Source organism: Pseudopodoces humilis, chromosome 18, assembly GCF_049639895.1.
Source record: "Pseudopodoces humilis isolate 2021_Gansu_Grassland_sample_001 chromosome 18, ASM4963989v1, whole genome shotgun sequence".
NCBI lineage: Eukaryota > Metazoa > Chordata > Aves > Passeriformes > Paridae > Pseudopodoces > Pseudopodoces humilis.
This window is the reverse complement of record NC_142217.1, coordinates 7,531,602-7,819,959: the sequence shown is the minus strand read 5'-3', so window position 1 is coordinate 7,819,959 and position 288,358 is coordinate 7,531,602. Positions and strand designations below refer to the sequence as shown.

At 39.5% G+C, this 288,358-nt stretch overlaps 2 protein-coding genes across 3 annotated transcripts; both read left to right on the top strand.

The window, feature by feature from the left end:
* Positions 1-25,666: 25,666 nt before the first annotated feature.
* On the top strand, positions 25,667-46,646 carry EMP2 (epithelial membrane protein 2). Its single transcript, XM_005522882.3, has 5 exons — positions 25,667-25,909; positions 39,584-39,695; positions 41,752-41,845; positions 43,130-43,276; positions 43,844-46,646. Exons 2-5 carry the CDS (start codon positions 39,618-39,620, stop codon positions 44,026-44,028), a joined length of 504 nt encoding a protein of 167 aa, XP_005522939.1. The 5' UTR covers positions 25,667-25,909; positions 39,584-39,617; the 3' UTR covers positions 44,029-46,646.
* A 38,742-nt stretch (positions 46,647-85,388) lies between these two features.
* Positions 85,389-248,549, top strand: GRIN2A (glutamate ionotropic receptor NMDA type subunit 2A). Of its 2 annotated transcripts, XM_088063911.1 has the most exons (14): positions 85,389-85,658; positions 86,449-86,674; positions 88,131-88,553; positions 176,124-176,716; positions 186,389-186,503; positions 194,967-195,172; positions 196,639-196,807; positions 196,928-197,081; positions 201,554-201,679; positions 204,271-204,500; positions 209,992-210,152; positions 223,462-223,649; positions 234,531-234,769; positions 236,343-248,549. In XM_088063911.1, exons 3-14 carry the CDS (start codon positions 88,149-88,151, stop codon positions 238,131-238,133), a joined length of 4,377 nt encoding a protein of 1,458 aa, XP_087920037.1. In that variant the 5' UTR covers positions 85,389-85,658; positions 86,449-86,674; positions 88,131-88,148; the 3' UTR covers positions 238,134-248,549. The 2 variants fall into 2 exon arrangements, with proteins under 2 accessions (XP_087920037.1, XP_005522938.2); XM_005522881.3 differs by lacking the exon at positions 86,449-86,674.
* Positions 248,550-288,358: the final 39,809 nt, after the last annotated feature.

Here is a 288,358-nt window from a genome sequence, read left to right as displayed (position 1 = left end):
GAGAACAGGAGCTCAAGTTTGAGGTGGCTGAGGTGGCTCAGAGCTGAAGATACCACTCTCTTCACTTCATACAACATCCATTTCCTCCTCTCATTTTTGGTCCCATCTTGAATGATGACATTTTCTCTGCCTGCATGATTTTCTGACTCTATGAAGTGTTTTTGTACATTCTTTTAGCTTAAGCAATCCTCAAGAGGGATAATATTCTTCCAGGCTCATACAGCACTTGAAGTCGCATCTCTATACCTGCTCTTTAAACTGAACACACTTTAATATGTCATTTGATCTTCAGAGGGTCACTTTACAACATTAATCCTACAGATGATATACTTGGCTGTGAATGTGTGTTCCCTCCCTAACATTTAAGGGAAGGAGCCTTCAAATAAGGTGTGTCCCACTTTCCCCTAACACAGAATGGCTGAGGCTGGCAGGGAGATCTGGTTTAGCTGGTCCAAAGCCCCTGCTCCAGCAGGGCCATCTCTTCTTCTCTGGAGGGAAAGGAGAACCATCTCCATCTTTGGAATTTTCAGGACTCTGCTGTGGCTGATCCTATCTAATGACAGCAATAGTCCTACTACACATTAGAGGTTGGGCCAGAAGTACTTTTAATCCATATCTCTAATCCCATAAATATGAGTGTGCTTCATTCAGTGAAAGATTTTTATTTTTCTCTTGATCAAAAAGTCTCCCCCATCCAGCAAGTCAAAGATCACTGCTGTCAAGTGCCTTATGCCATTGGTTTCACTCCCACTTTGCAGTTCTACATCCACTACTGGCACTGCCACAAACCAAATGTTTTGGGTGCTGTCACACTGGAACATTCACAGCTCTGTATTTTTAATGCTATCACGGCTTGGTTGAGAAACTACTCCACTTGAACCTTGTCTTCCTTCCATGAAATATTTACAGCTCTTTTGTACATCTGTTTTTTCCCCCCATTCATCTAAAAGCCATTACTAATGTTTTCATAATAAAGGATTGTTTTACTGAACAAAGATAACAGTAGCTAAGTCAAGAACAACATGAACAAATTAAAATTAAAAAAGGAAGTAAAGCCATTTAGAATTCAACAATACAGTATACACAGCCACAATATTTATTATTCCCTGCTAACATTAAATAATATTAAAGTGTATTATTCTGTTTTATTCTTCAAGGTCCATTTTATATTAAATAAAAGATTGAATTTTATATTAATTAAAAATTGAATATTAAATGAACTGAGCTTAAGACTGCATAATTCCAGTCACCTAAAGTAGCACTATCAACTTTTATTAGAATATAGAGATAAGTCTGCTTTTTAAAATTAGCATCTACAATAAAGCTTCTATTTGAAAGTGATACAAATAAATCTTGATTTTCATTGAAAGCTATACAACCTTCTTCCTTATTTACAGGTTAGGTGTGTACCTGGAAAAGTCACTTCCCCCTTTGTGTGAGCATTTCCCACGATGGCTGGCAGTTCCCTAGTTCCAGCAGAATGTAGCCACCACTGGAGCTTCGAAGCCCTTAGACCAGCCCTGTGGCAGATTACCAAGCAAGCCTTTGGCCTGGGATGGATTTGTATTCAAGGGGAGCCAACAGAGAGAATACTAACCAGAATCCAAGAGTTCCTTGGAATCATGAGTTCATGGAAGGCAAACTTCACCTAAGTTTTCATAGTGCTTCCATTTGATGATGAAAACTTTTTTTTTGTATCCATACAGATGTAGAGTGCAGAAAAACCATAAATCTTTGGTATGAGTCATATCACTTGGCAGAAGAATAAATCTAAAGCTATTTATTAGTTTATTAATGAAAAATATAAATCTGAAGTTTTTAAATATTTATCTTTTCTATTTCCTTACCTAAGTATCTGCATGAACAGATCCAATACAGCAGTTTTATACTGAATGAACCTGTCAAGAGGCAGAAGGACTAATTAATAATTTGATCGACTGATCTTTTGACCATTAAAAAAATCTTTAGTCACATACTAAAAATCTAACCAGATTCTTGTGGATATAAAAGAGTTACCACCTTGGATAGTCCAAATGCACTGGATGCACAGTAGTGGGTGGATTTTAAAGTTGCATTTGAGAAGCAGTTTAACTCCTGGCTGTAATATGAGAATTGTCTGCTCCAACTCCGTGCTGGGAGACAGGCAGCAGCAAGACTTATCATTTCCTCAGCGGAGATGGAACAGGGCTAATGGAAGAAACGGATGAAGAGTCCATGGGGGGAGAGCGTGTAAAGAAAGGGGTGGATCACTGTTCTGATAAGAACATTCTTGCTTTCTCAATGAAAATGATTACACTTAATGTATGCCATTATTGTAATTCTCCCACATGCCCTGAAGACCTAAGTGAGGCCATGCACATTGTTCTCTGATGATTTTGATGGCAACTAATTAATCTTCATGAGAGGGAATGCTGACTTTAGGGGTTTTATCTCACTGCACTGCAATTTATTTTCATTGGCAACTGGTTAACTTTTCCTTTACAACATGCAGCTTATGAATGTCTCAGTTATTTTGCCAATGCAATCACAAAGATCAATACATCTATGTCTAAAGCAGTACATTTTTTAAAATTGCAGTTCAGAGTTCCATTTAAGTACCAAGCCCACAGTGGTTTATTTAAAGGTTTATTATGTTCTCAATTACAAGTTCAGTTGCTTTTGGAGCTTTTTCTCTGGCCTCCACTCTCAGTTCCTACTTGGATACCCTTGCACATCCTCCACTCACTATTCCCTGAAGGCTTTGGTATCCAAACCACTGCTGCCTTCTTTTTTCTTGCTCAACAGCAGCAACAGAGAGTTGGTGGCAAGGGAATATGGCAGAGAAATGAGTCACCACTAAGTTCATCAAACCACATATCAGATGAAAGAAGTTACTGTATATTAAATATGTTGACTTGATTCCACTAATCAAATAATAAAATTCTACTTGAATGATAAAATTTGCAAGATAAGTTAAGAAATACAGAAATAAAAAAGTAATTTACTATGTTGATGAAAGCAAACCCACCCATTCCTTTAGCTCCTAGATTTAAGTGTGATTTTTTTTTAATTGAGTATTTAAAAATAACATATGGAAGCAGTTTGGGAAATTTAGAAAACTTTTTTTTTATAGGAGAAGAAAGCATGGTGGGTGTGACAGAAGTAATATATTCTAAGATGCTGTCACAGGACCTGGACTGTGCATTTGCACAGACAATATAATATCTGGGTAATTTTTGGGAGCAACTGCATTTGTTTTAACTTACATTTAGTTTCATCACAGCTTCTTTCTGCTGAAGAATATAAAACTATTTTTATTTAAGTTTCCTGTTTAAGTCAGATAAAAAATTTAAATGTTTTACTAACAACCATGGCACTTCTGGAGACATTTCCGAGGGGGAGTGTTATAAACTTCCATATTTCTGCGTATGCAAGAAAGTGGGGGCTGTCCACACAGGAGATGATGCTAAAAGACAAACTTTCACCAGGCTGGAAAGCAGGAAAGACTTGTCTGAAACCTCTGTATTGGGGATGCCTGGTTAGACAACTGCTGGGTCAGAGCACATCCAGTGTTTCCATGTTTCCATGAAACCATGCGCCACCCAAAAAAACACCCAAACCCAACAAACAGCCAAACAAGAACAAAAAAACAGTCCCCTCAGACAAATTCCAGTCTGATTTTCAAGGCTGCTATGCAATGGAGACTAGTTACTGCTAATTTATATTTTATTTCCCTCCATTTCTTAGACTGTAGTGAACACTGATTGTTGGTTTCATGTGAACTTACTGAAACCTGTAAATGATCTCAACTGGTCCGGTCTGACCACTCTGAATAACCAGCCCAGGTTACAGCATTGCCATAAAACAGAAATATGGATGGAGATCCAGCATTAGCAGTGCTGTTGGAACCTGAATGCATTCAGGTTCTACAACAGGCTACCAATAATTTTTTTATAGCTCTTTCCCACTGATCCTCACTTGAAAAATGATGATGAAATTTTAGAATTATTCAGGCCCTGGTTTGAAACACAACATCAAGAGTTTCTCAACACATCCCATACATCAGCATAATGAACTTAAACTATTCACTGACTGGTCAACTTAGAACAATAAACAGAATCAGGAATCCAAGTTCAAAACCTCAGTTACTTTGCTCTTACTTCCTTAAGTACACATGAAGACAGACAGATTTTATTACAGCATTTCATAGGTGTTCTTAAAAGCCATGAGCTACTTTCATTTTAAACTGCAGAGCTTGAAGAAACTTGTGTTACAGGAACTTTACTAACTAAAAAATTCAGAACAGAAGAATTCTGAAAATTCCCAAACTTACCTAGGCACATTGTCCAAACGTATTGCAAGGTAAAAGAATTAAAAACCTCTTAAGTTACTTTTCTACTCTAGTCCATTCTGGATTTACCTAACATCCAGAAGATCTTCCTGCTGCTCTCCACGAGACACTCAAAAAGGCAAATGAGAGCATTCAGTACCTTGGGAACACATGCTGCTAGATTAGTAGCCTTTACTTGATGAATTTTCATCATTAACAAGCATACACATCTTATTTATGATTCATGGAAATCTCATTTATAACACGCATTTCTACACAGGCTTGCTTGCTTTTGCAAACTTAGACAGCTTCACCTGTTGTAAGATTTCTGACATGTTCTAAAGAGAACTCCCCCACCCAACACATCTTGCCAGTGTTTTTAACAATGCAAGATAAAACCCCAGAAGATATGAAAATCGCTGACTTCATCAATGCTCGAGGATACTTCTATCCCTGTATGTGCTCGTTCCCTGTAAATGCTAATGACATTGATTTCATGAGTCACTGGCACTGTGGCAGAAAGTTATCAAAATTGAAATTAACATCCCATAGAAATACTCTCTATCTGTTAGAGGAGAGGCAAGCAAGCAAGGTTAAAACATGAGGAGAACTGCCATGGCTTCCCACCAACCATAGAAGGTCTCATAAGATTCAGCTACATTTACCCACCTCTAGTAGCATAAACACACTGTCAAGGCATGTGAAACAGACCAAATTCTTGTGTGGGATTATGTGATTATGTGACTTCTCCCACTATTTGACATTTTTCTCCTTTTGCTCTACTTATGTTTGTTTGGACAAAGTTGCACTTTTTGAGAAAAACTTCAACTGACAGAAGGCTGCACTTATGACTAAAATATCAGAATAAACAGTGGGAGTTACTTCCCACCCCACTGTACTATTCAGTGCCTGGACTCTGTATATCATTACCTGACACACTGGAAAATAACCTCCTTCACAGAGGGACTGATTTCTAACCATTAAGACTCTCTGTTGAACTCTGCCTTATTCACAGATGTTTCTCAGTGGTATCATGTGACAATCACATTTCTGTTATTTAGATTTCTCCCCGTCTTTTTTCCCCTCTCAGCAATACTGGCTTGGCTTCCCCTGATCTGGAGTGCTGGCTGGAGAGGGAACTGGGGTAGGCTGTTTTAACAAGCAGCACATTCTGTTTTAAACCCTTTTGCACGGAATACAAATCCTTGAATGTTTTCCAGAAATGTGAAGTGTGTTGACTTCTATACTCAGAATAATAAACACAACTGTGCTCGTCTAACTAAAAAGAAGTGGAAGTGCAGTTCTGTGACCCATTCAGAACAGAGCAGTCAAAATGCATTCACCCTGTCCACACTCTCAGTATTACAGCTGGGTTTCTCTGGGTGGGAGTGGTGGGGGTTTGGCAGGGGTGTTGTTGTTCGATTCATACATATTTTTATTAAGTAGTTTTTTGGAGTAACAGCCAAGACTTCAAATAGTTTCCATAACATAGCTGACTAATAATCAAGGTGCTCCTCAGTTTCTGCCATTGAATTGGGCAATTCCTTGAGCAGGGCATTACCCTGCTATCAACAAACTGAGTATCCCACTTTGCATCAGCAGCAGACAGCCTGGGAAAACATTGCTTGACTAGCATTGCAATTATTTAACTAACAAAAAAAAAAAAAAAAGCACCTTCAAACTCTAAGGACTCTAGGGATGTTAAGTTTAGCTAAAAATCTAAATGTTAAATTCCACCCAACTGGAATGCATAGCAGCATCTTAAATTAAGATGCTGTGACTAAGGATATGGTAATGCCATATGGAAAAAAAATTACATAAATCAAAGCACAGCTGTGCCCAAGTTGGGCAGTGTAAAGTCAACTGTGATATCATAGGAAGCAAGCAATGCCAACTCAGAGGGTGGAATTACCCACTGCACCTTATTCTGCTCTTTTATGTTGATGTTGAGGCAATACTGATGCTCGAGCCAAGACACAGCTAATAAAGTTAAGTTCTAACATCAACGCCATAGCTGGGCTCACTTGAAAAAATTAAACTGTCAAATTGTTCAGGTCACAGCCCAGCTGGGGCAACAGGAGATCAGCCAAGGACGTGGATTGTGGCAGCTCCCTCTGAAGTCAGCAAGCGGTCTTATTATAACCATTTTTTATCAAAGCATCAGCCAGAGGGGGAAAACCAAATGTGGTCAGAGGAAAGAGGTGCATTCTAGGTACTGGCACTGCCTCCTTTTGTTTACACCCGTCCTTTTATTTTCTGCTGTGATAGGCAAGGAATATTTGTCTTTTGTTGAACATGTTAGTCTAGTTTTTCAATTGTATTTCTGCTGCTCACAAGTAGGAGAGCAAAAATCTGGTTTTCAGCTTAAAACATTTTCCAGCCTTATTTGATATGAAACCCCAGGTTTTTTATAAAATACCAGGGTTTTGTTTCTATGCTAATTTATTAACAACTAGAGAAGCTTTGGGTTTTTATACTACAACAGAATAAGATATGTCAGGGACTGAACAACAGTGACCTTCTCTATCACCATCAAAATGCAGTAGAGCTTTAAGACAAAGAAAACTGCTACTTGTAGAATGAATTTTTAATTGCAAGCAATTTTCTTCCAGAAAATCCCCCTTCCCAGTTTCATACAGGAAACCACAAGGATTTTAAGCAGGGCATTAATCTGAGGCTATACATTGCAGTTGTTTTCCTGCTCAGTGTGATCTACTGGCTTTCTCACTGCTTCCCTTAATATTTGAACTGGAACAAAGAGAAGTTTGTCAAAACTTTTAATTCCTTAATTGGAATATCTGAGTTAACGAATGAGATTTTCAAAAGGCAAAAACTTGGTTCAAACAAGAGCAGAACAGAGTTATATGTTTTTGGGAAAGGGAAACGTATAACATTAATGCACAGTTATAAGTTCATAAAATTATAAAATCAATACATGAGTATGAGTATGTGCCTCATAGGACCATTCACTTTGATTTTTGGGCATTAACAACTCTGCTGAGTGTTGGTTTTCAGAGGACCTTACAAATCACAGAATTCTTACTAGATCTGTCATTCTTACAAATGACTGATACTTGTGAAATACTAAAGTACAGTTGCTAATGGACATAGACAATTAATTTTCCTATAGCTTTACTTCATTTGTAGTCAGAATTAAACTGTTCCCTTCCTTGGGAAGGATGGCCTCTCTTTTCAGACACTGCTGCTCAAACTGCTTGTGCAAAGTTCCAGCTCGTCACAGGGTTCCAGCTCCTCACAGGTTCCCTGTTTAATGCCTGCTACTGCCTCAAAGATTCAGCTCCACTCAGTTTAGCTCTACCACCTTCATGTCTGCACATGATCTGAACTTTCCCTTTAAAATCCTTAAAAATAGTCAAGCCCTACAACTGCTGACAAGATTACATCAGTATTTTGCTTTCATTTAAAACAGCAGAACAAATGGGAAAAGGTCGCAAGTCCAACACACAATCAGGAATTAAATGGACAATGAACTTTTCATCTGAAAGGAAGAAAATGAGAAACCTCTTTTCCAGCTTTCAAGAATACCTGACAGACTGGTAACCTTTCAAATAATTTGCTAGGTTCCCATGAAGGCTTTTTAATATTGCAAAATAAAACACACATTGTAGCTATTGCCCACCAGGTGAAATCCTCACTGCAGCCCTCAGCACAACGCCACCTCAGAGTAGTTTGTATGTTCTGCTGCTGATGATGCAAGGCCAGTGAGACACAGGATGCACCAGACATTGTCCTGGACTCCCTTGGAAGGTTGCCTAACTTGCCCTCGCAGTTTAGTTTTGTTTTGATTCTCCCTGGGCCAAAACACATAGCTCTGATTGTGTTTGTCAGTGTGGCATCCACAGATTTGCCCTGGATTGAAACCAGCCGTGTGAGTACGTTTGCTATTTGATGTGGTTGCCCCTTGAGAATTAAAACTCTGAGATGGGGTTTCAAACAATCCCCTTCCAAAGCTCACTGGTTTTGCTGACTGTGGCAGAAGACTGCCCTGGAGGGGTCTGCAGAAGGACCTAATGCAGACTGCAACACCAAAATAAACCAGATTGACTAATGCAGAGTTGGGAAGATGTTGCCATTAATATTTCTACCTCTGCTGCACTTTCAAAACTTTTTATTGCATAATCCAGGGGAGAAAAACAGAAAAGGTGTCTGTGATGCAACACTAACATTTTAACAAGGAGTCCCCTGGAATGTTCCTCTACCACTTGGTGATAGACCACAGATCACAGAAGCACATTAACAGAGAAGAATGGGAGGAACTAGATCAGTCCACCTGCTTCTCTGTACAAGCCATGACTCCCCACTAGGTTAGTAAGTAGAATCAGAGTAAGATAACTCACAATTATTAGCAGCAAAGGTGTTGCTTCTTCCAAAATGCTTCAGATTCCAAGCAACAAGCTTGGTTTTCAAAGCCATTGGTTGTGGATCAGTGCCAGGAAGCACTCTGAAATATTCCTGCCATTGACAACATTGACAAAATCACCAGCTACAGAGCCATGGATACCTTAACGTATGTTCTGTACTTTAAAAAATAACTTAATCTACCATAAACTTGGAGATACCTGAATGCCCTTCACTCCAGGGTTTCCAAAATTAAACAGTGAGAGACTGAATTACAGCTAATAATATAAACCCCTTAAAATGGTGTGAGTGAAATAACAAGCTCATTCAGTCAGAAACACTGTCCATGCCCTTCACTGATAACAGACAAAACATTAATCCTCTTTGAGAGTTATGCAGCTCAGAGTTCTGGAGACAGAATGTTCTTAATATAATTTGGAGTTTTGTTTCTCCAGCACTTTGGTCCAACTAACAAAAATAATAGCAAACCTTTGTTGGTAGAGAAGTACTGTGAAGATATTTGCCTCATATCCACCAAAAATAAAAACAGTCTAGTGGGTGCCCACGTTTTTAAGTCATGATCTGATTTTCTTGGGAAACATGAGATGTGCCCATCCTGCTGGTCTTCTCTCCTTCCCATGTCTGGAGTCAGCAGTCAAAGAGGGCCACATGTCCATACCTGAACTCAAGACAGGGCTTTTCACATTCCCTCAGAACTAGTGGCTTCAGAAGTGTCTCTATATTAAGCTAGATAGCACTAGACAAACAATTTTTAACTGGAAAAGAGCTTCTGCAGCTGATTTGGAAGGCAAAGCAGCATAAAGACTGTATCAGTATAAATCCAGCCGTTTGTGCCTTTTGCTTTCTGTCCTGCCATTTCTAACTTTGGCTGACAGTGTTTCCTTTGGGAATCTAGAAAAAACATGCAATTCCCAGCAGCTCCAGCTGCACTGATGAACTTCCTCTAGGTTAGAGTTACACAGGAGTAAATGTCTGTTTTCCTAAGCCCAGTGAAAATCCAGAAAAACTTGTTTAGATTTCATTAGTCTATCTTTAGAGGGATTATAGTGAAAAATAAAAATCCATTCCACGTCTTTATTTGTCACAACAAAGGTTCAGACTTGTGAGGACTATTCTTTGCCAGTCAGGAGCCAAAACTCAACAGCATGAACAGCCATTAGACTGAGAGTTATAAATGACAACGATTTGCTAAGAACTACAGCAAGTTTAAGCCCATGTCTCTTCAGAATTTTCACACAGGATAAACCATTTACTACTTGAATCTGTAATCTAATCCTAATTTCTACTCCTCCACTTCCCAAATCAAGTCTGTCATGTAGATTGACAGGCATATTTTACCAGTTTTTGTCATAATAAGTGCTACTTTATTCCATGAATAATTTTACAATATTATCAATGCACAATGAAAAATCCACAATGTCAAGCTGGTACTTCCTGAGCAAGAATAGTATCCAGTTGCTGCTCTATCCTACCTGTCCATCTCCTTTGAAAAGCTAAACATGACATAAATAATTTGTTGTGCATGGATAACTTCAAATTATTATTATTGTCATTAACTCAGCAAAGAGGAGTGAAACAGCCATCAGGTAAGTGCTTGTTTCATGTAAGAAGATATTCTGGCCCGCATTTCAAGAAACTCACCTTTAAAACATTTTCTACAAGGCAGAGGTAATGTTTATTTTCATGAACATTATAGACTCAAGATACAGGAACATGGAAAACCAAGGAGTAATAGTCTACACTAGGTGGCACTGCTACACATGGCTTAACTTTTTTTGCTGTCGGTTCAAATTAAGCCTAATTTTGGAACAAATATCTGCAGTAAGTTTGAGTGAGGTATTTTGAGGGAGCTTTGGCAAAGAGCAAGAAAGCATTCTTTGTCCTCCTGCAATCACAGACAACTTTTTCTATGTAATTATTATCTAGAAACCAACCAGTGGGAGTCTTAATGCTAATGCTGTTCCTGCCTGCAGGAATTCCACACCTGCTGTCCAAGCCAGTCCTTCAACAGTCACACACACAATCAAAGCCACACTTTGCCTTTGCAACACAAATAGGAGCCCAGTCATGTTCTCTTCCACTTAAAAACACCCAACCAAGCAACAACAACAAAGCAGTGTTTCACTACATGCATAAAGCTTGATAAAGAGTTGTTGGTGGTTATCACTGTAAAACGTTTGATTTGCAGCCAGTAGGCTGCACCAATTAAAATGCACCAGTTCAAGACTGGGAACTAAACTTCTCCCAATCAATGATTAGAGATGGGCAGAGATGTGAGGATTTTTCCCAAAGCAAGCAAGGCCAACTGAATTTTAGACGGAAGTGTGAGCATACCCTGCAGAAATACAAAGTTTCTGAAAGCATAATCTCTTATGGCCAAATTCATCTTTCATTCTGAGTTTCAGAATTTTAAAATCCACTGTCAAAGAAAGTACTAAAACAGAAGAATTATTGATCCCTCTTGACTCGTATACCCAAAGAACAGTAAATGTTTGATTTAATCCTATTCACATGCCTTTAGGGGGTTATATTCCTGTCTTGCTGAGCATCACAAAGCATAAATACATTTTTAAAAAAAAAAAATCCTACAAGAAAGATTCCTATGACTTATGAGGGAAAAAAAACCAACCCAAACCAACCATTTTGCAGCATTCTCACTCTTCTGTGATAAATATTAGCACTTCTTTAATGTCTCCTCACAAGTCTTCTCTCATTACAAAGTTGTGCAGTAGGGGAATTGTACTAAACAAATCAATGGAGTTTTAAATGTCAAATAATAAAATATGTCTTTTTACTTAAAGCTATTTTTTCAGTATAATCAGCCTCAGTACATTTTTTACTCAGAATATTTTTTCTCAGAATATTTTTTTTTCTTTCAGAATAATACCTTCACCATCTTTTCCCCAGAAAAAACCTGAACCCTTAGACTTTGAATTTTAGTGAGAATTACATGGTACAGACTTATTCTTTGCTTGATCTAAAACAGGAAAAAAGTAGAACAAGAACTATGATCTTGGCAGCTGAAATGTTGTCTCCTCTGTACTAAAAAAAACTTAAAAGACAGAGTTTATAATCATCCCTTCTTCAAAAGAAGTGTTAGCAGATATTACTACATGATACATTGATTTTTGGGTTTGCTGTTATCTTTAAACCAAGTTTTAATCAAATTCCATGATCAGAAGAGGAAGCAACAAACTGAAAGCAAACATTCCTGCTCCAGTCAGCTTTTAAAATTCTTTTGCTTTGGTTTCATTTCAAGTGTCTGACTCCTATTTATCTAAGAAAGAGGGGAAAAAACCAGCATCTTCTGGAAAAACTGCAAAATGGAAATGCTGAAATGTATAAACCAGCTTACTGGTAAAGTCCTTCTGACAGCAAATGGCTCCAAGAGACTGAATCTTTCTTGAAAGGGCAGAACATATCAGGCAGTCCCAAATTATTGAACATACTCTACTATGTGACTTCAATTAAAACAGTATAAGCTACTACTTTTGTAAACTTGAAAACTAGCACTGTATGAAAAGGTTTGAATATTGAAGCCTCTGATGCTGGGATGGAATCCAAAAGGACAGAAACAAACTGACAGCATGCTGAAAGCATCCTGCTACAGCACCTTACTAAACTGCCTAAGACTGGAGGGGTGGTGGTATCATGCTCCTTGCAGAGAGGACAAAGGTGTCACACCACATGATTTGAGTGCCCTGTTCTCCATGCAGGTGAAACAGGTGTCACTAAGCTTCTTTTTTTTTTTCAAATGGAAGACAGGAAATAAAACAAAACATGTATATGCTGATCCAGCCTGGAGGAAAAACATCCTCAGAGACAGGCTGCTAAGAGGAAGAATGCAGTGAGAATTGAGTGGATCAGTTCAGAACAGGAGCCTTATCCTCAGCCTGTCTATCCAACTCCCAGGTGATTGGTAAACACTTCCCAGGGCAGATACCTGGCATATGCTGGGAACAGCAGGGCAGGAATCTGAACCAGTCGAGTTGCTTAAGCAGACTACAAACACTCAGTCTCAGTTCTGTCCTGAAGCATTTCTAGCACAGATAAGAAATGAAACAACCTCAGTAGGTGAGAATAAAAACTTGACATAAAAACCACACATTAGTTACCAAGCAAGGCTGCCAGCTGAACTGCAAGCGGAGACTTAAAGACAGCCAAATTCAGTGGACAGGGGCACATGCAGTGCATTTCTCATTCAACTGAGAAGCTGCTTCCCTGTCAAAAACCTCAAGAAAATTATTTGTTCCCACAAAATTATTTGAATTTTGACAAGTCACTATTTTCCCTTATGTATTCTATGTAAAGCAGTCATTTTAGGTAAAGCCATTAGGAAAATTCCCCAGAAGAGTTCACATTAGTATTCTACTGCAAGATCAAGATCTGAAAGGCAATACTGCATTCTGCAAGATTTCAAAAGAAACAGGCTCCTGCAGTTCCTCACACCATATAAAGTAATTTATACAAGTGCTTTATATATCTTTGGATGAACTTAGAAGGCTGCTTTCCCTGTTTCTGAAAATGTTTCTGGAAAGAAAAATGAGATTGCTTTTCTCTCTTTTTTCTGAAATGAAAACTTTTATTCTAATGTATTCCTAACTTTCCATGAGAGATGAAATAAGAGACTGAGGGGGAGATGGTACACAATAACACAGAGAAGACAAAAAAAAAAAATCCTGTCATTGAATGGCTTGGGTTGGGCGACACCTTAAAGATCATATAGTTTAGTAAACCTTCCATTAGACCAGGTTGCCCCAAGCACATTTCTAGGGATGGGACAACCACAACTTCTCCGGGCAACCTGTGCCAGTCAGTGTCTCACCACCTTCACTGGGAAGAATTTCTTCCTTGTATTTAAATCCAATCCTTCCCTCTTTAAAGCCATTACCCCTAGTCCTACCACTGCATACACTTGCCAAATGTCCGTCTCCAGCCTTCTGGAGCCTCCTTAGGCACTGGAAGAGTTCTAAGGTCTCCTCAGAACCTTCTCTACCTCAGGCTGAACACCCCCAGCTCTCCCAGCCTGTCTCCAGAGCAGAGGTGCTCCAGCCCTCTGAGCATCTTCATGGCCTCCTCTGGGCTTGCTTCCACAGCTCCAGATCCTACTTGTGTTGGGGGCCCAGAGCTGGAGGCAGCTCTGCAGGTGGGGTCTCAGGAGAGAGGAGCAGAGGGCACAGCCCTTCCTTCTGCTGCAGCCCAGGACACGTTTGGCTTCCTGGGCTGTGATCGCACATTGCTCAGTTGGGTTGAGCTCCTCTTCCACCAACACCCCCATGTCTTCTTCCTCAGGGCTGGTATCAATGTCCTCAAGCCCATTAACACAACAAAACCTGGAAGCCTGTTTATATTAAAACTTAATTTGATTATGAAATAAAGATTTTGCATCCCAATATCTACTGACAGGCAAATATCCCGTTTAACAGTAAAGGCCCTGCAGTACTTTATTACAGAGTTTAATACAGTGGCATTGTTTTTCAGCTGGCTGTACTGCTGGTCAAGGGCCACAAAAAATGTGGCCTTCAAGGTTAGCCTTAGCACTGTGGATTTCTTTAGATATACATAAAAAACCCTCCAAACCCCACATCACCATTTATTCTAAAAATACAGAAAACAGTAGGAAATATAGGAAGTTCACAAATTTACAATTCTGCTTTTGGAAGGGTGGAGAGCATTATTCTCAGAGTCTACTGAAACCCATAATATTTACACTTAGCCATTAGGAGAGAAGAACAACAACAACAACAAAAATGTATATTCCAAAGGGATAGATCCCTATTTTTTCATTGTGGGTTTAATTATTCCATATTAACTGATACACATCCACTGCAGCAGATGGGACTCCTTTCACCACAGGTGGTCTTCTTTGAGCACACTGTCTAAGCCCAAAGTTTCCTACCACAGGTTGGTAAAGGCAGGTTTTGTTTTTTGGTTTCCCAGCAAAGATAAACAGCTCAGCACAAGGCAGTTCAGCTCCCATGCAGCCACACCCTGCACCTGGCAGGGCTGCAGGCACTATCAAAGCAGGCAAAAAAAGCCACACCAGAAAGCCCGTTTCTCACCTGTCAGGCTGGTTTTAGGTCATGTGAGGGAGGAGGCTGAGGGAATGACTCTCCAGCCCTGGTCTTCAACATTTTCAGCAGAAGTGATTCAACGTTTTAAGAGTTGTTTCATTATGCTAATGCCTTAATTTATGGCATATATTTGTGAATTCCCTGTTTGGACGCAGCTACAAGAAGTTGTGAGTGCTTTGTCTGTCACAAACATAACCAAAGGAAGGAGGTTGCAAAAGCTATTCACACAGAGTTTGAAAACCAGGCTTAATCTGAGAGGTGATGCTGCTATTGCTTCCAGTACAGACAAAAAAACCCTCAGAAAAAACCCCAAACCCTAAAAACTGCAGCACCCAAAGGTTTGAATAAAAAATGAGAGCTTGCTCTATTCCTGGGCTAGATGTCAGAAGAAAGGAGAAGATGCACATCCCCTCAATACATCCCCTAGATCTGGTTGCAATTCCACCCTCCTCAGGAATTCAGCAGCAGTGCCAATCAGCCTTGGCTATCTATAAACTGTGGTGAGGATTTTGGAACAGCTGCCAGCAGTTTTCTTGACAGTCGATTGCTTTAAACTTTTGTTTGGATGCAAATAAAAGCTTTCATCCCATTAGTGGAACACTGAATGGTTAAGGCAGATGGGAAGACCTTACGCCACAGGAAGATGCTTTTATCTTCTACAAATGCAACGGTCAAAACTTGAAGGGGATTAAAAAGCTCAAAGATGATCTTATTATATATAAGAAAACCCAAAGCAGAACACACAATCTCAAAAGGGAGCAATTTTAGGATCACAAGCTAAGTGCTTTGAAATCAAACTGTCCAAGTTAACAGAGCATCAAATAATGTCCTGTGTCCTTGGAGTAGCTGTTACAACAAAGTTAAATATATTATTAGATCCCATACTTAGATTACAAAATAAAGTATCAAAAAACCTTGCCCTCTCTATCCTGAGAGGAACAGTGCAGAAATAAGGACATCAGTGAACTACTCAGAATGGTTTATATACACAGGGGGATGAAGCAAAGTGCAGTACTGGCTGACAATCTACAACACATTCCATATGTGCAACACTGCAGTAGTTGGAAAAAGTGAATCATCCTGCACAGAATGCAATGAGCATTCAACATGTACATGAATATAGGTTCAGAACTTCACAACACCCTCACTCATAACTGGACTCTTATTTATAGGTAAAAAAGTGTTTAATTTAAAGCTTTTTTTTTTTTTTTAATTTCATATATATTGTGTTATACTTTTAACTTACTGAGGGAACCAAAGTAATTTTTGTTCTCAGGTGTTAGCAATGATTTCCAAGTGCACTTTGTTAGCTAAACTGACACTGTACAGGATATTGTGGTTTGCAAAAAAGAGATAGGAGTCCTTGCTGTGCATATTTGAATTAAGTCTGTACCTGAAGCACACAGTAAGTGTGGCTAACTTCAAAGATGAAGCTGATTTTTAAAATGCTGATGGCTGTCCTAATAAGCAGAAGCTCCCAGCTTGGATTACAGCCCCACTGGAACAAGTGAGTAGTGTTGTGTACCCTCAGTGTTCTCACTGTCTCCTGTTCCAGGGCTGCAGTTCCTTTTCACCCCTTGTTTATCCTGCTGTGAGGACCAACTCAGCACCTGGTTGAGCCAGCAAGGCAGGGAGATGTTTGGGCATCCCCAGAGCCAGTGCCAGGACATTCATGTGAGCTGCCTCAGCAGCTCTGACTCGCTTTGCTCCTTGCCTGTTACTGGGACAATCAGCAACCAATGCATGCAAAGGTGGAGCTGGACAGAGACTCCAGTTTTAACACAAGAGGAAATTAATATATACTCTTGAAATGAAATAAGGATTGTCACACATTGTTTTGGGAAGGTATTGATAAATTGGGGCAGTAAGTCACAATGGCGTCAGCAAGCTTGTGCATAATAAAGGAATATGAGAAAAGATACAGAAACTTTTTTTTTTTTTCAATTGTAATTTAAGAGCCTATGGAATAGGCTTTCAATTAAAGGATAATAAACAGCTTGCTATGGTTCATCCAGAAGAATTCAGCAACAAAGAAAGCTCAAAGTTCTCAAATACTCAGTATCTTTTTGAACATTGGTACTGTCTTTGAGCATGACTAGAAAAAATTCTGCTCTTCTCATGTAAGGGAAATGGCCTATCTTCTAAAAGAGAAAGAAAAACTTAATGATGCTCTAGGATCTTGCATATATGTACCATTTTGGGGCTTAAATGGAAATCTTTGCTTACCAGGTTGAGTCAAACCTGTTCATAGAGATGGCGGAATACCAGCTGCATTTAATTCTAAAATAGATAATTAAAAAAACCCACCAGAACAGCACAGCTTCTTTGAATTGAAAGGGGAGCATTCACTTCCTCCTAACCCCCACTAACAGCTTGAGTGGTGGCTGGATTTGTGGCTAAGAAAACAGGACATGTGGATGAAAAGGGAGAGGAAACAGTCCCCTTTGGGATGATGACTGGAGGTGCCTCACTGTGACAGGAGCCTCTCAGGCAGAACAGGTAGACAGCATTAGACACTGAGCAGTTCCACTGGGAGGAACTGACATAAAAATCCAGTCTCCACTCCATTCATACTGTGTTCAAACAGACAAAGCTTGCTAAAATGCAAAATATAACTAAAACCAGAAGTTCGCAAACTGAAGAGTCAGTGCAATGCTTCCTTATGATGTGGTAACAAGATCCCCAGGACAACACCATCCCAACCTGAATGAAGAAACTCAAAATAAAAAAACATCAATGGATAAGACTAATGGGGGAGCTCAGATGGGAACACACACTGGATAAATGACTCATCCCAACAGACCTCACATATTCTTTCAGGAGCAATTGAGAAGTCAATTGTACAGCTTTTGAACTCAAGCAATTCAGTGCTGATGACAGAATGTTGCTAAATCCCACCAAACCCACAACCATTTGCACCTACAAAGTGTTGTCAGGTCTGTATTTTCACAACAGCTAAAGGCTGTTTGATCTGGCAACTACAAGTCCACATACATTAAAGGCTGCTAAGGACAAGACCTTTACCTTCCACCACCCCGTGCAGAGCAGCACTGCAGTAAAACTGCAGCAGTCCTGCAAGGTTCTGGAAGTGAGGAGTGAGCTGATTTGTCCTGTTTGCAGGACAGTTTTCCCAGAAAAACACTTCCAGAGGAGAATTTGACTTCCATCAGCAGGAGATTCCGCCCCACATACTGATAATATGATAATTTTTTAAATAACCTACAATCTGAGGAATGAAGAAACTGTTGAGATTATGCCCTTATAACTATTGGTCTCCCCAGCTTTTGTAGGAGAGTACTTGATGCACCTTCAGTTATCTAAAATTTATTTGGACAGATCTCCTCTCACTTCCTAATGATACTTTCTCATAAATTAAAAATAAAAAAATTACAACTTTAATAATTTTTACTTAAAATTGAGAATCCTGCGCCTTGATCTAAATCCTAACACTGTTGAGATCACTCCCAGTGACGCTGTTCAAACTGCCCAGTTAATCCACTGCTGTAATGAAGAGCAGATGTCAATTCTGGACAATTGGCCAGCCTGGAGGAGCACACTCAGATTTCCTTTTGACTGACTTGTGTGTTTCCTTCCTGTGGAAGCAGGAATTGGGCCAGAGGGAAAAGGGAGGAGGGCTGCACACACCCAGCTCCACAAGCCCGGTACAGACTGAACTCTCCACAGTTCTCTCCTCAACCTCAAATCTTCCAGTCACTAACAGTCTTTTGTTCACACTAATCAGTATCTCTTGTTCACTCACTTGATATCAACCGGATCTTTACAGTCTGCTGCAATGCTCTAGTCTTTGCTTCTTTCCCAAAGTCCCTGAACCAGAATACATATGCAAATCCCAGCTATTATAATACAGATTCAGCTGCTTTGTGAAATTAACTTCTTTTTTATGAAGACCCTTATGATAACATCTTAGTAGTGGAAAGTGACTATACTCAAACGCATTGTGTCAGGCCACAACATATTTTATGATAGGATTAAAAAATTATATGCTTCAAAAAATTAATTTTGAGCTTCCTTTAGATGATAAATACATTTTCTTCCTTTTTTTTAATATGAGGGTAAAAGGCTTTCTTATATTTTTGAGACTGCCTTTGAGTAAACAGTAAATGCCTGGGACTTGTAATAATGTTGCAAGAGTTACAACACACTGCTGTTTCCTGATACTCTTACGCACTGTTTACTTACCAGGATTTAAAATACAAAATTTGTAAGAATCATTGCTATTTCAAATTTATGTTTTTTATTAAAATTTTAATGCACTAAAATCTTAGATATTATTAATGATAGGGCTCATGCTGTGTACATTTAGTATTAATACTTGCAATCACTATGAAAACAATTTCTAGTTTAAGAGTACACAGGTCCAAATTTTGCCTGTGGCAACATCCACTTAAGCAAATGAGAATAAAGAATGCATATCTGCAGGCAGAATCTGGTTCGTTGCCATGTCCATGTCTCATACAGTGCACCAATGCCCTCATGAAGAGTTAAATGCATATTCCACTGACTTCAGCAAGTCTGTTTTCTGCCTTTTCTGGACTGCCTTCCTGAGGGTTAAGTGGCCATTAAAATGCTTAAAATTACATAAGAATTCAGTAGGACTAACAATATTGTGTTTTCTAATAGACATTTAAAAGGAGCTAACGCATGCATGGAGACATCATAATAATAAACAAAGATGGATTTCCAAATGATATATAGAATTAGAATATTTGCAGTGTGGGCCAGTCCTCAGAAAATATGCTAACCCAAAAATTTTTTTCAGATTATCCAGTTCTTGGATTTGAATTTCTATGTGTACATATTTGACAGTGTACAATGTACATGAGCACAAACTGATGTGGAGAGAAGTGCATCTGCACATCAGGTGTGCTATTTGAGTGAGAATTCTGCTGCCATGCTGTGGTTTGCTCCATGGGGAGGGAAGCAGAACCATCCCACTGATGGCTCAGAGTCCCTGTTTATTTACCTGTGTACTCTGCAGAACAGATTCATACAGAAACAGTGTCCTCACTGGTGGAGCTGCTTGTCACTCAGCCTTGGCTGCAAATGGGTAAGTCTTTTTGTTTGGCCACTCGTAGGAAATAAAAATGCTAAATAACTTATTTTACTTTACAGATCAGATGAAAATCTGTTGACACCTTGCATTCTAAATATGTCATGTTGTTTGGAGTGTATTGAGAGCGAGTAGTTCTCCTGCAGACTCAAACACCATGTTTTCTAATGAATTCTAAATAATTTAAAGTGATTTAAAGATTTGTGCTTTTTTTGGATTACAAGGTCAATAGCCAAAGTGACAAAATATATTCTTCCTCTAAGCAGTTCAAGTGTCTACTTTTCAAAATAGTGTCTTCTTGTAAGGTACTTTGACCTTTTGGATTTTGTTTGTATAATGAAATCCTAGTCCTGCCACTCCAACAGCACACTCCTGCAGACTTCAAACAACAGCAAATTTTCTGTGGCCAAGGCCTTATTACCCCTCTGTAATAATACAATTTAGTATGCTTATATCTAGCAGATATAAGCTTCTGTGTAGGCAGTTTTCTATGGTATTTGATTTGTAAAGCTCTGTTTGGAGGGTTGGGTGGTATTGCAATTGTTTTGTCAGGATGGTGAGCAACACATAAGTTTATTTGTAATGTATTAAGCCCTTCACATACTTCATTGCACTTCAGAGGTTCTGCAATTTATTATTATTTTTTGTTGTTGTTGCAGCTTGCCTTTAGTCCTTCCCAATTTATTTCCTTTTCTTTTCCAAACAAAGCTAGGATTGTTAAATCCTAATGTTAAAGCATTTTAATAGCTAGATCCAGTTACAAAGCTAATTTTTAATTTACCATTTTCTGGCCAAGTTTTGACTAAATAGAAAAACTCTGAAATGAGCTAAAGAGACATGATCCAGTAGCCAATAGCATCAAAATACCCTCTGATTTAAAGGTCCCTGGACTTAATGCTTTTGTTACTCTTGGCCATAACCACTTTCTGAGGCACTGCTTTTGGGAAGTTCTCATAATATGATCACTGCACTGGCAAACAGCTTTGTTTGGTCCAGGGGCAGCACTACAGTTTGCTTTGGGTACTTTTTGCCAAAAATTTCTATTGATTTTCTTAAAGTAATTATAACATTAATCCAAAAAAGGAGCATTTTCCAGAACACCCAACAGTGGGAAGAAAGGAAGGGTATGCTCTTCCTTTTTATTGAATATCATCTCCACAGATTTGGATATCCTGCAGATCAACGTGGTAAACAAACATTTGAATTAATATTTCCTATATATATTTGCTGTATAAACCATAGAACTAGCTCCCTGAAAATCTGTGCTGTTTATGCCTAAATCTTTCACTTGTTTTGGCACAGCCTAACTGCAGACAACTAAATGCATTAATTTTCAGGATATTTTTGGACTTGTGCAAGAGGCAGTACAGAGTAGTAACTGATGGACCAGGGAAGGAGAAAAAGGGTATGTCTTCTGATCCCTCAGGAATCAGTAAGTTTGTCAGAACTCCTTCCAAGCTCCTTGTTCTAGACTCAGCAAGCCTGAACAAGGACTTCAGTTCTCAAGGAGTTAAGAATTGTTGGGAAGGTGCTGCTCTTGCTTAACCTCTCAATGTTTCTTTGAGTGGGAGGAGGAAACATTCCCAAGGCTGGAGTGGGAAGGGGTGTGTGAGTCAGGTTCTTTACCTAGGATACACTGAGGTTTGTAGAGATCTGACACACTTTCTACAAGCATACCAAAGCTCTTTGAGATGACAGCAAAGAACCCTCTGATCCCTGCAGAGGGAAAGGAAAAGGGGGACAAAGGCATGAGAACCTTGTTACGGCTCTGGTTTTTAAGGGACTAAGGAAATTATGGCATAGCAGCTCCTTTGGATGGACTTTTAAAAAGCCATGAAACAGGAAAGGTCCATGTCACTCTTCTTTCTCATTGTTTTCTCCATCCTGTCCCTCACAAAACTATAAATAACTATATATAAAAACTATAAAATAGTAAAATTGTCCTACAACACACTTCCTATTTATTCAGTTATAGAAATGGCAGCACTGACATACAAGCCTACATATGAACTCAGTTTCATTGATTAAACTTCCCAATCAGCACAAGCTCATCGGTATTACTTATGCTGACATGGCAGTAAATGTAACTTCTTTTTGAAAAGTAAGCACAGAAAGGGTATAGTGGTATTGTATACTCTGAATTAATAATCTGGAGGATTCTTGGAGAAAAATACAGTGTCAATTTTGTTACTGTGCTTTCATTGGCATGCTGGTTTTCATTGCTACAAACTGATGGATTGGTATTACAAGGATGCCTATAGAGGATGGTGCCTTATATTCTTCTTATTAGGAGTTTTGGCACAGCATTTCCATTTTGGGAGAAGTCAGTTTACAGCCTGTCTAGGCAGAGATATTTTTATCAGAAGCCATTTAACAGTTGGACAAGTAATTAGTCAATTACCCTACTGATCAGCAGCTCCCTCAGCCTGAAGGCTTCTCTTTCTCGGAGTCAGTGGCAATTGTAAGGTTCCTTTCTTCCAAGTTCACTTGTATTCCTGTTCAGATAAATCCAAAGATCTTGTTAGCCTGGTTTTACTTAGAGCCTCTTACTGCACAGAGCATGCCCTGATCCCTGCTAGCTACAAAAATACTGAACTTGTTCATCATCTTGACAGATACATGATAAAGCATAAACTGTAGCCATGTAATCACTGTGAGTACAAAAGCCCCAACTTATCCCACTAGTTATATTGCAAATTAATGAGATCAAAGCTTCTATTGCCAGTCCATTTACATATCTGAAAATTGTCTGTAAATCAATGTTTCACACTGAACTTTCGCTATCCAATGCACACTATGCTAATAAGATCAATATTTGAGCTTGTATTTCCATTATACTGCCTCTCCTGGTGAAGATGGCTACTCAGCCTGCACTTTCAGATTGCTCTGAAAGCTTCCCATGTGTAAAAGGGAATTCTAACTACTGAAAAAAAAGACTTATCTCAAATACAAAGGTAAATTGTATTTACTGCATGGCAGCTGGTAGTGGGAAGTGCGAGAGATACCTCTGTTCATTTATGAATTCTGGCTACTTTCGAAGATACTGTCTAGGACATGGCAAGACAAGCAGGAAGAACTGGCATGGAATGGCATGGCTTGGCTTGTGTTTGCACACCAGCAATTCTGCTGTCAGTGACTTTGCTATCAAACAATTTCACTGTCAACTTAGCCAGGTAGAAGGGGGTACTTGGATATAACACGTTTTCCTTCACATCATCATCCCTCATGAAAATTAGGGAAGAGAAAGGCAGGAAAAAAGTCAACACCTTTCAGATACTTAGCACTGCATTGGGGGAGGGGGGGGGCGGGCAATAAAAAAAGTACCACTCAAAGTGGTATTTTTGTAGCATGTACTCAAAGTACATCAGTCCAACACAAGCCTGAAAAGCAGAACCTGGAGAATCTGTTTTCAGGAAAAGCCTGTAGTTATCTGGAAGTGTGCTAATACTCCTTTAAAAATATTTATTCAGCTTCTAGCTGAGATAAAATATGGATGACAACTATTCAACAATTAAAAATCAAAGTATGAGGTGTTGAGGGAGAAGAAAGGAGACTATTTTTAACAGTAAATGTTTTCCTATAAGGACAATATTCTGCACTAATTAGTAAGCGGCACCTCAAATACAGTGTATGATGAAGCATGACTAACCTCTTTCTAGTACCTTGATTTGTAAGCAACACCTTTGGTTTAAAAATCAAGTGTTTTGTTGCCATACCCCACCTGCAAACTTACCTCTGTGTGAGGGGAATGCTTTAGTGACTTCAGCTCTAATGTTTCAGCTCAGTGGAAGTCAGGCTGTCATGCTTACAGTGGTTGGCTCAGCCCACAGTTCCACTTTCCTGAAATCCCTGGGAACTGACAAGCAGGGTTGTCTCCTCCACTGACACTCCATACTTGCAGGATTCTCATTTTTGCTCCTTCAGCCCCAGAGCTATGAACATCGCCCCTGAGAGCCACTTTGAATTCCCATTCCCATCTAACCTCAAGGCAATTACCAGAAACTAGGTGCAGCCACTGCTTTAAGTGCCAGTCCCTCCTGTCCAGAAACTTGGAACGCATGAGCATAGAGGAATGTAAGTTTTGGTGAACAGTGGTGACTGTTTATGGCACTGGATATTCTTGTGTAGAATTCCCAAGTGATTGTGAACACAAGATGTGTTTGGCAGTTGGAACAGAGCTAAAGCTAATACCAGAGTGCAAGACACCGTAAGAGATTACCATGCCACCAAATGCCATCCACCCCAGTTGAATTGCTCATAGTGTTTGGTAGAGTTAGTGGTGCTTTAACTGACAAAGCAACTCTTTCATAGTGTTCCTGTCATTTTGCTTTTTAGCAAGATGTGAGATTCCTAACAGCCGTACAAGGGCACTAATGCTGTGCTTCAAAAAAAGTGAAGGTGCAGTGATGGAAGGTCACGCCACTAATTTTTGAATAGTGACGAACATAGCATTTTTTCTCAGCATAATAGTAGGTATTTGTGTAAATACTTGAGGAATAGGGATAGTGTTGCTGGAATTCACTACAATTCTTACAGAACAGGTAATCTCTGGGACTGGGAAACTGCTCATAAACTTGCACGTAGTCTGAACTGGAAGAGTCATGGTGTGCTGCATTTTTAGGTAACATCCAAAGCAAATGTTGACAGCAACTTGCACAGAACTGTAAGAGAGGGCAAGACACTGAAGAAAACAATGTAAAGCAGACATCTTGGCAATCACACGAGAACAGCCAGCTTTCCTTGCCACCATCACACTGTGGTAAGGGCAGGACCTTTTAAGCCATCTGAGCAAGCAAAGAGGCTGTACCAACAACACCAAAACCTTCAAGACAGCCAAGAAGCCGAATTACGGTCTTCAGAGCGTGCTTGTGAGTCACGGTAAATACCATCACCCTGCTGACGAAGGCCATGTGAACACCAAGCTGGAAAGGGCACAGCTGGTGACTGATGTTTGCCACTGGCCATGCTGGCTGGTGAGCCCCTCAGGAGCGCGGCAATCGTGAGGCGCGGGTAGCGATCCCTCTCACCGGCGCTGCCCGGGGATGGCTTTATGAGGACAGCTTTCCTCAGCTCTCCACACACACGTTTTCCTCCGTGACGAGCAAGCCCAGGCAGCAGCGAGCCGATCCTGGCGCGCCGGGCTCGCGGCCAGGGCGGCTCTGCCCAAACGTGGCACTCGCTGCTGCCCGGGGCGGCCCCGGGCTGCTCCCTCAGGGGCGCCGCCGGGGGCAGGGGCTGGGCCCGGCTCGCTCGGCCCGTCCCGCCGGGGGCAGGGGCTCAGCCTGCCCTGGGCCCGGCGCTGAGGGCCGGGAGGCCCTGGCGGGAGCGGCTCCAGCAGGGCCAGCTGGAAATGGCGCCGTGCCGGCCCCCTCTCCGGGACGGGCTCCCCGCCGGGCGCGGCCGCCGCAGCTGTCCCCGGCCACTTTGGGAATCGCGGCTGCTTTCCCCTGCTATGGCTCCCGCGAGAGGGCTCCGCCCTGCGCCTCGCCCGGCTACCAGGGGGCAGCTGCCGTCCGTCCCTTGCCCACAGTGACGAGTGGCACCGCCGCCCCTCGCCGTGTGCTGCTCGGCGGGACGGGGCCTCGCCGCCTCCCGCACTCAGTACGGAGCGCTCACTCCTCGGAGAGGGTCAGCCCAGACGGAAGGCGGGGGCCGCCCGCGGAGCGGGCTGAGCGCCCGGCCGCTGGCATCCCGTGCGCCGGGCTCAGCCCGCCCTGTCCGGGGGCCGGCGGGGGCAGCGCTGCAGGGACCGGCCCCGGCCGCGGGGGACGGAGCGCCGAGCGCCCCTGGGGAGGGCCGAGCGGCGAGCCTGGATGCCCGCCCGCCGCCGAGTGGGAACGGGCGGGGAAAGTTTCTCCTGTGCGCGCCCCGTCCGTCCCTCCCTCCGCGCCCGCACACTCTCGCAGACACACACACGCTCACACTCCTCTCCCTCGGCCGGGGGGCACTTTTGAAAGCCCTTCTGGTTCCACACCCAGCCGCCGCTGACATCATTCCCGCAGGAGGGCGGGCGGAGGCACCGCCGCCGCCGCCAGACGGTCGCAGCCCCGGAGAGCTGCCCGCCGGCCCGCGCCCGTGAGTAGCCCCGGCCGGGCGGGGGGCGCGGGGAGAGGGGGCGGCGGCGGCGGGGGGCGCGGGCAGCTTCGCCGGCCAGGGGAGGAAGAAACCGCCAGAAATGGGAAAAAATTAAAAGCTCGCGTTTGTTTACTACGAAGCACATTTCTATTTCGATGGCTGTGGTGCTGGGCCGGCGCGGGAGCGCGCTCCCGGTCCCATCGAGCCCCGGCTCCGCTGCCTCGCCCCGGGCGTTGGGGAGTGGGACGGGGCGGGCCGAGGGGCTCCTCGCCAGAGAGTCCAGGCTGGGCCAAGCCAGCAGAAAGTTCGCGCTCTTCCCGGGATAGTTTCTTTCTGTTCTTTTCTGTAACTCTCAGCGGAGTTCGCGTGTGTTGCAGTAACGTTGTAGCAGCTCTTGGCAGCACCCCCCTCCCGCCAGTGGAAGGAAAATACACTTAGCTGTAATTCAGTGCAGATTTTGAAGTTTTTGCCATCATTAAACGTTTTTCCGCTTGAGTCAAACTGCAGTTTTACTCACTGGTGGCTTTTATCTATATGTAATGCCCCCTACATCGGGAGTGTTATGTGCCAGATACTGGACAGGCAGCTAGCTCTCAGTAACGTGGGTTGTCTGCAATATTGACTATTGAATTTTGAGAGGTAAGCTCCTTGTTTGGACATTTCTAGGAAGAACAGTGTACTGCTGTCCGTTCCTCAGCAGACTTATCCATGAGTTGTTCTTACCCACAGAACGCTGCCATCAAGCAACCTGCAGTTAGCAGCCTCTGTTAATTTCTTGGCAGGAATACTTTGTTCACATAGTGCAGGAAGGTAGTTTTCTGGTTGTTTTTTTTTTTATTTTTTTTTTTTTTCTCACAGTAATTTGGAATAGCATGTAAATGATCAGCAATTGTTGCAGTAGAGCATCTTAGAACTATCTTCTGACTTGATACAGGGCTGTGAAGAAACCCACTAGATAGCTGTGAAATCGACACTGAATTTTGTTGGCGTTTTCTTTAGGAACTTTGGAAGTAAACAGCTATGCTTGGCTCAACATCAGAAAAACAAAAAGTAGCTCTTTCTCTTCGTTTACTTGCAGACTCTGTATATACAGTGCTGATGTGTTAACTATATAAAATAAGCCTTCTTGCCTGCCTGAGATGTTTTCTCTGTCGAATAAAAATAGCCTATAGTGATTCCTTCATCCAGACCCGCGCTCAGATGTTTAAGGCTTTGCTGTCCACATTGTTCAGGAAAGAGCTGTGAGGCTGTGACTGAGGTACCAGGTAGCTGCAGATGTGGGCAGGCAGGAATCCACACAAATGGTAGGGGACTTTTGGGCACGAGTTTCACTGAGGGGAGAAATGGGAATTGCAGTTTGCTGGAGAGTCCAGCAACATTTTTGCAAGAGAGTGTGTGACAAATGCCATCCAAATATACCACCTGGAGCACAGGTACTTGCCACAGCTGATGAAATCACAGTGGGAATGGAAACAAAAGCATATGGTAAACATGGCCACCAGAAGCTGATTTGAGTTTTTTCAGCATAAGATTTAAGGACTTCACTTTTGCTTCAAGACATTGAGAAAGGACCTCTGTTTTTTGAATCTCTTTGTGAACTTGTAGTGTTGAGTTAGGAAATAGACTCAGGGATACCTGAGGGAAGATTCATCCTCCATGCTTAATAAAGATATGTGCAGATTGTGTCAAGCCCGCTGTGTGGCTGACAGGGATCTTACAGGTAGCTGTCTGCCCAGCCAGGAATCCAGGAATTACTCTGCCAGTAGCCATCAACATTAACTGGAGTTGAAATGCAGCAATACCATGAAAACTCTTAGGAGGCGATCAGTTTCTTGTTAGTGTGCTCATTTGGGAAGGAAAATGGTGGGTTAATATAATTTCAAATAAAAACAACATCCAATCAGTAGACAAGACACTACTGGTATTGAATTCTTTATTTGTGGTCTGGAAAGACTTCTATTGTAAACACACAGTGTTGATTATACTGTGGATTTTCCAGTGAGGAAAAATAGTGAGTTTTATTTGGTTACACAGATTTAAAACCTTGTTAATAAAGGAAGTTGGTCAACAGATTGAGCAGATCAAGACTGAAGCCTGCTGCAACATTATTATCTTAGACAAAGATTCTGTCTCAGTTTGTAGATGCTGAAGCTATTGTTGGTCAACATTGCTTAGAAGAAATGAACATTTCCACTTACACCCACTTTCAGTTAATGCACTTGACACCTCTTATTAGCATCTCCTACTTCACAATTGCTTTGTGTCTTTCTATTACTCACATTATTATGGCTTTTATTTTGTTGTCTTGCTTGTCTCAAGGTTGTTTCCCATCTCAGGTTTGAGATTCCTTCAGTGATTAGAAGAATGTTGTATTGATGAGTCGCATATGGGTGTTTAGAGAAGCAAGACCTTCCTCTACTTTTGCTAAGTACATTAGGTGTAGGCTATCTCCTTTCATAATGTTGTTTCCCTGTCATTTAAAAATGAGGTCAGTGGCAGCACAAGGAGACTCTTCCCTTTTCACCTCCGCGGCTTGAATATATTTTGATTTTCCACTGGCACTTCGTATTCTATTTGTGTCTTGAGCATCATGTAAGACATGATATCCCCACATAAATCAGGACAAGAATGTGTTTAATTAAAGACATATGTAGGTCTCTGGGGACAAAGTCTTTTGTACTGCTAGCTGGCAGATGTACTTTCCAGGTCCTCCTCCATGTTCCTGTTGGAAGAAGACCCAGCAGAATGAGGCACTGTGTTATACAGGAACTAATAAGAAAGAGATTTACTCTGAAGTGAAGCAAACACTCTATGTAAAATCCATGTGATGCTTCAGCACAGCCAAATTTGAAAGTAGAAATGACTGCACAGCTTTTATTGAAATCACATTGGTCTCAGAGGGAATGCAGGGGGAAAATAAGCACAGTGCTAAGGAATTCCATTCATGGACTGTTCAGTGTTTGTTAGGGTTTGCTTGTTTTTTGGATGCTCAAAGCAAACCATGATCTTTGCAGTTTAGTTTCAGTTTTTGCTGTTTTTTTTGTTAAAAACTTTACTGTTTTAGAGAGTAGATAATTTCGTAAAATGCATCTCAAAATGTCAGGTGATGCTTATGACTTCGTTAGGAAGGTAAGTATCATAATTATTAGAAAATACATCTTTTCTGGGTGAGACTCAAGAGAAAGCCTGATGGCCTGAATTCATCCATCAAAGGAATTATTATTTCTCCACTGAATGGGGAAAATGTAATTACACCTTTTTATTTTGCCGGTGCAGTTTCATGGGCAGGTTTAATGATGGTATGTGCATGCCAGGTAAAGCCTCATAATTTGGGTGTGACCTTAAAATACAACCCTCTGGCTGTGTAGAGATCTTCACAGGAGTCTGTAGGTGGAGCAGAAAGTGGACTGACTCAAATACCCCTTAGAGATGGCTATAGGATATATATTTATGGTTTGCTTCACTGATTCTTAAACACTGCACTATGTTTGGAATTGCATGGGCCACAAACAGCTGAGGTGGGCAGTGTGAACACTCCCTCAGGTGTTTAATGCAGGTGTTTAGTGTCCTGAAATAGATTAAAATTCTGGCCTTCTTCCAGACAGAAGGAGACCTTCCAAAAGGCCCTGCATGTCTCTGCTGAGGTGCACATGCTGCCATGTACAGGCTCTGTACACTCACCTGTTCTCCAGGGCTTGCAGTGCTCGATCCACTGAAGCAACAAACCCGCTGTTTAGTTCAAAGGCAGAAACAAACCCAAGTCCAGAGACTGCAGAACAGTTTGTGTACAACTGAAGGGCTCTAGTTGAGCCTGCCCATCTGTCAGGGTGCTTTCTGTACCTTTACCTGGCACTGTGGCTGTGCAGTGACCCAGGCACTGTCCAGCCTGGTCGAGGTGCAGCTGTGGGTAGAGCAAAGTGACCCAGTGGCTGAGGGGACTGGGCTGTTCCCAAAGAGCAGCCAGTGTAGAAGAATTGTGCACTGAGTGTGCTCAGACAAGGCATAGAAATCCTTCTACCTGGACTTGTTGAGTCCATATGGCAACTTTAATTGCACCGATTACAGCTTAATGCTGTAAAAATTCTGGAGGTAGGCTGAGTATTCAGTGTAATCCTGTGCTACAATGTTGCTGAAAACAAAGCAGTAGTAGAAGCTGTGGAGAGTTTGAGCTTTTTATTTTATAACCAACTGTTGTACCACCAATAGAAATGTGTTTTCACACTCTTGATAGATGATGTGTAAACTCTGAAATAACTAAAACCAAAATTTCTCAACACAGAGCTAGTCAAAGCCAAATCAAAACAAGCAGTTTGAAAATTTTACAACAGTGAATGCAACACATTTAATTGCTAGCAATTTCCACAGAGCATCTGCCAAAGTTAAAACAATATCAGCTTTTATTTCTACGGAATTAAATGCATTGCATTAAATCTGGAAAGACAGACCTTTTCTGCCTTTGTTTGTTGGTTAATTAGGTGGAACATCATAAATCACTCGAGCTGCTCTGCTGTATCTGAAATAATCTCTGGATAAGCAGCAGTCTGTAGTCAGTAGAGCCCAGGGTCTGAGGTTTGCTCAGAACTATGTTAATGCACGGTCAGTGCTGCAGGTGTGCTTTTTTTTTCCTTTTCGTTGACTGAGGACACATTTTATCTGTCAACCTGATAGAAAGGTCTGGTATTTTACTTGGTCTGTCACTCCCTGCCCGGCCAAGGTATTGAACAGGGGCACCCTCGACACTGAAATGTGGCCACACGGTGAGTGAGCAGGGGTGAGGCCAGGCCACACCTCAGTTCAGCTGTTTGTTTCAGGAGCAGGTTCCCAGGAGGCTGCTCATAGCTTGAATAGCTTATCGGAACAACCCCGTGTCATTGTCCCAGCTCCATGGAGCTGCTGCTTCCCCAAACCAGAGACAAGGCTGTGCCAGCAGGCTGCAAAGGGCTCTGTGCCCCTGCCCTGGGGGGCTGGCAGGCAGTGGTGGCCCTTAGGTCACCCTCTGACAAGGGGCAGAGGTTGCGCTCACTCTTGGAAGCTTTGCTGCCTGCCCGAGAAACAAATGGTCCCTACAAGCTGGCTGTGTGTCCTCACGGTCACCACGGTGTCCCTGCACTGCCCATCAGCCCTTGGAGCACGGCAGAGAATTCAGCTGAGTGCCAAGGGCATGGGTATCATGCAAAAAGCCTGTTGTGAAACACCCAGAGAGCTCAGTGGATTGTTGAGAGGCTTCACAGGAGAGCAGAGCTGCAGGGTCCTCTCAGGACAGCGGCGGGTCTGTCGCTGTGCTAGCACAGTCCCTGCACCACAGAAATCCTTTCTTGTGGAGCTCTTCTTCCTATGCTGTGGTGATTGTAAGGCCATTCCAGAATGTGACAGCTCTAAGAATTATAATTTAAATCCTAAATGTGCTCACATATGATTTATAGCCATTTATTTTCATCTCTAAATTAAACAGTTCTTTTTTCTTCCATGTGTTTGCCTTGACCTGCAAGCAAGTATATCCCCATTCTGTCTTGATCTTTGAAAATTAGCAAGAACGAGAAGTTCTTGTCTTGTTAAACTTAGGAAAACAAGCTTTAAGTACTTTTAGACCAGCTTGATTGTTAAGAAGGTTTTAATGTACACCACAACTTTGTTTATATTGAAGTGGTATCTGGTGCACAACAAGCAAACTAGCTGAACAGAGAGCATGCACTGAACACCTGAAATGATGTGTGCTTTCTTTCATCTTCTAAGAATACAGTTAAGCTCTCCCCATACATACTTGAGTTACAAACATTTTGTAACATGTTTTGCACATGCCTTTGTGAAAGCTGACAGAATACGTTTGTGTTTTGTAAGAAACCAGAAACTGCAATATACAAGCAGTTCTTTCAAATTACTGCTGGGTTTTCTCAAACAATATGTGCCCTTTGAGAAATCCCTTGAACCATGGGGTGTCTTTGATTATAAAGACTGTTTTGTTAGCATTTGCCAAAGGCATGTGATGCTCAGCATAAACTGAAGGTGAAAGAGTGGATGATTATGATGGGAATCAGAGATTAATTGCAACCCTTTTAGGTATTACTTAGTATTAGGGCAGCCTACCTTACACCTCTGTGGGTTGTGTTGGGATTAGATGTAGATATAGAACATCTTAAATATGAGATTATTATTATATAGTATGAAAGTACAGTTACAAGAGAAAGTGCTTTAGGGAAACAGAAGAATATGTAAAAGATTTACTTTTGAGGGTGGTGTGATTTGTGCTGCTGGAGGAAAACATTCTCTTTCTGCTGGCCACACAAAACCCTCTAAAAAGCAGTTTTGAGAAGGTGAAGTCTTAAAGACTTTCATTTAAATATGTCTGTCTGTGTAGGCAGCTGACTTCTGTACCTGCTAAATTGTCTTCTCAGCAATTAGTGGCTGGTAATGTCTCTCCCAGGTTTTGCTGGAATATTTGAATACATCTATCTTGAAGTTTTGAAGCTTCAGGCTGTTTTTTAGGATTTTCAGGTAAGATGTTACAAGGCTTATTTTTCCAGTAAGCGTCACTTCCCCATGCCACAACAGGGCATTGTGTTCCTGTGTTCCCATAGGTCCTGCTGGTTTTCTTCTGCTGAGCCTGCCCACAAAGGCTTCATGGAAGAGTGACTTTCTTCTGCAGTGCACACAGCAGGGCCATAGTGAAAGGAGTGGTAGGGCAAGTCTAAACCCAGTCCAAACTTGTTTGCAAATAAATGACTGACAGAGTTACAGAAGTGGCAGCAATGCTGGCATCCCTAGGTCAAAATTTTATTAAAAGCATTCCTAAGAAATTAGAAACATCAGCTTCTTTGGGTCTCCATACTCAAAGCTAGCATGTTGCATTTTTGCTGCAATTTGCTTCTTGGTTTTGTTTGGAAATATATGGACCAGCGTGGTTAGAATTTCCTAGACTTTGTAGTTCTGGCTTGGTAGCATAGATTAGTGAGGAGGACAGGGTGAGAAGGGAGGAAGTCTGGAGATGATGTGCCAGACCCACCTTTAATCACAGTCTCTTTCACTTTTGGTAGCTAGGTGGGGTTTCTGAAGAGGAGACCAGATTTAGTGTTTCTGAAGTTGCTTGAGAAAGAGCTGAAGGGGTGCCTGAGCACCCCCTCACACACAGGTGATAGGGAGGGCACTCTAAGTCTGCTGTTGCTCAGGCAGTCCTACCACTACCACCAACAGGATGGACAGACATCCAAACACTGTGAAAACAAAAGGTTTTATTAAGCTATAGGTGCACATTTGTATTGCTTGTGGTGCACACAAAGAGCAAACCTCAGGGCTTTGGTTGCAAGGCGCAATTTTCTGAAATAAAATAGATAAAAACTAGGTCATGCTGTGTCTTGTGAGTTTCTCTCCAAGCTCCTGTATTTCACTATCAAAACACAACAAGTTGACTGTTGTAATTGTGCAGGAGGTTGCTGGGTCTTAACACAGCCTGCTGCAAGGGCACCAATAAATCTAGATCTGATATGATGACCCTACTTTATTTTCTGCCTATGTGTTAAAAAAGCCATAAATGTTATCATTCAAATGGAGCTCTAGAAAAGAGGGTGGATTAAGTTTTTGCTGTATTTTTTTTTTTTTTTGCCTTAGTACTGTGGTTGAGTGTAGGGAACTTTGATTAATTTCCTTCTGATTTTCTTGCTTTGTGAGGAAGGACTTCAAAAACAGGTGGAAATGTAAGTGAAAAGCTCTCTTCCTTCCACATGAAATAGGTAGCACAATGAGCTGTAGGCTTGAGTGTGTTCTCAATTAAGCAAACAAAAAGAGCTGATGGTTTCTGTGCCATCTAGGGGCTCACAGGACACGTAGCCCTCTTGATTCCAAAGCCATCATCAAGCAGGAACCTGAAATTTTATTTCATGTAGAACACACATTGTTCTTCATGCTTAGCTTCACACTAGGAAGAAATTGGGTGGGAGCCCGTGTGCTGAGTAGACTGTTACTCATACTTTGCATTTCCTGCCTGGGTCCCCATTCAGTTTTGCAGAGGTGTAGTCAGAGCCATCCAGCAATTCTTGGAGGTCTCCACAGTGGCTGCAGAGACTGGCTGAAGGAGGATGTTCAGTTCCTGTATTGACTGTTAGCTGGGTAAGACCTGAGCATGAAAACAGGTCACAATTTGAATGTACTCTTGAACATGAAGAGTGTTGTTATTCCCAACTGTTAAATTAACTCAGACAGAAGAACTAAAGAAACTAGAGTAAGTTGTTTCAACTGGTATAATTATTCTCTTGGTATTACATTTCCTGATTTTCTCGTCCTTTATGTTGTTTGATATTTAGGCAGTAGAGGATTGTTGAAATCCTCAAAGCTCTTGCTGGCTTGGGAGAAAGTCTGCTGTCTGAACTTCACTTCTGGTTACAGTTCTGAGAATCACACAAGAAAAACAGAACCCTTCATACTTGATAAAAGAAAATAAAAAATAGAAGAAAGTTAGCAGTATCACTCTGTTCTTCATAAACTGGGGATTTCTGTGCAAGTTTAGAGACAATGGTATAGGCAAAATGTGAGCTAGCTTCTGAGTTCTCTGTCATGAGACACCATGAGATGTGGCACAAGAACTCTGAGTAAAACATGTAAATCCAAACAACTTATGATGCATCACAAGATGAGATTTCTCACGCTACAAGTATACAGACTTTTTCTTCTAAATCCACATATTCAAACTGAATTATAGAACTGAGGGCAGAAGAATTGATAATTAAAATTTGCTTTGATTCCATTTTACACCAGTGACCTCAAGAAAGTTCAGCTGAACTGAATGCTTATTGATGGCCCAAAGACCTGCTGTTCTAGTTGCAGTGAAACATCTCAGTGCAGAGAGCTGCAGGTATGGTAACTTGTTCAGCAGGATCCTCTGCCCCTTGTTTTGGGTGTGTCTTTGGAGCACACTAAATGTGGGTGTGCACACCCCCTGCCTCGTCTGTGCAGAGCAGGAGCTGTTCTGCAGAGATTTCACCACGTTTCTAAGGGTATGAACCAGGATTGTCTGTGGGGAAGTTTTCTCATACGTGGGCTCAGATGAAGATGATAAAAACACCTGACTTGATCTTAGGGAATGAGGGCAGCAGCCAGTGTTGGAGGGTAAACTTCAGCCTTTCCAATGCAAAAGAGCTCAGGATAAACATACTGCACTGTATATTGCTGGTTGCAAAACTTAAGTATGCACAAACATGAGAAACAGCCTGGCAGAAGAGTTGAACTGCATGGGAGGAAGGGAAAGGGTTTGTTGTGGAGATGACATCTGGGTTGGAAAGTAACGATGAAACTTCTGTTAAAAAATGGCAAAGACTATTTTCATTTTTACTTGCTGTACTAAGCAGCAGAAAAAACTAAAATAGTCCTGTTTCTTTGTACTGATGGACATTAAAGATAAACCTTATCCTGGAGATAAACTGAGGCTTTTCTGCAGAGGATGTGTTTTTGTGTGTGATATAACATAGGGAGACAATCCAGTTTTGAAACACTAAGCTCTGAAATGCTGGAAACCCTGGCCTAGATGCCTTATTTTACTGTGCAGTTCTGTGATGGTTTTGGTGTCTTATCCTGTATAAATGTACTTGTCTCTGCATGTCCAGGAGATTAGAGCAGAGGCCCTTCTTAGACACTTCCTCTAAAGCTCATCAGGGTCTCTCCCATGGCGAGTGCGAACTACTTCCGAAAGTCTGTGTTACTGGAGAGAGTCAAGAGAAGTGTGACTGCTGCATTTATCCTCCCCATGTAAAATGGAGTAGCACTGGAACATTACTTCTGCACTAACAGAAAAAAAACTAACAGAAAAAAATAGGTGCTGTTACTATAACTGGCCTTCTGTTTTCAATGTGTTTTGTGTAAGTATCCTACAACTTAACAGCATTTTTGGGAAACCTTATTACCACAGCAAATCTGGATGTGTTCAGTGGGATTCCTATAACTTACTCTTTCTAGATCCAGTGTCAGTCTGCACTTGTAGCTCAGCAGTATCTGTCCACTTCTGCCTTACACCATGCCTTGTGTAGTGGCAATAAATGCTGAGGCTTACAATTGAAGGTATTGATACTGACATCCAATGTCATCCTTGCTGTAACTCCCAAATCTGTTTTTAATGGGACATGTGATGAGCTAAGTCAAATATTATGTTCTCTTTTGTCAGAGCTTTGCTGGAGATTAGTACAGGGAGGTTCCTGAAATAGCTACAGATTGACAGGAGAGCTGAGCTGGAAGGGGCCTCTGGAGGTCCCTAGCACAAACTCTGGCTCCAAGCAGGGGGTTAGATCAGGACGTTCTGGGCCTTGTTTCAGTCAAGTCAGGAAGATGTCCAAGAATGGAGATCCCACAGCCTCATGGGCCCTGTTCCAGTACTTAATCATGCTCATTGAATATAATTAATACTTTTTTCACAATTGGAATATTCCTTGTTGCAACTTGTAACTGTTGCCTGTAGTCTTTTCATCACATACTTCTGAGAATAGTGGCTCCATCATCATAAGTGTAGTGTGTCCAAAAAGCTTTTCTCATATATTTGTGTATGTGTAAAAACTTAAAAGAATTCAAGCCACTTTGGGGAATGATGAACAATATCTGTTGCATCATCCCAGTTTTCATCCATGCAGTGTACTTAAAAATCATCAACACTTTGACCTGAGAGCAATCTTGTGTTTCAACTGCAAGTGAAAGAAGGTGAAAAATCACTCTGCCCAGGAAATGGTTCATGGTAAATAATAAAAGGAGTACAGCTAGTGTGCAGAATAGGATGTTACCAAAGTGTTTGGTTAGTAATGCATTACTAAAATAAGAATTCTGAACATTAATGCAAACAGTGCTCTGTAACTCTGTCCTTCGCTTACTCTTATGGAGAGGAAAGAAGTTGCCTGCTGCTCGAGAGGCTCCCAGGCAGACTGTCCTCAGAGGACTGGGGAAGGAAGAATCCCTTCTTGCTGAGGGAGTGGAAGAATTTTGAGTTTGCACAGTAAGGTTTTGAATTCCAGCATTGTGTGTAGTGGAGAAGGACTAGTAGTTCTCTCTGATAGATGAAATCCAGAATTTTCTGCCGAGAGGGATGCAGATTCTGTAGTAGCATCTGCAACTTTGCTGGCTGCATCTTGGAAGAAGGAAGCTGCTTTTTGCTTCCTGCCCACAAATCACAGAGAGTTTCTCTGGAAAACCCTCTTCCCTTCATTATTCCTTGTGCAGGCTGGGATGAACCACAGAAACTCCTGGGTTTCATGGGAAGGGAAAGTTTGTAGGAGTGATTGAGGTCTGTGCACTTCTGGCATCCTGCTCAGGCATGACAGATTGGATAACCAGTTCTTGTTGTCTTTTCCTGGTATTAATTACTTGGAAATGGTCTGTCTCCTTCCTTTCCCCCAGTGTATTTAATTCCTGTCTCCATGTGTCATCGTTTAGCACTGTGTGCACAGAAGTTGTAGCAGCTTGTGAAGGGAGCAGTTGCCAGCAAGTCAGGAGGAGGTATCTAAGGATGGTTGTTAGGAAGGGTCTTTGAAACAGAAACATCAGACCTTTCTTGCTGTTATTTTTTTTTTCTTTCTGTAAAGACAAAACAAAAATCTCATTTAATCTAGGCTTTATTTGGGTGAAACAAAAAAATGTCTTCTCCTCACCAGCCATACATGTTTATCTATCCTGTCTGAAACACTCCTCTTTATGGCTGAAAACAGTAAAATAAAAACATTCACTTGGATAAAGTGGGTTCGTCTGTGCTGGCAAGCCTTGCTTTTTCAAGATTTGTTTTAATTGTTACATTTTTTTGTCTCTCCTTATGCTACTTCATGTAATAAGATGAAATTGTATTGTTATTCTTAAAATAATACTGAGTACAATTTGGTTCTCTCTCCTTATATGGCAGATGATTGTTGCATTATTGAATGCTTAGATACCATCTGTGCAAGAAATGAAACTAACCACAAGACAAGAGGGTGCTGTGCAAAGACTGGTACATATCACAATGAAAATATTTTGATGTGACATTATACAAACCCACAAAATATCTTCTTTTCCTTTCTTCTTCCTTTCATTCAAACAAGGCTCAATAGACAGCCATGAATGACACTTCCAGAAGTGGAACTGGATTCAGAGGACCTTGAGTCATACCACAGAATCAGCTCATTGGAGGAAATTGCCACTTTCTATTCTTCATTGTGGCTGAGAAGGCAGAGTTTGTCAGAGAGGAAATGGGAAGGAATACACACTAGAGTAGCTACTTTTCCTATTTTAGGGTTTGACTTGGCTTTCCCAGTCATTCTAATTAGATACGGATATGAGGCTATCCACTTATTTTTCACAAAAGCACTTTAATACTGTTTGCCTTTGAGCTTGTTATAACTCTGTACTGCAGTGGAGATGGAGAGGATTAGTCTGGAACTCCTGGTCTCTATTCACTGAGTTATTATGCTGTCAATTATCTTTTTGTTAAAGTTTTGCAGAGTAGTTATTATTTGCCCTGATGAGAGTGCCAGTGGAGCTGCTTTAAAAATGCTGTCAGAGTAGTCCTTTCATTTCATTAAATTATTCATGTGGTTCATGATTCCAGTAAATGGCTGTAGGAGAGAGGGTGCTAGACATGAAAAAAATTATGTAAGTCTTAAACTTCATAACTGCCCTTTCTTCTGAGTATTTACTGTGTTACATGAGTGGCATCATTTGACACCACAGAATGTGTCCAGAACAAAGGGAGAAATATGCATTAATGTACTGATGGGTGACAACATGCAGATGATGTACAGGATGGTGCACCTTAGCTGCAAAGACCTGCAAGACTGGAGATTCCTTATAGCATGTATTAATTGACAAGAATTTCTGGCCAAGAAGAAATAAATATGTTAAACAATTGCATTTTTCTGTGTGTTAGTAGCAGTAGTTTTCCTGAACCTATGTGTTATGTGCCCATAGATCTCCTGGGGGTTCCAGTTAAATACAGTTTCTGATTCTCTTGTACATAAGAACATATTTTTTTCACATGAGATGAGATATTGGAATAAGTGGGTTAAATAAGGTATGAAGGTAATAGGTAGCCTACAGAGAGTATTAAGTGACAAAACATAAAATAGCTAACTGGATTATTATGTGCAATGGGTTTATTCAGCCCTACCAGGGAGGCAATATATTGAAGAAAATGGAAGTCCTTAGTCATTATTCAATGGATGAAAGTTATAACTGTATGAACAAAGGACATGAGGCCTAAGGTATGACATAGGTGCTACTAAATCTAGGAGGTAGTTCTTGATGCACTTTATTTTGTTCTACAAACATCCTTTTGAAATCTGGTTCTTCATTCTTTGGAAGGATAGTTGGAACAAGAGTGCAGTTACTTACTGCAGTCAGTGGAAATATTATCATCACTGCACATGAGGTTGGAATTTGAAATCCACTTCTCTAAAAGCCAATGTGAAGGACTTTTCCATCCTTGCACACGGAATCAAACTTCTTTGTGCATTTATTCACTGCAGCCATCATGCTGGAAGGTTGCAAAATGCACCTCTTGGCTTCATTTCAAGTTGTGATTAATTTTAACACCCGTGATGCCAGTTAAGTATCTGTGGAGATGAAACATGTGCCGTGGACTCAAACTGCATCTGATGCTACTGTTTCTAACAGCACCATAACTGCAGATTGATCCACTGACAGCTCTTAAAGATTGTTCATATACTTCCTTATGTTCAACAGATTTATCTCAGCCTAAAGCCTCTCCAGAGCAAGGATGCTGATTCTCCTGGCCTTCATTATTGTGTTCCACATAACCTCAGCAGCGCTGCTGTTCATCGCAACTATCGACAATGTAAGTGTCATTTCTTCTTGTCTCTCAAACACACTGGGATTTCTTTGCTTCATAAAAATTGGGTTTTTCTTCTCTAGTCTTCAACTTGCTTACTGAGAGGACCTAAGTTTGTTAGACACACTGGTGTCCTAAGACCTTTCTGTAACAAAAATGCCTTGGATATGCACGTTGCTGGTGGATGAGGTGATCCATGGCATCATGTTGTAAGCTCAAGGCAGCAGATTCTCTCCCCTGGGAGAGACTTGGCCAGGGAGGATATTTATGGGGTGGAGCCCTGGGATTTGATTCAGCTGGATATAAGGGGGGGTAGGGGAATCCACTGTCCTTTTGTGTCAAGTACATAAAGTCTAGCAGCTGGTGATTGATATGTGGGCATAGTTTCAGTCAAAGTGTGTTTTGCCTCGCAAGTGTTTGTCCAAGGTGTCCAGATAAATCATGAGAGACACCATGAATGTATGTGTCCATTAAGGTGAAGCAGCTTCAGCACAAAGCTTTAGAATATTTTGTGTTGCATTCTTTTCAAGAATAGAATTAATTCTGTGATCAGGAAGAATTTACCCTCCAATATTTATATCTGGCTTTTAATGGAATTTTCCATTTTCCAAAACTGCCCACTAACCTGATCAGATGTCTGTGCTCTGGAATCTGTCTGTGAGGTCTGATCTATGTACAGGCTTTTGATATTAAAAAAATTGCTGCTGAAAATACTCTTTAGTGAAGACCATGCTCCAAGTGAAATGATGTGTTACCCACAACTTTTTATTGCAAAAGTGTACAAACTCAGGTGTTACATTGTAGTCAGTTGGTTGATTGTTCCATGGAAGTAGATCATTATTTGAGCACTAGAGGAGGTTGTCTTACCCCAATCCTTTGAATATTTAGAAAGCAAAGACAGTGGGCAAAGCAACCTAACCTTATTTCAAACCTACCATGCACAACCCTAATTATTACAGAAATAAAAGCCTATGCACTCTGCTTTGTGTCATTAACTACTTTTGAACAATTAAAAACTTAAATTCTACAATAACTGTACAAACATCTATTAGATTTTATATTATATAGAGGTCAGAGCTGACAAATAACATACTGAACTTGGACTGTAAAATCCAAATGAATGGAATCCTGAGAAAGTAATTCTTTTTCTTAAAACACAGTGTTTTGTTTATCCATATGCCTACTACCATAATATAATTACCGTTTTAACTGCAATATTTTTTACAAAGCTGCACGGTAAGCTGTGAGGCTTCTGGATTGTTTGTTTAAACAGCAGGTCCTACCAGAAATCGTATTTAAAAGTGGTATTTTGTGCAGCTCTAGTCAAAACAAAGGCCTGGGTAGCTATTGGAATGGGAATGGGTTTCCTGAGGAAATGCCACTTGTAGAGTGCTTGTCATTTTAAATGACAAAATTAGCGAATCGTAACTACTACACCAGGCTACTGTAAAAATCTGCTCAGACACTGCAGTACCATTTTGCCTTGAATGTTAAAACCTCAAAATAGAAATACCACAGGAGGATCTTAATTTGTCAGCAGCCGTTACCAGACAGATGCCATAGTGTGCCGCAGCACAGCTGCATTGCACTGAGATTAATCACTTCAGTGGCAGCAACCAGAACCTCTGTAAAGGACTTCTGTTTCACAGGTGATGCTATTTCCTGCAGATCAGCAAATGCTGTTCCTTCAGAGAGGTGTGCATCCTAAACAGGGTCTGGGTGAACAAAGCACATCTTGTCTAGGTGTCTCAAGGAGTGAGCAATCACTGCCTATACAAGATTTCCACCCAAACGGCGGAAATCCCTTGTGCTTTGGGATGTTTAAGATGCCCGTATGTACTTCACAGAGATCTAAAATGAGGATGACATCTGGACAATTACATAGCCGTTATTCCGAAATGCCATGAGATCGCACATTTTGTTTGAGTGGTTAAGTATCAAAAATGAAGAGAAAATTGTTAGAGCTGGTATATCTGATCAGTAGACACTTGGACAAGGAAGGAGTTTTGTGTGTTTTGTTTGTTTTTTCTGCCTCTAAGAGCGCTTTACTTTTATTTTGCAGGCCTGGTGGGTGGGAGATAACTTTTCTACAGATGTCTGGAGAGTGTGTGCCACAAATACAAGCACCTGTATGGCTATCACTGATGAGTTCAATGGTGAGTGTCTCTCCATGCCTGTGCCTATGCTCTTCCAGCAGATCTGGTGAAATTGCTGTGAAATTTACAGGGGCAGTTTTATAGTTCTTCAAAAATCTGCACATCCTAAGTAGGCAGGTCTCCTAATAACTTTAATACTGGTTTTTCATTTTGGAAAGGCCATTGTTCTAACAGTTTCTATGAGAGGAAAGCAGAAGGAACTGAGACCTGTGAGACCACATACTAACAATGACTGCTAACGAGTTCTTAAAAAAATTAGATAGGCGAATAGGTGACAGTGAAGTCATCTGAAGAGACAGAATTTGCCTCAGAATTGAACTTGCAGAGAAGAACATAAAAATACTGGCTGTGTACAAGAATAGAAGAAAAAGTGGAAGAAAACTCAAGCTGGAGTTTTAACAAGGAAGTCTTAATATACAGTGTAGCATAATATCCTGCTTTACAAAAATTGAAAGTAAATGTTCTATTTATTTCTCAGCTTTCAATCTGTGTACATTAAAGAGGTAAAGAATTTGAAGAACCACGTACCCATGAAGCAATTTTTTTTTCCAAGTATCAGGTTGGTTTAGGGCCTGTAATGTGCAGTGTCACAAAGGGTTTCTCAGCTAACTGGATTTAAGGGTTTGAATTTATTCTCTGTATTACTGTATGTCCACTGCAGTCAGGTACCCATCCTGGGCAGGTGAGGGGTGGCTGAGGTGTGTCTGCTGCTCCCAGAGCTCCTGCCTGCAGCGTGGCTGTGCTGGAGGAGAGGGGCCACGGGAACTCTGCAGTGGGGCTGCAGATTTACACAGAGCAGCTGCACATGCTCAAAAATGTATTGGTTACTTTAGCTCCCAGTTACAGGGAAGTAAAGACAGGAGGATAAACCTGAATGAGAGGAATCTTTAGTGTCAAGAGTGGGTATCCTGTCTGGTTACACCTTCCTGAACAGAGCTGTCTCCAGGTCTGGTGGGAGGCTGGGGTCTGCATTTGGAAGCTGTTGGGGACAGCTGGTAGTTTCACTGTGCTTCTAGGACATCGATGGCAGCAAAGGGTGGGATGTGGCAGAAGTAGTCTCTTCAGTGTTTCCATTCAGTTTGATGAGAAGCTTTTAGAAGTCTTTAAGCCACTGGCTGTATTATTACCTAGGAAGCAGAGGAGCAACCAGTCTGTGCAGTGCACACACAACTGCTTTGCTGCATCTCCTGAAACACTTAAAGAACATGGCTCTGCCCCTTTACTCCTTGCAGGAGAAGGCAGAGAGAGAAACTATTTTTAATCAAGGCTGCTTTGTTTTTGCAGAGTATCAATCAATTCAGGCTGTTCAGGCCGCCATGATCCTGTCTACGATTTTCTGCTGTGTGGCATTTCTGGTTTTCATTCTTCAACTCTTCCGTCTAAAGCAAGGAGAAAGATTTGTGTTAACCTCTATTATCCAGCTCCTGTCATGTGAGTGATTTATCAATGCTTTTGACTTCAACGATATTTTCATAAAAGTAGGAAAGTGGGAAAAAGTTTTAAAAAGATCAAGCTGCATGAGAACTCTGTAGTGCTCTTGAGGACATAGCTTATCTTCGTTTTTTAAACAGTGAACTGTTCCATTCTGCAATATATAGGCAGTTAAAATATGGATGTCATCACTGCTTAGGATAAAGTAATTTAAACTTTGAAGGGAAAGAATTTGAGATTCTGAACTTCTTGAACACAATAAATAACTCTCTAATTGTTACAGGCAAGCACTCTGTTTTTTGTCGGTATTAAAAACTACCCAGATGTTCAGAATAATTTTCTGTTCCCTGCAAATGACATAGATACACAACAGCACTTCAAATATAAAGCTTGCCAAATAAACTGAAAATATGTCTTGAAATGCTTCCAGGTTAGTTTGAGGATGGAAAACCAGCATCTGCAAAGAAAGGACATTGGTGGAAGCAGCTGACAGAAAAGACAGTGAATAGTTGTGTGTACTGATAATATTTTAAGATGCTGACTTTTATTATTTTCTTCCCCCTGCAGGTCTGTGTGTTATGATTGCAGCTTCCATTTACACAGACAGGCATGAAGAACTGCACCAGAGCCATGGATATAGAATGGAAGTTTCCAAAGGCCAATATGGCTATTCCTTTGTCTTAGCCTGGATTGCATTTGCCTTTACCTTGATCAGTGGAGTGATGTACTTAGTACTAAGGAAGCGTAAATAAACGTCAGCACCTAGTTATTTCTATCACTGCAGTACAAAACCAAATTCCAGTAACCATTTTGTATATAATCATTTACATGGTTTTGTAGTAAAGGTATTGTTTCTCTAAAAATGTACTGTGTTCTTCATATGAAACAGAATCAAAAAAAAAAAAGAAAAGAAGGCAGGTGAAATGAAATGCCCAGCACCTCCAGGTCAGGGGTCAGAACAAGATAGTCAAGTGGTTTCTTTTGCATATTTCATCATCGTAAATGGTCTTCCTTTATTAGACTTATAACAGTTTGTTCCTGGCTTCTAGCAGATTACAAATAAAGCCCGTACAAATTAATTTGTAAGCAATATACTAACTATATTCCTGGACCAGATATATCCCTTTGAAATATGTTAAATATAAGGGTGTGTAAAAAAATGAGGCCCAGATCACAATGAAAAAGCAAACAATTCTAAAGCCCAAAGCTGCACTCAGAGTATCTGCCCTGGCACAGGATCAGGGTTCTGCTCTTTATAATGTGCAGTAAGTGTCATCAAGTTTTTATTAAAACCACTTGCTTTGCAAACGTAAACAAGTCCTTTTAGTACTCCACCAAATGTTTCTTTTGATTTCACATTTAATTTAGGCGCACAGAGCCTTTGGTGGGAGCACTTCTCAGCCAGTTCAGCCTGGGCCCAGCACAGCTGGAGCAGTGATGAACAGCCTGCCCCAGTCCTGAATCCCTTCAGCTTAGCCTTGGGCAGCCTTTCTGGGAGGGAGAAAAGGGAAACAGAAAAGCATTACTGTGCCTACATCTGCAGATTTCTAAACAGACTAGTGATCAAGCAATGCCAAATTTAGGTTTTTACAGCCAAGCTCGACATGTTTATTTCAGTGGGCTTTTATCACCTAGTATTTCATGGTTAATGTGTCCTGTTCAAAAGCATTCCCGGAGTCTGCCCATTAGGAAATTTGCCTTTAAAAATTAATTTTAAATTCCTTTGTGGATTTTAGGGTTTTAGGGAACTAAACACTGTTACTAAACAAATCAGAGTGAAATTACTATGCTTATGAATTTCATGATCGGTTTCAAGATAAAATGACTTGGCGATTTTTGTTTTTCAGTAATTTTTTGAGTTAAATCCTTGCTCTAATACCAGGCTTAACTGCTCAGCAGTGTAACGCTGGCTTTGGCTGATGGTGATTTTGGAGATCAGTGTGGAGAATGAATGAAGTGCCTGTTCTGGTTAGTCACAGCTTTGATGCTTAAGTACAGATTTGACTTTTGTAAAGCTCTAACCATTTATTTATTTATTTCATTATATTCACTACAGCTGGCCCAATACACAGGCAGTAAAAAAGTAAATAGGGTTTGAATGAGGTATGACACCTGAAGTAGAACAAGTTCAGTATCATAAGGCAGCGTAGCTCTACTGAAGTTAATAATTACTACATTAGACATCAGCTGATGTCTAAATGTAGTCAGATAATGAAATTTTATCTAATTTCTTCAGATTTATCCTTGATCACAAAGTAAAAGTTCAGGTGCATAGCTTTTTAAGAACTGCCTCCAACATGAGTGACCAAGTCATGTAGTTCCATCTTCATTCCTTCAACGTCCTATAATGCTTTGGCATATGCTGGTTGTCTTTTTGGAGCAAAGAAATACCAATAAGACTGTTAAAAAAATTAGGATGAGCAAGCAGGACATCACAGTAAAAGTAATAGTTAAAAACCCACATCAGTTTGAAGAAAAGGGATTCTCCCCAGTCTAGCATCATGCTAGTATTTTGTCAGGTTTTTCCCTCTTAGTGGGAGTGCTCTGAATTTCAAGAATTATTACCCTACTTTTTAAAAAAGTGCTTCTATAATTTGCTGAATACGTTTCAGGTTCAAAACCTGAGATTTTGCTAGCAAGCAGAATTTGTCTTAAATAAACAGATGCAGGATTAAGGATGAAAGTAGATGTACTGTTAGCTAGGCATTTTGCTACATTTATTAATACATGAAACTGTAAGGGAAATTTTTAAGCAAATATGGATTAAAGCTCTAATATCTAAAGGACAGTCCTGAAAAATTCAAAGTTAAGCTTTTATGTGACTGAGTTGCAGAGATGCTTTAGTTTCTTGCCTTGATAATGCTCAGGTGGTATGTAGATCAAATATTTAAAATAAAGATGTAGAAACACATGAACACAGTTTAATTCCACAGTAAAAGCTCTGTCCCTTTATTAAAGTGAAAAGCACACACACAACAATCACTCTGCTGTATAACAGCTCCACTTGCGTACAAACACCAGCACGTGCATGATACCACACAGAACAGATGGGAATGTTCTGCACAGCAAGGGAACAAATATCAAATCAGTCTGAACTAGAGTTTGAGCAGGACAAACATATTTTATATTTTAGGGGTTTTTTTTTACCTTATATGCTATCTAAATATGCCATTTTCTATACTTTATATATTCTGAAAATGTACATGAAAATAAAATGAATTCTTGTACTGTAATAGCAAACTCAATACATTTAGCAATCTGACCTTGTCTTTAAGCTTGGGATATATTTACACAATGTTGGATGAGAAATAGTTGAGTATTTGTGTGAACAGGTAAAATTAAATTCTTCCTGCCTGTAGTAGAACCACAAGCTGATTATTTTGTCCTTTTTTGAAAACCTTTCAGGGTAAGCAGAGAAAATATTAATGTATCGAACTTTTAAATGTATGGTGTCAAAAGAAAGTCTTGAGTAATGTAAGATCCACTGAAGCTCTGAGAAGTTATTACTTTTAAGGGTTTTTTAATTTTCCATCATTTGCAGAAACAGTCATCTGTTTTAAGATGAGGTTGAGTGCCTTGACCATATGAGCAAATAATGTGAGAAATAGGCCAGTAACTTCTATATCTGCTCTGGTCCAAGCTTTGGATTTGCCTAACAGCAAGCTTGGGTTTGTACAGATCCATTCATGACACTCCCCCAACTCCACAGAAATTACTTCTCAAACCCCATAAAATGTCTCCCTTCTAATCATATTTAATAAAAGGGAAAAGCCCCAAATACTGAAGTATTCACTAGGAGCCGTGAATCTGTCTTTATGTTTTTCACCCAGCAAGAAATCATCTGCAGTACAGAAAACAATATTGGAAAAACAATCTATAATATTTATGTCAAGGTACTTTTAAAAAAAATATGTTTGTTTTTATTTATGTATCCTGTTAGGACAAGAGATGGGCATTACTTTGCTATACAGTATCTTAAAAAAGTATCGTAGATGATAGGATCAGTGCTGCTTAGACACTAACTAGTTTTTTACCCCAGTTACCCCAACAACTAATTTTATGTGGTTTTTAATGTGTTCAAAATAATGGAGGGACTGCTTGACTTGTTCTTTTCTTATCTTGAGCATCGTGGAAATTTGTGCCATTTAGCTAAACAGACCAAAGAAAAGAATTCTTCCTGTAATTCCTAAAGGCAGGAAGGAGCCACTACCTTTCCAAACACTAAAGACAGCTAAGAATCCTAAAATCACTAAAATAAAATAATGAAGTTCAAAATTTTATTATATTTTTCATTTCTTTTATATGTGCAATAATCCCCTCTGAAGTAATGAGATAAAAAAATGGACTGTGGAAGTAAAGTAGTTTTAAAAAGAAGACTTCATTTTCAAGGCTGTTCAATCAAGCTTACAGAATTAATGAAGCAACATTTTTAGGCCTGACAGATCTGGAGGGGCAGGGAGGGAAAGGAAGGAAAACACAAAGCAGAGGAAACAGAAGCTAAAAGGGGAAGGAAGGCTGGAATGGGTTTTGGGGCTAGGGGTTTCTGTGTTTTTATTTTTGACGATGGTGGTCTGCTGGCGTTCCTCACTTGCTTTTACAGAAAAATGTTTTACTGTTTCAATCCCGTTCCAATGGAGCCTCCTGGTGGCAAGAGAGAAGCCTTTGTCAAAGCCCAACTTGTCACTGTTGTTAAGGTCTTTAAAAAGCGGAACTTTCCATCAAGTCCTGAACATCCTGCAGTGTGCACAATTTAAAAAATGTCTCCTTTTTGGAATGGGCTTGAAATGGCTCTGTTGAACACGATGCAACTGATCCAACCTTTGCTGTCTTCTCACAGGAGCTGCCCCTGCTACCAAAACCTTGGCAGGTAAACCCAATACAATGATGACCATGGTGTTATGATTCCATGGAATTATCTTCTCCTTAAGGGTACCTCAATTACACCTCAATTACAGGCATTAAATTTAGGGAGTTGATGGAAAATAAATTTTAAAATTTTTCTTTTATATTCACTGGAATTGTGGTTTTCTTCTGTTGTATTGATCACTTGAAGTTTTCTTCCTTTCATTTCACTCTGATAATAGAGAATTTCAGTGGAAGGCTTCTCTTTAATCAAGTATATCCAAGACTACATATCAACTGGCAGAGTGGGACACTATCTGTTTGCTTAGATTTCTTAAAACAACCAAAAATTATTGTAAAAATGCAAAATTATATATCCAAAAGTTCATGCAAGTGAAAGCAATACTTGATTCACAGCAAACTATTTAGAACATCATCTAATTGCCTGAGGACATATCACATATCTTTATACTTTACACTTAAAGATTAACTTGTTTTAAAACCTCAAAATTTAAAACTTGAGGCTTTTAAGTATCTTACTGAACCTTATCTTTGTTTTACAGTTTGGTTAAAGTTTTTGGGAAAAGGCCAAGAAGATACGAAACTACTTTTGTAAAAAGTGTGAGAGCCTTAAAGAAAAGGACTAGACTGCATATTTGTCACATGCAATTCTTTTAGATGTAAAAGAACAAAACTCTTAGACTCCAAAGACTTCTTTTGAACAACTGTATTTTTATAAGACTTTTTTTCATTAAATATATGGTCAGCATGAAACAGGAGGCTGACAATTCACAGAACTACACCTCCTGTAAGATTAGCTAAAATAATTTCACCACAACAAAATACTATCAGTTTAAGAATATGAGAAATTTCTCTTCTCCATAACAACCAAATATACCCACAAAAAAAGATGTTTTACTGTCTCATCATTTTAGTATTAATGCATCAATACCTCCCATGAGAATGCTCTTGTATTAGTGGCTATGTTACCGACATTTTTATTTATTGTTTCATATTTTCAGTTTTACTGCCTAAGAAATTTGTCTTCCACTTGCAGTTCATGGCTCCTATGCAACGGGCTGGGAATAGGTAAATGAAGGATGCAAGATAACTCAAAGAGGCAGGTACACTGTCAGGAGCTTTAACTTTGTAATAAGGAGGTCTGGCCCTTCAGCAGAAAAACTCCAGAGTGTTTCCAGCAGGACAGCATCAAAGCAGGAGTCATTAACATCCCCTCCTTTGAATTTCTTTAATCAGACTGAAAAGAATTATGTTGTAGTCTTGAAGAAATTCTCAAAGATCAACCAGAATGAGCTCCGCACAGATTTTTTCTGTTCTTAATGCAACAGCAAGGGAGCTGTATTAGCTACGAGTTTTCAGTTTCACCATCCAGTCACCCAGGAGTTTCCAAGCTGGCATTAATGCCCATGGGGGTGTCTGTATCTGCATCCCACCTGTGGAACACTTACTGTGGATGAGGTTTCCTCCTAGAGTGCCAGGACAGCATTCACCTCCTTCTCCATTCTGGAGACTTTCTGCTGTGAGAGAACAAACACAGCAAGGATTAGCACAGCTCACCTGGAGTAAGGAAGTTGTGTATTACTGTTGTATGAAGAGCAGACAGTGAAAGAATTGCAATAGAAAATAGAACTATTATAAATTTATCTTTGCCACAAAAAAGAAACAATTTGCATACTTTAGGGGCCTTTCTTTAAAGTAACATAATGGTCATATGTGATTCACACACAAAAAATTCACAGTTATGTAAAGAAACTTACTAGTGATGTTTGAACTATTTCTCCAAGGGTTTTAGTGCATTCTACTTGTCCAACTCCTCTCTTTAAGCATTCTACTTCTTGATTAAAGAACTCATTATTTAAAATACCCACCTGCTCACCATTCATAAGTTTAACCTAGAATAAGGAAAAGCTGTGCTTCAAATCTAAAAATGTGAACACACTGAAATGTATATATGAAACAATTACTGAATTTAAAGATTTCCAGAGTTTCAGGAAGAGCAGTACTTTTCTTTCCATTGTTTATACAGCATTTCAGGCAGGTACAAGCCACAAAATTTTCTGCCTTGGCTTTCTCCATTGGACTTAAGTCACTGCATAAAGGAGGAGTCCTTTACCTTACCTCCTAAAATTTAAAGAGGTAAAATTAGTATGTTTGTATTACCACTAGCAGTGCAAAACACAGCTTTAAATGTTTTAAAAATGTTTATAATTTCCCTACATACAAAATTAAGGGGTTTACTTTCTACAGGACTAATAATCAAAAATGGCTGAGAGGGGAATTTCAAGCAGAGTACTCATAAGCAAGTGAAGCTTGTTAAACTGGGAAATAAAAAAAATAATGGTTATATAAAGATGAATAATAAAATTTTAAATATCTTATAAATATTTTAAATTATTCCTGTTAAAATTATTTGTAGATTTTACACATCAGACATATATCTGTGATACCAGCTACAAGTAAAATTTGTCTGCGTAAGCAGGACTAGAGTGCATCCTAATGTCAGGAAAATAAAAATTTTATGACAAGTAATGTATTTCCTAGGGAAAAAAGTTTCCATTAAGAAACATAAATTCCTTATCATTATTCTCTACATGAAGTAATTGTTTACTGCCTCTGTGATAAAACACAAATTTCCCTTCTCCCAAAGATTTCTGGCATCTGATCAATGAATTCAGTAGCACCTGCATCTTCATGAAGCCACATGTTTAAGTAACACACTCTGCCAGTGTCATGTCATTAATAAAGCTGCCACATCCCACTAGTTTTCAATCCCACTGCATAGACTATTGACCCTCCAACTGAAGAGGGCCAGAAGAAACCCCAGACTTCATCATTTAGACTTGCTCATTATACTCTAACATAGATGGAAAAGGTACAGTTATTTTGAAATCCATGCACATGAGTAACATGTCTTTATCACAGCTTACTTGTTCTTGCAAAATAAAGGCAAACATACTCTCATTTGCTTCTATCACCACACTAACAGATGTTGAAGGAAGACAAAACAAAGGAACAAAACATATGGGGCTTGGGGTTTATTTTTATTGTTCTCTGAAAGATCTATGACGTGAATGATTTCCATTAATCGGAATGATTTATTTTGTTTCCAGGTTCTTTAGTTGCTCCATTATTGCTCAGACTACAGTCTTACATGGCAGTTCTATTTAGTGTAAAATCTTGTGCATTTTTCTTCAGTGGCCATTAAACAACATTATTTAAATGGGTGTTTTAAAGATTTTTTAAAAAATCAAACAAATTTTATAAGCATGTATCAGTAGAAGTTGGGTTGACTTCTCATCTTTGCCTGGTCATTTCCTCATCTCTGTCCTCTGGAGACAGGTAAAAGCACTTCTGTCTCCTCGGTGTTCTGACTTGAGGTCAGATTTTGACTTCTGTCTCTTTTAGCAATTAAGTTCAGAGCAGTAGAGCAGTTTTGAAGAGAATGCCCTAATTATTTCAGTTTTGTTCATGTAGGGTCAGTTCTTAAAGCACTAATTGCATGTATATATTAGATGCCTTTTAAAGGAAAGAAAACCAGAGGCTCTACTCCAAATGAATTTTGGCACCTGCTGAGACCTTTGTGTTCTGAATCTGCCCCCAAAAGCTCTGGAGAGGTGATAGGAGTACCTTGAGTTCTCACTGGAGATGCTTTGTTACCTCCCAAAGGTATCATATCCCTGGAACTGGACAGCATCTGCTGGGGCAGCTGTAGGAAGATTCAGAAAAGAAGGAAGTTTGGCCCAGCACTCTCTGCCCACTCCACAGTGGCAGAAATGGGCTGGAAGGACGAGGTGTGGCAGTGGACTCAGAGCAGACTGAGCACTTCCAGGCTCTCTTCTTTTCTCCCAGAGCACTGGGGTGTGTTTGTCCCACGGGCTGTTACTCACTTCAGCAGAAGTCAAACTGCCAAAGGTCTGTTGGGATGATGTTACACTTTGTGTGGTTCACTTATGCTTTCTGGTTTCTGGATATTTTAGCATAATGCTCCATCTTCTGGGCAAAAGGTGACATTTAACAGGCTTAGAATGTCTCATTAAATTATGAGTCCTATTGAACATTTTATTAGAGAAGTTTGTTTGCCACTCATTTGCTTTGTCTTGCCTCTTTTCCTGCTATAGATTGGCTTTTGATTCTCATCAGCCAAACATTTTTTGTTTGCTCTTTTTTAGAAAGGTCTTTAAAAACACAGTGGATCTTTTTTTTTCTTTTTCATTTCCTTTTATATATATGACCTCTTTAGCCAAGAGTTTTAATGATTGCAGTTTTAAAAAGTGCCTGAGAGTTTTGAATTTGCATTAGTCAGGAAGCAGATGATTGTCAGTTTCCAGTCAGTTCAAAAAATCACACAATGTGCAAGAGGAAGCAAAGGCAAGCATAGCTAAAAATGTAGTTGTAGGCTATCAATTAATGAGTGAGTCATTGCTACCCTTCTTAAAGGACCAAATCCCAAAGCTGTCACCATTTTTGTAGTGAAAATTTCAGCTCTGGCCACATTTTAAACCAAGGCCCTGAAGCTGGAGTTTAAAGTAATTTTTGTGAAGTTACAATGATCCTCAGAGGCCCCAGCACCAGCACCAGTCCAGAATTCTGACATATTAATAATGGTCTGTCCTGATCCATAGAGAAAAATAGAAACAATAACAAGGTCAATCTTAGTATATGAATTTGATGGAAATAACATTTTAAATAAAATTGAATGGAGTTCTTGAATTTTACTGTGGTTCACCTATGCTGTAAAAAGGTCCCAAAACAAAGGACATTAATTTTCCAACAGTAGTCTCAGACAGTTCTAAACATTTTCTAAATCCATATTAAAAGTATGTGGCAGATTGTGGGTGCTGTAGTTCACCTCTGTGTCAATTACCAACTGTAATTACAAGCAAGTCATCAAGAATATAAGCAGCATCTACTCCATGCTGTTCTGTACATACACTTCTGTTCTCAAGCTGAGTTTAACTCAAAAATTTGCTGAAGCAAATGGTTCATCAGGCTGATAATTGGAGCTAAGTTCTGACCTGCTGTTGTGAAAAATCTGCAGGATAATTGGGATTCCATTGATAGGTCCATCAGGTGGTGCAATTGCTGCATGGTTGGATTACAAGAGTTTTCTTCAAAGGCTGGAAGCAGGGTGTGAAAGGAGTCATCTCTTGTGTTACTGAAAAACAGCTCAAAATGAATGCAAATAAAAGAAATATATTCTTTAATATAGGAAACACTAATTTTTAAATTCTTCACAGAAAAAGATGTTTTCTAATAGTCATGAATGAACTAGCAGGTGCATTATGCTTAAGTTTGTAATTGTCCAAAAGATATAAAAAACTCACAAAGCTATGTAAAATATTCTAAAGAGCTAGAGAAAATCTTGTTTCCCTCAGCTAAAGGCAATAAACAGCCAAGGGAAAATAAAAGCCTTTCATGCAGAAAATCTGAGAACCTTTCTTCCTCTCAGCTCCACATCTCTCTGAGAGGATATGATATGCTCCTCTGTTTTTAGCTGTCGTGCTTAAATATGACTAATAAATTTTGAATCCACCCAAAATGTAAAAATATACTTTCCACATAAAGAGCTGGCAGATATAAGATGATATATGAAGATTTATTTGACAATATAGTCTTACTTTAAGTCAGGAGTCATTTGAAGTATTACTAAAAAGAAAATACGTGTCTGTTCTCCTTAACTGTGACAAATTGCACAAGCTGCAAAAGTCCTGTTCAGTGTAGTATAAGTTTTTGATAAGAAAGTTATTTGATTTTTTTATTCTTTCTTAGCTTTTGAAGCAAGGAAAATGGAGAAAGAGAATAAATTTTAAACATAAAGTAGAAGTGTAGAACTTGATTTTTACAGTAGTGCTGAAGTCCAGATCTTCACCTGAGGCTTTTGCCTGTCAAGGGCCTCAGTTAGAATTAGTTCTGTTGGTTTTTAACAGGCACTAAGTGTCGTAAAGTAAGCTGAGAGGTGAGAAATGAAATGGAAATAAGTAGAGAGGTGGTGGCAGAAGGCTGATAAATCATTTAGCTGTTATCTACCAACTCTTAACTTTTTAGTCTAAAGTTGTATTATGGAATAGCACAAGGAGATCTAATGGAAAACTAATTAAAATTATATTAATTAGCCAGATGAAAAGTGAAAATAATTATTTTTAATAATCAATAATTGAATGGCCTACATAAATTTGTAAGGTGTGGATTTTGTTTCAAAACTTTGGAAAGCATATATTATCACAAAGTTACTGGTCATGTTAAGCAACCTTCCTTGAAATGGTGCTAAGTAGCATAATTCTGCTTAATTGTTTTATTTTTGTGATTATTGATTGCCTTCCATAATTTGCTTGCTTAAACAGCACTTTGAGGCCAAATGAATGATGATTTCCTGGACAGTCCCATTTGCTGCCTTTCATAAAGATACACCACTAAGCTTCCTTCTGCTTTCCTTCTGGAAATAATCCAGAGCTCCACCAGTTTTTTCAAGAATAATTTACAAATTAATATAAACAGTTTGTGGAGCTCTCCAGCATGTTCTTTAGATTTCCATGGTGCATATTATCTGCTTTAGCACATTAAAGTCCTTAATGATTTGATATTTGTTATCCTTTCTGTCTTGAATGTTAGGTGTACCATTATCCTGCTAAAATATGAACTTATATGAAATATACTTCCAGAAGTATCAGTTATCATTTACAAATTTGGATGTAGTCTGTAACTGCTGTTTTAATATGCTTCTTTTTCCTCACACTAGCTGCAGACAGTAGTCAGGCCTAACTAAATAAACATCAGTAGTTATCCCACTAAATTTAAAGTGTAAATTTAAATGCAAAGTGACTCTTAGATCCCACTGCTGTTTAAAAATCCCCATAAAATATCCCCCAACCAAAACCAGACCATTTCACTGAGTAAGCACAATATTTGACAATTGCCTTTATCTTCAGCAGGAAAAAATCCACACATTTCCTCTGCACAGGGACTCCCAGATTTGAGAAAAATACAGTTCAATTCTATGTACAAGGAAGGAAACAAGTTCAGCAAATATTTAATGGAAATGGTAGCTATTCATTCTAGTTTACACTTAAATGCATATAGGATAGCACATTGAAAATTGATGTCATCCCTAAAGGACAAAATTTTCTTGTGAAGTCAGTAATGTTGTGATGCCTGCAATTGGATTAATTTGCCACATTTTCTTGAACAAAAGGTATTTTACTGGGTATCTGCATTACAGTGTACTGTACACATACATTCATTTTCTTGTGCTTGTGAGAGATGAAAAGAAAAGCCTTCTCTGACCTATTGAAGTAAAAGTCTGGTTTTGGCTTTAATGCTAGGAGTCAAAATGTTACAGAAAGTGGACTTTTGTAATTGCTTAGCCAGAATTTACTATGTCTTGAAATCAGCACTGTCTGGATTACAGACTTAGGATCTCAGGATGAAAATCACTGAGAATTCATTGTGTTTTTGTTGACCTTCCCTGGACTGCAGTAATGAACTGCACCATGCACTGCACGAGTGCTAAGAATACTAATGAAAAATGGTACAAGGGCCTCTTGGTGCTCCTATGTCAGCTTGAAAAATAAGTTACAATCTCTCTGTATAATTCTTACTCTTTATGTCCTATTTGAGTGCTCATAGGCTGTAATATCAAAAGTTATTTTCTTCATCTTTGTCACAGTTAAATTCCTTTTCATACATCTTCCCAAATGGAAGCCTTGAGAGCTGTTACACCAGTAGTGGATGCTGGCATGCTCCAAGGTAAACTTGTCTCCACAGATCTGTCATTTTCTAGGGACCAGCTTCCAAGCTTTTCCATATGTTTTGTTCCTTTGTTTTGTCTTCCTTCAGCATCTGTTAGTGTGGTGATAGAAGCAAATGAGAGTATGTTTGCCTTTATTTTGCAAGAACAAGTAAGCTGTGATAAAGACATGTTACTCATGTGCATGGATTTCAAAATAACTGTACCTTTTCCATCTATGTTAGAGTACAATGAGCAAGTCTAAATGATGAAGTCTGGGGTTTCTTCTGGCCCTCTTCAGTTGGAGGGTCAATAGTCTATGCAGTGGGATTGAAAACTAGTGGGATGTGGCAGCTTTATTAATGACATGACACTGGCACAGTGTCTTGCTTAAACATGTGGCTTCATGAAGACGCTGGCAGGCTGGGGATAAGGCAAGTCTTTGAGTTGTTTTTGCTTACATGATCAATGCAACTGAGAGTTTGAGTCTCATGGCCTCTATTTTAGGTTTTCATGGCTGCCTTCCTTGGGGAGGCCTAACACTGTTAGAAGTGCTTAAGGCTGAAGAACCTCTGACCCTCTTATCATTTTCTCATGTTTTCATATATTTGATTTATTGCTGTACCTGTTTCCTCTGAGTCATCTAATCTTTCAGTCATTAACTTGCTTCCTGTGGCAAAAATATCTGACAGCCATTTAAAACATGGGGCTTCCAGCTAGGAAAACAGCAACAAATGACACACTTTGAAATAAAGGCCTGAACTGAAAGGTGTGTGTCTCATGTAGAAAGCACAGTGTGGCTTGTCCTTAATACCACAGGTTAGGTAACATTAAACAGCAAGCCTGAGGGTAGCCTACCTTTGTATTGAGGCTGTCTGTGCAATTTCTGTGTATGAATCCAGCCTGACAGAATCCGATTCATTCAAGTCTTTATTTTCTAATCACTTTAAGCTACTAAATAAGTAGTTTTATGTGTTGTTACACAATAGCTTAAACCAAGTCAAGTCAACACTGCTGTGGTTCCACCTTTTCCCTTCCTTCCATGTGACACAGTCTCATGGTCTCTTTCCAGGGCACTCATAATCCATGCAGAGCTCATTCAGGGAGCTGACTAACAATGTGCACTGTGCTTTTTGTTTTTTCCAGCTCAGTTTGCTTGGGTCGCTGTAGAGCCAGCACACATGTGATGGACAGGCTGATGATTTAGGCTGTGGTAATGCTGACATACACTGTCGTGGTTGCTTTGGGGATGCATGAATGGCTGAGCTGATCCAGTAGCTTACTGCTGCTGCTGCTGGAAGAAAGGCTGGAAGGAAGGCAGGAAGGCAGGGAGGCAGGGAGGCAGGAGGTTATGTTCTCTTCCTCATTTTGTCATCAGTTCTGAAGTCAGTTGGATGGTGTGCTGTGCTGATGAATTTGCTAACAAGGCAGAAAACCCCCTTAAGATGCTAAATGTCTGGCTCTGTGTTAGTAGGGTTTACCATACATTCAGATTAATTCCAGAGGCAGCATAAAACCAGAGAAGAAAAGGTGTTAACAGGATTGTAGCTCTGAGTGAGAGTAAACTATTTGTAGAGTGCACTCAAGAAGTGTACCTGGGCTTGACTATGGCTGGTCAGATCACTGACATTTGTCATGCAAGTGAAAAGATCTTTTAAGAAATGTGAGCAAAATCCACGCATTACTGTGAAACCAAATCTCAAGGCAGTAGTTCCACACAGAATTATTAGATGGCACTGCTTGATGCTCCAGAAAAGTCATTGTGGCCTTTGAAGGAGAAATGTGATTTAGGTCCCTCCTTTTTCCTGTTTCACCTATTTACTTTGAAGTTGTGCAATTCGATAGGTAATGAATTTCTGGTGTCTCATGGCTGAGCCTTGCATGGTGGAGAAAAGGCAACACACATTTTCTAGGACAAGTAACTTGGCACTGCATAATGTATACTGAAAAAGGTTTAGCATTGTATCTGTGTGTTTGTTATGTTCAAGGTGTCCTGTTGTTCATAGCTTAGATCCTGCATCTTTTCTCTAGACTAGCTGTTCATGCCAGAAGTTGCAGGATGTGTAGATGCCAGTCCATCTTACCTTGTGTGGGCTTCGTTAGCAACGTGGAATCACTCTGTGCATGTGTGACCTGCCTTCAGGTAAATGTTATTAAGATGCCATCCTACTGGTGCAGGAGAGACAGGATTTTTGGCTCTGGGAAAGCAGGGGAGTTGTTTTGACCATGACCTTCAGGTCTTATGCTGATTTACATTCCTTTTTGTACAATGTAACAATGATTTTAACTGTTTTTTCATTGCTTTTTGATTTATAGATATTTCCCTCTCCCTTCTAAGGACACTAAACAGTACAAGTATAAAAAATCTTTTAAAGCTGAGATGTATTAAAGTAAGAAAAAGTAGTATGGTTTTGTATAAACTGGTAATCAAAATGCTGATGGAAGGACATACGCCTCTTTTTAAAGACTGAGAAAGTACCATGACTGTTTGATGAAATTTCTCATCTCCCACTAACACCTACATCAAAAAACTTTGATCTGCTAGAAAAATACCAGGCAATTTCCATGAGAAAGATATCCTTGAATCAGATTTGCATGGCTGGCCTGTTCATACAGAGAGAACCCTCATACCAGAGCTGCTGGCGTTGGAGAGTGCCCAGCTTTGGCTGCAGAAATCAAAGGATCTGTGCAAAGGCTCTGCAGCCCTTCCTCTGAGGGGCTCAGTGTTTCCAGCCATGTGGTCACCAAGGCAGACACTGCTGTTGTGGACAGGGGGCTAAACAGGGCAAGCACTTACATGTGGTGTCTCATAAAAAGCTTTCTTGGGAAATACTGTGGAACAATCCAGAAAACGGATATGTGCGTAGCATCTTAAGTGTCTTTATCTTCATTGTCAAGCCATTGTTTTGAGTTGAGACCACTGTATGCTGTGGGTGTTGTGTTGCGCTATATGTTCTTTCACTTATATTTTCAAAACAAAGAGATGAAAGCACAATGGATATAGAGGTCTTGACTTCTAATCCCTGAGCTATAGAACAGCTCGGGGAGAAAAGCCTTTTCAGCTGCCTTAGATAAATTACCACTGCACATTAAAATTTGTTTTAATGTGAATGCTTTCTGCATTTAATGATTGAAACTTTTTCATTCAGAGGAGATACAAAGGCTACTACTGTGATTGTTCCTATTTGAAAAGAAGATTCTCATTCTTAGAAAAACACTTGGTGTTCATAGCAAAGCTCTGGAGTCTGCCTCAAGATATCATTTCAGTCCATTCAAACCCATGCTATTAGATGAGATAGTCACCAATTATGTCTGTTAAATGCTGAGATAACATGGGGTTTTCCAAACCACTTGAACAGTAAGTTTAAGAGAAAGTGAAATGTGAATTCATTTCGTTATTATTTAGCGACATCTTTAATTTCTTGAAATATACCATAATGTATCTCAGACTTGGAAGTGGGAGAAGCTCACTTGTGTTAACAATTGGTTATTTTAAATACTGGGGAAGAAATCCACCTACTGCATCATTTAGCATCTGAATTGGTATTCAAAACCAAGAATCAGAAGGTTGCTCCTGGGGTATTATTAAAAGTGCCCCTGAAGAAGGCTATTTTTAAGAGGCAAACCTAAAGTGTATTTCACCTATGTATTAAGAGGTTCATATTATTTTCTAGCATATATAAGAGAGAATGGAGTAAGAAGAGAAAGATAGATCATGGCAGGAAATATTTAGGATAGAAAGCGATCGAGTATTGCTGTAGGCAATAACAGCAATGGACAAAAATATGTGGAGGGGAAATGGGAAGACCAGGAAAAGTTAATAGATCTTGATAGATGAAGAGAAAGTAAATTATAGGCAAATACAGTGCAAAGTGGAGCAAGCAAACAGTATCCAGGACAAACTTAAATGGAGATGAGTCAGAACAAGCTGACACACCAGAGTATGGCATAGCTGCTATATCAAAGGCAAAATGAGATTCTTGTCTTTGACTTATTTTAGAAGGCAGGGAGTCTTTGAAGAGAAATAAGTAAATCAGAAAAGAGGAAAATGCAGGTTCTAGAATTGCTGCTTTGACTGTTGTCAAAAGGCCTTGGTGGCTCTGAGGCCTTGGTGGCCCTAAGAAGCTTCCCCTGTGGCCTTGACCCATTCCCACAGGTGCAGGCTCTATTTAAACTCAGACTTCAGCCCATGTTCTGCTTGGGCTGACAGGAGAGCTCCAGTGGGGCCATGCCTGTGCCCTGCCTTGCTGCTCCAACAGAGCAGGACCCTGAGCCCTGGGGTTGATGTCCTGGCATTGGCCTGACACTCACATGCAGAGCAATTTCTTGGTTTGACCTTGGACCTGTGTTACCATCCTGGATTTGCCTGATGCTCTGGGCTGTTGGCTGAGCCTGCCCTGCTGTCTTGCTTGGGTGCTGGTTTGGTCAGTGAGTGCCCTGTCCTGTTGGCTGTGCTGCTGTGCAATCACTGCCTGGCCTGTGGGGAGCAACCAGCCCCTGCTGTGCCTTGACAATTGCTTTGGTGACTGGAATAGGATAGGTTCTGTGAAAATCACCAACTTCTATTTATCTTTCAAAGTATTAAACTGGCAGCAGCAAATCTATCCATTTTTAGAAATGAACTGCTTTAATGGCTTGTTATTTTTCCAATAATTCCTTGCACAGTGAAAAAAGAATGAAAATCATGTAAATACCTGGGATTTTCTCAAATACTGGCATTTGCTTAAAACAAACACCCTTTCTAGGTCTACAGCTGTGCTGAAGTTGACAGTTTTTAAGGACAATATATGTGACTTGGTACATTGCTGTATTGGCTGCAGGAATCTAATAGTAGATGTTTGGAAAGCAGGAGGCAGTAATGGTATTGTGGCCCTTGATGTCAGATCAGACTTTGTGAGTGCTGAACATTTTCGCAGCTTACCTGATATCTAAAACTGTATTTTTAATATCCTTAGAAATTTCACCTGAAACTGTTTAACAGAAATTACTAACATTATTAACTCTATAAGCATGAGTTACACTACTTTGGATCTGATGTAATTCATTCAAGAGCAGTTATACAGAACTTTTCTTGCCAATGATTCACTTCTCTATTCTATTAGTAGTATATGAGTTTTCAGCAAGGAAGGCTTTTGCCTTTTTAAATAACATTACCTTGCAAAACTTATTATATTCATATCCTGTTTATTTTGTTAGAAGAGCTAGCCATGATATTGCACCCAGCTTTCTTCCCTGCATTTACACTATATCCACTTTCTAAGGGAAGTGTTCTTTAACCTAAATGCTTAATAGAATGTTGCTTCAGTTGATGAGGACATGTTCAATGTCTTTCCTATTGCTTTAATTGCACAATGCAAAAAAAGTTTCCGTTCTCTAGAACAGGTTTATCTGCTCAGCTGCTTCTGTCCAAATGATCCATCAAACTGTCCTAGTAACTCCTCTGCATTAAGGTGAAGATAAATGCTGAGGCAATAGCAGAGACAGGCTTGTGCTGGGAGTGCAGGCTCTGCTTTGCAAACTCCCCTCTTTGGGAGACTAAGGGAATGGAATTGCAAGTACAGCAGCTAATATATGCTTTGAAGCATTTGGTTTATATGTAGGTAATGGCTAAGTTCTACTACTTCTGACATTGCAAGTACTACTTCTTCAGGATTTCACTTCTAAATTTTGCTTTGTAACTCAGTAACTATGGTTTTTGGTAATGGTGGCTTTATCTGTAGCCAGACCTTGGCAGCTGATCCTGCCCAGCCTCCATTTTCAGAGGTGCAGTGCATGCTTCAGTTGTGTTATCATCACACTGCAGAGATGAGCAATTACTTAAATTTCTTGGCTTTAGGTATGTGCTTACTCATGAAACTAGATGCTTTACTCATCTCCTTATGAGACATGGGAGGGTGGTTTGAGGAGTTAAATAGAACTTCAGATCTCTGATAGAGAATGACAGAAATTTAACGAACATGATAAATGATTCAGTCTTGTGCTGGTTTGGTAGGCCTTTAAAAAACCATCCAAACAAAACCCCAGAAGCCAGATGAATGTACTGTATTTTGTTGCCAGCAGCCTCTGTAGAATAAACAAACCCTGAAGAAGATCCATGCAGAGTGAAGGATTGAAAATGTTGTCAAAACTGGGTCTTTTGGTCAGTTGCAATGGAGACGTAACCACACTGAGTAGAATTACCACGTGTCTCCCCATGAGATCATAGAGAAGACTGAAAACCAGGTCCCAATTTTACTGAAATGTCATAACATTGATACTGTAACTTAAACTGTTAGTTCATTACTTATCTGCTGGTAAATTAAAGCTACTTCAGATGTGACTGCAGGGGTGTAGTGACTTGCTAGTGAATATTTGGCTGATTATAACATCTCTAAAATACTTAAATTAACTTTTCCATGAATTATTGAAAGCATATGATAGCGAAACAGATACCTCAGTGATATTTTCAATGTTGTTTCCTTGCCTTGTTTAATCATGTTACTGTTTTACTGTGACTACATAGAACAAGGGAAAAATGCAATTTTGACGTTTTGTTGTAGACCTCAAAGGATGAAGTATTCCATTATTACAACAGCTCAATGTCCTGACAATTTTTTTTCAACCACATTTTAGCAGCTGTATTTTTTGCCTATACTTCCCTGATCTTATTAATTCTTCAGTACTGTACTTCCTGATCTTTTTATTCCCCCTATTCTTTTATAGCTTTCCCTTTTTCTCTTATTCGTGTTTCTAGAGCTTTGGTTGCAGAAGAGCATTGTGCATAAATTGTCATGTTACTAAAAATACAGTTTGCCTCTCCTACTTAATGGCTGTTACTTTTGGAGAATGTGCTGTGGTTTTCAGATGTTCAAATGAAGCTTAGCAGTTACTTTGTTAACTGCAAATTCTAATGATGTTTGATTCTTTACTGCTTCATTTTATGTGGTTTATTAAATAATAAAATAATAAAAAAAATAAAGTATATTTGCAGATAGTGAAGATGATTTTGGCTGTGCTAGTCAGGTAGACCTCACAATGACAGTTGAAATAAGAGTTAATAAAATTCCATTTGTATGGATTTTTCACAACCTTCTATTCCATGAATATAAGATATAGCACAGAGTAATCTAGTTCTTTATATAAATAATGCAATTGTCTTGAGCAAAGATTTACGAATTCTGTAACGTACAACATCTAAGATTGGCATTGCACTTTAGTCAAAACACTTCAGTCTGTCCTAAATTTGTATTTAATATTTGTGGGGGAAGAGGACAGATCACTGCTTCCTTCATTGATAGCTGAATTGCAGAACACTTGCATTTTATTCAGAAAATAGGTAAGCTGAAGGATCGCCACTGATCAGAAATCCTTAACTGTAGGATTCTCACTGCAGACACCTCCAGTGTCTCCTGAAATTCAGTGAAACTTTACAAGTTTATGCTTGTAAGTGGGTCCAAATTCTGAACTGGCAGAACCAGTGTTCTGGAGGTAAACAGGTCCTGCTCAGGATGGGTAATGTTCTGAGAGAGCACAAAACAAGTCTACCACAGATGTACAGGCATGTAAAAAGGCATGGATCAGCAAATATAGTATTCAGTATTACTATTCTAAATCTTCCAAACATATTGCCTTTCCTAAGTTGGTCTCCTTACATAGGACTACCTTACTTTTGTTTATGTTCTATTATTTAAATATATATGGAAAAACCATGTAAGGACTGTGTATGCTAATGAAAGCACTGGTCTGTGTGTATTGTACTGTCCTATTGCCCCTACTCTTTGCACATCTTAAAGTATCTTGACCTCTGGCAATCATTTTGAAGTTACTTTCAATGTGCAGGGCTATTTGATCTGAAGGGATGCTTAAGTAGCTGAGTAACTGGATAAACAGAAACTTGAGCTGCTTGAACAAAACTTCCTTGCAGAGAAAATGGATGTGGCTGTGAAAACAGAAGCCCATTAGCTCTACTACTCTGCAAAAACAAAAAAAAAAAAAAAACCAAAAAAAAAGAAATAAATAAAGAAAAAAGAAAATCCATTAACTGGAATAATATTTTGAATAATCAGGTAGTGTTTGTTACTGGTATTTGACTGCTCTAAAGTAAATATAAAATTGTTGCTTATCATGCCTGAGTTTTATTTTTGTACTTGATAGTATAAGTGCTGAGGTCAGCCCATACTTATAGGTACACTAATAACTATTCTCTCTGAAAGAGTAGGAAAGCTTATGTAAAGACAATAATAATAAATAAAAAACAATGTTGCCAGGCATTTCTGCAAAACCCCAAGTATTGTTTCAAGGACAGTGTTTCTAGTCAACTTCCACTTTTCAGACATCAGCTAGTCGCTGGTTTTCTGAGAACATTTTAGGAGGATAAGAAAACCAAGAGATACTTACGTGTTATCTCCAAAATGGGCACTTTACATGACTAGGGAAGTGAATCAACTTTAGTTTATTCATAAATATCTTTACTGCACAGCTGCTATCAGATTTTCATTTAGAGATAAATGTTAAGTTGGTTTAATTTTGGTGCTAATAAGCAGTTTGCGTACTTGTTCTTGAGTAATAAAAATACAACCCTTTATATGTGATTTTAACTACTTTTAGATACCTCGTTCATATGCAGAAAAACCTTAAAATGAAAACATTTCTTAGCAGTGATGAAATTGCTTATGAAATTATGCCTTTTATTTGACTATTTAACTAGAAATTTATGAGGAGGCCTTGGTATAGAAGCTGGCACTCAGGATTTCTCCTTTTAAATCATTTCTTCTGGTGCACTCTCCCTCTGGCTGCATGAAACCTTGTGCACCTCGTGGTCTGAAGAAACATTTATATGCAAACGCAAAGCCAGTAGTTCATCATTAGCCTAATTAAAATCTTGATCATCTAATCAAAGAGTTATTATTAGCCTAGGAATAAGTATTTCAGAGTATTTCTACTGTTGTAGAAAAGGATTCAGTCATGATACAGTTAAACTTATTATTCCATGTACCTTTGTATCTGCCCCTTTTCCCCCTGCTTTTTTATTCATCCATTTGCCACCTTTCTGTGTCCTAAGCTCAACAGGTGCAGCTTTCCTCCACAAGGATTGGGATGGAAGTGACAGCATGGCAACACTTCACAAGAAGGAAACTGATACTGATGATTCTGGATTTTTCTTCTTGTAGAACCCTCCTTGGGATAATCCTGTTTTTAGTGCATGCTTACTCCTTAGTCCTTCTTCATGTGTTTGGAATTCCACATTACATCTGAATTTCCCAAAAGTAATAAATACTGCATAGATATGTATATTGGATGCTTTTTCTTTGTTTTTTTGTCATATCTGGTTTTACCCAGCTCTGAAACTTGCATGCATTTAAGGACCAGTAATCAACTATTCATGAGCTGAATGTAGTTGAGATCTCTTTTAATTTCCTGTGCTTGTACTTTGAAGACCTTTGTCATCTTGTGCATGAACTACTCCAAATGACATTGTTATTCTAGGGTTGTAAATAGTTTATTCTAGAATGCATAACTATCTGTTACTATGCTACATTAATTGGAGGCATATCTTGCAGTTAGTGTAACAGTAGGTCTTAGACCACACAACTGCACCAAGCTAAGCTGTAACTAAAAGCAGCAATAGCACCTTGCTGTTTGATCTCCAGACAGACCAAGACAAGTTCAGACCTCTCCTGAGCTTGGAAAGGATGGGTTCATAAGAAGCCTGTGATCTCTGCCTGGCAATGGCAATATAGTGTTGGTTTTGCTGCAGGCCAACAGAATCTTGCTGAATATTGTTTTGAGTTCAGCTCAGCCTCTGGCCTGGCACAGAGCTGCTCCCATGGCACGAGGGGGTGTGGGCTTCATCCTCACAGCTCCAGTTTGCTGGCTGACTGCTCTGGGGGTGTGTGTGCTTTTCTCTGCCTGTCTGGGGGTGGCTGGAGACAACCAAAATTTAAAGGGAGGTTGGTTTCAGTTTTCCTGTATATCTCAATAATGGTACCCCTTCCCCAGCCCCTGAGACTCCATACGGAGAGTGCCGGTACATTCTGTAGTGTGAGATACAGTAGAAGTACCTTTTCCTTTAAAGTGTGCAGAGAAGAGACAGTCCATCAACAGTTTTTGCATCTTCTTGTTTATGCTTTTTGTTTTCTTGACATCTCTGTTCTGATCTCTATTAATTTAAGCTGGACATGCTAGGAGATTTTTGAAATACAATTGTGATTCTTCTGAGAATCTTCTGTGTTTTCTTGAGAGCTTGTTCAGAGATGCAAGAGAAGGGATCTCAATTTTAGGAAAAATCCTGAATATTTTGCTTTTCATATCTCATTAAAAAAATGTTAACCACTCTTGAAGACCTTGGCAATGCTTTTGATACAAAGTTAATTATATCCTTTCTTAATGTGCTGTGAGAAGAGAATAATGCTTTAATGTTTATGGAAGAACTGCAGATACTGTCTGAAAAAACTTGTAGTGAGGCAGTTTTCCAAAAATGTTTAACACTACAGCTCAGTGTTTGTAATAAGCTATTATAATAAAGGATAAACTACATTACAGGATTTAAAACTGTAATTAGTAAGTGTGCTGTTGAGGATTGGGTCAGCTAAATGAGTGAAGTGGGTATTAAAATTCCTGTTGTGCTTACAGGTCAGTGAAAAACTGACTGCCTGCCAACCTCCTTGACTCATCTTCATGCCTCAGAATTACAATAAAGCAGTTAGTTTATAGATGAACTTGCTGCTCAAAGATTGAAGCTAAGGATGAGGTGATTGATGGGAGACTAGACTGGAGTTCTTTGGTGTGAGTAACAAGTTAATGTTTTCATAGTTCTAGAAGGAAACAGTGGCTGTTTGGATTATTTGAAGGTATGTCAGTTTAGTTGTGATAATGTACTTCAGATCATGGGAGCAGTAGAGATGCTTTCATTTATCAATAAAATTTCCTTAGCAATTTTCTCCTATCCATTTTCTTTTCTGAGGAGTTCAAAGCATTCAGACATTAATTTTCAGTGTTTTTTTTAATGCTTTAATTATTCAAAACATTGAGACTTCTGTTTTTGGGCATTTTTTTCCTACTGCTCTATTCTTTGCCTGGGTTTTGATTTTGCTATGAAGAAGTAAAATTATTGACAGTGATTGTGGAGTTAACCATTATGACAGAAATATTCTTGAGATTAAGTAAGCATTGAGGCTTTAAGGTTGCACAATTTATAATGTTTTTATTAAGGGTTCTTTACACCAGATTCCTGAAGTTGATGATGCCATCACTGAAGGTTTCTAACTGGCTACACTACGTAGCATCAGTTGTAGGGAGCTCACTAGAACATCTAGGATTTTTTTAAGGCCTTTTCCCACTTTTTTTACAAACCACAAAGTGTCAAGAAAATTTACTTTATCCAAGAAGAGGGAATCTAATCTTCAAAATGTGTTTGGTGTACCTTTTCCCACAGGCAACAGGGCTGCTTTTATGGTACTTGCACAGGGCTCTAGAGTTCCTTGGAACTGTGGGTTTGCACAGGGACAAGAAAAAGAGGAAGAGGTTTGTGAAAGGGTGCTGATTTTGACCCCTTACTAAAGCCAGCTGAAAGAGCAATTAATTAAATGTTTATTTTAATGTATCTGATACTATGTACCTTTCCATACTAATATAAAGCATCTGATTAACTCTAAAATACAAATATCTATTGCTTTTACATCTCATCCAAGGCTCAAATGCTTTAGATGAGACAGTAGTTTCTGACATGCTTCTTAAAGGTCTTGGTGCAACATTTGGAAGAAGGTCATGTTATAATTATATACTTAAATGTGAAAAATAGCTAAGCTGTAACTAGCAACAGAATGAAGCATGCGGAATAAAGTAATACACAGCAGAGAGAGGCAAGTTACTAAATTTAGATAGGCTTTAAATTTGAGGACCTAACAAAAAATATGAATTATTTCTTAATTTTTTAGACTCTGAATGAATTTATAATCAGGGTCTCTTGAATATCAGTATTCTTAACTGATGTGACTCCAAGCTTTGGAGCTTATTAATTCTTGAATAAGCAGTGGTGGAAATCTTCACTGTTCCTTTTATTGAAATAGGTGAATATCAAAATTCCAAGCCCAAGCAACATCCAACCCTGGGCCAAAAAAAAAAAAAAAAAACCCAAACAAAACAAAAAACCAAAACCAAACAAAAAACCCCAAACTCACAAATCTAATAATGACCCAAGGAAGGTATGGCCTGAAAAATACATAAAGGCTTGTTTGGAGAAAATACAAGTTGTTTCCTAGAAAGGGTGTATAGAGAGCTCAAGGTGTCACATTTCAGTTACTTACGTGAAATCTATATTGAATTTGGGAAGAAGCTCTGATTTGAAATACTGACTTCTACTGCCTCAGATTGTATGTAGCAAAAATAGAAACACTACTGAGTGGTGTTCCTAATATTTTTTGGTCTGGATGGGTATGAAGTGGAGATTTGTACTCAGGTGTCTTTTGCTTTATCAGTTACTGCAGAGATTGACTGTGGAACCTGTAATATTCATGAGCCTTTTCCAGAGAATTTGCTTTATAGGTACCTCTCCATACAGGTAAGTGCATCTGAGTGAGAGGAGAAGTCAGCTAGGGAGTAAAATCCTTGGGCAATGCAAATTCATTCCCTTATACTTTATTACTTGTCCTGCGAATAAAATGGAGAAACTGTGCATTAGTCAGTGGCAGTTTACTGTGTGTGTCCCTAGCATTGCACAGGAGCAGTGCTGCAGATGGTCTGTGGTGTGAATCTTGCACCTGGACAATGCTCAGCACCTCCATTCTCTGAAGGTCATCACCCATCTTTCATCCTAAAACATTATTTCAGCTGTGACCATAAGGACAGGATATTAAATTTAGGTTAGAACTTCTTTTAAATTAATTTAGAAAAGCTAAAGAAAGCATTAAAAATGAACTCATTCAGAGCTGGAAAATAAACCTTTGAAAAAGCTTTATCTGTATTGTAGTGATGAATAAGTGTTAATTAAAATGGTTCATTATACCTGTCTCCCAACTGCTTTAGTGGTAAATAAATGTTTTCTAGTGCTGCTGAATCAGTACTGGACCAGGAATATGTACAGCAATCACAGTTACCTGAACTGACTGCTAACTGTGACACTCATGCTCTGCACTTATGAAAATCAGAGCATTTAAATTTTCAATATAATTATTAGTCAATGTGGAGACCCACAATATTTTTTGGTGATACAGCAGTAACTTTTTCCATTTTGTAAATGATTATGTTGAATGGAAAATACTTGCTCTTTGCTCAAACAATTAAGCAGAAAAATCAAACTCATATTTTGTAATATTGGGTATTACTATTGATCTTGGCCAGAATTCCTTGCAGGTTGAAGGGCTGTCACTCCAAGGTGGTCTAATGCCATTGCTGGTGGTGTGAATGAAAATATGGTGGCTGATTTTAAACTTAGGGGTTTAGTTGCACTGTCACTTAATTTTGCATGGAATTGGGCTGACAGCCCAAGTGGTGACAGGAATGACTTTGGTTATGACTGTGTGGCAGATTTGTCTGAGGGCAACTTCTGATGCAAAATGTGAAGCAAATATGGAAATGGTCATCTGCGGCTTGTTTGATGTATTTATATTTATTTGTATATTAACTTTATAAGTATGTGCTAGAAAATAAGTTTCTACTTAAGAAAATTCATAAAATGCATGTAACAGATATAGGACATAGGACACTGGAGAAAAAGGCAAGAGTGGTATTATAGAGAAACTCACAGGAGTCATTAGTGAAGACTGAATTCTTCCTGACTGGGCTCTGAAGAATGTGGATTTTGATCATTCCCTCCTAGGTCCTCCTTTTTTGTTCTCTTTTCAAATAATAGTTAACTGTAGTATAGCAAGACAGGAAGGTTTCTCATTTTGCATAATTTGGTTCCAGACTTTGATCCTTTTTTTCATGTTTTGCATGGAGATAAACCATTTTCTTCCAGAGCTCTGAAACTGGGAGCCAGGCTCTGCAGCATTGTGTAAATTGAGGCTTTGAGTCAGAGGTTTTGTATTTCAGGTCAGTATTGTTAAAGTGTTTTCTTTTTTGGGCCATTTACTGTTTCTGACTGGGAATTTAGAAATGTGGATTATGTTTGGTTTTTATTTTTTAAATTAGAGATAGTATTTCCTATGGAAACATTAATTTTCAAGAGCAACCTTTTGAGAAATTTCTGGTATGTTCTGTCTTTTATCAAGTGAGAAGGGTAGGTAGATAGTGAAAAAGCCTGGGAGAAGAAAACAAACCAAAAGGAAAATGAAGTTGATTAGCTCATAATGAAAACATGTTAGGGAGTTTGAAAGAAATGCATCTAAAGTAAACAAAGCAAAAAGATGATATTTGAGTGGGAGGTGAGATGTTTGAAGAAGGGTGGATGGGTTTTGAGGTTGTAAATCTTGAGAGGGAGGGGTTATTTTATCCAGATCTGCAAAAAAGGTATGAGTGGTTGGAATAAAAGAAATAGAGAAGATAGAAATGGCTTTTGGCAGATTGTGCTGTTTGTCTGCATTGTGAAAGAATATTACCTCTTGGCTTTTGGGCAATGCACCTGTGGGACATGCCCAGCTGAAACACTTTATTGAACAGTGTTCAGTGGCAGAAATCTCTTCCTCTCTTCCAATTGCCTGTGCTCAGTGGAGTTCATGTGCTCTTATGCTTATTGTTCACAAATGTCACAAAGACATGGGCGAGTTGTTTGGAATGGAATAAACAATGAAATCCTGGGACAGCAGCCTGCCTTACCAGCTTGTTTGTGTCCAGAACAGAAGGCCACAGTTGCCTTTGGCAGGTCCACCAGAAATTATCTGGTTTTACCCTAAATGGTGCCTCCTATGGGTTTTTCAGAAGGAATGAATTCATTGGCCAGAGTCACTCTCCAATTTATTTTTTTTACAGAATGACATTTTCTGACTTAGAATTTTAAACAACAAAGCAAGTAACATTTAGTAGAATGAATATACGTACTTGAAGGATAAGTAGCATTTTAGTAGTGATTTCAGTGCAACTATCAGAAGTAGAAATAAAATGAAAATAAAATAATGCCATCCCCCCAGTATGAATTCCCTCAGAGTATGTTTAATTTGGGAGATGAACAGTTTTCAGTCAAGTGAATGGGTGGCACATGTTGGCTGCTTGTACTGAGGCTGGAGTGGCAGAATACGTGTTGCCTTGGAAAGGAAAAAGTTTTATTGCTTAATTGTGTTTATCCCTTTTTATCCTTATCCATAATGAACACAATGAAAGTAGGAAAGAAAAGAGGCACTTCTACTGCATTGCCAGGAAGCAGGTGTCCCTACTCGGTTATTTATAGACCACGAGAATGCATATCATGGAAATGGGCTGTGAATGGCCAGTGACCCATCTGTTTTATCTGCTGGGTATTGGGACTGATTGTGTGGAAACGGATTTTTTTTTTTAGCTGATGAAATTTGTGCTTCTGAACAAACCATAAGATGAGTGACTTTCTGCTATCCTTTTAACTCTGAAAATTAGTTGTATGTGGTTTAGGTTTTTTAAACAAGAGGTTCTTGCTGTAGACCTTTTCTCATTCCTGCTGAGCAAAGAGATTTCTTCTGGCCCTGAATGCAGCATTGTGAATTGTAGCTATTTAGTACAGCTGATTTTCTGATTTTTCTTGTTTTTTCATTACAAGTCTAGTGGCTTTTGTGTTCGCTCATTGTCCCTTTTAGTTTCAGATTAGCTGGAAGAAATGTCATTACCTACTTCCCAATACTTTTCTCCCCTCTCTGCATTAATCTAAGCTTGTGTCCCAGAATTGTGGCTGTCACTGACGATATGTGAGCTCTGAATGCTTGCTTAGAAATATCTATTTTTTAGGATCTAGGTCAAAAGCTGATTCAAATACAATAATTTATAATAATGAAACTAGGGCAAAACAAACAAACAAAAAGCCCTAAATGTAGCTTTTCAAGTATGGAGAGGGGAGAATAATCCATTACAAACAGAATAGCCAGCACCTCATGAGTTGAGAACAAATTATTGTTCTTTACCCAATGAAGCTGTACAGACCTTAAAGCAGCTTTAAGAACTGGTAGTTCCTTATGGCTCAGTCTTGCATTTTCAATTAGAATGGTGACATCTACAAATACTGTTACAGCTTTCAAAGAGCAGAAATGAACATGGCAAAGAGAAACTGATCTCCTTCAGTGTACATTGGTCTATTACAGTGTCACTACATAAAATGAAAATCTGCTCATTGGCAGATGAATTTCTTGTGATTATGCATCACAACAATTAAAAATATTCATATGTGCTGTAACTGTCCATGGTAATCTTACAAATAAACCAACCTTATGCCCCCTCTGTAATGATGAGGTTATTGTATCTCGTAGCTGCTGATATTATTAGGTCTCTATTAAAAGTATATATATGCTGATTAAAATAAAATGTTGAATTTCTTTTCCCTTTGCTTACTTGCTTTAGAATTTGAACTTGCTGTGGTAACATTGCTCCTGTTGCTTGGAGGTTTTAACATGGAGCTCATTTTCTATTGAAATTCTGTACAAATTATGCCTTCTCTCCCTGGGACATAGGATCTGTCATATTAATTCAAACTGGATTTATTGGGGAATATTTTTATGATTTAAACTAAGTTCCTTATACAACTAATACATTTTAAAGTGCAATTTTGTTTATTCATACTCTCTGATGTCAGAGGTAGTGGTTAACATTGCCAGCAATGTCGTGATGGAGAAAGGTATTTAATAGTGCATAGAGTGCCCTGCCAGGTGGGACGGCTTGTAAGAGAAATGCTATGGTGTACTTCCAGTGGTTAACACCATTAATCCTCTCTCTGATCTCCTCAAAATACTTAATGAGGAAGTCAGAGGAGCCTTTTCTGGAGGTGCTGGGATCCTTCAGGATCAGCACTTTTCTTGAGAAGTCAGGATAGGAAAAGGGGTGCATAAAGAAAAAAGTTTTTAATGTGTTCTACTTACGAGTAGAACTAGGACATACTTTTTTTCTGGCCACTTATTTATTCAGTAGATACAGATTTGGGTCAGCCAAAGGTATTATATTGCTATTTAATCCTATTTAAATTGTCCAGCTGTGACATAAATAATTTTGACCCAATGTTTTTGAAACAACATTTTCTTGCTTAGATAGCCATATAAAGGTTAATATCCCAGCATTTTCTTCAAAGTCAAGTTCTGGTTTAAAGTGTACAAAATTGTTCTCCTGTCTTGCATTAACCACTGAACTGAAAATATCCTTCATTTACAGAGCAATATTTGCAATGCTTCTTTTGGGGGAAGCTACAAACAATTCAAAGCTTCAAAGTAAATCTGCTTTAATGTGTTTAAAAACATGCAAGATATTCCTTGATGGGAAATAGAACACTTCTATATTATTATGTAATATAATGTAAGGATAAAGAAGCTGAGGAAAAAGGAGACTGACTCATCACCAAGAAAGCTGATGGAAAAACATTTGCTCCTTTTTTCCACCACAAGAGTTTTGTGGATAACCGTACTAAGAGATAGTGAGATGCTGAAATACAACAAGTGGGGAACATATCTCTAGTTAGAGAAAATTCCACATATTAATTTGTTCTTTTCTGTCCTGACTTTTGAACAGAGATCACTTTGCTTCTCTGAGCCATAAATTTTAAATGTTTTTGTAAAGGTAGGGTAAATTTGGTTCACACTGATTACACGTACAGAAATGGTCATCTGCTGGAAGAGAAGGAAGTGATGTGGAAGAGTTAGGAGTTATAACCAGGTTAGGTTCTGGGCATGTGCTGCAGCACCTTTCCCTTTCACTTAGTGCCTTTTCACCTACTTAAAGTGATGGCAGTTTTCAGGACTGAGGTGCAAATTCAAACCCATTGAAGTTAATCCATGGTCCCAGTGCTGAGGCAGTGGCATAAAAGTGGTTGGTAAAAAGATTCTTCTGTTTGTCTTGTCATACGAAGAGTTGGTTCATCCCAAATGATGGCACTATTAAAAAATGGGAAATAGCTGAAGCCTGTGTGTCAATGAGACTCAGCTTGCTTTGGCTATACCTCAGGTTCCTTTTCAAGCCTTTCTTCAAATTCTCATACAGGAAAAATCACATGAATTTTAAACTCATATAGGAGAACGAAAATTCAAACTCAGGTATGACTTTGGGAATGGCAGGCAAAACCTGAACAATCTTATTTGAGTTCTGTGTGGAGAGGAAAGGAGAGGGATACTCTTTCTGTACCTGCTTTCTGTGCTTTGTTTTTATTTTCCTCCAGAAATTTACAGGCAGGTTATGACAGTGATATAATTGTAAACTTTTAAAGACAAAGAAGATACAGCTCTACTTACAAATTTGGAATGCCCTTAAGTAAATGATAAGGGTCAGAGGATATGCCCATAGCCTTCACAAACTGATTAGAAAAGCATCAGGAGAAATAAAGCAATCCCAGTGCTGCATTTGACAAAGCAAAACACTTCAAAACTCCAGGCAGTGAACTGAAATGTTGGTCTCCATTCAGAAAGGGATGTAGTTTTGTACCAGGGTGAGGGGACAAGGGAAGCATCATGTGTTTGTTTTGCTTGGGTGTGCACTTCAGAGTACTTGAAGGCAGTTCATGTGCACACATGCTGTGACTTCATGGTTGTTATATTCTATAAATGCTCCCATGCCCCAGCAGATTAGTCTGGTAAAGACCTAAATAAGAGAATTTCTTCATTGTTATCTATGCTCTGCCTAATTTATGTTTGCTACTTACCGTGACTGTCTCTGAAGGGTTAAATGTGCTATTCTTAGCTCTGTTTCCTTGCCTGCTTGTTCCACCTCTGATGCAATGCAGTGCTGGAACTGCAATGCATTGTCAGTTTGCATCACATTACACCAGTAACAATTTTTAAATCAGCACGAGGTAATGTGATTTGTTTTCCTTTCCTGTGGTTAGGTGACTACTAAGTAATCAAGGCTGCATGCTAATGACTTGAGTAGTTACAGATCATACCTTGACAAAGTAATTTGATGTGGACACTATGTGGATAGCTTCTCAAATAGTTTTTGTGTAAACAATATAAATATATCTGTGCATTGGAAATCTTCAACCCAGTTTTGAATGTAGTTTCCATGCAAAATCAAACTAAAATAACTTGCTTATGCTTAATGTAGCTTTGGACTATTTCATGTAGAATAGACTTTATTTTTCAAAATAATGCAGTTGACTAGAATAATCTGTTTTCCTTGATGTTCTATAAAACTGATGCTCTCAAAATATTAGTACAGACAGGAGAATCTTTCTGTATATTGGTTAGAATTTTGCTCTGAGGACAAATATGTCCCAATCATATGTTTGCTATCATTCTGAACTTACTTTTTTGACAGTTGGACAGAACCACAGAGATTTTCTTTTTCTTAGCTCACACAACAGGATTTAAAATTAAGTGTCCAGCCAGGAAACATTATAGATGAGTGTTCTAGATCTAACTGAGAAACTGCAGTACATTTGCAGGCCTGGATTTTAAACTTAGCCTGAGACAATGTTGAGTGTTTGATTTGAGCGCAATTTAAGGTCTCAGTGAATCATTTCACTGCTGCCTACAGAAGTGTAAGAGACTTGAAGAGTGGCATTTACACCATATAGGAAAGGAAGAATTCTCACTGTGTGGAATTAGCTCCAATGAATCTATAAGCAACCTGTACGGAAGACAATTTTAACGAGCTTAGTCATCCCTGCTCTGCAGTTGGAAGGCATGGTAACTGCTGAAATAGCTGCCTGGAGCTGGGTTTACCTTCCCTATAGAACAAGGTACAGCCTGCAATTGCTCTGTGCTTATGCAAGGCTGCTGTTCCTGGGTGACATGCAGCATTTGTTAGGTAATTGCCATGCAAGGCAATGTATGGAGCTGCTTTCTGTCCCCTTGAGTAGTTTTAACATCCTTGGACTTTTAGACCATCTTTCCATCCATTTTTGGGAGTGGATTATATCCTGCTGTTCCCTTTCCTTTTCTCAGAGGGAGGTCGAACACTGGAATGCTGTTCAGCTTGATAAGAGTAGTCGTAGAGGAATTTTGGGATTTAGCCAGAGCTTTAACTATTCAGAAGCTCTTGTGAATGAAGTAAATTATCCTGAGCATATGACACTTCAAGAGGAGCATTTTATACAGTGACGTGCTCGATGCTAAGAATAGCCATGACTTCATAAGGTTAGATTAACAATCATGTGCTCCAGAGGTGATGGATTTGCAGTCCTTCGCTGTGCATGTCCTTCTGGAGGATGTGTTCTCTGCATTCTCTGGAGTCATTGTTGTTTATCTGTGTGTGACACTTGTTAGTGTGTTTATTTAGCTGCTGCAGGACATGGTGTGAGACATGGCTTTCTAGGTTGGGTCTGCATCTTGGTCTAAGTGAACAACTGTCAAATCAGACCTTATTTTAAATGGTACATCAGATTGTAATGACCTGCACCCTTTTCTGCAGAAATACACAAAAAGTTATTTCAGTGTAAGAAACGTAAGGGAAACAATTCCTTTCTGCAGTAAATCCCTTGGTGCAGTTTATCAGTAAAATATCTGCTGAGTTTATAGATGATTAATCATTTGCCTTTAAAAGAAATTTATTACCCTTTTAGTCTTCCTTTTAGAAACTGAATGCTTCATACTATAATAAGTTCAGTTAGAATTTTGACTTAATGTTCTGTCCTGTTATAAGCTAGTGTCTTATGGATCTATATATAAAATCAAAGGCTCCACATCTGTGCTGATTTTTCACATCTAGTGTGTGTTTATTCTTCTGATTTATAAAATTAGAGAATCTGAGAAAACACTATTTACTTACCCCTAGAAGCTGAGCTTTATTCCTGCCTATGCTTTCCTCTCTCAGCAGTCTAAGTGCCTTAATTGATCATCTTGATATGAGGTTTAACCCAGCAGTTAATTGAACTTCAGGGAGTAAAATACACTTTTGTTTACTAAAGTGCTATTGTGCTGGTGAAGACATTGAGTTAACAATCCACAGATAAAACATAGGTATAGATCAAGGTAAGATGCAGATTATCTCAAAGGTTCTAAGAGAAATATGAAGGCTTAACATGTGTTGAAAGTATCAAACCTTCATGGACCTGGTCTGGTTGGTTGGATAAAGAAAAATTATCAAAGTTATTCAGCAATCTTGCCTGATGTGATGAGGTATATTTAGGGTATATACATTGTGCTGCGTATGTGACAAGATATATTTTGAGATAGTATGGTTTTGTATATAGATAATCTGGGTGATCTCTTAAGGAATAGAAATCTTTGTCATTTAGGGGATATCTGGGTGTTCTTTTTTCCTTCAGAATACGTTCCACTAAGATTCTTGGGGGGGATTTCTCTTGGGGGTCTCTCTGTACTCCTGTAGTCTCTTCAGTAACACTGAAGTCAGAAGTGCCTGTGTAAGTGATGGAGATGTTTTAATGACTCTAAATCGGGAAGAACTGGCTGTGCTAAACAGCAAAGGATTGTCAGCACCAGGGAATTTTACCCTTTTCAAATACCCTACTGTTTGTCAGGGCAAGGAACTGGAGTAAGAGAAACAGATGTTCTAGATGAGCTAAGATGAATATCTGTAAAAGTCTTTATGCAGCTGTGCATGCTGATGACTGGTGGAGCTGATAAAGGCTAGCAGAATGTAAGGCACCAACAGAACCCTTGTAAATTATAGGAAGACATTTTCAAAATAATGAAAGGTTAAAATGACTTGCTTAAACTCCTTATGCCTCCTGTCTGAAAACTGAGCGAAATCCTGGTTCAGAGCATTAAGATGTCCCTGCCCAATCCTCAAAACGGGATTATTGAGAAAAAAATATTCTCCCCTTTCAACCTTATAACTTACTCCTAGAGTAAACAGGCAGTCTAGGAATTAATGTTATTAAAAACCATTTTGTTCAACTGAGGTAAGAATGGAAGCTGAAAATTCTGCAGAGTAAACACTGAGTCTATTTTTCATTTTGTTTTTGAACCTTGAAGTGTTTGGGATGAACAGGTCTTTTACCTGCGCTCAAGGATGAGTGTTGATAAGAAGCAGAGATGAAAAGTGAGCTGGTAAAAAATATTATGCTTTAAGTTTTCAGATTTGAATTGAGAAAAACTTTGAACCATGAAACAAATCTGTGAGCTAGGATAACAGTGAGATCACTAAGGTTAAGTGGTTATTCCTTTAACAATTGGGGTTAATATAAACCCAGTGTATTTTGAAATTTTAATAAGAAAATTGTATTCAGAATCTGCTCCTTGGCATACTGCATAAGAAAATGCTGTTTGTCTTGAAAATATGAACATTTTTTGGATTTTGACAGGAGAGTCTGTGAGAAGGTGAAGGCCAAACAAGGTAAACAGATTGAGTAGCTCCTGATCCCTTGTCCAGTGTTGTGTTCCTTGGAACAGGACATTGTTCCCCACTCAGCAAGGCAGTCTAAGACGAAAGTCTTATCTTTTTGGTTATCTTCCATCATTTTAGCTTTCTGGCTAAAATCAAGAAAGCAAGAAATCTGTCTGATCTTTGCAGATGAAAGATAAGATCTGGCAGGCTTTAAACTGGAGCAATATTCTTGTTCCTACATATATCACAGTTATTTTGGAATCTGTGTGATAGAAAGGACTGGTGGGAACAGAAATAGTTATGTGAGGGTAGATAGCATACAGCCGTCTGCCGAGTGAGATTACAGTTAATTGGCTTATAAAAAAATAAGCAATTGTATATTAATTCCAGAAAGTGGCTCTGGGACTGATTGTTTTCAATAAGTTGGTGAAATAACTTCAAATGTTTATATTTTTTAGATGATTCTTATATATAATTGTTGCTTAAAAACCCAATCCTGCATGTGTTTGAATGTTGCTGAATGTTTGTACTGTATGTAGATGGTCAGGTAAAACAAAACGGGATATTTATAGTTCAAAATATATACTTAAGCATATACTTGACTATCTCATGAGTTTCAGAAGTATAATACTTGTGTTGATGTGTCAGAACTTGTTTAGGAGATGGTATTAAAAAAAGTAGTCGATCTCAATGCAAAGAATATAATTAATGTAAACATAGATTTAATTTGTATCCATTTAAGTTGCTCTAACATTTATGAAGTCATTGCAGTAAATCATAGAAGGCTCTTCATTGGAAAAAATTACCTTTTTCTTTCTTTTTATGCTTCTTAATGACTATTATAAAGTTCATCAGAGAGGATGCACCTATATGCATAAAAATTTAAAATGCATATAGGCATCTATGTTCAAGTACCAAAACAACACAAATCTCAGTACTAAGTTACTTATGTCACTGAATGTGGGTGGAAATGCCCTGAATGTTGACCCAGCTCGTAAGGATCAGAGAACAGCAACACTACAAGCCAAGTCTGCAGTCAGCATCCTCCTCCTGGGTGTAACTGAGGCTCCCACCTATAGGATCCAATTAATCTCAGCCTCTGAACTCTAATTCTTTCTCAAAGCAGCTTTGAATATATTCTGTGTCACCTGGAGAACCAGGAGTTTCCCAGTCCTCGGCCTCTCCTTGCAGAATTCATACGGGAATTATTTTCTTTTGTCCCATCAGGACAGGAGAGGAGGGAAGAACAGGATTCTTGGCAGTAACTTTTCTTGGGAAAAGATCTCTTTAAACCTCTTTTGACTGTAAAGAAACCACCACAAACATAAAGTATTTCTCCTCCTAAGGATTAATTCCATGAGTAACCTTGTGAGTAGACAAGAGAGCTGACAAGTCCTGTGTTTCTAGCAACCTAAAAAAAAATCCTTGAATCCTTCCTTCTTCCATCCAATCTGACCTCCCTGCCCTAAGAAGCAGAAGCCAGTTCTTTTAGGTTTCAGACCTACCCATAGTCAGACAAGAGTTTAGAGGCAGGTGAAATAGCATTTGCTTTTCTTGGGAAGACATTTCAGAACTATGGTAATTGATTTGGATATCAGTTGCCAGAAATGTGGTCACTTGGGTAAGCTAAGCCTGCATTTTAGGAAGGAGTCAAATGCGTTTTAATATATTATTTTATTTAAAAAGCCCCTTTGTCTTGCTCATTGTTTCTACCAGTGAGATTAAGTCAAGGTTTGAAAACACAATCGAATGAAACTAATTAGATCTGCTAGTAATCACAGTTGTGATTATTATCACTGCAGCCTGGAATTCTCCTTGGGCAGGGAAAAGAAAAAGGAATTCTTTCTACAGGAAGTAAAAAAATGGGGCTCCTTTGGAGCAAGAGCAGATAAAATGCAGGACCTAGAAGCACCATGATAATTTCACTTTAAAGAGAACTCATACTCAAGTGGCTCAGTAGCATTCCTGTATATGAACAAAAGCCATGTAGCCTGTATGGCAGAAATAGGTGACAGAAGGCTGTGACTCATCATGTGGAACTGTAATTTAAGTTCAAGGGGGATTTTTCTATCTTGGATCTATTCCTACTGGCTCAGATGTCTCATAAGCCTTTAGCACCTAGTTTTAATAGAGCCAGTGCCTACAATCGAGAGATGGGTTGGATGCAGGGAGCAAAATACTACTAATATTAAAAATATCTACCAGCTAGATCTGAGGTAACTTTGCGCTGATAACAAGCTTCCACTGACCTTTACTAAATTTGATTTTCTAGATTTAGAAAAGTCTCAACTGCCTAAGAATTTGCTTAGTGAAGCACTGAGAAGCAGATGCAGTGTAGGCATCTTGGTGCTTCCCACTCAGTACAACTTTCTTTTAGCAAACAAGTTCTGCCAATGAACAATGTGTGAGGGGTCACTGCTGGCTCTTATCAGTCATAAGTAGTAAATTTTTTCATGCAAAAAAAAATTATATAAAATAACATCATATTTCATGACAGATTGTTTTACATGTTATACTAATACTGGTAAAGACAAGTAGCTCACCTGTCTTAAAGATTCATAGGGTATTTTTCTAATTATTATTTTCAAACTTAACAAGTCTGTCCAGCCCCTTGAATACCTAATAAATGAGTATTGTTTCATCAAAAGATAAAAATTATAGTAATCTCTAAATTCAAACAATTTTTGGTAAAAACTTGAAAACAGACATCAGCTATATGCACAGAGTTTTTTTTTAGGTATATAAAATCTATATAAAGGTAGATAAAGGTAGGCCATCTCAAATGTGGGGGCACATTGGATGTTCCAAGTGAGGCAAGAGCAAAACTACTGCTGTCACTATGCACTTCCAAAATCTGAGCATCCTTTAGGCAGATCAATACAAGGTGGTAACTGCTTGTCTGGGAGGCTCATCACTCTGTCCAGAATAGATACATGAGGCAGATCTGTAGGGCTTAGGGTGACTGAAGAGGAGGCTTCAAATGGTATTTTAAAAATTCTGGCTTACCACTTTAGTTACTAAATTCAGTGAGGATTAGGAGATCATATTTTGGCCCTAAATAAATAGTGGTAATTTTTGACTGTTCCTTAACTGCTGTAGGCATTAATGGATAAATTGTAATGGCCATGCAGTGGTCAGGAGTTTCCTTGGGTGTTCCTAGGAGATTTTATTATAAATTTACTGATATTTCCCAATTTACAATGGGGAAGTGCAGTGAGGCAAGAGAGGCAGTCTTAAACTAGTATTTACCTGATTCAGTTCCCTGAGGCCTTGTGCAGGCAGTCCAGTGTTTAATGGGATTGGTACTGACACAGTCTTCACAGGACAGCATTGCTGTGACACAGATCTTTGTTAATAGAGCTGCCTTAATTAAAAAGTACAGAGTTCATTATGAAATTCTGTTTTGACCCTTAAATTTGACTAAAAAATAGTTCCTCTTGGGAGCTGCATAGAAGAGTTTGGAAATACATTTGAAGATTAATTTGATATGGGAAATTGGTTATAAAAGAGGCAGAGAGACAATCCTGGTGAATCCTGAAGAGCTCCGATAATCAGAGGTGAGGTGGAAAGGAGCAATTCTGGCTGAGCAGTCCCTGGGGTGTTCCCTCCTTGCTGGGGGTTGTTTGTAGGGAAGCTGAAGTGCTCTAACAGCCTCAAGCTCCACTCAGTGATATTGCCTCCTCTTTTTTTCCATGGCAGCTAGCTCATGTCCTTTGCAAAACTGAGAGTAGCTTAAGGCCATCATTTCATGCATGACTTGGTAAATTGTGCAAGAAAGAGCACTGCCAAATGAGGAGCTATGCCAGTTTTCAATAAGAGGGCCATCTGTGACAAAATGTTTTAGCAAGTTTGAAAACAATTGACTTCTTTCCCATTTTTACTTTGATTTCATTTAGCATGTAAGTAACTTTGCAGCCTCCCAGGAGTAAATTTATGTTACTGTATCCTTGTTTTGCTATGCATTAAGTTTTGTTGAGTCAAGTGGTTTAATTTCAGACCTGATCCTATGTGGTACTGAAAAATGACTTTGCATCAATGTCACTTTTGATTCCTGTTGGACACATTGTCAGAGTAGGTGAAATTCAGATATTTGTGGAAGATAAGTTGCATATAAACAAATTGTTAGAAGTTACAACAATAATACCTAAATGTAAAAGTAGTTTATTGCTGGAATAAAACATTTTTCAATTTGGAAAGAATTCCAAGGGAGCTTCTCTCCCTTAACCAAGCTTGTTACCATTCTGTTTCATTAAACTCAGGAAGTTGTTGCAATGGAGTTTTCACGTTGCAAGGATTATTGAGGAAATCTGCCATTTGTTTGAGAGATCTCCCAGATTGTCTTAAAACTTTTGCAAAGACAACTGCAAAGAAAACGACCTCTATTGATAGCAGAGTGGCAATAATGGGACCTCTAATACAGTATTTTCTAAATTAATTTTGTTGTAATTTTATGAGAAGAGTTCTGTTTTTTTAAAGAGTATGTTTATATTTAGCTTACTTTACTGCACTTTGTAAAAGAAAGAGGAAAATGATATAGTTGTTTTCTGGAATCTTGAGGTTTAATTTGACTTTTAATTTAGCTGTCTAACATGTCTGAGGTGAAGCATCTTTCAGCTGGTACAGTAAAGCAAATAGAGAGCAGGTTAGTGTCACTCACTAAGGAGTCAGAGACAGAAATCTGCCTTGTGCCAGCCCGTCAGACCCTGCTTTGGAAACATTGCTTGTACCTGATCATTTAGCTACTTGCTTCTGTTAGCAAGTGCTCTCTGCAACAGGCCTTTTTCAGAAAGAGGAAACCTTCTTGTAATTTGATGTTATTTTAGAAGGAGCAGAGTATGAAGGAAGTTCCTGACCTTTAAATATATGTTTATGTAGGAGGCAGGCCTGGTAGGGAAACTTCAGGTGGAAAATATCCTCAGAATGCATGATTCCAAACTTGTTGGGTGCTTTTAGAAAAGTGCAGAGCTGCCCCTATGGAGAAGGCAATCATTTAGGGATAAATCCACCTGCCTTCTGGAATAAATGTCCATGAAGATGCTCAATGCCCCACCTGCAGGGGTGTTAGTGTTTGTTACAGTGCTTATGAAGTAAATGTTCCCTTACACAAAATTTACAAGGGTTAGACAGTTAAATGTAGGCTTTGTTTTCTTCTTTCTGCTGAGTGAAGTTGACTTCTTATCTTGTTTGCAGCTCTTTAATTTAAAACTGTGCAAATATACCTAGAGATGGAGTGTGAATGTCTATTAAAGTGGCAGTCTTAATTTTGCAGCATTTGCTCAATTCTGTAGGCAGTAATCTGCTTGAATTTGGTGAAGCTTTTGTGAAGACTATGTGTGTATTGCCAAGATTTACCCCACTGTGTTTACACAAACTTTTAATATGTTCTATTCTAACTCTAATTTGTAAATTTGGACTGTTCTATCATGATATTCCACAAAATTTTCTAAGAGTAATTGAGGAAAAATATTTGTAAATAATGCTAAACTGTTTCTAAATTTAGATTAGTGAAAATCATATAGCTCTGAAGTTAGAAAATGTGGGTATTTCTTGTTTTGGTCTTTCACACCATTAGACTTAGTGTATTGTACACAGTATATTGTATACTAAGTATTTCCCAAGAACACTGTGTCCCTTTTTATATTTTAAATATAAGCTTATGTTAGAGCTGCAATTTTTCACCATTGTGAATTTCACTTGCATATGAGGATTTTGAATCCATTTTTGCTGCTGTTCCAGTAAATCTCCTGAATGATAACACTGAAATAACCCTTACACAGGGATGGAACTGTAACCTCATCTCCAGTAACCGTGGCAAACATCACTGTAATATTTACAGGGGGAAAATGTTCATCCAGGGTGAAATGCAGAGATGCATTAAAACATCAAACACACACAAAAAAAAAGGCAGTTGAAGCTGCTTAATTGCTTTGCTTAGAAAGACTAATGTAATGTCTGAGGAAGTAATCCCTAAATAAGTTAGGAGGTGAGATCTTTCAAAGGAGAAAAAAAACCAGGCATAGACCTATCAGGGAATTCAATGATGAGACTGTCAAGAACAGTAAAGCTGATGTGTTGTTAAATGTCTTTGGGAGAGATTTCTTGGTGTTCTGTGTCTTAATGTAGTGAAAAGCAAACTTCAGTGGGTGAACACTTGGCATTATCCTATTTGAACCCAAAAGTTTCCCCTGGCATAGGAGTTGGGGTTCTGTCAAGACGTGTGACTTTGCCTTACTCTGAAGTATTCAGTGTAGGAACGAACACGGCTGTGAAGGATGGAGCACGGAAGAGGCCATCCCTCTGTGGTACTTAGCTGGCACATTCATTTGTGCAGAACCAAATAAGTTGTGGCAGCTGCACCAGGATGGTGGAAAGCAAAAAGAAGGAGAGCAATGGAGTGAGGGAGAAGGCACAGCAGTGAGTGGCAGAGGGAGGTTTAGGTGGGCTGTGGTGTGGGCAGGAAGGCAAGAATTGCTCCAAGGCCAGGCAGGTCTGACACCAGGGCTGTGAGAGGGGAATGGGAGACGGAGAAACAGGCTCTAGGCTTTGAAATGGAAAGGAGGATGGAGCAGCAAGGATACCCAGATGGAGCCAACTTCTACAGAGATTTTTTGTGATATTTGGCTGCTGTCTGGAGCTTTTAGGGCTGCTTTTAGTGTGCAAGCTGCTGCTCCACATTCATTCCCCTGAGCCCCACGGCAGGGATTTCTGGTTGACAGCCCCTGCATCAAGGGAAAGGAGAACACTCGGGGGTTTCCCGGGCTACCAACATTTCGCTGGGGATGTTACTGCGGGGAGAGCGCTCGAGTTTGCCACTCCTGTGCCCCAAACCCGGTGTTCTCGCCGTTCCCCCAGATCTGACACCCCCTCCCCCGACTGCCTGCGTCTGACTCATTCGCTGGTGCTTGTGCAAGCGGAGCGGGGAGGGGGGGCGAGGTGGGGGAGAAGCCTTCAAAGTATCCGCGGCTGCTCTCGGTTTGACAGGGCGGCCGTGAGCTGCGCCCCTGCAAGGGCGGCGGTGCCGGGGGCGGCGGAGCGGAGCGGGCCGGGCTGAGCCCGCAGCGCCGCGCAGGCGGCCCCGGGTGGAGCCCGCCGCACCTCCCGGACTCCGAGCCGCCAGTCCCCGCCGCTGCCAAGGAGCCGAGAGCAGCGCGGGGATCCGCGCCTGCCGTCCTGGGGAACTGCTGCGGCAATATCGCAATTTAAAAAAAGAGAAGAAAAAAAAAAAAAGGAAAAAAAAAAATAAAAAAATGAAGACGCTTAAATGCCTCCTGTCAAAAGTAAAGAGCGAATCTCAGTTGCAATGGCTCTGCTAAAACTTGATCATGCGGGATTTCAAGCGATAAAGAGCTGCTGGGCTGCTATTTACTGCGGTGGGAACAAGTTGCAGGATGAAATCCAGGCGTTAAGGGACCTATTTTCCACTTCACTGTTTGCAAAGGAATCTACTGAAATGACTTTGAGGATCTTTAAACTGGAACTATGTGGAGGGAGAATGCAGTAAGTATCGCCTTCGCGGGGAGCCCGGATGGTGCCCGGCTCCGGGGCAGGGGCGCTGAGCCCGGTGCCGCGCAGGGCTCGGCGGTGCCGGCTCCGGCCGGGGCTGCGCTCCGAGCTCCCGGCCAGCACCGAGGGCCACTTAGGGAATGCCGGCTGCTTTGCCTGGCGCGCCAACGTCCTACATAGAGCTGGGGTTGCTTGAACTGTCTTCATGCATATTTACTGGGAACTGTGAATGAAAAAACCAAAGCAGTCGAGCTTTCCGTGGCGCGCTCTGCTATAGTGTCTCCCCGGGTTTGTTTATGGTAAATTGGGTATGAAGCCATTCTGTTTCAGGAACGAAAAGAGCTTTATCCCACACCGCTTTAGCTTTGCTCCAGGTTATGTTTGTTTCGAACCTGCCAAGAGAACTCCTGCCCTTGATCACGTTAATCAGTTTGCTCCTAGCTGCGCTTTCCAGGATGGATGTCTCTTCCCTTAGACCCAAACCCGTCCATCTCACTTGGAAGCAAACGGGCAGTTGGGAGCCCAGGATTTTCGTGACCTGGATAAAATGAGGGACGTATCCCGGACGGCTGTGGGCTCACGGAGCTGCTTTTAGCAGAGAGCTGAAATCTGTTTCTAAGTGAAGGGGGGGAACTTTTGAGTGTAGCCACTTTATTTCCGTTCACATCTCACATGCGATCGAAGTGTATTTCTTTTCCTCCTGTCAAATCTGCAACCTGACTAACGGCTTCTCCCCGTCTCCTCTTCCCCCCCGCTGTCCCGTCCCGTCCCCCCCCGTGTCCAGCCCCCCCTTGCCTGTCTCCCTGTCCACCTAGCTGCCCTCCCGGGACGCGATGTCGCTCGCAGGCTGCGGCGGGGATCACGCGTGCGGCCGGCGGCGCGGAGGCAGCCCCTGAGCCCGGGCAGCGAGGGGCGCGACATGCCCGCGGTCGCGACATGTCCTGCAGCGACACCGACAGCAGCACCGGCACCTCCGGCAGCCGCCGCCGCTCCGTCTCCTGAGGCGCTGGGTACGTGCGGCCCCGCGCCAGCAGGGGGCGCCCTCGCGCCGCGGCCGGCCCGGCTGGGCGCGCTCCCGGGGCGCGCTCCCCGGGCAGCCGGAGCGGTGCCCGCCGAGCGGGGGGCGCGGAGCGGGGGGCCCGGGGGGCCCGGGGGGCCCGGAGCCTTCCTCGGGCCGGGGGGAAGCCGGGACACTTCGGTTTGCTGTTCCACCGCTGGTGTGGCGGCGGCCGGCGGGAGCCCGGCCCGCAGTGGATCGGGCAGCGCTGATGTGCAGTTAAATGCTCTGCGAGCGCTCGTCCCCCTGCGTGCCCCGAGAGGAAGCGGTGCTGCTGCAAGCCCGTGTCTGGCGGTGTGTTTCAGCAGCAGACGGCTCCGACTGAGGATGAAGATAGGGCTGGCAGGATGAGAGGGGAGATCTGAAAAATGCCACCCCTGATTGGACAGCCCCGCTTGTGTGTTCTGCGTGACGCTTTGCAACAAGCTTGGCTTTATGTGGCACAGGGACTCCCTTCTTGCAGCTAGCAGAGAGCCAGTTATGGGGGTGGAAATCCCTCGGGGCACAGAAACAGGGGGAGATCTTGCAGAGTCAGACCCGCTCTCCTTCTCCCTCCTTCAGATAGTTCAGATCCGTTCTGTGGCTCATCTCTCTCCCCATCCTACTCCGTCTATATTCAGCCCCCTACAGAGATTCAGTGAAGACATGAGGTAACCGATGCAGTGATGCTCATTTGTGGAACACCCTCCCCTTCAACACCAGGGACAACTTAGTGTCCGAGATCAGCAGTTCTGAGATGCTCAAGTTCTGAATACTGCATGAGAGCACAGAAAAGAATTAAGATAGAATATTGTGCTTTTGAATCTGTTCCAGAAATGCAGTAGGATTCCTTAAGCAGCGGCTGCCTAGGAGAGATCTTCAGAAATAAAACAGCATGGGTTTGGGATACTGTGAGATGTATGGAGTATGTGGACTGGGGATTCCAGCAGACCTCTGGCTCACTTCTCTCGTTTTGAGCTAAAATACCTCTCTCTGTTAGACAGTGACTGAAGTTTAAATAGATGTCCAGGATGAAGGAGAATATCCCAGATGAAAAAAAATTTCTTTTACCTATTTTAGCACAGCGAGGTTAAAGAGAAGGATGATAATGTATTTTTTATTTTTTTTTAATGATGCCAGTCATTTTAATTTTGTTGGCTATCCAGGAAGAATGTTAATGGGTCTTTTCTCTGAAATTCTACAGTTTTTGCCTTGCTTGTGGAAGACCAGCTGTAATACTGTCATTATCAAGCCAAGTTTTTGATAGGATATAAGAGGCTTGACTTGGAACTAAGGTGAAGGATGCATTATAAAAAGCTGCTAAAGTTTGCATTATGCCCAGAAGCTTTCTGTTTAAAACCTTCTTTGAAGATATACAGTATATGTGTTTTTCTCTATGTTCTTCTTATACATTGTGATCACTTTTACAGGGGATAAAGCTGGCAAAGATGAGGAAAATTGGCTGTGCTCTCCTGGTACTCCAAGCTCTTCTGGCACCTTTGGATCTTGTTCGTGGAGCAGAGAAAAATTATCCCGTCCTGAACATTGCAGTGATTCTGGGAAGGACCAAGTATATAACAGAGAGAGATATCAGAGCTCTCTGGACCAGGGAAATGTCAGCAGACCTGACTGTTGATATCAATGTAGTGACCCTTCTTGTGAACCAGACTGACCCTAAGAGCATCATAACACATGTTTGTGACTTGATGTCAGGCACCAAGATCCATGGAGTGGTTTTTGGAGATGACACTGATCAGGAGGCAGTAGCTCAGATTTTGGATTTTATTTCATCTCAGACTTCTATTCCAATTCTTGGAATTCATGGCGGGGCCTCCATGATAATGGCAGATAAGGTAGGAAAATTTATTAGAGCTCTTGCTATTCTAATGTGCTTCATTGTGTTGGTCTCTATCATGAATAATTGCTACAAGTAGTTCAAAAAAGATGCTCTTAGTTGTCTCTCTGTACTTAAAAAAAAAAAAAAAAAGTATGCATAATGGTGTCTTTGTCGATGGCTCACCAAATATTCAGAAATATTTTGGGGCTTGTGCCTGAAACTCAACTTTTTTAACACTGTAAAAGCAGTCCTAATGAGATATTACTCTCCAGCACATAGAATGATGGTCAGTTAAAAAACTTGGATAGCTAATATGATCAGTAAATGTAAAAACAGCCTCATAATAGTAGGTTCATAAAATGATTTTGAGGATAAGATGTAAAACTATAAGCAGATGTTCTGTGGTGCTTCTAAGAAATAGTAAGCAATAGACCTGAATGTATTTGGGTGCAACAGTAATAATAGGACAATAATAAGCCAGGCTTTAGTGATCCACTGCAGTACCTGGATTAAGTAGGCTTGCACACTTGAACCATCTGCATTCCATAGATTTATTGAACTAGATTTTTGCTAACTGGATACATCTATTTTCCTACTGTAGTTCAGGAAAATCCTGTAAGGGGTTGTCTGAAATCTGGAGATAATGACAAATGGTCTTGTTGGAAAACATATTTTTAGGTAGTCTGTTGTGAGACTGGAAGAGCACAAGAGACTCATGTCTCAAGTTCCTTGATGTTGTAACAGTTTTTAAGAACTCCTTGCTGGTGCTGCAGCTTTGATGTTGTGAGGTGATTGCTGCTGCTCCTGAAACAGGCTCTAAGTGCAGGGCTGAGCTCTGCTGGGGACTCTGTCTCCCCTGAAAGTCACAGGAGCTCCCACTGTGGTGTAAGAGAGGAGAGCTCAAAGAGAGAGGGCAGATGTGGGAAGTTACTGGTTTGCCAGCACATGAAGATCTTTAATGCTAATTGTAACTTATTTCCCGATATTTCCATACTTTAGGGTTCCTTATTCATGGACTATTATTATTTCTTAGGAGTGAATTTTGAAAAGTAAAGGGTTCTCTGAACACATCTGAAAAGGAAGTGGTCCCAATATATTATTTTGTGAAGTAAGGAGGAAAAAGAAGCAGGATTAGTTATGACTGAGGAATCAGCTTTGAACTTTGGAAACTTTTTACCTCTGTAAAAGACTTTTTCCCATTGGGATGAGAGGTCTGTTTTTCTTGGTATTTTGAATGATCTTCCTTTAGAACTTGTCATACAAGGAGAAGACAATAAGTGCTGAATTATAGCAGAGATCTTATAACCATGCCTTTGACATCTTGATTTTTACAGAAAGATCATTACAGTCAATGCTGCTATCTTAAATGCAATTGCAGTGACCAAATTACAGAGGCAGATTCATGTGCTTTTAAATTACAGTGCAGATTTACTTGTCTTTTAAAGCTGGGTTTATATGTATTTAGTGCTTCTATCTGATACCTATTTCACTTAACTGTCTCTGGCAGGGTAAGAACACTTAAAGATCCCAGCCAGGGCTAAGTGATGAAACACTGGAAGAAATCCTTTACAGAATCATCTTTGCTCTTGGTAGCAGATGCAGGATGTTACTGATACAGATCTATTTTTACTTTTATATAAGAGCCTCTAGAAAATGAAACAGTCCTTTTTTTTTTTTTTTTTGTCTCAGTAAATTACTACTATTTTCACTGTATGCTAATATTATCATTATTGTATCACTGTCTTTTATTTTAGGGGTTATCAGAGTTTTATTAGTAAACTTTCCTGCTGAAATTTAGCTTCTAAGATTTCCATTGAGGAAATCAAAATTGTCTTTTGTGTGTTAATCTAACAGAGCAGTCTTCAGTAGCTTGAGTTGGCTGAAGGAATTATTTGTTCATGTAACTAATATTGCCCTAATTTTTAAGTTGACCTTTGCAATGTGCAGTGTCTTGCAGCGGGGTTTGGAACATTGCAGAAATGAGACCTGCATGTGTCACTCAATTAACCATCCATTTAGGAATGAATTCCTGGGAGATGAAATTGAAATTCACAGTGCTGTTAGAAAGGTGGGGAGATGAAATCTGAGGGAGAAGGATTGCATATATGAAATCTTTCAAGTCACTGTCAGGATTTTAGCTGGCACATATAGGTGTTGGCTGGCCTGTGAAGATTATTATAAGTCTCCTGTTTTGTCTCATGCATTGAGATGCCTGGCTATTGCAAAAGGTGCCAGGTCCCACTCCTGCTTGTGGATGTAGTGCTCTGGCACTCTGATAAGGCCATTTCATTTATGTCCTTATCATATGAGTTCTGTGCCAGGTGGTTGTTATGTGGTGCTGAACTCAACTACACTGAGGGCACAGGAATGAGAACTCATCTATAATGCTCTGTGCTGCTGAAGACTTCACTGAATGACTGAGAGGAGATAAGCTACCATACTCTCTGTGGCTAATAAATACTATGTCAATGTGAATCTTGACTGAAGAGCCATATCTGTAAAAAAAGAGTTGTTTTATATTTCTAAGGATGAGGTATGGCCACATTTGGAGTTTGCAGTGATTAATGCAGGGCATACAGAGTTTGAAGCACTGAATCCCTGTCTGAACATCTGGGGTGAGTGGTGTGTTGTCTAGACTGCCTCCTTCGCCAGCCCAGCTCTGCTTCAGTTTGCTCAGAGTTTGCCTGCACCATCTGAGGAGACATTTTGCATGATTCAGACATGGAAAATAGGCATGTGAAGCCAACCAAACCAGAATGTTTTCTGAACCTCACTGATCTACCTTCACCTGACATCAGCTGTCCAAACCCTACCAACAAACCAATGGGGCACCTGGAGGTGTATGGCACTGATCCTGACTGTGCTGCAGAGATACCCTTTGGACAGTGCCACATGCTCTGCTCCAGCTGATTTTATCACCTGCTCTTGGCAGGAACTCTCCTGCCAATGAACTGCTCCTTGGCTTTGGTCCCCAGTTCTGTCATGCACTTCAAACATATTCAGATGTGGGATAGTCTACTGAAACAAGATGAGAATTTTCTGGGGCGTCTCTGCCAGCCTGCTGAGCATCAGCATCCCTTGGAGGATGCTGAAGACAGGCTGGCTGTTTATTCATCTTGTATCTCTTGACATTTGAGACATCTCAACACAAACATTACTTAGGAATTGTTTTCTGACTTGAGCATTTAGTTTCAAACATAGTTACCTTGTTTCACCACTTTCTATGATTGTAGTGATAGCATGTGTGATACTTTTTGTTTAAAATAGAACATCATGTTACTTCTGTATCAATGCTAAAAGACTTGCTTCTTCACATGTGGGAAAAAATATCCCTGCGTATTGTAAATATGTCCAGGAATATTTATGTATTTGAACCATACTGCTTTTGCCTATTGCAAACCTAAATCTTTCTAGAAGTCTTTCTTGAAAGACATAATTTGAGGCATTTTATTGTTGTGGAAGCAGTCACAGTTATAACATAGTCAAACAGTGTTAAAGGTGAGGGTAATTTTCCAGAAGGGTTATCACAAAGTGATAAATCTTGAAACAGATCTGGAAATGTTATGCAAAATAACTATCTGCTTTTTCAAAAGGTGAGTACTACATATTATTGCATAATGATTCTGTGAGAGCCCTGGAGGTTAGAAAGGATTGCTGGAGGTTGTCTAACCCAGCCCTAGCTCTGTGACGAACTATTGAAATCAGATCATCCAGTCAAGGTTTGAATATCTCACTGGAAGTAGATACCACAGCCTCTCTGGGCAATCTGTTTCAGTAATTAACCTCTCTCACCATGCAAATATTTTCCTTTTATCTCATTAGAATTTCCCTTGATACCACAGGCTTTTGTTCTTTTACTGCGAATCTGAGTCCAACTCTGTCTCAGTGCAGTTTTAGGCTGCAATTACAGCGCTCCTTACCTGTCGCTTTCCTGGGGAAAAGGTTCCTCCAGGTATTACTTGCACTTGCAGTCCTTTGGACTTGCTTGGATATATTGGTGTCTTGTTTGGGGAGACCCACAGGTGTACAGGGGGCTGCAGAATGGGGCTGGTGGTTCCTGCGAGGGCAGCAGTCCCTCCCTGGAGCAGCTGCTGTGCTGCCGCTGCCGCAGCCTGGTCCAGCTGTGCCACCGAAAGGGAGCACTGCTGGCTCATGTTCAGCCCACCCCATGGGCCCCCTGCCCTGCAGCACTGCCGGGATACTTCATAAATAAGGAATCTCATTGCTAATAAGCGCTGAGTGAAACTGTACTTTGAAATCTTTTGTTCTTTTGGTGGTGATTTTTTAGGTGCTTCAGTGAAATACTTGCAGATGTTTGCATTACTTGTCATTTTTGCCTCATTATAGGTATAGCTGGAATTGCTTTGTTTTAGCTCATTTGAGAGGCAAAAACCTGTGCTGCACTTGTGCAAACCAGAGCTCTAAGCAGCTGTGATCAGAGCCCACCCAGACTCCTGGCTCTGGAGCACTGATGCTCTCGTATCAGTACGTGACTTTGTTGATGATCTCAAAGTTCCTCCACACATCCTCCAGCTCCTTGCCAAATGTCTCCATGGTGCAGTGATTCTCTAAAGGACAAAAAGGTTCAAAAGCCTCACTTAATTTTGTACTATGTGTAAATGTGCTTCAACTCTTAATGATTTCAAAATTGTTCGATGGATGGCAGGGGCGTTTTGTTATTTGATTTTTATTGTAGAATCTTTTCTGGAGGTCATACTTCATGGAATGTGCTCATTCATTCACATGTCTGCCATATGCATATGCAGATTTCTGTCCAGCCTGTTTTGTTGGCTTGTAAAAGCAGTTCTGAATTTCAAAATCATAACTTTAAGATTTTCTATAATAGTGACTTCTCATTCCTGCCCTTCCTGATGGCTGATGTGTATGGCACGATGTATCTGAGCATGAGATTCACTTTGGCTTTGTTACTGTAAAAGACTGGAAGATTAAACCATTGGTTAATAAATATTTTAGTGCAAATTTAGCAGTATTCATATAACTGCTGTTTCAGGTCTAGACATAGTAGCTTGCACTACTACATAGTCTGTTGCACACAATATTTCCAGCTTCTGACTCATTTAAAGAAGCAATTGAATTTGATTTCCTTCCCTTGTAGCTGTATGAAGGCCCCTATGGGAAGAATAACCTTCAGATATTCTGATTTTTATTTTGAGCTGCGATAGTAATGTAGCACTGACCTCCTTGCAAATCTGTGTTTACTTGTCCATATCCATGAAAGCCAATCTATATGGACTTTTAAGAAAGTCTTGCACATCCATAAGATTTTTTGACCTAAAATGTAATCTGTGGTAGTACCTTTTGCACATACATGCTGTAATCAGTGGTATTAAATGGTTAAAAACATGCCTGAGGTTTGTCCTGATGAGGGGAATGAAATGTGTGGATACAATATTCCCTGTTTTTCCTCCTCAGGAGGCAGTGCTGTGCCAGGGTGAGGTGGTCGGGATAGACCCTGCTGGTTTAGACATTGCTATTCCTGTACTAGCATGGCTGGGAGTCTTTGCTGCTTTCAGCTGGGTCTTGGAACTCAGAGGAGCATTAAATTAATGATGTGAGTTTGCTTTCTTGCTCTCCTTCTCCTACTCTTTTTTCTAAATGGTTTTCCTAGCAACTTCTGAGGTGATTATGTTATTCCTCATTCTCTTGAGCACGTAAGTTTGTCCCTCTTTATTCAGTGAAGGAAAACATGGATGAATTTCTAGAATACTGCAGCAGTAGACTGGAACTGTCACGCTTATGGAGCTTATGGGAGGGATATTTAATTTAATTTTCCAAAGCAGAAGGAAGGTAGTTTTGAAAACATTAGGAATTTCAATAACTAATGAGCAGGTTGTAGGAAATGGAAGTCTTGAGTTTGCTTGATTTTTCATGCAGTTTAGGTGCAGGTAAGTTCCTGATATTTTAGTTTGCTTAAATTTACAGTTGCAGCTGAGCTGAAGGTGCAGGGTTGGTTTCTACACAACACTCATTTAAGAGAGAAGAGTGTTTGGCTTCACTTTAGTCTTTTGCAATAAACTATATATTTTCATCTCAAAGGTACTGTTTTCTTTCTCTTCAGACTGTTCTTACAGTACTTGAAAGCAGAAATCCTTAAGTATCTTTGTTTTGAGCAGCAACATCTCAAAACTGCTAGCAAAAGTCCCTGTTGTAGATCACCCATGCAATCTCCAAACTATTGCCTGCTTATGGGTAATTACAACACAGCAGACTCCTGGGCTGTGAAAGTAGGACACAAGACCTTCAGCATGGTTTTCTGCTCACAGAAATTCCTGGTGGCATCTTTGGAATTTTTTTCCCCAAGAACATTTTCAAATAAAAAATTTAAAAATTATTCCTTTTAAGTTATAAAATAATTATAGACCATTACAAAATACATAGCAAAGTTCTGGCAATTAGAACATATCCAGAAAATGTACCTGAAAGTATAAAATTATGCAGTATACAGAGAGAAGGGCTTTGATATAATGTCAAACACATTTTTTGTGTTTCATCTATTAATTATTTTTGAGGCTGCTTAGATTATTTGAATAGACAGTTCATTAGTGTGTTTTGTCACTTATTTGAACTAACAATTTAATTTGAAGAATTTCTTTCTAATTTTTTTGATCTTGCTTGGAAGACTCTGGGATAGATCTGCCTATGTGGTGATGACACAAAGGGCTTTGTATAGATGCACAGAAAAACTTTGCAGGCTGTAGCTTTCTTTTTTTACAAATCTGTGGTCATTTGGTTTGTGCGTACTCATTCTCTTCCCCTCTTCCCTCCTCCTTCCTCCTCTGCCTCTACTCTTCCCTGGAGCTATGAAGTTGTGTGGATTTTACTGAGGGAGCCCAGCCTGGATTGTCTCCACACCATCTGTCACCATATTGTTTGTTTAAATCCTTGAGAAATTTTCTTCTGTACTTTACTGAAATAAATACATAAAGCTGCAGCAGCATCATTGGCTATTTATATTAGATTTAGACTTAATGTCCTTAGGAAAAAAACTCCTGTGCTTGCAATTGAGGTGCATAAGCTGGAAGCACAGTTTGTAAAACTGCACATGGTTTAATTCTCTGAGTGCAGAGCTCCAGTTCTGCAGTGTGTTCATCCCCCAGCCCAGGCCCCTCTGGCTTCTCAAGGGGGACACCCAGCTGGGGCTGCCATGGCCCTGCAGAGACACTGCTGCTCAGGGGTTATGCTCTGGTCTCCCCACTCTTTCAAGGAAAACGTTTTGTGCCCTTTGGTAGATGCGGGATGTATCTTCTCTGTCCTGAGACTTGATATTCTGGGTCAGGGAAAAGGTGGAACTCGCAGGCTCTGTGAAACCAGAACTGGAAATACGATTGGTTAGTTAGAAGGGGAAATGTTTTGGAGAGAAATTGAAGTGTGCAAAAGGAATGTAGTATAAAAGCTGGACAGCCAAGAGGAAAATGAGTTCTGTGGATGTGCAAATGGGATATTCCAAGTTGCTGATGGAGGTTGGTTGGTGCTCAGCAGCTGTAAGTTTATGATATGCAGTTAACATTGTCTCCTTTCCCTACAGCAATTTTTCCTGTACATTCCATAGGTATGAAGCTTAAGTGAACAAAAAGCCTCAGTATTTGGAGGGAGGAGGAGGTTCCAGGTGTACAAGTTGTCTCTTATTTGGGGAAGAGGAGAATTCCTCTGGAGAAAGGTCTGTCCTATCTGGGACTCAGCCATGAGGGCTGAGGGGTAAATGGGGTTCCCTGATCAACCTTTGTGAATGATTTAAACCTCTTGAAAAAGGAACAGTTTCTAGTTCAAATCTGTGACTAAGATTCTGATTCTTTCAGCTTCACTTGTGGATTAAAGAAATCATTCATAAATGTATATATTTAGATGGTTTGTGTAATCTTTTCTCCTCTTCAACAGCAACAGAGACTGAACTAAAATTAGAAAATCCAGCACCAAGCAAACTTCTAGAGCATGGCAACAACTCCATTTGGTTGTACATTGGTCAATCTTGCTTAGGACGATTAACATGTTTTTGGACAGGGGCAAATTCAAAGCAGAGATACATTTCCTTCTCGCTGTAACACACTGAGAAACACATTAAAGGGCTCTGGATGAGATTTGACTGAAACACTGTAATATTCTACACACAGTTCCAAAACAATCTCCATTTCTTTTGTACAGCATTTTTTGCTTCATATTTGGGTGTGATCAGACCTGAGAAAGTGAGGTCTGTTTTTTTTGGTATACATGCAGCTTCTTCTCCCTGCTTCCTCCTGCATTCCCTTGCTGCAGGTGGAGAAGGAAGGATGAGAGAAAAACAAGTGGTAATCTTCATGCTTTTGGTATTTCTCAAGTACATTGATTTGGCTGCTCCTTGGATGGAGCCTACCTACAGGTGGGGGTGCTTTGGTGTGCTCTCTCGGTTGACAGTAGTGCAATTTCCCGGCAGGATCACATGCAGCCGTTTTGGTGTAGCCTGGATGAAGCAGATTTTTTTCAGATCAGGACCATATCTCTCAACTTTGTGCTTCCTTGGATTTGAGTTTTGAGCAGGCTCTCTTGGAGAGGTGCTCCATTATCAGATGAGTCCTCAGTCAGTGTTTTGGGCTTCCTGTCTCCATCATAGCTTTGGGAAAGTAATTTCCTTCCAGGCTTTTAATGGAGATGGGCTGAGCCATTTCCTTGTCACAAGTTCCTTGCTGCAGCATGACTGAGAGCACCAGTGCTGGTCTTGCTCCATGGCCTTCGCTCAGTGTTTGTGACTATTTCTAACCTGCCTTTTGTGCATGTTGCAGCAAGATATTTCTATAAACATGTTTCATTCAAAGGATTGCTGGGTAGAGCTGCTTATCTTGTTCTTTATTCTTTTCCTTTTCTTGACAGAGGTGGTTTGTTTTTAGTGTCCTACCTTTTGGTTCAAGATTTCTGTAACTTTATTGATGGAAAGTTTTGTCTATTTGTGCTGAGCAGGTTGCCTTTTCACATGACTAAATTAGCAATAGGACTGCTTTGTTTTCACTGCATTGATTTTGTGTCGAGTGGAAACACACTGTGTATGTAGAACCACTATGAAAGAAGAAAGGGCAGGGATTTTATAGCCACCTTTCAGCTTGACAAAATTTGCAACACAATTAGGTATGACAGAAAATAGAATTAAGGTAATCTGTTCTAAGTAACAAGTTGCTTTGAGAAGTTACAGAAACATATAATTACCAGACAAATTGCATGTTATTTTTTTGTGTGTGAGGCTAATTAAGAGTTCTGAGTAAATTGTGTTGGCATAGCCATCAGAGCTGTATGAAGTACCTAATTGGGATGAGATAAGGCTTGTGAATTCATCATAAGAAAACAGATGCCAGAATTATGAGAAGTGTCTGTATTCTAGTCAAGTACCATTTAGGATGGTCTGGTTTATTTTCAGCAGTCACATTATTTTTGTAGGAAACAAGCTAACCCTGTCCTTTATTTTGTTTTGATCTGTTTGCCATCATCTCCTCTCTCCTTTATCTGCATTTAACTACTGCTATCTGTGAAAAGGCTGACATTTCCATTTGTAGAAGCTGGGTTCCAGAGAAAGATGTGGATGGCTCAGCTGCTTAGCATGTGAAACTTTAACCTTTGTCCCTTAACAGCAAATTGGTACAGAAGTTGTAAAAAGAAATATTTGCTTTCTTCACACAGACTGGATTTTCCTTACCCAGTGTGTTGTCTGCCAACCTCCTTCACCCAAGAGCTGCTTCCAAACACCCTTCTCTGATGGAGCCTTCAGCTGCACCCTATCCATTTACTATTCCACTTTATACCTGACTGTCATGGTAGTCAGGAGTTTTTTTTTTCTAGTTATTGCCTTAGTTCACTTCTAGCAGAAGCAAATTTGGTAGGAGGGAATACTTACCTCTGTGCTTAAAATTCTGTATCCCTGAACTTTAGGAATAGTGTGACTCTTTCAGTGTACACATCTAAAATCATCATAATTGGAGTAAATGAAATTTCTCTGGGGTCCCAAGAACAAAGTAAAAATTATAAATTTAAGCCAAATCTATTCCTATTTAATAAGCAGGAAATAGAGGAAAGGAGTATAAACTACCCCAGGTGAGCTAGGGTAGTGGTGAGGAACTAAGGTGGTGATAAACAGAAATAAATTACTGATGGAAGTGACCTTTTGTGAAGAAAACAGTATGAGAAAACCAGAATGACTCAAAATTCTGAGCAGTTTCTGTCTCTATCTCTTCTACCCCGATCTTGGGATTTTGGGCAATCCTTTTCAGCCTTAAGTAATTCCTTCTGCATTCATTGTCTGCTTTACATACTTGTACAGGGAGGTGCTTGCTTTTCCTGTTGCAGTGTGGGGAGTCTGGGCTGTAGTTAACCATCTGGAAATTGATGTATTGGAGAGTCTACTTGTATCCATTCTAATGCAATTTAAAATTTCCCTACTGCTCTTGTTTTTTTTCCTTTAGTATAACCTCTGAGACAGGGAGTCTATTATAGGCTTTCCTGAAATAAATTTCCCCCCTTTGCACTTGGCTGGCTAATGATGCTATTCTGTGTAAGCATTCATTTCTATAAAAATTGAAATAATTTTTACTAATTCTCTGATTTGTAGTAATATAAGTACTTTTCTCTATGCATCTGTGTTCACTCTGTTCAGGTGCTTTGAGGGAGTGCTTACCGCCCTGCGTTTTTTAGGAACAGGAGTCTCAAAATATATTCATAATTCCCTTTTATAATTTAATTAAATTCTGAATTTTGCATCTCCCAATCTCCTCTCCTCCGTGGAGAGGACAGACTGACAGGAAAAAAATATGAAAGCAAATTTCTTCGCACTGTGTTAGGTGATTGCTAATTTTGCAGTCTCCCCCTCACATTCCCCGTGAATGTGCTGTGCTGTTACTTTAAAAGTACTGCTCTGAGACTCAGGTTCACTGGCACTTAGTACCTAAATCGTTATTATGTGCACTGAACAAAGTTCTGGATCCTGAATGACACAAATCCTGATGTTGTCTAAGTGACTGGTTGGATCATGAGGTTGAAAATGAGCAGAGAGCAGAGCGCAGGGAAGAGCCAGACAAGGACAGCCTTGGCTCTTTGCAGGGTGAGCTCATTTGTGGAGGGCAAAATACAAGTTACATGATCCCCTCCACACTTTGGGCTAGGTAAAGACAAAAATGATCTTCATAGCCATTTCCAGATATACTTATCCTGTCATTTTTACCAGTCTTAACAACTGCAAAAGTAATGTCGCACCTTTTCTAACCTTTCTCAGGCTTCAGGCTTGCAATCTCTTACATTCCTGCTGTTTTTTACTATCCATCGCTATTTTATAGGATAAGAGTGACTGAAATATGTCTAATGATCAGTGAAAAAATGACACTAAATAGGTTACTTAGGACAGATGCAAATAATAAAAGAAATTCATGTTATAATATCCTGAACTGTTGCTCAGTGTCTTCTCACTATATACAGATATTTTCAGATTCCCAATTTCTCATAAAAACACATCACATGATCTCTGAATAAAAATTTAAATGAATGTGCATGAAGTTTATGTGGACCCAGCTGTCACCTGAAGTATGTGTGTCTTTACTGGTCATTGAAAGCCTTACCAATCTTTAGTGTGCTTGTTCAAATTGTTTTAAGTTATTCTTTCTGGTTCCTTCCTGCTATGGGATGACTCCTGGCTTAAGAGAAGCTGGTTTTTGATTTACCATTTTTACAGGTAGAGATCTTAAAATATGGAGGGATTTCAGGCAATAATAAAATGTAACAGTCCACCTCAGCAATCCTTATTCCAGTGTAGGTCTTATTGATTTGTTAAGCTGCAGTAGAGCTCTCAGCGGACACTGCCTGAAAGCAGTGGAAAACTTGAGCTAAAATAACAAACTTTGCTCATTTCCCACACTCTACTGCATTAAGTAGGTTATAGGCATGCAGAACCTTAGTTTTAAATAAGTTATGCATAAAATGCTCTCTAAGTCAGCAAAGGCATTTCTAAAAGCTGAGGAGCAAACTGCCACTAGGAAAGGATAGTGTGCAGGTCATACACAGGTCCACATGGAAAGCAAAAATCCTGCTTGTGGGATCCTGACTTTGGTGTGATTGATTTCATTGGGAACCAAAGGACTAAGAGCAAGTGCAAAGTAAGCAAATGCTTTAAATAGTATTTTAATTTAATTTAATTGCTTTTCCTGAAGATTTGAATGCTGCCATGTAAAGAGATAATGAAGGGGGTTTTTCCTTTCTGATGAGTGGCTTAATATGTTCCTTATGTAACAGCCATAAAGATGCAAACATAGTCTTGTAATAACTGAGATGGAAAGGCCAAGCACACAATAGACTTAAAGCATTTTCTGCTTAGAAGAGCAATCTCTAGTTAAAGGAACGTTTTGGCTTCTTAAGGGCTGCACTTGGGGTGTTTTCTCTCATGATATACAGGATTGCTAGTGAAATACCCTGTTGACAAGCTAGTTGGTTTTGAGTTAAACCTGATAACTTATTTAAACTTCATTTTGCTAGTTAGGTTTCTGCATTACTGGGTCATTTTGAGGTTTCATTTGCATATTCCACCCAGTTAAAAATTCTGGAATTAAAACAGCTTTTCTAATTCAGCTCAGATGCTGGAATATTTTCCTTCTTAACAAGCATTCTAGTTTGTATTAAAAAAAAAAAAATTCCTTCCCTTAGTTTCTTTTTAAATCAAGTATGTACAGTAAGCTTGGCTCCCTATTGAGCTGGTTTAATCATTTGTTTTTTCCATCTGCAGAGAGCCAGTTCCCAAAGTAACTTCAAAGAGTCTTGCCTGAGTAAAAGCTTCCAGCTTTGGCGCAACAAAGATTACAGAAATATGCTTATGCAACTGCTCGAAACCTCTGGCTATCCTGACATAGAGAATACAACTGAATATTTCCCTCTATTATTCTGTTACCATAGACCTTAAATATTTGTAACTGAGAGTTTTGCTGCCACTTTGCTTTTGCCTCCCGTGGTGACTGCACAGTGTGATGTGTTACACGAGTGCACAGACATGGCATTTGTAGGCTCAAGGGGATCACTGGTGTTCTGGGTCTTGAAGTGATCTCATATGTAACTCCAACAAGAAAACAACCATAAAATTCAGCCTTGATGTAAATTGTCTTTAGACAAGTCTGAAGACTTGCAGCATCAGCAAATGCAGACTATTTGTAATATTTTAGATTTGTGCTGGCTTCAATCAAATGGTGAAGAGGCTTCAAGTGAAATGGCTCCTGGGACAGTGGTAACCTCCCTTCTTCATTTTTAAAATTTCCTATGTTGACATGTGTAAGCTCTCAGTTTGGTGAAAATAAAGTCAATCCCCTGCCCAATGCAGGTAGATAGATATGGGAAGTATATTTTATATCTAATGTATATATCATGCTTTTGAGTGCAGTAAGAAACTTAAAGTAGTTAAAATTGCCAGTGTTTGTGAAAATCTACTTCATATTAAGGTCAATGTAAGTAATTGTCTTTATTTTTGTGGTCTTCCTCACCAGAGACTGTTCCTTATTTTGACTTTCCAGTCCAGTAATTGTTGTCATCACTTTGGAGAAAAACTGTTTTTTTTTTTTTTCCCCCTTTTTTTTTTATTTTTTTTTAAATTTTTTTTTGGACAAAACTATCTGAAAATCAGTGTCTGGGATTTTCCCCAAATTAATTTCCTGTGGAGAGAAGAGTTTGGTCTCAGTACAATGACTCTTCTGGATTATAATATCTGTCAGTGGAAATGCACTGCTTTGGTTTTAACTGAAGCTATTTCAGATCTTAATTTTTGGCTTAATCGAATCCTTAGCACAGGCAAATCTAATTCTGGCATACTATTTCAATTGCACAGACTTTCATTTCTGACTAAGGATTGGAAGGATTAACCCAGATTTTAGCAGTTCTCTCCATGACTGGGTGGATAGGATTAAAATCTGTGCTGCTCACTGTGGCTTTTTATTCTAGTTTCTGATTAGTTATGTCTGTTGACCAGGATGGGAAATTTTCTGAGGTTAAGACTGCAGCTAAAATAAGTATGGTGAATTCACTGGATTGCACTGTATTTTGAATAAAATTACTGCCCAGACATACTTTTCTTGTTAATAGGACCACAATTCATAGTTTATATTTTAGATTAATTTTGTAGTTTGAAGTATTAATATGTATATATACACACATTTATCGGATTTGAGGCTGTAGAAATACATATTTTAGGAAAAAATAATTGGGTAAAACAGGAATGGCATTAACAGGACCCAGCTGTAATATCTTGTTAAGGACTGGATGAATGCAGCAAAAGTTTTTGGGCCAGAAGCTGGAAGGATGTTCCTCTATTTAATTTCTATCAATGCAACTGTTAGAGACACTTTCACTAGGCAGGAAACAGAGAAATTTCTGGAATAATGTCTGCAATTAGTCTCCCACCTTCTAAAAAGCCCTGATCCTGTAATGAACTTATAAACTAGTTACTTCTGTGAGCAGGGAATGAAAGTCTCACCTCCAGGAGATGAGGCGAGTTGGTTTTGTTTAATCTAGTAAAAATGGGCCAGGGAGGAGGATATGGTGGCTGGATGCAGGAAGAAGAAAAGCTGATTAAACACATAAAATGAGTCAGGCAACTGCAACTTAGGTGGGAAATTGAAAGTGGTGAATGGTATTTAGACGGAAAATGAAGAAGCTCAGGAATGGCAAGGAGCTGGCTGGTGTTATAATGGAAACTGGTCAAAGAAGAAGGATGAGCATGTGCTTTCACTGTGTTCTTTCTAATTCTGTACTCTCCTTTATATTTACAGAAAGCTTGAGATTGAGAAAACCATGCAATACTATAATAACATTGCCTCCAAATCCAGTTAGGCTTATATAAATGTTAGATTTGGTAAAGGTGAAGTGAAAGGAGTAGGATCCTGATGTGCTCCTTATCAGTCAAGGACTGTGCTCATCAGCCCTGGAAAGAGACTGGCCTTGGGATTCTTGTTGGAATATAGTGTGCTATGTCTTAAAATTTTTTAAAGCCTCATCTCCTAGAAAAGAACATAACATTTCCCCAGAAATTAAAAATATTTACCTTTTTATGTGAAGCAGGAGAACTTTTCTTTGGGTACTTGTGCCTTTTTGTATTTTGTTTTTTTGTGCCTCAGGCAGCAACAGAAATCTCAGGAGAGATGTGATGAAGGTGTACTCTCCACTTGGAGAAATGATGCTGTTTGCTGCTTGTCACCCTGGTCTGCCAGGGGAAAAGAGAACCCGTTACCAGCCCTGGAGCTGCCTGGTTGGAAGGTTGCAGTATCCGTAACAGAACCCTTGTGTGTTCTGTGGTGCAGTCTCAGCCTAGGCTGGGAGTGATGATGTCTGGATGTCAGACAGGCTGTGCAGTGCTTTACCTACATTTGTGGGCAGTCTGGGTTGCAGTTGCAGCTGGACACCCAAAACATTCCAGGTTTTTAATGCAAGTGCTGGCTGTTTGTTGCCATTGCATGGTGGTATTTCTGTCTGTAAATAAACGTGTTCTAGACCAACTGTTTTTGACACTGAAAATGTCTTGGTCAATATTCAGACTTTTGTTTAAAACTTTGTTCCACTGACTAAAATATTTTTTAATTCTTTATTTTGGACTGGAGAAAGGTTTTCTAGTGATTGCCATGACACTCAGGAGAATGTACCATGGTCTAATACAGATGTAGTGAATATAGCAAGGTGATGATAATGTGATTATTGGAAGTAATCTGGTCAAGGGAGTGGAAATTCCTATAAAAATACAATGATATTTTCTTTTCACTACTGTCCTGATGAAAGGATGATTTCAGGTGTCTGTTCACAGAGCTTGCAGAGTCTCCAGCTGTGAAAGGTTCTTCAGAGACAAGACACTTTATCTGGTCTTGTTGAGCAATTGGAAATGAGTGTCACTATCATAGAGTTTGATTTTATTATTGAAGAGCTCTTAATAAAGGCTACAGAAAGCAATGCTTTTCAAAATCTGTAATTTTTGTGCAGATTCAAGCTGTGGAAGGATAGATTCTCAGTAGCTGTGAGAAGCTCTTAGGTGATGATATACAGCAGAACATTAGGAAAGGAAGACAGTAAAACTTTAGTCACGCTGAATTATTTTCTTGCCATTTTCTGTAGCTGTGTTTAAGGAATCGAAATTAAGTCTTTGCAAGAATGGCAAAATCTTTCTTCTGATGATTTTCTGTGGCTGGAGAGGAATGTGCTAATGGGGAGGATGTGCTAGTGAATGCACGTATGGTCTACAACACATGGTTAGAACTGTTTGTATTTTTTTCCTGCAAAAAAGGTTGAACACCAAATTGGATAAAATTCTGTTTCAAAGTGACCAAGCCTATTTCTTCCCTGAAGCAATTCATACTTTTCCCAGACTTCATTAATAGTGGAATTCTAATCTCTTTAGCTCTTACAGCTTTTTCTTCGGAGGCCAATTATTTTGTTAAAAAATGCTTATTAATGAAAATATGTTACCATGTTAGGAAAAAAAGGCCAATGCAAATGAAAGAAAAAGTGCTTCAGAAAGTCTAAGGTCCTCCTAGCTGTGCCTTTGGGAGAGCAGAGGAAAAGAAATTGGAATAGCATACTTTGTTTTAGTGTTCTGAGTGTTTATGTGATGACCCTTTATTTATTTATTTATTTATTTATTTTCAGCAGGACTGATGGAAACAGGATACATCTGTTTCTTTGTGCTTATGTCATGAAACAAGGAGGAATAAGGTGCTGGAAAGAGTTACTGTAGCTTTTTGAGTCCTTTGCAGGCAGCAGTTTCTTTTTGAAGCACACACCTTAACCTCTGAGGTAGCAAAGGCATTTTCACTCAGTATTCCTGCTGTCTCTGTTTACTGATGAGACCACGCAGAGTCATGAAACAAATTTGTGCTGCTAGCACAGCCAAAATTCCTGGAACTGCTTCCACATCCACCAACAAAGCCATGTGTGGATATGTTCTCCTGTTTCTTTTATTGACTGAGGGTTCAATTTTTGATTTTGAGAGGACCACCATCTACTTTCAGCTTTATTTTGTCAAGTTGGTTGTGTCAATTCCTCCGATCCCTCCCCTGTGCTGCCACTGTCTCCCAGTTCTAGACATACTTTTGCTGGGAAAGCTTTGGAAAAGTATTCTAAGTTTAAGTTGTCTCTTCCATTTCTTTGCTGTTTTGCTGCATCTGATCTAGTCTGACTGGCACACAGGAGCCCTCAGGGCCTCAGATGGGCTGCCTGTGGTTCGCCTCTGCTTTCAAAGTGAGAGTTGGCCTCCTGCCTCAGTTCTGTTGGAAATTCCTTGGAATGGCATCTATGCTTTGTCTGCTGTTTTGGACAGAAAACTTGCAGAATTTGCCCTGTGTTTTTTCCAAAGTGAAGATCAACGTGCTGCAAAGAGAGCAAAACATTAAGAAACATCTAGCAAATCAGCAAATGAGCAGTCTGATCTCTTATGTTCAATGGTGCTTTTGAAGAAAGCTCTACTCATTCATAATTGCTAATTTTAGTCCAAGTTAAACATGATCTCAAAATCAGACCCTAATTTTCAAAGTTGGCTGTTCTCATGTAAGCCCATAAGTTTATAAGTAACTATCTCAATGGATATTTTTGGAAAATTTTTAATCCTTAAAGGACTTAAGTACGATACAAGGCAGATAAAAGTGTGGAAATAGCTCTTGCTCACATATGAACAATTGATACATCAGTTGCTTTCTTTGGTGTCATCTTCTATTGAAGTATTTATTTTCTGCTCTGTCTTTAAGAGGTGATTAATGAGCCTGTAAGTGATAAATTTACTCAAAAAGTGGTGCTGGTGATGTGGAGGCATCTCTGTGACCGGGAGGAATTTGAAAGGTTGCAGGTGTGACTCCTAGAGAAGGGTTATGAAGGTTGTGAAGGTTCCTTCACTCCTCCAGGTATCAGGAGGTCTGAAGTTCAGGCTGGGACTTTGTCCAGGGCATGGTAAATCTGCTTTCCCAGACTTCATCTGTGGTTTGGGAATTACAGCAGTTTTTACTTTATCATTATTTCAGACGTGGATGATTGAACTGTGCTGCAGTGTTACCTTATTCCGTGTACTCTCTGCTCAGACACAGTTTTTGTGTATACCAGTAATATTTTAGGGTTGTGACAGCAGATATTAACAGACACCCAGATTTGGAAGGAGAGACTAGCTAGAGTTACGACAAAATGGAGAAGAGGGTGCTGTTACTCAGGCTGTCAGAAAAATTATTTCTGTAAATTACTTGATTTAAGTCTTTTCAGAGGATGAGGGGAAAAGAATAAATGACCCAATATATTCCCACTCTGGCACTTACTAACTTTTCCCATTTTTTCCTAGTCCAGTGACTAGACTGTTATTTACCCTACCAGGTATATGAAAATATGTATTTTCCTCTGGCATGTTGCCATGCTGATTAAAATCCCACTGATCTTGTTCTCTTTGGAAACTGCATTGATGAAGTTTGAAGTGATGAACTGTGAACTGACTTCCACTGCAAAAAGTCTATCAGGTAAATAAATTGGAAATCCCAAATGAGAGAAATGCACTAATAGGATACTGGGCTTGAATATTAATTTTGTTACCAACTATTCCCAGTAGACTTGTAATAAACTGGCTGTTCAGGTAACCTGAATTATCAGGTCTGAATTATCAGTATGGCAACAAGTACCTGTGAAATAACGTGTGGGTAATGAAATACTCTCCTTCTCTAACTTTTGTTGGCCTTTCATTGTGAATAATATACCTCTGATTACTGGGAAAGACAAAACAATAAACCAGGTAGTGTTTATTTCTCCTTAGCTTAATTCATCGTGTACACAGTTGCTTGTGCATTGAGAAGAAACCTATAAAACTTACTTTCTCTTCAGGGATACACTTTACTAGGGTAGATCATTTGAGCTGAAGTATATGCTGAAATGTATTGAAGTGATACCATGGGTGTAGGATGTTTAGGAAGCGCTTGCATGCTCCTGTGTGAAAGAACCCTGGATGTTGCATTATCCACTGCAAGTTAAACTGTAACTGTGCATGTAATTCAGTAAAGCAAAAAGCACCTGGAATCTTGAATGATGCTTTTCTTTTTAAAGCATTTATCCCTTTTGTATTTGTAGGAGTATTGATCTCTGTGCCACTGGCCTATGAAAGACTAGAAGTAAATCCCATTCCAGATCTCCAGTTATTATCCTTGCATGATACCAGTTTACCGAATTGTTTAGGGGCAGTTACGACATCTTGTGTCACACAAAATAACATTAATCAGAAAATTTTGCATGCAGGTACATAGTCCAACAACAATCACATCACTAGATCTCGTTCTGTTCTTTAGTTTGAGAAGGGTGAGCAGAGCACAGGACAACCACTGTGCAAAACCCAGTGTGAGGAAAGATCACTGTGCTTTGAAATCTGACACAAAGCAAACAGCCTTGGAAGGAAGCTTAACAAGCTGAAGTTGGCTGATGCAGCAGTGGATGTGTGTAAAATTGAAAAGCAAACAGAGCTGTTTGTGTGCTGGCCATGCCTTTAAAGGAGAGAAAATTTGTGTTCCATCTGGGAATAATAACAGAGTGTGTTTGTAGAAGAAAGACAAAACTGAGAATTTCTGCAGTGAGCCAATGTGCAAAGTAAGTCCTGCAAGTAGTGTGCTAATGAATGAGTTGGTTTTAGCCCAGAAATATGTATCTTGTTGCCTCTTTTTATTGCATGTATTATTCTCTATTGGCTGTATTATTAGTTTTTAAACTTTCTATTTGTTATTAATGATAAATAGCATTAATTTGCCCTATAACATCAAAGTTAAAATGGGAGCATTGATGAGACCATGGGAAAATATTTGGTTATGGGGGAAAAAATGGATATGTAAGGTATTGTTGTAGAGAGGGCAAAAGCACTGACATTTATTATATGCATAAAAGCATTTTCTGGTTATCACATGAATGGTGTTACAATTGCTTTAGAGAAATGTGTTTTATATAGTTCCTACTATGAAATCTATTATTTAATGTAGATGCATGGTGTATGTAAATGCAACCTAAGCAGCACTTCCTATTTTAAGGATATTTTCTTCTGGTTCATGCTAAAAGGTGAAAACAGACAATGTCTACATAAAAGAACAATCAACAACTACTTACCAAAGAAGTATTTAAATAGGGACCTCAACTGATATCACTCCTGTTTGTGTGCTTGTGGCAGGAAATTTAAGTCCTTACAAAAGACAGTTCTTGTCTGGGATACCATTGAAGTGGTAGCTACAGTTAACTGTCCCTCTTTGGAATATAGACTAATTTCTTTCTTAAAAGAAAGCATTACAGTGATTTGTTTAAAGATAACTGATAGCTTGCCTTTCCCAAATTGTGAATAATGTCAAGATCCACATCTTGGCATGAACTACTGAGCTATTTTCAGGAAAGTGCAAATAAAAGCTATAATTCCTCCTGGCACATCAGGGGTGTAATGGAGGTGTCTGGCAGCATTTCAGTAAAACAATTAGGTTTAGTGGAAAGGATTCCCTCTAGGCATGACTGTCAGTCAAAGTATAAATAGAGGGTGAGAACCTACTAGCCAGCCTTGGTACCTCCTGGACAGCATGTTCCAAGCCAGCCAGCACAGGTGATATGTCATGCTTGTCCCAAGGTTTTTGGATTCACAGCTTGCACACTGACAGGCAAGGTGCTTGAAAATTAGATGTGTAACAGTCTGTGAGATGAAGCAGAACTTCAGATATTTCAGTGTTCAGTTTGTAACAGGCTATGTGGCAAGGGAGGGCGCCTGAGATGTGGCTAAATTTTGGGAAGAATTCTAGAATGGAACTATTTATTAAAACTAAGTTTTATAAGGAGATTTGAAACTCCATTTGGCACAGGGGCACGGTGACATGATGATTCATTTGCTTTGTATAAGTGGACAATTGTCTTTTCCACCTCCACAGCTCACTGTAGGGAATGTAACCAATGACACAGAAACAGGTACTTGATGCTTCCTTGAAAAGATGTCCCATGGGACATTACAGCACCTGGCCAGGGGATATTTGGTTTCAGAGGTTTCATAATAAAGTGTTCCTCTGCAAGCAGAGTGAAATTTGCTTTCTCTAACTTTTATTTCTGGCAATTCAAGTTGGTGAGATGTCAAAAGCACTCGTTACAGTGACATTAATGGTGACAGTTCCTTCAGAGTGATTGCCTTCTTTTATGAGACAACACAGGCAGGGCTGGTCCACATGGAGCTTGCCTTGAGGGCACAAGCTGCTGCTTTATACTGCGGATGGATACCTGGAACTTTCTGGAACTTTCGTTGCTTAATTATTTAAAATATGTAACAAAAAAAGGTGAGGATTATTATATTCCTGATTGAAGCTGTAAAACGTAATATGAGAGTCCATCCTTCTCTTATTTTGTATAAGGGAGTTGGCTTTTTAGATAAGATGTATAGAACAGGGGATGGAAATATTGGATTATTATTTTCTTCCTTTTGTGTTAAAGTGACTTTCCTTAAAATACTTCTGCATTTCTTGTTGCAGCATTAGAAATGTTTTCATTTTCCCTGCAAAACGGAGAGCCTCAGGGCTCTGTACTGCACCGGATTCCTCTGCCAAGGCGCATCAAAGTGGGGAAAATTCCAGTGTTATTCCCTTGTGGTCAGAGTCCACCTTCATCTCGTACTCCAGTGCTAAGTTTTGCTGTAGGTTCTGGTACTGCCCCACGTCCCAGCTGCACCTATAAGGCTGCACTTATAGAGGTGATTTGGGCAAGGGGTCTCCTCCAATTAACTCCCATTTTACCCATCATTTTACCCTCCTGCTCCCTCCTCCCAGGAGCTCCAGTGACAGCTCTTGCTGGTGGAGATCTCCTGCAGCAACATCTCCCAAATTCAAGCTGATCTTCGTGACTATGTAAATAATTGGTTAAAGCTGCAAGGTCCCAAATCCAGAATAGAACATGCTGTTTCATTCCAGGCAGTTACCCGTGGATTGTGGAATATTTAGCTGATGGCTTGAAGACAGATTTTGTAAAAAAGCTCTTGCATCCTTTAGCTCTCTGCTGGAGATTACTGGGCGAGATTGCTTTAAGCATGTTGTATTCAGGCGTTTTACATAATGGGGAGTAGAGGGAAGGCACGCAAGCATCACGAAAGTAACTTTGGTTGTAGCTTTTCCTGGCTCCTATTTCTTAAGGATTTCAAATTCTCTTTTTTTATTTCAGGAACTGATTTTGGAGAAATGTGTTTGTGGTATATGGGGCAATTTCTCTGGGCTGTTTATTTTTTTTGTGTGTTAAGATATGTAAATGAATCTTTCTTTTGCCATATGCATCTACCCTGAAGATTAGCCAGACTTAGTGAGACTGTTCTGTGGCAGATGTAGGGTTTAATTTTTAATGTGAATTAAGAACTTAGGTAAAAGTAATTTTAGTTTTTCTTTCCACTAGTCCATGCTATCAATTTTCCCAGCTGTGTTGTGTGTTATCCAGCCTGCTTTCCCCACTGTTACCTGTTTCCAAATTTGGTTAAATGCTGCTATAAAGCAAAGAGGTTATGTGCAGTCAAGGCTGGTTTCTATAAAATATGTGAGTTCCCTTTCAGACATTCAAGGATTTGGACAGTGTATCAAGATGTGCTAATGTTTGCCTTCAAGTGGAGAGTGTGGATTTCTGCAAAAAATAACTCATGCTTTAGTTCAGATGAAATAGTTTCTATTTAAAAAGCATTCTTCCTTTGTCATGTTTAACATGCATCCTCTGTACTTAAAAAATTGAAATAGAAATTGAGGGTGTGGAAGAAGAACATCAAGAAGAACTAAACATAGTGGATCAATTATAGGTTTATTTTAAAAGAGAGGTTTTAAAATTGAAAATCAATGGTATTTACACTCAATGTCAAAACTTAATGCCTTACCTCATATAAACTATTTTTGTAGGAATAAATCCCATTTATTTGATATTTTTAATAACTCTGGTTTCCTTTATGTTATAATTAATGTTCATGCATAGCTGCACCACTGAAGAGATAAGTGAAACTGGAGGCTCCAGTAGTCATTTGGGAGATGACTTAAGCTTTGGAATAACATAATGGTTGGGTATATTTCCTAGAATGATCTGGAGTGGTTGGAAGCTACAATTTAGAAATGAGACCTGCACTTCCTAATGATTCCTCTGAGAGGAGAAATTTTGATTATCTGATCTTCTGAATATTCAGGAAGATGTGTTATATTTTGCATCTGCTTGAATTATAATTATTTAAGGATGACTGTTGGTAGGTGTGACACTAACCATAAAAATTCTTACAAAAATTGAAATCTGGGACTTGGCTTCAGTATTTTGCAGGAGATGAATTTTTGATGCAAAGGAGTTCCTTTTTTGCATCCTATTCTGTGTTGAAGGTGAACAAAATGAATCCCCTGGTTTGTTACACTGAGGACCCAATTTAGAGCTAATTCTTTTGCAGACTGCTCAGATGTGTCAGAGGAGTGCTGTGCCTGTGGCTCCTGCTTCTAAAGACCATGACTTAGTAGCCATCATTTCTCTGCTGCAGCATCGCTTGCTGCCTGTGTGAGGCTTCCAGCTGCAGATTTCAGAGACTGTCAGAACTGCTTGTCTCATGGAAAAACTAAAGTACTCTCCAGCAGGAACATCTGAATCAGTCTGTCTCTCTCAAGTTGTTCCTGCTACAGCTGTAGCTGCTCAGGATGCGTCAGAACCATGGGATGTTGGTTCTGTGCAGTTGATCCAGTATGTGGGTCTCATCCATGAGTTCAAATAAGACCAGAATGGAAGTGTCCAGGTGTGGGACCCGTACTGGTCCTGGGCATAGGCACCAGTTTTTCATGTTGGAGTCCCCATGGTAGCAGCCCTGTGGTGTGTGTTGGGGCAGGAACTCAGTCTCTGTCACGGTGCAGTTACAAGGGAAACTCTCGTTGATCTGTTTGTACCAAATCTTGAGGGTCTCCTGGTTGTTTCTAAAACTCTGTGATTCATAACTTTATCAGATCCATACCCCCAGCAATTCTCTTGTGTGGGAGTGTGCAGAATAACCTTGGGAGGAATTGCAAAGGTTTTTCATTTTGGTGTGTTCAGAGGAATGCAATAAGAAAAAAAGGACTTGTAATTGTGATGACAATTATGACTGCTGGTTTTCTTCAGAATTTATCACCAGTAAAGTGCATCTCTTATATAGGGCAAGTTATGAGTTGTGAAATGACAATGCAGCTTTGGTTGTTCTAGGTCAGCATTGATGTGCATTGGATTTCAGGATCTATGAATGTCAGTCTGCCACATCATTTATATTTGGGTTTATTTTTAGTTTTTCTAGTTGAGTAAACTTCAAGTTTGAGGAGGTGCTATAGACTTCAAATGCCCAGGAGACAGAATTTCAGCAGTTGCAATCTTGTGCCTCACTAAAGAAGTAAATCTTCCTTGGCAGAGTGTCGTGACTGTATCAAATGCTTCTGCTCAGAATTTGTTGCTGATGAATGTTCTTTTGTCCTAAGATCACGAAGGCTGTTCCTGCAGAATATTACAACTTGCTTCTTGGTGCAGGCTACGTGTGGACATCCCACTGACAGAGTAAGATTTCTCCTGAATGATGCCTGAGTGCCGGGTTTTGTTCAGAAGGGGTTAACTCACTCAGTAAACATCCTTAAATGCTCGGTTACTGGGATGCTTGCCAGATGAGGTCGTGGATCTAAACAGTAAAAAAACAAACCCAAGAGGTCAAATGTGTCCATGTCAATATATATCACAAGTACCATGGATCCAAGCTGGATTTCCTATCCATAAGCCTATCAAACCTGGGACATACCTGGCTCTTCAGTATTATATCCATTCTGCACATGCTTGGTTGCACAATCCCTGCTTTAAAACTTCCTGGCTACCTTTCGGGGGGCATGACATTTTAATTTGTGAAGGTGGGAGACAAGACAACTCGAAGAGCTGTGGGAGTTTTGGATTGGGTTTGTTCTATGAAGCTGTTTTGGTGTGTGTGACCGCTTGCCTGGAGCAGCCCTGCTGCCTCAATTCTCTGCTGAGGTAGAATCCAGCTCAGGGAATGCTCTGTGTGAGCGGCAGTGAACATCCCTGGACACTGGCACTGGGAGAGGGAGGAGAAAGCCCCATTGAAAAGTTTTTGGGAAGGTTTTGGGAGACTGGGAAATGAAGAAATGAAGAAATGTCTGCCAGTGGTTGGGACTGAGACTTTTTTGGGATGGGGTAGAGACCAGAGATGTTGCTGAATATGAAAGGATTGCTGTCTGAGGCAGGTCAAATAGTGGAGTTACATGTACATCTATGATGAAGGGAATGAGATGAGGAAGGAGAAGAGAGATGAAATTGTTTGGCGTTTTTAAAAAAAATAATTCCTGGACTTATGAGCAAATGCTTTTCTTCAGTCAGATCCACTGCAGTTCATGCCTAGAGTAGTTTTTTTCCCCCTGCTCATCTGTAGTTCTCCTCAGTGCACCTTTCCCCGTGAGAGGAGGGAGAGCAGCTTGCTGCTGCGGGAGGAGAGCATCTGTGAATAACTTCTAGTCATGTTCCATTCTGAAAAATCAATACAGCTGGGAGATTTCAATCCGAGGCAGTATGCTTGTTTTCATCTACAGCTCACATGAAACCTAAAATTTATGTGCATATTTCTCACAGAAGCTCCCATCTGTTACCTCGAAGCATGTTTTCATATGTATAAATAAGCTCAATTTGCAGTTGAGAGAACATAAAAAATTACCTATAGGCTCTGTAGGCATCTCAGGGGTTGCCTTCTGCAGAAATGTGGTGAAATGAAGACTGTCCAAGAGTCAGTATTAATGATATAGTAACTCTTGTGCTGAAGGATCAACGTAGGTTGAGATTTAATTTTGCAGTTTAAATTAAGAAAGGAATTTTTAAGACCATCTTAGTAACTCTTGCTTTTGCTGAGAATTTGGAAATAGTACAAACTTATCTTCCTTGTCTAGGATCTTAGTTCTTAAACTTTCTACCCCACAAATACATATTCCATTACTAGAATCGTGCTTTTCATGTGTAATTCACATTGCAGGTGAAGAAGGTCCATAGCTTTAACAGACTGACTATGCAATTTCTCATGAGATCTTCAAGTTTTACAGACTCCAAACCAGCATCACGTCATACAGGAGAAATCACCTCCCTTCAGTTATCCTTCTCGTTCCTTCAAAGCTTTCCTGCGGTTTCCTAAAAGATCCTCACAGTGTTCCTGTGTTAAATACTTTTGACCAATAGCCAGAGACCTGTAACATTCAACTGGAGTGCAGGAAAGTGAATTGGGAACTAATTCTTATTTGTATTTCAGAAATGGGCATCAACTCCAGGCTGGGGGCAGAGATGGGTGGACTTGTAGAACACTCTCAGTGCTAACCTAAATTGTGTAACCCTCTTGACTAGGAAGCTGGAGCCTTCCTGGAGAGAAAGTCTTGAGTGGCAGACTGAAGGCCTTGTCTGGGATGAAGTAGGAACTTGATCCTGGTAGGAGAAAGCATGTCTAATTCTAGGAATTTCACCTGAGCTGAAGAAACAGCAAGAGCAAGGAAAAGCTATCTGACTGTAGAAATAGCACAGTGGAACACTTAGAGGAAGGTTACTGATTGAAACCTATCACTGAAGGGTTTTGCAGTAATAATCCTCAAAGCCTTTTCTGTTCCATTTGCATGGCTCAAAAACATCTTGTCTATAAAAAAATCCCTGTTTCTATCTGTTATTTAACAACAGCAGGTAGCATTTTCTCTAGTGATGCCCCAGTAAAGAAGAGGCTGTGCTTTGCTCACTGCTCTGACTGGGGCTGTGCTAGGCAAGCCTCTAACTGTGCTCGGCAGCATCCCAAATGTTGCAGTGCCAACACCTGCACCTGGCTGAGCTAGAAACTAGTTCTAATTTTGAAAACTTACGGGGATTGAGAAACAGTGGCCCATTTTGCATGAGAGAGCAAGTAATGAATGTTAATGTGCAGTGAATTTGTCAAAAAGCATTAATAGGAAAAGTGTGTGTGTTGGGAGGCAATTAAACCTGACCTGATGGAGGAAGCTCACTGTACTGTGAGATTACCTGCCAAATATGCTTAGACAAATAAAATGTGCATTGTAAGGAGACATTTCATGTCTTAGCTGTGACCTTAAGTGATATTTTACAGGGGTATTTATTCATAAAACTCAGGTATTTGTGAAAGTTATTCCTGACTGGGCTTTGCAAGCTTCAAGAACCAATAGAGGACCAACACAAATCAGGCTGAAAATATCTTTTTCCAATATATCACTGAATTGGTGGGGTCCTGTTATATAATGAGTGATCTAGATTAAAGTTGCTGACATTCAAATAAAGGCACCCAGTGAGAAAATCCCAGCAGTTCTCTCACTGGTTCTTCTCACACTTCTAGGATGTATTTTACACTTTCTTCAACAGATGAGATTGAGCTCTCTCATAGTGCTTTCTTTACTCTATAAAAAAGTGTGAAGCAGCCTTCCGCAGAGAAGTAGGCTAGAGTCAGTAGAGGTTCTCTGACACATTCTCAATCTTCTCAATTTTCGTGACTCTACAACAAGAATGCCCAAGGCCTATTTTCATAAACACAAGCATTGTAATTTTAGTTTAAGTAATGGTTGCTCATAGGTGAAATACATGAGCAGCTTTATATTGGTGTTGGCTAAACATCCATCAAAATTGCCACCTGGTCCTGTCCAGTTTGTCATTGTAGGCAGGAAAAAAGCTCTGAAGATTGTTAATTTTGAGGCTGCTACAACAGCTATGGAACCCAGAGTGATTCTGGTGATTTGTTCCTTAAACTCTTCGTAGGATTCTGCAGTATAAACTGGATATTAGATGATGGCAAAATGATCAGGGATGAAAAGCCTATCCATTATCTCAGGAAACATTTAAAGCTAATTTTAATTCCATTCTTTTGGGGACAACTATCTGGATAGGAAATAATTTAGATCAGATATAATTTTTTATTGAGTTCCTTGAAATACTTTTCTTTTTCTCTCAACTTCTATGTAAAAATAGACAGGAAAGTAAGCCAAGTCATTTTTATCTGAATCCAATTCCTTATGTTTGAGCTTTCAGTGCAAAATATCAGCATGATCCTTTGAAGAGAGTGTTGGGCTACTGTGCTTGTGCAATGATGGAAGAAAAGGAGTTGCTGACAGACTCTTATCTTTATAGTAAAGGAGCTTATGAAAGTTTACATTGGAAATTAGTTTAGATCTTGCCTGTAAATAGAAACGGTATTTTTCAAACAAAATTTTGTTTGTTTCTGCCCTTTGCTCTCTACTTTTGAATAAGACATGAGTCGCATTAATCCACCTCTGCTTCTGAGTTATGAAGAGAAAAGAATGAGGGGATAATTTGAGTGATCCAAGGAAAATGATTTACCTTTCTATTAGGTCTGCTGTTAAAGGCAGTTTATTGTATTAGATCACCTCAGCTGGTGCACATAAAGTTCTAATTCCTGTCTACAAACCTCACCAGTGATGCTTAACTGCATCCATAGAACATGGCTTAATCAGCTCAGTAAATACTGCAGCCAGTCTGAAATTTGTTGGATCCTATGTATTTAGATACAAATACATTTGAGAATGTGGTGAATAAATCTCACTTGTCCAGTGTTATTCTCCAGAACCTGGCTGTATCCAGTGAAACAGAATTCCCCAGTGTTTGGATGTTGGTAATACCAGCAATTTTTCTGATAAATCCTCTATGAAGAAAATATCTTTTCATGCTTCTTGGAAGCCTTTCTTTTCCTTCTGTCTTGCCAGGCATATTTATAATCTCTTCTAGTCTTCATCCCCTAGACTGGATTCATATTTGCCAATTCACATATCTGCACTGTGAAGGAAAGAAATCTTGAAATTAAGTAAGCTTCAGTACTATGAATTTAAGGTCTAACTAATATTTAAAGTTCCTTTATTATTTTTCTTGTCCTTAAATTAAGAATTCATGTGCCCTGAACAGCTATTGAAGAGCTGAAGGCCATTCAGTGGACCTAAGTCAGACTTGGTGCAATGTCTGTGTAGGATATGTAACCACTTAAACTAGATGTTGAAAATGGTGATGTCATTATCTTTCTTTCCTGACCCATTTCATTTGATAAGGTACATATAATTTCTACTTTGTATTGTGAGTTAAATTTTTAATTCTGTAACTGCATTTAAATGCAAACCATTTCTTTTCAATTTTGAGTCCTTAAATGATGTTTTTCCAATTCAAATATCATGGTAAAATATATTCCCCCAGAGGCTTGGTACAGTGTGAAAATGTGCGAATAATGGATACATGTGCAGTGTACATCTTCCTACCAGATGGTGCTGCTCAAATATATAGTGTGTTGCATAATTGCTTTAGAAGAGGCTGAATGAATTTGCTTAATTTTAAAATTTCTTTTGTAAATGTTGAAGGATTTTTCCTGCAATGTGTGATGCTAGTTCATTGCCAGTTTTGCCACAGCACTGATCTAGAGCACAGACACCTGAGTTAAAAGCAGATACAACATCCTATCTGTTACCAGCTGGAGGGCAAACCAGTTTTGGTTTTTAAAGACCAAGTTTAGCTACTGATTCTGGCATTCAATGGATTCAATGAAATGGCTCAAGTTGAGTCAGGGGAGATTTAGGTTGGATATTAGGAAAAGGTTCTTCCCCCAGAGGGTGGTTGGGCACTGAACAGACTCCCCAGGGCGGTGGTCACAGCACCAAGGCTGCCAGAATTCTACAAGTGTTTGGATAAAACTCTCAGGGTGTAACATTTGGGCTGCCCTGTGCAGGGCCAAAAGTTGGACTGGATGATCCTTGTTGATCCCTTCTAACTAAAATCATATTTTATGATTCTATTATAAGAACCTTCTCAAGCTCTCTGCCTTTTATTTGTGTTTCAGGTCATTGTGCAAAGTTTTAAATTTTTCAGACTTGTGTTTAATGTCTTCCTCTCATTGAATTTGTAATTAATTTTTATTTTGCTTTTCTGTAAATTATACTGTCACTGCCACAACTTGTCTTAAACTGAGTAAGAACTCAGATGATCTATTTAAAATGCAAATAGAAAATTCTATTATTTGAGTGTTATTAAATGATGCTCATATGGTTTGAAATCTTAAGTAGAACAGCCCAGAATAGTGTTAGACTAGCTGTCCTGTAATGTTGGTTGCTACTGGATGTTCAGAGAAGCTGACAGCATCTTTGTAGTTTTTCTCTTCAGATGAGAAAGAAATGTTTTGGTTGGTTTAGAAAACCTTTGCAGTGTGGCCATACACTCATGGTCAATATAACCTTGTTTCCAAGTGGGCTGTGACTTACAGTGAAAGAACCTCTTTGCAAAGTTCTCTCTTTACATTTTAACTTTAATACTTAACACCACATTTTCTTTCCTGTTCAAAAACTCCACTTGGCTTCCATCTCAAGAATTGCATAACAAAATTCCTCTCATAAACTGTGCAAATACTTCAATAAATACTGCTTGATGCACACAATATTTCTTTGAAAAGGGTGATGGGCGATATGCTCTTTATTTTCCTGGTTAGAACCCTGTCACTGTTTCTGAACCTGTTCAGGGCTCTCTCCTGCAGTGACTCCATAGGCAGCACTCCTAAATCCACTGTGGAGATGTTCCTCTCTCATCCCCTGCACACAGCAGGCACGAGTGTCTCTGTCAGCCTTTGCTTTGCTTGGCTAAACCCAATAGTGTGGTGGCTTCTTGCTGTGCCCTGTTCTTCCTGTAACCTCCCTCTGTGCTTGTACAGTTTCAAGTATCTTTCCTGAGTCTGGGTGACAAGAACTGTACAAAACAGGGTTCCAGCTGTGTGTTCGTGGGTGCTTTGCCCACCAGCACTATATGACATTTCTGCAGCTGAGCCGCAGATATGACCGATGCATCCTGGGATGAACTCACATCACATAATGATCAGTGATTTAATTTAATTCATGCCTGGTTATACATCTTGGGAGTGAAATAGTACACCAGTTCAGTGATATGTGAGGTATCTTAATATTATTGACCTTGTCTACCAATACACAGTATTTATTTCTGCAATAAATGTTTACCAAGAACAGCTTTTATATTACTCAAAAAGCATAATTTTTCAAGGTTAGATAGTGTTGAATCCACATTTATCTTCTGAATTCAGCACGACCCAGGAAAACACTCATTGTCAGAGGCAGTGAATTCTTTTATGTGCTGTGAGCAAAGTGGGAGCCTGGTTCTGCTTCAGATTGACCTCCTTCTATATTTACAATGTTGTTCACATCCTTAATTTGATAAACCCAACAAAACAGCTTTCAGTGCATTTTGAGTGATATCCAGAAGACTGAATAAAGGAAGCCTTAGGTTGAGACAGCCTGTTTACCCCAATTAAAATACCTTAAATTCACAGTACCTACATGGTTCTAGCTGAACAGCTAGAATAGAACGATGGTTTAAAAGCACTAAATGTAAAACAATCAGTTTCATTTAGAACAATGAAAGTTTGTCTGTTTCTTTTTATAACTTCTCAGAAGTTTCTGGGACATACTCTTTTCCATAGGATTGGTAGGTTTGTGCAGGGGGGATTTGTCAGGGCTATAAAATTAGCAGGATTGTTGTCTGTCCTCTCTTTTCTACATGACGAGATGTAAGTTCACATTATTAAAACAAAGCTAGTTAAGATGTATCAAAAAGAGGTGACTGCTTTTTTCATTACAGAAACAACAAACTATTTTTAAAGCCATTGAAAACTTATTTAGACTTTATCAGTTTTAATTTGTTAAAAGGGAATCAAGGTGACCTCTTTGGTTCTAAAATCTTGACACAAAAATACTACTGAAAGGGACGAAATATGAATTACATTAAAAGCATAGCAGTGACAGCAGCCACCACCTTGCTGCAACTATGTATGGATTTTTAGTATAATAATTTATTTTGTAAGATTTCCTAGAGAAATCTTGAAATGTAAAAAACCAAAAAAACCAAAAATGTCTAGAACCGTGTAAAGGTTGCAAGAAAGAAATAATAAAAAAAAATTAAATAGCTGCTTTAATAAACTAATGTTCACATTCTGGCCCAGACAAGGTCTGTCAAATTAAACACTCATTAACACCAAATTAACCCTTATTTTAAGCAGTATCTCTTTTGGTCAAACTCTGTTATTGGTGGCCAAAATGCTACTAATGACTGTTTACTGAGAATCTACTGAGGGCTGTGTTAGAACAGTTCAACATGTTCCAGCACCAGCTCTCCATGATCTCCCTGGCACTCTGATAAGTGGACAGCAATTGAAATGATACCTGTCATTCAATTTGTCTGTATTGTGGCAATTGCACAGCTTGCTGAACTTTGTTCTGAATCTGTAATTAACTACTTCCAGCAGAAAAATGAGTTACTATTCTAGTCTACCCAAGACTCATAATTGACTAAATTTGGATCTTCCAGCAGTCAGTATGTCTGTCTGTATTTTAGCCTCATTTATAACTTCATGGAAGACTGATCTTTGCTTTGTACTTCATGGCCCATTGTGCTCCATAAGGTTAAATGTAGCCTACCCTGTATAACTGTTTTATAGATCTAAAATAATATATTTGTTTTACTAATGGTTAACTTTTAAGACTTTCAGACATGCTTGCTCCTGCACTCCTTGCATATGGGTTTCAGACTAAAAGGTTTGTACTTAATTATATGAACTATAATAAATCTAGCAATCAAAGCATGCAAAGTGTTGGCAATGTAGCCAGACTGTCTAGAATTCAAAGTGATTTAGGATAAAAAGCAGGACCTTGGATGGGGGAAGGCTGTGCTGTAACTTTTAAGCTTTCAGATACAAGATTTATATATTCCTCTTTTTCTTTTTCAGTAGGGGGATAAAAGAATAATTTCATTAGTAGAGTAAGAGTGTTTAGAGAAAGTATTTTACAGCTGCACAAAAAGAGCTGGTTACATGTATTTTTTCTAGTAGTAACAATACCATGCTGGATTTATGTATGGCTGTAGATATTTGTGATAATTTATGCTGAAATTTCCTATCTGTAAAACAGATACTGAGAAGGATAACTCTTTTAATGAATTTTCTTCTGTGGAATTGTTAATTTTGCCTTCTCTGTTCAAGATTCCTCAGAACCTTCACTGAGTTTTATCCTTTGGAACATTACAAAATTTCCTTGTTACTTGGGACAGAAATACTTTAGTCCAATCTAGAAGCAATAAAAATGGATGTCACAAGGAAAATAATGTCCTAAGAATGGGACAGTTGCCTTGGGAAATAATTTACCAGTGTAGGGAAGTTGTGCACTGTTTTCATGAGCTTTGTTCACAAGTCAAAGGATGTCTTGAAGTAGTAGAAAGAGGGTTTGGCACCATTTGTTCTTTCCTCCAGACGGTCCTGGTGACAATATAGGTTACATCTGTTTGTCTGGACATATGATGCTGACTAGTGGTGACTTTCTGAAGTCTGGCATATGCGTCAAAGCAAAGTGATGAAGTGCTGAACAAGGCCAAACCATTTAAGGACTTTGGTGCAACCTGGAACAAGGCCTGGACTATTTTGGTTCTTGGCCTGAGTGAGATCTGCTGTGCACGTCTGCACCTCAATCAGCATTACCAAAGTGTGAGAGAGAGCCAAGAATAAAAGAGTGAGAAACTGGTCCCTTTCCAAGGCTATGGAAAAGCTACTTTGGTGGAGAAGCAGCTGGGACAGCTGTGGTGGAAAGGGCAGTGTGGGGTGGCAGTGCAGGTCCTGCTGGGCTCAGCAAGGGCAGGCAGGAGCTGTGAGGAGCTGCTCCCCTCCCTCTGCTCAGGCTGAACTCCATCTCTGGGGCTCTGGAATGGTTCCTGGAAGCTCAGCATGCTGCAGGCCCTGGCCCTTGCTCAACCTCTGTGTAGGGAAACGGCAAGGAAGGCGGAATAAAATGTTACTGGAGCGTGTGTGAGTGTGCAAAAATCTGTATATATATATATATATATATATACACCTGTGATAAACAAAAAGCATGACTTTGATGTGACATCAACAAATGTGAGTATTATGTATTTGGAACTTCCCAGGATGAGTATGCCAGATTTACAGGGGGAATATCTAAGTCAACCTGAGGCAGAAAAATCAAGAGCACTGAGTTTCTGGCTCAGTGGAGCATATTTCGCCTCCTCCCCAAGGGGAAATGTAGAACATTTCCTTATAATTCAGGTGTGTAAATGAGAAGCACTCCGGGTGCATTCTATGTCTTTTCTTGTGGCTGCAGCTTACAGAATAATTTTTTTCAGTTGTGGTATTTAATCTGTGGTAACTCTTCTTATAAAATTAATTTGGTGGTTCTGATTAATTTACATCTGATTTAGATGTCAAATAAGAAATTTAGGTTATAGCTTGGTTATTTACATAGTTTTATACATTGTAGCAGTGTGACCATCAGTGTATAAAAGATATTTTTGGAAAAGATTATACTATCTTTGAGTGTACTGTCTCTTTCTTTAGACTTCTGCCCTGTTCACTTAAATTAATGAAATGCCTAATTTATTAGATAACAAAATACTGTTGATGCTTACATTTCTAAAGAATCCTGTAAGGTACATAAAAAGTGAGTTTTGATCCAAGCTGAAATGACAGCATGTCCTACCCTTTTATTCATTAGATACTTTGAGGAAATAGCCTTTGACACATACATCTCAGAACAAATGTATTTTACCCTATTATTGACAGGCTAACAGCCCTGTATAAATCAGTGTTTCCTGCAGTTCAGCTCTTAGCCTAATTTGCTCTAATATAAGGTGCCCATGGGCTGAGGTTGCTGTACAGGGGACTGATTCCTCCTTCTGGTCTCTTAAAATGGCTTTCATCAGTTGCAGTTTCATTATTTCAATACTGTTGCTCTACTAACCAGGGAACATTCATGGACAGGTATTGTGAGAATTACAAAATCCCAGACTGTGTTGGAAGGAACCTCTAGAGGTCACCTGGCCCAAACCCCAGGGTCAGGCAGGGTCACCTAGACCAGGCTGCCCAGGGCTGTGTCCAAACAGCTTCTGAATATCCCTGAGGATGGAGACTCCACAGCCTCCCTGTGTGACCTGTGCCACTGCTCGGTCACCCTCACAGTGAAAAAGTGTTCCCTGACGTTCAGAGGGAGCTTCCCGTGTCTGTTTGTGCCTTTCTCTTCTGATCCTGGCACTCACACCTCTGAAAGGAGCCTGGCTCCATCTTCCTTGCATGCTCCCTTCAGGAATAGCAATCAGTGACAGTAAGGAATGAAAGCCGAAGGACAGAGGAAGCTGTCACACCGCTGCAGCAAAGTCAGAATTGGTGTGGGAATGTGTTCAGAATTTCAGGTGAAAAACATTGCCTGACTTGAGGTGTTTATCTGGATTTGTCTTTGTGGTTGGTACAGATGGCAACACCTTCCTTAGATTTTAACAGAAGAGCTGAGTGTATTTTTATCTTTTTGCTATTCTGTCTATATGGAGATTATGATATGGGAATGATCAAGTGTTACAATTGTCCTGCTTTTCTTGTCTGAGCATTTTTGAGGATGATGGGCTTTCCATGAGAGACAGCACAACAAAATGAGGATTGAAATATGGTGAATGCTGCAAATCTGCATAAAAGAAAAGTCATGCAACTGTCTGGGATAATGTATTTGCATTCACTTCCTACTCGTGCCTGAGAAAATTTTTTTTCCCCTTTGCCTTTAAAACAGAAGTTTTCTTTGAAAATGGTTTATATAAACCAGATTGCAAATACAGTGGACTGAAGGTTACTTTGAGCAAGATTTTTGAGTCCTAGGGATATTTGCTTATTTATGTATTTAATTTTTAAGGTTTTTTAATACACTTTTTCCTTTTGCATTTTGAAGAACCTTAAATTGTCTGGACAACTTTCCTTAAATTCAGAGTGCAAGTCAAAGTTAGATGTGACTTTTGTACAGTGATATAAACTGGGATTTATTTGCATACATTGTGCCAAAAAGTGCAGAAATGCAGTACTACAGAAGAAGAGTTAATATTTTAAATATTTAGGGTCCAGAACATGAAATTAAAAAGGCAGGAAAAAAAATGTGCAAGACTATCCCCTAAATCTTGTATTTTACTAATAACTTATCTATTAACTTTACTAATAAATGGTAAATGGTAATTTTTAAATGGTAATCTTGAAAGTACTAGAAAAGTTTTGGATGAAGATGATACAATCTCTGAGGGGGGAAAAACCCAAGAAACCAACAGCTTTATAAAAGTAGCTTTATAAAAGCAAATTCCACTCAGGTCAGCTTACTATTCCAGCAGGCTCTGCAGGATATGCTAAGTGAAGATAATCTACATATATGTGAATGTTTCTTAACAGAAACAGTAAAGGAAACCTCCTTTGATTTACTCCATGAAGACCTTGAAACCCCTTTCTAGTATGGCACAAAAATGCTCCAGTTTAGCTTCTGAACTTCCTTTCCCTCTCTCCTTATGTGCAAGTTGATGTGGAAATTTCCTCAACTGTACAAAAACCATGGGCTCAGGATATACCTAATTAATTTTAATAATTTGGAAGGTAAATGTAGAGGTGTAGAGATAAATGTATAAATAACCACAACCCCAAGCTGAACTTTAAATTCTTTGAAGCAAGGGCAGAGTATAACAGGAACTCAGCAACTGCAGTGTTTGTGTACTTGATTGCTGAAGCACAAAGAAAATCCAGTAATCTACTAGAATCTAATCAGTGTTGTAAAGTGTTATTAGCTGCTAGTGAATATGATTGCAGTGAAATTAATAGTGGAAGGTTCACATTATCTTTTTTTCACTGTTTATGTTTAGAAATGCTTTTTTTGTCTCCTCATTGCTGAATATACTGTTTGAAATAATTGTTCTCTGAGTAGCCAGTATTGGCTTTTTTCGGATAGAAGATTGTATTTTGCAGCTTTGATAATGATCAGAAAACACTCAGAGAAGCTCCATTTGATTCTGCAGTGTAGTACATGAAACACACTGAGATACAAAAAGCAGTTAATCAAATTTTAGTTCCCCCTTGGCCTTTTTATTATCTACAGAAGTATAAATGTGCTTCTTCAATATATTCATCATAATTTAATTTCTTTAGCCATTTAGGTAATTTCTGTTCTTTAAGTGTCCTTTTTTGTCTGACACTTCCACCAGTGTTTTGAAATGGCAGACGGTTTTATAGGTGAAATCTTTGTGGTGCCTCACAGAGATCATCATGACTTGTGCCAAGTCTATAAAAGTGGCACAAAATGATAATGGCTTTCTCCTACCTTTGGTACATTCTTTTATAGCTGGCTGAAAAACAGAAAGCTGCTTAAGTATGAACTTTTCTCTGTCATTAATGTTCAGATAATTCATTTTTTTTTTATGCTTTCAGTGATAATTTTAAAGCCATCTTTAAAATGGCTTGCACTTGCTTGCTATGACAATCCTGCTGCCCACTGAATTGCTCCACATTTTATGTTTTAATCTCCCTGCTGGATTGCCCTGGAGCTGTTGTCCAGCCTCTGCTGTTCTGTTCCAGCCTTTCACATCTATGATCAGGTGTCCTGACTTGTGCAAACATAATGCTTGGGATGATACTGTTGGCTTTGGGTCTAATGTTAAGCAGCAACTAAAATAGTCCAATTTTCCAAAAGCCAGAGTTTAATTTTTACATGGTGTTGAGAAAGCAAGAGTTTCACTGCACAGCTGTTGGCTTGATAATCAGTGTGAACATTGGAGTCCTAGACTGCAAACAAAAAGCACATCTGTTCTCTCTGTGGAACTTGTTAATATGTCTCATTGACCATGCAGTAGACTTATCTCTGTCTTGTTGGCCAAAAAATATAATGCAGTCTGTGAAAATGTTTTTGTTGTTCATAAATATGAACAACCCTTTATGTGAGCAAGGCCACCTTCTAACCCGTGAACTATGCCAAAGCTTTTGTGGCTGAGCATGCATCAAAAGGTCTTTGGTCAGAGATGAAGGTTAAAAAAAAGCTCCATTAAAAGTTCACTTAGAGTCCTTAAAATAGATAAGCAAATGAGGAGACACCTGACTAAACTCACTATAAAAATATTCCTTTTTTGTTAAGGCCAGTATAAAGAGCTTGTCCTCGCACTGAAAAAACATATGTGAATGCACAATTTGGATGTAGTGGAGCATTTGCTTTTCTTCACAGGCTGCAGAAATATTAGCTGATATAAATCCACAGCTGACAGAAGTTAGATCTCAGGATGGTCTTCCAGGATATTGTCCAACACGAGAACTCAATAATCAGATGTCAAAACCCTCCCAGTTCCCGTAACTCAAATGTTTGCTATTCATTTTAGAGAATTTATGTAAGTCTGTTTTCCAGCGTTGGTATTTCCATGATTCTGCAGAGTTCTCATTTAACTTACAAGTTTGCAACCTGCCAAAGATTAATCTCTCTGCACCAAAGGTAGCAACATCTGCCAGTATTTATATCAAGAACTGGGAGAAAATTCCAAATGTAGAGGTGTAATAGTTTTTGTTACACGAAGGACAAGCATCGCTCTGTCCTTTGTGCAACCATGTGCACATACTCTGTTGCAGCCCACTGTGCACAAGTGAGGCTCTATCTGTGAAGATGGCATTTCCAAAGCACTTGACAATGCAATTTTGCTTAATCTTTAAGCCTTCTCTTGGAATTAAAACATTTAACCTCTAAAGCTGCTTCCATGTTGAGCAATCTTAGAGATTTACCTAATTGTTCACAAATGTTAGTCATTATGTTTATCTTTAAAGATAAATAAAAGGACACAAATTTTTCTGAAGGAGATGCAGCTTTTCTACCATCCTTTTCTTCTGAAAACTTTTACTTTTTTTGAAAAAGTTACTTTTTCAGAACTTTCTCTGACAGCTTTTGTCTTACCAAAAAGAATTCTGGTGGGAAGTAGTTTCCTCTTCCAGATATATCCACTGATACTTATTTTTTGAAGTGTTATCCTTCTTTATGGTACCTGGGAAAGCCATTCCAATTTACATGACAAAGGAATACTACTGCTGTGTGCCTAAAACACCTGCCACAGACTGAAGAACTCTGGGTGCACCTAGTGAGAGGTTGAATCATACATTTATCATACATTCATACAGCACAGCTTTTAGAGAAATCTCCCAGAGAAACGTTGCTGCAATGTCTCCTGAAAAGGGAGGAGTCTGGTTCTAGATCTTTGCAGCTCTAAGGAAATCTAGTAATACTTCAAGTAATGATAAATGAAGTATGATCTATAAATATGAAATGGAATAAATTCCAATTTATATTTCAGTTGGAAGATCTATGGGCTATAACCTGGGGTCTGTTTACAGCACACAGGCAACAGGGTGGGATAGGTGTGATCCATGATAAGAGATATGGGAGATGTGATCCTTTCTGGGTGCATGTGAATGTGCTTTCTATTGCAGAATGCATTTTTTCAGACACACTGGTGGCTCATAGTAACCTTGTTTATAAACCCTGGGTGATGGGCTGTGTGCTCTGTATGCTGTGTTGGTCATCCATACAAAAACTCTTTGAGCAGAAGGGCATTTGCACAATGCTTGACTGCTGATTGAGAAGAAGAAACATCAGAGTGAAAGGGTTCTCTCTGCTTCTGCCATGTGACAGCCTTGTGACTCGTGTGCTGGACAGGCCTCAGGCTGGGGGGCCTCAAGAGGCCTGGGGTTACAGGCCCTTGTAGCAGTGTCTGCTCATTCCTCTGTGAAGTGAAAAGGAGGGACCAGGATTCTTTCTCTTCAGCTCTCTAAGACAGCAGGCAGCTCTCACTGTGAGCAGGAAAGCCTTTTTTGGAAGACTTTGGCTGCTTTCTGCTTTTGCTTTTCTTTTTCAGTGATACTGTGCTTTCCACCCCTTGTCCCTTATACCTTTGAGTGTCCAGTACAGTTTGAGCTCTAAGTAAACACAAATCAAAGGCTTAACATTTGATTAGCAGACAAAAAACAAAAGACATGTTTAAGACAGAAGGGTTTTCCAGGTCTTAAGCCTGGTTCAGGAATTCAGTGATGCAATTTTTGTATTTTAAAGCTGAAGAGAGGGGACAGATATATTGCATATTATTCTGAACCTGCTTCCTGCCTGGGCAGTAGGGAGGGGTGGTTAAGCTTCATGCCCAGTTCTAACTTGTGCCACTGTGTTAATACTCAGTGCACACTCTCAGTGATGAAATATGAAAACATTTTGATGGTAGTTAGGAACAGGGCATAACAATAAAATTTGCTCTCTCCTGTGTTGTCTTACTGCTATCTCCTGAGCAGCATATGCCAGTGCTTTGCTTGTTTGCTTCCTCACTGCCTGTGTATCAGGCAAACAGGTTGTCACAGGTATATCTGCAGCTGGGTTTCTTAGCTTTGATCCAATTTATCTAATTTGTAGGTTCCTTGTGACTTCCTGCTTCTTCCTGAACTGTGAGACATAGCAATATTGGAGCCACATGAAAACACTACGCGGCTCATTTTCAACTAAATTACCCCAAGCATGTAATTATAGCAATTAGTAAAGCTCCCTCTGTCTTTCAGCATTCTCCAGAAAACACCCTCCTCATGCAAGTTAAGTAAAATGCCTTAGGTCAGTAGCTTCACAGACAAGTTATTTAAGAATTGTCTTGATGTGACCAGGAAGCGTTTACTGCATGTAATAATATATTAGCTTGTCAAAAGATGTGTGATGATATTGTTGTTTGTGATTTGAAATTGGAAAAAAACTGAACTCTTTCTTTTACAGTTTTTGTAGTTACCTTTGTGCAGTGTCTTCATCCATTTCAGTACTGGGGGAGATCATAAATGCCATTGGAGAGCAGTCAGGATGTTACAGAAAATATCTTTGAAGATAGAATCATTCCAGGGATAGGGCTACTTGTCTGCCTCATGCTTTGAAATATAAAGTTTCTTGTTTGGGTTGTCTTTTATTGGTAGTTTTTGTGGTGTGGCATTTTTTTTTGCTTGTTTTTATTTATTTTTATTTTTGTTTATTTTAGATTTAATTTAATTTCATTTATCTGCAAAAGCAGAACACTTGAAATTGTTAAATACACAGACCACTGGGGTTTAAATTCTGTAAGAAAACAAAATTTTGTGGTGGAATATGGAATTTCCTTGTTGACTTAGCTGAAAGTCCACGTGGTTGTGTCAGAGCTCAGCACTACTGAGAGTTGGCTTGATTTAGCATTTTTGAGGAAAAGACCATTCTTTGCCCCAGAAAAATATGTCCAGCACTATGGAAAAACATGAGAACACCAAAAAAATGCAGCCATATAAATTAATTCAGTTCAAGACCTGTGTTATTTTCAACATCACCTCCATCATGGCTTGGTTGAGCTATTTTATTGCTTTAAAGTCTTCTGGAGCAAACCTCTTAGCAGTGAGTTTTGTGGAGGGCTGGTGAGGAGCTCCATGGAATTGTTCTAGAGTAAATCAAAGATTTGGGAGTGTTGCAAGAGGTTACTGGATGGAGAATTGGTGACTGCCTCTCATATTTGTATCCTGCTTGTACATATATATATACGTATAACTTACTTTAAAGGGATTTAAAGCAGAGTTTGGTACTGCAGCAGATTTCTTACAAACTCTTGGCTTTCCTTGTGTGTCTTTGCATGAGATGATAGGGAGTGGGCACTTTTCTTCGGCAGGATATTTATATAGATGCGAGCTCTTGCGGCATGTACGCTCGTATATATTAGTTCCTTCTTTTTATAGACTGGTGATCTGAAATAGAAGTGACTGGCAAAGAGAAATGTCTTGAGGCACTTGAGCATTTTAACAGAATACAAAATAGTCCATATATATATTTACCTACCTAAAAAACAAAACTTTTCCACAGGTCCTCTCTGAGGTTTAAGTGGAATTGTTAACGATTCTCATTGGATTTCTCTCTCCGGGTTTTATTTATCGTATCACTTTTGCTTACAATCTTTCTCAAGATGATCATTGCACACTACAGTTCTTTTAGTATAGCCAGTATATTGAAAAGTGTTTATGTAATCTGCCAAGCAGTGTGTCATCCTATGCATCTGGCCTGGTGTTTTTTACAAATCTCACCTTGTGAAGTCAAGCTTGTAATGGATGGAAATGTGCTGGGCTCTGGAGGTGCAGAGGTTCACATCCCTCAGTGGTAGCAGAAGGATGGTCACTGTAGTGCACTTGCCACCTGAAATGTGGTATGGAATGTGAGCATGTGGTTTTTCTGCAGGGGGTTCGTTGTGTAGTTTAAAGACCCAGAACAGGCTATCAAGCAGAAAATAGAAGCAGCTACCCAGGTTAAAAACAAAAAATAGTTTGTTTAGCAGGTAGGAAAAAAACTTGACATGCTTTGTCTATGAACAAATCCAACTGTGTGCAAGGAATTTACTAAATGAAAGTTTTTAGTTGGCAGAATAGTGAAGTTTAGATTCTGTGAATGTAGAACAAGCTTTTCTGCAGCACTGCACTTGATCCATATTTGCTCCAAAGTGCAGGCCTGAATCTGTTTTTTTTTTTAGTTGAGTTTTCTTGTGTGCTTGATTGCCAGTCTTCTGAGCATCTTGTGTATCCATAAATTCTGTTTTTATTCCTTATATTCTTTGCATGATTTGATGTACATGAATCTTCATTTGTCCTTAAGTCCAGGATAGGATGGTGCATGCAGAAGCCGGACAGGTAAGGGATAAATGAAGGCTAATGATTGAATTTATAATGTAGTTTGGAAGCATTCTTGTTCAGTTTTTTTTTTTTTTTTTGACAAATTAATCTATTTCTACAACTTCATCTCCTTCTCTTTGCCCTTGCTCCATGGTTTCTTGTCTCCAAAGAGAAACAAGTCACATATTTTAAATTTTCTCCTGACCTTTCCTGCTCAGCTCCTGAGCAATTCTGTATTTTGATGTGTTTATTCAACCACATCTCTAAACAGCCTTATGACTTAGAGAAATATATTGTCTAATTACATCTGTGAGCCACAGGCAATTGAGAATACTTACTTGGGTGCATAACTGGCCATAATATTTTATAAGCTTCCCTTATTTCTTGTGCTAAGCTTCACTACAACAAGATAGAATCTAAATGTTGTAAGGAAGATATTAAAACAATGAAATTCCTTACATTTAAAAAACAGATAACTAAGTTTGCATCTGCTTTTGCAAAAAAGTTTGCTTTGCTGAACTGGTTGCATCACATATACCGGCCAAACACAGTTTCCTTGCCACAAAAGGTATGAACACCATCTTTCCAAACCATTTTCTTTCTCCTTTAAGGTTGGTCTCTGAGGTAGCTGCCCCCGTGCTGCAGACCCCTCCTGTGCTGAAGGCAGCAGCAGAATTGCCTTTTTTCCAGGCTGCCTGTGCTGTGGTTGACCCCAGGGTGTGGTTTGCCCTCCTGGCTGCCAGAACGCACTGCTGACTCCTGTGGAATCCGCTGCTGACCAGCACCCCCAGCCCCTTTTTCTAGGAGCTTTTAGTTGTCTGGGTTCTGTGAAACCATATGGAGAATGTCTGACTGATGTGCTGAGAGCTCTCTCCTCCTCTGCCCAGGCACGGCCACTCACCCTGGCTGTCAAGGGAGCTTTGTTTGCCTGTGGATTGTTCCTTGACCTTGAATGAGAATTGTGCCTGTGCTGTCACCAGGAATAGCTCTGAGGGGGTGCACACAACCTTTTCATCAGCAAACCTGACCACAGGCAGATGCTTCTTCAGTGTAAACCTTAGTGACCTCAGTAGGTCTCTGTCATTTTGAATTCTGTTCACAGGGGTTGTTTTGGGCTGTTTTAAGGTCCTCTGTACCAAAATAATACTAGATCAAACTATTCAGCATCTGCAGTGTGCTTGTGTTATCCAGATAGATAAGAAATGCACAGAGAGATGTGCAAAGTGTGCATAGAATTGACTAGAAGTAATTACCAAGAGATTCTAGGTCCAAAGACACCATAATTATTATTTTACTTCACACTATCAGGAGTTAAACCTTGTATATTGTGCTGAGCAGGTGGAATTTTTTGGTTTTTTTTAAAGAAGGAACTTAATAACAACAGGAGCTAGTTCTTTATGTTGTCATCACCTACAATGTGAATGTTACATGCATATCAGCCATTGAAAAAAAAATTAAAAAAAAATATAGTTAAGCCAGGGCCTGTTGTAGTCCAGTCAGAATCTATCTGTGGAATGCAACTAAAATATTTGATTCAATAAATAATTTTTTTATGTAGCTGGTCACTTCTGTTGTTGCAATCCTCTTGGAAAGAGTTTCTGTTCTGGAATGTGGGTTTCTATGTAGGGCTGCAGCAAAGTTCTCCTGTTCAGGATAATGATATGACAAACTACTAGTGGAATGATGCTGTTGGGTTTTTTAATGCAAATTTGCTGGTGTGATCTCTGTGAGAAGATCAAAACTAATCATGCTGTGTTTGATAAGCTGCAAATGTAGTGAACAGTCATAACTGTATGTTTTCTTACTTCAAAAAAAAAATGTTGCTCTTATAAATATAATTGACTGTGTTTTGAGACTCCAGATCTCTAAGATCAAATCAGGATAACACAAAGGTTTTGCTCAATTTTGTCACCTGACAGAGATAAGAGAGACCTTTCTATTGATGTATCAGTTTGTGGGTTTAGGGCATAATGAATATCCATAATTAAGCCTACTGTACATAGGGTTTTCAATGTCTTTGTTTAATACATAAATCTTCCTGGAATTGAAGACTCTGGGTTGTTTTCCCAGACCACCTGGAAATCCTTGGTATAGCCAGTGAATGGTGCAGATGGCCTGTTCCTATACACTAAAATAATCATGTTTTGATATGTTCCATTTCCTGTCGCTCTGGGTAACCTGTACAACACGTGTACATGTTTGTGTGGGAAATTCCAGAATATCCTATGCTTTCCACATTGAAAAGCTGCTGTAGAAAGGTCAGTGGGTATTATCTCTTTTTGCTGAAGTGGGAAATGACAATTTAATTTCAAAGCTTGTTTTTCTGCCTGTTTGTAGTTAATTCTCACATTGTCCGAAACACATTAAAGATCTGTTCAAACAACAGCACAGATAAAAATGCAGAAGAATGATTATGTACATATGCTACACAAATGTATGGTGTAGAAATGTTATGTAAAGAAGGGTATTAAATCTTTTATTTTCAAGGAGTTCACACAACGGGGAAATTTTGAAAGTTTCTTAAAAGTCAACACTTAAAGTGAGGTGATTTTTTATTCAGTTAGCCATTGTTGGGAAGCATACCCATAGCTATTAATTATATAGTGGTTCTAGTAACCTTGAAAGTTGTGTGTAATGTTTTCTTTGGGGTGTGGTGGTGTTCTTGTTTTAGGGTTTTTTTTTTTTGGTTTTTTTTTTGAGGAGGGAAGCTTTTCTTTCTCCTTATGGCAGAAAGATAGAGAACATGCTTATCTCAGAAAAAAATAAATGATTGGACGAGCATGATTGGAGATGAGGGAACACCCAAGGGACAACTTCACAAGCCTTTGCTCAGTCAACCGTGCAATGAAGTTCAGCCTCGTGGAAGTAAAGGCACCCGAGAGGCACAGGCAAGGCATGGCCCAAAGTCCACAGTCTCTAAGTCTTCTGTAGGTGCAGCTTCATGCTAAAATACTTAAAAATTACTCTAGATGCAAACTGTGATTTGTTGCTGAACTTGCCAAAGCATATATATTCTGCTTGAAATCAAATGCATTTTTATTGTAGCACAAAGATGAAAGTATATAAAATTAAGATTATTGAGTTTCATTGCTCTGGCAAATGAAATCAGGGAAGGAAGGACTGGTCACTAGTCTGAGCTTGCTAGATCTAACACCTTAAAGGGATCACTTTATAAGGTAAAAAAACAGTTTCTAACAGAAGATGTCCCATTTGATTTGGTATTTCCTTTATTTCTTGAACATATAAGGAGTTGCAGACTAGATCAAGTAATATGTTTTTTTTAGTGTATCACATAAACCTCCTCAAACTATTTTCTCATTAAAAATCTATTTATACTGCATCAATTTAAATAAAAGGCATTGATATCATCTACCAGGAGTTTGAGTTGTTGAAACTTGGCTGGATTCTAGGAAGTGTATTTTTATATTCTTTGGGCAGGTGGGCAATGTGAATGTGACAGTGACTTGGAGGAGTGGTGGTTCAGTGAGTGCTGGTGGGATCAGTGTGAGGCAAGTGTTTGATAGATCTTGGGGATGCAAAGGCTGTTTGCTCACTGTGTTTTCCGTGTGGGCAGTGTTCCTACAGTGAGTCCTTGCTTGTGTGCGCCGGTGTTGTGGGACCTCTGAGTCTCTTTCCCACCGCAAAGAGTGGGAAGGATTTGGCCTTACTGAAGTGGTGGGCAGCCATCCCACAGTCCAGAGCAGAACTGAGCTGCATCCAGCTCCAAGGAGAGGCTTCAGCAGTGTCAGCAGAGAAAGTCCATCATCCTGCAGCAGTGTTGCTGCAGATAGTTGGTTATGACTGAGCAATTATAGGAGTTTTACACTGGATGTCACACTGAACCCAGCAGTCAGCCTCAAATGGCAGTAAGTAGCCAGCTTCCCACTGAAACAGGCTGGACATTACCCAGGGAGCTCCAGAGGCTGCTGTGCACCTGGCATCCCACGCGTGCTGAGGGAATGGAGCGCCTCGTGATGCTGGATGCTCACCTCATTGTGCATTGGTGCATTAGCCATTTCTGTGCAGACTTTATCTCTGCAGGCAGATGGTAGTTCAGCAATGTCAGAGAATTCATTCATTAATTGGTGCTGATACTTAGTTTCCTGAAAAATTTATCATTTAAATTTATTTTCAAAAAGAATTAGATGCAGGTTTTCACTACCTGCTTGAGCTGTCATGGGCTGTTTGATTTTATTTATATTCCATATAGGTTTTGGCTTTTGGAAACGTTTAATGATTTTAATTGCATTTTGTAATGTCTTCTATTTCTGTATCCTGCATTGACTAGTGCACCCAAAAAATAATTGGAAATACAACTAATGTTTGGGAGGTGGGTCAGAAGTAGCATTCAGTCAGACATAGATATCCATAACTGTTTGGTGGTTTTGCTCCAGATTTCCAGCCAAAAGGTCTGCTTTTGCAGTTTCCTTTGCAATTACAGACTGATATACAGATGGAGCGAAATGATTTCACTTGGTGTCGCAATGCTGTTGGTAACTATTTAAATTCCTGTGCTCTAAGCCTTTTAAAGGTTAAGAAGGATTGCACATGTACTTGTGTGCAGGAGTCTGTGTTTGCTCCGAGGCATGAACTGCCAAAGGGCATCCTTTGCTGTAAAATTCAACACATGAATGTAAGAATGTCAGGCTCACTCCTATAGTAGTTTGTATAGTTAGAGCTATCATTTTGTTGTTCCATTGTAGTTGGAGAAGAAAAGGGAAATACTACTTCTCATTGAGCTGCTTACATAAAATAGCTCCCCTATGGCTTTCATTGTACGTTCTCATTTCTAACATTTGTGCAGTGAAGCAAGCAAGTGAAAACACAAGGAAAGATTGAGTGAAGGCAAACAACAAAGGTGAGGTCAATTTTTACTGAGAGATTTCCTCAGGAAGTATCTGTTGTATGTGTAATGTTTGGTTAAAGAATTAGCAGCCCTACCTTTTTCAAACACCTACTCTCTGATCCATTCACGTTTGTATGTCAGTTGAAAAGTTTTGGCAGCTTTTCTTCTTACATAATTTTTTTAGACAGGTACTTGCTGTCTACAAGAACTTGCTGGTGAAAACCTTCTAGTTAAAGTGTATCCTCTGTGCTGGTAATTTCAGAACTGGCCTAGCCAATTCTGCTTTCAACAGATTTTGTATTTTCAGGCTCAAGAATGGCTGCCTAAATCTTTGGCTTGTAGATAGCTGTCGTCTTAAAAATAAAACTTAAGTATTTAAAATTCATATGAAGCTGGAATAGAAACAGCTTCTCCCCAAACTATGATTTGTACAAAACTTCATGGATAAAATTAAAACTAATGTGTGTTTGCCTGTTTGAGCTTGCTGACATTGTGCCTGGTGCATGCTCAAGGGAGAGCATTTTCAGTGTTCCCTGTGGCTTGTGCTCTCACATCCTTCTATCTCAGCGTACAGCAGGAATGCAAGGACATGAGCTGGAAATGGAGGTTGAAAGGGACTTTATCTTGGATTTCTTGTTTCATGTTTTCTGTAAAAAATGGGCAAATTGTTAAAATTTGTTCCGTGCCTGTTCAGTGTTGTGGTAGAGGCACAGCCAATGTGTGCCAGCTGGGTTGGTGTTTGTTTACCTGCTCTGTGCTCTACAGAAGCACCTTTCACACAGGCCTGGGTTTCTGGTGCTGCAGCCAAATGGTAGAAAAACTCACCTGATAGACATTGCAAGTTTTTTTTTTTTGCCAGAAGCAGTGGGCAGATATCAATGTCCAGTGGCTCAACGTGTGTGACAGCAGCATTATATTTTGGTATGTGAGAATACCTAAGGTCCCTGACACACACCAAGGTCTCATTGCTGTACAAAAGTGACTGGAATATTGCTGCCCAGTGGCTGAAATTTGTGAATGACTGAGCTTTGAAACTATATAGCTGTTACTGTCACTCTTTCTGTTGCCAGCTTGTACTTTTGACTGTCGTTTTCTGGAAATGCTGGCCACTGAGAGGGCAAGTGTGTTCCTGTAAAAATACTGCCTGCCTGCTGGGTTCACTTATACTGTGCATTGTAGGGGCTCTGCCAACATTTCCATGAACTCTTTCAGCTTCTGAGGTACATGTGCTCCCTGCAGCACCCTGCTGACTTCCCTCTTGGAATGGATTGATGTGGAAAATCAGGGGCATTGCTGTGTAGGCAGTTAAACCTAGAGGTACCTTTGCAAGTGATGCTCACTATTAGCTGTCAGCTCATTGTCTGCTTAAGATGTCAGTCAGCAGGGGAATATGAACTTGCTGCTATTAAAAAATCCAGATTTGGGTGAGGAGTGGGCATGGTGCCCAGAACTCAGATGAAATTTTTGGCAGATCCTCCATGATCCTGTAACCAAGCATCATGATGACCATATTACATCTTGAATATGAGAGTCCCTCATGGTGGCAGTGCAGAGGTGGTTGTTCTTGGAAGGTCTGTGAGGAGGGTCAAGAACTGGAATAGGCAAGGCCCTTTTTTTTTGAGGGATCCCCTGGGCAGGTGCAGCTCTTGGTGGAGAGGACAGAGCCAGGAGTGCTGCTGGGAGTGCAAGAGCTCTTGTGGCTGTGCTCTTCCAGCAGCATTCAAAAATGTTTTATTGCAAGGGCTTCATTTTCTTTCCTGGTTTGCAACCTGCTCTGGCAATGTGCACAGCTTGAATAGCCAAATACACATTATCAGGAATTTCAGGCAGAAGAAAATGAGCCCTTTCTGCATTCAGTTACCATTTCTGTTATGGACTGGCAAGGTGTTGGAGCAGGGCCAGCTCTCTCTGCCAGAACAAACAACATTTCTGGGGCTATGGAGCTACCCTGGCACTGTGTATTTAGTTAAGGGTTTAGCATTGGAAATGCATGAACAATTAAGACTTCATTTCCTAAATGGAGTGCATTTTGTGATTACAGAAGAGAACACACCAGTTGGGATTTAGTGTATTTGGGGCTGAAAAATGGTCTTACACTGTGAAACCTGCTGTTTACAGTAGAACTGACTGAAGACAAGACAAAGCAAATTTCCCCCCATAACTAGTTTCAAGAGTAAGATTTATCTGTATCAAAGGAAGTTGCCTGATTTTGTATCAAATGTAATTCAAAACATGTGTTCAGATTATGAAGGTTATTGTCTCCATTGTAGAGCAAGACAAAATGTTGCTGTAGAGATAATTTTATCTACTTTCATTTGCATTTATATATTATTTTTTGTCATACTCTTCACTTTGGTTTTTCCATGAAGAGATTTCCTTATACTTTCTAAAACTGATAATTATGACATCAAGCAGTTATAGTGGTAGATTAAATACAAAATGTTACATTTTAAGATGGAATGCATGTATCACAATGAATTATTTGTTTTAATCGTATCTTTATTTACTTTTGTGGAGAAACAAAAGAAAGGCGAAAATAATTCTGAATACACCACAGGCTTTTTTATTTTTACTTCAGTTGTTTATGTGCAAATCTTTCACTGTTCTTGCTTGATTTTTATATTCCCTGGAAAGTGCTGAAGGGAATGGTGCATTACTACTGCAGGTGACATTAGCCACAGCAGTGTGAGCAGATGTGTCTCTGAAATTGTTTGGAAATCATTATCCCCTGGCTATTCCCCCTGCCCCCTCCCACAGACTGTAACTCTGTTTGGAACTGCTGCAAAGAGGAACTGAGGTGGAGAATGTTTGGTTTCCAAGCAGTTCATTATGCAAAATCTCAAGGTCTTTATGCAGTGAAGAGTGCAAGTCCTTTATCTGTGGAGCAGTGCTCTGTAGATGGCAGCATTGATAGGCCTGACTTCCCTCTGCTCTCCAGTGCAGAGCAAGGAGTGGGTAACTGCAGGCGTGTTCTTTGCTTCTGCACACAAGTATAGAAATAACTCTTGGTATTTAGCTTACATAATAAACTGAGGTTGCTTCAAAGTCCAGTGACTTAGGGCTCAGTTCCAGGCTATACAAGTGTGCATAGATATTTTTTGATAATATAAACTTTCCCTCTTAGTAGGCCACACTTTTTTTTTTTCAACCCATGCTCATTAAGTTTTATTTCTAAAACTGGAAGCATGTGTTAACTAGATCAGTTATCAGTTCTCTTGTTTGATCAGATTTATAATATTTTGTGGCTTAAATTCCTTACATTTAAGCCACATTCCCTAAATGCTCTAGATGCTACATGGGCATCACTCTGGCCCTACTGAATTACTTTATACCTAGTGTCTTCTGGCATTCACACATCCTATTTTTTTGGTAAACAAGAGTAAAACTCATTCTAAAAGCCTGGAACTTCAATATGCTGTTTCCCTATCTTGATTAGGATATTTTTTCCTTGCTAGGGATCAAATAACTAGGAAAAGAGAATTCTTACTAAGTAATGTAGAATATTAACTCAGAAATTACTTACTTTGAAATGATAGGTCTTTGCAGTAATTTTAGTTTTCTCACTCCTTGTTTGTCTGTCCTGAACCTTGGTTTCTGTCTGTGCTTGTCACAGGACTTTAAGGGCATTAGGAAAGTCATATTTTGAAGGAACTTTTAGGTTAAAATATGTTGACTAATTAAATAGATATTTTCTTAAGAGGTCCATGACACTGTAAGTTGCATGACACTGTGAGAAGTCTTTCTATAAGTCTTATTAGCCTTTTAATTCCTGCTGAAATCCATACTCAGGACTCTGCTTGGCTTTAATGTCAGCAGGGCATCCAGTATTTATTGGAGGCAGTGATGAATAGTTCACTGCAGACTGAAGTCAGGCAATTTTCCTGTCCTTTGTAAGAAACAGGTACATTCTTGTGTGGTATCATCTCTTTCTGAATAAAGGGTAAGGAATCATGGTTTGATGTTTTTGAGTCACCTGAGCACCACTATTTTCTTAGTCTTGCTTCTAAACTTAGTGGGGTCATCAAAAACTATAGCTGCTTCTGTTCTTTTGGATGCTTATAACTCCAAAAAGCTACACCCTTAGGTGTGTGTTGGAGAAAATAAAAATGATGAAAAGATGAAGCTAAATTTTTTTTCCTAGTTTCAACATTCCAGTTTCACATCTGCTTCTAGTCACACCATTCTGTTTTCAAGGGAGGATCTTAATTATTGTGCATTGGCAGTTGTACTTGCTCTGAAGTACCAGAGTGAGAATGCTAATGAAACAACACTTAATGGAGTTGGAGGCTGGAAAGTGCTCTGAGTTTTATGATTAAAAAATTGTCACTTGACTGTGCATTTGTAATTAGATTGTTTTCCTCAGTCATTTCTGATTTTTGGTGCATGAATTAAGATGTGTAGGTCCTGGTACCCAGAACTGTGGACAGTATGCAAATCCTAAACCACAGCTGGAAGTTAATTACTGTCAGTTCTTGGGGTCTGCAGTCTGGACTTTGGCTCAGTTTGAACTTGACTGCATTTTGCTGAATATTGTGCTTTTACCCCCTCAAAACAAAGATACTTTTGACCTTGCAGGGTACTGGGAATTAATTTGTGTGTATCAGTAAATTGCTTTGAAACTCTAGACAGAAGAGTCAAGAGATTGTCAGAAAATTGAGAAGTATTAATTGTTATTGCCATATAAGCTTTAATTCTTTAATCACTGACGAGTATGCTTAGAGAGTATGACTCCCTGAGAATGTAAAAATGTTCTTGGCTTTCTAGGATGTTAACATGCTGAACAGTCTGCTTGTAACTCCTTTTACAAGTAAGACACCCTAGATATTTCCTTTAATTAAGCATAAACTTGTTTTGATGGCTTTTCAATCAATGAGACAAAATAAAGATATGAAGGTGAAATCGATAGAGAAGCAGCTGCTGTTCCCTGGCACCACAGAATGGACTGAGCAGCAGTGATGTACAGATTAAAAATGAAAAGCCTCTTCAGATATGCAGAAATCACTACTACGAAAGGTGTTAATGAACTTGTATTAAATAATAAAACAGGACTTAGGGTTCATCCTGGTACTGCTTTGATGCCTACATGGGCTTTCTGACAGTAATTTTGAGGAAAGATTTAACTTAGAGTGACTTTTTTTTTTTTGGCAAATTAGATTTAGCATGATTTGGTAAGTCATAATATCTTCCAGTTCAGAGCAGATATTGGATGGATACTTCATTTGCTGTTCCATTTCTATCAACTGCAATGAAGTCATATTATAGACTCTGCTTAGATTCTGCTGTTAGTTTCTGCATTATGCAAACTACTAAAAAGCCATATGAATTAGGGAAGAACCTTTTATGCACAGTTGAAGTGACATAAATGCACAATCTAAAAATAAATGAACTTCAGTTGCCTATTGTCATGTTAACTTTTAATTTTTACATGCTAAAGTCTGAAATGTTTTATTAATTGTAATAGGCCCTGGTTTCTGCCGGTCTGTGGTGTTTTTTCTGACTTGGAGAGCAAAGGTTTTTTTAGGTGATTCCATATATGCTGATGCAGAAATTCACACTCCTGGCCTTTTCCTCTAATGTTCCATTTTAGTTCAAGTAAATTTCAGAACATAAGCTGAGATCTGGATTTTTCAACCTAAAAATGAATTAGCATCACTTTGCATCCTGGTAAACTGAGCAGGTACAGAGGAGACGTCCCCAGGCCATGTTTTCTTATCCAACTTTGTGTATTTTCCTGAAGTCTGACCTGCAAGGCCCTGTGCTAAAACTTCTGAGATAACAGTACCTCTGGAACCATTGTTTTGCACCTTGAGTCTCCTCGTGGCAATTGGCTAGCCCAAGGGATAAGGTGTTGGAAGCACGTTGAGATCTTCAAAATTTCCCAGTGCAAAGTTCTGGTTTAATTGTCATCAACAAAAATGTTTCATGTTTTGTCCAGTGAGTTTGTGATTGCCTTTTTCTAAGACAGTTTTTATAGTGTGGCCAAAGTATTTTAAGTAAGGTTAACTCTCCAATCAAGTGTTGCTCCTTGTACCTACCTTGCATGATTTTAAGGCAAAAGGAGAGCCTGATAATATTAGCATAGCTAATCACTTTAATCAATTAGCACGGGATTTCCTAAAATAGAAAATTACATGAGCATGATTAGTACTACTTTCTTTAGGCATTGACAGCTTTCTGCCGTTTTCCTCGGTGCCAGATCAGTGTTGCATAAAAATGAAGATCTTTTCACTGTGGTGATGCTTGTGCTGTGGTGTAGGGAAGGTGCAGAGGCTGTGGATCACCCATGTCCCATGGGGCAGCCTGGATTTCACAGTGACACAGTTTGTCTCTCCAGAGATGGACTTGCATTATCTTTTTTTTCATATTTCTTTTCTAATCTTTCTACTCTGACCATGTTTTACATCAAGCTTGTTACTTTAAATATTTTACCATCCCAGTGATTCAATGAACTGCAGTGGGCACCAAGACCAGGAGGCATTACTCTAAGTGACAGACCATTAGAATTTGGACCTAGATTTTTAGCTCAATACTCAGTCTTTCGAGTCACTACTTGATCTTGGAATATGGCTTAAAATAGCTACCAAATGAGGAACAAGACAGTAAAAGTAGATATTTAAAGCTCCTTTGACATGGAGAAGAAAGGAAAGTGGGGCTCTTCGAAGGTGTGTCACTCAGTGTGACACATTTTCCTTGCTTGAGTGTGAGAAGGGCTGCTGAAGCCCCAGTGGCAGACTAGGCAGTGACAGCTCATGTGAACACCATGACAGAAGCAAAGGTTTTGTCCGTCTGTTTCTTGCTGTATCTGAAAAAAAAATTGGAAAATTATGGAATTTTACACTTGATAGAGAAATTGGTATGAGAGAAGCTAACTTTTGTCTGTGGTAATACTACTCTTTGTCACAGCACAAAGGAGGATTTTCATGCCAGAAGGAGCTAGACATGGCCATTTCTTAGACTACACAGCTTCCCTTAATATAAAATGATGCATGAAAATGTTATATCCTGATAATAGACTCTACTTCAATGTGAAATGTGTCCTTAGAGCTCGTTTTTATAGTGTTGCACTTTTTTTTGCAAGAAATCCTTTTGTAAAATAGCTCAGACTTCCGTTAGTGCTTCTGAACCTTTTCTTCTGGAACAATTTTTGTCACACATTAAGCATGACTTCCGTGGGATGACAGAGGTGAGATGTGGGATATCTTCACTTTTAAGTACATGCCATAACATACTGACTTGAGTTTAGATGGTGGCTTGGGTTTAAGCTGCTTTATATCCTTAGCACTTCTTATTGGCATCTGTGGGGAAAAAAACCCTGAAATAAGCACACACAGAACTGCTTATTTAGGAGGACAGTCATTGCCATGTTTACTCCACAGCACAGGAAGTTGAAGGATTTTGTATGGGTTTCCATGAAGGTCTCAGTCTTTCATGTGTCCTTTAAAACAAATGCTCTAAAAATTACATCTTGTAAGGAAGGGATAATTTAATGTGATTTAATAAGTTGATCATGGTGAATATTTTTAGTTGTTAGTTTTCATAATCTTTTCCTGTTTAGTTGGACAGCAGTAATGTTCCCTAGGGGTTGTCACAGAGGCTGCTGAAGTTCATTTGGTTTAAAAGGTCTCATTTTATTTCGCTTGCTTCAGCTACATCCTTGATAGCCGTACTCAACACCAAGACTCTTTAATTAGTTTGTCAAATTGGTGAAGTTCTCATTACTCATAGCAGTGCAAGGAAGTAGGTCAGGGTTTGCATGACCTGACAAATGTGTTAATTATATCTTCATTAAAAGAATTAAATGTTTGGTGGGCATTACCCAGTAGGAAATGGACAGTAGAGTTGATATGTGTCTTAGCTTGCAGATTGCATGGAGTAACTTGGAAAGAACAGAGGACCTCTGAGGACTGAAGGAGCTGAGGTTTTGATCTTGTGCTTGTTCTGGACCCTGCCAGCACCACAGAGGTGATTTAGCCAGCCCGTGCAGTTCAGTGTGCTTGCAAAAGCACGTTTGAATACAGCAGTGGGAGGGAAATAGTGACACAGTGGCTGGATTATGTTTTGCTGGTGACTCCAGGCCACTCTCCAGTGAACAGTTGCTCCACAGGGCTGGAAAACTAAACACTTCTTGGTGTCACTATTCTCCTTTCACATCAGTGAGTCCTGAAAAGACTCCTGCTACAGAGCTGACACTGCTGAATCGCTTCCAATTAGAGCTGATATGATGTTAATTAGCCTGATGCTGCTTGGTAAGCTATTTAGCACTTTTGTCTCACCTATAATATGTGCTAAGGGAACTGTTGCTTTTCTTTGAGTGAGCCATTGAATTTCTGGAAGCAGGAGACTGCCTTGAGGGTCTAAGTGTGTTTATGTGAGGACTGATTTCAGAAGGGCAAGATTTCTCCTCCTTGGGTATTTTGCTTATGAAGCCCTGTGATCCATAGCAAAACGATTCTTTGTTTATAATCTAAGTGGAAAGTCTCAGTGAAAGTGCTCACAAAACACTAATGTATTTACCTATGTGTTTAATCAAGAAAAAAATTAACGTGGAACTCTGCGTGTGGAGCAGCTGAATTAATGATGTTTTCATTCTACATTTCCTGTGCTTTTACCTATGTGAGTTCAATACAGCTTTAATTGCTATGTGTGTTTTGCATATATTCCTCCTTATGGAGATGGTGGGTATCTTGGAGTTGATGATGTTGGTACCTACTGAAGAAATGTCAAGTGCTTGAATATTAAACCTTTATATGGTGCAGGATTTTAAGGCAAATAAACTACCAAACACTATTAAGTGTTCCTGTTCTATTTGGTAGTTGAGCAAGATCACTTGATGGCTGTTCTGACAAATTTAAAGTTTGACCTAAATAAAACCATAGGATTACTCCAAACAGAGTGCCCCTACTCATTCACATGTGATCACCGAAAATGAAGCTAGAATATAATGTCAATACCATGTGAGCCTGCTCACTCAATCTGGGCTGATACATGGACATGCATTACTTCAGTGAAAAAAGAAACTTGAATTCCAGCTGTGCCTATGAAAAATCAAACTTACCTTATCCTCATATATAATTTAATAAATATAGATGTTTATGGTCTCTGTATGTAGCAGCCAACAGCTGTTCCATATCATTACTGTGTGAGATGTGTTTTTTATGCTTGTATGTGGGTACTATTAACAAGGCAGCTTCAGTAGCTCCCATTTGTTTCACCTTTCCTGGGGGAGTGTTTGGCAGTGCTGTGAGCTCAACCTGAAATGGTGCTGGGGTTTTGCTTGGAAGTTCAGATAGACTTGTGCATAGAGCAGAAACCTCGTGTGATGTGTCTACCCTGGAATGATGTTTCTATATGTATTTTAGAAAGCTGTCATGTCAGAGGAAATGTGGTTTAAATATTGGAAAACTCTTTCTGGTCATCAGCTAAATCCATACTATTGTATTTTTAATAGATGGATGTATGAAATGAAGAAGTCCCAGCTGATTTGTTAATTTGCATCAGTTTGTATATTTGCATGTTATTTGAAAAGTTTGGTGACATGTTAGTGGAAATGTCTCGGTAGCTAAGTGTGGTGTAAGCAGCATCCTCAGCTGAGTACAGAGGACAATGAATGTGGTGATTTCTATTTAGTTAGCTTTAAAATGTCTGTCCCTCAATGGAGCTGTGCAAGAACCAATAAAAATATGTACTCGATAAATTAATAGAGATCATGAATTTTGAATATAAAGACATTGATCCTAAGGTGCCTTTTTTCTTAGAAAGCTTTAATAAATGCTCAGGAATGGTTTGTTAGCAATGACAAAGTAATTTGGTCTGTTCATACTCAGTAGGTATTTTTGTTTGGCTTGGCATGTCCCTTAGTTTGGGCCTGTCACAGAATTGCCTGGTGAAAATGGGAACTGACATTTTTCATGACCATACTGATAACTGTGAATAGAATAAAACAATTATTTTGGCATTTCCTCCTTTCAGTAAAAAATGTCACTAATAAAAAAAAAAACCCACTCTAAAATCTTACAGAAACTCTTCATCAGTTGAAGAGTATAGTTTACACAATTATTGATGCTGCTGATGAAAATTTTTGAATTGCAGGAATCCTGGAGAAAAAGCAGCTGTAATGATTCCCTGTTGTGGTGACACTGTTCATTTGAACCCCTTCCACACTTCTGAGAATGTCCAAATAGGATGCTTGTTTCTGTATTGTGAGAGCTAAATTTTATAAAATTTAATGGTCTCCTTAGTTTTGAGAAAATGGAACACTCTAGGTGATGAGGGCACAGTCAAAAGTCCCTGAGCTCCAGCCTGGGTACTGTTGGCCTGGCAGCTGCCTTGACTGCTGGCTGTTTGTGGTACTGAGAAATGATGCATTTCTAGGTGGAGGCCTCATCAGAAAAGGATCAGGAAGTCAGGAAGGCAGTCTAAAGGGCATTACTCTTGAATATTTGAGATTATCTGCAGATAAAACACAGACTCTAACACTTAGTGGTGTGCTAACAGCTAATGTGCTGTACGCCTGTGTTGAAGAAGGGCTCTCAGCCTTGGAGCTTTACTAAAGAGGAAGCCTGTGCACCAGGGAATGCTGACTTCTCGTGGCAGCTCTGATGGTGGCTGCTGTAAAGAGCCCTCCAGCCTGGTGCACAGAATGGTAAGAAAATGTGGCTCCTTAGGCAGCTTCCCTTTTCAAGTGATCTTTGTTGGCCGGATGATCCTCTAACCAGCAAGGCAGGTTTTAGTAGCGGAGTAGAAAGTGAGATTTGTATAATATCAAGTCACATCAGACTCTCCTTGACAGGTGAAGCTGGGGAAGGCTCCAGCATGACAGGTGTTGCAGAGATTTTATCAGGTTCTCAGTATTAAGTATGTTGGCATTTGCTGGTAGGGAGAGACAAGCAATAAATAAAGACAGTGAATGCCCAGAGATATTCCTATCAAATTCAAACGAAATGAGCAGTATTTGCTAACTGAAGATATTGAGTGGCAAAGGAAGGAATGTGTTTTAATCTCCCCTTTTCACTCAGGCATGGCTCTGCATGTTTCCTGCTGTTGAGTGCCAAACACCTCCGTGGAGCCTGGAGAGCAGGAGCTGGTGGGTCCTGTCTGGACCTGGCTTGGGGAGGCTGGGAAGTGCTCAGCTCTCCATGGCTGTGGTCATGGGGACAGGCAAGGCTGAGAGTGGCAGGGAGAGGGAAATGGGATTGGAACATAAAATACTTCTTCTGATAATTTGCATAGGAAATAGTCTGTTTTTCATCTGTCTGCAGCCAGAGCATGTGTCTGTTCAGTGCGTTGGGGGACTGTTGTGAGAACTTGTTAATGGTATAAAAGTTGGGTGAAAGGAGTGGGTTTTTTGTTTTTTTGTTTTTGTGTTTTGTCTGTTGTTTTGTTTTTTCCCATTTAATGCTCGAGTGAATTTGGATGTAATTTCTCTTTAAGTCCTGTTATTCTTCCTTTATATATTAAGGAGTTCCAAAGTCTGTGTCTGATTGTTGTATACTGGAGGTTTGCCAAAATAGATTCATTTCAGTGTCTCCAAGACTTTTTAATTACAGTAAGACATTCAGATACTTTTTATTACAGCATGCAGCCAGAGCTTTTTTTTTTCTTTTTGTGAATTAATTCTTATCTTTCTGGAGAAAATTAAAAGTGTAATTAGCTGAACTTGGCTTACAGGCACTGTACAAAAACTGTGCACCAGAATGACTCGTTAGGATTAGGGTGTTTGGTCTATTTTCTATATTAGGGGAAATAAAGTACTGTTTTTTCTTTAGGAAACTGTGAACAGCAGTAGCTGAAGGTGGAAAAAACCCAAACACCTTATCCTTTCCCTCCTTAAGATCTTCCATGAAGGGACTCTGTTTATTCCTCCTGCCTTCTGTACCTGGTTTTGATTTACAATTGCTCTAGTAATTGCAGCTAGGAAGGTACAGAATAATTTTTGTTTTCTATCATTAGGAATCAAACACATGGTTTTCAAGAGATGTTTATTTTCTTAGTAGCTTTACCTCTTAGTGGCTCAATGTTATTTACATCTATTTTTGCATAAAAGAGATAAGAAGTTAAACCCTGAAGTTTTCATAAAGCTGTAGTCAGTCAACACAGTGAGGAAATTATCAATAGAGAATAAAGTGCGTTTTATGTAAATAATGCATTTTATGCTTGAGGGTGCAGAATAATTAAATAAGAGCATAAAGTCTGATAACTGAAAAAATGCTTTCGCTGTCTGAATCTATCAAAGGTCCAATTATATCTTAACTAGCACCTGAAGCAAAGCAGGGCAATGGAAGCTTCCTGCCATTTGACAGTCTAAAAATCCTGTGCCATATTCCTATGAATACAGGAATATTTTAAAGTAGTGAAATAGTTTATGTAGGAGGTAGAACCCTAGTCATGAGGATTTTGTTAGTGTATATAAATTACATCTGTAAGTGAAATTCCTTCTTAGTTTTTCTCATGACCATTGCATGTATTGGCTACAATCAGTTGCTTATGGATAAAGGAGATCACATGGTGGACTTTGCTTCCAAGAGGCCCACCTGCATTCATTTCTGCTTTTGGGAATCTAAGCATTCAAAAAATGAAAATAGAAGTGCTATGCTCTAAATTTTGGGTTGAAAACCAACTGATTTGTATTAAATTTTTTGCTTGAGCTGATGATAGTTTCTTTAATTTAGCATGTCACTGTAGGCAGGCTGGGGAAGTGGGTGTGTTTCTTTGCTCTCCTCCAGAATGTCTTTTCTCTCTTCTAGTCAGCAGTCTGTATCAGTAATAAGCAGATTTAAACCATGACTGATTAACAATCTATTTACCATAATATGTAAACACTTTTGATGGACTGGACTAAATGTTTTGATGTGTTTTGATGCTGGAAAAATCCACAGCAGCCAAACCATTCCCTGAGGTGCTCTGTGAACTGGACATGTGGACAGCAGCAAGATGGATTCTTTTCAATGGCTTTTATCCAAAGAAACGTGTTTGAGATGATTAGATGTTGTAGTTAGCCCTACATATTGAGTAACTGAACAGAAGAAGACTGATAAAAAAGCATCTCCTATGTAAATAAATCTCAGTAAAATAGTCAGGTTATGAGTAAAATTGTAGTATTGTAGTATTTTAGGGGCACTCTTCTATCTGAAACTTGAGACACCAACAATGAGAAATGATAGAATTACTCAGAAATTCTGGCTTTGATTTTGAAAACTAATTAAGTGAACTCAGTTATATGATGAAATACTTACCAAAAGCTATTCATAATCTGCATAATGTTTACCAAAAAAAGATTTAAAAATTAATAGCTCCATGTATCTTATACCATGTATCTTATACATGAAATGGACAAGGAGTTCTCAGTGGTGTTCAAGGTGAGGGATTTTATTTGGTTTGGTGTATTTTTCCTTGATTTTTTGTTTGGACTTTTTAAATGAATTGTGGAGCACAAAATATGTATCAAAGAGGCCAAAAAAAACCAGCCTGGAGATTTTTCCCATAAGCCTTCCATTGGTTCCAGGTAAAATAGTAGAACAGCTGATATGTGACTTAATTGATAGAAAATAAGGAAAGTGACATAATTAGTGTCAAAGTGAAAAATAAGCTGCTTTTGATTTGTAATTAGATTAGAAGTAATAATATTGATGAAACATATTTCTGGAAGGTGTTTTATTTGCTTATGCTTGATGAGCATAAGCATAGCTTTTTGATGAGTGTAGCTTTTTGAGAAGTTTACAAAGCGACCAGCAGTCATATATTCAGTTGTTGTAACAGCATTGTTATCCTACAGATTCCCATAACAAAATACATTTCCAAATGGAAATCAGTGTTTGGTAGTTGTACTTCTAGCTGGCCTGGGGTTAATATTAAGCTTGATATCTTCAACAAAATTTTAGGCACAAGTTCAGAGTCCTTGACTCTTTAGACAGCTCACTGATTATCCATCTATGAGAATCTCCAATGTTTTGGGTGAAAGAGAAAATCCAGTCTTTCTACTGGTGGAGAAGTTCTAAGTTGGAAGAATGAAGCTGTTCTGGACAAGGGTAACTGCTCTAGGAACTGAATGCCCAGTCCTGGTGAGAGTCATAAATAAATCAGGTGGACATCAGCCAGCACTTTCCTCTCCCACATGGAGACTTACAAAAATTTGAGACAATCCTTTAACAAAAAATTAAGATATTTGATCATTTTGCCATGATAAAGTTAGATGCTGTCTTGACTGCAGTATGTAATTAAATGGACAAATGAGCCCTCTCTTCAGATGAGTAACACAGATTTGAGATTAAATGTATTTGAGCGAAAATTTACAGAAGAGAAGCAAATCTTTAAGTCAGATTAATTATCAGAAGAATTTACAAATGTTGTGGATAGGCTGAGATGGATACTCTTTCACAGAAAATGTGAGAGTTAAGGTTTGTCTGCTTCCAAGTTATGTAATGTAGTTCAAATAGGAATAAATTAAAGGAAGGACCATGCCTGCCAGAGAAAGCCAGTTAGTCAGCAGTAGCCTTTTCTGGGCTTCAGAAATATCTTTACAAAACAAAACCAGGATGTTCTTTGGTCCAGTCTTTGACTAGAAGGAACCTTGTTTAATATCAGTGTTATATAATGGATTTGTATTCAAATCACTTCTTATGTGCAGTCCTGTCAGATTTTTTGGTATGATGCCTAGGGCAGTGCTTATGCTCCTGACTGTAATGATAGGATAGCATTTGGATACTCTCCCCCCCTCCTTTTTTTTTTTTAGGGTAGATTATTTTGCTGTAAACTACAACAGGAAATATTCTTAATTGCAAGCTTGCTATATTTGGACAATGGGCTTTACAGATAATGGAAGATACTAGAGAACTTCTGCTCCTTTTTGCCAGTAAAGCATTGGGAATTTTTCGAATGGCTTCATCTTGGGTTTGTTTGTATGTTGTTTTATAGAAAGGCTATGGCTTCATGGTAAGTTGTTTTTGATAGCAATACAACGTGGAGCATGCCTCTTTCCTCACCTTCCCCCAGACATCTGTTGTGCCAGCACGTTTGTACGGCTCTTCTGTGAACCAGAGCAAGGAACTGATGTGGCTCTCGAAGCAGAATTGCCAAGTCTATATGATATATGGCCTCTTTCCAAAATGTGAATGAATTTCAGAAGACAACCGCTGTGGGAAAATGTGCCCATAGAGGTATTTCCTGTGCAGGATGTGAACTTTTTTCATGATCAGACTGAAAGCACAAGATCTTCCCTTCCAGAGCATTTCAGATCTCTGCCTTCACATGCTTGGAAGAATTGGTGAGTGCTGGGTGAGGATACAACTGCCAGGGAACCCATTCACTTCTTCTACATGAAGAGTCTAGATAATTTTGGGATGAGAACAGTGAGGATGATCCACACCATTGTTTTGAAAAAATTTCTTGCAAAATGTTATGCTCACAAAAGTAAATGCTTATAAAATGGTGCAATGCCAAAACCCACTGATGTCACAGGGTACTGCCAGTTCCCTAATTGTGTGTGCAGAAACTAGTTTAATTTTAGATCTTTGAGTGTGTTGGAGGATTTTACATTCCCCTCAGTTCCTCAATCAATCTAAGTTTCACAGCTAATATATTACAGAACCAATAGCCAGTTTTTGTTTCCCTTTGTATGGAGTATGGCACAGGCATGGAGTTGGATTTTTTTCTGGTTTTTTTTTGTTTTATTTGTTTTTCAATATATAGCTATTATGGGAATTGATCATAGCCACAATGTAATACTCTTAAGAATGCAGTTCTTAATTTATCAGAATATGCTGGAGGCATTCCTGCAGTTCCTCATCTATTTGATTAAGTTTTCACTCATTTTCCAGTGTGGATATTTTCTTTGTAAGAAACATATTAAAGTCCTTAGGTGTTGTCCCACACACTTAAAGCTGTGTTTGGCAGACTGAAAACACTTTGACAGCTGGCTTTTTGGGTCAATTAAAAATAATGCTACATTACTAATGGTAATTTTCTCTTTACCATGCCTAGTAAGATCCAGCAATCCTGAGGAAGCTGATGTCTGAGTGCTATGTTCAGTTTTTCATAGAGGCTGATAGATCCCATCACAAATCAAATTTACTGTGCATTTGATCCAGTGCACACTTTATTCATTTTGAAAAATACTATTTTCCTACCACTTCTTTTTCTACCACTGACTCTTCTCAGCATGGTTAGAGCTTTGCTAACTTGTGGCTCTTTACCAGAGACAGTGCCCTGTAGTCCAAAAATACCTGCTTAGAGTTAAAGTTAGCCAGGCAGTGCTTGTTTCTGGTGTCCACAACTGCTCTGCTCCTCACTGGAAAGTGTGTAAAAGCAGCAGTTGGAGATTTCTGTTTTCAAGCATGTATTTTAGGTTGACATCAGTCCAAGGAACAGCCTTTGGCCACCCTTTTGGCTGCCCAGGTTCACTGGACTGAGTGGTTTAATCTTCTGAGCTGGATGGGGTGAGGCTGAGTTTAAGGACGTGTCTCTGACACATTGTTCACTCATGTACAACTCATGTGGGTAAAATCCTCTCAGAGGGGATCTCAAATGCCTTAAATTTTTCCCTGCTTTGATTCTGACTGTGTTTCCCTGCCTCTGTTTATGTTAAGGAAAGTTATATTTTTGGGCATGATTATTTGATATTGATAAAACATATGCAGCAGTTAAAGACTATCTTTGCAGGTCTAAGGCAGGTATTTTGATACATTTTGCATTCTCAGCTGAGGTGTTTTGTTTTTGTTTTTTTTTGTCTCATGGCACCCATCTCAGGTACAGTTGTATTTTTCTTTCCTGTGATTTTTGGATGGGTATTAAGCCATTTATTTTGTCTGTTGATGAGTAGAGAACTGTGGGCTCAATCATCACACAATGATTAGGAAGTAGTTATGCATTTCGTTGCTTTCCTGGGGAGTTCAGCAGTCACTTTTATCATAATTGCTAGACTTAAGTAATTCTCCTGAGCATGCCTCAAAACTAATTGTGACCAAGGTTGGAAGAATGAAGAGCTTTGGAAGCTGTGGTGGCACATAGCTGTAAAAACTGCATGAAGAAATCCAGTTTTTTCAGCCAAAAAAAAAAATAGCTTTAGGCTATAGGGACTTACCATATTTGGGGTTTCATAGTGTGCTGGCACTGCAGATGATTTCTGTTGTCACTGGGAACTGAGCACCAGCCTCCCGGGTTGGGGAACCTTGTGTGGCACCAGTGACAGGAAGTTTTTGCAGAGAGCTTGCACCCAAGTATAATTTTAATTGAAATTCCCATGTCCTGAAAAGGCATCTACAAATCTAAGTTGACAAAGTAGCTCAATGATTAGGAGTTATGGATGATGCACCCTTCTTGTTGATATACGCTCCCTTTATAAAAATAATTAGAAATGCTGGAGTAACAGGGCGACTGCTTGGGATGCATTTCTGAAGTTCATAATGAACTGATTTTTCTTGTGCCATCCTCTGAATGTGTGTCTGTGTCAGCAAAACTGAACCTTCATCAATGATGTAAATGTAAAACTGCTGTAGGTGTCAGAATAGTATTGTAATATTTTGAAGCAGAGTACTGTGATGGCTCAAGAGGTTTGGGTATAAGCATCAAAATTTAACAAAGTGTAGTGAGTCACAAAGGGTTCCTTAGTCATTGGATATAGTCTGTGAATATGTAGATTGAGCAATCAAAATAAAACTCAGCTTCCCAATGGCCTCTGGATGTCTGGTGTTTGATCATCTGCTCAAAGCAATGCTGGCTCTGGAGACTGGGGGCTTTGCAGCCTTACATGGCTTCAGCGTTTTACCAAGTTTTCTTCTACTTTCTCCATCTAGATAGTTACCAAGGCTGTACTTCCCTGTAAATGTGAGAGTCCCTGCAGTCTATCCATAGCTCTGACTGTGATCTCAGTGTTGTGACATTTTTCCATTTTGCATAAACCAGAACGTCAAGACTAAATTGTCCACTAAAGGTTTAGGATAATGGGCAGGATAAACACCTCTGCTCTAAGCATCCAGCTCTTGGAAAGAGATATTGGGCAGATTGATTTTGTGAAAGTTATAATATCAAGTATTTATTCCACTGCAAGATGGTCTATTTAAGTTTATAATCACAATTGCTCTGTGCACAATTTATTTCAGTGAAGATAATTTAATTTAATATCTTGAAATATGTATGAATAGAGGTGAATTTTTATACCTTGTGCAGTCAGCAAACATTTGTACCCTGCATGACAGTAAATCAGATGCATCACACTGTTTCCTTCTTTCCTGGCAAGTTACGAAGAAACAGCTCAAGAAGTGTTGGCAGCTAGCACAGCCTTTTAGGCCTAGATAGCTGGGAATACTCTGCCTGGTTTCTTCAGTTCTTGCCAAGGAAAAGAATGAAGGTTTGGAAGTGTATCTGATCTGTGCTTATTTAGGTTCTCTGGTTTCTGCTGAGGGAGCAGAATCTCCTTGTTGTTGTACGTGCTGCAGCCTGGGAGCAGCTCCGGCCTCAGGGGCCTGCAACTCTGAGACTTCAACGTCTGGTCCTCCTCTAAATATCAAATATTAATCTCCTGGTGTGCCTGCTTGTGAAAATACCCATTATCTATATCAATATAGCCATATAGCCTCAGAAACAGTTGAATTTAATCTCTAACAAAAGTTAAGCAGAGATGAGATGATTGAAGTTTGTTCAGGTAATTTCTGCCATGCAGCTTCTGGGCAATCCTGCATCTGACTTTTCAGATATGTATTACTCTCTGCTTAAGGCAGGAGCCCTTAAATGGCAGGTTCAAAGTATTTTTTCCCTCAACCATGTGCTGTTTTAATGGTGACAAGTGGAAGTGAGGAAATACACCTTTATTGCTGTGTTAGAAAATGCTTTAGTTTTGTGTGTTATGGACTCTTATTTCCTATAAATGGGTGTCCTGATTTGGGACTCGATATACTGATTAATTGTGTCATCTCATGGTCTCTGTAATTCTCAGCTTGTGCTTCCGTAACTTGTAGCTGACTCTGTCATATGTCAGACTGGTGTGAAAACCCTTTGGGGCAGTATGAAAACACCTAAAATTAACCATGTCAAGCATCTAGTGTGTGTTCACAGTAGATTTACAGTAGGTAAATGACCACATGTGGCTTTGTTTGGCACTCCTAGGGTTGTCATGGTCTGTGAAGCTGCATTTAACAGAAGGTGACAGTAAAGAATAAGGAGGGATTTCCAAAGCAGTCTACAGATTGTGGATTTGCTTATACCCACCCCTCCTCTGAAGTTTCCAAGGACATCAAGGCTCTGCAGTTGTCTTTTGGCAGCTTTCAGAAGTGCTGTCTCCACTCAAAAGCAGCCAGCTGTGGGATTTGCCTGCGATCTGTGACCTTTGTTCCTTTAATTCCCAGGCTGCTGCAGTGTAATCCATAGGATACACAAGCTCTGGCAGCTCCTGTTTTTGTTGGCTCTGTTGAAAGTGCACATGTAGCCCATGTTGGATAACTGTGATAGCTCTTTCAGAGCAATACCAACAGCTAGTAAACACAGAGCCCTGCTTGAAAGTATGGGATGTGTTAGAAATATACCAATGTCTGGATCCCAGAGGAATTTGGGCTCAGATTTGAACTTTACTGGACTGGGCATCTACATAAATATCTTGTGTGAGCCTTAAGCCCATAGGACAGCTTTAGTCTTGCACTGCATGTGGCCTTGGGAACATAATTCAGCTTTCAGATCTTTTCTCCCATAGAATGAATTAAACCAAATAATGTTTTATTCTTGCAAGAGACATTTTTTTTCCCTGAAGGAGGAAGAATTTAAAGCCTTTAGCAGTGCTAAGCATTAGAAGAGTTAGAAGTATCAAAGGAGATAGATAAGGATAGATGGTTCCTTTGACAGTTTTGTCTCCCTGCTGTGCCAAGTGACAGCCAACATCTTATTTTAGAGGAAATTTTTCCACGCTGAAAATGGTGGCACAGAAATTCTTTCCTTTGGCCTCATTCAAATTCAGCTGATCCTGGTGATGCTTCAAGTTGACGGCAATTTAAAGTATTGTGCATCCTAAGATAAATTTCAGTCAAGGGCCATCATAACCAAGTGGGGCCAATGGGAAAAGTTAGATTCAGTTTTAGAAGAGCACAGCATAAAGAACTCTTAATGAAATTAATTCTATGGTCTCATCTGGCTGTGCATCTGGAAAAACCGCTAAATTCAGCATTTAGTCATGGGAGAGTATATTATTCTAATTTTATTTATTGATTGAAGCAATGTTAGGTTAAACTAATATATTAAATTCTTGCACTGTTCAGCATTGATGTAGCATTTTGCAAAACCACAAATATATATGTGTCTTCCAAAAATCTGAGAGATCAATTTTTTACACTGTTTTACAGACCTTGCCAAATTAATTAGTGCAGTTATAAAAGATGTTTGTAGAAGCACATTTCATTAGGACTAGCAGTCCTAATGGGGGTCTAAAGCTGTAAAAGGACACTTTCTACATCATCTGGTAGATGATAGATTAGATATTTTTCACAAAGAGTGCAATGTATACAAAGAAATATTCTGTATTCTGGATGTTTTGCAAAAGGCAGGTTTTGCTGGTGGACAATTGGAAAAGTCCATGTTTGAGTACCCTGACTGAGACCCTGAGAGAAATAGAGGGTTTTATGGGACAGCTTTTTTCCATGTCAAAAGCTCTTCAACTGGGCTTGGGTAAAGAAGCATTGATACATGTTGTCATAATGAAAGTTTGATGCAAGCAAATTGGTTTTGTGTGCTCATGTTTCCACCTTATTTTTTGATATGATGTAAAGAATTTTAAATGTTAAATGGAGAGAGCAGTTTGGTCACAGTTTTGGAGTGACAGATACATTCTGAAAATCGTGCTTTCATTGTTGAATGGACTTGTTGCTAAGTGGCAACATTTCCTTATTTAGTTATTTACTTGGATAACCATTTATGAACACATTAAAAATTGGGAAAAAACCCCCAAACGCTGAAAACCCTGAAACTTGAGGCATTTTTTTTTTGCTTGTATCTTTTCCACTACAACAGAAAGCAGCAGAGAACCAAAGAGGGCAGTGCCCAAAGATTAGGATGCCAGTGTGGGAACAGAATTGCAAACTTTTCATTGCCAGAGTTCTCTTTTATTCTGCCTGCAGACCTGGTGACTCCTTAAGCATTGAGCATGAGTTTCTTTTGGCTTGGCTTGTCATTTGAAGTGTTATATTGAATTATTGGACTGCAAAATCAAAGATGTGATGGTATAGTAACACTGGAGTTGAAATTAAGTACACAGCAAAGGAAGTAAATCATGCTGATTGGTGCTATTATTAGTAGTAATTTAATAATAAATAAAACATTATCATTACTATTTTAATACTATACCAAAATACTAATATAATATATAAAGTAAATATTCATAAATACATTTTAATAGTGCACATTCATTAAAATAGCGTATATTTTTCCTTCGTACATTAGTGATAAATCTGGCTGATGCTGAATTTGCTGAGGACTTTCTCTTGAATTTAAATAAGACTTGGAATTGAAACCTCGCTAACTCCTATTTAGCTGCCATAAAACTAAAAGTCAGGTTTTCAGTCTATGATTTAAATCTGCCAACATGTTAATTTTAAAATTAAAAACAATAATTTTAGGGAAAGAAATAAAAAACTGGGGCGCAGTTGCCAGAATTGTCTTCACTAGAGTTTTTCTGTGGCTGCTGCTGCCCAGAGCCCTGTGGTGAGGGGCAGGAAGGGGCTGGCTCTGGAGGAGCCAGGGCTGCAGTCCTGCTGTGCTTTGTGCTCCCTCTGGTCCCTGCTTTGCAGTCCAAGCACTGCCTCGTGCAGCTTGGACATGTGCATCCTGAATTTAAACACCTGCTTAACGAGGAGTGCTAGGAGCGATACAGGACTTGCTCAGCTTTAATTGTGAACCTGTTTTGTCTTTTCCTTGATCCATTAGACAGCCTGGCTCACCCGGGACTGGGCTCATCCAGACAGGCTGGCACATTAAATTCTGGGGAGAGAGTTCTCCGTGGATGTGTGACAAGCGCTGCATCTCTGGCTGAGCCACTTGTAATCACCGCCATCTAATCAGTGCTGCTCTTCTAATCTAAAAATGAAGGTTTCCTGCTTGCTAAAAAATTAGCAATTCCAGTCAGGCATTTTATCTTAACCTACAAGGAACAGAAAACAGCATGTGGCAGTTTTTGGTCAAGCAAAAGTAATCACAGAATTTATTATGTGGTGTGGGGTCTCATTCGAGCTGTTCCTAAGGTGGATGTCCTTAGCTAAACATTCTCCTATGCAATGAGCTTCCCCCAAAAACTCAAATGGCTTTAAACTCTGTGCTAATGAGTAGAGGTTTTTAAAAATGTGCTAAGCAGCAAAAATTGGAAACATTTCAAAGAGAGGACAGAAACAGGAAAGGTTTATATGGTAATTTCCCAGGAATCACTTTTCTAAGATGTGATTACTCTGCTTTGCTTTTCTTCAACAGGATAATTACAGACAGACGTGTTGGGATAAACTCCTCTATGTTTAGGAATCATTGAAACACTGAAATGCTATGTTTATGGAAAGCCTGTAAATTAGCTATGAGCACTACACAAATCATCAGTATGGCTCAGCACACGTGGGGTTCAACACCCACAAACAGGCTTTTATTTGCTGAAGATGACATTTTTGTTTGTCTCAAATGCACTGTGGGTCACTTGGGAGCTATGTCTCTCTTCCACTTCTAATTAAAACAACTCATTTAAAATGGTAGGAATTGAATTTTCTCTTAATTATTTGTAAAAAGCTCAAGTGATTTCTGTCACAGCCTTTTAATGACAAAAGAAAAAGGCTTCCACAAAACATCAAGGCTCTTCATCCAAGAAACAATTATGCCAGGAGATTTTTTTAAAGGTTGTCCTTCACAGAACTGGAAATTAGGGATTCACCTTTTTTAAAGTGAAAAGAAAGAGCTTTGCACCCTTTCTGTTCCAAGGAAATGGATACTTGCTTTCTTTTAGCAAAAACTAATGTTTTCTGTTCCTGGGTATCAAACAGCTAAGCACACAGGTACTGCAAGGCTTTAAATTTATACTTGGAATGTCAGAATTTTCTGATCTGAGATTTGTCATGTATGGAAAAAAGGGCATGCCAGGTCTGCATAGATGAAGAGAAAGTGTTAAGCTTTTGGGTTTTTGTTTACAACTTTGCAAGGTTGGTAAAAAATGGAAAAAAAAGAAGAAAGGTTATATGTAATTTCATTTCATACATGAACCATAATATACTATTTGCTATTCAAGAAACCCTAGAATGTGGTTATGTTTGGAAGTTGTTATGACCATATGCTAGTTCAGGTATAATCCTGTAATTAAAGTCTAGTAGTCCCCACCTTTGCCACCTCCTGATGACAGTACCTGGATTTTTGTACCAATTTTTTCCTCAGCCAGGTTTGAATAGTTGAACACCTGTGAGACCATTAATGGTGATGAATGTGATATACTGATGGTAAGAAAAACACCTCTGTGTTTTGGAGAAACATATTCCTAACTTGATAATGACTCTATTGGGATCCTTCATAGATCTAGAAATAAAGAAGTTGTTTAGGTTAAAATATTATGGGAAAATCTTATGTAATTTGTCACAGATAATAAGTTGGGTGTTTGCATTCACTTTGAGTGCAGGTTTTACAGCCATGGACGCTGACCAGATGTAGAATAATCTGAGATTTTTGGATCAGGCCTTCACTGTTCTGGGATTTTGCTTCTGAAAAACTGCTTGAAATATTATTATGGAAATTGATGAAGTCTAAAGGGAGGAACATCCCTGCAATCTCTGTATGCTTTATCTGCATGATGTGTTTTGAAATTTGCTACTCCTTTCTGTAATATTTCATCAGTCTGCCTGTGTGCAAGTGTAGTAAAGATAAGTTAAATTTCTGTGGGTACACAGAGTATTACTGACATGAAAGACAAGCATGAAAGTGTTGTGGAAGAATTGTAGCCTGAAGAAAATTTCAGCCAGTCCATCTTCATTAACTTTAAATGGCCTCGGCAAGTCTGAGGTGTAATCCAGAGAGAAACTTGGAAGGCAGGAGGACTGCAGAAAGGGAACTGGGATGCAAAGAGGAATTGTGAGCCAGGTTGGAGGGGAAATACACACAGAGCTCAGAACATGACCTGTGTTCAGAACAAAACAAGCAACAAAATGCTTTATCACTACTTACCTTCAATACAAGTCTTCAAATTTTTCATCCAGGTTAGTGTAGGTATAGGTAATCTTTTGGTTATAATGAATTAGAAATCATTGCTCTTACCCTTTTCTGGAAAACTACTGAAATAGTTCTGGCAGCATGAAACTTGGTTAAATCAAGTCTGATACTTCAGCTTTTAATGACTAAAGTAGTAAATGTCTTTGTTTCTGTAGTGGTTCAGTAGTTTCTTCAAATTATTCATAAACTCTTAAATCATCACTATGTACAGAGTGAGTGTGACAGGAGGAATGTGCTTCTTTGGTGTATTTTGGGTATCAATGGGATTCTTACTGTATATTGTATGAATTATACATGTTATTGTTCATATTTTTTTATATGCAGTAGGTGTATTATGTAACAAACAGAGCCCACAGATTTGTTCTAGACTAGGTTTTTATTACATGGCCTCCAAATGTGGGATGGAACCTAGGAATGTATAATGATGTGCCTTGGAAAAGACAGTATCTACAGGGAGCTGAACAGCTTTATGACATTCTAGAATGTAGAACTTGGTTGAGAAACATTATTCCGGAGGTTCTTGTAGTTGCAGTCATTACTTTTAATCTTCTAACTCTAGTCAGTTGGTGTCACTTACCCATAATACTCAAACTAACTGGGTTCTGGTGAGCAGACTGTTATGCAAGAGGGAATTATGATAATCATGTGTAATGAACAGCCATGATCTTATGTTTGGAAAGTGTATGCATTTTGTCATCTGTTTTGATGGAAATTACATGTTATTCTCTTGGCTTATTCCCTTGATGTAGATGTACTCAGCATGTTCAGATGATTACACTGATTAATTGGTTGCATCATTAGTATTTGGTTTTTAATGTCCAGGTTTTCATATTTTTCTGCAAAGACATATAAGAAACCCCCCAATGAAACAACCAAAACCAAAAGAAAAACCCACAACAAGAAGGTACTTTTGATGCTGGCCTGCACAGCCAAGTGAGAAATACCAAGGGATGGTCGGAGAGCTGTGCTGTCTTCTTGTGTAGCAGTGTTACGTGGACTGCCTTTTCAAAATGTGGATAGTGTCATATCTTTATGCTGGGCAGGAAAACCAAAGATGAAATAATTAATTTATTAGTTTTTTTTTTATTTTGGCAGGAATTCATCCTAAGTGTTGAAGCTACTACTTGGTGGGGATGGGAACAGATCTGAGTGTACCATGTTAAGAAACTGTGGAAATGTTTAAATACTTTGGGAAATCACCTCATATTCATTCCTATAAAGGCATGGGCTTCATCATGTACCTGTGTGCATTTAACAATTTTCTGAAAAAAACTGAAGAGATGACAAATCTCTCTCAAATTCCTAGATAATGATGCTAGCAATCAGGCCCAATTTGTATCTCTTCTGCTTGTGTGTTGAAAAAACGAGAACATTTTTAGCATTGTCTTCTCAAATTCCTCCCCTTGTTGTGATGCAATTGATAGGAATGAGTTGATGAGAATATCCCTTATGCATCCATTTGATTTCCACAGGCTCCAAGATATGTACAAATATCATTGCCCAGCTGAGTGCTCATTTTGATTTGGTAGTCCCATTTTCAAGTAATAATTTGAGTTCTTCTTTATGGAGAAGCAATACTTTTCCATATATGCTAATTTCTGCTACAGCCCCAAACATCTGTATGTTACTTTAAATATAGTATGTTTATTTATACCTAATTCTGTGTTTTGTGTTGAATTTCACTCATGAATAGTTTATCAAATCTGTTCTTAGGTGTTTATGTGAGGTTGTAAGGAATAACAATTTTTCATAGAGAAAAACAAATGGGATATTGTAACTGATCACCACAAGCTGTTTGATATTTTCATAGAGAGCAAGAACATGTTAGTATGTCTTGTTTCTATGGAATGACTGTATAATAATAAATTTAACTCCCTAAAGAGATTGGTTGGGCAAAAAAATAGAAGAAAAATGTTCCTAATCTTCTGGAGGGGGATGAAGCTGTGCAGAAGACTTTTTAGTGTAAATAATTCTACACATATAATGTAAAATTTAGTATGTAGAACACAGTTTATTTTACAGGCTTAAATTTTTTATCAGATGTTAATAGAATTTACAGTTTTTCAGCTTTAATTTTTATTCCACAGTCAGATTGTGTTATCAATTGAGACACTAAGATAATTTAAGTCAAGTTAATCCTGTATTTTAGTTATACCCTGTATTATGGGCATGAATAGCAACACGTTATCATCCATATGTAGTAAAAGACCCTCTTTTAGTAAAAAAACCCACTTTTAGACAAGATTTCTGATGCTTGAAAGAAATTATTTCTGTATGGATGTGTTTAAGGCATTTCTTGAGGTGTGGCATTGTGACATGATTTGTGCTAAACTATTCCATCTATTGACGGGGATAAGTAAATCTTCCAGGAGGAAAGATTTACAAGGATATACATTATTCTGTCTCACTCTAAGGCTCACTCCTTCTTACAAAGGAAACCTGTTATATCTTGGGGACTGAGAGCTGTTGAAATGTAGCTTTTATGAAAATCCCATTTTATGATCCAGCCATTTTACAAATGCAGTCTCAAGTGACAGACATTAGTGCTGGCTAAGCTACATTATGGAGAGAGTAATGGACAATTATAGCTGTAATTGAGTGAGTTAAACTTTTATTGGCCCTCACTAATTTTATTTTAAATCATGTTATTCTTAGTATTTGTTTATTAATAAGGATGATTAACTTGAAGAAATGGACTTTTGTAAATAGCATTCCTTAACTGTTTGTGATTTGTGTCTGGTCACCTGTCACATTGCATTATTTCTGCTCTGTGCTTTTCTGTATTTTCTGAAAAAGAGCACAAATTCAAATGACAGGATTTCCTGTTTGTGTTTTCAAATGAAAGTGTTTCATTTAGAATTGGATAAAAATTTCATGTTTAATATTTTTATTGAGAACCAGTGGTTGTCCAAATTTTAACTAATAATTATCCCCAAACAATGAAAGTTAGTATTTCCTGATACCCGTGAGTGAGTTAATTTATTTTGCAGTTTTCATCTATTTCCAAGATGCTGAGTGTTTGTCTCTGGGTCTGTGCCAGCTCTGGACAGTGGAATTGGTATAAGAGGTGTTGGAAATAGCTGAGTTGTCACCAGAAATGGCTTTTTAGAGGCAATGTTCCAGATGAATTTTACCTTATGGGACACCTGCTAGGGGGTCAGTGGGAGCTCACCTGACTCCTCCTCTCTTGTGGTGCTTTCTGCCCTTCTTTTCCAGGCCTGTAATGGGGAACCGCTCCCTTTCCAATGGGTGGAATTTTGCTTCTCACCTCCACTCTTGTTATCCAAGATCCTTTGAGTAGCTCAGGGATTCTGAATTCCTTGCCAGTGATTTTGCAGTGTGTGCCAGGCAATCTGAGTAGAGAAGATCCCTGCTGAGGGATGTTGGCCCATTCCCTGCAGCACGTGTTTGGTAACATAAACATGGTCGTTTGTTCTGTGCATGGTTTATAGAGATGCTTTTATTCTGAGTACCCTGCTCCTGACTTCATCTTTAGCAACCCAATTTGCTCCCGTGGTGAGGCAGGATCAGAAGGGATCTTTCCCCTACATGAGCGTGTTTCTGCTTCTTTCTCTGAGGTTTGGAATGGACTGACAGACTGTTGCCATGTAGCAACAAATGTCTATCCATCAGGAGGAATGGCAGGTCTCAGGGAATTATCCAGGTATATCCATCTCCTGAAGAGCTTCGTGTGGGCGAGCAATTCTACTGCTACTGTGGAATGGAACATGTCAAGAAATATGGCAAAGATTTTACATCTCAGTTTTCTTTTCTTTCCCAATTTTCAATACATACTGTGCAGAAAGATTTGTCTTATTTGGTAGGGATTTGAAAAATCAGCACTTTCCTCCCTAATATGAGCTGTATCTGCCCCTGAACACAGAACAATCCCTGCTTGCTCCAGAAAACTATCTTCCTTGCAGAAAAGGTGGAGATTTGGTACAGCTTAATTATTTGGGTTTTTAAAATTATCTGTTAATGTAACATGAAGTATTATTATCTGAAAAACTTGAAATCACATTGCTTATATACAGAGAATTATGAGTCATTGAGAGGAAAGTCAGAACTGCCTAGTGAGAACTGTGCAGTGAAGTCTTCTGTTCTTCCACATTTCACCTGTATTTCAGGAGTTCTTGTGGAATACATTGCAAGGAATCAGGTCATAGCTTTTATCTTTTCCTTTCTGGTGGTTCATCACAGTAAGTCATTGTGAAGATCAATCCCAAATTACTTAATGGCATGTTTAACAATAGTGAAATAATACACCTGCTGTGAACACCATCTATCGGATGGAAATGCCTGGGATGCTGCTTTCAAGCCAGTAATTTTCAGACTGGATTTTGGACACCAGAAGGTCCATAGGTTATTTCTAAAGGACCTGCAAAAGAAAAGCAGTATTTGTACTTTGTAAACTTAACTTTACTGTTCCACAGTTTGGCACTGGGGGACACAGAGGCAAATTGAGATGGAAATGTTTAAGGGGAAGCACATTCCCTTGTGCCCCTTACACTGAAATCTGAACTGCAACCGCGACTTCCTTAACAAGCTTTGTTACATAAGGTCCCCGAAATGTAACAAGTCCTGATCTTTTATGTGTGGAACTGAAAGCTTTTAACAACTTGTAAAAACAGGTGTTTTGTTTGTTAGTCATCCCACACAAAATGTTTTTTTCTTCAAAGGAACCCAAAGGATTGGCATCAAAATCCCTTTGTTCTGTTAATGAAAATGAACAAGAACTCCCACTTTATGTTTGTAGAGAAACTATTTCAGTTAACTGAGCGTGAAACTCTTCTCTGAGGACACACAGAGCGGCAAAAATAAAACTGGCATGGATGAACTCTCACATTTGTGCACATCCTCCCTTCTGCTTAAGCAGATCCACCCCGAAGACTTCTGAGCACCCTGAGCTCCCATTGAACTTAGATGTGATGGCATTTGCAATTTAACTGTGCAATGGATACTTGAAAAAAAGTCTAACTGTTGCAGCATTTACCAAGATTAGCTACAAATCTATTCTGTTTCATACCTAGATTAGAAAAACTCAAAAGTATAATTTCATATTTTCATTGGAATCCATGGAAGTAATTAATTATTTTGGAAGCAATTAATTATTTCCTACCCAGGAAAATGCTGCATGCTTTGTGTTGTCAAATGCAACTAGTAAAAAATTCTGGCCTTAAAACCATTATAATTTCTGGCCTTAAAACCCATATAATAACTTTTGCTACTTATTTGTGTTCAATACAAGGATTATGATGTTTCTCTCTTCAAAGATATTATGCAGTTTAAGGAAGATGTCTTCATTTCTCTTCACATTGTACAAACATGGGGTTTTTTATAGCTGGAAATGGGATACTCAGTTTGCTGTAGCACTGCAGCATTTACAGTGTGAGCTATGACTGTTAAACCTATAATAATTTTTAGAAAGAATTACTATGCCTTGTAAGGAGATAAATAGTATTTTGAGCATTTCCCTTCTTGACATTATGTTTTCCCTCTGATATTTGCTGTAAATCAGAGTCATTCTTAAAGATATTTTCCTCTGCAAAACTAAAGAAAAGTAACAAGCTAAGCTATTTCACAGAAGAAATAGTTTTACCGCCCATGTAAAGTCTCAGTAATTTGAATATATGTTGGTAAAGCTTTTCTGCCTGGAGTATTATTTGCTTATGGGAATAATGCTTGGGAAATCTCTTGATGTGTGATATTCTTGCAGCTAAATAAGTTGGTGCATCCTGAAACAGAATGCCAAAAAGAAAATGTAGATTTTATTCAAATGTGTGGAACAGTGTGGGTAGAGTCAGAAAAAGTATTTGCATTAGAGTTTTTTGTTGCATATTTCTGTTACATTACCTCACCCTCCATTACAGAATGCAATGAATGCTCATGTCCCTATCTGGATTGCACAGTGATGGGGGAAACTGTTGGATCTGCCTGCAGCTGAATTCCACAGCCTTCCTGTGTTCCTTCTGGTGTGGATGCACTTGTTCTGAGAACTGGAGGCCTTGCAACTGCTTTAACACAAATGTTAAATTGTTTTGTGATCTTTCAAAGGCTCTGCAGTGAGTCCCAGTGAAACACTGTTCATTGTTGGTGTATTTTGTGCTACCTTCTTATCAGTAGGTTTAATTCTAGGATAAACAGTAAGTCACGCTCTCCTCTTGAGCTAGAGTGATGTGTTAGTACAGATTTAGATCACATATCAGAAATTTTGTAACTGAACTTGCTTCTGACCCTGCTGCTCTTAAATGCACAATGGAAAAGGAAGTCAATTTCTAGATTGATAGGCTGATCCTTCACTCTGAGAAAGCGTGTAATATCTATTAGCATAACACAAGAGCAGCTGCAGCTTTGCCCAGAGGCCGAAGATGGTGCCTGAAGAGGAGAATATAAAGGATAAGCATAAACGGAATTTCCCCCGAGTACAGTCCCTTCTTCAGATCTGCTGATTGTTCCTCAGAGCAGAGGAGCATACTGAGCATTGTGAAACACTTCCTCTGAGAAGAATTTAAAAGCACTATATGTGCTTTGAGTGAGTTACGAGGGTTTTGTCACTTTGCTTGCCCAAGGCAGGTGAGTCAGGTTTGCACCTCTTCTTGTTTAGCACCCAGACTACCTGGGGAACCAAAATGCTGGTCTTCTTCATGAGATCAAGAGTCTTCAATCTCTTATCTTCCTCCTGATACTTAAATTTATCCTACAAATCTCTGTTGCCATGGAAAGCTGCTTGGAATGGCTCCTTTGAACTCTGCTCAGCTTTCCTCTTAAAAAATTCCCTTCTCATCTGTCTGTTTGCCCTCCCCAGCTTGTCTCTGGCTGTTGGGTTTCTCTCTTTGGTCCAGTGCTGCCAAAGCAGGTTCACAGAGGTGATGGTCCAAGGCTTCTGGCTCATCAAGGAAAAGCACATTGTTACAAGCACACAGTAGAAAATTAAATGTGCTTTATATTTCTTTTATTTGCCTAATGTTTTATACTCAACATTTGGTGAAAGGGGGTGGAGGAGGAGGTTGTTTGTTACCTTAGTTTTTACTTGTTAAGTGGAGATGTATGGAAATGACTTAGTTAATGGTTTTCTGGCTTCTCATCCTCAACACAAGTGAGAAGTGTGTTAGCATTCAGTTGAGGCCAAATGTTTTCAAGATAAGGAGATGATGTCTTCAGGCATTTTCACTGCTATTCAGTTATGCTTATCTTTCTATATAGTATATGGCATTTATGCACACGTGCAATACATACTATAAGTAAACAGCCTATTTGGCTTAATTCAGCTGCTGTTAAATTGTTGGAAGGATTAAATTGTTACTGATTTTGGATTTAGTGCTGAATTCTTGGCCATAGTATACTTGTTATTGTGCGTATGTAAGGTTCTCTGTTTACAGGATTAATGAGATTGGATGGTATTATTTTAAAAGCTCCTAATTTTAAAAGCTGTAAATTTTTGTAAATTTTGTTGACATGTGAGCCGTAAGTGGTTTGATATTGCAGGATTTTCTTGTGCAGTACATGTACTAGATAAGAGATTTGAACAGAGAATTATGCTTATCCCCCCTAAATCCTTGTTCTCAGCAAATTTTGCTATGGGTTGGGGTATACAATACATATAAAAATGACACTATAAAGTCATGTAATTATGCAAAATGCTTAGTGTGTTGCATACTAAATACCTGGAATGAAAATTTGTTTCTAGGGAGGAATTATTGCATAGCATTGATTCTTGAAAGTTTCCATAAGCTGTTCAGACAACTTATACTTTTTGATTGCACAGCAATAGTAATATAAACACATCAAATTTTACTTAGCTAAAATATTACCAGTAGATATTTTAATTTAGTGGATACCCAAGAAGATGTCAAGTAAATTGGATTCTAGCATATTCTGTGGATAGCTCACAGTAACTTGTGTGCATATTTAAACTTATGGCTGTGGTAGAGTGAAGTCAATATGGGTGACTGATTCTGATATGGGTGAAAAGAAAATGAATTAGGCTGGTGCTGTAAAAAGCTGTTAATCAGAAAAAATGTGACCACTGTGCTTTTTAAAGACTTATGAAATAATCCTTTGGGGCAGTAAAGTAAGTCTTAACTATTGCAATAAAATTTTATTTACTGAAAATCTAAAAAATATGAATCAGCAAGCTTCACTTCTTATTTAAAGAGAAAGATAAAGCATTGTTTTTTCACTTCTTTCTCTTTGGAGTTGCTTGGAAATGTTAGAATCTTTCTTTTTGTCTGAGATCCATCTGACTGTACCAAAACGTATCTGGCTATCTGGGATTCATTTTGAAACCGGTTAAACCCCATGTACAGGGTTAATTTCAGGAAGCATAGCCATTAATAGCAGGATTGCTTTCAAGATATATAATTCTACCTGGCTCTCTGCTCCAAAAAATAATATAACTCACTGTAACCTAAATGTTTTGCTTTAATATCTGTTGAAGTTCCCCAAAATGCCCATGAATCAAGAGAAGCTCAGCTGTGATGGCCTTATGGGAGCAGATGTGGTTCAAAGTGAATGAACTAATTGATTTGATAGATAATTCTCCACAGTCACAGAGTGCAACTGGAGGAAGGTGAGGTATTGCCCATAGCCCAGTATGTTGATCTGGTAGTAAAAAGCAGGGTGTCTCAATACTGATATGAAACAAGGGGAACATTGGTAAGTAAAGCCTCAGTGGAATATGAGAGATAGTGGGGATGGACAGTCTATATACAAAGATTTGTATTTATTTTCCAGAATTCTGGCTGGCTTCTTTGGTTGGTATCCTTCATATATCCTATGTGTTTATGGTATTTTATTTCAAGAGATGAATTATGTTAGTTACAAGGAACTATCAGTATCAGGAGAGGAAAGTTACATAGACTTTTGCTTTCTTAAAGCTGGATTTCCCGAGTGTGAGCCTTTCACTGGGCTAATTCACAAGCTCACTAATGCTCTCTTAATGGTTTTTATTCCTGATACCTGGTGCATAGCCTTTTATGAGGCTGAAAAATGCTTTTTGTTTCTGAAAATTCAAAGGTAGGCTTTCTACCTTCCAACAAGTGCATTTTGATAGTTTTGCAGTAAAATGGTGGTTTGGGGTTGGGTTGCGTCATTTCATTGTTTCTTTTTCTCAGCCAAGTAGGTAACCTGTGCATAACAAATCACTGTCACTGTGTTCTAAACTTTCTCATGTTGCCATGGGGAGAGCTGGAACAGGACCCCATTTTTTTTCCTAATGCTGTCACCAAAAGATTGTTTTGGTGTCTCAGATGAATTGTTGGCAGATGAATGTTCCCACACAGAAGAAAACCAGTTACTTTCACCAGTATTACTGGAGTAACTTCACAGCAATTGCTTTTCCTGTCTTTGGAAAGTCCTTAGTTTTCCTGATTGCTCTCCCATCATTCATGACAACTGCTTGAAAAGGCTTTACAGAAAGGACAGACTCAAGAGCTCTCCATGTGAACTCAGGTGTTCCTTGAGGTGAGAGATGTGCTCTGTGGCTCATTTAAAGTCATTTTCCTATGCAAAATGAGGTCTTGGGCTCTTCAAGAGACTACTTACTTACATCAGTTTAGTGATGACTAATTACATGAATAAAGCAGGACACTGCTTATACAAACACTGAAAAAAATCTAAATTTAAAAGTGGCAAAGCCTTTATCTGCAGTCATGGCAAGGGGCATAAGGGAAATGATACTCAGCTATAATCTGTCCTTCTTGCTACCCAATATATTAAGTCAAACACATTTTTCAATATTTATTTTCTGGGTGAAATGCTGACAGGAAATGAAACTCGCACACAAATCCCATAAAGGTAAAGTACTCAATGATAAGGATAATGCTGATTACACTTGTAATGGATGTAATGGATGTATGGAACCACATGACCCAGCGTATGTTAGACAGTCAATGATTTATATTCAATAAATATTTGAACGTACAGAACAAATAGATTTTTTTGGAAAATACTTTTTATTCCCCTTTTATTCTTTGAGGCATCAGTACTCCTTACAGTGAGATTCTTTTTGACCCCAAAAGCTGCACAATAGCTGTTACTTATCCAAATAGCAAAGCAGATCCATATTGCCCTTCCTCATTGAAATATTCCTGGTGTAAAACATTTCTGTAACTGTGGAAACGAATGTCATATCTAGAAAGGAGGCATCTTGTTAATAAACTTTCCATTAAATGACCACCCCAAAATCCCTCCTGATCCATGTGAATCTTCTCAGGATTCTATTTCCTGGTCACAGGCTTGTTGGCTCATTTCAGCCTTTGAAAGCATTTTTCACCTGTCTGTCCTGGTTGATCAGGAGCTCACACTGAGCCACCACAATTTCCAGTGTTTGAACAATCTGTGAAAGAAAACCCAGATGTGTTGAAATACCAGATGGTGAGTGAGCTCCAGCCCAGGAATGGCTCATGAACTCTGTGCAAAACTAGTCATCTTCCATAATTAGGTTATTTCACTGTAATCACATATTGAGTTACTTTCATTAGACGTGACACTATTATTTGAAAATGTAAAGGAACAAACCCAGGTGACTTGGCAATGATCTCTAGAAACCTGTTCTCATTCTTTTCTCTTTGTTTATTTGCTATTCTGGTACAAAAAAAAACCAAACAACCCCAAACCCCAAAAATATCAAACCAAGCCAAACCAAAAACCCCACAAAAATTAGTGAAAAAACTTTAGCTCTTGTAACAGGCCTAGATAAGCCAAATAGCTAATATAACATTAAATGGATATATTAAAAAGAAAAAAAAACCCACAAAACCTGTTATCTAGCAAAATTCTTAGGTTGACTCCATGACCTAAAAATACAGAAGTCTTTGCAAAATGAATTCCTGCAGACTCCTCTGGAAATGGGAAAGAACATGCTTGATTAAGCCAGTGCTAACCTTTTGAAATCATGTTTCTCTGATGTTTATTCCGTAAAATAATAAAAGGGGACATGTCAAGTGCTGGAAAGTCATAATATACTCCCTTGCTTCTACTGCCCTTTTCTAACTTCAGTGTTCCTCTCCTGGAGCAAACTTTTAAAATAAAAAGTAAGGTCTTAGTTTGTCCTTTTAGTTGACCTTTATACATTTTTTGGCTGTGCATTTGCATAAGTTTAATTACAGAGTAAGAAAACTTCCACCCTTTTTCTGGCTCTGGTTTCACCATGTGTGAGGCCAGAGCGATGACAGGTCCTTGGGAAGTAAGTATTTTCTGCTTTTTGTAAGAATGAGCAAATTATTTCCACCCTCACATGTTGCTATGCTTTGTATGAAAGTACAAATTTTTGTATAATCTCCCTCAAATTGCTCCCATGATGATAATGGAGGAATTTTCTCCCTGGGCACCTTAGTGAGCTGTTTGTGTTGGGAATTGTGTGTTCTATCTCTTAATGAATAGAGTCGGAATGTAATAACTTAAGAATTCAAAAATATGCAGGGTGTCTTGGAGGAAAGGTTTTCCTTTCAGCTCTTCCACTTCAGTGCTTGCATTTATTGAAAGTTTGGCATGGGTCTGTGCCCTTCTACAAAGGAAAATCCTTTGTGGCTGGGGGCTGGATATTCATGGCAGAGAAATGCAATTCACTTCATGTTTACCAGGGAATCAATGCACCACTCTGAGTAATGGTACCAAGGTGACACCCTGCAGGATGCATTTTTTTACCTACATTTTATATCAGCTCAAATAATTTTACTCTGGCTTTCATTTTTTCCAGTCTTTATGAAAATTACAAATAACTACCATATTTCATGAAACAGGGAACAGCTTGCACTGTGTATGGAGACCTGGCACCACATGCTATGATTCTTTATGAGAATTGAATGCCTGATTTACAATGGTGTAAAATCAGAGAAAAATTATTTTCACTGATCTCTGTGAAAGAGAATAAGAACAAAGTAATTAAGATAACTTTAAAGTCCTACTTGTAGTCCTGTCATGATAACCTTGTTGCTATTTGAATAAAATCATCCTCTGGATTGCTTTTTAAACTCTCTTTCATACTGGTTTCTCCTTCCTGTCATAATATTGTCTTACCAGCAAAGTGCCTGTCCCTCTCTATGTCTGCAGAGTGGAAAATTGATTTGGTCCTGTGTTGACCTCAGTTTTGTTCTGGTTTAGAGTTCAATTTTCATTTAACAAAAGCTACACTAGTTTAGATATCAAATATTTCTTTTCTCAGCTGACCAACTCCTGCAGGCAGGCACAAGGTGCCACCAGGGCTTACCTCAGCTGTTCCAGGAGCTGGGAGTGGCACCTGCTGAGCTCGTGGAAAAGCCGGAGCTGGGAAACGAAAATGTCATGAAAATAGCTGATGATGAGGTTTCTAGAGAAATATTCCTGTAATTTGCTGGAACTGGGAAGTGAAATGTGCAATTCTGACAGCAGTGACAGATTTATAGACTCAGTACACTAATTAAAAACAACTTACTCTAATATATTAATCTATAAAAGGCAGCAGCAGGGAGAGCTGGGCTGCTCTGTGCACGAGCGTGGGAATGTTGAATTGCCCTTCTCCTGCAATGACAGAACTTTGTCACAGATGAAACTCAGGAATAACGTAAAGCAAGAAGCAAATGGAAGGATTACTTCCTTCTGGTGTGAAACATATGGGGAGATGTTTTGCTGTAAACTGTACAGTCATGTGCAAGACAGAAAGAAACAAAAAGTTTTCATTTGCTCTTTAACTTCTCTTTTCATTGCTGTTTTCTGCTCACATGGATGTGGTGGAATCTAGCTAAGAAGTTGGAAAAGAAAACTGCTTCTTCCAACTACATTTTTATTCATACTAGGTGTAACATCTTGGGATTGTCATGCTTTGAGATTCATCTGAGAAATTCCTCTGTAAAATTTTTCTTGCTCTGGATAAATTGTACTCCTTCCTTGCAACTTCCACCAGTAATCTCAATAGCTGGGGACATTGAGGAATGAAAAAAAAATATTTCTGGTATGCATTCAAAGCACCTCTGATATTACATCTGTATTTTTACTTCAGCAATGATTTAGATGGATGTCTCAATACATGACAAGATGACAGTTAAAGGGAAATAACTGAATAATTTTGGTTTTTTACAAACATCACTCTAGTTTGCATTTGAATATAAAAATTGGAACTTAGTATTTTGTTACACATATGGAATTTAAGTCTGCATAAATCAGAGGAATAATAATGCTTTTGGAAAGAGTGTGAAGCTTAAAGCCCCCCAAAATGAAAACCTCTGTAGATGTTTAAGAATACAGTAGTTGAATCTGTTACAGTTTCATTTATTTATTTGCTATTTCTTCATTAAATGTCACCCTTCCCCCCGCTCCAGTTTAATGGATATGTCCTTGAATATTCTCCTTATAGTCATTTAGGTATCTGCTGAAGTTCCTAAGGCTGCAATTTCCTTGTAATCTTCCATCTGTTTCAAATGCATTGTAAATACACAGTGAGATCTTCAGCTCTATAAGAGCATCCAGTGAAGTCAGTGCAGTTACATGGAATTTCTTCAGATGAGAATCTCACTTGTGATGTTTGTGTCTCCATTTTTCCTGAACCCAAACTTCTTCTCACTGTATAATTACAGGTTTTTTCAGCATTTTAATCTCAAATTAATCATGATTGCCTGATTTTGAATAGACTTTGTATTCACAATTCTAGGAAATGGGTTCCTGTAATATGGGTGTGACCTTTACGAAAATGTCCAAAACTTCTTTCATAAACTGTTTTTCTAACATAATATTTATGAAAGAAAAGGATTCTCTTTTGTTGTCAGCCTGCTACAATGGTGACACAGAGCACTATGCTCAAGACTGTTCTTAATTGCCAGGGAAGATGCCAAGGACTGCTCTAGGTTAAAAATCTGTATTTTTAGTCTTTTACTTTCTATAGTCAGAAAAGTTACACTTGAAAATGTCCATGTGATTTTTTTTTGCCCTCAAATACTTCAGTTGCCTCATTGGAGAAGTTCTTTGTGATGCACAAAGGACCAAGGTGTACGTAGTGTTTGAAAGAATTATTCTGTTGCTAAAAAACAGATACAGAAATGGAGAACAGTGAAAGGATATGGGATATGATGGATATAATCTATTTCATCTACTGTAAATTATTTTACTTTTTACTGTAATTTAGCAAAATCATAAATGGAAACCAAGATAAGAGTTGGAGAAAAAACCTGAAGTGATTGGCTTTGCGTTACAATAATTTTATGCTCAGTTAGGAGCTGCAGCAAAGTTGGATTCATGGCACTGTCTCTAGATATTTACTTTACTTTGTAGGAGTAAATCAGTAATTAAATAATTAAATGCTGACGCTGAGCAGCTTTTCTGTGTGCTGGGTTCCTTTAGCTGTGAGAATCCTCATATGAAAATTTTGTTTGCTGGTTTTTAAGTATTATCTAGTGCAGGTCACCAGGAAATAGCTCCTAAAAGACTTCAGTAATCAAATGTTCCTTATTCAATTCTTCTCCAAAATATATTTTATAACATTTGTAAATAACCCAAAACATTTCGAATCTGGCACTGGCATTCAGAATGTCATCACTGAGGTACCAAAGAGGCTATGGCAGATGATTTCATTACACCAGCAGTGTGTGTTTTATGCCTTCAATATCAGTCTTCAGGGTCTGACACAAGTTGTAAGACTTTTATTGCTGTTAAGCTATATAAAATCCTGGTGTCAGCTTCTTAATACTTGGAAAGTAATAACACTCCTCATCTTCTATTAAAAAAGGTACAGACTGTTTTCCTGGAATAGATTTGCAGAGCTTGTGGAGCTGAGCTATCATTCTCACTAATATTTGTGTGTTTAACACTACCCTGCCATGAAACCCAAATCAATTAATCTGTTTCTGCTCTCTGCAAGTGTAAAATAGGATAAGCATTTTGTGACCATGATCATAAAACTCTTTAAATTAAAAGCACTGTATGTGTCTTCCTCCAGAAGCCTGCGTAAGAAATCTTGAATGATTCATATCTTATTTTTAAATCATAATCTTTTGTTTCACCAGGAATTTATGCTTTCTGTGTCTGAAAATGATGCAAATAAGTTATGCAAATAAGTTGCCTCTACTGGTCAAGAATAAATACTGAAGTAAAATGAAAATAAAGAATTATCCAGCTTCCCATGTATAGTTTTGACACTCGAATTATTGTATGTAAATGCAGAATGTAAGCTTAAAAGATAAATTTAGATCTTACTTAGTAAAAGGAACTTAGAAAATATAGACCACTGAAAGCATTTAGAAATTTAGTGCCAACAAAATTAATTGTGCTGCCCATTTCTGATGATGTTAAAATAAGCAGCTTCTGCCCTCATGCTGTATAAAATATTATGAATTCTGTAAATCATAAGACAAATATCAGAAACAAATCTATGTTGGGTGACATTACAGAGCAATTCCAGACTCTGAAGCCATTGTTTGAAGTTATTTAAGTCCTTTAATGAGGACACTGACAAATTGCTTGTTGTCCTGAGTCCCATCCTGTTAATTCTCTATCAGGCATCAATGGCCCGTGTGCTCTGAATGGAGCAGCAACAGCAATGAACTGGGGACAGAAAATCTACTTCTGCAGAGTCTGAAAGCTTCCACCAAGTCTACTGAACCTTGGAAATGAAGTCCCCCTCAGATATTATGTCTGGAGTACAGAGCTCCTTCAGCACATACACAGCATGTGCATTGCACTTTATTTCCATTGTAACTACACATTGGTCTGAGTTTGTTGGGTTGCTTTCATATGTTTACAGGAATATTAAACTTTCTGCTGGAGAATTGTTTGACTGTGGGTGGCTGTCCCCAGGGAGCTTCCTCAGTAGCTACTGATTGTTGTCTTCAAGTGATCCAGCATTTGGAAATTTCCTATGTAAATATCAGTTTGTTACTTTTTGGCAAATATTTTGATTTAGCTGTAAGTACCCATGATCAGTGTTGCTTACTTATGATCTGAACATGATAAACCACAGAAAGTTACTGGAATGCAATGGAAGTTTGGCAGCTCCAGTAGAACAGGAGGCAGAAGAATGAATGTTCCCTTTGGAGCTGTACCAAGTTACTAATCTTTTGCTGTGTTTGGTATTATAGGATGTCATGTCCACGTTCTTCCAGTTTGGGGCTTCCATCCAGCAAGAAGCCATTATCATGCTGAAGATCATGCAGGATTACGACTGGCACGTGTTCTCTCTGGTGACCACCACTTTCCCTGGATATCGAGATTTCATCAATGTCATTAAGACCACTGTGGAGAACAGTTTTGTGGGCTGGGACATGCAGAACATCATCATACTCGATACTGCCTTTGGAGATGCCAAGACCCAAATTCAGCTGAAGAAAATCCATTCATCCGTCATCCTGCTGTATTGTTCCAAGGATGAAGCTGTCTACATCCTGGACGAGGCTCGGTCCCTGGGCCTCACTGGCTACGATTTCTTTTGGATAGTTCCCAGCCTGGTTAGCGGTAACACAGAAATCACTCCCAAGGAGTTCCCTTCAGGACTCATTTCAGCAGCTTATGATGAGTGGGACTACAGTTTAGAAGCTCGGGTTCGGGATGGCCTTGGGGTTATTGCCACTGCTGCATCAGCCATGCTGGAAAAGTATTCCTTCATTCCCGAGGCCAGGACGAGCTGCTATGGACAACTGGAGAAAAATGACCGGCCTTCTCAAACCTTGCACAAGTAAGAATGATTGCTTTGGGTTATTTTAACCTGTGTAGCATTGACAGTTTTCTCTTCTATTGCCACTGTATGTTTCTTGTAGGAGAATATTGTTTTTTGCTAATCCCGTTGAGCCCATTTTAAGCAGTGGTTTTCAGATGTTCCAGGAGAATGTGCAAGAGGACGTGCTGCACTGATAGCTGTGCTCCTGGAGATGATGGGTGCTGTGGAGAATAAACACTGCTCTCAATCTAGTGGAGAAGATGACAGAAATTGGTCTTAGAGGGTATGAAGCTGAGTTAAAAAAATTAGGCTGTTGTGTACTTTAACTATGAGGTAAAATTGCCAAAATGCTCTGGAGTCCATGCCTGTATCACTTGCATCAGCAGGAACCCGGTAATATTTTAGAAGACAAGCAATATGAAGCATTAAAGTGCTGTCCCTGGAAATTATAGAAGTATTAGATTAGTAAGGCAGCTTTTATCACATAAGAGCTGAAATCTGTCCCCTTTACTTGTAAGGGTATATTTTTGTCACCTCTAATAGAATAACTGTAAAACTTAATCGGCATTAATCTGAGCTGATATAGATGTTTTCTCTAAACAGTTTGTCAGATGGGAACTGCCAAGGTTTAAATCAGGATTCTTTTGTTATTATTATTTCCTTTTAATTATCCCTTTCAGACATGATACTCCTGATTACTTCTATCCAAAATGTTGCAGGGTAATATATTTCTTTATCTGGTCTGTGAGAGGAAGTAGGGTATCTTGCATATTTTTTAACAGCTCTTGACAATATGGAAGCTACTAAGTAGTATTTATGACGTTTGTTCTGACCAAATACTGCAGATGAAGCACTTTCTACAGAAAAGCAGGATAGAATTGGCACAGGAAGGAAAAGTTGGTGCTGATTTCAGAAAGGAGATTTTAGAACAGTTTTAATCTTGAGATGTATGTGCATATTTAGATTAGGAGTTGATTACCACACGATGTCCTGGAACAGTTGTTTTCCATGAAAACAACATCTTTGCACACAGCATTCTTCAGAAGCTTTCTTAAAAGCCAGATGCATCCAAGTAAATGAATTTTAACATTTCCTTACAGAGAACTTGTCTTTAGTATGACACTTGCAGGCTTTTTGTGCTCCCTTTCCTATTTTTGAGCCTCTGCCTCTAAAACCACAAATTCTCTAGTGGCATTGCAGAAAACCCACAGTTCTTTTCCTCCTGCCCCATTTGCCCCTGGGAGTGGCTCTGTGAGTCTCAGGGATCTGGGAAAGCTGTGGTGTTGCCCTGAGGTCAGGGCAGAGCAGTGGGAGGCACTGCTGGGGGGACTGTCCCACCCCTGCTGCTCCTCTCTGCATGTGCTGACAGTGCCAGGGAGCAGTGGAAGCATCCTGTAAAACAAATTCTGTGCTTTAACAGTAGGACCTGACCTACAAACAAAGCAGCCCCACTATTAATAATTGAACTCCAGTTTCTGTGAAACTTGTGTTCTCTTATAAGTGTGGGGTTTAAAATGCTCTTGGAAGGGGCACTTGGACCTGTTTTGAAAAAGGCTCCTACCCTATTGTTTGGCTAATACACTAGTGTAGACTTGAATTAAGTATTCAACACTCAGCATAAGCTGTATTTCTTTAAACAATCTTTATTTTCTCATTAAACCTGCATGAGTACAAGAACAGGACTTGTGAGTGCTAGGGCAGTGAGATTAGACTTCACCAGGAGATTCTGCAGCATGCAGTGCATGATGCACCTAGTAATTATTAATAGGAGAAGCTGTAGTGCACTGTGCTTAAAAAAGTCACTTCCTGATGTGAAACACTGAGTTATGAAGTAAAAATACCTTTTCTGTATTGGAGATTCTTTGAGCTTCTCCAACACCACAAGAATCAGAAGCAGGCTGTTTTCAATTTGGAAATATCAGAATTATACTAAAATGAATAAATTTTAAATAGTCTTTCTTATGTAATAATTCCCCCAAATTATTCTTGTCACATATAATCTGCTAGCAAGGCAAGTGTATACAAACTTTACCAGTATTAAATAATACTGGGGAGCTGACCAGCCTCTCCATGCCAAGGTGAATTATATAAATTCATTGTACTTTCTCATCCTCATCACTAAATTGTTCTTTCCTACTTTACATCAAATCAGTGTCTAAATTGGGGTTTTGTTGTGAAGTGGAATCTTCACAGTTTCTGGTCCCAGATAGTGCAGTTTCATATTGTCAACTACAAGATAAATGTGTTGTGTGCTGTATTAAGAAACTAACCTGAAGAAAGGATTTTGTGGCATGTTCCCAATGGAAAGGGCTGGAGTAACTGTAAATACCTTATGGACCTGGGATTTGCTGTGCTCTGTTCCCCTCTCCATCTGGGAATCAGTACTGGAGAAGTAGGGTTGGACAAGAGGACACTGCTGCAAGCTCAGAAGCAGAGAACTCAGTGGGAGTCAGGGAAGAGGCTGTGTAAGGGGATGCCTGAACAAAACAAAGCTCAAAATACACAAAAACCCCAGGATTTTTGGGCTCCATCTATTATAATGACAGTCTAATTCAGCTTTAAACCCAGGATGGTACGCTGAGGCTATGCTATAAAAGCTAATTTGCTTGTAAATGGAAGTTAGTAATGCTTTATGTGTGACTTCCCATATCTAGGTAGCAATTTTATCTCTGTTTGTGAAGAAATTCTGTGTAAAAAAAGCCATGAAGTAAAAGCTCCTCCTCCCTCTTTCTCAAATCCTTTGAGTATTAAAATGGTTTGGAAATATATTTGTTTTGAAGCACACAATTTATTTTTCCCCATCACTGCAATTCTAAGATGCTTTTATTGGCTTCCTAGATCCAGAATAAAATCAGGTTTGCTTTAGTTTTTGGAATGATCTGATCAATGTTCATTTCTGGTACATATGAGAAAGCCAGTTTTTCTCTATGAATAAAGGATTTATAATAAAATACAGGGTTCATTTTCAATGCATTAAAAACACAGATATATATGTATATTTGTATCTGTATTGATTCAGATCATCTTTTTCCATCTGTGTAAGACCCAAGGCAGAAAACCACTATTGTGTGAAATACTGGCACAGCAGGATAAATAGAATTAGCACCTCATTAATGCCAAGTCAGTTGAACAAACTCTTGTTCTCTCTGAAAAAAAGGAAAACAAGAAAGCAAACAAACAGCAAAACACAATAACCCTGCCAATCATGGGAGATGCTGCTGCTTTGTGCATTGAAACGGTGCTGCATTGTTTACAAGAGAACTCATGGTGTGTATGGAAGTCATGACCCTGGGAGAGACATTTCACTGCAACATTTCCAAGCACACCGATCCTTACAGGGATGGGTGAGGATGGTAAAGCGTTGCCATTGAAAAGGAAAAAGATGTGTCTGTCCATAGCTAGTCAGGTGTTTGCCGTGTGGTGCTGACATTTAGTGAGATTCTGTTCTGAAATACAGCCAAGCCATAGGCAGGATTTGGAGACCCATCCTTCAGCAGTGGAGGTGTAGATCCAGAAAGAATCCTACCCTTCCCAAGCACAATTTCCTTTATTTATCATCGCTGAACCAGGAGCAGGAGCAATGGGTAGTCCATAGGGCCAGGGACAAAAGCTTAGCTGTCCTTGCTGCAGTGCTGCTGTTATCCTTCAGCACAGCACCTCCTTCAGAGGGAGGGGGTTTGCTGCCCCCCTTGTCCTGATAGTTATTCACCAATTCATATTTTGAGTCCAGCTTTTAGCATGACAGATAAATTTGCCTCATTTGAGTGAAATCTGGGATTAAAGGGACACAATGGTTTGATAATAATCCTGCAAATCTGTTTAATCTTTTCCCGCATACAGATCAACAGCCAGTTTATAGAGGATTTGTTCAAGTCAGAGGACTTGTGAACAATAGGTATCATCTTTATTAGATGATTGAAGGTGTATAAATATTTAACTAATTATTTATGAGTCCAAAGTAGAACTGAACTTCACAGGCAACAAAGGAGGGGTTGTGTAGAGGAACACTCTGCCCCAGAGGCCCCAACATGGTGCTGGTTTACTGACAAAGTGATTAAAAAAATTACTGAAAATCTGTATTAGAATTTTCTCCCATGTTAGGTCAGCTTAGGAAGCAGAAAATACCAAACGGTTACTGGATTTGAACATTACCTTGTTATAGTGATAATTAAAATAATTTAAAGCAAGAGAACAAGTGTGGCCTCTGGCAGTTGGGTGGAGCCTGCCTTCAGGGCTGAAAGCAGGGCTCAACAATCAAATTATCAGTTCTTGTAGATGGAGCTGCTGCAGACACCATCCCCCTTGCAGGAAGCCAGGCACACATCATGGGGAAGAGTTTGGGATGGTTCTGAGGTGGTGCAGCAATGTCTGATCAAATTAGTGCTTCTTTTGAAATGCTGATGCTAATAATAGCATTAACTTGCTAAACATTCTGGTGTTCTGATGTTACACTCATCTGTGGCACATCCCAGGGAGTTGAGCTCTTTCTTTCTTCCCTCCCTTTGCCCCCTCTTTCAGAAGGGCTCCCCAAGAGTTTTGTTTGTCTGCAGAACAAGGTGCCTTTTCCAGCGCCAGTGGCAGTGAATGCTTTAAGGAGCAGCTGGCAGGAGGTCACAGAGGCTGGCATGCTGTTCCTTCTGCACAGTCACTGAGCTGATCACTCCCAAAGTTTTACTCATCCGTGCTGGCTCCAGGCCTAGGGAGACACAGCTCCAAAGCAAGGTACCCTTGTGGAGGAGCGAGGGCTGGGAGGAGGAGGAGGATGCACAAAGAGCAAGCATCACAGCAAAGGATTTGAATTTAGAAAAAAAAAAAAATCCTACATAGCATAGGATATAGAATTGACTTTAAAATAATGCATCAGTACCTTCTTTAATAGGGTTCTACTGCAGACATATTTCTGTATGTACTTCACACATTATTTATTCTACATTAAGCATTTTTTTATTAAATTTTACAGAGGAAATCTGTTTCTTAATGATAAATTATGTGTCTTGGGGTTTCTACTGATAAGTATCATTCAAATGTCATGGTTGAATCATAGTAAGGAAGTTCAGCAGTTCAGAGCCTCAACAAGATAAAGAAAAGACAAAATTTGGATTCACTCCTACTTTTTTTGGTATGCCAAGCCCAGATAGGCTGGCTCTCTAGGTTATTAAAATGGTTGGGTTTACACTATTTGCAAGAAAGAGAAATATCACTAGATAACATGTTTTGAGGCCTTTCATCTGCTTTAAATCTCAGTTTGGAAATTCCTTCTTTGAGAGAGAAGAGGGAGAGTTTCTCTTATGCAGCACGTATTTCCCAAATCTCTGCTACTTCTCTTCATTGCCTGCAGTTGTCAGAGATTTGAAACACTGCCCCACAGTGAAGAAGACAGCAAATAAAAATGATAGTCCCTGATGATGGCACCTGGGGAGTTTATCAAGTTTGATTATCTCATCTGAGGGCAGGAAATGTAGATCTGAACTCATGGCAGAGAGGAGTCCCCTGGTCCTTCTGCTCCCTGCAGCTGTTCTGCCCTGTGCTTTGTTTTACAGATCTAAGGTCTCTCCTTAGAAGGTAGCTTAGAAATGACACATTTTCATTAATGCCTCTGCCTTACCCATTCTATCTGTCCCAGCTGCTGATGTGTTTGGGATCTGCATTCTAGGTGAATTTCACACTAATTGTAAAACAAGCCTGTTACTACAGAGCTGATTGCGTTCCTGAGCCCGACCAGTCCTGGAGAGTCTTGTGGGACACGGGTGGGTGGGCAGGAGACTGTCCATGCTGAGGAGATGAATATTGTGAGGATGCTCCTCCCTTACATCCCAGAGAGAGCACATGGAGGGTGCTGAGGCTCTACAAGTGCCATCGCATCTGCTTCTGTGTCATGGGATTGCTCTGCTGTGCTTCTATTCTGTCCTTGTTGGCTTCCTTACATCACCCTGAGAAACTTTTGAGACCAGGGCTAGGGTTGATCTTTGTCTGGAACAAAGTGACCTTAATAATTTACATAAGGTTGTGTTTTTTCTATAAAATAATGCCCAACACAGAATCCACAAAAGCCTTCTTGGTTTTGCTGTCAAATCCTTGGCTCTGTTAGGAGAACACTTGTGTATCTTGCATAGATATAAATATGGTAAACTTCAAAAGAAATGCCATGGCCTGCAAACATGTTTGCTTTTTATAACATAGAAGTAGAAAACCTCAAAGATTCTGCTCCAGGATTTCAACTGTTTTCATCCAGTATAGGAAATTCTTCGCAAACACCTCATGGAGAAGGAAGTCCATGGCTCCTGTGAGGAGTCTGGCCAGAAAGGTGCCACTGTGTCAGAAATTTTGTATCCAAGCAAATGGCGCTTTGAAAACTGAGCTCTGATCCCTCTGGCAAAGTCTTCACTCATTTGTTAATGGAATTAGAGTCAATGAAGTTGTAATACTATAGTTACAGGGTAAGAAAACCCAGCTTTTGCAGTATGTTCTGGCTCTTTGGGTAAAGTTAAAATTTTGACAGGAATAAATATTGCAGTTTTGGCATTAATCTGAAGCTCTGTGTGAACTACTTGATCTTTCTGAGTCTTATAAAAATAAAGTTGGAAACCTTGAGAGAAGTTTGTAACCTGGGTGCTTCAAAGGCTTGCTGTGAAAACAACAGCAAAAGTGTTCTGCTGTGGTGTTCCAACACTTCTCAGTTTTGCTAGGGAAGGTGACAAGCAAAAAATAATTGTATAAATGTTTAAAAGAGTTTTTACATAGTTAAGGTTTGGTTCTTTTCATGATAAAAAACCTGTTTTGGATTTGATGTGAGACTAGCTTAAATTCTGTCAGAAAAAAAAGTGCCATTTTGATCTATGTATCACCTGGGGAATCTTACAAATACTGGTTTGCAAAAGTTAATTAAGACTTCCATGTCATAATACCATCACAAGGCCATGCACTATCGTGTCTTTGCAAAGGCTGTAGCATTAATGAGGAATGGAAACAGATTACCTACAAGTCCATGGTGTGTTGCTAATTGACCCCTCAAAGTAACGAGTTCAAATAACTAAACACATCATTTAGTTAAGAACAGGAACTGGCATTTCCAAAGCTACTTCAGAAATATATTTTATCCAATTCAGAAGCCAAAGACCTCTTGCACAGAATTAACCTTGGATAATCTTAAAATTCTATAAGAATAACATAATATAAATTCTTCACAGTGTTATTCCTAACCAGGAACAGACAAGCACTTGGTTATTTTTTGTAGGACAAGCTGTTTGGGATTGTGGCCAGTAAAAGCAGAGCAGGACTTCTGTCCTTCACAGAGGAAAAATGACAATTCAAAAGCGAGTGTAAATTGTAAGCATTGATTTCTGGAGAACATGGGCAGCTGATGAATTTTGTACAGAAGAATGTGCTTGGGGAAACAAGAATCTCTTTGAAGTTCTTTTTTATTGCTGCAGTGTGAGAATCTGGGGTAGCCCAGAGTGCGTCACTCATACCTTTGTGTCTGGATCAGAGAATACAATTTTAAGAGACTTTTCAGATTAGGGAATTTAAAAACAAAAAAAACACAAACAAAAACCCAAACCTTGCAAAAAGTATTTCTTTACTTAATGGCTGATAAATATACATGGTTTAAAAATACACATAGAGTTCAATCGAGTTGTGGTTCATATTAGTCTTTTTGGAACACTTGAGCTTCAGCACTGCATCTTGTGATGGTCCTTGACTAGCTTCCAGTCATTTGCATATTAATCCCAAAATACGATGAGCAGTGTTTGAAATCAGGGTGATCCTACCAAACTCCATTAAGGAAGAGTTCAACTCCAGTCCAGTCACCATTTTCTGTGGTTAAAAACCCAAGTGAACACAAAGGCCTGATGGAATACAGGGTGTGTGCTGGGGTCCAGCCCTTAGGAGGGGACACAATGCTTGGCTTTCAGCTTCAGTGAAGTGAGGTGGTTTGTGCCCGGCCCTGCCAGGTGATGTGTTCATTTTGAGGGGTGTTACCTCATGGGTGTGAATTAGGGGAGGGTGCAGAAGAGCAAATGCAAATATTGCTTGTTTTCACAGCACATCCTTGACTTCCTCTTGTGCTCACTTCCCAGGCATTTCACTCCCTGGGTCACACAGTGGTTTTCAGCACTGAGTGAATGTTATGCTGGTTTCTTACGTGTGTGCACAAGTAAATCCTATTTGGTGGTTTGCTGCCTCTCAAGGTGGTGAACAAGCTTTTTGTTCCCAAGCAAGATCTTTCACTGCTGGATGAAAAATGGAATATACGGGAAAACAGTTCAACTGAACAGCAAAGTTCTGTCAAGGGGAAAATTTTCACACTGGAAGTCTGTCATGAAATGTGAGTTATTACAATGGGTGAATTTATAAATTACTGTCAAACTGGTACTGAATGATGTTAGTATGGCTGTTCAGGGTACTGCACATTTAATTATTAACTGTTATGATACAATGCCATTATTTCTTCTGGGTCTATATATGTTTATTTAGTGTGCTTTCGCTACTGGGATTTTCAGTAGCTATGTCAATACAAAGCCTTCTCCTTTGAATCTGGAGCAGAGGAATTTTGTCTATGTCACATTCCCCAGGAGATCATGCTGCTACTACTGCTAAAAAAGCCAGCCATAACAACCACCCAACTAACCCAAAAGAACCCTCCAAACCCATAGAAACATGTAAAACAGTATCAGTTTCTTGTGGATAAAACATGACAGGTAATGTATGAAGAATAGTAAATTTCTGCCCTTCAGAACACATCCCTCTATGGGATGGACATCTACACTTCTGTCAGCATCAGTCTTGGACTGAATTTCTTTCAATTAAATACACTGAGAATTCAGAGCAATTCAATGTGAATAACTTCAGACCACAGAGCTGGGCTGGGGGGGTGTACTGTCTTCTTCCTGAGATTTTGAATTGGAGTTTTACTTCTTACTGTGGGATAGCCCTGTCAGCTTTACACTAACAGTGTGGAGTTTTGTTTTTTTTCAACAAAATTTTAAAAATTTCCATTCTTTAATATTTTATGTTGTGTTCCTCTATTTTTTTCCTATTCAAAATACTAATTAATTCATATGTCTTTTGAAAACCATTAAAAAGTAACTAAATACAAAAGAATAAAAAAACATTAATCCTTTTTCTTTTGAAATTACCGAACTGAATATTTACCAACACCTTCAAAGCTTTCATGTCTGGTTTTGGCATTAGTGGAATTTATCCTTGTATCACAACAACGCTGTGTAGCAACAGTTTTGGGAAGAGCTGACAGGACTCCTGGAGGTCTGAGCAGGGGAAGACAGATCGGATGCACTTTGCTCTGAGTATTACCCAGTGACACCACAGTGCAATGGCACACACAGAGGTGATGTGGGTTTGTTTAAAATGCTCTTGGAAAGCTGGTGAGGTTGTGCAAAGTACCAGGAAGGTTATTCAAGGAGGGGAGTGATTAATCATATGGAAGGTGGAAGCTGTTAAAAAGGATGTCTGCATTATAACTCACACATCAACAATATTTTGCTTTGTCTTGAGCTCTGAACTGCCTTGCAATGCCCCAACTCCCCCGCTGCCAGTGCAGGCTTTCCACAGCACCGGCAGGGTTTGGTGCATGGGCTAAATCAGCGGTTCTGGTGACTGCACTTGCTGCTGCTCATTAACTGCTGGACAGCCCATTAATTTTTCAATGAACTTTTCTTCCTTGCCTTCCAGGTTCATGATGAATGTGACGTGGGAAGGCAGAGATTTGTCCTTCACAGCAGATGGTTACCAGGCACACCCCAGGCTGGTGGTGATAGTGCTGAACAACGAGCGGGAGTGGGAAAAGGTGAGCGCTGCTGGGGGACCCGCGGGAGGATTAATGGCACAGCTCAGTGCTTCTGCTCCAGCAGCCTTGTCACAGCACTTCAGGAGAGACAACTTCACACAGTCCTGAGTATATCTGATGAGTTTTAACAGATCAGTGAAGAAAAGCCACATGGATTTCAGATTTCTATGAAACGTGTCTTGCATTTCCAGTTCTTCTTAAAATTTAGTAAAGTAAAATGGATAACTGAAAAATGTCCAAAAAGCTTGGTCCCCAGTGACTTGAATTTGGATGGATTTTTATATCTTGACAATCCAAATCCTTTTATTTGCTTGATTTTGTGCTTTTTGGCAGATTTTATAGTAAAAGCACACTAAAAAAAACCCAACTGTGAAGTTCCTGTTGAATTGGGGAATAATCCTGTCAATGTTCACCTAAAAAACTCAGAATCTTGACTGGTCCAGGTGGACAGGTGATGTCCGTACATTTCTATATAGATTAGAAGGAAAAATGCCTTAACATCAATGTTAATTGTATATGCAAGTAATAAATGAAAAAGGTCATCAAAAGCATTCTTTAAAACTCCATTCTCAGCTGTGATTTTTTTGGCTCTGAGTTTTGCAGGCAGTGACCCTATGTTTTAAAAAAACTTGTTTTAAGAAACTGTTTTTAATATAAGACTCTAGAAAAACATACATCTATATCATCCACCAGCTTTATTTTAAATTCATGAAACGTGATTCTGCATCTTCTAAATTGCTGCTGAAATTTATGAATTCTTTTTGTTATAGTTTTAAAAACCCATTAAATCAACTTAAAACTCCAGTTTATAAGACTACAAGACTCTTCATGATGATGAATAATAATGACAAAATCAGAATTACTGAAGGACATCTCAATAAATATGCTAGTCATGCAGAAACATAGAGAGTAGTCCTAGATTATGCTGTGTATTTCGTTATGTTCATTTGATGCAAATTTAATTCTCTGGATAAATTTAATCCTCTCCAAATGTGTCAATCTGAATCTTTGGAGGAATCATTTGCTCACTAACTGCTATGAAAATTTCTTACCCTATTTTAAAATTCTTCAACAGTCTGCATATCATATATAATGTTCTGGAAAAAATATTATACTGCTTGGGGAATGTTATTAGTACGAGGTGCCAAAGGAAGAAAATGCTCAAAGAGGCAGCCAACAATGCTTGTGTTAAAATAATTTCATACATTTTGTACCTTGAAACTTCTCTAAAGAGACCATTCAAAGGACAAGGAGAGATGGGTCTGATGTTTTTGAAAAATGAGCTAACAGCAGCAAAGAAATACTGGATATATGAACCAACATTATTTCCAAGAAATAACTTGAGCCTGTTGTAACCTTCCAGTGACTCCCCTGTCTGAAAATGGGTTTGGAGCAGGTTGTGCTGTCCCTGCCCGTGGTTGTCCCACTCCTCCTGCAGCGCTGGGTGAGGGCTCTCTGGAGGCTGATCCTCAGTTTGTCTGTGCACACTTTTCCAGCTGGCAAATCCCCTCCTGCTCATTGTCAGATTTGAGGGGCTTCTAGGAGGAGGAACAAAAATGGATGTGTGTGCTGGTGAGTGGCCCTGCTTTGGAGTCCTGCTGGTGGCTGGTGAGGCGTGAGGGCAGGGCAGCTCTGGTGGCTGCTGCTCCAGCACTGGGCTGTGGGAAGGGGGCCATGATTAAGTAGGAATTATGTCAGAGGGGAGAAGTGAAAGGCGGCCAAGAACGCTCTGTCACCACCAGACTTGTTCTCCTGACCACAGGCTGATCCCTGCCTCTGTGGATGAGGACAAATAAACTGACTAATCAATTATCCTGGCAAGCTGGACATAGCTCTGGGCTGTCTGGGCACACCCCACATCTTTCCAGCCGAGTGTCACCGTGCACTTCAGCTCCATTGACTTAGAGATTGAGAAGGCCCTTCCCTACCACATGGTTTATTTGAACAGCTCTCTAGTGTTGTCTCAGTGTTCTCTCCTCCAAGTTCCACATTTTACCCCATATCTCTTAGGCAATTTCTTTCCTCCTGTTCCTTCTCCTTGAGCTGTTTTGCTCAATTTCAAAACTGTCAAAGTTACTCATCTGAGATCTAACATTTGCTGCTCTGAGTTTCCAGGCAGGCACGCGCTTCTCCTTTCTCTTACAGTGTAGCAGGGAGAATCACAGAATGATTTTATTGAAGTCTTATTAAATATCCCCAATCCTATATGGAAAAAAATCAAGTCTCAGTATCTAATTAAATAATTTACTCATGTGAAAAAATGACAATGCAACAGCCTGTTAATCCTCATAATTTAACTAATGTACATACTGCAAGTAGTTACTTTATTATTTATGTAGAAAGAGGAATTGTGGTTTATGTGAAGATTTTTTTTACCTGTTGTTCTCCTGAAAAGTCAAGATTTATTATTAAAACAAATTCTTCTTTGGTTTTAATCTGCTTTTATTCAAATACAATTTTTCCTTGGTTTCAGAACTGATATACTTCACTTAAAGCTTGAGGTTATAGAGAGGCCATTCAAGCTTTGCAGCATATATCTCACCCCTTGGAAAATAAGTTATTTTTTCTTTACAAGTGACTCAGTATTGAAACTTTGAGGTGGTAACTTCACATGTAAATGGGGTTGACTGAGGGGTTTGTCCCATATCAGATGCTGAAGAAAGCTGTTTGGACGATAATAGTTTGAAGACTGAGAATCACGTCTTGGGCGGGTTTCACAGGCATCCAGCAAGATATTTTGACAGATCCTAAAGCAGCTACTCAAACTTCTGACACCAACATTCATATTCTTGCTGCTGATCTTGACAGGCAAAGGGGATGCTGTTCTCAGGCAAGAGATTTTTAAGAAGACAAGCTTAATGTGCTTGTTAAAGTGAAACTTGGTAAATTTACCAGAGTTAACAGTGTTAGTATCACTGAAGTGCTGCAGGATCACTGTGCTAGTGCTCAGCAACCCTCAGAGGCTCAGCAGCCCCAGCTGCAGCTCCTGTTCATGTTACCTCAGAGAGGTGGGACCTGCCTGTCTCACCTGGCCCATCAATTTCCCTGAGCTGCCAACTTCACAGTCTGCTAGTCTGGATTTTCTTTTTTTTTTTTTTTTTTCTAATAGATATTTTAATATGGAAATAAATCAAATCAGTCTAATATTAACATCATATACTAGAATATGATTACCAGTGGCAAAAGTAGGCAGTTGAATTAGCAGTGTGTATCATATTTTAAGTGAGGTGGGGAAGACTGTATTTAAACATGAGTGTGTTCCATGTGTAAAGATGAGTTCCAGGTTAAGAGCAATTTTTGCTGATACTCCAGGTAGATACAGATAAAATTATCATGGTGGTCTTTATTCTGGGTGAATTTGTGTGCTACATGGCACAACTGCTAATTAAACAAGTACTATTACTTACATCCAGGTTTATTCTAAACAGAGCCTGACATCTTTGACTTTCCACCAATGCAGGATTTAATGCAGAACTTGATTTTTCTCTGATTAAGGAGCATATGCCAGGTTTCCAATCTCTGTGTGGGGTTGTACACATTTGTATCTAAGTAGGAAGGAGTGGGCAGAGGGTGCGTGATTCCTGCCTGGAATAAATGAACCAGGGTCTTCACGGAGAGCTCCATCTGGCTACCAACATCCACCATCACATAGCCCAGAAAAGACAGCTCCTGTATCTGACTGTGGAGCTGACTTCACTGGGCAGGAGCTGAGAAACCTAACACAGGCAGATTTCTGACAGAGCTTTTTGTCAGAGTACTGCGGGCATAAAAAAATCAGTGAGGTGCTCCATGGTAATTTCTTGTGAAATCTCGATTGATTTGAGCAAGGGTCATGGCAGCTGAAGAATCCTCATGTCTCATGATAGACATTCCCTAACACTTGTGTGGAAATGCAGATATTTTAACTAGAACAGATGAATTTGCCTGAGCTAATCATCTATTTGCTGGGGTATCTTTTGTCAGTAGCTGTGTGTTGTAATGTGATATATTCTTTTTGCCCATAGCAGAAGCAGCAGCGTGCTCTTTAACATCTGTTGGGTTGTCATTCCCTGTGTTCCATCCTTGTTGTTTTTTGTATTTAGTCTTCCTGTAAATATGCCTATCCTGACACTTACTGTCAGCTGAAAATTGCATATTGTTTCTGTATCAGTGAGCTTTTGCCTAGCCTAAAGGCCTTTCCTTTGACCTTTACTCTGCTGATTTGTTTGATTGCACCAACTATTATGCAGCATTTCTTAAATTGTGTATTCCCAAGGAGGATCCCATTTCTTTGCTGCTGTAAAGGAATCATAGCTCCCATGGAAAGCAGAGGTGGTGTTCTTTGCCCCTGTTCTTTACACCTATATAACAGAGAACAGGAAGGCTTTAGGGCAGCTCTCCCTCACTGTCTGGGCATTTCTGGAGAGCTGTAAGGTCTTCACTGAGTTCAGAGGTGACAAAAAATCTGCCCCCAGTGGGAGGTGGAGGAGGGAGCTGTCAATTTGTTTAGCTCTCTTCCTTTCTAGTGACATAATCACCTCTTAAAATGGCTTCTCTGGCATGAGTCTGAACTCTGGCACTGCACAGGGTTTTCTGGGACGTTGCCCAGAACCAAAACCGTACCAGCCTCTGAGGATTTGGTGAGTCCTAATTGATAATTCCTATTGAAAAATGAGGCTTCAGGAGGTGGTAGCTTTTCTTTCTCCTCCTGTTTGTTTATAATCTCACTGGGTCCTGTGTTTTCCTTGGAGCCCTGCTGGTCACAGGACTGGTGCCTTCCTGATGGCGTCAGCAGCAGCCATGAGGGAAGAGCAGGACATTTGCATTCCCCATATGAGATTTTACAGCAAATTTTGAAAACTTCAAAGTCTTTAAATGGATGTCTTCAAACCTATCAGGACTGTAAAACACTTCTTATTAATAAGATATGGAACTGCTCGCATCATATTTTGTCATTTAAATTTAGAGTGCCATTGGGAAATATGGACCTTCAGAAACATGGAAGTGACAAAGGTGTACAGCAGAAGGTGTACAGCAGATGCTGTGTCTGGAGGAAGGGTTTTGCTCTTGTGCTTTGTTCTGCAGCTGTTATTGTTAACCTGACAAACTCTATTTCAGCTTTTTAGTTATTGATTTAAAGCTTGCCATAGTAGCTCTTCCTTTTAAGTGGAAAAGTGTAATGAAAAAATGGTAGTAAATAGTTTTTCAATAAAGCAAGCTGGACTGGATTTTGTATTTGCTCAGCACTATTTTCTTAACTGGGACAGCGCAAAAAATATGTTTTGCAACGTATGTGTGTTAAATGTAAAAGGAACATCCCTGAAAATCTTTCTCTTTTGAAAGGTTTGGCTGGGTAGTCCTGGGAGTGCATTTAGTATCCATGTTGTCATGTAACATTTTTTCTTACAAAGGGGTGATGAGTGTGTGCTGTGTACAGCTCCCATCTGCTGGGAGGAGGGTGACAGAACCGAGGTATTTGTTTGTTTTTGGTGAGATATGCTGGTGTGACAGACTCGCTTTCTGTGCCAACACTGGCACACGGGGAAGCTCTGCTCAGGATCCAGCCCTGCTCTTTTTCTCTGCTTCCATGGCCTGTGTGAAGGTGTGTGAGCAGGATTGTGTCAATCATCCTTACATTGTTTAGACACTTTAGGATGCAGCTCTGAGGTATAGAAATGTGTAACTGTGCAGGTCTCTGCCTTTGGCTGCCATGCAGAAACACACCAAACTCTTCATTGTCACTCTCCTTGGCTGCAATCTGACAAAGATAATGAGGCTTGGACGGGGTGGTCAAGGCACATGTGCCAGAGTCAGATGTGGGGTGCTTTAGGCACCAGTGGAGGAGATGAGATGAGTACCCTTGTGACTGCTAACTTAGTCTGACTTCAAACAAGCTCTTCCATGCTCTCAGCTGTTTTCCCCTTCCCTTCCTGCATCCTGTAGAGATTAAACCAGGAGGAATATTCCAGACTGCATGTGAAGTAGGGGAGAATAGGAAAGAATGTGCAAGTTCAAAAGAAATACAATGGTTATATGTACTATTGCATGTCTCTACTTGAAGATGAGTTTTGCACCTACAGTAGTGAATCAATGGTTTGATGCACTGTTGAAACCGTATTTTTAAAGTAATTTCCTTTCCTTTGGCTGTAAATGAGGATTTCTATGGTTTGGGAAATAATCTGTCCCAAAAATGTTTCTATTGCCCTTTTTTCAAGTGAAGGTTACCTTCTGTATTTCTCTGGGATCAAACCCATATTTATTATCAGTGTAACTAGAAGTGAAAGAAATTTTTCATAAGTCTCTGGATAATTTGTGGCATTTGTTTATAGTACAGTAAATGTATATGCATGAACTTTTTGACAGTTCTGTAATGGAGCATGTTTGCATTTTTAATGTGTTACCCTCAACTTGAATATTCTTTTTCAAAAATATTTGTTTTACAAATACATACTACTGTGTTTATTACCTCAACACAGTAGTTCCATAGATGTAGCTATCAAAAGAAATTAGCATTTCCCCAGATCCAGGTATTTAAATGTGTCTGGCTGTATCCTCCTCCGAGCAGTAAAATGGAGTTGCTCCCATTGAAGTAGAAAGAATACCAGAAATGGTGGTATCAGGATATCATCAACTTTGGTGTTCTTCTGTTAAAAATACCACAGCAATCGCTGTGTTATTGGTAGGACCAGGTGTCCAGGTGGCAGAGGGATGTGCCTCGGGATCTGCCTCCTCCCAGCATCCTGCAGCAAGTGTTTTGGGAAGGCAGGGCTGCCCCTGACCCCAGAAATGCCATCACATTTTATTCTCCATGCTTGGAATAGGCAAATGCTCGGGCACATTTTCCACTCCTGAAATCCCTCGTATTCCTTGGCACGTTTGGTGTTTGTCTGAGCTCCTGGGCTGGCTGGAATCCTCCCCATTCCAGATGGCCACTTCCATGTCGTACTCAGGGCTGTGACGACACCGTGCAAGCTCACGTCAGCCAGCACACACTGCTGCCACTGCCACCACGCACCACACCTTGACAATTAAACTGGTTTATTTATAGAATCAATAGATTGTTTCCCCATGTTTGAACTAGCCTTTCTCCTAAAGTCCACTATGTTTTGGTTAAATTTCATACTAGAAATGTATATACACAGTAATCATAGGTACAATTCCCATTGATTTAAGTGAGAATTCCTACTTCCCTTGAGATGTTTTGAATTTCCTAATTTAAGTGAGTAGAGATTTGACATTTCTGCCTCCTACATTAAAGTTCAGTAAGACATCTTGACTTATAAACAGGATGGAAAGGAAACTGCAAAGGTCATGTGCTTATAGGCTTCCCTAAATAGGAATGGGTATAAATCATGTTCTTTGGGAATTTTTGTGATTAACTTTCAAGTTTTTAGAATACAGAACATAGGTAACAATTTAAAAAAAACAAATTTAAATACCCGAGTCTCATATTTTACGGTTAATTCCCACTATTTTCCTTGCAAAAGAAATATTTTAACAGTCTTATGATTATGTTGTCATTTGTTTAGCTTAAGCAACTCAAGAATTATTAAAATGCATTAGGTTATAAATTATGTGGATTGCTAGCTCATTTATATTATCTGTCATCAGATAAAACATGCAATTAGATTTCTGGATAAAAAGTAGTTAATCTGAGGAGGGAAATACTAGACTCAAAAATATTTAAATCATAAATTTCCTTCTGGTGATCTGGAAATGGAAAAAAATGTGGATTAATTTAGAAGGGATATTTTATAATAGTAAATAAGCTGGCAGTTTTCATATGTGGTGGGGTTTGCCTTCTTAAATGCACCCAAAAGTTGGCAGGATGAAATAGTTATTTCTAATAAGAACTATTTCTAATAGAAATTCATACTAAAAATGTGGTTTGGTCTGGCTCCAGTGGAAGCCTGGGTGAAGGCTTTTACAATGGCTTTTCATTGTATAAAAACAGAAGATTCTTCTCTTTGGGAAGATACAGAAATGAAATTGTGATATTTTGGTTATCGGTCGGATGTGTAGGTGTGAGTGTGCGTTAGGGTTTTTGTTTGGGGTTTGTGGGGTTTGGTTGGTTGATTTATTTTTTTTTTTTAATACTTTTTTATTACTTCAAATGGGTCCTGATTACCAATAGAGTATCTGGTTGCTGTTCTGGCTCAAATAGAAATGCTGAATATCAAGTTTCAGTGCATGTAATGCTGGGTGACAGATAGTGTGAACTGATGACATCCAGTTAGTGTGAACTGATGACATCCAGTCTGTATAAAAGAGTTGCCTATTAAAATAACGTTACCTTATTTATCTTTACCACTGTGCATTTTCTCATTTCATGCAATTACGAATGAATTCTAAAGTAATTTTAACAACAAAACCCCCAAACCAGCTGTCCTGGCCGTGTGCCTGTGTGCCAGCCCATGTAATGTTGGCTCCCCTGGGTCAAACACCAGCAAGCAGCTCTCAGATCTGTGGATCTTGGCCTTTCAGGTGGGGAAGTGGGAGAACAACTCCCTGAGCCTCAAGTACTCGGTGTGGCCAAGGTACAGCTCCTTCGCCGACAGCGACCCCGACGACAACCACCTGAGCATTGTCACCCTGGAGGAGGCTCCCTTTGTCATTGTTGAGGATGTGGATCCTCTCATGGAAAGCTGCCAGAAGAACACGGTGCCGTGCCGGAAATTTGTCAAACTTAAGTGAGTAAATACACTTTTCTTTTCCTGACTGCAAAATATAGTCCTTTGTTTTCTCACAAATTATTTCCTTCCTTCATGCCTGCCTTCCTGCCTTCTTGCCTGCCTGCCTGCCTTCCTGCCTTCTCCATATCTTTGCTATTCCTTCAATATTTTGCTTCCTATGTCTTTTTCCCTTTCCCACGTGGTGTGCTCTTTGCACATCCTCCTTTTTAAAAAGTTGTGTGTTTCTGGTTATACACGTGTAAGTCACATTCAGTTATTAACAAGAGAGTAAGTTTATAGTAAATTCAAAGTCAATGAGAATCAGCCCTTTTCAGTCACATGGAAGAAGATTGTGTTCCAAAATGAGACTATCTTAATGAGTCCTCTTTGAATTGTTTCCAGTTATGTTAAGATATGCCTACTTTCATTAGTCTGTAACAATTTGAAAATATCTCCTAATGAAAATGTAAGTTTATGCTGAAATTTGGTATAGAATAAACTATTCCAGCATAAAGTACCACTGTGACTTAGCATCAAGAAGAAAGTCCCCTTCTTTCAGTGCTCCATAACTTTGGTGCAGTCATTAGAAATCAGTGGAAGAGTTTCCTCTGTACATTTGTCAGCTGTGTTTTACCTGCTGAACGCCTTGGTCTGTGTATTTATGAACTGAATATAACAGGATTTTTCCTGAGAAGGTGTGAGGGTATATGATGCATGTTTCTGAAGATTTCCAGAGGATGCTAAATGTTTGTGCACATGCTTCCTGAAGTCTGGAGAATCTATTTATTTATTTATTTTTGCATAACTGCACTTGGTTAAGTTCTAAACTAGTTTTATTTTAATTTTGAATTCTTCCAAAGACTGTAAGATACTGCCTTGCCCTCTGAGGATGTGTCAATTGAAAGGTTCTAGAGGTCACAAAATTAACATTACAGAAAAAAAAAGATGAAGAGAAAACTTCCATCCTTGCACTTAAAGACAGCCTGAAGTTCACCTTCTCCGAAGTGAAAGGACAAGGAGAGTGAAAGTCGCACTTTGAGAAGATGCATCCATATCCAGCACGGTGAACTGCTGTGCCTTTTTATAGCTTACATGTTCTTTAATTGCTAAATGACACGTAGTCTGATGTCTTGAGAGTAAAAGTAATAAAAGTTTAATCTAATCCTAAGAGAGAGATTAGTAAGAGCAGGCTGTATGTCTTGATGGGGCAGTGCAGTGCGTGAGGCTGGGTCCTGGAGCAGAAGGATGTCGTGTGAGGTAACGTTATCTCTGGGTCTCAGCAAGCAGCTCTCTTATGATTAGCAGGAGCTGCAATCACCATATAGCTATAAAAGCATCCTGTGGGTTATTTTTCCCTTGATTTGGAAAAACATGGTCACTCACAGGAGTGGCAAAATGTTGTTTCACAGTGTGCTGTACTGTACTGTTGTGCTGCCTCTGTTTTTCCCAGCAGGAGTGTTTATGTGTGTCTTCTCTCTTGACAGCAACAAAACTAATGAGGGAACTAACGTAAAGAAGTGCTGCAAAGGATTCTGCATCGATATCTTGAAGAAGTTGTCAAAAACTGTCAAGTTCACATATGACCTGTACTTGGTGACGAATGGGAAGCATGGCAAAAAAGTCAATAACGTGTGGAATGGAATGATTGGTGAAGTAAGTTCTCTTTTAGGTAAAAGAGTTCCTAGGCAAGGGCTCGGCGATGTGCGGTCGAGCTGCTCTGGAGGAAGAAGGTGTCCTGTGCTGACGTGTGTGGTGTGTTGTCCCTGTGATCAGGTGGTGTATCACCGGGCAGTGATGGCTGTGGGCTCCCTCACCATCAACGAGGAGCGCTCCGAAGTCGTTGATTTTTCGGTGCCATTCGTGGAGACTGGGATCAGTGTCATGGTGTCACGGAGCAATGGCACAGTTTCACCATCTGCTTTCCTAGGTATGAGCTCCAATCCATCCAGATAACCTGATGGCATTTCTGTAGAGTTTGGTAGATTTAATTGTGTGTTAAGGTATGTAGTACATTAACACAGTTCTGTTAAGTTTCTGAATTTTACATGAAGAGGTCTCTGCTGTGTTGATGTGCTGATTAACATGTTCATTAACACATGGACACAGTGCTGTTGGTTTTGGATGCTGAAAGTGAAAACCAATGTCAGGGATTTCAATATGAAAAAGAATCCCCTAAAATCTTCAGTTAGAAAAATTACATCCTCAACCCTGCTTCCTTACAAACTAACTTATGCTTGTTTAGCCCATCATAATGTGTTTAATGTCTTTTTAATAGTCACAAAAAAATTGACAAACTCATTGTAGAGTGGAAGAACAACTTCCTTATCTTTAGATACAATTTAAAGCTAGTTTTAATCGCTACTTCTGGCTTCTGAACACCCCACCACTTCACTGAAGAGCTGAGTGTTCTCCCCATTGAACAGTGGAGATACAGCAAAGAAATGAAAGGCTGGGCAGAGAGGAGGTGGGATATAAAGAAACAAAGACTGTGTGCTTCTTTGTTTGCATGCTTCTTGTTTCAGTTGTTCATTTTTCCTTCTGTTATTTCCCTCTCCTCTTTTAGTATTTACAGTTCCTTTTAGTGTTTGGCCTGAATTTACCTGAAGCTGAAAAGAGAATGAGCCATGAGGTGGTTCAGAAGTGCCCAGAATGCTGTTATTTTCTTCATAATGTATTTGGGGCCACTATTTTTAAAGATATCTTGTACTGGAATAGTGACACTAAAACCATTAAGTAGAAAAATAAAAAATCAGTATATTCCAGATATCTTGGGGCACAGTTTAGAATGTTCAAGTCCATTGGGCCAGCAGTGAGGCCAGTTCTAAATTGCTAAGTGGAAATTCTTCACTCCCCCTGAAGTTGCTCACAGACATTGAAGGGCAGAGTGGTGTAGTGTCACATAGAAGCAGGCAAATAATTGAATTTTCTTACACAATAATCATCATTTAACCACAGAGCTTCTCATATCTATTCCATAAAAAAGCATTACAGAGATGATGCAAGTAAATATGACACAGTGAATAAACAAATTATTTTCCAAATGTGGTGATACCTGAGTAGATTTTGTTAATGTTTGGTATGAATGAAAGACTTTAAAGTGAAATTGCAAGAAACTGTACTTGTAATGAAAATACTCAGAGAGTATCTTTTCATTTCTTTGAATCACTGAGTAGTAAAGTTCATGTTTTAATCTGCAGTTGCAGCATGTTGAAATGACCACTGGAGATAAGAATTGGGGTGTTTTTAAAGTGCAAGTGCAGTTGATTTTTTTGCTTCTGTCTGAAAAACCTGTTTACAGCCATCATCAAAAGAGAAGCTGCTTTTGCATTTTTCACGAGCAACAGAGTTATTAGATTTCTAAAATGCATTTAATGTTATTGGTTTAGTTGGATGTGTATATAATTCAAAAGAAACAAAAATAACCCCTTCTCATAAAGCTCTCTAAAATAGCTCTACTTTTGAAGAAATCTGATTTACTGCACCAATAAATCAAGTCTATGCTCCCAGAAGTGTGCTCTGTTTTTTTCAGGCGTAGATGGAGCTGCCAGTTTGCTGGAATTGACTGTGTATTTTGATGAGGTGTGCGTAGTAGTAAAATGTTTTGCCTTGCAAAATACTATCAGGCTGATAACTGAATTTATTCACAGACTGATTTTCTTTCAATTAAGTGAGTGTCTGAGAATAGAGTCATCTTACGTAAGTCTGTTAAGAGATTTTTTAAAAATCTTTCAAATACAATATTATTTTTAAAGAATAGCACTTGATTACAATTCCTGAAAGATCTGGGTTTGTGAATTGTTTCTATGAATGTGGACAAGTCCAGGATTTTGTGTGACTATATTTTTCCAGTCAGTTGTTGTGTCCAATAGATCTGAGTAACTCTCAGTAACACTGAGAGGCTGTGACGGGCTCTTCCTCATTATTTACCATGTTCTGATTCTGATGTGTCTCCTTCAAATGAGAATTGTATCCACATTAAAACATTTTCACATTGTACTAGAAATCACATGTACTAGATCTACAAATACTTTTTTTAATGATTCTTTGGAGTTTTGGTTCAACTAATTTAAACAACCAAATAAAAAAAGCGAAACCTTCAATCTCCATTTCTATATTTTTCAGAGGGAGAGTTCATAGGTGAGGTCAGTTTTCTTTTCTGGAGACACTGATGGAATAGAAAATTTATGCCCCTCTTTATTTAATGTATTCCTTATGTATTGTTTTTGGTGGTGGGAGGTAGGACTCAAAGACATCTTTTTCTTTGCTTGATATTCTCCGTTGTCAGTCATTTGAAAGATACACTAACAAGTCATATATTAGTTTTCTTTCTGCCATATTGTAGCTTTACTGAAAATTCCTTTAAAACCTGCTGCTTGCCTGAGGGAAGTTCCCTATCTGTCCTTTGAGAATCAAAGCACTGTGCTGAATTTGTAATTGGATCTCTGATAAGACAGGAAGATCGACTTTGTTATTCAGTTAATTTTGTACTTGTTCAGTCTTACTGCTTGCTATTCCAAGTAGCTTTTTGTTTTCCTATTGCTTCTATTAATTCTCCACCTCATTACCAGACTCCTTAAATTATTAAAGAGAATTCTGCTTAAAATCTTGTTTATAGCTCACTTTTGTACATTGGCTTGTTTTGCCCTTTGCCTTCTTTAGATTTGACAAATTACCATTGCTGTTTCTACACTGTTGCTTTTGATAAGGATTTTATCAGCCTTGCTTTCTTCTGTGAGAATGCTGTCAAAATTTTATAGTAGTTCTACATGAATTCCAATTTAATCCAGTTACTAACTGAATTCAGAAAATATTTTTTAGACTGTATTTGGCTACATAATGTCCCTTCCCTGACTGCATCTACATAGATCTTTCTCTGGCTTCTACAAATTCTGTTATTTTCCTAACTTACCATTCTCTCCCAAACAAATAATTTTAGTACTTGAAAGAACATGCCATCTTAAAAATAAAATAATTAATTGAAAAAATACTACTCCTTTGCAAGAGGAAAACAGTTTTGTTTAAAATGTCCCTGCTTTGCCTTTTTAGTTAACATCCAAAATCACCACTGGGGCTATTTGTTATTTGGTCTTGTCTAAATTCCAGATTTCTGAAGAAAACAGAGCAAAGATCTCATGAGTTTTCTATGCTTGGACACAAATTTTTACGTTCCATTTTATCCTGAATGATCATCTGAATTTGGGCAAAGCTCAGATTGGGCTGTTTGGCTTAGCAGACCTCAGCTCTCAATCATTGTCCTTTCCTTCAGCAAGGAAAAAAGTTTCAGTGATTCTAATCTTAAATTCAAAGAATGAAAAAGCTACAAGAGAGGAACTTCTTGGGCTTTCAAAATCAGGCAAAGCATTTGAATACACTAATATTCTGTAATTTCAAGTGTGTCTTGATTCTGTCCTAAATCCTAAATAGGATACTAAGATTTTTTTTTCCTCACACTTCAGAGCAAGCTCACACTTGCTTTATTTGCACAAGTTATGATCTAAAGTGCCCCAGATAAACTGGCCTGAGAAAGAGATATTGCTTTGCCATGCTAATCTTTCTTAGAGATATCCTTGTACAAAGGCAGCTGCCACAAGGATTCCTGAAATGACAGAGAATCTGTGGTTGGGAAAGATGATATTTGATATTGATATTGAGTCCTTTTAGAAAGTTAGTGCTTAGTCTGGTATTTGAAACTGCTTTTAGCTCTATGCTTCAGCCTACTTCTTTTACTTAGTTATGGTTCTTCTGTCTTTCAAACTGACATCCAATTTTCCATAAACCCTTTTGATTTCAGTAATTCGCTCCCAGATGAAAATGTGACATTCAAAAGGATGTGTTTGCAATTGATAAAAACATCATCTTCATTGTGGGTAAATAAAAGTAAGCACAGAGAGAAAACAATCCTGAAACCAAGTATTTATCTTTCCTCCTCTAACACTTTTTGTTGGATAGAAAATGAGAGAGAAGTCTACTTCCCTGAATTACCAAATGTATTAAACATATGCTTAATTGCTTTTTCTTTGCAGAAACACAGTCACAGTGGTCGGACCATTCTGCTGATAAATTTATATAATGCAGGATGAATAGACACAGCACTTGTATCTATTGTGGACTGAATAAGCAGCGACTCACACCAATTATGTGCCACTCAGTGTCAAAGAAAAGTGTGCAGCCTTTTGTTCTTAATTGCAACTTACATTTAAGCTTTTGACTTTATGGATTTTGTCTATATATACTAACAGCAGTTCATTATATATTGCTTAGTTGTTTGCTAGCATTTTTGTTGGAAAAAGCTGGTGTAGAGAAAGCTGGTGGGCTTGCCTAGGCAAGGATATTAGAATTCTTGTGCTGTGACTGGTTTAATGAACTGTGTTGCTGTTTCTCCTGTCTGTTTTGCTGCAGAGCCTTTTAGTGCTTCTGTCTGGGTGATGATGTTTGTGATGCTTCTCATCGTGTCTGCCATGGCTGTCTTTATATTTGAGTACTTTAGTCCTGTAGGATACAACAGGAACTTAGCACAAGGCAGAGGTAAGATTTGCATTTTACTCAATTCCATGTCTATAAAAAAATCATATATTTCCTATCCCTGGCTCTCCATCTTTTCAAATAAACATAACATAGGAATAAAACAGTGAAATTATCTATGAAACTGTTTATGTTCTTAATTTAAAGTATGATTTCTTGAAGGCTCATATGCTCATGTTTATGATTCCAATTCAATGGAATAAAGACAGAGAGCAGGGTAGGTGGTATCAGAGTTTTATTCAGACAGTGTTTGGTTAGTACACAGCATCAGCTGTGAAGTGTCAGCTTCAGAAAGCAGTGAAATATGTTCTGCTCCTGACTATTACGAGTTCATGACCAGTTCAGAGAAAGTTACCTAAAATCCTGTGGTCTGCTGGACAATTTGAAAAATAGCAGTTACATTGTCCATAGTTTTGTATCGTCCCTGTAAAAAGTCAGATGAACTCTTAGCCTGGAAATGAGGCCCCTGGCAGAAGGGCATCACTCCTTTCTGTGTGGCACCCTTGGTTACAGAACCTTCATTTTCCAAACACACAAGCTCTGTATTAACTCTTTCTCAGTGAAGGCTGCACTTTGACTCAAGAGTGAGCATTCCATGTCTCACGATGCCCTCATCCTCCCATTTCTTAACTGACATTTGAGAGCGCAGCCTTTTTTTTAAATTTCTAAACCATTCTTGCCTTGTTTCATAACAAGAGATCTTCCAGCTTGGTGAGCACAGTTCTGGGTGCTATTAAAAGGAAATGTTTTCTTCTAGACAATGGTTTGTTCCCTGAAAAAGTGGATTTGTGTAATGTTCAGATGATGTTATCATTTTAATAAGATAATAAATGTGTAACCTCTGTCTGAAATAAACACTGTGTTAAAAGAGGGGAAATCAAAGGTGAATATAGACACTGGGGATCCAGGGACTTGGCTGTTCTTTTCTGTGCCACCTCATGTGCCTGAATTGATTATTTAGTGTACTTACAGCTACAAAGATATGTTATAGCATTAGACCATCCCAGCTTAGCTCCAAAGACTTGCTACAAATCCAGCTGCTATTAATTTCAACCCTGCATTTAAAAAAAATAAAATAATAATAATAATAAAAAAAATTATCTCCTCTCATTTCCCTAGGCATTTTTTGCAGGATGAAGCTCAGTGATAATATAATTTCCAGTGGCATAAACAGAACTTTAGATTCATCCCTTGGCATATAATTTCTGTAACACTGTTGCTTAGAAAAACACACATTATCCCTGTACCAGCTCAGTCCTTAATGTGTCTAGAAGGTAGCTTCATAAACCAAAAGTCAGCTCCGTTGTGTTTATTTTACTGCACTCTATTTTCCTAGTGCTGCTGCAGAATAGAGCATAATCTAAGATGTAGAGCTTTGACTGCATTGTGAAATATTTGCACTGCACTAGAGAGTATTTCTACTGAAAGGAAAATATGCACTGAGTATACCCACTTAGGGTTTAATTGTCTTAAGAATCATTGAATTATTATTAAAATATAGTTAAGTGAATATCTAAATCTATATTTGTAATGTGCATCCCCTTGGATAAAGGGACAGGGCAGGGAAGGAGATAAAGTTACAGACTTCTGTATCAGAGCTTATTGACTAAATTGCAATTGGACTGAAAAAAGGATAATTATAAGTAGGCCAAGTGAGTCACAGTCAGGGGAGGCCTTTTTCTCTCACTGAGGGTACAGGGAGTCTGGGTGATGAGCAATGTGTGATTGCATTGTACTTACTGAGCTGGGTGAGAATAACTGCCCTTGATTCTCACAGGGCTCTACAAATGGGGCCTTTGGAGTGGATAATGACATTGTTAATCCACTTCTGCCCCCTGTGAGCCTGGGGCAGCGTGCTGGCCGCTTCCAGCTTTGGGATGAATTAAAAGATGACCAAAACCAGAAATAACAAAAATTACAGAATGGCTTAGCTGGGACAGAGGTTTACCTGCAATGTCAACACATTTGGAGCCACAGAACTGACTGAACATGTGAAGCACCCAGAACCTGGCTTGCTCTAAATTCCATGTCTATACAGGTAGCTCCTTTGTTCTGTCTTTCTGATTCATGCTCTGAGTACAAAGGTGATTAAAAGTAGGTGACACATTCACACACTTTGATCTTAAAAATGCTTACATAATGTTCAAAAAGCATAATGTTGGATGACTGGAGATGATAAAAATAATTTGGGTAAGAAAAGTACTAGAATTGAATCATTAAGATTTAAACCTCCAGTTTTCCATTTCACATGTCTGCTGGCACAGAAGACTGACAGGGCAACACTGTGGCAGATTTCTTCTTCAGAAGACATACCAGCCTGCTTCTCCTCCAAACCTATGCTTTCCATTTTCATCTTAAAAACTTTAAGCCATATGCCACGTAGGAAAATGCTGAACTGTTTTGAAAATGTGGAAATCGTTGTCATTGCAATGGAGGGTACCTATGGTAAATCCTGTGATTATACTGGGAGTACAGTGACTATATACCGAGGTATTTTCTAACCACATCTCTGGGACCGATGGGTTATCCCTGCACGGTATATTGGCAAGGTTTAATTTAACTGCAGCTGAGCTAACTGCTTTTTGCAATTGCAGATCCCCATGGACCATCCTTTACCATTGGAAAGGCAGTGTGGTTACTGTGGGGCTTGGTCTTCAACAACTCTGTGCCCGTGCAAAACCCCAAGGGGACGACGAGTAAAATCATGGTGTCGGTCTGGGCTTTCTTTGCTGTCATTTTCCTGGCCAGTTACACTGCCAACTTAGCTGCCTTTATGATTCAAGAGGAATTTGTTGACCAAGTGACTGGGCTGAGTGATAAAAAGGTAGGTATTCAACTCAAAAGAGGTCAATGTCCATTCTCCATAATCCTTCTACAAATTTGTATTTTGTGATAAAAACTCTGAGCAAGATAATGAACTAAAACTGGATGATTTCCTTGAGTGCAAGTGCAAATTTTACTAAGAAACCTAAGACCCAAAATATCAAAATATCACTCTGTTTTCAAAATCTCTGGGTTGTCTACTCAAAAGTAGCTGCATTAGCCAAAAATTACCTTTATTTTGTGATAGAAATCAATTAGTGTTTGGTTAAAAAGAATGCCTCACCAATATAAAAAACTAAAAAAATTTTGTAGGATATCGGTAATATATTAAAATAAAAAGACCATTTGCAAAATTATTGTGAAGGATATGCACAAGACAGTTGAAGAATGCTTTTGTCTGTGCCCAGTTGTTTGAAAATGAAACTAAATATTGACATTAAGAAGAAATATACAAATACAGTATAGCCCAGGGGACAACTTCACAAAGGGTTTTTCTCAAAGGACAGAAAAGAAAGGAAATTTTTACTAAAACCAAACCAAAAGGCAACATCTCAGCCTTGTCTGTTTTTTTAACTGCTTCTTATGACCAGCCTTTGTTTGATTGCCTGGTATATCAAAGAAAGCATGGCTAGAGGAAAGATAGAAAGAAACAAAAATGATAATAGTTTTGTTTTCATTAAATTGTGTTGTCACAAAACCTTTCAAAGAGCATGAAGTCTATTAAATATCCCTCTATTTTAAGACAATATTCTTGGAAGAGACAGATTAATGCATTCTCTCTTGGGGATGAAAAAAAGATTTGAGAAATGTCTTCCTCCCGTTGGTGAGAAAGAATGGAGTGTTTTCCTGGGCCCCTGGCTTTGGCAGGATTTGCACCTGGCACAGCAGTGGGGCTCAGCTCTGACTCTGCACCCTCACCTTCCCCTCCTGGCTTTGCCATGGGACTGGAAATGTCAGCTCTTGTTCTGTAGCTTTTGGCTAAAAACTTCCTCAGTGTTGTCATTTTTCTATTCTGACTGCTAAGTAGGATTTCATTTCCACAAAAAGCAAAATAAAAATAGAAAAATACTTGAATCAGAAAATACCATCTGTTCTTGTGTGGTCTGCTGATCATTTATTTGATCTGCCACCTTTGTTTCTATTTTTTGGTTCTTCAAACTTTGCTTGAAGCACATAGAGATAATCCATGCCTTTTCTGATTAAATTCAACAAGTTAGAAGTCTAGAAGAGCAATGAACTATTTCAGAATATTCTCCTTGTCATACATAGCTTTTGCCTCCTCCTCAATCCTGAGATTTCTTTAAAAAAATCAAATAATTTGGGATAATTTATGGGAATGTAATCTGATTGATGTTAAACTATTTTTCTCCCCTCTTTGCCATGTTTGTACAGTTCACTAGAGAACTCTGACCCTTGCAGGAAGCAAAGCAGTCATAGGCAAGGGCCAGAAATGTGGGTATAATCAGTTTTGAATAATTAATGCCTAAAAGTTAACGATTTTTTTTTAAAAAAATAAAAAACCCAAAACCCACTTCTGGGCTGGTAAATCAGTTTGTTATTCTTTTCTCCCAGTTTTCCCACTGCGACACCTGAGAAGTCAATCTCTTGTGTCAGTTCTATACTGCCAGTGCAATAAAGTGTTTCCAGTTAGAGATACTGGGTTGTCCCCATGTGATGGAAAAATCAGGAAAAATCCCCTTTGAGCCTGACCCTCAGCATTCAATGCTGTCCCATTCAGGAAGTATGTTGCACTGTATCAGCTGGCTCACCAGAATTTGCTGATGTGATGATAATGTGTTATTTACACCTCAGTGCTTTAAGACCTCCTTATAGTTTCCTCATCCCTTGAAATGCTGCTAATGAGTTTGTGGATGCCACGTCACCAGTGTCACCCAGAAGTACATGGCACAGCGTGTTCAGGAGCTGGGAGGGGTGGGTGTTCATAAACTCAAATGATTCAGCAAATGAAAGGAAAATTATATTTTGACATTCTTGTGTATGTAATAGATGTTCAAAAGCTTTGTCTTCATAAAAAGGTACAGAAAATGAGTCCAAAGTATCCAGCAAAGACTGAAACTTGTGGCTTTTGTACTTTTGAGACCATTTGTGCCTATTTCATGCAATGAAAGAGGAAAAAAAATTGCTAAAGGAGGGGAGGTAGCCATGCACAAAACTGTTTTGTGGAGTGTTGATCTGCAGGGGTTCAGCCACACATAAGAATTGCCTCACGTCCAGCACCTTCTCTTCAGCCTTAACAGGAAACCTTAATGAAGCCACTTACAGGCTCCTTTTTTCTGCAAGATTCACGGTGTTCTGTAGCCTTGGCTTCCTGCTCCTGTGCCCTAGGACAAGCTGTGCAGTCACCGAGATGTGCCTGTGAGACAGCAGAGAGCCAAAGGATGGGCAGGGGAGGAGAGCCTGTGAGCCCAAGCCCTCAGCACTGCCCGATACCAAACCCTCACTGAGCTTCCCGAGCGAGGGCAGGCACAGCTGGCCCTGCCTTGAACCAGCTGGGGGTCACAGGAACCCCCAGTTCCTATGGGGTGACTGGGAGCTGGATCTTTGGAGGATCACAAGTCAGAATGCCAGGTTCCCATCTGGAAAAAGAGGAAAGGAATGGGTTCTTCTGCCACTCCAAATGAGTTGTAATTCCTGCTATCAGCAGGAGATTATTTACTGCCTTCTACTGTTTAGTAGTGTTTCCCATGGTTCCTTGAAAAACTGCAGAACAATAACAAACAGCTGCTCTCAACACCAGCCTTTTCAGGCAAGCAAGTAAATCTTTAAATTAAGTCAGTATGTAATGTTTCTGAAAGATCACTTTGCTGACTTAATGAAATTGCCAGTTTTATTAAGGCATATGGAAAAAATGAAACAAAAGCAAAAGACTGGAGTTCTGTTCCATGTGCTACAGTTCTGTCAGGTGGCAGAGCAGGGGGAGACAAAGACAAGTCGGTCACTCTTCAGAATAATAATAGCTCTCTCCACTATGGCTGAAAAAAGGGGTTTGTGCAATCAGTTCAAGAATTTCATCCATGATTTAAAAGATTAGCATTTCATTAAATGTCTAGGAAGAAAATTATTTCCTAGCCAACATGATATATTTTGTTTCTCGTCATGGGACTTCAGGGAAAATGAATGCATGTAGAGCCTTGATCTTTTTTTTTCCCCTTGTCTCTTGTCTGCCACATAGATCTGGGCTGCAGTCACAGACAGTGACAGTCCTGTGTGCTTCTCCAGGACATGGCAGTTCATGGAATAAAAGTTTAATATTATTGATGCCTTTATTCACCTCAGATATGAGCACAGTATTAGCAAAAAGATTTAAACCTCTTCTTTACAAGTAGTCTGTGAGCAGGCAGTAGTAGCAGATCATGGTTTCAAAAAATAATCTCCTTGTGAGTGGTAAAATTTGTTGGTTGGTGCCAAGAAATTTCAATCTGTAGATGGGGTTTGAAACTATTAATCTGCATTTTAACTCTGTGACTTTTGAATGAACTTGGGCTTTTTATTCATCCTTCTGCTGAAATATTTTTGTCTTCCATGAATGTTCAATTTGAGCAGATGTGTTAATTCTTTCAACTATTCCTATGAGAGGAAATGCCTCCCAACATCCTAGATTCATATGAATGTTCTTGAAAAGTGAGACTGTTTAAAACCAAACTCTATTTTGAAATTACCAGAATACTCCATGTTCCCCCAATTCCCCTGGCATTCCCCCAGTTCCCCTGGCATGCAGGGAACTGAGCTTGCAGAATGCTCACCACAGCTGAATTCACAAGAAATTCCAGCAATAGAAGGAGAAGCAAATCTTACAGATCATGAAACTGACAGTGTTTCTTTATTTTTTTCCAGTTCTATTGAATGGCAAATTTAGGAGACACATGAAGCCATCTCAATACATCAGAGATACATTATCTCTAGATTTAAATAAAGTTGATAGTAAGCTACATTTATATCAGTACAATCTCTGGACATATATTTAAAAGCAGGGTTTGTTTCAGTGCTGCATAATAAACTCAGGGAGATAGCAAATACAGACTAAGAGTCATGAGTAGTGTACAGTGTAATTTTGGTACATGGGTCAATTACTATGTGTAAAAGTAGTAGCAAAGTTATAATTTAAACAGTCTGAAAAGGGAAAATGAGGAAAGTAAGACATCTATTTGCTAAACAAATAGAGAAAAATAGAGTTCATTCCTTTATGCTCTGTCAAAATATACTTAATTAAAATGAAGCATTTAATTGTAGTTCTGAAACAAGAAAATTATGTTGCAGCAATAATTTCACAGTCAAGGTTTGATGGAATTGAAAATACTCCCAGTTTTTGTATAAACCCATTTGCATTCTCTTTGCAAATTGGCACTGGATCTTGGGAATTCTTGATGCCCTGAGACCAAATGTTAAAAAGAGAAAAATTTCATATGGAGCCCCAAAGGAATCAGCAGCTGTATAAATATTAGGCATCTCTTGCAGCACAGGATATATAGATTGCTCTTCTAAGTTCAACAATAAAAACAGAGTGCATTTTACTGCAGAATTTACGGGTGGCTGCTTTTATCAATGCTCAATTCAATTTCCTCATTAGCCAATAGTTTTTTTAATCTGAATGACCTTTCTCATTTGTTTCTTAAAGAGACATTTTAATCCTAAAAATTTCACTTGGATTTTAAAGGTAGATGTTGAAGAGGTGCATATATAATTTTTAGCAAAAAATTTATGTGGGATTATTTGAAGGAGTGCCAAGTGTGAAACCTGAATGTGCCCTGAACTATTGCCATTCCTTTGCAGATGGACCAACCCCTGGCTGGTTCATCTGTGCTGATGCAATAGTGATAAAGTTGCCCTCAAGCAAATGGTTCATAGTTTTAAATGGTAGGGATGGGCAGGGACTAGGATTATAGGTGTGAGAGCTCCAGAAGCCCTTCTCATATCAAGCTGTGTTGTTGCTGAGCCCCTGTGGGGCTGAAAGAGCTTTTATTCCCCTCCAGTCATGGGTGGAAGGAAACTCCCTCACCTTGCCTCTCCCTGGCACCCTCCAGGACTGGGGCATTGGGCTCCCTCTCGAGGACTGTGGATGATCCTTTTCCCATCTTCCTGATGGGGAATCACAATGTCCCAACTGAGATGGAAGTGTGAAAATGACTATTAAAAAAAATACTCTTTTCCTTTGGTTGCAGTTTACCAGTGTGTTTGGGTTCCCTAGAGAGATGCTGGCAGGTGAGGATCTGCTCCAGTTTCTGCTGTCCTGCCGTAGTGCAAAGCATGGGGGAGAGTCACATTTGAGTGGCAAAATGGAGCTGGTTTTACTCTGGATGTAGATTACTTTCAGTTACAGACAGTTTCTGGTACAATAGACCTGAATTGACCCACAGCATTTGCCTAGAAGAAATTTGAGGAAACTTACACAGCTTCTGTCCTTTTCAACCTGAAATTGCCCTTCTTCATATTTTGGATGGCTGAAACTCTTTGCTTATCCCCTTTATCTCTAGTTTCAAAGGCCACATGATTATTCACCTCCTTTTCGGTTTGGGACGGTCCCAAATGGAAGCACTGAGAGGAATATCCGAAACAACTACCCTGATATGCACCTTTACATGACCAAGTTCAACCAGAAAGGAGTCGAAGATGCCTTGGTCAGCTTGAAAACTGGGTGAGTTTTTTCCCATGGCTTTTAAAGAATGCTGTAAACTTTTCAGAAGCAGAGAGCTATTGATCTGTACTCACTGTGACATTGAACAGACTGACATCAGGCTGCTGTGTAGTACATGGTGCTTTTTTATTTTTTTTTCCCCAACTGTACTCTACAGTTATCAAAAAGGAAAATGATTGACTGTGATTTCCATGGTTGTTTTAAAATTACATGGTGGCTTCAGTGTCCTATGAGAAGTACTTTCAAAGGGCAGAATTAATGTTTCTTAAACTTGAAGACAGTACAGTCTCTTGTTATCTTTGCAGTGCTGCCTAATCCTGCTTCTGACAATCTTGGTAAATATTCTGGTAAATATTATTGTCCTTTCTAAAGAGCTGAGATTTAGACTTGAGTGCCATCCATCCTTTTCTCTCTGAAGTAGCCCAATCTGCCTGGTTGGACAAAGACAAATTTCTATTCTTAATCCTCCAAAGGTAGGAGAGTGACTCATTGCTCAGTGATAGTTATTCATCTGGGTGACAGGAATCTGCTAGCTCTAAACATTTAGGCTTGATAGCAACATGATTATATTTGTTAATAATACAGTAATAGTAGTAATTTCTCAATATGGGCTTTTTAGGTTTTGTTTTGAAGTGAGATATTACTTTAGTGGGTTTAAGTATATGTACTCTAGAGGCTGTTTCAAGGAAGCTCTCTCCTGCTGTTATTTATGGTGAACACAGGACACATTTCTTCTTGTACTAAAACACCCTGTTACTTTTGATCCTTTTTGGGGAACTGCTTATCCTTTTAATTTTTACTCCACTTCTGCCAAACCTGTATGGGAGTGTAATGTCTTACTTAAGCAAAACACCTTGAAATCCCAAAATCTTTCCTTAGAGTGAAGATTTCCTTCTTTAAAAAGTTGCCCTTCCAGCTGTTTCCTTCTCTTCTGTCTCCTTGCTGCTGTTGGTGCTCTCTCTGCCCTCATTTCTCCATGCATTCTCAGCTGGCACTTCCCAGGCCTGGTTTGTCCATCCCAGGACAGATGTGTAACACTGTGGGACATCAGCCTTGCCCAGGGGCTTCCAAACTGCAGCTCCTGCTCTGACTGAGCCTGTGCCAGTTCCATTTCCTGGGTGACAGCTGAATTGTGCATTAAAGATAGCTGGATCCTACCATTCCTGCTGGGAATTTTTGAAGATGTCCTGATTTCAGCCATTTGTAGGACTTTTTCTGTTGGATGGACAGTTTATTTAGGGGATGTATACTGCTTGTACTTTTCACCAGCCATTTGTGCTACTGAAAGCCCTGAAAAACTGCTGTTAGCTTGGAAATCAGGCCACTCATCAGACACTTAAGTGTGAAAACGGGGGGGGCCAACCTGACTGCAGGGTGGTTCAGGATGTTCGTAAAACTCAGGCTGGCTGCTCCTGCTGGTGGTGGCCAGATGATGGTCCTCATTAAAAGCTTTGCTCCTTTTGACAGCATCAACTATTTATTTTTGACAAATTCCTTTTCCCCTGCTGAAGTTTCTTTCCTCTTCTAAGTGATTTCTGTGTATGGACACCCCCAGGTGTCTGCCTTGCTTCCCTTGACTGGTATTTCTGTAGCAGATGACTTCTGGGTCAGTACAAGTAACTGCTACCTCCATGCTGTTCTCCTTGTCTGGTGGCACCTGCAGAAGGACTGAACAGCAGGGTGTCAGCTGCTTTCAGACTCAAAATTTCAGACTCAGATTCTTCAAAACCAATTTTTCATTTTTTTTTTTCTGCCAAACTTTCTGTTCATCAGCATACAGAACCATATTTTCTTGCTCTCCCCCTTATGATTTTGTTGACCAAATTCTTTCTCTCTTCCCTGTAAAATTTGCCCTTTCATCTTTAGCTAGACTTGATGAAGTCTGGTTGAGACATATTTAACTTCTCCCTCCCTCATTCACTGGATTCCATGATAATTAGTACATCTGGTCCCATGGAGTCTCTGTTTCTCTGGCTCTTTTGAGGATGACTCATCTCTTCTTCCTCAAACTGCTTCTGCTTCCAAACAAACATATAATTTCTATTTTCCTCTTCATTGTGTGTGTTCTGTTCACCTTATTACAGTTAATTTGTTTCTTTTCATCTTTATCTCTTTCCAAAACTATTCCTGTACTTTTATCTTTGGTTTTTTTTTTTTTTTTTTCATTCTCATCCTTGGGGATACAACAAGCAGCTTCCCCATGCATGGTAAGACTTGCTACTTCTGCACAGCTTTTTGAAAATGAACTATCTGACAATTTTAGTCATAGTCTATAGACTGAGAAGGACTTGCAAAGAATCTGGTTGATAATTGCTGCTGCAAGTTAAAATAAATATGAACTGTGTTATCCCTGGAGTGTTTGTTTAACCTGTATTTCCAATCTCACTTTAAAACCTACTTTTGCTTAATTGAAGACATGAGGTTTTGTCCCTTTTAATTACTTTTGTAGAGTGTTTGATTCTAATTTCAAGATGCAAAAAATTCCAGCAATGAGCCAATGCTTAGTGACTGAATAATGCCATACGTGTGGCCCTTGTGATCTAAACAGAATGAAATGATAAAGTAGCATCTTGTCACAGTTCAGTCTGGTTTTGCTGTATCTCAGACAAAATCTTTTGATCAGCTTTAATTAGCATTAACATCTTGAGATGTATTAGAAATACCTTGATCTTTGAGACCATTGTGTTTAATACATAATGTTATTGAATTGAACTGGAAGGAGAAAGCAGGTAGAAGACAAACATGAAATTTGAGATTTGCAGTTTGGAGAACAAATTAAAAACCAAACTGCTGTGGTTTTTTTTGTTTTTTTTTTTTTTTCTCAAGAAGTGGAAAATCAGCTGCTTCAGTCCACTTGCTAATGTGGCCAGAAAAAGCCTTAGGAGGGGAGAAATATGGATAGAAATATGTATAAAATAAATGGTATTCCTGCCTTTATTTCCTGGTCAGGTGTAAGGGTTAGATAAGACTTGTGTTGGAGTATTGCATGCAGAGGTGAGTGTGCTCACAGCTGTGCCTGGGAAGCCATGGAAGCATACCCAGCCCCTTTCTGGTTTCATCTTTGAGAGGTGAAGCTGGTACTGTTTCAGAAATTAATGTACAAGGAAAGCATCTGCCTTTGTTTTTTTTAATTAGAACAAGCAACTTCACTGCATGGGCAATAGGCTTGGACCTGTCTTGTTCAATTAGCATCAAAAATGTTTGAGATCATCACCTGGGAAATGCTGCAAATCAAAGTGGAAATGAGATTTTTGTGTTAGTCTACACTGACATTATACCTACTCCCTCAGGTGAATCCCCATAGGGGGTTCACTGCAGCTTCTTCATGAATGCTTGTTGCCATCAGGGGTGAGGGCAAAGTTATCAGCTTTATTGGGTTTTCCTCTTTGATACAAAATTAACCTTTGTTTCTGAAAAGATCTTTAAAAAAAAAGTCTCTAAAGACTCAGTAATATCCATCTCTTGTCACTAGGGCCCTATTTCTGAGACTGACAGGTGCATTTCTCAGGAAGCTGCTGAAACACCATTTGAACAGCAGCAGAACTTTACTAATTAAATGTGTCAGTTTGCAAATAGGCCTGTTAAAAAGGAAGATCTTGTTACTGAAGTACTACTTAATGATTTTCAAAATGGCAGAATATTATCCCTCCCTCAATGCAGTTTGCTACTGAAAGCAATCTTGATCTCATAACCTTGTCAAAAAGTGTACTTGTGTGTTTCGTGCATTTAAGGTGGTCCACATGTGCTGTGCTACGTGCAGAGCTTGGGATTGTTCCTTAGGCAGGACCAAGCAGCTCAGGTAGGGTTTTGTTCTTTAATGAGAACAGAAATGGCAGTTGTTGCCCTGAGCATTACTCAGAAGAGCAGAGTCTGCAAGGTGTTAGTTAATGTGTTCTTGGTGAGAGTGTTCGGCTCTGCCAGAGCTGTGGAGGCTCCTCTGAGCTCTTGAGATGCTTATTGATCAAACACAGCCTTAAAAACACATCACAAGCATTTCTGTCCATGCTGCATTTAATTGATCTACTTTTCTAGAGCCCTCTGTACCAGGGAGACAGATCCTATTGATTGTGCTTCTTGAAGAGAAAATAAATTCCTGAATAGGAAGTCATTAATTATTGTGTTGTGTTTGCAGTGGCTCTTTGAGTGTGCTTCCTTCTGTTTGCCTGCCTATATTTTTCCTGGAGAGATTATATTAAAGAATACCATCTTTTTGCAGGCAAAGCAACCTTCCAGTTGCAGTTCTCTGGTGTGGGTTGTATGAGCTCATAGCTCTTGAGTTTGCACGCAGTGTTTCTATTTGTGGCTGTAAAACTGTCAAGAGTAGAAATTGCAATGGCAATAAACTGGAAATGCATTTCATGTTCTCACCTTTGCCCCAGCACATCTACAGTGGCATATAGTCTGGGATTTAACTGCTAATGGCTGAAATGAGAAAATTTAATTGGGAGAGGCTCTTTTTACTGTAGGGATAAAATGGGAAATGTTTGCTTGCCTGTTGCCTGTCACTTCCTTTCAAGGGAGCTGCAGGAATGAGTCCCTGGTGCTCCCCAGGCCAGCAGCCCCGTGTGCAGCTGCAGATCCCCTCGCTGTCGTGAATGCTTTACAGCTTTTATTGCCAGCCCCAGCTGTGACTGTGTGTTCAGGGATTTGATGCTGAAGTTTACTTGGGACGTCATCTGCCTTGCTGTTAAAGACAGCAGTGCTTGTGTTGATACACATCAGTTGAATACCTTATTCCCACGTCCTCTCTGACATGCTGATGGAATTACAGAGCTGCTTGCAAAGGCTGCTGTGTTGTCAGCATGTCTGCAGTGCCACAGCCACAGCAGGAATGGCCTCAGCCATTCTGGGTGACCAGATGTGAAGAGTTACATTCCCATGATTTATCAGCTGCCCCTGAGGAGCTGCTCTTGGCCTGCAGGCTGTCCTGAGCTGTCACTTTGACAGGGACACGTGGTGGTTGTATCCTCAGCATCCTTTAATGACAAGTTGCAATGCCAGCAGAAACACCTGGAAGGGAGCAGTGCAAATGGCATGAGGAGTTATTTCCTCCCTGCAAGCCCGCTCTCCCATGTGAGAAGAACATGATTATTAACATGTTTTATAGAATCTTACGGCATTAAGCAGAGAGAGCGCAGGAGAGCACCCAGAAGGCCCCAATGGCCTTTTAACCCCGTCTGTGAGTTTATTGGCCTGAATTGGATTTTTGTTGTTCTCACAGTGATTATAAATTATCCAATTCACAGCTTCGCATACTCTGTTATTTGTTGAGCGAATACAACCAGGTCAGAGGCTGAGCTGGCAGCTTCTGCAGCGTGGCACAGGCATAACCAGGAGGCAAACATCGCTGTTTCCGTCAGCTGCAGCACAGTTGGGATTGTGCCCAGCAGGTCCTACTGCTAATTAGGACTGCCAATTATAGTAGTGATGTGCCCAAAGTTAAAATCAAGCCCAACTTGTCTTTTAGACAGCCAGCTGACATCTCTCCACTTCAATGCAAAACCAATTTCAATATTTTCCTTTTATTTTTAAAGAAAAATTGTCATCAAAATTTTCACCAGAGGAAAAACTTCATAATTTTTGTTCTTGCTGTGGTTCATACTTTTTCTCCTCAAAAGACGAGGGCAAGGAGTGAGAGAAGAAAGAAAAGAAAAATGATATATTTTAATTTTTCATTAAAGACACAAATTCTTCATTGTTCTCGTGGGGATACAATAGCAGCTTACAACCAGAACTCACAGAAAAGTCCAAATCTTTGACCAAATTTTTAAGAATTTGCTAGGGATGGTTAACTCTGAAGAGAGTTTGAGGAAGAAAGGAAAAGGTCTGTAGGCAGCATGAAGTATCTGTAGTCATTATAATTTATGCTTGCAGCCCTCCAGGATACCTGTTATGATACATGAAGAGAGAGCACCATGTATGAATGCTCTCATCATATAAACACAGGGGAAACATCTAAGTCAAGGAACACTGAACAAAGATCCTGAACTACCTGGGAGAGCCAGATGTTTGCTGTGCTCCAGGGGGTCTACTTATCACTATCCATTTTGACAGTAAGCACTAAATTATTGTGCAATTATAAATACACTTTCCTTAAAACTGTCTGAAGGAGCTGGTTTCCTTCCTGACCTTCTGTAAAAAAAAACATCTCTGCTAAACAGTTTGGCCCATTCAGGATTTTCTGTCCTGGCTGACCAAGATCAGACAACTTCTGCAATCAATAACTTCATTTAATTTGGCATCAGATGGCTGGAGTAACTTAATTTCAATTTACATTATGATGCTTTCTGTGGTGCTTTAATTTAATATATGTCTCAGTGTTCACTCTAATGTTCATTTTGGCATTGTGCTCTGCAGGGAATGATTTCCAATGGATGTTCCAGCTGTAGCCACATGAGCTAAGAATTTAAAAGCTGGTTTGCATCAGGGCAACTGCTGTCTGTGCCAGAGGGCTGCAGAGATGTGAAAACATTTACATTTGCTGTTCCATCTAGGAACATTTTTCAGAGGGATCTCTTCACTCCAATATCAATTCTGAAATCTAGTATCTTAAAAGAAGTCTGTGGCTGAATGAGCACAGCTTTCCTGCTATTACTGCTGAAGTGAGCAGAGTTCAGCACTACAAGCTGCCAGCACAGACTTAAAGACTCCTATAGAATTTCCACTCATGATGGGATTTTCTGGCATCAGTTTTTCTCATGGCTGATTCCTCTTTCCCCATAACTACTGTTCTTGCAGGAAATGTAGTTATTCTCACATTCTTGTAATTTTTACATTTTTGGGAGTTTCTTCCTGGCCAGAAGATTGCTTCTTTTGCAATTTTTTAAAAAGAAACAAAAACTAACAGCCCTGTTTCTCCTGTTCACCTGATGCATAGAAACTTGCCTCTAGAAAAAAAATAATTTATAATAATTTCATTCCAGTTCCTTTTCTCATTACCTGAGTGCTCTTCTGGAGTTTTTTTGATTGGCTTTGGCTTTTTTTATTTTTTAAGGTTACTTCCTTTGTCTGCATTATAACTTTTTTTAGGTAATGCTGTTATCTATCTAATATCTCTAAATATTACAAATACCCTGTAAATAAAACAAAATAAAACAGGTGGAAGTGGCTGTGTCTCATCTAACCCCTATTATTTTAAGAAGCTATTCTGAGTTAGTTTGGGGTTGAGATCAGGTACTTGGTGAGCTGTGCTGAATTAATCCTTCATTATGCTATTGTAACTGGGACAAAACCTTTAATCTAAAAATATATTCCCCCCACTCAGCTCTTCAAATTTTGTGTTTTGATAAACTGATGCGTTGCAAAAACTTCTTGGCTTGGCTTCTGAGAAGTGAAGTGGGACAATCTTCCATTGTATAAATTAATCATAAAGGCACACTAAATTTTCCATTATTTTGTTGCTAAGGGAAATGTTTCAGGGACTGGGAAGGTGAGTGGGCAGAGGGGTGGTGGATGGGAGCTCCCAGGAGTGAGGAGGGTGAATGTGCCCATTCAGGTAACCACAGCCAAGGGAGGTTCTCAGTGGATGTTCCAGCAGCTGGGATTGCCCTGACAGGCGAGGTGAAGCCTCCACAACCTCTCATGGTGGTGTTAATGTCTGTCAGAACCTGCTCTTTCAAATTTTATGTCTGTGTTTTCTGTGTGAAGATTGAAGTGAGGATAGTTTGAGCTGGGAGAAAAGTTGAAAGCTTGTTCCATGCTCATGATTTCATCATTTAACTGGGTTATACTTTGTTGACCTGTGTTGTTGCGGGGGGTGGTTGTTCAATTTTCCCCTAATGAATTGGCAGTATCAAGATGTCAAGAAATCCACTCAGTGTGTGTGAAGTTCAGTTCTGTGAGGAGCCATTTGAATATGTTCAGAAAGATAAAGTCACTGCTGGTGATGAAGTGCATCAGATAAGCTGAAATGCGTTTTAGTCAAAACTGTGTAAGGGAAATCAACAGTCCTTCATGCTAAGGTTAAATATCTGCTTTTGCTTCAGCAGTATCAAAGTGTCCCTGTAGAGACTTTCATGGAAACCTCATCTTCAGAGCAGCATTCTTTCCCTTTGATTGCTGTGCCATTCCATAGTGACCTTTCAGCACTGGATCCCCAGGACACAGAGAGACACAAATAATGCTGTCCCTCACTGTTCACTCTTGACATACTTCCTTTTATCTCTTCTGTGAAGAAAGAAGGGATGAAATGAAAGTTTGTGATGTAAATCCATCAGATCTTACAGACAGTATGCTTGGACTCGCTGCCTTCCCAACAATGCTATTGATGGTCTCTAAAAATATATAATTAAATTTAATCCAGCCTTAAGTGGACACCAATTTTTTCCCCCCTAATGTCATTGTAGCTCCAGAACTACTGAGCAGATTGGCATTTTAGATTTTTACTTATTCCATCAAGGGAACAAAATCATGGAAGGAAGATGTAGTTGGTTAAGAAAACAAAGGAATGTTTTTCAATTGTGTTATATTTCTGTTGTTAAGGGAGAAGTGACTAATAAAAGGAGCATTTTCCTCATCTTCCTTTTCAGTTTTCATCATAGGAATTTTATGAAAAGTTGTGCCAATAATAAGGATGGGGAAAATTATAGGGAAATGTTTTCAACTTTTCTGAAATTGCTTTTCTGTACCTTTTCCTCTAACTTAAATTTTCTCTATGCAGGCAATTTTGCATGTGTCCAGCAATTCTTGAGAATAAATTTTTGCAGTAGTTTTTCTAATTTTTCAACTCCTGTCCTTCTTGATTAATCATAAACGTTTATTTATGGGACTGTCCACACATTTTTCATGTATCTCCCACTTCAAATTATTACATTCAGTAATGCCTGTTTGGGTTTTTCTAGAAGTATTCGAATTCATGATTTCATAACACCTGATGTTCTCTGATGCTGTGAGATAAGATTCTCCCCACCCCCTATCCCCTTGGTGCTTGCTCAGTGATGAAGGATGTCTGCCTTTGTAGTCACTGTTATATAAATATTCCAAACTGTTTCTTTTTCCTTCTGGCCAGGATTATTGCGGTAGTTCTGAGAAATTTGCAGACCTGCTCAGATGAATCACAGCTCTGCAGTTCTGCTCCCCTGCACTGGCTGCAGGTGCCCAGCCTGTTTGGCCACTTCGTGGCAGTTTTGAACCTTCTCACATTTCACCTTTGTTAGTTCTCTCTCACTCTCTAACACTTCTTACCAGTTTAGTTAAACTCCACAGTGTGACAAAGCTTCTCCCTCCCTGCTGCACTGAGCTGACAAATTAATGGTTCATTTGTTAATGGTGGTTATGGTGGTTAACCAAGTTAATGGTTCATTTGTTAATGGTGGTTATGGTGGTTAACCAAGTTAATGGTTCATTTGTTAATGGTGGTTATGGTGGTTAACCAAGTTAATGGTTCATTTGTACGTGGCTGAGGCTTGCAGGAGGCTCTGAGCCTCTCTGGGTGTGTGGTCCGTGCTCAGGGTGTGGAAGCTGCTCTGCACTGAGGGGTGACCTCAGCACAGCGTGCTCAGCTGTGCAGCACACTGCAGTTTTGTGCCATTAGAACCAACACCTGGGGCTTGCCAGTCTCTGTAGAAAGAACAGGGAGAGCTGGAGGTCCTGGCTTCCCAGTCCTGCCTGGAGAATGACAAGGATGGGCTTCTGTGTCCAGCGGTCCCTGCTGTGCACCCAGCCTGCCTTTTCCATCAGATCCCAGGGAAACAGCAGCTGTGGCTTTCTCCACACAGACATGGCAAGAAGGAAAATCCTCTGTGTTCCCAGCAGCCTTCTGGCCTGCACATATCCCTGCCTTGTCTTCCGCCAGCGCTGATCTCGCTCCCAGCTTTGCAAACAGCTCAGAAAGGGTCACAATTTTTGGGCTTGCCCAGATTTTGCTGTCTCCGTTTTTGGAAATACTAATTAAGAAATGTTTATAGTTATCTGAAAGTTCTTAAAATTTTGGAATGCCATAAATTCACCTCCTAGTGATGGAAGAGTTGGGTGCCCTAAAATCTGAGAGCTTTGGATGGGGCTTGTTCCTCCCTGCCCACGCTGCAGGGGCACAGCGTGTTCTGGAGCTTTGCAGGAACAGTACTTCTGTAATCAGCACACGATGAAAAGATGATTAAGCCTTGAGAGGTTATAAGAGTTATGTTGGGAATGCAGAAAATAAATTGTGAATATAAGTTTGTATTTGTGGACACCAAGAATTTTTCAGGGCAATCAATTTTTGATTTACAGTTAAGACATTGGGCAGCGACTGACAGCAGAACCTTCAGCTCTCAGCATCTGTCAGGAAAGTACCTCATGTTTTTAAATTGATTTGTGTAATGGGATTTGTTGTGACCTTACAGAAGTAGTATAGAAAAAGTCCTCAAAAGTAAAGCCTTCTGCATCCTCCGAAGATGCTCCACGTGTGAGCACTGCACTGATCCCAGGCTCCTGGGAAGCTGGGGAGCTGCTTCCACAGCGAGGGAAACTCTGGCCGTGCTTTGTCTTTCTGTCCCAAAGTTTTACTACAGTGCTCAGTAACCAAGGAGGCAAACTGCATGTGAAGACTGCAATTTCTGAGGTAGCACAAGGCTTTAGCCCTGGAGGCTTTAGCAAAGAGATCTTTTTCCATTGTATTTCTGACTGAGACTGTTTTGACAGAAGAGTAGCTGACTTTTTATATTTTCTCTCTGTTTAACAGCATGTGTTTTATGTGCTTGCATTGCAAAACTACAAATCCCAGAATAAACAGATGACAAATTCCAGAATGTGTTTTAAGTTGTGTGGTTGCAGCAGTGTCTGTACCATGGAGAGAGCAACACCACCCAATCCCTGAGCTGTGAGCATCCTCTGAGAGGGGAGCAGTCCTTCCTTCCTTCCCCACAGATAACTGCAGATGTCAGGAGCTGGGGCTGGGCTCTGTTGGTTTTGGTAATTGGCTGCTGTAGGTCAGAAAAGTGACAATATCCTGAGGGTACAGCAAGCAGGTTTATGGGGTTTCTTCCCACTGTGAGCCTACCCAAAGGACATAGATTTTTGGTTTTGCTCTCTATACAAGCAAATATTGTCTCTGAAGTGCTGCATCAAAGCCCAGCATTTAGAAAACTCTGTTGAGGGCTGCAGGCTTGGCAGTGCCCCAGCACCTCTTGGCTCTTTCCAGTTTAGTTACCCTCAGTACCAGGTAGCCATCCGTGTTTTATTTATGGATTGAATTTGTGACATCGCCTACCAGATGTTTAGTGATTTTCTGCATATTAAATTATCCATTTAAAGGAATGAGGAAACCAAATTTTGAGCATTGGTGGAGCTAATCTGACTTTTAAACTGAAGGTTGGGCCAAGGGAAATTTAGGGAAGAGGGGAAAAACAAAAGAACTGATGGGCCAACTATTTTTTTATTGTTGAATGAACCACCTCTACTCTGAATTAACCACTTCACTAAATTTCAATTAGATGACTTGAATGGTGACTGTTGGGAGAAATATCCTTGAAGGAAAGCAATAAAGAGCAGTAATTAGTGACAGGAACTTAACTTTTCCACAACAGCAGACAAAATCCAAGAACTTCGTTCTCTCCTGGTATTCCTCTTGGTTTAATGTGATAAAGACATGGGTTTCTTTATTTGCTATTTATTTTTGGTATCTGATTTAGAGTTCTGAAAAAGTTAGGGTTCTGTTGATTGATCATTTATGAATAAACTTTGAATTATGATATGCATGAAAGCTTGTTGGGGCTTTTTTTTCTGTCAGTAGTCAAAATGTGATATGTCTAGGTCTTGCTCTGTTCTGTGGGTATAAATGAAAAGTTTTATCAACATAAACAGATTTAAGCTTAATAGCAAGTGTGACTCCAAGACTTCATAGGAAGAGAATTCCCAACTGGTGCCCCCTGATATAATGTAATTGAAGCTGATGCTGTTGCTCCTGTTTGTGCCACAATACATTTATTTTTATAGCTGCCTTTGCATGGAGACAGGCCCCGAGTGTTGGTGGGCAGTGCAGTGTCAGCTGCAGCCCGTCAGGTCGGTTCAGCAGTGCTGCACAGCGATGCTCTGTGGCTCTGCAGGGGCTCAGCAGGCAGAGCTGGCAGTGCCTGGGGCTGCACAGCCCATGGGGGTGGCAGTGTGGAGACTCCCCCACACCATCCAGCAAAGCCACTGGAGTGGCTGTGTCCTTCCTGCTCCTCTGATTCCTAGGGGATGCACAAAGATGCTGGGAAGGGAGGGTGTGTTATTGGGAGTGGACTGGCTTTGCTTTCCTGTGTTTTTCAGGTGAAGTTGGAGCTGGGGCCCCAACAGCTCTTTCCTCTTGTGCAAGTAATAAAAATCTTAAAAGGTTTTGTCTGCAGATGAGGGCAGTAATGCAAAATAAAGTTTTATCTGTTTCTTTCTGAAGTTTGCATATGAATTTCTGGCAGTATAAGAATGCCTTTGGCTGGCATCTGCTGCTGTCAAGTGATTGTCCATCCAAATGGCTTCCTCTTCTTGTATGTGCATTTTCACTGCCTTCCTTTGTGAAACATCCATGCACCTGCCTTCTAACTTGCTTTACAGTGCCTTTGAGAAGGTATCCCTGGAGGATATTGCTTCTTTTCCTTTCTTCACTGAATTTGTGTTCCACTCCTGTTGTGTTCCCTGTATTCTTTAGAGAATGGGATTATCTCATTCTTCCATTTTTAGATAGATGGGGTAAAAGCTTAAACTTTTTCACAAATTCCTTTCTTCCTGCTGTGCTTCAGATGCACAAATACATATGTTTGGAACTATGAATCATAAAGAAATATTTTCTATCATATTTAAGTGGGATTTTAGGTAGCTCTATGACATATGCTCCAGTATCTTCCTTTGTCTTATCAAGGACTTAACCTCCACCTTCACTGTTTATTTTTGGAAAGAGAAGTAAAACAAGGGTGTGTATGTAAATCTGGTGAACATTTTTTTCAATCTCATTCAGTATTTTAAATAAACTTATTGTCTATTGTTGCTTCAATTCTTTCTCTGTTGTCCTTTCTGTTGCTTTTGGATATCATTTTGCATCTCAAGATATTTATTATTCATACTGAGAGCAAAGATACAAAGATATCAGGGCAAGACATTTTGTGGATTGGTTTCTCCTGCTCAGTATTTTTTAACAGCAACCCTTAAAATAGAAATGCAAAACTATGTGTCCTACTTTCCCCTCACTAAAATAGATGCCTTTTGTTAATTTTAGATACAGCAGAGCAGGATATGTAATTAATGATATCAAAGAATCCATATGATAGTCAACAGGGTCCTAACATCAAGGACAAAAGAAGTCTGACAACAGCTGTCCCTAATGATTTGGTTTGTAAAATGTTTTCTTTTATTTCAGGAAGTTGGATGCTTTCATCTATGATGCAGCAGTGCTGAATTACAAAGCTGGAAGAGATGAAGGCTGCAAACTTGTCACAATAGGCAGTGGGTACATCTTTGCCACTACTGGCTATGGGATTGCTCTCCAGAAAGGATCACCTTGGAAGAGACAAATTGATCTCGCCCTCCTTCAGTTTGTGGGAGACGGTAGGGACCAAGCTTTTTTCCTTTCTTTTCTTCCTCTATGTAGGTGCAGTTAATTTGATTTTAGTAGCTCTGATCCTGTTCTCTTGAAGTCTTTAAAATAAAAACAGGTAAAACAAAGTAAAATTACTTCTTGTTGGTGAGACAGGAGTTCTCTTCCACTTGATTCTAGCTCACCTCACTGCCAAGGGCATTGGCATCTATTCTCAGGAAGTGTTTTCATATACATCACAAAGTAAAGCTGGCCTAAGTGTTAGAGGGCATTTATACATTTATTTATTTCCTTTATTTTTGTCTCTGAGCAATTCCTTGGTAGATGAGTTATCTTTCAGCCTGACTGTTCTTCTCTTTAAAAGTGTTTAGCTCAGTTCTGAACTGATGTGAGTGATCCCTAATCTAGGATGGATTCATTTAAACTTCTGGTAAAAGAATGCCAATGAAATTGAATTAAGGTGACTTCTTTCATTGTACTTCAAACAAATATTTTTCATTCTAACACAAAATAGAAGAACTCTAGGTCCTGGCACTTCTGCCCTGCAGGAGAAAACTTGCTGCACATCTCTGATATATTTGAAAACAACAATGATGACTCAGTCTCCACATAGGGTATGAACTCCTTTTTGATTTTAGAAAGCTTTGTGTTTCACCTGTACAGGCAAATAGCAATATGGTAATTAAAAATTTTCTGTAGTATGATTGATTAAATCCTCTATCAGATTGGAATATGGTGTGTACTATATAAACTTTGTTTTTTTATATGGATGTATGTGTTGACTTTGCATTTCTCTATCAGTGAAAGAGAAGGCTTTATCAAAAGATAAATATGGGTTTAATATCACCATAACAAGCAATTGAGGGTAAGAATGGTGAGTTTCAGTGTAACAGGAATGGTGGAGAGCAGGACTTAGCATAGTGGCCTCCTGTTCTGTAAACCCCAGGACATTAATTTTCATGGGGCAGACAATGAGTGTTAGTCTTCCAGCAGTCAGATTTTACTCCTTTTATAACACTAAACAACTGGAAGAGGTTGTCATCATCATGACTGATGCATTTTGTCTGGTGTCTGTATGGAAATAATAGTGTCATCATATCCATCTGTTGGATTTAGAGAGGCACATGGAAGAAACCTCACTTACTTGGGTGAAAGAATGACTAGATGACCTGCAATGGCTGCCTTTCAAACATTCACATATTTTTGAATGTTATTTTCTGTTTGTGTAATACTGTTAAGAATTATTCAGTGCTATAATTCTGAGCCATTTTTAAATGAAGAATTTGAATGAGTTGAATTATTGGTCCCATACTAAAGAAGAAAAAGCTTCTGTAGCCTGAAGGAGGATCTGAGGTGCGTTTCTCAGTGTGGGCTAACCCCTCTAGATGTAGCCAGAGCAACACTTGGGTTTTCATTCCTTTCACTTTGCATTTCCTTCATGCTTACTCCTTCAGCATTTTTGATACTTCTCATCCAACACAAAAAATTAAATCACAGAGAAGGAAAAGAAATGAAATAGAAGGGAAAGGACTTGAAGTTATTTAAGAAAAAGCTCATAAAAATACTGAAGGTGCTGCATGTTTATGCTTCATCTCAACTCTGAATATCAGGTACAAAACATAGTGGGTAGGAGCAAAGTGTGAAAAGTCTTACACTTTGCTTATTGTTTTGCTTATACTTTGACCTGTGGACTTCCACAGCATACAAATGCTTATATCTTTAACCCATATTTAGTTGCTTAAAATAATACAAATGAATTATCTAAACATCTCAGTATTAAAACTTAGAGAATAGCAATAGATATAGGGAACACCCAGGTGAATGAAACCTCATTATGAAATGTCTGAGCCCTTGCTCATCTTGCCCAGAAGATAAGCAAACATTTTGAATGCACAAACCGTGGGAATTGTGAATACATTTATGGCATTTTTTCATTACTGTTAGAAGTTATGCTGAACAACCCAGGAATGCTAAAACATTACTTTTCTCTTGTGAAGGATCCCTAAATTAGTTCATAAAATGGTGTGGGCTCTAGTAAAGAGAATAGTAGTTGGACATATATGATGTGTAGAAATTACCATAGGTATGTTTCTTTTAGTCCCTGCTTTATACCTTGTCTCACTTTATTGTCTCTTTATTGACTGTTTTCAGGGAAAAAACCTCCAACTACCATTGCATCTTTACCAAATGTGGGGGAAAATAAAAAAGAAAAAAATTAACAAAAAAGTCCTAATAATGAAATTTCTTCTACTGAGTTACAAAGTACATTGCAGGTGAACTGGAACTAACCACCAAGAAATTAAATGTAAAGAGTAATTGCCCAGAACTAGCTCGACCTGATTTTGTAATCCATGTCTAACTTCAGTAGTTCGATGGGTAATCTTTTTAGCTGTGAACTTACATAATTCTGTTTTGGTGAGCTAGAAGGGGTGAACCCAGAGTTCAGTACAACATCACTTTGCTGTATCACTAAAAATCTCTTTGAAGTTCTCTAGACTAAAAGCAAGTATGGTTGGGGGGAAGGTTTCATCCTAAGAGAGTACTCCTGGGAAAGCCTCAGTGGAGCCTGAATGAGGTTGTTTAAATAAACAGGCAAACACAAATGGAGGCAGAAATCTTCTTTCACATGTATCACTTCTGTAGAATTTATTATCCTCAAAGACTAAGCCTGTAAAACAGCAGAGCCCCGAGTAGTATTGAATTATTCTTCAGTATGTGTAATAGGGCATTCATTAGGGTACGGAATAATTTCAGTGAATGATTGTAAACCTAATGAGTTCCATAACTATAAGAAAAAATTCTAATGAGTTCAACAAACATAATTTCTTTATATGAATAATATGTTAATAAGAGGAAAAACTGTTTTGGATTATGCTATATATTTGTGTAAGATCAAGTAATTTGTGTAAAAGTATATCTGATTGCACATACAAAAAGCCATGATCTCATCTCTTTTTCACATTTACCCAGTACTGAAATGGCCTTTTGAGATGTATTTTAGAGCTTCCAATTTCCTCTGCACATGTCTTTCTTCTGTAATTTTTCTCATTTGATTTTTTCCTTGCTGCTTCTATATAATTCTTCTATCTCAGCCAGTTCACTTACACATTGAAATGATTTTTTTGTGCAGTGGATAGGAACCTCTTCCCTCTTCCTTGCTGATGTAAAACATCCAACTGAAGAATTAATTACTTGTTCTTGTAGGGGCATCTTTTCATACTTCTCAAAGCATGATTCTGTTTCTGCATTAAAGCCAATGACTTTGAACCCTCTTTTTAATCTTGTTGGCCTCTTGTTGGTCCTCTTTTTAATCTTTGGAGAAAAAATTAACTAAATGCAGAGTGATGTAGGCTTGTGTTAGGGATAACTTCAAGCTCTGACTGGGTGGTTTATCTATATATTTCTACATGAATAGTGTTCCCATCCTGAGGATAGTTCTACTGGGTGGACCAATTACACTGACAATTACCAATCACACTGTGAGAGCAGCTCTGAAGTCTCCATGTAAGGAAGCAGGCTACAAGGTGCCAAATTTGTTACTCTGACAAAGAGGAAAAGAGGCAGAGGAAAGAAGGATGGGAATGAGTTGCTGAGGAGTTTAAAGAATAGCTACTTAATTGTCTCAAAAGTATAATTATACTCAAAAGGTTTCATCCCTTGGTTTGTGCAAGCTCACATACGTAGTCCTGCCCGTGGGAAGTTGAGATGAATAAGCAGTTGTTAGTATAAGATTAATTGCATTGGAACTCTGAATCTTTTCAACAGAAAGAGTTCAGAGTTGCCTTTTCTTGCATAAGGGATATGAGTGAAGTGCATTGCTAGTGAATTTCTGGCTTTGTTCATCTTGCTATCTGTACAGCACATCTCATTATCTGCAAAAGCTTTTAGTTGATGATTAGCATCTGCAGCTTTGTTTAAGACAGTTGATGGCTGGGATGATTCTCTAAAGCCCAGTGGTGGTTGTGCTGCTTTTTTTGTCTTGCTATGGTCACAAGATGAAACTTCCATTGTTTTTTAACAGAGAAGTAAAAATATTTCTACTGAGACACAGAATCTCAATCTTCTGTTGAGAAATAGATGCACCCAGGAGTTCAGAAGCAACTAAAATGATACGGCTGCTAAGAAACAGCACCATCATTTTGTTTGGATCTTCCGCCCACAGCCACAGGAATGTGTCAGAACAGAAATGCCGTGCGCTGAGGAATCGCATGATCCGAGCTTTGATTTCTTTTGTGAACCTCTGCAGCAGCAGCTGGGCAGGCTGGTGTCCCCAGCAGCAGTGTGGTACCTGGCAGCTGTCACTGCTGTGGGCACACAGCCCTGCCAGCAGCGGGGTGAGGGCTCAGGCACAGCCGCGGGGCTCAGCAGCTCCGGACACAGCGCTCGGGAAGGCACCGTGTTCCTCCAGCTCCCAGAGCAGGAACTTTAGGCCAGCTGTCTGCAGGCCCTGGTGTTGCTGATACTCCTCTGGCTTGGGCTGCATGTGCCTTTTAAGGAGTGGTACTTTGTCCAAAAAAATTCCACAAAATCATTTGGGAGGTGTTGTTTCTGAAACCCACAGCACCGTGTCTTTGGTGCATAGAAAGTGAGAAAAATTCAGCTTTCTCTTTTTCTTTCTCTCTTTCTCTCTGTTTCTTTCAGTCTTTCTCCCATCTCTCTTTTTTCTTTCTTTCTTTTTTTTTTTTTTTTTTTTTTAATTGTGACAGGATGAGATTATTGAACTACAAAATGACAAAGTTCCTTCAGAATTAAGAGAGTAAGAGGGGATCTGAGTGTGAATGGGATGGACAGAAAGACAGCAAGGAGCCTTTAGCTACAAGGGATGCAGCAGAATAGAGGGATAAAACACTCATGTAAGCAGAAATGGTTGGAAACAAGGAACAATAAAAGCTGGGTAAGGGGAGCAATTTTGAGGGGAGTGGAGAATACCAGCCAGCTGGCCAGGTTATGCATCTACTCATCAGAGGCATTTGTAATGTATTGCACTACCTGCAGATTAAGAGCTCAGTTCAAAAGACAGTGTGGGAAGAGATCTCCAGGAAGAGGGCAGATGGTGTAGCTGTATTAAGCCCTTAACCCTTGAAGCTGAAAACTTTAAAGCAATTAGAGTCTCAGAGACATAAAGGAGAAAACTGGTTCTGGTCTGAGTTTCCACAGGGTCTGTTATCCCTTCCTAATAACTTTTAGTTCTGGTTAATCTTCATGTGCTTTTAGGGCAGCTTAGTACACTAAGAATTGTTTTCCTGGGTGGATAATTGCTTCCCAGTCCTTATGGGTAATAGGTAACTGTGGAAATGAGATTTGCCCCTTACATCTGGAAGGGGAAAGCTCTTTGCTATTTTTTTCATATTTTAGCATAAGCCTTCCAAATCGCTGTCTAGATTATAAGGAAGTGTAGCAGTGTGACTCACACGGGCTGTTAAAGCCCAAGAAGGAAATACGTATGTGATTACAAGGACATATTTTCAGTGTGTGCTGCTCAGGCAGAATACACCCACAATCACAGTGATTTTCTGTTTATATATTTAGTGTCCTCCTTAAGCAGTGGGTGGAACAAATGTGACTGAAGAGTGTGAGTGTATAAGTGGAGGGTGTTTGTGTAGCTGAACAAGAGTTAGAGGGATTGTAATATTGAAAGTCGTGCTTAGCAGTTCTGTTAATTCATCCTTAACTAATGGGGACATGCAGAGTGAAGTCATTAGCTCACAGTAAGTTTATTGCTGTCAGTCATCTGTGTTTCTCTTGCTATTTTTACAGGGGGAAATAACTCAGAAAATAAGAGAGATTGTTTTGGGGGATCCAGGCTGAATTTGAAAAGTTGCTGTGGTTTTATATAATCTCTCCTCTGAAACATTCTGTATGGATCATAAAACTGGGTCAAATTGGAATTGATGAATTTATTGAACCAAATGCACATCAACCCATTTGGATGCCGCATTTCAGGGGGAAACACCCTTTTATTTTAGAGTCCCCAAGTGATGGGGTGCTGTCCTCCTCCCCTGTCACTTAGGGGGAGTTCTACCAGAGTAAACACGGAACAGGTTGTCCCTAAATTTGAAAACTACCTTTTGTCCAGCCTGAATAAGCAGGTGATTCTGTTAGTGCCGCCAGGCTCTTTTGAAGATGATGCCCTACATCTGACCAGTGTGAGTGTATATATTTAACCCTCCTGCTCATCATCTCTTCTCAGTGCATGCAGTTTGCTGTGCTGCCTGCTCAGGCTGAACCTCAGGGTAGCGCTTTGCACGAGAGCCACCGCCCCTGACACTGTCACAGCAGCCTTTGGCACCTTCTGCCGTGACACATGCACTGAGATCTCCTGCTGGTGACCTGCTCCTGGCCCGTGCCTTATGCAAGTCCCAGGGAAGTGCTGACACCAGAGCTCTGCTGTACTTACCCAGCAAAACAATGAGGCTGCTGGGCTGCAGCTCTGCTTTCCCCACTGGGACAGGGCATCCTTTCCTGCTTCGGCCCAGGCACTCTCCTGCAGGGTGTGCACAGAGCAGGGATGGCTGCAGTGCATGGCACAACGCAATATATGGGAGAATTCATCTTTCCAGACAGCTCTCACTGATGCAAGGCAATGTTTTTTGGAGTCAGGGATGGGTGACTGCCTGTGCAGCTGCAGGTGCTGATAGAGCTGCTGAAGGGCCTGGCAGTTTGGTGCAGCTGTACCTGGCACTGGGTTCCAGTGCTCAGGTGGTTGCAGGTGCCTGTGTGCCACAGAAACAAAAGGAGTCTGGGGAGATCAGTAACACCCTAAAAGTGTCCCAGAGACCTGACACATCCCAAGAGCCAGTGACACAGGCTGCAAAAGGGCAGCATGTGTGGCAGCACCAGGGAGAGGTGGCACAGCCTGCAGAGCCTGCTAAGGGCCCTGATGAGGAAAAGCATGTGATTCTACCCTCTAGACTGTATCGTTTCTGTGTCTAGATAATGAAATTTTTATTGTGACAAAGTTGTTCAGGGGACACAGTGGGCAGTTTATCAGCGCTTCCCAGGATGATAACGTGTGAAATAGGCCAGAGGAGTTTATGTAGAAAGAAAGGCCCTTGTGGTTTTTTTCAGACCAAAAGGCCAACCGGCACATTTCTGTGCAAATAGCAGCCAGGGCAGAGAGCTCCATAGCCACAGGAACAAACCCAGGAGGAGCACAAAGGGATCTTTTGCACTGTTTGCACTGTAACCTAAACCCATTGTAAATAGTGCTGGATTACCAGTGAGAGAACTGGAATGTTGCAATTTATTGGAGCGTGTTTTGAATGAATGCTGCCGACACTCAACATTGCTTGAAATACGGATTTTTAAAGCACTTGCTTATGCCCATTCTTACACTGTAAATGAAGCAGATCTTTTATGATATAGTGCTGTAGAACTTTTAAATATCTCTTAGTGTAGGAATCATGTAGTCATTTATGAGTTTTTCAGGTTAAATAGATTGTGGATGTGTTAAACAGAAAATAAATACTGTATTTTTTTTTGTCAAATACGCTGCTACTCTTCATTTTCTGGTCTTGTGCTAGTGTCGTGATGTACTCTGCTGAGATCTGCAGCTGTTCATTTATACCTTAATCTGGTCCACACATGAATGAAGATAGGAGATGATTGTGGCATTACTTTCCTTTAGCAAGTGCCTAAAGTGAAAACAAAAACCCTTAAAATAAGTCTGATTAATATTTATGAGTAACTTTAGACCCCCCTATTAGATGCAGACTTGAACTCCATTAACACTCAGTTCAGTGAGCCTAGCATTTATGGATATTGAGGTTGCTGACTTAGATTTCCAAGGTCTGTTTTATGAAATATTTGGAGCTCCCACTCACTAATGAGTGTTATGCACACACAGGGATGACTGAAGTCTCCAGTGCCTGGTAATCACAAATTGTTGGCCTTTCAATTCCAAAGTATAATATATTGCTATAGGTGTCATCACCCTATGCATTCGGCTCACAAGTCAGACCAGCCAAAAAGGTTTGAAAGGCAACATTCCTCCAAATGGAGTTTGTTCTTTTAAATGAATTTATTTTCTGAACCAAATTATAACAAGCTTCAAAGTTCAATGTTTTGAATTCAAACTCCAGACCAAATTTGGAAGTAACAGATTTTAATAAGGATTGAATTGACAGATAAAAATGTTTCTCATGCCTCAGGATTTTGTAATAAAAATGTTATGGCTTCTGTGAATATCTGGTTTAAAGTGTAATGGGCAGGAAAAGCAGTAAGAAGATTGGGCATTTTTGCCAGTTTTATAGGGTCAGCTTTGCTGAAGTGTTACTACAGTTAAATTATTACCAGTTTTGTCTGTGTTTCTCTGTGAACACACACACACACACACACACACACACACACACACACATATAAATATATATGCACATGTAGAAAAATATGTACTGGAAATGGCAACTGCTTTATATGGAGAGACCAGAATTATCAGCCTAATATGTCCATTCCCATTCCATCACTCCATAGATATGACAGTCCAATGATTCACAGTGCTTTGCTATCTATAAAAATGTGGATTCCTTTTGCACGTTAATTAACAGTGGTTGCTGTCATTGTCAGATATTATGGGAGGGATATTGCAATAGCAGGATCTGCAAGGCTCTGGGATGCTTTGTTCTTTACTTGCCAGGGCACTGTCATTTATCTTGACTGAAAACAAGCTTGGTTCATTTCTGTCGGGATGTTTTTGGAAAGGTTGCTGGATTATCAATAGTTACTTTAGATGTACATGCCAAAGGGAAAAGAACACAGAGGAAACAGTGATAAAAAAGAGGTTTAAATTCCTTCGTGAATTTTGTTATGAATAGTGAAAGGGCACAGCAGTCAAATGAAATTGATGTCTGACAATCATGGGAGATGTGAATTTTCCTGTGGGAAGTAATGAGATCTGATTGGCAGAGCTTCAGCTACTAATGCACAGACCAGAAATATTGCTCTCTCTTTGGACTTGGGTTCTTTTCTCTTCTCTAGCCTCTGTGAGTTTTATTCATAGACCTTGGGGAAGACTTGAAAGGGAGACGAGGGAAACAGTCCATTGAGGTTTAGCAGAACAAAAGAAATCCAAATGTTCTAAGATATGGAAATGCAATAATGAACCCCAATTATCTATGTGTGCAATATCTATACTGTTACAATTAATAATTTATTGTCCAATGTCCTGGATTAGAAGATTTTAAAAGATTCATTAGGATTGACTTTCTTCTTTGGGATGCTCTTAGGTATTTTGAAGATTGAGCACTGTAATTTGGGAGAAGACACATTGCCTTTTGCAGATGTAGAGGTTCAATTCGTGCTTCAAGCACAAAATTAAACTTGGAATTAGCTAGAGACTGAATAATCCCTCTTACAAATTTGTGAAATGCCTTTGCTAAAGTGCATCAGAACTTGTCCTTTCTACTTCAGTTTTTCATTCGCATTCTCTGAGAAGCAATTTCTCCATCACAGTCTTGTGTTCCATTTACAATTGGAACTCACATCCAAATTATTTGTGGGCTGCAGCTTTCCTGGTGCCCTGGCACTCTCTCCTGCAAAATGCTTTTGCACAGCAGGTCATTGATCTTCTACTCTAGCTTGAAGGTAGCTGAAATGTCAATATAGCTTCTAGCCATTTTTTTCTGTTCTTTTTTCCAGTGATGTATGAATTATAATACTGAGAATGTATTCCCTAATCACTGGCTAAGGATTAGGGATTTGTACCATGGAAATTCTTTCCCCATATTGAAGCCATATCTTAAATTGGAAAACACACCAAGACAGCTAATACTGTCCTATTTGGCCCTCTACATTGCCTGCTGTATTTTCTGGAAACAATAAGTTTATGACATTAAAAATGATAATTACTCAGCTGACTATATCCCAAGAGAGCAAAAAGGCCTGTATGCCCATGCAGTGCTTCACTAAGAACGACATTAAATGTTTGAAAATTAGTAAATCAAGCAAAATGGAAAAAAAAAAAATTTGGCAGGAACACTTGGAGTTTCTTGCCTGCCTCTGTCCATGCTGGCAGTAGCAACCACTGCTAGGTGACAATGTCCTCATCTGAGGCCAAATCTCATCAGTGAAATATGGATTCAAAGTTAAGAATACACAAGAGATGGAGGGAGCAAATTTGCTTCGTTAGCTTTAGGTAAATGAAGTGTTTTAATGGCAGTAAGGATGTGGCACAGCCAGAACCAGACATGCTCCATTTCAGGCACGTGGTGAGGCCGTTTGTGTTTCTGTTGCTGCCCAGGAAACTGGAATGGCAGCAGCAAAAGGGAAGAGATACTGAGCAGAGATCACATGTGTCAGGAGAGCTTCAGCCACAACAGTGCAGCTTATTTGGAAAGAAGAAATAAGGTTATCATGGATCAGACAGGAAAGAACAAACTTCTCATGGCACATTTTAAAAGAATTGCAAGGATTTGTGAAATTTGTCTTGTGCTGTTAAAGGGAAAGGCCAAAGGGAGGGGTCAGAGTGGATCAGGGAGGTACAAGTGTAGGGCAGTGGAGAGGAGGGGGCATGAAAGGGTCTGCTTGAGTGTCAGGGTGCTTCTCTGCTGAGTTCTCTCTCTGATCACTAAAGCCTGTCCCAGCTCTTTACTAGCTCATTCTACTCTCTATAGCAAGTGCTAATACTTATAGCAACCAGAAGAAAGTTCTATCTAAACCACAGATCCTCCTTTCTAGAGCATCCAGCTTCCCACGTAATTTATGAAATCTGAGGACATCTGAAACTAGGGTGCTGTGAGTTGATATCCGCTATATTTGCAATTCCTGGCTACATAAGTCTGCAGTGCTCCACGGATGAAGCATTAATTGGTGTTGTATTTTTAAACTTGCAAAGACTTTTGAATACTGTGAGCAGTGATTTTTGCATTTTAACTGGTTTGACTCCTTGCTCTTCCTAGGGGAAATGGAAGAGTTAGAAACCCTGTGGCTGACTGGTATTTGTCACAACGAGAAGAATGAAGTCATGAGCAGCCAGCTGGACATCGACAACATGGCAGGAGTGTTTTATATGCTTGCAGCAGCCATGGCACTCAGCTTAATAACCTTTGTCTGGGAGCACTTATTTTACTGGAAACTTAGATTCTGCTTCACTGGAGTCTGCTCGGATAGACCAGGATTGCTGTTCTCAATCAGCAGGGTCAGTACTACTTTCATTTTTCCCCTTTAGACAACGGAAAGAATAAACACTGCCTCCCCAAAACATTATCCTTCCTTTTATTCCCACCTGGAAATTTGAAATGTGTGTTAGAGCAGCAGTGTGGTGCTCTGGAGTAGTCAGTGAGCTTAGGATGTATTTGCACTCCTTGGGAAGTCTTAATCCATTGGACTGTTTAGGGTATGCATAGGGTATATGCCAGGATAATCAGTAACTAACCAAATGCTGAAAACAAATACGGTAAGGGGAAATTTCAATGAAGAAATAGTAGGTGCAGGAAATGTATTAATTTCCACATTAAAAATAAAATTTAAAAAATACTAATTTTATAAGAGACTAGCTCTGAGCTTTGGGCATTTCTTAATCAAGAGAATTTTAAGTTACAAAAGTACAGTGGAATATTTTTGTAAGTTTTTCTTGATAGCAAACTTGAATAAACTGAGAAAAGGTCAAACACAGGTATCATTTGTGTCTGGTTAGACACTCAAGCAATTTTAATGATAACTTTATCAGTGCCATAGGGGATTTACATGTGCAAGAAACAGATACTTGTAAAAAAAATGGAAATGTGGTCTTATTCTTATGTTTTTAACAAATTGTTTGGGTTTTTTCTTCACATAATTTTAAAACAGTTGGAACTTTCATTAAGTAATTGATTTTTCTGGATTTTCTATATAGCTGAGGAGAACTGAAAATGATACTAAAATGGCTAATTGCTTTTAAGTGTGCTGCAATTACCCTGTTGAGTAGATTGGACCATTTTTGAACTGCATTAATAATAGTCTGCTCTGCCCTGTTGGGGATTGTCTAGAAACCATATGTACCCTAACCTCCACAATTTATATTTGAACCTTATATTTCTAGTCTTTTTTATATTAAATTTTCCTAAAAAATGCAGGGGAAAAGACGTACTTACGTCAAAGGTAAATGTCTGAGAATTGCTAGATTGGAAATGTCAGTTGGGCTCACAGGAGTGACCAAAGAGATTGAAGTGAGAAAATGGGCTTCAGCCTTTTGCTCAAATTAACTCAGATTCAGCTTTAGAAAGAGTTGGGTTTTTTTTCATATATACTGAGATAGGGATCAGAAAAGCTAAAATATGATGACTAGAAGCCTTTTTATTTCAGTAGAAGTGAAGGGTACCTTAATCTCCAGTAAAATAGTCCCACTACAGGCTTGTTTAGAGGGGAAACTTAATCACTAATTTAAAATAAGAGAGTATCTATTACTGAAGGTTAGTTTCATTTTGTGACAAGATTAGGGAACCCTTTGGGGTACCTTCTAATCTTGTGTTTTTGGAATAAGCTGGGGAGGCCAAGACGGACCACTGGTTTGTGAAATACTGGTAATTTTTCTCCTTTGTGGTACTAACAGATATAGCAGAAAGTATCCCTCCATTTCAATGCAAGGAAATGATAAAAAGTTAGAGACGTACTTTTAATCTTCCCAGTAATTAGATATGTTTAATTTTTCTTTATTGCTAATTAAAACTAAAATGGAAGATTTAAAAAGTTATATCTAGTGATTTTATTTGGTTTCTTTACTTGTATTGCAGGGTATTTACAGTTGCATCCATGGAGTACACATTGAAGAGAAAAAGAAGTCTCCTGACTTTTCTTTGACCAATTCACAAACCAACATGTTAAAACTGCTGCGAACAGCCAAAAACATGACCAATATCAATCCTTCAAGAATTGACTCACCCAAAAGAACAACTGATTTTATTCAGAGGGGTTCTTTGATTATGGACATGGTCATGGATAAGGGAAACTTGATATTTTCTGATAACAGATCCTTTCAGACAAAGGACAACTTTTTTGGTGACAACATAAGTGAACTGCAGACACTTCCTGGCAATCGACACAAGGACAATCTGAACAACTATGTTTTCCAAGGGCAGCATCCTCTCACACTGAATGAGTCCAATCCAAATACAGTAGAGGTTGCAGTAACGACAGAAGCAAAAGTGAACTCCAGACCTAGGCAGCTTTGGAGGAAATCTGTCGAATCTTTACGCCAAGATTCTGTACGTCAGGGCCAAGGTTCCCAGAGAGAAAATGGGTCAGAGGAAAACAGGCAGCTTTCACTGAAAAGCCAAAGATACCTTCCTGAAGAGATTGTCCATTCAGATGTATCAGAGACATCAAGCAGAGCTACTTGCCACATAGAAGCTGAAAACAACAACAAGCACCACAAAACCAAGGACAATTTTAAAAAAAGGACAGTAGCATCAAAATACCCAAAGGACTGTAGTGAAGTGGAACTGACATATCTGAAAACCAAACAGGGCTCTCCACGGGATAAAATCTACACAATTGATGGTGACAAGGAGCCAGGATTCCGCTTGGACACACCTCAGTACATTGAAAACATTGTCCTCCCAGAACCTGTAGAGCTTCCCGATGTTTACCAAGATCACAACGACAACTACAGGAAAGCCGAACACTCTAACAGGACTCCGTCACATAATGAAGACAGTCTTCCAAATAATGACCAGTATAAACTTTATGGAAAGCACTACACTCTGAAAGAAAAAAATACTTCCCTAGGTGACATGAATGATAGGTACAGACAGAATTCCACCCACTGCAGGAGCTGTCTCTCCAACATGCCCACTTACGCTGGGCACTACTCGACCAGATCTCCCTATAAATGCGATGCATGCCTGCGGATGGGGAACCTCTATGATATTGAGGAAGATCAGATGCTGCAGGATACAACGAACTTATCACTTCCTGAAGAAATATATGAGCGTACTTGGTCACAAAGTAGTGCTCTGCAATATCATAAAAAGAATAAACTGAGGATTAGCAGGCAACACTCTTTTGATAATATCGCTGATAAGTCCAGGGAAATTGATATTGGAAGACCTTCTCGTAGTATAAGCTTGAAAGAAAGAGAGAAATTTCTTCAAAGTAGTCCGTATGCAAGCATGTTTAGTGTTCCCTCAAGCAAACTGTTGAGCAACAAGGCCTCACTAGTAACTCATGCTCTGGAGGACAGTAAGCGGAGCAAGTCCCTGTATGCTGTTCACTCGGATGATAACCCCTTCCTGCACTCCTATCGTGATGACCAGCATTTATCTCTTAGGCGAAGTCCAGCTGATCTTTATAAACATTCATTGCCAACAAGAGGAAGAAATGATAATTATTTCAGGTCATCCATACAGTCTACAGCATCATACTCTTCCAGGGATGGTCGGATCCATAATGACATGTACATTTCAGAGCATGTTTTGCCTTACGTTGCAAATAGGAATAGCTTGTACTCAACTCCAAGGGTTTTAAATTCCTGTAGCAATACACGTGTGTATAAGAAAAGGCCTAGCATTGAATCAGATGTTTAAATTTTCCATGAACACTTTATCTATAGGGAAAGAATAGTTGCCACCATCTTAGAGGGAGAATTTTTCCTTTAACAGTATCCTGCTCTGGTAAATGATACGTAAACCTCTCCCTTTCCCAATGTACTTCTGTACATGAATAGGTAAACTGGTATGCTCTGAACTATCCTTTTAAAATATGTCTTGTTGAAAAGGATAAAAAATAGCCATTTATATATGCTTTATATATAAATGGCAAGTTGTACTGAAATAGCCCCAATATATGTTGGCAACTATGCTGCTTTGTACCTAATTATTTTACTATTTCGGTTATTCTAATTTATGTTGCTAAGTATCATTCAATGTACTTTTGTCCTTAGAAATGTTTAATGATTTTCTAGTATTGGATAAGCAATATGGTATGCATGTAGTATGACACAGAGAAGAAATAAGGATGCATTTGCACAGATTCAAAAGTAAGACTCTAAAAGAGAACAGAAATCTAAGACTTCCAAAAGTATATTTTAACTTCATAATAATTTTCAAAGCCAAATAATAATTAAAGAAAACCCCAAACCCCAGGACCTTAATAAATAAAATACAGTGTGTTAGCACAAAATTAGTATGTTCCTTCTAGACTGACAGACAGTAGATGGGAAGGCAGTAACCCCAAACATGTGAACTGCTGTGTACCAAAAGGGAGCCCCATGGATATTGGTTAATGTTCATGTACAAATGCTTTTCTTATATTGCACATGCACTTACCATTACCAAGTAAGTTCATTGAAAAGTTTTCAGTAATCTTGTCAGAAATTTCACAGCTGCCTAATCCAGAGTATATATTTTTAGATATCACTATATGGCACTTACTATGGAGCTGTGGACTTTATTAGTAACCTTGAGGCCTAACGTGTATGTAAGTTTGCATTTGCCCCTTACTGATGATTACTCAGGGCTGTATAGTATTTCTTTTATTCTTTCACTTCCCAAACCAAATCCCAACCCACTGTAGTTCTTTGTTCATAGTGTATTAGTGACAACTAACTAATTGTATATTAATAGTATTAAAGCTGTTAATACAGTATCAAACACCGACAGCCATAAGTTCAGTGTGATCAGTGAGGAGCGTGGTACCATTTATTTGCATACACAGAGAAGGATTAACACCTTTGGAAGGACTTCTTCCTTCCACAATATTGTGCATATTTGTTGAACATCAGACCATTTTTCTAACCTCTCCAATCAAGTCTGTTATATAAAGTGAATATATGCACACGTAACTAAAACAGTATCTTTATTATCACTTTCTGATACACAAAGATATTCAAATAACAGGGATGCATTGTTATATGACTTTTCCTTCTGTAGATGTCAATCAGATTATTTCACAAATAACGTCTGCTACGCACCCCTCCTTACCCTCACTGGAAGAAAAAAAACCCACTAGATTTTAACCATAAGGGAGCGTGAGAGGGAAGAGAGGAAGCCTTTCAGGAGAATAGTGTACAGCTGTAAATTTAATTTCAACTAAAGAAGTAAATATAATTGCTAATATGTTTAACTACTGAAAGTGTTCCAGAGGTGGTGCTCTCCCATTTTCCTGCTACTTTGAGAATTGCTTTAGGATTTTTGTGTAGAGGAAATTTAGATTATTCAAGCATTATTCCCTCCATTTCACTGAAGAACAGTGAGCAGGGAAACCATTACCACTGTGAATTGGAAATTGTGAATATAATCCTAACTTTTCTCTAAACTGAAACTCTTTTCAGAATTGTGCCTGTCAGCTGTAATTGAAGCATCTGCATGCCAGAGGTGCAGTATGCAATGTGTTTAATTTAGAACAGCATACTGCAGAGCAGAGTTGCAAACAGAAAATGATACAAATGATGTGTAGGGATAGTCAAAATAAAGCTTCCTGAATTTTGTTTACAGCTTTTTTTTTGTTATTATTAAACAGATTTAAACTGACTTTGACTATCGAAGTCCAGAATGAGTTCTTGTTATTTTCAAATGTATGTGTACCTTCACCATGATGGTGAGGGATGATATTTTGTAAGGAATGAAATGTAATGAGATTTGGGCTTCCAAGTCTCTTTCCAGCTTCCAGAAATCTCAGTATACTTTTATTATAAGTATGATCAGAAAGCATATCTATGGGTATCTCTAAACTGTTCAGGTAAAAATATGTTTCGGGTATTCTTTATTCAACATTTGGTCATAATTATTGGCCCTGATTCACATGGGATGCTTTCTGGTTCCTCACTGGAGGGAATTTTTATAACCAGAATTTCCTTACCTGCCCTTAGAGAGACTCAGATTTCTTAGGAGGGGCTGTGTGAGCTAAGCAGGGTTAGGATGTCTGTGGGATTAACACTGCTTGTCATGAACCCAAACCTTTTCCCAAAGACACAAGTATGCTTTGCTCTTAAGTCTACAGGAAGGCAAATGCACTGAAGGCATAATGTTGTAATAACTATAATAAAAATATTTCAGGAAAATTTTAATATCCAATCCAAATCATAGTATATTAACTAAAATCCAAAGTGTTTTGAACTATCTGGTGTGTTTCAGCAGATATGATTTTTGCTGATGTCATGCCAAATTCTGCCATGGAAGTTGCTGAGCATTTTACCAAGTAAATCATAAAACTCAGTGGTGGCTCTTGACTTTCACATCATCATAAAGCTCTCAAGTATTTGTTGATCGCTCCAAGTCTTTTGTATCATCATCTCTATCTAACCAGACACACAAGTACTGTATGTGAAGTTGTGGGAGAGAAAAATTCCCATTTACATTTTCTCTCTTGAGTTGTAAACATCCTCAACCCAGGTGGATTTATCTTTCTGTGAAATGTACAAGCAAATTAGCTACAAGAAAATATATTGCAGTGTTTGCTTTTTCTGATTTGAGCAGATTTCTTGTGACTGAAGAGATTTATTATTATTATCTGCAATATGCAATACAACCACCTGCCCTAAACCAAAATAGAGAGACTGAGGGAAGATATGATAATGTTGCACAGCAGATGTTCACATGGAAATATAAGATGCTGCCTTAAAGAGGGGGAAAAAACCCACCAGATACTGAAAGCAGAGGGAGAAAGAGTCTGCATGCATTTGTTGTTTTGATCTTGGCATAAATCTGAGCCTATAAAGGGGGAAGGAGAGCTGAGGCAGGGCTGTGGGCAGTTGCCTGTGTGGTTGCAGATGTGCTTGTGTAAAGAAGAAGCAGCTGAGAAGTTGAAGAAAAATCTTCAACAGAGCCACAAGCCACAGCTTGTGAGGCTCAGCCGTAGAGCGCGTGGAATTCTGAATTTTGCCTGAGCTTTGTTGATATATTTGCACTGACTTTCAATTAAACTGAGATCAAGACTTTCTGTATTTCCCTCTCTCTCACTCTAGCTGCTGCTATACTTGAAGAGGAGAAAAGAATCTTCCTGCATAAGTGGCCATCCTTTCTGTACCTTTCTGGATGGTGCTGGTGACTTGTTACATTTTCCTGATTACAGCTCTAGCAGTTTGTTGGTCATTCCTATCACCAAGATTTCCTGTGACTCCAGCTGGAACTGAATCAGGCTGTAAATGATATGGGTCCTTCTTGGTAGCATGTCCTGTAGTGTTACACTGCTCCTGGACGACACCTTTTATGGAGGCAGGATATTGAATTGCTGAGGAATGCAGTAGGTACATGGAGGTAAAAACAGCTACATAGACATACCTGCCTCTTGCTTTTTTTCTCTTTTAAGGATATTGTAGAATTTCTTCATGTTTTTGTCTTTCCCTTTTCACAGCAGAAAATTTTCCTTTTTTTCTCTCAAATAGATTTTGTGTTCTGCTTGTTTCTTAGAACAGTGTAGCCACCCACTAATTTAAAAGCATGGAGATAAGATATTTTAATATATAAGATAAAATTAAGGCAAATTAAGAGTTTGCATTTCTGGAAAATTTAATTTAATTTAATGTTTTTTCAGCGTTTTCTCAGAATTCATTACTTTGCTATCTAAGAAGCTTGGTTAGGAGAAAGAGTGCTGTGGACAGACAGAAATGAAATCACCACCAGCTCACTGTGTTTTGGCAGCATCTCATAAATACATGTCTCTTTATGGTCTTTCAGGAACACTTAAGAGGTGAAATAAGGCTCAGAGGGGGAATCAGGTGTGGTTTGTTTTTCCTGATGAAAGCAAATATTTTTACACAGTTTTAAAGGAAGCAAAGGCTAGAGCTGTGTGATTAGGTTTGGGTTTCTGTGCTGGAAGGCTGAGCTCAGTTACCAGATGGGAGAGAGAGAAAGCAAGAGCAAGCAAGAGAAAGCAAGTTCCCTCTGGATGGAAGTAGAGGACTGAAGGCTCTGGAGCAGTTATGTGGGGGATGTGTCCAGAAAGATATTACCTATCTCTGTTGACCTTTTAGAAAGTGTAGGCTTCTAACTCAGATATCTCAGGTGGGCTTAGAAAAGCATGGTCTGTTTATCCTTAGCCTCAAAAATCTGCCAGGTAAATCTGTGAGTACCAGGTTTGGCCTTGGAGGTGTTATAGGTTCCTGTGCTTATGCAAATAGGGTTTTTGTGGGGTTTGCAGTGCCCCCTGCATAGCTGGGATAATCATTTGCTTTAAACCATGTCACTATCCAGCATGAGAGAAAAGTATCAGGATCTATTCCTCATGGAATAACTTGCTATTTGCATATTTCTGCAGTGTAACATATGCACCTTAGTGATGAGGAAGATTTTGGTACTGTTCCCTCCCTTGCTGAGTTTGTCAATGTTGAACAGAAATTGTGTCACAAATCTAAGGGTCTGAGAATCTGCCTGGATTTAGGAAGAATTCAAGAGGTGAACTTTTTTGTCATTTTACATTGCATTTAATATGTATAAAACCTAGTGAAAACAAAACTTTTGTAAAAAAATCCTCTCCTACTTAATATAAAAGAATAACTATCCTGTGGCTTGGCTAGATTGTGTCAAATGTTAATCATCTCATCGTGTGCTTCTTTCAAGATGAGTGTCACACGTTGCCTTGCTAAACTTTCCCAGTCCTGATCCTATCTTAGCTCAAAAGTCCTGTTAAAGCAGTCCTTTTTGTAGGACAGTCTGGTTTGCAACATAAAAAAGAGTTTTCCAGGGATAGACTTAAATTATTTTAGTACCAATGATTTTTCTTTTTAATTGTTAATCTAAACTTCCTTTCTATTGAGAGCTGAGCCTTCCAAACTTAGTAGTGCTGAAGGAACTTCTGAAAGAACATAAAGGCCTTTCAAAATGTGACTTACAATACAAGCCATTTCCTCGCCCAAACTCACCTGTACTGTCTTATTTAAATGTATTAGCAACGTGTCAGCATTTGAGGGAGCTCAGTTTAATCACAGCTGTGTATTTCTTTGTGATGTGGATATAAGCACAGCCAGCAGCACGGTGTGAAGGGCTCAATGTGCTCGGTGTGATGGAGTCACCTGTGAAGCTGTGGTTAAATGGGAGCAGCCTCACGACCGTCCTGTCTCTTGCATGTTTCTGATCATGCAGAGTCTCTGTCTGATGTGCCCATACTGTACCTGGTGTAAAACTCCTGTGGAGTTCCTCAGCTGTCCGTGTGGAGCTGCTGCCATGCTCGCCCCGTTCCCGTTCACAGCGCTGGCTGTCAGAGGGGAGGTGGCTGCTTGTGCTCTCCGGTGTCTTTGCCCGACTCAAGGGGAGCTGCAATCCTGCCCTGCTTCTCCCTGCTCTGCTGGGGAGGGTTCCTGCACTCTCTGTAAATAAGCTCTTCATTTATTTCCCTCACTCAAGCTTTAACTTTTTTTTCCCCCTGCTTCTCTCGATGTGTGTACAGAGTATGTGCTCTAAAATAACGTGCTCTTCCAAAGTCCTGCAGCTTTGGAAGCCAGGAATACAGGTGTGCATCACCCTGCAATGCAGTGACAATGCACTCGGTTCTCCTCGTGGGATCATGAGCTTTTTTGTTCCATACTGCAGAATGTATCTGCCATGGTTGAAGCTGGTTTTTATTTGTTTTTTTTTTTAATTTCTGCCATTCTAACAGCTGTAAGAATCCACTGCTGATTTTGTGATGATTTTGTCATATCTATAATTTAAGAACCAGAAATAATATAAGTAAAAATGTTACCTCACTATTTACCAGGTTTTTGTTGTTTTGCGCTTAAATGACAATTCTTACTCCTTTTGCTTAATTCTTTACCTGTATTGAAAACAAGGCTAAATTAGTAGAGAATATAGCCATGCTGTAACATTGTCATGCAATACCTTTATTAATAGATAACCACACTAAATATAGTATTACATATTTAAAAGAGAGATGGTTTCGACTCTCCAACTCTTAAAAAGTAGTGGTGATAAGCACTTATACTCCTAGATGTTTTGTCCTTTCCCTTTTGTATTAGTATTTGTTTTCACTAATATATTTCAAAAGTTATATTTCTGTGCACGTTAGAAAACTGTGAAAGTAAATACCAATAAATATTGTGATACTTATTCAGTGCACTGTAAAGTTCCAAGTGAGATGATACTTTGCTTCGGAATTGATGAAAGTTTCCTCACTTCTCAGAAATGGTACTAAGCTTTAATGTGGGAAAATGGTAATATTTACAGTGACATGAAATTTTAATGGAGAATGTCTTGTTTTGCACTTCTGGTACTATTAGAAGAAATGATATGTTTTTCTCAGCAAATGCATTATGAGATTACATTTTAAAATTTGTTTTGTGCATTGCCGTACATAAGAATAACCACTTTGAAGAGATTTGTGTTATTTCATTACTACAGCATTCTTTTGTCTGAAAATTTTTTTCCTGAGCCCGTTTAACAATGGTGTTTAATGGCAAAAACCTTTTTTGGGAATGTATTTTGGCTTCTGTCTCATATTGCAAGCCCTGAATTTGGACTCGTAGTGATGTGGCCGGAGGCCCTGAAGAGGCTGCTCTGCTTTTCTGCGCTCCTGGGGACGGGGACCTTCCTGGTTCCCAGCTGGGACGAGACCAGAGGAGTCCAGAGCACTTTTGGAGGATGTGCTGTGCAACAATAGAAGTGTAAATGATCTTCAAAAGTGAAAATAAAAAGGAATTGGAGGTTCACAGTTAGCCACACTGGCGGGGTGGGGACAGTCTGTAACGGGGGTCTGCAGTTTCTGGAGGAGATGATAATTTTTAACTAAAGTAATTTGAATTCTACTTAAGTTTCTGAAAGTAACTGAAAAAGCAGGAGTTTTCTTTTTCTTTTAAAGCCAAAGTCTTTCCGTTTTCGTACGAGGTTTCACAGGAAAATGGGCCAAAGAATACAATTAAATATGCAAATGGTTAATCCTATGGAAAAGGGTATCCTGTTATCTTGATATGCACAAGTATATTGATGGTAATAGGAACAATGTGTAATTTTCCTGTATATTGCTATGTAGGTTGCACTATTTTGAATGACATAAGCCTGATATTTTAATTACCAAATACCATAAGATGCTGTTTATTAATAGTTTAAACTTGTTCACCTAAATATATATACAGTATACACAGGCGTGCGTGCATACACCTTCCAACCCAGTCATGCGTGAGTAATCTCCCAACGCTGTGGGACACATTCCAGCAGTGCTTTATTTTAAGTGGTTTTCTCCTTTCCAAACCTCCCACATCTAGAAATCCTCTAGCAGCATTTATTGTAGTGTTTGGTATTGGTTACAGAAGGGGCTAAAGGACTCCTCTGTGCTAGGACATGTGGAAACATGCAGAGAGTTCCTGCCCAAAAGAGCTGGAATCGATGCTAGCTGTAATAACCAAGCTGTAGGAAAAGGCTTTTCGTGATGGTTTAAAAATCTTGGCCAGAGAGGCTCTACCAGCCTGGAGACTGACCTTAAACTCAGTGTCAGCTCATGTGATCCACATCTGCTCCTTAAACACATTACTTAAGGCAGCTGGGGAAGGATCCTCCAGAACAAGATTCCCATGGAAGAGCAGCTGATGTGTGCTCCACTGGCTGCCCTTGTGTTCTCCCGTGCAGACTGGGCAGGGTCCAGAATGGGATTTGCATGCCAGGCAGGATTTAGCAGTGGTGGGTAAGGCACAATCACTTCTCTCCATGCACAGGCTTTTGTGCTTGCTAGTACTGGTAATGTGGAGATTTCCACCAAGGAATGTGTGTGATGTTTGGCTTCTTTTCTAAATTTACACTTCTCTAACTAAAACTTAAAAAAAATACCTTGGAATCATTTCTTGGAAATATTCCTGAACTGTTTTTGAAGGAGAAAGTTGTATAATTATAAATTTTTCCACCTTAACCAAGAAACAATACCTTCTTTAGGGTCAAATTTTGTCTACTGCTCATTACAAGTGTGTTTTGGAGCAGAACTTGGTTTCAAGAAAATTTTTGCTTAGCTTATTCTTACCTGGGCTAGGTTTGGATTCCAAATGTGGACAAAACACCTTTTGACTTAAATAGGGGTGTGTGAGGGAGTGATGGGAGAGCAGATCCTTAGTGCAGTTCAGGCTCAGATTTTAAAGATCCCCATGATTTAAAACCTCATGTTGCAAATGTTTGGAAATTGCATAATGTAAAATTGCGTGCAGCTAGGAAAGAAACCAGTGCAATTCCAGTGAGAGCTGTTAGCAGTTTATGCTTGCTATCAGGTGTAATATTTTGGAATAGTCCTGCTGATCTCAGAATGTCCATGGTGCACCCATGAAGAACAGGCTGATCCCTCTGTTTTCACACCTCACACCCACATGCACAGTGGATCTCGTGCTTTCCCTGCTGAAACCAGGAGGCACAAACAGAATTCATTAATGTGGTAGGCAAACTCCTACCTGATTCTTAACTCATACCTACATTTTTATGCAAAATTTCCATCCATCCATGTCAGGGTCTCGCAAACACTTCACCTGTGAGTTAATAACGATTTTAGTTCATCAGATTTACATTCACACTAAATCTGAAGGGCATTTTGTGCTTCCTTTTATCCTGTTTAAGGATATTTTTGGGCTTAGATGAAACAGTAATATTTCTGTGCTGCTAAACAAAACCCACCAGAAATATGTTAAAATCTCGAATTACACTTTGAAAAACATTTTTTACCTGTTTACTTGAATAATGTCAATTTAATGTGTTGTCTTGGTCAGTTTTTGTACATATACATGTGTATATATATATAAGTTATATATAAATATGTATATGTATAAAGTTTCTGGGGAGAATGAGGGGCAAGACAGAAATGTAGTGTTGTGACAAAGGTTCAACAATCATTTATTAACAGTTCCAAGTATTGTTGTATTGAGTTTGATTAGAAGTTATTTGCATTGGAACAATGAAAAATGAAATGTAACCGAGAAAAAGAGAATTCACAATATTAACTTAGGATTTTTTTCACAAAGAAAATGAGTTACTAGTACAGTTGGAAAAATATTATTGCTTTGATGGGGGAAAAGAACTCCATGTGTAATAGTTTGTATCAATTACACAGAGCACTAACCTACATTGCACTAGGATAAATTCGCATGCCAAAAATAAAATTTTACCAGAAATCTTGGAACCATTCAGTTCCATACACAGTAAAGTAAAAAACTCATCACTTCTGTTATTTACTAGTGCAGTTTGCTGTAACACTCTCAAAAGTGTCATACTTCAAACCAAAGGGTAAGTCACAAACTTCCAATTACTAGCAAAGAATAATAGAGATTTGAAGAGCTCTTAACACCTGAGGAAATAAATCAGGATGTTAGAGTCGAAATAAAAGAATATTGGTGAAGTGAAATCAACCATAAAATAATTATTTTTTTAGAGAATCCAGAATTTTTTTATAAAATTCACAGTCTAATGGATTCTTCGAAAGAAAGGGTCTGGGGGAAAAGAGAAGATTTAAAATCTGGTTTTGACATTCCAGTTACTGCCTGTTTTATTAGCAAGGTTCAGCAAAGTGGAATGAATTTGAACAGAAGCAGTTTGAGCTGCTGTGTGGCGCAGACACGTGAACACCCAGCTCACCCTCTGTCCCTTCCTCTGAGATGTGGGGCTGGCTGGAGCTGCCCCAGAGCACCCAGTGCACCCAGAGGAGCTGGGACCACTCACCTCTCCTGTGTTCACATCCTGTCTCACTGCACTTCACCCTGACCATATTCTAACCCAGTGCATGACTGAGTGCTAATACTGTATAAATATTTTGAAACATATCTTAAAAAAAAAGAAAAAAAGTGTTTGCTTCAAACTTTTTATGATAGAGAAATATATAATTATTATGGTTGTCTTACAAATTGTATTGTGTTCATTTTTTTTTGTTAAATATGTAGAAAAACATTAAGGGAATGGGGGACTTGAATGTCTGTGTGTACTGAAATGTATATAACTATTTGGAAGAACACATGTGCCAAGTATAACATGATGTAAAAATTGTAAATATATGAAAAATTCATTTTTCTAATAAAGATAATTTCTGCCAATTAATATGAAAAGGAACAATGGTATCATTCTTGTCTGTCTTCCTTGTTAAATGGGACAAGGTGAAGCATCACCTATGAAGAAGGTTTACATTTGTTTTTTCCTTAGCCACAGATGTGATTTGAAGGGTGTTAACAGCCACGTGTTTTGAGACATCCTTTGCTGTTAGAAATTATCTAAAGGTGAAGATGCCTGAAGCTAAAGCTGACAGTATGTGCTTGGTGATCCCAATTTAATTTAATTCACAAAGACAATCGAGGCAATTATGCAAAATTCCTTTGTTGTGAGAATGATGCTTTGAGAGGCGCAGAGGGAGCAGGAGGAGCTCCGTGAAGGACGGCCCCTTCGCCTGGGGCACCATCCCAGATTCTGAGAGGTGCTGGATGCACCAGGAGGCACGGTGGGCCTGCATGAGGAGGTGACCTCAGCTGCAGAAAGGCAGGAGCTCTTTGGGCCCTTGTGGAGGCACCTGAGAAGGAGTGTCCTGCAGGAATGATGCCACCCCTGAGAAGAGCTGGAGCTGTGGAGCTCGGCCAGGTGAGGACGGAGCAAAGCAGGGGGTGAGAAAACAGCAGCGATGTCTCGCAGCTGCTATGACTTTTGATTTCCACAAACATGTCTAATGGTCTGGTTAATCAAAATGTATTTACATATACAAATAGAGGTTTTAGTGGAGCACTTAAAATTAGTTTCAAGGTTTGACCATTTGCCTGGCCATGGGTGCTAAAGACATGAGGTTCACACTGTACTCTGAAGTGGTTCCACAGGACCCCATTTTCCATGATGTCTCATCAGCTAATTAAAATATTTGAATCCACAAAATGGGCAGAAACAAACCTTTGGCAATTAGAATAATGTTCTTCTTTGAGGCAGTGGGCGGAAAGTCATTATAAAAATCCAAAGTATCCTTTTGATAAAGGGGCTTTGTGTTGAATGTAAAAATAATGATGGAGGTGAAAGGTGGCTCACGGATATCTCACAGCAAAACAGTCCCATCTATTTGTTCCCAAGATGAACATAACTGCAGAGATAATATGAGAGATATAAAACTGGACTTCTGTCCTTAATGAGGTTTTTAATGAGGAAAAAGCTGCTGGGCTTATGGTCTTCTGCTAGAAGGTTCTTTCAAAGGGACCCTGCCCCATTTGTGTCTAAACATTTCCATTTCATGAAACAACACGAGATTGTTATGAACCATTATCATACCAAGTTGCTGAATCATTATCTGAGCTTGAATATTTGTTTTTATGTGATAACAGTGTTTGTATCCAGGCTGGTGTTGGATCAGGGCTGCTCCTCCCAGCTCTACCTGGCAGGAGAGCTGATTCTCTCTGTGCATCTCTGAGTCAGCTCAGCCTCAGCTTTGATTCCCTTTGGGATCTGGTTCAAAGACAGTCACATTCCCCCAGATCGTTCTTTGAGTCTTTGCTGATGTGTCTATGGCAACTACCAGTCTTCTAAGACTTTGCTTGCTAAAAAAAAGAAGAAGTTTAAGTGGTGACTGGGAAATGGAAGCTTTTTAAGTGTGACATATTGTGCATGGCACTGCCAGCAGCATTCCCAGCAAACTGAGCAATGCACCCGGTACCAACACAAGTTTCTCCCTGTAATTTGGACTCAAAAACACCTGTTCTAAGGCCAACTGCTGAAGTCTGCTCATGTCTATATACAGAAACACAATTCTCCCTTCTTCTTGTGGTGAGTTTTCCCACTGATCATTCTAGCTGCTTGTTTCTCTGCTTCTTCCAGCAGTTTACAAACAGCATTAGCTTCCCCTCGTGGATTTGTTGCAGTACAAACCATGGCTTCCACAAATTGCAGTATTGATCTGTCCTCTGTCATGCTATGCTTCTCCCACTTCAGCAGGCACCATCCCATGTGCAACACTCTGCTCCTGTTTTCCACTGAGGAAGTTTCACAAGCTGAATGAGGGTCTCTGCATTGATTTCCATGTTTTCTCTCTAGATGCTCCCAAAAATGCCTTCAGGTGGGAGGGAGGGTGGGGTTGTGTGTGTGTGTAGTTTATTGACTATTTATTTGTTTGCCACTAGTTAGCTTACACAGGATGGTCATTGCAGAAATTGACTGCATTCTGTTCAAATCAACATGCCCAAATATTTTTAAAATAATGTGTTTATAATGAAAACTATGATTGTTCTTAAACTATGGCAGTAATGATTTTAATGCACTGAGTTTCTCAGCTTTGCAGTAGGCAATAGGGGATGGTAATACAGATTATAATAGTGATTAACATTGTTTAGATAAGATTACTGCAAGGTCAAAGACATTCTCCAGGGGTCTCCATGTGGCTGCAGGTATGATTTAATAGCAATAATCCTTAAAAAGACTATTGGCACTGCAAAAGCACATGGTGTTTTTAGAGTAGACCTCAGCCTGCTACTTAGATGTGACCCACCTCATGAGATCATTGAACCCTTTCATAATCCAAGACTGCATAGCATTTACACTGCCTGTAAAGAGATATGAAAGATACAAAAAGCAGAAAATCTGAACACAAAACTCCAGAGACACAAAATACAGTATTAACCAGGTTTGAAAGTCTCAAGCCCTCTCATTATAGAATTGTGTAGTTCCACTAATTACTTTGGGGACTGAAGCTGTTTGGCATTTTAGAGGCTTGGATGTGAGCAGCTGTCTCCTTCCATCCTGCATGGGGAAAAGCCAATTGAGTAGGAGCTGTAAAAGGCATTTCTCTGTGCTGAAGGAAAAGCAGAGACCTTGGCCAGGTTTTACTCCCAGCTCCTGAGGTGGTGTAGTTTTATCAGTTAAGAGGTTTGCCCACTTAAGAAAAAGCTTCTTCAGTGTTACCACAATAGCACAATGCTGATTTTACCCTCCTCTTTCCCAGCAAGAGAAATGTGGCAAATTGCATAATTCTTCTGGTAGCTGAAATGCCTCTAATTCCCTTTTCTGCAGTTGTAAAAGAAGAGCCATTTGTATACCTTGGAGAAGATAAAAGCAGTAGGAGTGAGGATGACTAGAATAGCTGATTTTCCTCTAAGAACAAAACTGCTGTTGCATTGATTTGGCCACAGTGAGTGTTTCCCAATATGGGCTTTGAAAGCTGCAGAGCATGTTAATTCCTGTTACCCTTTTTATTTTATACGTAAATGTGTGTGAAGAGCTTATGTTTAAAAATAGGGGTGGTGTTTAAAAGTAGGGCTATAGGGGAAAACTTTCAAATAGGACTAGAAAACTCTAAGTATCCTGCAAAAAAATCGTGCAAATCTCTTTGAATATGCCTCTCACAAGTAAGAACTTCTAGCAGTAGCTCTTAACCAACCAAGAAAATAATTTCTTTTTAATGAAACACCAAATCTCAAATTGTTAATCCATTTAGATTTTTACTTTAAGTTGAAATGCTGAAATGATATTCAGCTCCCCTTTTCCTCACCTTTAAACCCACTGCTGTTCTTTTCCATGGATGCACTATTATCTCAGCAAATGGGAGCAGCCAATGTGACCTTAGTTATATTTGTACTTCTCTGGACTAAACAGTTGTGTTCTTATCACCTTCCTTCTTATTTCCCATTCCTTCCATCTACTCCTAGCAGTTTTCTTTATTTCTGTCCCTGTTAGATCATGGAAGTGTGAGCTGCACCTTGAGCTAGACCTGCATGGTCAGCACATCTCCGTGTGTTACAAGCATTGTAATCTCCATGTTCTTTTCTATTCCTGTCTTTATAAAAACTAACATTTTGTTTATTTCTCAACTGCCACTCTGCAATGAGGTGATTTCAATATTCAGAGCACAATGGCATCCATAACCTTCTTTTTCAGATGTTGGTTTTGCACTCAAAACATTTGGATATGTTGAACTATTTCTCCTTGCATGTATTTATTTTTATGACATTTCTAAACGCTAACACACTCCTTTTTCCTAAATATTTGAGTCTGACAGGCCATTTCAGACATCCTTCAAATTTGGTGAGCTTGGAATAGCAAAGGAATGGCAGGACATCTACAGACCAGGGCTAGGGCTATGAGTTGTGTGTTATAAGGGATGATGGAGAGCTTTACATACCTCTGTGGCCTGAATGCCTACATGCTGTGGCACTGCATCCTGTGTGTTGAGGACTTTCCAAAATAATGTTTAGCATTTAAAAAAGGTCGATTATGTAATGTGATGTACTGGGTTAGACCATGAAATGCTTTGAAGTCAGAGAATGAGAAACCCACAGTTTAGGTGATCAAGAAAGTTATTAAATATTGATACCTTGAGAAAATGGCATGTCTTCAATTCTTTCACACTGCAATATAAATAAATCACAAATTTATTTCTTTGGGGAGCTGGATGCAGGTAGCAGAGCCAGTTTTATAGAAAGAAATTGAGGCAATGGTGAAAATTGCCCTATTTAATCATGGTATATTTCACATTTCTTGGTGCAGTGGGTGGGTACATTTGAGTGCATAAGAACCAGTCTTGCCAGCTCGTTGCTCACATCAGTGTATTCCCCAGCTGGTTCTGCATATTTCTCTGGAAACCTTTCTTCTTCCTGAGGCTGGGAGGGAAAGTAGGATGTGAGGTTATCTGCAGCATGATGCTTGTACCCTCTTGCTGTCTGTGGGCTACAGCTTCACATTGGTTTGACAGCTGGACTCGATGATCTTGGAGACTTCTTCCAACCAAAATAATTTTATAATTCTATAACTGTAAAGTCTCAATGCTGGAACAACAAAAGCCCATGATTTCAGAAGGAAAGTGGAGAGATAGTTATTTACACATAGTCAGCCCCCAAGAAGATTTAACTACAAATGAGCTCCAGTGAAGGGCAGTCTCTTACGCTGTGTGCCAGCAGTGGCTGAGGCTCGGCAGCCCATGCACGAGCAGCTGCGCTGATGTGCACAAAGACCAATTACCATCCTCCTAATTGCAAAGTGTTCCCACTGTCTTCATTGTGCTGGTGTAACCCAGGGAAAACTTGGTTCTGGGTTCGTAGTCTTTGCTCAGCGTTGCAGGGCTCGAGCAGACCGGGCTTGGGGCTGTTCCCAGGGCAGAGCTGCTGTTGTTTCAGTGTCGTGTGTTTGCACACCTGTGCGTGTGTGTGCATCCTTAAAACAGCTCCTCAGATCCTCTCTGCTGTGACTGCCATGCTCTGATCACAGACCCTTAGTTGCTGATTTTAGCAGCAATAATATGAGTCACTTTTAGGGTGATGGATGAGTCAGTGAGCGTTAAGGCCAGAGAAACCCTGGGAGAAACCCCCAAAGAGCCCCTGGGAGCGCCGTGCACCAAGGACAGCCCGTGGTGTGTGATTGCTGTGTCCTGGGGAAGATGGAAAACCCTGGGCCTGACTGGAGTAGGATTCTGTCAAAGTCCCACTTCATTCTTGATAGGGATCAAAGCAGATTGCTGCGCTGGGAATCTCAGGGTGGTTTCTAATGCTGGCATGATATGATAATATAATATGATATTTATTATCTCATATGGAGCAGGCACTGAAGTCTTGGCAGAGACTCACTGGCTTTGCAGCAATAAAATAGTTAATAGCACTAAATTACTAATTTTTCTCCTAACCTGCAGTCTATTGGCATAACTTCACCATATCTGTCCCTTTGTCAGCAGAAGCCTGAAGCACAGGAAGGCGTAAACAAGTAGAGAATGTCACCGAGGCACCAATGTTTAGGATGAGGTATAACAATGAAGGTAAGCCTCCAAAATGGCCTTATTCCACAATTACTTGCAAGGCAAACTATAAATCCTTGACAGGACTGACACCATGTTTCTCTTCATACTGTGGAGACACATTTGGAGTGTGAGCACACAAAGTACTGCCTTTAAAGCTGTGGACATGAAATTAATAACAACTCATGGAGAATGTTGGTTTTTCTGACCTTTGTGGGATGCTTTGTCCTGAGCTTACACAGAAATTCCTTTTTCTTTTAACCTTATATAAGTTATGTTGTTAGATTATGTTTTTAGAGACTTTTCCACATGATATTTTCAGTGGACACACTTGTGACATTTGCTGTTCGTATGACCCCTGTGAACTCACTGAAGTTCCCTCAGGGAATCATGAATATGAAAGTGTTTCCTCTTTTAGCTTCATTTTTCACTGTTTTTGCTGGCTGGTTGGTTGTGTACAGTGCAGAGCAGCTGTCCTGAATGTTATTGTTGTGTCCTCCTTACAAAGGGCACAAAGGAAAAACCTTCTGGAGAAAGCAGGTTTGTTTCCCCTCAAGAACTTCAACATGAGAAAAATGACAGAAAAAGAGGACTTAATGAAAGCATTTGAACTACTACAAGAGGGATTAAAATATTTTTTTAATGAGATAGGGTATAAAAAGAGAAGTCATGTAATAATGGTTTTGGAGATTTAATCAGAAGAGTTGATTCATATTCCAAAAATGATCTGTGTGCTGGAGTTGCATCTTCATTAAAGGCCTGCATTTTAATGGTCCAGCAATCAAACTAAAGATCTCTTTGTGGATATAAGATGGTGACAGTCCTATTTTAATATTGTGATGTCTTTTAATTGCCTTTCCTGCACAGTCTGTGCCCAAACCCCACCACATCTGCCCACAGAGCTTTGTTAAACTGGCAGGTGAGAGGGAGGAGCAAGAGGGACAGTGTCACTGGGTAACTCAATATGTTGGCACAAGTGTCCATACACTGACAGAAAATAAAATATCCAGTGGCTGTTTCAAAGGGAAAAAAAATCCCCAGCAGAAACTTTGCTTCAGGAGAACTGAAAGTGTGAGTAAGAAATTCTATTTGCAATTGAGCCTTGTTTGCCAGTGCAGAAAGAGGCAGAGTGAGAGAGTGACAGTGTTGGGGACGGGGTGGAACAGCCACATGGCAGCTGCATCAAATGTAGCAATTCCCCACTCAAAATTCTCCATTAAATAAAGAAAATAATATTCAGCCCATATAAACAGCAGAAGAAATCCTTCCTTATACTGATAAATGCTTCCAACTGCTGAATTAAAGATTTATATTTTGAATAAATGATGCAACAGAATATTCAGAACAGCAATTTTGATTTAGGGTCTGAACACTGGGAGGTGCAGTGCTGTCCTGCTATGTGCCATTGAATTCAAGAATGTTGCCATCTGATTCAAATGAATCTCCTGAGTGTGAATGAGCCAGTTTTCCATTCCCTGACGTGCTGGTGTAAGTGTTACACTTCCCAAAAGTGATATAGTGCCCCCAAATATTTGGTTGATTTATTTTACTTCTTGTATTTATTTACATTTTAATTGCTATGGATGGAATAAATTCTCTACTTTGAAGTTTTATTACATTAATGAAGCTGGCATAGTGTAGCCTAACTAATTTTGGAAACTCTCCTCAGCCTTTCCAGTTCTGTGAAAGAGAATTTCAAGTAAAACACAGTGAGGCCTGAGTAAGTTGTTCAACATATGGCACCCTGATATTCTCAGAGGTACAGAGGGGAAGGAAAATATATGCATCAAATTTCATAGTCAGAAAGAGTATTAGCCCTTAATAAAATTGAGTGTGGTGTTTAGTGTTTTTTTTAAGGAACAAGATTTATAATTAATTACACTTATTTTTTCTTTCAATCTCTTTTTCTTTTTTAAAAAATTTTTCCCCGTACCTTTTCTCCTGCCATACATTCCCTCTTCCTAGAAATAAGCACTGTGGTGTAAGCTGGCAGACAGAGACAGCAGTGCATGTTTTTAGGAGCTGTGTGTACTGGACACTGACAAAGTTGTCTTCATGTATGTCATTGCCCTCTAGGTTTGCAGCCATTTCCAAATACATTTTTCCTTTGTGTTAAGCCTCCAAGAACTAATAAAATGAAGACCTGGTGAAAAGTGGTGGGTGGGAGTACAGGACCCCCTTGTGCTTTGTGCAAGGACGACCTGACACTGAATTTCAGCCCTGTGAAGGGGACACAGCCCTCACCTGTGACTGTCCTGGAGCCAGCAGGATGTCCTAGTTGCAGCTGAGTGTCAGAGGTTTCTGCTCAGCCATCCTTGATGTTATGTCCTTTCATACCTACGAGAGGAACTGTCTGCGCAGGTGCTGGTGCAGAAATACATCAGTTGAGCTGTGAACAATGAACTACATTCTTCCTTCTAACACTAAATTCAGACCTTGTTAAAAAAAAAAAAAAAAATATATATATATATATATATATATAAATATAGGACAGATAACACAGGGAACAAGAACTTTCAGTTCAGACCATGCCAGGGTAGGTAGTAAAGTGGTGGGTTTAGTCAGGTTTATGTTCAGCTGGTGTGTGCAGTGCTGCAAGCAGCAGAGGTGCCTGTATTGCACAGGCAGGTACTGAGGATGCTGCTGGCTCCTCTCACTCCTGTGTCAACCTGAGAAACTTTGAAAATCAGTCCTCCCAGTATGGATGTTTTATCTGTTGAGTGTACCATGTACTAGATGTTTTAAAATCCTTCTATTTTCTCACATGACTTCTTTTGGAATAAAGTGCAGCTGCAAATGTATTTCCACTCTCTAATTTCCTTCCCTTGCAATGTGGCAACTTGAAGCTTGGCAAATGCAGTTTTTATAACCTATGACAAATGTGCTCATAACCTTGTACTTTAACATCAGCTGCTCACTATTCCTGCCTTAATCTGAAAAGCTTGATAGTAAACGTTCAGGCAGAAAAAACTATTGAGGATATTGAGTGGCTGTTATAGTAACTCTGATTCAGTACCTTGAAGGACTAAAATGAAATTGAACCTGATAACATCAGTTTTGTGCAACCTGTCTTTTCTACCAGCTTTTAATAATTTTTCATAACAACTCTGCATTAACACCCTGTTGTGGAAACACATTCCTGTGTTGTTCTCTGGTATTACATACTCCTTGTTTTGCTTTTCTGAATAATATTTCTTGCTGTCATTCATCTGTGCTCCCTACATATCAGCAGGTAGATTTGATGGATTTGTCCTCCTCAAAGCCATCTGCTCAGTTATGTTAGATAACATAAACCCCTCCACCAAAATGCAGGTTGATAGAAGTTCCTGCTAAAGCAAAGCACTCCTTTATGATCCTTCTTTTCAGCACTTGCCTCCAGACCAGGCCTTGCCAGCTGAAACCCTGCAGACAATGCTGGGACTCAACATTTTGGAATTGTCCAGCTGGCCGTGGTAAGAACTCCTGGGGCCGGCCTGGGGAGGCCAATCTGAGTGCATGGAAAGAGCTGGATGAACTCTCCTAAAAGGGAAGGAGTCATATGCTCCTGTGGCAGGTTATTGTGCCCAAAACAGAGGATGGATGAAACTGGGAGGACAGAATTCAGAGACAGTGGGGAAAGTAGGGTAGCCAGTGTGTCCTTGGAGCCTGGGGATTGGGGGGCCCTAAAGAAGAGCAGCAGCAGCAGGATAAGAGGCTCCTTTCTGATCCAGGGAAGTTCAGCCCCTTCTTTTCTGGCACAAACCCTTGTGCAGGCCATCAGAGAACTGGATATGATGGTAAAGAGCTTCACAAAGGAAACAAAAAATAAATAGAACTATTTATTTCTTTTAATCAGGCCTTTCTCTGCCTTTTTTTGCCCTGCACTTGCAAGGTGGAGAGCTGCTTGTGCAAAGGGCCATGTCTGGGGCTGTGGCCTGTCCTCTGGGCTGTTGGATGGAAAATCCATCTGCCATCAAGAGCTCAAGCTGTGGTAAAAGCCTGAAGGGCTCCAAGACATTCAATCAAGTTTTTAAGAGCAATATAGTGGGTCTGTCATGCCCATGACTGAACAGTTCTACTGTGTTTTGACTGAAGGGATTTTCTGTTTGACCTGCCCATGTACAGAAGCACCCTGGCATGAACCAGATGGGCCCTACACAGGCTAAAAAGGAAGTATTTTTTTTACTTTTCCTCAGATATTTCTTGTCCCAGTCAGTCAGAGCTGCTGAGGTCACTGGTCAGAAGTACAGGGGGTATAGAGCAGAGGGTCAAGCAAGGGAGGATTTTGGTCAGGGTGATGGGTGTCACCCTCATGTGGCCATGGGGGAGGCACCATGAGCACCAGGTGCCCAGTTTTTCTCAGCCTGAAAAGACACTGTGGTATTATACAGAGCCCAACTTCTGCTGACTGCATCCAGCTGCAGGGAAAAGTGTCTACAGAGTTTGTGGCTCCTAAAGCATGCAAGTCGTGGTATGTGTAATTTTCACCACTTCCCACCATGGGAGAGGTGGGATTTCTCACTCAGAGGGATGCATGTTGTACTGACTGGAGACTGAATATGTTCCTCCCAGTGGAATTTCACAGCCTGGCCCTCCTCCTCAGAGCTCACAGGGCTTCTGGCTTCCTTTGGCAGGAGGTGTGCCGTGGAAAAAGTTACTTCTGGAGGGACTGAGTATTTCTAGGGCTAATTACCTTGCATTGTTTGCAATCCTTGAAGCATCTAAGTTGATATGCTGTGTGCAAGAAGGGGAAAGTGGCTAGAGACTTTAATGTAGCTTAATGAAAACTAATGCAAGTTTAAATGAAAAAAAAAGCAAACAAGTCCCTAGTGAGATACCTGAGCCACAGTTCCACAAAATTTAATTAATCTTTCCTTTGTATTAAACATTATGATGCAGGGAAGAATCTGTGCTGAGGACAGCAGTGACTAATTTCACAGCAAGGAGTAAACTTTTGTGTGTGATTTTGTATCACCACATGCCTGGAAGTAGGTACAAAGGAATAACAACTGAGGACCTCAGGTACAGAGACAGCTGCTGGATGGGCCAGGTCATGAGCTGACATCATCAGGTAAATATAGGCAGGAGGTGTTTGGTTTGTTTCAAACAAGAAGTACAGGGAAGTATTTTTAGTGCATGTTTGAAACACCCCTGCGTGCTACAGATGGTGTGTCACTGGTCTGGGCTCTGACCTCAGCCACTGGAAAAGTTTGGTTCTACATAGCACTGGCCACAGGCTTGCAACCCTTTGGCCAAATGTCCCAGGAGCACCAGGTATATAGAGCTTTATATATCACATGTTAACCACATAAACCTTTCCAGAGGTTTAACACAACCATTTGCAGGGCAAGAACATTTAGTATGTCCCCATAATAGGCAGAAGTTCCTCCTGAGTAGCCCCTACCCACATGTTGCAGATATATATATATATAAACAATTACTAGAGAGGTAAATATTTGTTTGCTCAGGAGGTCCCTACCAATATCTATGAACTGGGTGAAGATCTGCATTTCCCTTAGCCAGGATCCTGTTTACTGCCCCACTTTCAGACTGCCATACCTTAGAGAGAGAGTAAATATGCCTGGCATTCACTGAATTCTGCTTTTTGTGTACCTCTGCCTCTGGAATCAGCTGTCTGTGCTGCCAGGAGCACCTTCACAGGAGGAGGCAGCTCCTCAGTCCTGAGGAGAAGGACTTTGGTTTGAGGGCAGCCTGGGGATGCTGGCAGCTGCACCAGCTGCTGCTGCAGGCTTGCTCTGCATGATTTCCTTCTGGCACCAGTCAGTGCTCTCTTTTATCTTCAAAAAAAAAAACATCCCCCTCCCACTGCTGCATGAATGGATTCCCTGTCCTGGAAAAAGAAAGTAGACCAAGACAATCGGAGTCCTACCCCAGTGCAGGAATTTTAGAGGGTGCTTGAAAAGCTGGAAGGTGATGCCTTGGCCACAGCCCCACCTTGGTCAGGTCACTGCCTGGTTTGGGCAGCCCCAGCAATCAGGGAGGGCAGGGAGTGAGGGCTCCTGCCTCCCAGAGCTGCAGGGTTTGAAGGGCACCATCTCACACACTGACAGTGCTGGGAGACAAGAGGTTTACAGACTTTCCACTGACTTTGACACCTCACCTGCTGTTTCTAACCTTAACCACTTTTGGTTATGCCAGTAGTGTTTCTACCCCTGAATGTGTTCCACAAATCACTAGAATCATTAAATGTCCAGCTGGTGATGGGGACTGTGTCACTCAGAGCTGGCAATGAGCCAGAAGAGCTGGATTTGCTCTGGGGAGTCAATATTTGTAGAGCTAAAGACCCAAAATAGGAATGAGGAAATGATGTGGCAGATTTCATGAGACAAATGTCTGAACTTCTCTGATGAGTTTATTTTGCCAGTCTCTGATGAGGTACTAACCTGACAAAAAGCAGATGTTGATTAAGTGTCACAGACAGCTCTGTGGCACTGTGATCCCAGGGAGGCCACTCTGACAGGTAAAAGGAGCTGGGTTTCATCCCCTGCATGTCTCACTTGTAATTTGTTGCACAGGCTGATGGCACTGTGAGAGATGAGCAGCTCATCACTCCTTGGGTCTCTCCCTCACCTTTCCCATCACACATTTAATGTATGCACCAGAAATTTAATGTGTATTCCTGACCGCTGCAGTGCCAGGAAATCTCTCACCATAGAATTTTGATTGAGTTGGGGTTTTTGCATGTTTTGTTGAAAATACTTTTTCACAAGAAATGCAGAATTGCTGCAGAACTTTTGTTACCTGTTGGTTCACAACAAGAAGTTATAATACCGACAGAAAAACCTGAGAATATTAACACAGGAAAATTAGCAAATATATTTATAAATTAATCCAGAGAAAAATACTCATGGTGGTTTGTTGAGTTTTTCTAAGGGGGATGGAAAAGCAGAAGAGCTGTCAATATTATTTTATGCCAAATAAGTAATGATAACAGGGTCAGTCTTTTTTAACACTCTCTTTCCTCTGTTTGACTTATACTTGACTTACTGAAGCCAAAGACCTGCGTTATTCCATAAATGCATTGGGCACAAATGCATTGTAAATGCTCTGATGGGGAAGAAGTTAATTAGGATGAAGAGGGAAGCTGTGTTCCAGGTGCAGGAGCCATTAGTATTCTTCTGCTCCAGTTCCCTGAACTGCTGCATTTATTAACCTTTAGCCAGATCAGAGCCGATTTCTCCCGTTTCTTACATAATGTTGGAATTATAATTGACAGTACTGATGAAAGGGAAAAGTCTCTCTGCAACTCAAATTTTTCTTGCTTTCATGTAGAGTGTTTTAGAACAAGAGTCTTATCAGCTGTGAATAATTGCATCTCATTAGCTGTGTACTGGAGTTATATGTATATGCATATTGGAGTCGTGTATATATTTGGCTGGGAAATGTTATGGCTTGCTTCAAGTGGCACTGGGGATGTGAAATTCAGTGTGCATGGCATGTTTATGTAACTGAGTGACATTGCTGAAGAGGCAGGGGATGGTGCTTGCACATTTGTGTGTTTGCAATGGTTTTCTCCGGTACCTCAATAGGTTTTGCTCTTCTAGGAAAATTTAGTTCTGTGCTGATCTTGTAAATCCAAATTCACAGGAAGTTTTGGAGCCTAATAGATAGAGAAAGCTGCCAAAAAAAGTATTTTGTATGAGAATGCTAAGTTGCCTTAGCCCTCAAATCCTTCAGAACAATAGGAAAATCAAATAATCCATTTACAGTCTTTTGATTTCACCCTTTATTTTGACTTTTTTCCCCCCATATGGCTAGAAGAGGGTTCTTTTTAATAAAATGAGGGGGTTTATTTCCAAAAGGGCAGGTCTCAAAGGGGAGAAGCAGTTACTCAGAGATGATTTTGCATTGTGCAGAAGCTGCAGCTGCCACCCCTGGGAGTAACCTGGCTGCAGAGCAATCATTAATTGCTTTCTGGTGCAAGGACTGTCGTGTTACTGCTCGCAGTTCAGAGACAATTCAACTCACACATGCATATATTGGCATGAAGAGAATGCCAACTGCTCTTATTTCCAGCAAAACAGTGACACAATTGTCAAGCCGATGGAAAACAAAAGCTTCCTCCTAATTTATTTGTTATTAAACAAAGAAAAAAGAAATCTGCTGTTTAACTAAGGAATGCTTTCCACACTTTGCAGGAAAAACAGCTAAAATTTAAACTGGAACAATTAATGATGAAGTTGTTGCAATATGAATGTCATATAAATCCTTATGGATTCCTCCTTTCCAAAGTGCAAATTGCTGATTTCTTTTTGATCTGATTGGATTGCAGATATTTAACCTAAGCAGAGCTTTCATGTGGGGTTAATTTTATATTATTGTTTTCTCAGAGTTACAATTACAGGTCCCTTTATATACAACATAACATCAAATTATAAGAATATTTCTTACTTTAGGCTACTTTATGCTTTTTCTTAAAGAAGAAAATAAAATATAACCTTTTTTTTTCCTTAAGATAACTGATGTTTGACAGCTTTGTCTTTGATTCAACCAGAGGATTTCAGTACCTGACCAGAAAGTTCTGAGAATCAAATTCCCAGTGCTGCCCAGCAAGGAGGTAAGAGACCAGAAATCACATTTCCTCTTGTTGTGTTGGGATGAACATTTGAAGGACAGGATTGCTGATGACTTCAAATAGTGGAGCCTGCAGGACTTTTTCCAGAAACAAACTGAAGTATGTTTAGCAATATATTAATTAGCAGCTGGAAAAGAATATTGAGAGGGTTGTGGTAGTGATTAATTGTTTAGCTTATTAAATTATTTTCCCAGCATATGATTTTTTCCTCAGAAATAAATTACTTTCAGTATTATAGCTCGTGCTTTTGTAAGGAAAGAAGAAGGCATTTTTCTAAGGTAGCAGAAGGATTTTTCTTCTGTATTTCTAAGGAAAGTAATAGTGAAGATCCATCAACACTTGAGAACTGCCTGGAAGAAAATAGATAATTATAGACTTCATTATGCTTTCAAACAGGCAAGCAAAATTTTAAATCAGACCTTTAAAACAGTGCAGAGAAAAAATTTGTGAGGAGCACCAATTTTCTGATCAATCAACACTTGCAATAAAAAACAGGACTATGTTCTTAGAGGCTTAGTGAATATTTCCCCATCAAACTTAGGATTTTAATAAAGCAGAGATGGAATTCTATGCATGAAACCTTCCAAACCAGCAGTCACAACCAAACTCCAGGCTGGACATGAAAGTGAGAAATTACGTAAAACTGAGGCATGAAGATAAGTGAAGAAAGGAAACCAGATTGCATGAAACTGTAACCAATCCAAAGATTGGCTTCCAAACAATAGAAACCCCCTTCCAAACAATAGAAACCCCCTTGTAAACAATAGAAGTCCCCCAGGCTGTTTCTAGCAGGGGGCAACCTCTCCACATGAGTCAGATCCTTGGAGGTCACAGCATTCACACATGCAAGGGGATATTCTGTCCCTTTTTCTTCTAATGTTTGGTACACACTTAATTACATATTAAAGACTCGCCTGTGAAAACCAATGCAATTAATGCTTTCTCAATAATCAGGACACAAAGACTCTCCTGGTGAAGCAGGTCATATTATGAGCATTTAGCTTTTCATTAGGGAGATTTCAGTGTAGCCTGTCCTTTTCAACTTTCTGGTTTAACAGGATTTAACAGCTAGTCTATTGACTAGCTGGAACAACTTGCCACCTTCATCTGTTATCACCTTCAAACTCCCAAATACATTCCTACCACGGGGGACATCCTGCAGCTCTGCAAAGCCCACATTACTGATTATTTTTATCTTCCTGAGCTTGGTAATGTGGCCACAGTGACTTGGGGACCTGCCTCTCCTTGACCCAGGTGCAAGGATGGGTCCTGCTCATGCAGGTGGCTCTTTAGTCCCCTGCAGCTGTGTTTTCCCTTCAATCTGTATTGAGGAAGAGTGACCCTCTTTTCAAGATGAGCTAAGAAATAATCATAATGTGGCTGAAGAGCACTATAAAAAGGAGTAATGTTTGGACTTGCTGAGCTGGGCAGAAGAGCTCTGCACTACTGCAGCTTCATTTCAGAGCCCAAGGCACCCAGAGGGATTGGGAGGGATGTGTCAGTGCCTGTGCTGGGTGTTAGAGCCTTACAGAGTGCTGAGATGGAGGACACAGGAGACACAACTGTGTTGGTTCACTGTTAGCTACAACACACAACAGCTCTGTGGCAGGGCACGCCTTTTGGACGTGCTTTACCTGTTTTATAATCCTGCTGAGGCCTGGTATTGGCAACATTAGTCCATGTTTGCACTATTCTGCTGTTGCTGTACTGAAAGGTGGAATATTATCTTTAAGCTTCATCGAGGACAGAAAATCATGACTCATCTGATGGGAACTCTCCACCTGCTCACCTCTCCATGGGTGAAGCACTAGGGAAGACCTTTCTCTCTCCAATGATATCATTTGGTGTGAGATAGGCAAGAAAAAAACATCTAAAATGTGCTCACACAGGTGGTGATATTGGTATAATTTTACCAGTTACTTTCATGCCCACGTAGATAAGGTCTTAGAAGAATTAGGTCTTAATCAAAGATGAATTTAGATGACAGTTTAAGTGATCAGATTCACGCCTTTTTTAAATATGTGTCTAAAACAGATATGTTGTTTCTGTTTTGGTCCTCTTTAGTGCTGTCTCTAATCATACCCCTATTAAAATGATACTTTTAGGGACTATTTATTTGATAGACTCTCAAGTATTCATTATATTAATTACCCACTATAAATTACCCATGATACTCTATCCTTGTTTGGTGAAAAATAATGACTTGTTGTCATTCAGGTGCTAATCACCAAATCTTAATCCTTTGCTAGTTTATTATGGATTTTCAGAGGAAAAATTAAAGGAAAATCTTAAATATGTCTATTCCCTAACTTGTCTTTTACAGCTGCATCCATTCTGCCTCTGGAGAACCTCAGCAGATGGTGTCAGGCTGCAGGGCCAGGGGATGAATTGTGTGCCTGTGGTGCTGGGAGGTGACAGGATGGGTGTCCCATTGCCGTGGGATGTGATGTGCCCCAGCTCTTTGGGAGCATTGCTCCATGTGTTCTAATGGGATTTCTTGCTGGCACTTTTTATACAATTGTTTGTCATTCTGCAGTGGTGCCAGCGCTTGCAGCAGCGAATGGAGCCAGCTCCTGACAGTGCTCTGTCCCTGACTCTGAGCGAGGCCCCGGCCGGGCTCTCTGCTCACCCTCCCCTGGCACCTGCTGGAGCTGCTGGGTGCTACTGGGGCAGGGGAGAGAGGAGCTGTGCCTGGAATTGTCCCTGTGCTTTCTGGCGAGGTAGGAAATGAAATCTGTGAGGCTGGGGAGTACTGGGATGCCCAGGTTTGTGTCATGGAGATAGGGAAGCAGCCCAGAGTGACTCTGGCTGTGCTCTGCAGAGAAGCAGGCATGGAGGGAGAGGTGTTGCCCATCTCCAGTGGTGAAGGAGGAACAGCCTGTGCAGGAAATCCTTTACAGGCCTGGCTGGCTCAGTGGTGTCCACAGCCAGGGCAGGGATGCAGAGCAAGTGCTTGGAGCATGAGCCTTCCAAGGCCCTGGATGTGGAAGGTCTGTGTACAGGAAAGTGAACACTCAGAAGCCAAAACTTTCCTTCAGGACATTTTCCCTGCTTGCAGAATATGAGAGCATGTATGGGCAGAGTAGAATAGCTGTACACTTATGAAATGGAAAAGCACCTTATTCTTGCTTAGATTTTTCTGTGGAGACCCTGCAAGCATGTTTACAGCATGGGACAGCAGAGACTCTATTCCCAGTCTGTCTCCAGCCAGAAGGTCACACTTTGTCCTGGCACTACAAAATCTGCCCATTGCTGATGCCACATGCCCCTCAGAGTGGCAATCTTTGAGCCCTTCTTAGCCAGCCTATCTCAACCCAAACTCATTTATAACAGAGGCAGTGTAAGAGTCCCTGTTGCAAATGACTGCAAAGCATTTTCTTAAGGTCACCTATCAAAGAGCACAAATGAGACCATCATGTAAGTTTTGGTCCTATGCTGCAGTCACTAGGCTGCAGTGCTTCACCTGTACACAAAACTATACAATTAATCATATTCTAAAGATATGGTGAAGACCAACAGCATAAAAATATGGAGAAGTTTCTCCATAGCTTGTTAGAATAGCGGAGGTTGTAGTGTCTATAGATGGTTCACTGTAATCTAACAGCTTGCCACATGCCAAAGGAAGCCCACAGCATTTTATTTCAGTAGTGTTATCACTGGAATTATTTATTAATGTTCCAGACTTACTCTAGTGGAAGAGTGTCTTTTTATTAAATGAGATTAAAGATATTTTTATCAGTGCTATTTCCAGCTGACGTGATTTTTCATGGCAATTGGGTAAGCAAACAATTACACAGTATGATGTTCAGGGTCTGAAAAAATTCTTATGTGCCATGTTGTCTATAATGCTCAAAATAATCCTGATCAAAAGATGATATGAATTGTGTGGGAATTAATATTATCATACAAATGTATTTAAGTGTTAATTCTCTTTGATGTGACCATGTAGAAAAGCCTTAGGAATCACTGAAGATTAGGGGAAAACTGACTATTTCTGGTTACTTGCTCATAATAATACAGACAGATTGCCTGTGCTAAATTGCTAAACCATTTTACCAGGCTTTTTGATGTCCTTTTTTTTTTTCTTGTCCTTTTTTTTTAAACTTGATTTTATTCATATTTGCCTATCAAGATGATGGAGTAGGGAGGAAGAGAAAGTCTTCAAGGAAAATATGTTTTATTATTACTATATGTAAACAGCACCTGATGTTACACTCAGATTTTCCTTCTTCCAGAAATGTTAGAGAATTTTTGTAGTCAATGGATGAAGGGAAGCTCTGCTTTAGAGTTCATTGGTCTTTATAGCTGTAGAAGTCTCAAACTCTTGACTTCTACATGCCTGACACCATCAAAGAATCCCTGCATGTGTAGGTCTTTTACTTCTAAAACCTTCTGGCCAAAAAAGACAATTGCCCATTTCATACCTGTCACTAAGCCTTGGCACTGGGCCTGCTGTAAACTGACTAATATGTGCTTGGTTTTATGCCATTCTATATGCTTTAGAAGAAATTAGTTTGAAGTATTTCCAGTTTGCCACTGAAAAAAATTGAACTAATTTCAAGATAAAACTGAAATATATGATGGTAAAATGCTGGTTGTTCTAAATGCCAGTTGAACACCTGATTTACATAATAACCTTATTTTTATGGCACCTGGCCAAATGTGAATGGAAATGATGCTACAGACAGGCTTTTATCTGAATTTCATTGTTTGGCTAATGTGGCAGGACAAAGCTGAAATACTAGTGAAAAGGTGAAAAAGAAAAATAACTTGTTGCATACATTTGCAAACGCCTTTTGATGATTAAACAAATATTCTCTGATTAACTCTTTTGATTCCATGAGTTGTATCTGCTTGTTTCCTTCCCTTATGAACCTCACATGCAATAGGGGTCTGCACTTGAAACCTGCCTACTCTTAGTTGAATCTTTATTTTTTATACTATGAGAACACTTTCAAACCAGTGCACCTGTTCTTAATGGTACACTGTTCACTTCCTTGCAGCAGTCATTTACTGATATTTGTTGCTATGTGCCTTCAAAATTACTAATGCTACTGTTTAAATATGAATGCTACTAAAATTACATATTAACTAGCAAGCTGTTGGAATCTCTGTTACCAAAAAATGCCAGGAAAAATAATTTCATGCTGTAAACTAAATTTGGAATTCACTATGGGACAAGAATTATGTATATCCATCCGGATTTCCCAACAGAAGACTGTGGAATAAAATAAGTATTGTTTTAAAGTTAAACTTTCTTTGAATAAGTTTCTATACTGATGTCTTGTATGCTGTCTGACAAGATATAAAATTTTAATGTATAAAAACACTGCAAACTGAAATTGCTAATGATTACTCCATGGTGCATTGGACTGTGATGGAAGATCTGGATAGCAAGGTCCTACTGGATTTGGGCTCTATCCATGTAATAAATTTCCTTTAAATTAGGAAGAGAAATTTCCCATAGATAGTCCTTGTTTCTAGCAAATTAAATTAGGTGGGGTGGGTTTCTTTGGCAGCAGCACTTGCTGAGGGCTGCAGGAGGAGCAGAGCAGCCCTGCACACCTGAGCTGCACCTGAGCTGCTGCTGCTGGGCTCCTGAACCCTCGCCAGGGCTGGGAGAGAGTGAGCATGAGTGACACTGATGGATGTGCTGCCAATGGCTGCACGTTTCTGTTTTATAAACCATCCCCTCTCTGTGGTCACGCCCAGAAAATTGAATTCCTATAAACTGTCTAAAATGGCATGGCTCTATTAAAATAAATACCAGACCCTGTGAATGAAGCACTTGAAGCTGCAAGTGCATCGAGGTCTGTTGTGGCCACTGCTGAAGGCAGGAGACTGAGTTAAATGGACTCTCAATCTGAACAAGTGCAATATCCTCATATGTGTCTTAATTTCCAGCTGTGTGTCTTGCTTAAATGACTCAGTGTAATGCAGTCAGTGGGTCTTTTCACTGTTTGCTGCATTTCTGCGGTCCTGAAAAAGGCTTCAATGTGTGGAGCACGTGCAGCGGGTTGGACTACTGGAGTTGTTGCCTTCTGGTTGTGTGAATGATTATAGGAGACCAGAAGAAAATTGGAAAGCTCAGTGATTTTGGTTGTAATAAATACTACACTGAATCACTGCTCATGCGTACACACAGCAGGTCCTGTTCACATTTCCAGTCACTCCTACAGTGCCTTGTGTGTATCTACTTGTATGGTCATATACTGTGTGTGGGTACTGTGTGCAGGGTCTTAGATGGATCTTTTGCTGGTAGCAAATGCTGAGACATTATTTTACAAGGGAAAAAGAGATTGTTTTCTTATTTTCTAAGCATTTTTGTGTTGTTTCTTTTTTTCTTTTTCAAAATAAAAGGGAAAAGCAGTGAAACTCTCTGTGTTGTGCTCTTGGAAAAGAAAAATTATGTTAAACATGCACCAGTATTTTTCATCAGTGTTCCCGTATTATCTGAGCAACACACAATTTAGCACCTTTTTTTTTTTTCCCCCAGATTTTATGCAGTTTAGGAAGGACTTAGAAACTAAAGCTTCTAAAAAGAATCTGATAGCCCCAGGTGCAAGGCCAGTGAGATACAGGTATGTTTGAGGCCACTCTGCCAAGATTGCAAGTTTAACTTGCTAAAGCAAGTGTTAGAAAATTAGAACGACGATTTTGAGGCTGCTTAGTCCCAGCTCCTAGCCCTGGTTCCCTGGTCTGCCTAAGTATTTTTGTGAATCCATCACTGGGTAATGTGTATTGCCACTACACTTGCAGCTGTCAACATTTCTCTAGTTTCAAACATGAAGAAATTCCCTTAGATGACCTATTCATGTCTTCTAAGTTTCATTCCTTCAGGGCATATTTCCATGGGGTTATCAAAGATTATTATTATCTTTTCATGAGTGCATAGCATTTGAGTCTTAAAATGTAGTGTGGAATGAAATTCTGCTGGAAAGAATAGTTTTTCCTTTGTCCTTTAATTCTGTTGTTGTAGCAAAGCAGAAAATGCTGCAGACACTGACATAAAATTTTTATAATTAATGTAAAAATATTTTCCCAGTTGTGACAGGGCGATATCAGAATGTTCTGAATTGCTTATCTGTTTCCTAATGAGAAATAAGGAGTATTCTAAATATTAAGAGATTCCCTGGGGCTAATATGTTTGAGGACTGTGTACTGAAAGTACCTAACATTCAATAAATACAAACTAGCAATGTAGAATGATTTCAAAGAGTGCTTAAAATATTTTTATTCATGAGTTTTGGTGGGCTTTTGCCCCAGATTTTCTTTCAGCAGTAAGCACAAATGCATTACACCTTTGCAATGCGTGTCTGCTCCCATGTGAAACTCATGCTCATGTTGAGAGGCCAGTTCCTGTGTGGCAGAGGCTCTTGCACACAGGCAGTGAAGTTGATTGTCCCCTGGTGCCTGCAGAAAGCAACCAGGGAAACATCTGTGCTGAGCCTGAGCTGATTTTAATGGATTGGGTTCAAACGCTGGCAGAAGGCACACGCTCCAAGAGCCACTGAAAGGTGGTTAATTGGCTGTGAGCTTTGGAGCCTGACCATTAGCTGGGAGACACAATATTTATTTACACAGAGTTACAGTACTTATTTCCAAGGCAAGCAGAAAGCTGTGTGTCTGTAAGGCTGGGAGGAATGGCAAGGGAAAGCCACAAGGTTAGTGGCAATGGAACGCTGGTGTCTTTGCCACAAGGGGTAAACTCAGTAATCCTGTCAGCTACAGCCCTTATTTCTTCTCCAGTCACAAAGAAATAAAAAAAAACAAAACAAAATTCAAAGAAAAACTAAAAAAGAGCAAAACCCCATAATCATTTTTGTGAGGGAGTTTTCATTTGAAGTTTTGAGCTCAAGCTGTTGCATTTCAGGGGCAGTTGTACCAGGTTTACTGAAATTGTACTGTTAGTGGCTAAATTATCAATTGATTATAGGTGTGTGTCTGCCTTAAAGGGGGTTCAGCTACACTTTAAAGGAAGTTAATAAATAATATTGGCAGCAGCTGCCATTGCTGCTTCTTTAGAGTCCTGTCACAGCCCTTCCTGGGAGAGAAGTTAATGCTCCTTTTATTTTTCTCTTGTCCTTGACACAAAACTGACTGAGCGTGGAATCAAATGCTTGATGGGGTGAATTATGAGTACAAGTTTGTCTTCTCAGTGTGCTAGGGCTTGATTGCTTGGCAGTTCCTCCTTTCTTTAGATGGGGTATTCTTGAGATTCTGTAAAATGCTTGCTGTAATGAAAGGGAGGGACTTCCACCCCTGCATTTCAGGAGAATAAGTCTGCTCAGGCTGCTGTAGATTTTAAAGTGATGCATGAAAATGGAGCAGTGTATTTTGTAGCTGGAAATAACAGGTGGATTTCAGCGTTTAGGAGGAGCTTTCCTTTGTTTGGCAAAGAACAGGGCTTCTGCCTGTATGACTGGTCTGGAAATTGCTTATTGGAAATCAGTTCTGTGCTGTGCCTTTGAATGGAGGTTAAGCCCCTAGCAGCCCCTGCTGCAGCCTGCTCCAGCTGCCACTGCCTCGAGCTGGCACAGGAATGGCTTTGAGTCCCTTCCCCAGGGCTGGAGCTCACTTCCTTCAGGGAAGGACATTCCAGGGCTCTTGTCCTGTCTGCCCCTTGTCTCACTGCAAGTTCAGACCTAGGGTGGAGGAGGAAAAAACCCTGTGGTTGCCTCTAAAGGAATTCAGCTGTTAGTTCAATGCCTGTTAATTTAATGAAATCCACTTAGATGCTAATCTTCAAAAGCCAGTCTGATACTTTACATAAATCTTAATTCGTTTACCCAGTTGCCTTAAAAACAAAAAACCCCACCACATCAGAACAGACACAACCCCTGCTAATTAGACCTTAAAGAACATTGACATAACTTTGGACAGATGTGCCAGTATTTTATTATGCCAATTTTTGGCCAGTGTACTTTTTAATGTGTGTAGGCCTGATAAACTGCAGGTTTTATGCTTTTGGTTTACTAGACAGTGGCAATAGGAATTGGAAAGGTTGGCATGCAGTTTGCTTTTTTCACAAGCAAGAAGCAATAAACTCCTGGGACCTGAAAAAACCAGTTCTTCCTTCAGTTTGACAGAATGATATCTGTACTAAACTGATACATTAATTGAGTCTGGCAGCCTACATTTAATTGTGACTCATTGCAAATGATCGAGTTAGTCAGCTCCTCAGTTGCAGTTCTGTTTTTGTCATAAGAATAAAAGATAGGTAGCATGCATAGTTTTACTTTCTTTTTGTTCCTAAAAGGGTTTGCAATTTTAAATATTTAAAGATTTGTGAGGTTCTTGGGGTTTGGTTTTTGTGGGGTTTTCTCTTCTTTTTTGTTGTCAGTCTATTTCACACATTTTTGACCATGGTAATTTTAGGCTCTACCTGTGAAATTCCATCTCACAATTTATTAGCTGTTGTCATGCCCATTCCAGATTTGAATGTACATGGGAAAGAATTAAACAGAACTAAACTTATTTGACACAGTTAAGCTGTACCAATAATGCCAGTACTGGTTAATAAAAAGAACAATCTTGTGACAATGAGTAGCCCCAACATCTGGAATCAGGTTCACCCCACTGGGGCTCACATGTGGCTGTGGTTAGGTTAGAACAAAAACAGGGGCTACAACTTCCTTCAGCAGAGACACCGCTGTAGATCAACCTCATGAGAAATATCCATCCCCTAAACCTTTTTAGTCTAAGGAATACTGCTAAAAAATAAGGAAATAATGAAGGAGATTACTTGCCTTACCTGCCTGAAGAAAGTAATTGCTTGTTTTATCTTTGGTGTTATGCTTGCTGTTAAGAAAACTCAAGCTAGTCTGAAGTCTTACTTTGCTAGGAGTCAACACTTTTTTTAATTGTACCCATATCAAAAAGGCTTTTAGTCCAAAGTAACCAAGCTGAGAAAAGAGGGTGGAAAAGAGGGACAAATGAATAATGATGCCTGCAAGGTCTTTGTAGAAATAGACTAGTTCTAAATTCATTTGGTAACTACCAATTACTTGCAGACCTAAAGAACTGTTCTCTCTCACATCAATTTGCCACTGTAGTGTGGTTTATAAATGTTAAGCTATACAATGGCTTGGTTAAATACTCCAAAGTATTTAACATTTAGAAGACTCTTCCTGACTTTTGTTAACTGGAGTCCTAATGTACCTGTGAAATTCTGACCAAGGAGTAGAAATTTTTCTAATAACTATGTAATATTCAACACTTTTAAAATGCTTTCCAAGAAGAGGGTAGAATATTTTTTTTTTAAATTTTAAAAAGGAATAGGGAAGAAATTAGTGTCAGATACAAGTTCACAGAAATCTGCATTAATGCGCTAAACTCTTGAAAGAAGAGCTTGTTACAGCCTCTGCTGTAATGGTCAGAGATTGAATTCCAGAGCTTCTGGTGGCGAACAGAATGTTTGGAATTGCTGTTTTGTGTGTGTGTTTGTATATTAACATGATATAAAAATGCATAAATAGATAATAATTCAGGATTCAGATAAAAATAACTCGATATCAGAACAGCTTTAAAAAATTACAGTATAAATTGGTATTGATGTGCAGTGCTGGTTAATGAAAAGTCTGCTACTCCCACATAAATATGGGGGGGGGGGAAGTGAATTATCTTCATCTACATAATAGCTCATTTCAGAAGGCTAGTAGGAGCTGATTCTTTATCTGAGATTAAAAGTTTAACTCTTACATTTTTACGTCATATGAGAGGCTAAAGCTCCCCTTTTCTCTGGGGTAAGACATTGCAGTCACCAGGCCTTTATATGCAAAGGAGCTGTGTGTAAATTATCTGCTTCCAATGATTAATGTTGTAGTTATTTCTATTGTGCTAATTCATAATGCTTCTTGCGTTTGCTTTCGTGGGGTAAACCTCCATCCATCAGTGGTGTGTTATCTTGCCAGTTTCTTCACTATTTTATTTAGTTAATTCAACCATTGCATTACTTAAAAGGATCTAATTAATCATTATGTTAGTAATCTTGGCTTTTATTGAGACCACAGTTAATTAAGTTTACAAATTGACATGGCAAAGTTTGATCCAGACAAATTACGGCAGAAGAGGATTTATATCAATAAAAATCTCTGGACTGATATATTGGCTTTTCCAGCTGGTGTCCTGGGCTGGGGAGGGCTCCTGAGTGCAGCCACGCAGTGATGCCGGTGTGCTGAGGATACCTCTGCAAATAAGAACTTGGAGATGCCATGAACCTTTCAAAAACAGTCTGCAGTGAGAAGAGGCTGATCTTTCAAGGCCTTCAATACCCACCTCCTGCCTGAGTCAAGGGCTTCTCTCAGCCTAGCATGGCACTGCTGGGATAATGGGAATGAGAAGGAGCTTTCCCTGCATTTCCCTGGGAATTGTCCAGCCCTGCCAGGGACAGGCACCTTGCTCTGTCAGAGCCTGTGGGTGCTGAGGAGCACAGGTAGAGCTGGGGCTGTGCTCGGTCTGGAGCCAGGAGCTGGGGGAGCTGGCAAAGGGGGGAAACAGGGATGACAGAATATTTATCCATGGAAACTCATGGAGGCACTGCCTGGCTCTTGTGGAAGGCAGCTCCTTCCCCAGCAGCTGCAGAACGGGCTCAGTGCCCCAGGAGCTGACTTCACCTGCGTGAAGCCTGTCTGCAGTGCCCCAGAGCTGCACCCCAGCACCCCCTGTGCAGGGAGGGCTGGTGGGGCAGGGTCCCCTTTTCCAGCTGGGTACCAGCCTGCTGAGGAGACATGGAACTTGGGAGTGTTATGAGGGAGGCCACAGGGAACCACAGAATCAATTAGGTTGGAAAAGACCCACTGAGATCATTGAGTCCCACCTGTGACCAAACACCGTCTTGTGAACCAGACCATGGCACCGAGTGCCACATCCAATCCTTCCCAAAACACCTCCAGGGATGGTGACTCCATCACCTCCCTGGGAAGCCCATTGCAATGTCTAATCACCCCTCTGTGAAGGAGTTCTTCCTAATGCCCAACCAAACCTCCCCTGGCACAGCTCAAGACTGTGACCTCTTGTCCTGGGTGCCTGGGAGAGGAGGCTGAGCCAGTGAGACAGTGGTGGACAGGACTGAAGGGATGAGGTGAGGGGAAACCTCAGGAATAACAAAACAGAGAGATGCCCACTGTGTGTGCCGGCACAAACATGAGAAGTGTCCTTGGAATCACAAGGACCTGGCTGGCCAGCTCAGGTGGCTGGAGCGCTGCTTTTTCCATAGGAAAAAGCGGGCAGGGATGGGAAGGATGAGGAGCAGGAGCCATGAAGGAGCAGGGTGAATTTATGTGGAGCTGAGGAGTTGTCTTTGAGAGACTGGGGCAGGGCTGGAGGAGAGGCCTTTGGGGTTGGGGTTTGTTCCTGTTGGGGTTCCCAGACAGTTCAGTCCTGGTGTTTCCAGAACCATAAGTCAAAGGAATAATTTGGTGATTTTATGTGTGAGGTGCTTGGGAATACATTAATAATGCAGTTAGAAACACATTAAGAATGCTGGACGCTATTTATGGAAAAATAAGCCCAGGTATAAGTTGTAATTTATTGTATCTCTCTTTTTTCTTTCCCAATACAATCAATGATGAATATATTTAGAAGTGTTTTCCCCGCACAATCTGCAGGCTGTGCCAATCAGATACAACAACTCATTTAAAGTCTATTGTCCTTTGCAGAGGCTGGATGAAGAACTGCAGGCGTTTTGTGTATTTACTGCGATACTCTTTGTTTCATTCCCATTGTTATCTTGAAGCATTTATTCATATTCATTCTCCACCTTGCTGCCTGCTGTTGTGGAGATGCCTGTGACCACTCCTGGAAGGGCTCTAAGAGTCCTGAGTAGCTTTAAAACCCCACTGCTGTTCCTGTGGCTGCAGAATAAATGGATATGGGAGCGAGGTCTCTGCTCCCGTTCAACCAAATGGTCTTGGATGCCATCAGACCAAAGCTGTAAAGGACAGGATGTTTGATGTGTTCTGGGACAGAAATCTATCTTTTTTTCAATATTCTAGTACAGAATGGCTGAAGGAAGGCCTGGGTAGTTTGCTGAATGACAGCACAATGGCTCTGAAGCATGATGGTTCCTTTGAAAGGCAGACAAGTGGGTGAATGAAGAAATTCAGGCCCACTGAAATGTTGTGCTGTTTTGCTGACCTTTAGCAGTACTTAAGAAAGGGTGGGGGAATAAGAATAAGAAAACTGCAGTGTTTTATGCTTTAAAGAATCTTGAAAGATTACTATATTGATTTTCCTTTTAATGACAGAAGTGTCCTAAGTATTTTGATTCTTAGTTATTATGTATTTTGGTCTCCATCCTTAATAAAATGTTGAAAGAACTTAATGGGAAATAACTTACTGTTTTATTTCATGTCAAGTGCTGTTTGAATCAGGGTGATCTAAAATAAATTTGCTTTGTGTTTTATTGTTTTCTATCTGCCCAGTAAACTAGACTATTCCTGATTTACCCACCTTTTCTTTTCAACTCTGTGCCAGGAATATTTATACATGTAATTACTTTTTTAAAAAAAAATCTGTAAACATTAGATATTTTTGCACTTACTATGAAAATGGTTTTGCGAAAGAATTCTGAATTTAGATATATTGTTATCTTTTGCTAATTTTGAAATCAATAATAAGTAAAAATAAACTTGCCTTTTTAAGCATTAGTTATTTTGATATTTCAGTACAGAAGAGACCCCTGTGGTTATATTTTTCAGAGTAATGTGCCATTGCTGGAACTAAATTATTCATATGAAAAGGATGATGGATCAAACACAAGCTACTATAATATGTGGGCTAGAACAAGGTCAAACTTATTTTACAGGTGTACAGAAACTCATAGAATCAGTAAATTGGACATGCAGACAAATATTTGAGTCCATGAATATAATTGTTTTCATTGTTATATTTTATACCCTGTTTTTCTCCTCTGACTTTCTCATAGACTGCAATGTACATTTATTCATCCTGGCCTGAAAGCACTTTACAAAATCCTTTTAAATGGCAATTTTAAACCCCTGCCCTCAGTTAGATATACACTTCAATGTCACAGAAGAATTGACGTAAACTCCTTGCAGTCTCTTGACATGTCAAGTAAAGATTACACTGGTTCAGTGATCTCTCTCCCAAGTACAAGCACTCTGTCCTCAGAGGTGGGTAATTTCCCAAAAAAATTGAGTGCCAACAGAATAATAATCATGAGTAGTTTATGTAGTGAATTTCCCAATCAGTTGTAATATAAATAATTTATGTATGAATTTCAGCATTGCATGCATTACCATTCCTAAGCAGTGATTAATATCTCGTTGGAGGCTCTTTGGACTCCAGCTGTTTCATAAAGCAAGTACAATTCAGGCCAGGTCAGACAGAAGCTTTGTTAGCTCTGATCACTGTGACAGAACAGGGGGACAGCATCTCCCTCCTGGTGCCCTGTTCTGTGCCAAGAGATTGCAGACCCAGCCTCTAAACTGAGATGGAGAAAGAAGGAGGAGAAAACCACGAAGTCCAAAGTCAGCAAAGCCAGGTGTCCACCCCTGGGGAGGGTAAAATGCTGAAGTATCTCCTCAACCGGCACTGTTTTGGGAATCAACCTAATGCAGTAAATAATATGGACAATAAACCCAGTAAATGTTGCAGTAATATTATGGACAGTAAAGAATATGGGCAATTTAGAGGGGTGGCTCTTGGTGGAGCCTGGACTGGTATCAGCTTAGCAAGGAGCTGGAAACAATCACAGACCATTAGCTTTTAGGTGAAGGGAACCTCCTTTTAGTAAAGACAACTTCTTAGCCTGACTTCAGTCATCAATATTAGTAGTGTTACCACATTCAAAAGAGTCTGAATCTCAGTCATATACAGTAGGGAAAAAGCCAACAAAACAATTTAGTGCTGTAAAAAGTGGGTTTGAAACAATATCATGCAACTGCCCTGACCACTCACACAGGCAGCACTGCTTGAGTAATTAGAGGAAGAACTTAATTATCTACATTAAAATCAACAGCAAAGAAGATCAAATATGAGGAACGTGTTTGTATCTGACTCCTCCTGTGAGTTCATCCTTGAAACCAGGGGCCAGCCCTGGGTATCATTTACTCCTTATTTCTCATTGCTGGGGCCTCTGCAACACATGGTTTATCAGTTCCTTGCAATTGCAAGCCAATAACATTTTTCAGGAATGTAGAAGTTCTGGGATTTCTTCCTAATGTCTGAACTCAGGAAAATAAGAGAAGAGTGTTTTGAGAGAACAGGTCAGACCAGCTATGGGCTGTGTACAGCAGCTGTCTAGAAGCAACCAAGAAGTGATTTATTTAGTTTTATTGCAGTAAAGTGCTATGGATTTTCCATGCTCCTCATATAAAACTGAGGGGGTTGTGTCTTCTCCATTTAGGTTTTTATTCCTTGATTATAGGCTGTTATATTACTGCAGCTACAGCGTGAGGCTTGAATTTTTCCTGTTGATTGATTTTCTTCAAATCTTAAAAAATCTAAAGAAATTTTTTACTTCAGGTTTCAAACCATTGATTTGTCTCTAGTCAGCTGCAGCTACAGTTTATATTTTACCACAAATGTAAAAAAAAAAAAAATTAAAAATAATGGATTGCTCTAACAGCTGTGTTGAAGTCCGTTTACTGTCCATTATCTGAGGCATGGCTGAGAATTCTAGTTGTTTTACTTTTTTTTTGTGAATATTTTTATCTCTTTCCCATTATTTTAGTCACATAATAGGTCACTAAATAAATGTTTTAACTGTACATTTTAAACTCTGCACCTCTCCTTATTTTACTGCTTTAGATCTTTTCATCAATGTATATAGGTCTGATAGAGTTTCTTATGCTTGCTGTCAAATAATATGATTAAAAATTAAGGGAATTTGTAAAACAAATGAATTCATAACATGATTATTGAACTAAATGAGGGGTAACAAATTATGAATATTTACAAAACTGAATTATGTTGTCTATTATGCATTTCTAAAAATAAAAAAAATAGGAATGATTGTGGCTTAAAATTTCAGCCTATTCAGTGTTCACTACTCTAGTGAAGCCTCATGGATATAATTAATGGCAGTCTCCAGTACTGGATGCAGGGGAAAGAATTCACATCCAAAAAATTAAGGTGCAATAACCAGTATAATCCTAATTGTGCTATTTTAAGATCTAAATTATGTGTAAAAAATGAATATACCATGCTAAAATGTCTCTATTTGGGCAGCACCAAGCTTCACAGTATCAAGTTTAGGACACTATTTTACCCCTGTTTTGGAACAGCAGTTGGATATTCTGAACACCTCTGTGAGAGAAGCAATGATATGAAGATTATTTTGTTTGCAACACAGGTACTTTTTCTGACTGATATCTCCTCACAAGTACAGACAGAAGTTGAGTCAGGATTGTTTCCTTGGAGTGAGTGAATAAAGCTCCTGTAGCCATGTTCAATATTTCATGATTTGAGACCCAGCTAAAATATACTTCATCACAAATTTCACTGCTCACATTTTTTATGTATTTAAATAGAACTGAACAGGATGTTTTAGAAGAACATGCTTCATCTAGAAATGCCAATTTGTCAAAACCGGAATTGTGTGGGAAAGGGCTGATTCGATACTTTTTTTCTTTTTTTTTCTTTTTTTTGTAGAAAAAGCTCTAAGAAACAGATTTCAACTGCTAAGAGCATCTCGTTTCAACATTTTCAACATGCAAGTGGCAGTTTTCTTGGCTTGGAGAAATATTTAAACCATAATTAAATGCTATAAGAATAAAAAATGCAGAGACTTTTAAGAGAATGAAATAATTCTAGTGAAGTAAATCAGCCTTTAAGCACTTAAGACATTAATTAGACTTTATGGCTCTGAATCCACATTGTGTTCAGTATTCCTCTGCTTAGATGTAGCCAGCTCATGTTTCTCAGTTTTGCATGACATAGTCTGTGCCTGATGCTGCTTCCATTGATTCAGAAATGAAAACTGCTCTGGGGTGGGTTGGACTCTTGGGAAGCCGATCTGGGCTCCTCTGGGGATTTGCCCCATCCAGAAGTTGGGCACTGAGCTGCCATGAACTGCCAAGCCTATAACAACCCCCAAAAACACCCTGCTGCTTAAATGGCATTTTCATTGGGAAGATCAGAATGCATTACAGTATAATTCTGTGCGACCTTTTGGTGATGTTTGAGTTACCATAAAATAAATGCAAAATTTTGTGCGCTGTTTGTTATGAGAAGAGTTGGTGTTAAGAAACCCCACTTACCATGCCTTGGAATCACATCACAAGGGTTAAACCCAACAGGTTTCAGTAGAAATAACCCTGAAATCAGTAAGTTATTAGAATTACTTTGATTTTTTAATTGGCAGAGAGAATATTGTGCACATTAAAAAAAACCCCACGCCCCGAAAACCAACTTAACCTTCGTAATTGGTGCCATTATATTATTATATATGCTAATTTTTGTGTGTTTTATTAACAAAAATTAGATCAAACTACTGAAAAGTCACTGCTTTTGTTAAATTATACGGTGTTTAAAGGCTTGAGAATATTAATTAAATATTATTGGTATAATTTGGTTTAAAGAGGGGTTAGGGAATATAGGATTTTATTTTTTCATGCTGTGATTGACTGGAATGATTTTCTTTTTGGCCAGCTAAGTATTGTTAGAATTGATGTTGTCATGTAAAACACTGCTTTGCTAAACTTTAAAGGTTCCTCTGTGTACCTGTAGAGAAAATGGCTGTGGAAGGTTATTTGTTCTTGTATGCCATGATCAACCCTTTCCTTATTCCAGAGCAATTGTGAGATGGAAAGGGTTGTTTAGGACAATCAGTGGCCTCATGGCCATTAACTGAATTACAAGAGTTCTTATTTTAATGTAAGCCTCATAATACTGAGTCACTGGTTTTAGAACCTTGGGCTAAATGTAGATGTAATGAATGGTAGAAAAATAGTAATGCATCAATGCCCACATGATGATGAGCTGTACACACAGAGAGATTTTGACATATTGATAATTCTGTGAATATATCAACCCTGAGCTGCTTGGTAGGCAAAATGTAAATACAGTCTTAGAAATTATTATGTGAACTTGAACACAAGTTTCATTCTGTTTATTTTTGAATCATTCATACAGACATAGATTCACACGTGGAATGCAACAAATTTTTCTGATTCTCATCAGCTCACAAAACAGAAGTAGAAAAGAGGAGTGGTGTATCTGGGATGAAGGAGATGGAGTGGCTTTCATGTGTGGGTAAAATAAAGGAATTCTGAATAGAATTCTGAATAGGTCTTTGAAAGGATTGTGTACCTGTGTAAATTATAGTTGCCTCTAAAACCAGGAATTATGAATTGAACTGAGAACAACAGTACAAGGTTTAAAGCAAAAAAAAAGTATTTCTCCATTGAATGCAAAATAAAAATCATGGAACCACTTATTGTAAAGAGCTGTGAAGGCAAATACACATGGATTCACAGTGGATTTGAGAAATCCATGTTTATAAGTGTATCAGGGGCTGGTGAAAAAGAAGTCTGGAAGAAACTACTGGGTTGCAATACCTGAGTCAATCCAAACCAGGAAAACCTGTCCTCTGGCTTGTGAGAGGGCAAAAACCATTTGAATGATAGAAAAAGCTCTTAAGGTCATATTAGGTGTAGCATTCATACCTCTGTGTGCACATGAATACACAATGTTAGCAGCTTCTGGGGTTTGTGAGTATGTGCAGAAAGAGAGCTCTGTCTTCAGGTGGGCACAGCTGGGGGCATGAACACATATTGAGTTTCTTTGCTTGTTACATATTTCTGGGTATTATTTTCCAGGTGTTACAGCTTGTCATGTACTTGTCAGTTATTTTCACTGTAAAACTGTGAGGTCTCTTTCTGCTCTGTATTAAGTGGAAGATTTTCTTTCCTCTCATTTGCGCTGTCATCTGTTAGAACTTGGCTTTGAAGGCTGTTTGCTGTGGAGGACAGGATCATACAGCTCAGCTACTCTCTTGGATGGGAAGTGCAACTTAGAAATAACATCTGTGCAGCTGCTGGGACACTCAGAGCACAGCTAGGCTTTCCCTGTGATCACAACTGTGAGGATTGCATGTCCTCTGCTGGTTTCCTGCTCTTATTTGAGAGTGGAGATCCTGGATCCTCCCTGTAGTAAAAATCCTTTATTTGATTTGAGTTTGACTTGAGCCTTTCAGGGATTAGGTGTATTAGAAGGGTTGAAATGCCCATAGGGGAAGGAGGGCTGTGTGTTGGTAATCTCTCTGTGATGCAAAGCACTGGTGTGCAGAGAGCTGCAGTTTCTGTCTGCAGAGTGCTGGGGTCACAGCAGTGCCAGGATGGGGAGCTGGTTATAAAGAGCACAGGGAGCAGGAGTGATTACACTGCCCCAGAGCAAGCTGAAAAACACTTATTTAGCAATAAATAAAGCCTGTGGTTTCAGAAATTGTGGTTCCTGGTGCTTTCCAGCGTGTCATGTGCTTGGTTTTTTACAGCCAGTTGAAATTAATGTCATTAAAAACTTGCGAGCTTAGAAAGGCTTTCATATATGTGTAATATAACAAAATGCAGGAAGATGAACTTGGAACTTTATGGATTTATATCTTCATTAAAAAAGAAAAAAAAGCTGTTTCACACAAGGGGTTGTTTTTTAAGATGTTTAGGATGTTCTCTCTGACCAGTTTATGGGGAGGGAGAATGCACTGGGACAGAAACCTAAATGGAGACAAAAAACCTGGACCTTTTTGAAACAAAATTCACCTTTGTAAATTAGAGATGGGAACAAAATTCACCTTTGTAAATTAGAAGTGGGGAGCCTTGAAATTAGATGAATTAAAGCCATTTTTACTTGAAGGAAAAATTTTAGCATTTTTCCTTTACTTTTTTTACTTACTAAAAGTAAAGGAAAAAAAAAAAAAATTCCTTTACTTTTGGCAAGGAAAGGATCTTCCTATGGCCAGGCCTAAAAAAGTCTTTAAGGCTTTCAGACCCACTGGGCTAGGCTCTGTCTGTGAGCCCTGTGCCCAAAGACATGCAAGGCACAGGGTCCTTCTGTACCACATCTGCAGGTTGTTGACCAGAGGGGCTCTGCCCTCCTTGTCCTGACAAGGTGAACATGGGGTGGAGAATTTGGAAGGGAGCACAGAATGGCCCCAGGTCACCAGCACACATTGCTCAGCCTCACTGCTGGGTCTCTGCAATCACAGCAGCACCACAGGCATAGCCAGGGCTCTGAAAACTCATGCCTGGGTTTGAATAGAAAGAGTCAGACTCAGTCTGCAGTCTGATCACAAATAAAAAGAAAGTGCATGTTGGAAAAACAAACTCTTAATCTGGTCTTGAATAGCAATTATGATGCATTTAGCATAAAATAATAGTTATGGGAAAAATAGGTTTTGTTTTCTATTTGCAACAATGCGGTTCCCTGTGAGATTTAATTAATGGCTCTCATTTATTCTTATTTCTCCCTATTCTGTGAGTGCTGGGTATAAAAGAGCACATTTAATTTGGCTTCTAGGCAGCAAACAAGTTCATTTAATGTTGATATAGAAGCATCTCTGGATTTTAGATGGAAAAGAGAGGAAGGCCATGGAGGGGAAATGTGATTAGTACCATTGATATCATAGACAGCTTGAATGGCTTTAGCAATCAGGGGGTATTTTTGTGAAAACCAAGTTTATATTACTGCACAACAATTCAGAGAATGGGGAATTATCTCCCATAACACATTGGATAAATGGAGCCTTGAAGTTATAACCCACTTAATCTGGATGCAGTATTTTGTCTTTTGGGGGATGTAGGATATGTTAGACACACACCTATGCTCTCTTTTATCTTTTTCAACTAAGAAAATAAAATTTCTCTTGGATAATGTTATCTTGGGGAATATATTTCAAGTTAAAATTCAAGTTAAATATATTTCAAGTTCAAATCTTCCTATTGAATAAGACAGTCTATACTACACATATAAAAGTGATATGGAAAGGGTCAGAGTGGCCAATCTGCCAAGTTCCTCCCACAGATGTAGAAACCAGGGAATGGGGTGGGTTTTGATTGATGGTTTGAGCAAATCAACCAGAGGAGGACGGTGTTCCTTAAACTGAAGAAAGCTTTGCTACCAACTTGCATTTATTTCAAGATCAAGGCTTCAGGCTTTCATTTCTGCCAAGCAGAGCCACTGGCAGAACAGAAACCCGGTGCTATAAACTCCTGATTCTTCTACAAGAAAAAGGCAGATTAACTTCTTTTGAGGAGTTTGTGGTTTGCAGGAGAGGCTGGAACTGAAAGGAGCGGCCTATTGGTTCACCTGGCAATTATTTCATGCTTGTGTTTGGTTCACAGGGTCTAGAAAGATGATCAACATGAGAAAGTTTTGTTCCTATCTTGTGATAGCAAAAGAGAGAATTAAAAGAATAATAAAGCCACGGAAGCAAGTGTTAGGGGCAAAAATTGCTCAGGATCCTTTGCAAAGGGCATCAGTAGGCAAGAGAGAATGCTGAGGAGGACATGGTACCTAAAGCAGTAACATTTCAGTTTCCTGACTATACATAATGTGACATTTGAATCCTGCTCAGTTGTGTCTAACATCATCTGCTCTTGGTGTAGATCAGCCAGTATGGAAGCTTATGGAACAGGTATGTCTGCTTCTGATGGCATGCCTAATTTGTTAAAAAGATTTGGAATGGGAAATAGGGATTTATATTTTGTCTGCTGCAGTTGTCATTCATCAACTTCTTTTTTTGCCTTTGGCAATGGACATATTGTCCTCTGGCACAGTACTCACTTTAGTCCATTTGGACTCTCTTAGTTTAATGGGGAATTTTTCATATTTGTTATAGTTTAAAGATGTGGGACTCAGGCAATTTATGCATGCCATAGGCTTGGGCTGTTTATCTCCTCCCTGTTCCCTTTTAAAAAATCTTCTTTATTATGTTTTCTGATGGAGTTATAAAACCCAACAGTATTGGCAGGAGTGGCTGCCAGGGCTGCGTAGCCGAGGGCCTTTTGGCCTTTGTGCAGCTCTCTCTGCCCTGTAACGCTGTGCAATTTTCACCACTCATTCTTCTCACCAAATGTCCTTCCTGGTCTGTCTCCTGGCCCTGGGAAATGCACAATAGCAGCACATTTGATCACCAGATGCTCTCCTGTCCGGTCTTAGGAACAGCTTATAGTATTTGACTCCTATACCATCAAGGATTTGTCATTTCCCACCACCTTGGGCTCTTGTGCTGGTGGGGGTAATCCAGAGTATGAAAGAAATTGGAGGTTTTTTCAGGCAATTTTTGAATGAGTTTGAGACATGAAATAGGACATGATTTGAGCTGCAGCCAGTGAGGTGAAAGGCAATGACTGCTGCTCTTAACTCCTGAGTGGATACGCAGCTCTGTGAATAAAATGGTTAAAGAAAGCAACATTCTGGGCCTCAACATTGTGTGCTCAGTCTGTTACATGAAGAAAGAAAAAAAAATAGGGTGAGAATAAATAGCTCCCTGCATGCATTTGTGTGCTGGATTCATGAGGCACCGAGCCTTGGAAGCACTTTGGATACAGCACTTTAGATGTGCTTTATTCACTGTGTTTTATGAACTGCACTTGGAGAGTATTATTTAGGATCAGAGTAGTTCTTTTTATTTTATTCCCTGACATAGTTCTTGGTTTTATTCCAAATTGGTTATCTGACCTGGTACCATTTTTTTTTATTTAATTTTTTTTTTCCAAGACAAAAACCATGGAGTTACTATGATTTGCATTGGCTTTCAGATTCATTTGGCTTGGTAGGAAGTGCCTAAAACAAAATCAAAGCAACAGATGCTCCTCACTGGCTTTCTCCAGAGCTCACACACCTGAAAGTGCTTGCTATAAACTTGCTATAGGGGCTGCTCTTGGCCATCCTCCTGTTTTTTTAATGTCACTGTCCTTTGGCAATACGTAGATCTTAGTGAAACAAGATGTTGTGTTTTCTCTCTGAGCTGTATGCATGTTTTATCTGCAGTCTGCTGTGCATCTTAGGCAGACTGTGAGCTAATGATAAGATTGCTAAGGTGAATTCCCAGATCACCATGTTTTCTGCCAGAGATGAAAGGCCATGTAAATATGCTTTTCTGCCTCCTTTCTCAGATATAATTTCCCTATTCTCTCTTTTTCCTCTGCATTCTACTGGCAATATGGAATTGTAATACCTCTGTTTGCTTGCATGACCTCCTGCACAGTGTTATCAGGGTGCAATTATTATATAGGCATTACATATTTTCACCAAAATTCCAATTTATAGTTAGAACTTTACTTAAATTTGTATTTTTATTTCAATTTGTGCAAAATACTTCAAAATCTTGTAATAAAATTAGCTCCCAAAAGTGTTAGATAATGCCTCTTCCAGAGGAAAAAGATCTGTTTTGAAGAGCCTAAGTCAGATATTTTTGAATTTGCTATATCCTCAACCCAGCAAGGGCAGCCAAGCTAACCTTACAAACAGGGAAAAGTACTGAGAGCTCTATTTTGAGCTGGGGATTCCAAGACTGCCAAGGCTCCTTTTCTACAGCTGGAAACCTAGGAGCTTAGGACAGAAACAGTTTAATGCTGAATGTCTGCAGTCCCAAGCTAGAGCTGCAATTAGGGAATTTCTCATCATCTGTCCCATAAACCCCGCATGTGTCAGGAATCTTACCACCCTACAGAATACAAGTACCTAGCAAGGAAAATATACCTTAGCCCACTTCAATGGAATAGAAGTCCTGAATTTAAACAAGTTCTTCGTTGAATAGGAATCTTTAATTAGGCACGTAGGACATGTAGGCAGAGGGAAGAGGATGCTTGTTCAGACATTAGTTTTAAGGAACAATACAATTCCTTGGCATTCAACTCTAAAGGCAAGTTTATGCAAGATCTGCAGCACACATCCAAAGGCAAAACTGAGGTCCATTTGAAAACTTGAAACTAGCTAAATTTTTTTCTGCAAACTCTTTTGTTGGGGTCAAGTTGTAGAAAGAACAATTTAACCCTTCTTGGTCCGTATGCAGTCAATCAAGCTAATGATGTTCCTATTATTTTGGCAAGTATTCAGAATATGTGTGACACACATAGAACTGTGGCATTCCCTCATGGTAGGTCCTCAGGCACTGAAAGAGCTGATGACATTTTACAAAATGCAGTTATGTAAAGCATTGCTGCAGGCAAGACTGTGAAGCTAAAGCTTTACTGTTTCCAATGCAGAAAAAAGTTCTAATGTGTTTATCTGGTCTCAATTGTCATCAAAACTAGCCTAGGCTTATTAGTTATAGTTAACAAGACTCTTCAGTTCAGCAACAACTGAAGGTATTTCTTAATTAGTGGAACAGGAATGCAAAATTATTCTTCGTATTTAAAGTTGGTTGTACTCATTCATAGCTTATTGAACTAATTAGAATCCCCAGACAACCTCTTATTTTTATCTGAAAGAATAATGTTCCACATCACTGATTTAGTATTTCTTTTAAACGGAACTGTTGCAGGATCTAAATTTAGAAAGGAACTCTGAACAGGGACAGTTTTGGCACAGCTTACCAATGCATTGCTCATGCATCATCCCACGACAGATTTGGATGAGTAATGCATTTTTGTAATGAGCAGTACATACATCTTTTTCAATCTTCAGATTTAATTGGGAATACACTCAACTCTCTCTAGTGCCACATGTAATACAGTTTTGGGGTCCCATGTGATTAAAGTGGGAATTATAGATGTCAGTGCCATTACACCTGTATTAACACTGTGCGTTGGAAAATAGCAGGTGTAAGCAAGGAAGGGAAATATCTCCTTGCAAAGATACCTACCTGAAGGAGTACTAAATTTCTGCAACTTGAATCATTCCTGGTTAAATTTGGTAAAGTTTGTTGAACTTGATCAATGAAGGGCAGAAGCAGATCTTCTTTTCGTTTGTCTTACTGATAACTTTCAAAACCTTTTCTGGTCCTAATGCTTCTCTTGGTAACCTTGTTAACTATGGTCAAGCAATTCCTGTGAGTGCAGTGAGGCTGCAGGTGCGTTCATCTGCTCAAGAATTAGGACTCTAAGGGCTGGCCTGCTAATTTTTCTTTACTCTTTTTTTAGGGGAAGATTCTCAATGGCAGGCTGCAGGAAGCCTGGGGTTAGGTTTGATGTGCTTTCACTGACATATGGTGAAGTTGATTTGTGTTGACCATTTAGTTTGCAGTGTCTGTGTACCTCAAGGTGTGCAAATATTCTTTGAAAGCTACCGTAGATTCATGCTTGGAAATTGTTACAGCAGTTAATGAGTGACTAAGGCAGAGCAGAGAAGAAAATTATGAGCCAAACAAATGGGTTGTGACAAGCAGTCTTTGTGTAAATTACTCTACATAACTGCACAGTATTTCCTGCAAATCATGCTCTACAAGTTGAAGCTGTAATTAATGAAGTACTATAACAGATTAGTATGTGAGTAATTTTCTTATTAGTAATCACTAATGCCAGCTAGGAGGATTTTATTACCTTGCCTGGGTTTGGAGATTTATTTATGGAAGCTGAGGTCACAGACTAGTAGAGGTTTTGTGGGTGTAGTTTTTTTGGGTTTTTTTGACACTTCAGTCCAAAGTTATTATTGGTTAGGCTTGCTGTGAAATACCAACTTTTTTTTTTTTTTCTAGGTCAT

Excerpts from the sequence above, each read along its gene's own strand:
- GRIN2A (XM_005522881.3), top strand. Across the intron at positions 176,717-186,388 it reads CCTTCTCAAACCTTGCACAA|GTTCATGATGAATGTGACGT; the intron begins GTAAGAATGATT and ends CTTGCCTTCCAG. Across the intron at positions 201,680-204,270 it reads GAACTTAGCACAAGGCAGAG|ATCCCCATGGACCATCCTTT; the intron begins GTAAGATTTGCA and ends TTGCAATTGCAG.
- EMP2 (XM_005522882.3), top strand. The coding sequence starts at position 39,618 with ATGCTGATTCTCCTGGCCTTCATTATTGTGTTCCACATAACCTCAGCA. Across the intron at positions 41,846-43,129 it reads TATCACTGATGAGTTCAATG|AGTATCAATCAATTCAGGCT; the intron begins GTGAGTGTCTCT and ends TTGTTTTTGCAG. Across the intron at positions 43,277-43,843 it reads TATTATCCAGCTCCTGTCAT|GTCTGTGTGTTATGATTGCA; the intron begins GTGAGTGATTTA and ends TTCCCCCTGCAG.